Below are 288,358 nucleotides of genomic sequence, written 5' to 3'. Positions count from 1 at the left end.
TAGGATTCAATTCAGATGTTCTAAAAAGCCGCTTAAATTTCATTACCATGAAGCCAAACAACAAACGTATCATCCATATGTCCGAAAAACACACTCGGTTCAAAGCCACCGACTCCAAGACACATTCCCCGAAGTCTTCCATAAACAAACTGCCAATAGACGGAAATAAATTAGCTGAATGCGAATACCTTGGTTCTAGCTGTATTGGGTACAGATGTTCTACCTGTTGGTGACATAGGAAGTCACCGTAGTAATAGTGGGTGAGGTGGGCAACAGCATAGATAGATATCCTAATTACCCAGTTGAGGGTGACCTCGTAAAAATAGCTTCAGCAATGGTACACACTGGTGTTGAGTTTGTATCTGTTCTGAGGCACCATGATCAGCCTCATTTAAACTCTTCTGTTAGGAGAGCTAATTAAGAGATGGACTGGCTGCTTGGATCAGGTATGTGGACTCATATCAGTGTGGTTCTTGGTAGGTGGGACAATACTAGGTACAGCCTTCGCCTCAACAGGAAAGGGAAGGGGTAACTGTCTGGTCTAATAGCAAATAACATAAAGAGGGGGGGGCACTATCACAAGTGGTAAAGTACCAGTGGATGCAAGTGAGAGAACAGCTTTTTTTTAGGACAGGGAGGACAGCAGAAACAAAAGATCTTCAGTGACAGGCTGAAAGTGACATTCACATTGATGAAGCAGGCAGCCAGAAAGCAAATTTTAATGTACACAGTTCATACAAACAGTCCCTGATTGAAACTGAAGATATTCAAAAATTGACAGAAAAATTACGTTCATTCAGACTGTGCACAAGATCAGTTATCCTTATTGCATCAGAATATTTGAGAATTAAGGGCTAATGTTAATGAGTTGCTTATTTGTACTGAAGAATTATAGCTAAGCAAATCAGTTTTTTTTAATACAATCTGCCTCTCTGAACATCATGTTACCATTGGTACAGATATGTTAAATGTTACAGAATTCATGTTAGCTTCTTACTTCTATAGAGAAAATACAGGGAAAGGAGGAGTTGCCACATCTATCAGAAACTGTTTTGATTTCAAGAATATTGATATTAATAAATATTTCTCATAGCAGCACTTAGAAGCTTGTGCAACAGAAGTAGTATTTCATAGTAAGTCCTTTATAATAGTAAATATACATAGAACACCTTCAGAAACCTTTAACCTCTTCATAAAAAATCTGGAAGTTCTGTTGTCCCATCTCACAGTAAAAGACAAGGAAATAGTGTTTCTGGTGATTTTAATGTGTTTTTATTGAAAAGCTCTATTAGTGGACAGCTACTGCAGTCAGTAACACTGCCATTCAATTTAATTCCTACTGTGAACTTTGCAACTAGAGTATGTAAATGCTCTGAGACTGATTTTGATAATATATTTGTAGACAAATATATTTAGGAAAAAGAGTCATATCACGGAACCAGTAGTAAATGGGCTATCTGGTCATGACATGCAGCATCACGTATTAAATTTTGAAACTTGAATGGATAAGAAATCTATTAAATGTGAATACAGGAGGGTAATAAATTAGTCAAAAATTGAAAATTTTGGCAGATTGCTCAAATATGTGAACTGGGTAGATGTTTACAATACTTCTGACTCAAATATGAAGCACTCATTAAAAAAGTTACTTCCTCTTTTGAAAATTGTTTTCCCCTGAAGGTACCTCAATTCAAACAGAAGTCTAAAAATAAACCATTGATTACACAATAAAGATATCATATGGGACCAAAAGTAGACTGTGTCTACTACCTAGGAATAGCTCTGATGTTAGCATTGTAATGCTTTACAAAGAATGCTGCAAAATATTAACACAAGTAAACCAGAAACGTAAACAGCTTTATTATGAGAAAAGATAATTACATCAGGCAACAAAATAAAAACTATATGGGATATAGATGGGGCCAAAAAGGAAGAGGAACAGGTAGCTCTAAAATAAATGAGACATTGGTATAAGCACATGTAGTGTTGCAAACCTCTTAAACAAATACTTTGTGTCTGTTATTCACAACTTGGGGTTATCAGGTTCAGTAAACAGTGAAATGTAGTATCTGAGACCAGTCTTTACAAATAACTTCAGTAAAATGGAAGTGACACTCTTGTCTTCCAAAGAAGCAGTATCCATAATAAAATTCTTAAAATGTAAGTATTCTAGTGGTTATGATAACATTTCAACGAAGTTAATCAGTGAGTGCTCATGTCAGTTGAGATCTATCTTACGTTCTTTTTACAATCAATCTTTTATCAGTGTAATATTTCAAATCATTCAAATCGCTCTGAGCACTATGGGACTTAACATCTGAGGTTATCAGTCCCCTAGCACTTAGAACTACTTCAACCTAACTAACCTAAGGACATCACACATATCAATGAGCGAGGCAGGATTCGAACCTGCGACTATAGCGGTCGCGCGGTTCCAGACTGAAGCGCCTAGAACCGCTCGGCCACAGTGGTTGGCCTGGAATATTTCCAGGCTGGTTAAAATATGCTGAAGTTAAGCCTCCTTACAAGAAGAAAGTAAAGAGATACCATCAAACTATCGACCGATATCACTATTTGAAAAGGTTGTGTTCAAGCAACTTCTTAAGCATCTGACTGCAAATAATATATAGTTTAAGTCACAGTTTGGGGTCCTTATGGGTTCTGATATAGAGAAAGCTATTTACACATACAGTGAGAAAATAATTAATTCATTAAATAACAAATTAGTGGCTACTGGCATTTTCTGTGACCTGTCAAAAGCCTTTGAGTGTGTGAATCACAGCATGCTCTTAAGTAAGTTAGAATATTATGGTGCCACAGGCAGTGTTGTGAAGTGATTCTAGTCTTACCTAACTAACAGGAAACAAAAGAAGCTGTTTTGAAACAACTGTGCACTAAGCAGTCAGTCTTCATCTGATTGGGAATTAATTAAATATGTTGTTCCTCAAGGTCCCATCTTGGGTCTGTTGCTTTCTCTTGTGTACATAAAAGACCTCTCGTCTGTTAAATTTCCAGATGCTTAGTTTGTTTTGTTTGCAGATGACACAAACACAAGTAGCAAGTGAAGTACAGATTTATAAATGGCTGCTAATCATATTTTCACTGACATTAATAAATGATTTAAAGCTAATTTACTGTCATTAAACTTTGAAAAGACCCAATATATGAAGTTCAGAATTTTTAAGAGAATACCTTCCAGAATTCATATAACATATGAAGACATGCAGATCGAAGAGGTTGACAGTGTTAAATTTTTTAGGATTACAACATCATCATCATCATCATCATCATCATCATTTAAGACTGATTATGCCTTTCACAGTCTGGAGCATAGCCCCCCTTATACAGTTCCTCCATGATCCCCTATTCAGTGCTAACATTGGTGCCACTTCTGATGTTAAACCTATTACTTCAAAATCATTCTTAACCGAATCCAGGTACCTTCTCCTCGGTCTGCCCCGACTCCTCCTACCCTCTACTGCTGAATCCATGAGTCTCTTGGGTAACCTTGCTTCTCTCATGCGTGTAACATGACCCCACCATCTAAGCCTGTTCGCCGTGACTGCTACATCTATAGAGTTCATTCCTAGTTTTTCTTTGATTTCCTCATTGTGGACACCCTCCTGCCATTGTTCCCATCTACTAGTACCTGCAATCATCCTAGCTACTTTCATATCCGTAATCTCAACCTTGTTGATAAGGTAACCTGAATCCACCCAGCTTTCGCTCCCATACAACAAAGCTGGTCGAAAGATTGAACGGTGCACAGATAACTTAGTCTTGGTACTGACTTCCTTCTTGCAGAAGAGAGTAGACCGTAGCTGAGCGCTCACTGCATTAGCTTTGCCACACCTCGCTTCCAGTTCTTTCACTATGTTGCCATCCTGTGAGAATATGCATCCTAAGTACTTGAAACCGTCCACCTGTTCTAACTTTGTTCCTCCTATTTGGCACTCAATCCGTTTATATTTCTTTCCCACTGACATTACTTTCGTTTTGGAGATGCTAATCTTCATACTCTAGCTCTGAAATATTACTTTGCAAACTTTCAATCGAATCTGCCATCACAACTAAGTCATCCGCATATGCAAGACTGCTTATTTTGTGTTCACATATCTTAATCTCACCCACCCAGGCTATTGTTTTCAACATATGATCCATAAATAATACGAACAACAGTGGAGACAGGTTGCAGCCTTGTCTTACCCCTGAAACTACTCTGAACCATGAACTCAATTTACCATCAACTCTAACTGCTGCCTGACTATCCATGTATAGACCTTTAATTGCTTGCAAAAGTTTGCTTCCTATTCCATAATCTTGTAGAACAGACAATAACTTCCTCCTAGGAACCCGGTCATATGCCTTTTCTAGATCTATAAAGCATAGATACAATTCCCTGTTCCACTCATAACACTTCTCCATCATTTGCCGTAAGCTAAAGATCTGGTCCTGACAACCTCTAAGAGGCCTAAACCCACACTGAATTTCATCCAATTGGTCCTCAACTAATACTCGCACTTTCCTTTCAACAATACCTGCGAAGATTTTACCCACAACGCTGATTAAAGAGATACCTCTGTAGTTGTTACAATCTTTTCTGTTTCCATGTTTAAAGATTGGTGTGATTACTGCTTTTGTCCAGTCTGATGGAACCTGTCCCGACTCCCAGGCCATTTCAATTATCCTGTGTAGCCATTTAAGACCTGACATTCCACTGTATTTGATGAGTTCCGACTTAATTTCATCCACCCCAGCCGCTTTATTGCACTGCAATCTATTGACCATTTTTTCCACTTCCTCAAATGTGATCCTATTTCCATCATCATTCCTATCCCATTCTACCTCGAAATCTGAAACATTACTGATCGCATTTTCACCTACATTGAGCAACTCTTCAAAATATTCCCTCCATCTGCCCAAGGCATCCACAGGATTCACCAGCAGTTTTCCTGATCTGTCCAAAATACTTGTCATTTCCTTCTTACCTCCCTTTCGAAGACTGCTAATTACACTCCAGAATGGTTTTCCAGCAGCTTGACCCATAGTCTCCAACCTGTTTCCAAAGTCTTCCCACGATTTCCTCTTGGATGCTGCAATTATCTGTTTGGCTTTGTTTCTTTCTTCAACATAACTTTCTCTATCTACCTGGGTTCTGGTATGTAGCCATTTTTGATACGCCTTCTTTTTCCTTTTACAGGCTGCCTTGACTGTATCATTCCACCAAGCTGTTTGCTTCTTCCTACTTTTACACACTACTGTTCCAAGACATTCTTTAGCCACTTCTAGTACTGTGTCCCTGTACCTTGTCCATTCCTTTTCCAATGACTGTAATTGACTACATTCAACTAACTGGTACCTTTCTGAGATTGCTGTTATGTACTTGTGCCTGATTTCCTTATCCTGAAGTTTCTCCACTCTTATCCTCCTACATATGGACCTGACCTCCTGCACTTTCGGCCTCACAATCCCAATTTCACTGCAGATTAAATAATGATCAGTGTCATCAAAGAATCCCCTGAATACACGTGTGTCCCTCACAGCCTTCCTGAATTCCTGATCTGTTATTATACAGTCAATGACAGATCTGGTTCCCCTGCCTTCCCAAGTATACCGGTGAATGTTCTTATGTTTAAAAAAGGAGTTTGTGATTACTAAGCCCATACTGGCACAGAAATCCAAGAGTTGTTTCTCGTTCCTGTTGGCCTTCATATCCTCTCCAAATTTACCCATAACCTTTTCATACCCTTCTGTTCGATTTCCGATCCTGGCGTTAAAATCACCCATGAGCAGAACACTGTCTTTGTCCTTTACTCTAACAACTACATCACTGAGTGCCTCATAAAAACTATCCATCTTATCTTGATCTGTCCCTTCACAATGCGAATATACTGACACAATCCTAATTTTCTTGCTAGACACTGTCAAATCTATCCACATCAGTCGTTCGTTTACATACCTTATTGCAACTACGCTGGGTTCCATTTCTTTCCTGGTGTAAAGCCCTACACCCCATTGTGCTATTCCTGCTTTGACTCCTCACAGGTAGACCTTGTATTCTCCCACTTCCTCTTCTTTCTCACCCCTTACCCGAATGTCACTAACAGCTAAAACGTCCAGCCCCATCTTACTTGCAGCCTCTGCCAGCTCTACCTTCTTCCCAGAGTAGCCCCCACTGATATTAATAGCTCCTCATCTCATTACCATTTGTTTGCCAAGTCGTATCTCAGGAGTCCCTGGTTTGTCAGTTAGAGGTGGGACTCCGTCACCTCCAAAGGTCCGAGGCATTTTGCTCTGATTATTGCCAGCATCATATTTAAAGTACCAGGTTGCTAGCCTTACTTGCCCCGAGTCCCATTGGGTTGTACCCCTAACGGCTGAGGGACTAACCGGTGGATTTGGTAGTCTTTGCCGTATGAGCACAAAGGTGACCACGACTCAGAATATGTCCGAGATGCCCAGCCTTATTCCAAAGTAACTGGTATCCCGACTGTCGGGACCATTTACTTGGCCACTCATACGTTGCCCGTGGTTCATGAACTAGGACATGACTACAGGAACCCACACCATGAACCACTAGGATTACAACTCGATAAAAAACCACTAGGATTACAACTCGATAAAAAATCCAGTTGGAAAGAGCATACCACAGAACTGCTGAAGTGCATAAACAAGTCTGTATTTGCAGTGAGAATGATGACAGATGTAGGAGACATCAAAAAAAAAAACTTGCATATTTTCCTTACTTTCATTCTATTATGTCACAGAATTTCGTATTCTGGCGTAACTCGTCAAACCGAGCAAAAGTTTTTAGCGTTCAAGACTCGTTTTTGGTGTAGATTCAAGAACATCCTGTAGCAACCCGTTCAAGGAACTTCCTATTCTAACCACTATTTCTAGGTATGTTTATTCCTTAACGAAAGGAATGTTGCAAGTAACATATCTCTGTTTCCAACCGATAGCTGAATACATAATATCAACAGTAGGAATAAGAACAACCTACATAAAGGCCTAAAATCACTTACCTTGGTCCAAAAAATGGTCCAATATTCAGGAACACACATTTTCAATAAATTGGCAGCGACCATTTAAAAACTTTGTTTCAGACAGAGCGCAGTTTAAACAGAGTTTAAAGACTTTTTGCAAAGCAGCTTCTTCTACTCTGTAGATGAATATCTTAAGAGGGACTGTTAGACCAGCTTCAGTAAAAATGTCTGTTAGGTTTCAGTTTTGACAGCACCTGGTCACAACAGTCAAGATTAAGTATTTTATGTATGACAAATTTATTAAAAGGACATAACTAACTTTCATTCTGACAGTGTATTAATTCTGTAAATATCCGCAGTTGCACTTTACTGCATTTTATTCACCTATTTTGACAATCTCCTGACAAACGACCAGGGTAGAGATTATTATATTCATATATTTTATGGTTTTATGTATGCCAGACGAGGAGTCAAATCCGTATTTCCTACTTATTGTGAGGGGTCGACTTACCATTAGGCTTCCCTTACATGCCTCCCAGACTGACCCAAACGTCCATATGTCACATTGCTATGTCCCTATAACATAGTCTCATACTTTCATAGCTGGATGCTTGCAACTTAGTTCTGTAGTCCTGGATAAGTGAAAATAATACTGTGGGCACTCAAGACCTGTGATTTATCGTCTAGTGACCGCCTTGGCATGTCGCCACTTGTACCTAATACAGTTGAGGCTGAGGTATTTGTATTCAGCAAATTTATTTCGAGCTAATCTCGAACGGCTGCCACTCATCATCAGTGTAAATTGGCAATAATAGGTGACAATGGGTTTCCAATCGCAATTCCATCTGTCTGTTCACTGTATTGGTACTGGTCGTTGTCGAAAACATCACCTGGCCGCTTTCCCGCAAGTTATTTGAACGACACTGAAGAGCATATTGTACAGTTCAGTTATTGTAGGTAACAATGGCATAGTTATAAGATTGAAACGTCCCCTTAGAAAAATTATACATGACTGTGCTTAAACTGACACATAATATTTTTTAGCGCAACGCAATCTGACTTTCAATAATCCCTACAAAAAAAATGGCCCTGACTAACTAACACAAATCACTTACGTCACAAAAATCGTCGTTACTCGAACTACTGCAGTACAGCGAGCGCCACGACTGCCAGCTAAATAAAAGATTCAAACTACGGAAGGCACTGACTACTGATGGGCATAGTTAGCAAATGAAGGATTTTAATAGAGAACAAACAATGTATTTACCTTAATGGTCATAACATATATAGCAGTTCATGACATCCATTCTTACAAATGTACTGTTTCTGATGGACACACCTCCAGATTATCCATTCTCAAAAATCCGCCATCTCACTTCCCCACATCCACCACTGCTGGCGGCTCGCCTCCAATTGCACAACGCTACGCACTGTTAACATCCAGCAGCCCAACACTACAATGGCAGACAACAATGCAAACTAGCCACAGACTGCACACAGCACAGCCAGTGATTTTCATACTGAGCGCTACGGGGCGTTACCAATAAGAAAACCTAAATAGCCTACTTACAAGATCTATGCAATGCACAAAGTGTGAGACAAGTCAAATTTATGGCCATGATGGAGAAGTCTGCAGGAAATACATCATTATGTTGAGAGCATTGTGTGCACACTATTTACCTGTAGGAGTATTTATTTACGTACGTTGTGCATAAGAAACTTAATTTGGACTCTTTTTTTGGGTACGTGATATGTGATGTTTCCTGACTTCTCGCGTTTTCAGATGGGCAAGTAAGATGAAGCTGGGGTTCTCTATTTGCTGTCGAAGAACGAGAGAGGGTAAGTTCACGCTCTGGTTACTGTGAAGTTTCTTCAGAGTGAAGTGGATACATTTCGTTGTCTTCGTTGGTGTCATTGTCACCCTCGGCTAACTCAAAATGTGATGCTGGACACGTACACAACGGATTTTATTACTATTCTGTAGCAAGCACTGCCTGTGGAAATAAGGAATATAAAAAAGTTGGGCTTGTTTAAGAAACGGTAGTTGAGAGGGCAGTGACACAGTGTTACTGCTAGAGGTCTGCGTGAATAAGAGATATGAGATCCACATCCGCACCGGATCTGCTCGTGCCTCGTCTGCGTTCACATTCAGACGACTTCTATCCACATCTACCATTATTATAATATTATGAATTATGAAGTCGTTCTTAGGAGGAAACTTCACACAAGGCGCAAACCTATGATTAGGACCCTGTCGAATCTAAAGGGCTTCAGTGATGTACAATATTTTAACAACTGCAGATGCAGATAAAACAACTGTACATACCGAAAGCGAATAGCAGATGCCGTAAGGATGTGTATAGCATAAGTCTCATCCACAGAGTCCTCCACCTAACCCCTATTTCTACAATCTGAACATTGAGCAAGAAGGAGAAAGAAGCAAATAGAAATTCTGAAATGATTGAAATTCAGGATCAAGAATTAAAAATGTTGAGGACTGCCAACGACATTGTAATTTCTTAAGAGACAGTAAAAGACTAGGAAGATCAGTTGAACGAAATAGATAGTGTCTTGCATACAAGATGTTACAAGATGAATACCAACAAAAGTAAAACAAAGAAAATGGAACACTTGCTCACTGAGAATATAAATTAAATACTCTGGCTCAAATTCACGGTAACCTGCCTGAGCGGTCACAAGACATGATACCAAAAACACGCCAAAAAAAGTCGCAGAACGACATTGGACCTGAACTACACCCACTACGCGCTGAGCTTTAAACGCCTCGTTAGGTCACTGGTGCACTCGAGGCCTTGTATAATTTAAACAAGGCAAAACCACGACTCTTTGCATCACGCTACAAGCCTCCAGCCAGCTTCTGTCCCACTGAAGACTTACAGCTTTATGTGCCACTGTGGGCAATGGCGTATTTCGAGGTACCCGATACCAAACGCCCGTTGTACTCCAATCGATGATATATCAAGCTGAAGACGTGTCTCGAGACGCCCTGGAGAGCGGTAGTATACCAGCCTATGACATGCTGTACTGCCTGACAAGCAGTAGTGATGGTCTGGAGTGACACTTCTTTTCATAGCAGGACCCCTTTGGCTGGCATCTGCGTCACCCTTACAGCACTATGGTACGTCGAGGACATCCTACTCTCCGTTTTCTTGCCCTTCGTGGCAAGCCATTCTGGGATTACATTCCAGCAAGATAATAACCACTCACACACGACGAGGGTTTCTACTGCTTATCTTCATACTTCCCAAACCTACGTTGACCAGCAAGGTCGCCCGCTCTCTCCCCAGCTGAGAACGTTTGGAGCGGGGCCCTCCAATCAGCGAGGAATTTTGACAATCTACAGCGCCAATTGGACAGAATTTGGCGCTATATCCTTCAGAAGGACATCCAACAACCTGTCAATGAATGCCAAGCCGAATAACTGCTTTCATAAGGGGCAGGGGTGGGCCAACGCGTTACTGACTTTCTCAATTTGTGAAGCTCTTTTTCCGATTTTTCTGAAATTGTAATCATTTGTTTGTTTGTACATGTACATCACATATACCGATTTCCGTCCCATTTGGTAATTCCTTCGTGGTGCGTCGATTTTTGTATTAGAGGGTATTTCGCTGTTTTTTTGGGAATATGTCGCGACCTACGAGGTTGTGATTAGGCACAAAATAAGGGCACAGATTCAACTGCGGCGAATGAAACGATCATCAGCAACGACATTCACATACTTCCTTGTAACAAATATTTAGCGGCTTCATATAAAAGATTTTCGAGGGCCCAGTGATACACCTTACTTCCACGAGGTCTTGACATTTGTTTAGCAATTTAGCTGCCGGCATAACAGCGCGTGCTCAAAGTGTTGTAAGCAGACCATATTTTTGTGTTCATGGGGTGGTCTCTTCATTGGTAAATTATCAGCGCTGAAATCAGTTTTCAGGATCGACATTGCTTATGGCTTCGCTGCTTCGTATTTTACTAAAATTCTTTAGCTGTTTTCCAATTGTTAGTTTGCCAAAGGTGTGTTAGCCTAGCTATTATATGGGCATATTTTGCACTCGTGAGCTTTTATGATCACTGAGTTTGCCTATTTCCGAAGTTAGACGCCTTAGTAGCTTTCTTTTTCCTGCTTTCATTACCTTTTTTCGTGTTGCTTCTAGGTGATATAAAGAAGCATTGACATTAGCCATCCGGCACTTTCCTCCCAGTTGTTTGGGACTTTTAATCATGTTTGACGCCTCAAATACGAATAGGAAGAATTTTATCAGTGATGTAATGAAGCATCGACAGTGGCTACCTTGATGTCATCACCCGATTCTATTGGACTTTTAACTATATTCGCGATTAGCAAGAGTTTTTATTCGGTAAGCTCAGTAATGGTGTAATATTTTATGAGTTGAAAGTTATAGCCCTCGCCACTCCATCAAGCACAGATGTGGCCATGTCTTCCATTTTCCAATTGATGTTTCTCTTCCTCCTGTTATTTGGAATGTATTCATTTATTATTATCTTTAATAGCAATCTGTAGTTATACCAGTTTGTAATTTCCCCAGATTTTCTGAAGATGCCTAGAACACGCGAAACGAGTCACATGCGAAGTTTAAATAAACCTATCGTGTGCAACCAAGACCGATTTATTGTATCTAAAGACCTATTATGGCTGCTGTGCTAGTGCTGCCGCAGTGGTTATGGAGTGGAGTGATTTTAACACTACATTTGCACTTTTCATTGTGCGCTGAACGTGTGTGTATTTACCGCGTGTAGTGTTGCCAACTATTGCTATGTGTCTGTCTTCAGTCTTTTGTTTCTATTGTGTACATATGGTTTGATATTTGTTCACTAGCTTTGAGTGTGTGTTTTTTGCTATGTGTGTGTTAGACTTGGATGAATGTTTGTTTGTGTGTGTATGAGGGAGAGAGAGGCAATAACAGAGAGAAGGGGGATGGAGGGGGGAGGCTTAATTAATTATTTAGTCTGAAAATATAGCCCCGGACGCGCCTGCGTGAGGTCTGTCTTTCTCGGTACGCTGTCTGACGGTGGCGCCTCGGCGCTGAAGCGATGTGCTACACGCTGGATGGACCTCAGCCAGTGTTTGTACCCGCCCGATGTGGCATGGCCGGGGGGGGGGGGGGGTACGATGAAGTAGTGTGGCATTTGGCCGTAATCGGCCTCGAGTGTGATGCGTCGCAATGAAAAGAACGTTAACGTCGAGCGAGCCTTAAAGTCTTGGCTACAGCCTCGATAATGTGGCATCTGATGAACCTTAATTTGTTAAAACTGAGCCAGCGCTTTCAATTCGTTGAAAACCCAATCTGCTGTAACTTCCCTTGCTACGCTAAAATAATAAGGCATCAACATGTTTTATACGTGGCTTTTCATGTGGTGAGGGTGACTTGTAACTGGTTACTTCTCTAGAAACATTAGTTTTAATGCCACATGCGAAGTCTTGGCTTTGTATCACATGAACTTCTTTTTGTATACAGGAATCGGTAACGCTTTTATAGGCTGGTAACAATTAAAGTTCTACTTAAAAGAAAGTACTAATCAGAATCACGTCAAATTTGAATGGAATGATATCGCTGAAGGGGGAAACATTATGGAAGCAAAAAAATTTAACGAAATTATCCGCATAGACGTGTAAGCGTCGAACGTAAATGGGTTCGACTACAAGTCAAAGATGCATCGCAGTACAATGACTACGGCGTGAGTTGCACATTAAGCCAACCGCAGTATGCACCGTGTTTGACCGCACAAGTTTGGCATTCAGTAGTTGTGGCACCTAGTTAGGTTAGCGCATCCCCCACGAAAACGATGAAGAAAATTGATCTTTGTCCTGAGGCAAAAAATTGCATAAAAAGCAATAATGACATCGGTTTTTAATTGTCCTGGGGCCAAAAAACGCGTAAAAAGAACAATGACATCGATTTTTCACTGGCGTGAGACTGGCGCAAGACATGTGATACATGCTGTCCACCGTTGCCTGCCACGACTCGAACCGAGAAACAGCATGTTCCACTAGAGACCGGAGTTCTCAGGGGTCACGTTCAGAATGCATTGCGAACAATGTGCGTGACTTCAGCTACGTTTGGAAACGGAGTTTTGTGCACGGCATTTTTCAGATAATGCTACAGGCAAAAGTTATACGGATTATTATCAGGTAATCTAGACGACCAGACTGAAGGGAAATGACAGCTGATAACTCTAGCATTTCCAAAATGCCTCTGCAGCAGCTGCATCACTACCTGTAAGATGCGCGGAGGAGCGCCAGATTGCATAAAAATTGTGCTACCTACACATTCACGCTGTTGAAGTGTTGGAATCACGTTGGTGCGCAAAAGGCTCTCATAGCGTTCACGATTGACGGCACAGGTGACAGGATGCGCAGGACCCATCTCCTCGACAAAAAACATAACCGGCCGCTAGGGGTAGCCGAGCGGTCTCAGGCGCCTTGTTACGGTCCTCGCGGCTCCACCCGTCGGAGGTTCGAATCCTCCCTCGGGCATGGGTGTGTTATGTCCTTAGGTTAAGGTAGATTAAGTAGTGTGTAAGCTTAGGGACCGATGACCTCTGCAGCTTGGTCCCGCAGGACTTACCACAAATTTCCAAAAAGATGGCCCTATCATAAACGATGTCATCAGCCTGCAACACACAGTTAACTTTGCAGAATGAAGCGATGCCAGTTGGTATGCGGGAGGATTTTCCGTTGCCCATATTCTGCAATTCTGTGTATGTACAGTCGTGGACAAAACGAGCGAGACCCCTTGCCTTTTCGTTATGCTGATCCGCACAGCTCTGAAGTCTGCTACACAGCATAACAGGCCTGTGCATACTATGCACAGGCATGAAATTGAAAAACTATCTGAACTATGCCACACTGTTTTCAATCATGTCTAAGACTATATTAATGCTGATTAGTGTGTTAAACACAACACGTAATTACAAGATATAAATGAAAGAAGAGACGCTAATTCGTATGAACTGTACTAATAAAAGTGAATTTCAACTTATCGAGATAACATAACTGTTTTAGTAAGACAAAGTACCCCAGATCGTTACGAATTAGCAAAATATTATGCGCATTCGACCGAGAAACGGTCTGTGTCAACGTTCAGAGCAGTCATACTGGATTACCGTTGCTGACCTACCATGAAAGTGTGCAAATTTAGCAGTGTGTGAAGATTCATAACGAAATTCAGTTAAAAATCATTCAGTGCCACACTGTAGTCAATTCAATTATTGACAGAAGCGGAAAAAGTAGGCAGCAACAAGTATGAAATTCTACAAGAGTTTCATATTGACATCCATAGGGCGTCGGTACCGAATAAAGGTAGCAAAAAAACGTACTGGGGTCGCGAGAATTTATTAAAATTGCTTTATTGATGGTCTATCTGCCTCCACCGAGATTAGAACCGAAAACAAACACCTTTCACTACGGTAGCTGACAACGCAGGCAAACGGCCCTCTACTATTACCCCAGACATGAATAAACCGGCAATTTCGCAATGAAAATGGCAAAATGATCTGCAGTTTCTTTTGCATAGAGCTTTCAGGACTCAAAAACATGAATTTTCTACCTTCATGTCATCGCTTATATGACAATCATTCGGGATGTTTATCGAAATACTAAATACTGTTATTAGTGAGTAAATTTAGTAGGATAATTCTGCACCACCCCAGGACATAAACGTCGACATAGCTGTCAAACGTATTCTACAATGTAACGATTTCTCCATTAGACTCGCCACAGCCAGGAAACGTTCATTAGCCGACGTGTTTCTTAAGCTATGGGAATGCTCGCACTTCTAAAACGCTGTGGCATTAATACTACGATCTGAATTACCACGTGTATAGGCAAATGCATTTTATTTGCTTTCCTGTAAACGTGGTTTCTATCGAAAGGGTAGCTACGAGTAATATGCTGATGTATCGACTGCAACTAGAACGTTTCGAATAAAGAGTAGGGTGAATTATTTATGCAGCCCTCATCTTCAGTAACTGTCGTAGCTATTTTCGTTGTTAGGATTTAGTCACCTAAATCGGTAAAAATGGAACCCTGCTAGCCTCACTTTCTTGACCGTCTATCTGTCTACACAACCCTTAAAATCCGTTTACCTCTAGTACGGGTAGACATAATAAACGGAAATGTATCGCAATTCCTGCGGTGTACGGTCCCTTGTTGGCGTAAAAAAGTGAGCTTCTATGTGAACGCAATCTAAAGATACGGCTCTTTATGTAAACAAAATTTACACAACAGTAATCCAGTATGACTGGTCTGAACGTTGACACAGACCGTTTCGCGGCCTATTGCGCATAATATTTTGCTAATTCGTAACGATCTGGGATACTTTGTCTTACTAAAACATGTTATCTCGATAAGCTGAAATTCATTTTTATTAGTACAGTTCATACTAATTAGCGTTTCTTCTTTCATTTATATCTTATATTTACGTGTTGTGCTTGACACGCTAATCAGCATTAATATAGACTTAGACATGATTGAAAACAGTCTGACGAAGTTCGGATAGTTTTTCAATTTCACGCCTGTGCATAGTATGTTGGTAGCACTTCGTCGCCTTGCCTGTTATGCTGTGTAGCTGACTTTAAAGCTGTGCGCATCAGCATAACGAAAAGACGAGGGTGTCTCGCTCGTTTTGTCCACGACTGTACATGTCCTTGGAGATGGAAATAGGTTTCGTCTGTCCAAAAAACATTCCTTGGCATTCTTTATCCTCTTACATGTGAGGAAGAAAGTCCTAGAGCAAATGTCTGTCTTACTGCCTGGTCAACGTGAAGCAACTGCATGGGTAATTATGCACGAATAGCAGTGCAGTATGTTTCATAGAATTTTATGCTCCGTGCTCACAGGCATGTCCAGAGTTTGGGCAATCCCCATGCACTGCATGTTTGCACTTCACAGCTCGATCCGTCCTGCAATGCTGTGGCCACATCTTCAACTAAGTTGGATTAATCGTTTTCCTCCCACACCACAATGGACTTGAGAAGAACCCGTGTTTTCGAATTTCGTAATCATTTTACCCAGACAATTGGTAGACATAGGACCAACACCTTTTTTCGTACATTGAGTGTCCGGAATTTCTGCAGACTGGCGCGCAGTCACCGTTCTTTTAAAAGAGCTTTACCAGCAACGCGCGATCCCGCTCTGATACAGTCACGCCGAGCGTCTCAGAAACAAAGTGAGGAACAGTCGTGTACTCTGCGTCTTTTAATTGTACATTCTGCTGCTTACAGTGCAATATGGTAGTGGAATTTTCGTAATTTTTTCCCATAATATTCGATAATACTCGCTCCAGATTTGCCCATTCTGAGCAGTAGTTCGTTTTTTCCAGCGTTTTGAAACTGGAACTTTAATTATAGTCACTCTGTTTATTATGATTTTCATTCCCAGTTGTGTGCTTAGTATTGCATGGCCTGTAGTTATTTTCGGCACGTATTTCATTTTCATGCCTATCTGAGTTGAAACTTCTTTATTAAATTTTACTTAAACTGAAATAACTGAGAGGTGAAACTTCTTAATTTAATTCTGAAACTGCTGAGTGAAATTGAAGTACTGTCTCTTTGCTTGTCTTTACCATGTCAACACTAACCTACAGAATTTTCCCTGACAAATGGCTCTGAGCACTATGGGACTTAACTGCTGAGGTCATCAGTCCCACAGAACTTAGAACTACTTAAACCTAACTAACCTAAGGACATTACACACATCCATGCCCGAGGCAGGATTCGAACCCGCGACCGTAGTGGTCGCGCTGCTCCAGACTGTAGCGCCTAGAACCGCTCGGCCACTGCGGCCGGCTTTCCCTGACAAATGCAGCTCAAAGTTATTCTGTTCATTTATGACCCGCAATATACAACCATACGCGATCTGACTGGTCAAATAATTAACACAAAAGAATGTCCCTGAATTAGGAGAAATCCTAACAATAACATATACATTTCATAAGTCACTTACCTCACAGAAAAACTTCATTCCAGGAACTACAGCGATACAGTAAGCACCAATACAGCCAGCTAAATAAAAGATTCTAACTACCGTAGGCTCTAACTACTAATAGGCATATTGTTAGCAAAGGAAAGATTTTGCTGCCGAGCAAACAATGTATTTAGCAGATTTTACCTTAATCATGTGACAACCGGTTCAAAAATTATATAGTCGTCCGTGACATCCAGTTCTAAAAAATTATATAATCGTCAATAATTTTAAATCTCTATGACGGACGCGTCCAGACTGTCCGCTCGCGCTAACACTTCAGACCTCTGACCTCCATCACTGCTAACTACAAGCTCACTGCTGGCTATTCACTTCCAACTGCCATCAATGCTGGCTGTTCACTTCAAACTGCGAGTCCGACCAGCCACAGAGTCTCTTTCAGAGGGCGCATAGTGCTGTCAGAGTTATTAATGCAGTCTATCGCGCTGCCAACATATAAACATATAAACAGGCTACTTGCAGAGTGTATGCTCTCCATTAAAGTTTTCGTACTGCTTGTAAATATTATAAATTATAACCTAGGGTGATTGGACCTCTAATTTTTAATCGAAGAATGTTTTTCTTAATTGTGTTAAATTTGCTTGAAAACTTCCTTCGTAGTTCTATTAAGTCTAGTTGGAATTTCTTAACTGTGGTAAATTTCCCGTGAACATTGCCTTTCGCAACTGTGTTAATCTTGCGTGAAGGCTGATTTTCTTAATGTGTGTTAAATTTTGCTTGAAGACTGACTTTTTAAACTGTTCAAATTTCCTTTGTTAATACCTCTGGCAATGAAATAAAATTTGTCACAGAATTTTATATTTTCTTGCCTGGCTCTCCCACTTCCTGCATTGCTAACAATGTAAATACAGACATTTACAGCCGAGGTCTGCAAATCACTCATTTCATTAAACTCCTTCTGAAAACACTAAAATAACAGACGTTTCGGCTCTATTGTAGAGCGTCAGTCTACGTCGTGAAGTAGACCACAGGAACACAGCTGAAACGTCCGTTACTTCTGTATTTTTACAATTTTTATGTATTTTATAAGATGACGTGCCAGTGCAACCAGAAGGATTTCGATGAGACTAACACCGCATGCGAAAGACTACATATTTATATCAATTGTCAAGACAAATGTATCGCGTTGAAGAGGGAACGTGAAGAGAATGGCTAACACCATCACCAAAATCCACGGTCGCAGCTTAATTTATTTGAGGTGGTAATTAAAATTTTGTGAGTACACCGTAAATATACGTACTGAATTGTACCTTGACATGAAAAAGACATGGGCTTTGAGCCGTGGCCGGCTCACTCTGATGCCATTTTTTCTTTTTGGCATCTTCTCACCATCGAATGGCGCCTTATTGCTCCCTCAGTTACTACCTGAACGAGGTGCTCACTTGCCTCCATCAGTGGCAGCAGCAGCGTTTGTCGATACTAGTACTGCTGTACCATCTTTGGTGTGACCACTATATTTCCCGTGTGGTGGTGGTGGTGGTGGTGTGTGTGAGTGTGTGTGTGTGTGTGTGTGTGTGCGTAGTCGGTCAGTTGCGACAGAGCAGCGAGGAAGACTCCGCGGCGTGTTGTCAGTCCGGGCCGCTGGTGGTGTGCACGCGCGGTTGGAGTTGTGAAGCACTAGCTGCAAGAGGTGCCCACCGAACCTGGGTAGTGGAGTTGACCTGCTACAAAACCTCATCTGCTGTGACATCTCTCAGTTCATTGCTTCCTGGGCCGTTCCCGCAAGGAGCAATGTATGGTGTGCTGGAGTCGCAAATTTTGCAGCCGTCTTCCTGTATGGCGTTTAACGATTGAAATGATTGTAACTTATTAGTAAAGTGTACCAGCGGTATCTTCTGCCTTGTGGCCATTAACGTTCCGGTTACCTGCCCTGGTCGTTAGCGTAGTTTCCCGGCAGTGTTTTTTCCTCAGTGTGCTGATGCTGTTCGGCACGGAGTGTAGTTCGACAGATTGATGATGTCCTCCTTTCTTTTTCTTTGAGCGGTTATTGTGCCTTGACTGTGTTTAGTGCTGCTGCGATCTTCGTCCTCGTTGATATTTCGGTTGTCGTGCTATTGGTTGGGTGGAAGGGAATTTTTTGTTTTGGTGGCTCAAATGGCTCTGAGCACTATGGGACTTAACATCTGTGGTCATCAGTCCCCTAGAACTTAGAACGACTTAAACCTAACTAACCTAAGGACATCACACACATCCATGCCCGAAGCAGGATTCGAAGCTGCGACCGTAGCGGTCACGCGGTTCCGAACTGAGCGCCTAGAACCGCGAGACCACCGCGGCCGGCTTTTGTTTTGGTTTTAGGGCGCAAAACTGCTACGGTCATTAGCGCAGGGAAGGGAATTGATTAGGTTGTTGGTTGGTTCTTCAGCCGTCCGTAGGTCGTGCTGGCACCCGATTATTTAGCGTTACGCTCGGATTCCTGTCTCACCTAAAGCGTTGTTAGAGTTTCCTCCCCAGGCCGACCCTTGGAACACTTCTGAGCACCACTGGTCTGTTGTTTAGGATTGTGATTTTCTTTTAGTCTCAAGTGCTGTGCAAGGCCTTCAGCTGCGTATTAATTTAGTTTGTTTTAATGCTCAGTATGTGGCCTTCAGCCGAACCTTATATGAAATATTTTAAGATACGGTCTTCAGCAGTCTGAAGAAAAAAAAATTTTGAATTTTCAAAATTCTTAATTTGTTATCCAGGTCTTAAACCTTGAGTTGTTTTATGTTCACTACATGGCCTTCAGCCGAACCTTATGTGAAATACTTTAAGATTAGGCCTTCAGCCTACTTAGATTAAAATTTGAAAGGTCTTTGTCTAAAACCTTTTAAAATTTCCTTACTGGAGTTCCTGTTATCCAGGCCTTAAGCCCTCAGTTCTTCTATTTTCTAACTAAGGGGTTCATCCGTGTGTATTCCTTAACGAAATTTTAATAACTTGTGTTTTGGCCTTCAGCCGTATTGTTTCTGAATTCTTTTAAGGGCATGTGTGGTTAAGTGTTTTTAACAAATAAAGTTTGTATGTTTGTGCAACTAGCAGCAACTGATTTGGGACCCTTTCCACAACCTGCGAAACCATATTTCAGGCTTGTTGGAGTTGTTTTTTCATAGGGCTGAATACTCTGAAACATGACGCCCTGAGATACCAACGAAATATGAATGTATGCAGTGACTTACACCAGTACCAATCTTTCACTCTACAGAGGAGTGTGCCGAGTCAGTGGCACAATGTTGAGACAATGGACTCGGATTCTAGAGGACAGTGGCTCGTATCTCCCGTCTTATCATCCACATTAAAGTTCCCGTGACGTCTCTAAATCGCTTGCAGCGAATGTTGGGAATGAAAAGGAGACGGTCGATTTCCTTCACCGTCCGTCCACAACCCGATCCAGAGCTCTAATTACCTTGTCGTAGATGGGACGTTGTACCTTAATCTACATTTTATTTACTTGTTTTTAGAGGAATGTAAGCTGTTTTTAAACTTTGTGGCAGATTAAAACTGTGTGCCGGACAAGGACTCGATCCCGGTACTTTCGGTGAATAACTACTGACTACCTGCCGCTAGAACGTCGGTTTCGCGTGTAGAAGTTGCCGTGTTTTTTGAGGGGTTCCCCGTAATTAACAGCTGGCTAATCTTTACAACGAGTGGCCTCTGGAGAGAGCGGCCGGCCGGGAGGGGGCTGTGGACGTGGACAAGGGCCGCAGGGTCGCCAGGCGGTTGTTAGCGCCAGCAGCAGCAGCAGCAGGGACGAGGGTCTGACGTCACTCCCTCCGGACACTCCTGTCCTGTGGCTGCCCGCTCTTTGTTCTCTCTCCACGGCCGGACGAATGCCGGACATTCGCCACGCCGGACATTTGCCACACTTGCCCCTTCGCCAGGTAGCTTGAGTAGCGATCCCACAGGTAAGGGACGCCCTTCCTCGTACTTCTTCTGTCCGCTTTCAAACCGCCGTCTCCACATCTTACTCGATACAACCAGTACGTAAGGAACCTTCTTCTTCGACATTTTGGCGAAATACAGAGCGTCTTTTTCGAAATCGAAATATTTATAAATTTTGCAAAACGAAAGCAACACCGACGATTATGTCAGTATGTAATTAGTTCTGCCAAGTATAAACATAGGTCCCTCTGTCTGTACGGTAGCTTCCTCTCACGCTTACCGATCGCGATAGAAACAGTCCATCGGCAGGGGAGCAACAAGAAAGGAACGTTGTAAAGAGAATGCGAATGTACGGTAATCATTTCTTTTTGATCACTGCATTTGAGCCTACGTTAATTACTACAGCTGCATGCCCAAAAGACAATAAGGAAAGAAGAAGTGGGAATGTGAATGTCTGAAAAGGAGAACGACATACTCAAAATTAATTTACTCTCTAAAATCCGATATCCCCTACGGCGAAACATTAGTTAATAAAGTGTAGCGGGAGAATGTTCAAAACATGACTGAAAATACGTTCACTAAATAGAGGTAAGAACATCTATGATTGACATGTCATCTAAAGTCGACGTACAATTTTAAAATGCTAGAAATAAGGAAATGAAGTAATACGGAATGCTATGTTTGTAACGTACGTTGTTATTCTACATTGTTTAGCTCTGGTATTTACAGGGTCACAGAGAAAGCACCCTAGGTTTTGGAGGGAAAAGCCGTAATTATAATGATCTGCACTACAACAGAAACAAGAAGCACAACTTAAGGAAAAACAATGTAGTGTGTGTTTCAGCTCAAAAGTGACATTGAAGCAGATACTTCCTGTGACTTAGTATGGGCAGAGGTTATATTCGACAACCGAAATAAATTAATAACTGCCTCCTCTTACCGACCCCTGGTCTCAGATGAAACAGTTGCTGAACAGTTCAAAGAAAACTTGAGTCTCATCACCAATAGGTACGCTACTCATACAATTATAGTTGGCAGTGACTTCAATCTACCTTCCGTATGTTGACAAAAATACATTTTCAGGCCCTATTGTAGATAGAAAACAACTTCCGTAATTGTTCTAAACGCTTTTTTTAAATTATTTTGAACAATTAGTTCACGAGGCCATTCAAATTGTACATGGTTACGAAAACACACTTGACCTCTTAGCCACAAATAATCCCGAGCATACCGACGGATACAGGGGATTACTGAACACACAGTCGAGCGAAGCTCAACTCCATAACAAAGAAATTCACCAAAACTAAACGCGAAATATATCTATTTATAAAAACAGCCAAAAATTCGCTTGACGTCTTTCTAACAGCCAGTCTCCAATACTTCCAAACTATGTAAGTCAAGCCAATATGTGGTGAAAGGTCTCTGCTGGATTCCTTTCATGTTAATTTCTTAAATCTGTTGTCATTTACGGCATAAATTCCTCTTCTAAATTTACTGTGGCGTTTCTGACTATCTGGGAGGAGACTGAGTAGTGTAACGTGTTACTTTTACACATAAACAAGAACGATCTGTCACACTACTACACTTTAAAACACAGTTTATATGTAAGTCATATCTGTGTTGAATTAATGCAAAACTCAGGGGAATATCCGATCTGTGGGTATTATGGGTCTGGCAAACCCAGGTCCCCAGCTGTTAGTAGCCTTGTTTCCAATTTTCTGCTTTCAGTGCTACTATCTATCTATTACTATTCTACATCTGTCAGTATAAATGAGGATCTCTTACTATAGTATGCGTGCTGTATGAATATTTTAAGATAGGAGAACTCTGAGAAAGGAATGAGGAAGTTTACAATCTTGAAAACAGGATGCGATAATACGATTGTTTAACTAATGGCTTCCCAATATGCGCTAATATGTTAATATTGATGATACATCTTTTTTGTTCTTTATAGCTGAGTACGTAAAGTGCTGTCTGTGGATTTCGTAAGTAGATTGATTCCCTTCAAGGTGAAAGAAGAGTTGTGGTTTGTGTAATTTACATGGCCCTGATATAGTATTATGGCAGTCAAATGACGAGCAGTTTTCCAGCAAATGGAGAATGGAACGGAAATATGGATCCTTTTTGTAGTCTTGACTGATGTTGAGCCAGAGCCTGAAAAATTACTCTGTTTTAATACTTGTCCTAGAAAAGCGACGTTTATGTGTTTTGCTGATGCTGTGAGCATTACAGCTTACTGTTTTCGCTGGTGTGGGATGCAATGCAGCCTATATGATTTGTACTGAGGAAATTTCCCTCTTGAAGGTAGAGGAAGATTAAATAATTTTGATTATGGGACCGAAGGAAAGCTTGGTTTAAGGTAATAAGGATGAAGCAAAACATTTGTCATTTAAACTACAGGAGGATTCGGATCTTTTGTGTCTGTTGTAAGTTCAATATGTAAAGATGAAACTGTTTTACAGAATAGAGGTGACCACAATTTTGCCATTCATGAGAAATCAATCCAGAATGACCACCACAGGCGAAATAACTGATTTGGAAGCGAAAGGTAACTTAAAGAAGGAACGAAATGGGTAAGAAAATGTAGTATAACCTGTACAATGAAAATATTTTGACCCTTCTCACAGTCATCCGTGTGATTAATTCTTTTGATAACGTAATTTTAGATGAAATTGTCTTACTGTTTTATGTGTGAACATATGAGTATGATAAATGTATAATTGCGAGTCTCTTATCAGGTGTGTCAACTGGTATAAATGTTTTTGCGTGTAAATAACCATTGTTCTTTTTACTGTGTATGTTTAAGGAAAGTTTCTCCATATTTGTCATGTGACAAGACATATGCGGCGAGCGTCAGGAAGAGGACGAGTTAGAACAATGTTGTAGTGGTGTAAACACTTTGTTGAAGTAACATTGAAGTAGCTTGTTGGATTAACTAGTAGTGGATAGAAGTAGAATTTTGAGTAATACATGTTTATGGGTAGTTAGTTTGTAGTATAGACAACAGGTGTGCATGTGTGTGTGTGTGTGTGTGTAAATAACATGTGAACCCTATGCTGCCCTGACCTATACTTGCACAAGGCATAATCCTATTCATTTTAGTCAATTAATAAGTAGCATTTGATTTATTAAAACGGGAATATACCACATTAGTGGATTTAGATATTATATTGTCAGTTCATTTAATTTCTATTTTTATACTGTCAAGTCATTTCACTTTTATTTTTTATATTGTCAAGTCATTTAACTTTTATTTTTATATTGTCGATTCATCTAAATTTTTTATTTAAAAAAAATTAAGTCTCACTTTTGTTCTTAAAAATTGTGAAAGACAATACTAAGTGGTATTATGTATGACATTTTGTAATCTCATAATTATGATGAACAATTTCTGTGAATGCAGTTGAGAACATGAAAGCGAACTGGCTAAACTCTTACGAGACAGCGAGAGCAGCAAGGAGGAGGGCTAGTTGTAAACTGGCGGGTTTCCCAGCAGGACACGCTGTCAACCGTGCCACTTCGGGAGCTCGGTCGACAACAAAAGAAGGGCACGCGACAAACACTTTCCCTTGCACCTGGAGCTAATGGGTGGCCGCCCCAGTATGACCCTTCGTGGAGGCGATGGCCTGAGATGGGCGAGCGTTCCACCACGCGGAAATCCATCTGCTTTCAACGCACCACACGCACGCGACCGTGGTGAGACGGGCGCAGTGAAACGACAGAAGACAGGGGATAAAGGGGCGTGGAGCCTTTTGACAGGTACTGTCCAGAGAAAATGGCAGACTTCAACAACGCCTATCAACATTTCCTGACGGATGCCCACTGTCAAGTGGCAGTAAATCATAGTTCGATGTTCGCTGGTAGCTAAGGGTGGCACAAAGAAGAGCCATTAAGTGTCATCCTTGCCCAGGAATATCAACCTGGCGTGTCAAACGAGGATACCGCACGAATTTGACAACACAAACATGGAACCAAATCGAGATGTACGTGACACAGGCCACCAAGAGAAACTTCTTGAGAGGGCAGAAACGGCGGGATTGCATGCAACAGATGGACAAAAATCCCTACTGACAGCTGCAGCGATGAACCCCCCCCCCCCCCTTTCCCTTATATTGTGCCTCAGAACAGTGGAACTACTGAGTGTGTCAGTGAACAGTGATTATACAGTTCTTAGTTCAATGCATATATGTGTGTTTCTGTAAGAGAAACTTTGACCCGTGTGTTTTGCAGGGGTTCGATTTATTGGTGTTTATTAGACTGACTCTTGTATTTTGCAGGTGTTCTATTTATTCTTTTTTTTTTAGACTTTGACTCTTGTATTTTGCAGATGTTTTATTTATTGGTGTTTTTTTTTTTTTAGATGTTGACTATTGTACTTTCAGAGCTGTTTTATTGATCAATGTTTGTTCTTGTGTGATGTATTAGATTTGTGATATTTTGTTTCGTAAATTCATTCAAGTGGCATTGCTTCATTTATCAGTCAGATAGCTATTCATTCTCATTGGACTGTGATCGATTAGCCTTTGCAAGGGGCATATTTATTGTGAGGAACCCCTTAAGGGTAACAATCACATAATTAATTGTAGTTTCAGTATAATGACACAGTGGTCATTGTTTGCTAACTCACTGAAATATAGTAGAGTGATTAAATTAGTGCCACAAAGTTATTTTAATTTTACAAATTATTAGTTTTATAAGATATAGAATTTTTTTGCGATAACCACTTTGTAAAACATGTTTTTTTTCTTCTATCACATTTTTTTTGCTTTTGCGGATTGTGCATTGTAATGTTCTGCCTTATAATACTGATGTTATTTTCATGTTCTTTTTTAATTGCTGTGCCACCTTTGCTATTTTCATAAACTTTACTTTTTAATAAACAGTCATAAATTTTCCTGTGATCAAGTGGCTCTTGCATGAGCAAATACTGGTGAACTCCATAGGGGTAACAACCAGAAATTGTTTTCATATTAATGACACAGGGACCATTGTTTTTACTTGCTGACCGAATTAGGTCTATACGATCTTTTAAACAGGTGTCACAGATTGTGTTCTTTTTCGGTTTCAAATTCGTAGATTTAAAAGATTTGTTGAAATTATTGTGTTTTAGCAAGTAGCTGGTGATCTTTTGCCTTTTCTTTACACTTTTGGTTTAAGTAGGGTGTGAGAAGCCTGCTTGGGAATGTCCTAGCATGGCCAGAAAATTCCCTGCACAGTCTTTTCCTGGAGCGTTGGGGTTATGAAAGGTCTCTGCTGGATTCCTTTCATGTTAATTTCTTAAATCTGTTGTCATTTACGGCATAAATTCCTCTTATAAATTTACTGTGGCGTTTCTGACTATCTGGGAGGAGACTGAGTAGTGGAACGTGTTACTTTTACACATAAACAAGAACGATCTGTCACACTACTACACTTTAAAACACAGTTTATATGTAATTCATGTCACACAGTCTCATACGGAACCTACATCTGCTTTCTTTTATATACTGTATATGATAAGATACTGTCATCCCCCTTCCCTTCTGTGTGAGAGGATGAATGAGCAAATGTATTTCTAGTTGCATGCTTGAGGGTAGCAGACAAGGCTGTCTGCTAGAGAACAGTAGGACCAACGTCAGAACAGGTAGCTACGCTTTCTAAAAACAAAGGGGTTTCTATCCTTAGTATGTTCCTGTCCGTCCCTTGTCATGTTGGTAGCTGCCCCTCTGGCTACTTCCGTTTGTATTTGTGAGCCACCCTCAGGAAGGGACCAGGTCAGTCTGTCCGTGGCGAGCGTCTGAAGTGGTAAGATTTCCGGCTAAGCGCATGTCTGCTAAGTCCGTAGGACAGTGGATTTCTTAAGTTCAGCCTATCTGAAAATTTAATCTCCTTTATTTCAGGTTTAGCTCTAAAATATTTAATGTTATCTTAAATTGCAACGCAGTGTAATTCTCGTGTGAAGTTCAGAATATATTCCGGTAGTTGCTTTGTCACTACTTTATGAGTAAAGTGGAACCACGTGTTGATCAGTAACTCTAACTAGCATCATCAATCTTCAATACGAATGTGCGTGAGATTATAACGTCTCGTCTTGACAATATTTTTCAATATAGCAACTTTTTTTATGTTCAACCCATGTGGGGTGTACTTTGTGAGACCAGTACCACGTGCTTATACAATTGTTTGACCCATCAGGTTAATAGAAAGACGATAGTAACCAGTTTGAGGTTTTTCTTTTGTAATTGCTTTTCGATATAATTTATTTTAATTATCAAAATTATTGTGGAGTTACACTCTTTGTGTAAACCAAGTTGACCACGTGAAGCATGTGGTGTAATCATCAAAGCAGCCCTCAGCTATTCTTTTCGCGAAGATTTCACAAAGAGTTAATATGAATTTAGTATACCAGTGTGTGGTAATTACATGACGGACAGGATTGTGTTACGAACGTAATTTCTTTGGGTGAAAATTTGAATCTGTTGGTAGTGGTTAACTTTCTCTTGCATACGTTTCAACGTTCTTTGTGTGTTGTTTTATGAATGCCAATGCCGAGTCCATCTTCAAGAGATCGTCCAGCTAGAAGAGGCGGCTGGCCGTGGCTGTCGGCGGTGTGGCAGCTCTGTAGACTTCCAAGCGGTGCGTCGACCTGCCCTTTGCTGGCAGTGCGCCGCCCTATAAAGCCGGTTTGGCGGATGTATCTGCAGGAACTATTTGCGATCACGTGCCTGGCGTGTCAAAGTAGTTCCTGGGCTAGCTGCGACCTCTGGTGAAGCTGTTCTGCAGACTCCGCGAACGGGTAGAGGTCCCTGGCGGCCGTTGATGGAGACCTGATGGTGTGTTGTGGCCGCCGGTAAATATTTGTGTTGACAACACAGACGACATCGGTTTTCCTGGCGAATATACGGCCTGTGATGCAGGCATCCCATGTTGGTTGGACGTGATGTGGGATGCCGATGCAGTAGGCGCTACGATGTCTGAATTGGCCGGCCACAGCAATACTGTCTCTAGGCAGTCCGTGATGTATAACTGACTGCAACGTTGTAGACACTCTTGCAGTCTGGAACCGCAAGACCGCTACGGTCGCAGGTTCGAATCCTGCCTCGGGCATGGATGTTTGTGATGTCCTTAGGTTAGTTAGGTTTAACTAGTTCTGAGTTCTAGGGGACTAATGACCTCAGCAGTTGAGTTCCATAGTGCTCAGAGCCATTTGAACCATTTTTTTGTAGACACTCTTAATAGTCCAGTTACTCCGTAAACAGCAACCACTATTATCGGTTATCTTCCGGTCAAGAAAAATGCCAAACATATGGAAAGTGGCTAGCTATCCAGTTGCTTGGTTGAATGTATACAATCACTTCTTTTGAGTCAATTTCGTCGATAGTATACTGCTTCAGCACTATAATGTCATGGGTGCACATACGGAATTTACTTACGTAGGCCTCACGCTGCTCGCTAGTTCGAAATTGGTGAGGGAAGTAGCTAAAGGGAGGGAGAGAGTAGAAGGGATACCCACATGAAGTCTATGTTACACAGACACATGTTTCTACTTAAAGGATGGATAAAGTGGATAAACCAGTTCAAATATCCATTCACCAATACACATAATCCAAATTTTATCTTAAAAATTAAAAGATAAAAATTGAAGCAACAGAAACACATATTCAGAAACATTTGAAAAATAAGAACTACTTAAAGTCCGCAGCTCGTGGTCGTGCAGTAGCGTTCTCGCTTCCCACGCCCGGGTTCCCGGGTTCGATTCCTGGCAGGGTCAGGGATTTTCTCTGCCTTGTGATAACTGGGTGTTGTGTGATGTCCTTAGGTTAGTTAGGTTTAAGTAGTTCTAAGTTCTAGGGGACTGATGACCACAGCTGTTAAGTCCCATAGTGCTCAGAGCCATTTTAACCTTTTTTTTTTTTTTTGAACTACTTAAATATTTGCACTGTCATGTATAAATCAGCCTGTTCATTATCAAATAGCGTTTGGAATAGTACAAAAATATTTTGAAACATTGAAATTAAAACTCGAATGATTTGTAAAAATATTAGAACATGTTCAAAAAATGGTTCAAATGGCTCTGAGCACTATTGCACTTAACATCTATGGTCATCAGTCCCCTAGAACTTGGAACTACTTAAACCTAACTAATCTAAGGACATCACACAACACCCAGTCATCACGAGGCAGAGAAAATCCCTGACCCCGCCGGGAATCGAACCCGGGAACCCGGGGAACATGTTCAAGGTGAATACTATTTATGTCATAAAATAACTGAAATATGAGCAATATCCGTTAAAATCAATATTGAACCTCTAAAAGTTATCAAAACAATGTCACTGGAATGTGAAAATATAATTAGTGGCCCAATGCAGCCCCAGTGCTACATAGAAAACAATAAATCGCTATATCGTTTTCATGAAAACGGGTCTCTAAGCATATTACAGCAGTGTCTAAACGCATTCTAGTCCAGAATTACTAAAAACGGCCGATAGTAACCATAACCGGAAATCGCGTATTTTAAATCGCAACCGTGACAGAAATAGATATTAGGTTGCAGCTTTTCAACAATTGCTGATTTTCCTTACAGACGTTATATCTGTTCTTGCTGACAAATTTACATACTTTGAAATGGTGTCCTTCATAAATTTCACGATGATGAGCAACTGAATAAGGGAAATCTACCGTGTTAGAGATACAGGTAGAGGGGTTGTCACCCAAGTAAACGCAACAGTTCGTCATGGCAGGTGACTGTCATGTACCGGTCCTTGTACTGGCTGTCTGAATGGCAAACAGGACGTGCGACACGAGGTATCTGATCGAGACATCACCAGCAATACCCTTAAGAAAGCAAAAATCGTAGCGATACTGAAACCAGGTAAACCGAATGACCAACCAAACAGCTACCGCCCAATTGCCCTTCTTAGCATGCTCTACAAACTACTGGAGAGTCTTATACGTAACAGAATAAGTCCAGATATCCTAAAGTGTATCCCTGTAGAACAAGCAGGCTTTCGGCCAAACAGGAGCTGCACAGATCAAGTCCTCTCACTAACTTCCTACATCGAGGCAGGCTTCCAAAGACAAGAAAAAACATCCGTGGTATTTATAGACCTGACAGCGGCTTATGATACTGTATGGAGGCAAGGCCTGATTTACAAACTACTCCGCATCGTGCCATGTTTGAAAATGGCTAACCTTACCAACGAGATGCTCTGCAACAGACCATTCCAGGTGATACTTGGAAATTATAGGAGCAAAACAATGAAGCTCAATAATGGCTTGCCCAAGGATCAGTCCTGGCACCGCTACTTTTCAGCATGTATATAGCCGATATGCCTAATACTAGGCCGTACTAGGAACAATATCATTCAGAAACTATGTGGTACCAGCTGGGGCTCCTCCGCCTCTACCTTGCGATGCTCTGCTTTGGGACTTGTCTACTCTGCGGCAGAGTACTGTTCCCCTGTTTGGCTAAAGAGCACTCACACCAAGATGGTGGACACAGTACTGAACCAAACTATGAGGATTACTTCAGGTACAATAAAATCATCCCCCATTCACTGGCTACCTGTACTGAGCCACATACCGCCACCTCACTTACGAAGAGAACATGCGCTTCTCGGAGAATTAAAAAAAAAATACAAGACAACCCGCAACTTCCGATTCACGCTTTGACCAATGGCACTGACAGAGATAGATTGCGCTCTAGACATCCACCTCTTATAAGGGCCAAAGATCTGGAGGAAAATGGTTTCTGTCTTGAAGCACGCTGGAAAGTGGAATGGGAAGAATCAGCACCACCACAGGTAAACACCTTACTGAAACTGTCGAACAGACCTCCAGGCATTGGCTTACCACGTAAAACCTGGACCATCCTCAACAGGATCAGGACGGGCCACGCTCGATGTGCGGACTCTCTACACAAATGGGGAAGAGCACCATCCCCAAAGTTCGTCTGCGGCGCTGAGAAGCAGACGATCATTGCAGAGTGCCCTCTGAGAGCCTACTCAGGTCAAACAACGGACTTCCTGGATGCGACTAGAAGTGCAGTTCAATATATTAAAAACCTAAATTTTAATTTGTAATTATATATATGTTGTTCATGACATAACTGTATTTACTTCTTTATGTCTTGTTTTTAGTGCCAAAGTTATAAAGCTATTGTAGCAGCTTATTTCTCTATAAACGTGATTATTACTTGCCATACGCTAAATAAATAAATAATCACCAGCAGAACAATAAGGCACTCAGAATTTCGTCTCTTGATAAGCAGCAAACGGGGATCAGTAGTCTGCAAAATACGGAACGAACAGTAAGGAGACATGATGCGATATAAAACAAATAATGGAACATGGATAATATATAATTAGCAATTACGACTGCACACTATTGTCAGTCATAAGCTGCAAGCAAATATTTTCAAACTCTCAAGAGCTCGTCGTCCTTCCCCACGGTATTTTTGGTTCCTGTGTAGCTGCAACGAGTAGCGCCTATCTCCCAGTAAGCAGGCAACCATAACAGCAGAGCGGTTAAGCAGGCAGTTTGTTCGCTACTTCAAGGCGGCACCATTGAGCAGAAGCTAAGTACACTGGTGCTGGTCCCACCTGCCATTGATTGTATACATTTGCTCCAAATCTTCAGGGTCAAAATTATACAAACGAAATACAATCCCAAAATAAGTATATTGAGATACAATACCAATGTTCAGAAGTGAACATTTAGTTTTATATTTACATTAACAATTTACACCTTATAGCAACATAGCAACTGTCGAAGTGATTACCAGCGCTCTGAATGCACATATTACAACGGTACATAAAATTTACTGCAATTTCTAAAGTATCCCTGTTGTCTGTTTTATAATGAGAGAGCTAAGACCCTACCAACCAGTTCCTCTTAACTTTCAGTTGGGGTTTCACACACCAGCGACTTCAAGTAATCATATTCCCAAGGAGGGGAACGGGCAGCAAGTCACACCAAGTTGTTGCGATATTACCAAACCTACATCGAGACGTTTGTACGCGGCATTTTGTCTTTACTTCTTGTTACACATACTTTAGACTCCATATCATCTTAACACTAACATACATTCGGCAGGTGGACTCATTTGTTAATCACGTGTTTTTTTTTTCACTCAACTTTAAAAAAATTAGATGACCGTCTAGAGTGTTGATTACTAGAGGCAATATGGAGTTTTTGTCTGTCCAACTTCTTAAAACTGCTCACAACGTCGATCACAATCTCTTCAGATAAATTATTGTAAAGGCGATGACACGACGGAAAAGAAGTCCTTGAGATCACCATTTTTAATTTAAGAATGCACTCTACGAACAGGCTGGAAGCTGCTCTTTTATACAAAGCACTGTAATTTTAAGACATTGTACATGGCTGCGCTTCAGCAACTGTGCATGGAAGAGCTTGAATGGATTGGAAATAAAAGCCAATTATTAAACTCTCCTCTTCTGAAGGTGATTCTACGTACAATACCTTCTGAAGAAGACAGTTTTAAAACTGTCTAAATCATGGTCAAGATCTAATAAATCGTATTTTTCAACTGGTTGGCTGTTATTATTCCCAATACAGTAGTAATACACTTTACTTGTAGAGTGTAACAGTACCAATAAATTAAACGAAATTTCTGATTCCTTCTTGATACACAAACATTAGTCAGGAATGTGAAGGGCTATCATATTCATCATAATAACCTTCACACTACTAACGTTTGTTACGTGCTGTCAAATGAGTTCACGAAAAAAAAAGAATAAACATTTATTTTACTTTATGAGGAGTTTCCTTTTACAATTCAAATAAACCGTAGTTCATGCCAGCTATAAGAGTGGACATTACCCAGAGTTCAATACAGAGAAAAAACTTCGGCATTCATTTAGCTTTATAACGCAGAGTCGTAGACTAGCTTATTAATCTTGCTGGCTGTGACATAAAGTTTTCTGATGAATTATGCTTTCACTGCGTTGTATATCCAGTTCTCTCTTCACCATAATCCTAATTTTACAGCAGTTGGTGTACCGACCACGAGAACAACAAATCACAAATAAATACACAACAGAATTTTCATTGGTAATTGGAGCAAAAGCGTTAATTCCCAGAGATATAGAGCTCCTCGATCACTTGTGCTACTTTTCTGAAGTACTGTTTGTCCGAGCCTGTTTTCCATGAACGATAATGCACTTCTCTGTTGGATAAACCTCTCGCTAGCGAAAGCCACTGACGAATATTGTTCAGGTAATAAAATAAAATTAGTTCCTATGCCTCAGTACCCACCAAGGGTTTTTTGGGCCCGACCAGGCAGAGTTGTCACGTAAATGCTGCAAATGGTGAGCTCGTACCATATACTGCATATTGGCAACCCTGTGATCCTTTACCAGCTCGCGTGATAATTGGCTGAAAGAAGAACCACGGCTCTTTGATGGACCGTATCTGATGCATCCTGTTCAGTTTCGTAGAGTGGCGGATGGAAAGGGCAAAAAAGAAAAAGATCACTACTTTTCTCACAGCAACGCCCTCCGCTCCGCTCCAAGCTCGATGAGATTTGGCTAATACACCGACCGAAAAAAAAATCACAGCACCAAGAAGGAACTGAACGATATAAGCGAAAGTTGGTGGGCGTTTTTCTACATCCGGAAGGTGATGTCTATTCAGATTTCGCGCCAGTCACTTAAGAATAGCGCTAGTAGAGTAACTATGAAGGTTCACATCAGGTTTGCTTTTAACACACGCAATAACCGTCGTGAGCCTTAGTTTCCTCTGAGATTGGAAGTGGTGAGTTGATGTTAATCAAGAATGCTTTTAAGGCAACAAAGACGCCATTGTCAACACCTCATTCACTTTGAATGAGGTCTTTTAATAGGGTTAAGAGAAGCTGGATGTTTCTTCCACGATATTGCAAAAAGACTTAGCAGAAGTGCAGCACTGCACACGATTGCTAGCAGCGGTAGTAACGACAATGTACGGTTGCAAGAAGACCGGGCTCCGGACGGCCACGTGGCACTACCGAGAGGTAAGACCGTGATGTACAGCGTGTGGCTCTGGCTCATCGTACTGCGTCTGTAGCAGCATTTTGAGCAGCGGTTGGCACCACAGTAACACGACGAACTGTTACAAATCGGGTACTTCAAGGACAGCTTCAAGCCAGGCGCCCTCTTGCGTACATTCCACCGACCCCAATCCACCGCCATTTGCGACTTCTGAAGTGTCAAGCGATTGCTCGTTGCAGGGCAGGTTGGAGGTCTGTTGTGTTTTCAGACGAAAGCTTGTTCTGCCTCTGTGCCAGTGATGCCGTGTATTGATTAGAAGGACACAAGTTGACAGCCTGCCATTGTCTGTATGAATGCCTTATTGTTCTGCTGGTGATGTCTCGATCAGATACCTCGTGTCGCACATCCTGTTTGCCGTTCAGACAGAAAGTAAAACTTGTCTGTGGGCTGAACACACTGGAGCTACACCTGGAGTTATAGTCTGGGATGCGATTTCGTATGGCAACAGGAGCACTCTTGTGGTTATCCTACGCACCGTGACTGCAAATTTCTGGTGATTATACCTGTTGTGCTGCCATTCATGAACAGGGGGTGTTTTCCAACAGGACAACACGGCCCCGCATACCGCTGTTGTAACCCAACATGCTATACGAGTGTCGAGATGTTGTCTTGGCCTGCTCGATCATCAGATCTGTTTCCAATCGAGCACATATGCTACGTCATCGGACAACAACTCCAGAGTCATCCAAAAAATGGCTCTGAGCACTATGGGACGTAACATCTATGGTCATCAGTCCCCTGGAACTTAGAACTACTTAAACCTAACTAACCTAAGGACATCACACACATCCAGGCCCGAGGCAAGATTCGAACCTGCGACCGTAGCAGTCGCGCGGCTCCGGACTGAGCGCCTAGAACCAGAGTCATCCAGAAACAGTATTAATCGTCCCTGTATTGATAGACCAAGTACAACAGGTATGTAACACCATCCCACAATATGACATCCGGCACCTGTACAACACAATGCATGCAGATTTGCATGCTTACATTCAACATTCTGGCGGTTACACTGGTTATTAATGTACCAACATTTCACAATTGCAATGCCTTAAATCGCGCTTACATTAACCTGTGATCTTGCAATGTTAACTATTTAAATATGTTACCTAGACAAATGTATTCCCACAATTTGACTACTCTACATTAATTATTTTTTAGTGTTGCGATTTTTTTCCGTCAGTTAGGAATCGCCCAGTTGTCAAACCGCACATTCTGTTTATTTGCTTAAAGATGAACACAACTGCGCAACAAGAAAATTTTCAACCGTGTCAGTATAAAAAGTGAAAGAAAAAGATTTCGTTTATCTGTAATAAGAAACATGTTAGTGCTATTCTTACCCATTCCGAATGCTGTTGAAAGCTGTGAACGAAAAGACAGAATGACGCGAGCTGAAGCCGCAAGCCGTCGCTCTTGCTGTTCTTATTGTCTCCTTAGAGTGGTAGACAGACAACGCCGCCGATGTATCGACCAACACGTCTGGTGTTAACTGGTGCGAAGTCACGTCCGATAAAACAAACACATCGATTGTTTCCACTCGCGAATACAAGGCTGATGCACACTGACACAAGCTTCCGGACTCTCTGGGAGGAGGTTTTGCAAGACGCAGCTTCCTATAATCCAACGCCTGGAAAAACACACTCTTCCAGTAGGCATTATCATTAAAGCCTGCGTCTACAGACACTAAGCCCATAGTGACGTAACAGATTGCGATACTGATCTGACGAGGCAACTGCTTTCCATTGTTCTTTCATTGAGTCACAATGTTCCCGTCCAATGCAATCGCAAGGGTCGACGCTTTGGAACGACGCAGATCCACATACTCTGTGGCACTTCCCGGAGATTATTTTGTGGCAATGCTAGCTCAGTGAATCTATTGCATCAGCATGTTGAGAGAAGTGTTGTGAGTTGTCGAGGGGTTGCCTCGTAGCAGACGACCCAATGGTTCACACTGTTCTGTCAAGCAAGAAGACGGGTATCTGAGCCTTACGTGGGTCATTCCATGTCAAATCACCTGCGCCTCCCTGCTCGACCACCTCAGATTTAGTTGAAACGTTATGTGAACATTCGCACATGCCCCGACGGCACGTTGATAAGTTTAACGTTCGTGACAGCAATGCAGGCCGAGGGATAATCACTTGTTTGACTCCATGCGCTACTTTGCGCAGAGCAAGCGTGAATTTATGCCGACTTTGAGCTGTTACAAGGCCGTCTTATATAACTTGATGCTTTCTCTTAAGAATAAAAGAATTTTACTAGCGGTATTCAGCCAGAAAATTTTAAGCAAAATCTCCCTAAAAATCAGCGCCCAAAAAAAGTTTCAGAGATTGGCTTCTTACACCTTAGGGACTAAAGATATGAGGAACTTCAAATTTAGAACGTAGTAGCCTAACAATATAAGGCTCTCAAATATCTCAAATACAAAATTTCATTTGTGTATCACTTTCCAGTACTGAGTAAACTGAGTGCAAATCTGAAGATTTTGTAAAAAGGCGAGTAATGCAAAATTTTTGACCTGATTTTGCGAAAAATTATGTTTTATAAAAGTCACTAAATTGGGCTCATTAGAAGCACTATTCTTTGATCCGAAGAACAAAGTATATCTGATTATCCAACGCGAGCTGACACTGCTAGATAATTTGAACCAATGTTGGGCGCAAAAATCGTGGCACGAAAAAAATGTGAACTTCATATTCTTATACCTCGTAGACTATTCACATACATGAAACAACTTGCAATAGCTCGGTACAAAAATATTAGGAATACAAAAAGCTATTGACGTACTTTTTTCCAATAATCAGCAATTTGTCGAAAAATGATCATCAGTCAGTCAGCAGCAGCCGCCGAGACACACGCAGCAACAGGGAAGTAACCGATTTTGTGACTTTTACGAGTTCCTAACCAGGAGCTAATTTCATAATATCATCTGTGTGCTTTAATAGTTTAGTTTCTTGAGTTTCTGCGTGTTAATTTAATATCTAACAGTCACAGTTCTCGCGTTTTCGTTTGCATCGGAAAGTAAACCCATTTTGTGACATATTACAAGTTCCTAATCAGGGGTGAATTATTTAGTTTCACCTGAGTGCTTCGGTAGCTAGGTTTTTGAATCTCTCCGAATTAATCTATCGGACACAGGTCCTGCATTTTCGTCAGGGTCTACAGTAGAGTTGCACAGCATGTGCCGATAGCGATTTATCTGCATACTTTAGTTTTCCACGGTCTTTAGTATGTACAGGACTGCGATTGTTGTGTGTGGAAGTGAGCCGAGTTGGTGACACTTTTCTCTCAGCTCCAAGCAGTGATGGCTTTGGTTACACAGCTTGACGCTGCAGTGGGTGGGCATCACTTTTGTACGAAAGCTGTGGGGATCCAATGGATGTCCAGCACGTCCGAGTCCACCGATCGGTCCTCACCGGTGGCCAGCCCAGTTACTGCTGCCACTGAGGTTGAACCCTCACCTGTGATCGAATGCGAGGCTTCCCCAGGGTTTAGCAGGTGTGAAAGACTTCCCAGGTGGCAGCACGTAAGGCCTCCCAGGTTTGTCTGACAAACAGGTTCCAGATGCTGTCTGTGGCTGACACTGTCGCTGAGCCAAATGCCGTCGTCTGTCCTGTTCTGGAGGAAATCTCTCACCCTACAAGATCCAGATAATCACAGAGGGTGGGATTACTGATAGTTGGGAGCTCCAACGTTAGGCGCATTATTGGGCCCCTTAGGGACATGGCGGCCACGAAGGGAAAGAAAACCAATGTGCACTCCGTGTGCATACTGGGTGGAATCATTCCGCACTTGAAACAGGTCCTCCCGGATGCCATGAACAGCACAGGGTGCAGCCAACTGCAGGTGGTGGCTCACGTCAGTACCAATGATGTGTGCCACTTTGGATCGGAAGAGGGTCTCTCTCGTTTCTAGAGGCTAACAGAAGTGCTAGCAAGATGAAAGCAGAGCTGACCATTTGCAGCATAGTCAACAGGACTGACTGCAGACATCCAGTACAGAGCCAAGTGGAGGTTCTGAATCAGAGGCACAGACAGTTCTGCGACAGTGAAGGCTGCAGATTCCCCGACTTGCACCATAGGGTGGTGGGGTTTCGGGTTCCGCTGGATAGGTCAGGAGTCCACTACACGCAACAAGCGGCTACACGGGTAGCAGGGGTTGTGTGGCGTGGGCTGGGCGGTTTTTTAGGTTAGATGGCCTCGGGCAAGTACAGAAAGTGCAACAGCCTCAACGGGTGCGGGGCAAAGTCAGGACATGCGGGGACCAAGCAGCAATCGGTATTGTAATTGTAAACTGTCGAAGCTGCGTTGGTAAAGTACCGGAACTTCAAGCGCTGATAGAAAGCACCGAAGCTGAAGTCGTTATAGGTACAGAAAGCTGGCTGAAGCCAGAGATAAATTCTGCCGAAATTTTTACAAACGTACAGACGGTGTTTGGAAAGGATAGATTGCATGCAACCGGTGGTGGAGTGTTCGTTGCTGTTAGTAGTAGTTTATCCTGTAGTGAAATAGAAGTGGATAGTTCCTGTGAATTATTATGGGTGGAGGTTACACTCAACAACCGAGCTAGGTTAATAATTGGCTCCTTTTACCGACCCCCCGACTCAGCAGCATTAGTGGCAGAACAACTGAGAGAAAATTTGGAATACATTTCACATAAATTTTCTCAGCATGTTATAGTCTTAGGTGGAGATTTCAATTTACCAGATATAGACTGGGACACTCAGATGTTTAGGACGGGTGGTAGGGACAGAGCATCGAGTGACATTATACTGAGTGCACTATCCGAAAATTACCTCGAGCAATTAAACAGAGAACCGACTCGTGGAGATAACATCTTGGACCTACTGATAACAAACAGACCCGAACTTTTCGACTCTGTAAGCGCAGAACAGGGAATCAGTGATCATAAGGCCGTTGCAGCATCCCTGAATATGGAAGTTAATAGGAATATAAAAAAAGGGAGGAAGGTTTATCTGTTTAGCAAGAGTAATAGAAGGCAGATTTCAGGCTACCTAACAGATCAAAACGAAAATTTCTGTTCCGACACTGACAATGTTGAGTGTTTATGGAAAAAGTTCAAGGCAATCGTAAAATGCGTTTTAGACAGGTACGTGCCGAGTAAAACTGTGAGGGACGGGAAAAACCCTCCGTGGTACAACAACAAAGTTAGGAAATTACTGCGAAAGCAAAGAGAGCTTCACTCTAAATTTAAACGCAGCCAAAACCTCTCAGACAAACAGAAGCTAAACGATGTCAAAGTTAGCGTAAGGAGGGCTATGCGTGAAGCGTTTAGTGAATTCGAAAGTAAAATACTAGGTACCGACTTGACAGAAAATCCTAGGAAGTTCTGGTCTTACGTTAAATCAGTAAGTGGCTCGAAACGGCATGTCCAGACACTCCGGGATCATGATGGCATTGAAACAGAGGATGACAAGCGTAAAATTGAAATACTAAACACCTTTTTCCAAAGCTGTTTCACAGAGGTAGACCGCACTGCAGTTCCTTCTCTAAATCCTCGCACAAACGAAAAAATGGCTGACATCGAAATAAGTGTCCAAGGAATAGAAAAGCAACTGGAATCACTCAACAGAGGAAAGTCCACTGGACCTGACGGGATACCAATTCGATTCTACACAGAGTACGCGAAAGAACTTGCCCCCATTCTAACAGCCGTGTACCGCAAGTCTCTAGAGGAACGGAAGGTTCCAAATGATTGGAAAAGAGCACAGGTAGTCCCAGTCTTCAAGAAGGGTCGTCGAGCAGATGCGCAAAACTATAGACCTATATCTCTGACGTCGATCTGTTGTAGAATTTTAGAACATGTTTTTTGCTCGAGTATCATATCGTTTATGGAAACTCAGAATCTACTATGTAGGAATCAACATGGATTCCGGAAACAGCGATCGTGTGAGACCCAACTCGCTCTATTTGTTCATGAGACCCAGAAAATATTAGATACAGACTCCCAGGTAGATGCTATTTTTCTTGACTTCCTGAAGGCGTTCGATACAGTTCCGCACTGTCGCCTGATAAACAAAGTAAGAGCCTACGGAATATCAGACCAGCTGTGTGGCTGGATTGAAGAGTTTTTAGCAAACAGAACACAGCATGTTGTTATCAACGGAGAGACGTCTACAGACGTTAAAGTAACCTCTGGCGTGCCACAGGGGAGTGTTATGGGACCATTGCTTTTCACAATATATATAAATGACCTAGTAGATAGTGTCGGAAGTTCCATGCGGCTTTTCGCGGATGATGCTGTAGTATACAGAGAAGTTGCAGCATTAGAGGGTTGTAGCGAAATGCAGGAAGATCTGCAGCGGATAGGCACTTGGTGCAGGGAGTGGCAACTGACCCTTAACATATACAAATGTAATGTATTGCGAATACATAGAAAGAAGGATCCTTTATTGTATGATTATATTATAGCGGAACAAACACTGGTAGCAGTTACTTCTGTAAAATATCTGGGAGTATGCGTGCGGAACGATTTGAAGTGGAATGATCATATAAAATTAATTGTTGGTAAGGCGGGTACCAGGTTGAGATTCATTGGGAGAGTCCTTAGAAAATGTAGTCCATCAACAAAGGAGGTGGCTTACAAAACACTCGTTCGACCTATACTTGAGTATTGCTCATCAGTGTGGGATCCGTACCAGATCGGGTTGACGGAGGAGATAGAGAAGATCCAAAGAAGAGCGGCGCGTTTCGTCACAGGGTTATTTGGTAACCGTGATAGCGTTACGGAGATGTTTAACAAACTCAAGTGGCAGACTCTGCAAGAGAGGCGCTCTGCATCGCGGTGTAGCTTGCTCGCCAGGTTTCGAGAGGGTGCGTTTCTGGATGAGGTATCGAATATATTGCTTCCCCCTACTTATACCTCCCGAGGAGATCACGAATGTAAAATTAGAGAGATTAGAGCGCGCACAGAGGCTTTCAGACAGTCGTTCTTCCCGCGAACCATACGCGACTGGAACAGGAAAGGGAGGTAATGGCAGTGGCACGTAAAGTGCCCTCCGCCACACACCGTTGGGTGGCTTGCGGAGTATAAATGTAGATGTAGATGTAGCTCCAAGTGCTAGTAGAAAGCACTGATGCTCAAATTAAGAACCTAACGGTGTTCCTAAAGGATAGGCTAAACACGGTTGCGGTGGCCTGTTTGTTGCCTTTAGAAGTAGTTTATCTTGTCGCGAAATTGAAGTAGATACTTCCTATGGGTTAGTATGGGCAGAGGTCATTATTGACTACCGGAATAAAATAATAATTGGTTCCTTTTACCGGCCTCCCCAATTAAGACGATACAATTGCTGAAAGTTTGAAAGAAAACTTGGAAACTTTCCCTTCGAATAAATAAAAGAAATAATTTAACTTACTTTCCATCTAATGAAAGAAAGAAAGAGAATTGAACTTTTGGTGCCTTGAGTCTTTCCTGTCTAGACTTGCTTTTGACAATGTGTCTGATGTGATAGTCTTTAGCGTACACAATGTTGTACGCCTTGTGCCTTTATTGGTAGCAGTACTAATGTGACTAATCAAAAGGAGATTATTTCGACGTGAACACGTAAGCTTAAGCCATGGCCCTTAGTACTGGTTATCTATGCAGTGAATCTGAAAATATACATATATATTTTCCTTACCTTTTATTTTCCTGGGTTGCCTTTGGATAACGTCGTCTGACTGCATGTCTGAATATACTCATTCTGATCTATTGTTGATAATTATTTCGGTTGGCATTTGCAAATATGTGAGCTAAAACTGTACTTATTATTCATTTGCTTTTTTGATTGAAGTTACTGGCGCAAAATTTAATATCTTTATTAAATTAAAAAATTGAGGAAACTCAACAAAAGTTAAATCTTGTTGTTACAGGGTTCAATGAAAATTAATATGATACTTACTGACATAAACTGATCTATTCTGTAATTGATTGAATATAAATTTTTAACTCTTTATAATGATTCAATATATAAAACTTTAGTTTGGGCATTGTTTACATAAAACAGATAAAAATTGTAGCAACGAACCTACAATATGCAGTTAGCGCTTAAATGCCTTTGATATCTTCATGACGTCGATTTTTAATAATTCATAAATAATTACCAATTATATAATTATAGTAGTCTTCAAGTAACATATAACTAGTGGCGAACAGGCTCACCACTCTGTCTCTAGACACAACTTCACTCCACATATGTTGACTCAAGAGTGTTCTATTGACAAAGCTGCGCACTTCTCGCCACGCTTCCTATGTGTCAACGTGCGGGCTCTCCCGCCAACAAAGAGCTTGGTGCAGATAGAGTAGATTAGATTAGATTAGATTAGTACTTGTTCCATAGATCATGAATACGACACTTCGTAATGATGTGGAAAGTGTCAGCTTAATAAAAGGTGTCTATACAAGATATCACATTACAAAAAATATTACAGGATACTTAATATTTTTAATTTTTTTTGTGGGGTTTGGGGAAACTACCCACTTACTATATCCAAAAATTCATCTAATGAGTACAAGTAGTTGCCATTAAGAAATTCTTTTAATTTCCTTTTAAATGCTATATGGCTGTCTGTCAGACTTTTGATGCTATTAGGTAAGTGACCAAAGACTTTTGTGGCTGCATAATTTACCCCTTTCTGAGCCAAAGTTAGATTTAACCTTCACTGTCACCATAGATATGCAATGAACTTAAATAAATTTTACAAAACATTTCTCTCAACATTTCCCATGCACAACTATAATTTGATTTTCTATTGACATATTTCAACTTAAGTTTTATTTCAAACTTGTACCAACTTATATGATTATAGTTGGTGGTGACTTTAATTTTGCCTCTATATGTTGGCGAAAACATATGTTCAATTCCGGAGGTACGCATAAACCATCATCTGAAATTGTGCTAAATCCATTCTCTGAAAATTATTTCGAGCAGTTAGTTCATGAGCCCACAATAATAGTAAACAGTTGTGAAAACACACTGACCTCTCAGCAATAATTAATCTTGAGTTAATAACGAGCATCAAAATGGATACCGGGATCAGTGAACAGGGGGTTGTTGTAGCTAGATTGAATATTGTAACCCCCAAATCCCCCAAAAATAAACGAAAAATGTATCTTGAGAGAGGACAAGTTACTCTCTCACCTATTTTTCGCATACAGAAAATGATTAAGGATTTGTTACAACCTGACCCATCTTGAGCAAGAATCCAGAAAGTTAACAGCCTGAGCAGACTATGATGGAGCCTGGTAGGGCGCCAAAAGCTTGAGGTATTTTTATGATTCTTAGGTCATAGAAACGGCTTGTTGGGAGTTGAAAGCAGTTGGCGGCGAGCCCATCCCTCAGTAAATCTTGCTGGGCAGGTCTCCAGCCATACAGGCCAGACAGGCAGCCCCTCATTGGGACAGGTCTCCAGCAGAACAATGCTGTGATACCTGCCGCAGTACCAGCAGAAGACTGGGAAGGGGCGACGGTCTAAAAGAATCTGTCTACACAGAGGAGTCATAAACTGGACATTGTGTGCAGAGGCATGCATAAAAAAAATTCACACGTTTTTGTGTTCGCTGATATTGCAAGAAGGCCAGTGAGCCACTTCTTTGGCTGTCCCTGTTGTATAACAAAAATCCGGGATCTGAGAAACGATTATAAAAAATGGTTCAAATGGCTCTGAGCACTATGGGACTTAACATCTATGGTCATCAGTCCCCTAGAACTTAGAACTACTTAAACCTAACTAACCTAAGGACACCACACAACACCCAGCCATCACGAGGCAGAGAAAATCCCTGACCCCGCCGGGAATCGAACCCGGGAACCCGGGCGTGGGAAGCGAGAACGCTACCGCACGACCACGAGATGCGGGCAAACGATTATAGATGGAATTTTATTACATACCATAGCTAGGACAAACAAGCTCCAAGTCACAGGCCATGTAGATAAAGATATTTGAGACTGTATCTGTTTGCTTGTTGCTGTGGGAAGAGACGTGACTTAGGAGAAAATCATGTTTTCTCCCTCTGCAAAAACTTAAAAAAGCCAGTAATTGGTGGTTTCTTTTTTTTTTCAGAGATGCAGGTTTCTTAACTCTTGCTCTGGTTCGACATGAGTTTGTGCTGTCGAGTGGGAGGGGAGATTTAGCGCCTCTAGAGCCTTGTGATTGGCTCAAGACGGTGTGAAGGCGGTGTTGTTTGTGAATTTTGTGGGAAAACGGAATTTTTTCTGGATAGGTGGGAAGCTCTCAGGTGCGGGACTTTGGTCTGGTAGGACTTCTGGTCAGAGCTCTGCCATGTGTGGTTGGTACTTGGGACATGTCCTGAGACTGACTTCACTTGCAAGTAGTTTAGACTGGGTAGCCCATGGTGAAGTTGTTCCTGTACCGACAGTGTGACTTCAAATGTCTCGGACTACTCGTTTGCCGAGGGTACGCTTATTCGTTTTTGATTCACCGGTCTTGACATTTGGTATCCCTGTGCGCTCTATCGTATAAGTGAGCCAAATTGGTCCTTGGTACGACCAGTGAACTGGTGTGTCAGACACTGAAATCTATCGTGATCTGGTAGAGAGTAAATTGTGATCCATCTGCCTGACCGCTATACCATAAGATTTTTGCATTTTTTTCATGGCCGCGATTGATGCACAGGTGCCGTCTCCACATCTCACCTCCTCGCCGCACACATTTCGCCAGCTGCAAGTCATGTCGCCGCACGAAGTAAACAGTGTAACGTACTGCTGCTCCGGCTTTGTCAGGGCGTATAGATCTCAATCGCCACTTTGTCTCAGCTGCAACTATGTACAGAAATTTCAGTAGATATGATCAGCGTCAGATCAATTCAACTTGCGTTATCCACATTTTTAGGGCCAGAGTACTTGACTCACTGATAACCTAGTTAAACTGTTTTTGCCAACCAGGCACCACCGAGCGGAGTGTTTAATGATCTGTTAGTTATTTAGGCAATTCAGTTTATAACTTGTTTGGTAAAATAAATGTTGTTAGTACACTAAATTTTTCCAACATTCTGAAACAATCAAATAGTCCAAAAAAGTTACCTTTCAACCTATTACAAAAGCAGATAAAAATTCACTTGACGCCTTCCTGAGAGACAATCTCCATTCCTTCCACATTAATAATGTAAGTGTAGACCAGATGTGGATTGAATTCAAAGAAATAGTATCGGCAGCAACTGACAGATTTATACCAAATAAATTAACAAACGACGGAGCTCATCCTCCTTGGTACACAAAACGGGTCAGAATACTGTTGCACAAACAACGAAACAAACATGCCAAATTTAAACAGACGCAAAATCCCCAAGATCAGAGATCTTTTACAGAAGCTCGAAATTTAGCACGGACTTCAACGCGAGATGCTGATACTAGTTTCCACAACGAAACTTTGTCTCGAAACCTGGCAGAAAATCCAAAGAGATTCTGGTCGTTTGTGAAGTATATTAGCGTCAAGGAACAATGAATGCCCTCCCTGCGCGATAGTAATGGAGATACTATCGAAGACAGTGCTGCCAAAGCAGAATTACTAAACACAGCTTTCCGAAATGCCTTCACAAAAGAAGACGAAGTAAATATTCCAGAATTCGAATCAAGAACACCTGCCAACATGAGTAACGTAGAAGTAAATATCCTCGGAGTAGCGAATCAACTTAAATCACTTAATAAAAGCAAGTCTTCTGGCTCTGCCTCTGAGCACTATGGGACTCAACTTCTGAGGTCATTAGGCCCCTGGAACTTAGAACTAGTTAAACCTAACTAACCTAAGAACATCACACACATCCATGCCCGAGGCACAATTCGAACCTGCGACCGTAGCAGCCACGCGGTTCCGGACTGAAGCGGCCTACAACCGCTCGGTTGTGCTGTACGAGATTGGCATAATAGAGCATTGTGAAGGTGGTTCGATGAAACCTCTGCCAGGCACTTGAATGTGATTTGCAGAGTATCCATGTAGATGTAGATGTGGAATTCATCCACTACCGCCTGATAGTCATTTCTCATTTCGTCCATATTAGTAAGACCAAGACAGTGCCCATCCAGTAGGGTTCATCCTTCAAACACAAATCCTGTAGTTCACGCGACACATGCCGCCTTCTGTTACCATTCTGAGCAAATCTTGCTGTCTCCACTTCCAACTCAGTCCCTGGACACCTCTCCCCACTCCCACGTCCCCTGCACGGCCTCTCGGTAGCGCCACCGTCGCTTGCAAAGAGTCTCAGAGCAAGAGATGTGTTGGATCAAAGCTGTACTGGCAACCAGCACAATAGATACGTCATTCCATGCTGCTTCAGCTCTATGCCATACATCATCTATCATATAGGCTGGGGAGCAGTGGCATGCTGTCTAGGAAACCTGTGAGCAGTTGTTTCTCTCGATCTGGAGAATGTGGCTGCAGCGGCAGTAGTCTAACACCCTTTATATCGAGGTAGGTGTGAACAGTGTGGGCAACATAGGGTCTTTTGTTATCGTGTTAAAAAACAATGACACACAAACTTTTAAATAAGGCGCAGCCACTGGGCTTAATACAACAGAAATGTAACCCCTTCTGTTCAAATCATCGACTACATGAATCAGAGGTGATCACATCGTGTATCCAAAAGCACCCCACACCATATACCTAGCCACCATGGGGAAACCTTGGGTAAATCAGGACAGTAGCTGCATAAGGGAGAATTTTATAATATTGATTCCCCAGTAAAAATTAAATTCATATAAGAGGGTGCTGCATCTTCCAGGTTACCATGTGTGCTTGATGTATCAGAAACCTTTTAACAGTTTGCCAGTCTAGTGTCATGTTCTGAACTTCTCACAACAAATACGAGTCTTGAAAGTAAGAGGAACAGAAACTACACTCCTGGAAAATGAAATAAGAACACCGTGAATTCATTGTCCCAGGAAGGGGAAACTTTATTGACACATTCCTGGGGTCAGATACATAACATGATCACACTGACAGAACCACAGGCACATAGACACAGGCAACAGAGCATGCACAATGTCGGCACTAGTACAGTGTATATCCACCTTTCGCAGCAATGCAGGCTGCTATTCTCCCATGGAGACGATCGTAGAGATGCTGGATGTAGTCCTGTGAAACGGCTTGCCATGCCATTTCCACCTGGCGCCTCAGTTGGACCAGCGTTCGTGCTGGACGTGCAGACCGAGTGAGACGACGCTTCATCCAGTCCCAAACATGCTCAATGGGGGACAGATCCGGAGATCTTGCTGGCCAGGGTAGTTGACTTACACCTTCTAGAGCACGTTGGGTGGCACGGGATACATGCGGACGTGCATTGTCCTGTTGGAACAGCAAGTTACCTTGCCGGTCTAGGAATGGTAGAACGATGGGTTCGATGACGGTTTGGATGTACCGTGCACTATTCAGTGTCCCCTTGACGATCACCAGTGGTGTACGGCCAGTGTAGGAGATCGCTCCCCACACCATGATGCCGGGTGTTGGCCCTGTGTGCCTCGGTCGTATGCAGTCCTGATTGTGGCGCTCACCTGCACGGCGCCAAACACGCATACGACCATCATTGGCACCAAGGCAGAAGCGACTATCATCGCTGAAGACGACACGTCTCCATTCGTCCCTCCATTCACGCCTGTCGCGACACCACTGGAGGCGGGCTGCACGATGTTGGGGCGTGAGCGGAAGACGGCCTAACGGTGTGCGGGACCGTAGCCCAGCTTCATGGAGACGGTTGCGAATGGTCCTCGCCGATACCCCAGGAGCAACAGTGTCCCTAATTTGATGGGAAGTGGCGGTGCGGTCCCCTACGGCACTGCGTAGGATTCTACGGTCTTGGCGTGCATCCGTGCGTCGCTGCGGTCCGGTCCCAGGTCGACGGGCACGTGCACCTTCCGCCGACCACTGGCGACAACATCGATGTACCGTGGAGACCTCACGCCCCACGTGTTGAGCAATTCGGCGGTACGTCCACCCGGCCTCCCGCATGCCCACTATACGCCCTCGCTCAAAGTCCGTCAACTGCACATACGGTTCACGTCCACGCTGTCGCGGCATGCTACCAGTGTTAAAGACTGCGATGGAGCTCCGTATGCCACGGCAAACTGGCTGACACTGACGGCGGCGGTGCACAAATGCTGCGCAGCTAGCGCCATTCGACGGCCAACACCGCGGTTCCTGGTGTGTCCGCTGTGCCGTGCGTGTGATCATTGCTTGTACAGCCCTCTCGCAGTGTCCGGAGCAAGTATGGTGGGTCTGACACACCGGTGTCAATGTGTTCTTTTTTCCATTTCCAGGAGTGTATTTATAATGTTTGTTTCTTTAAATGTAGTATACTTAGCAGACCGTTACTTTGATTATGTATTTATTTGTGGTAGATTTTAAATCAGAGTTATGAAATGAGGATATGGTACTTTTCCTGTTCATGGAAAATGATTTCAGTGTTACCAACCTCTGTAGACTAGAGACACATCTTCTTGGATGAATAGGTACACTAAATTAGGGCTGAGTAGGGACAAAAAATTTTACTGATTTATTTTTTACTTTTTTCTCTGAAACACTGCAAGTGGCTGCCCCCTAATATCTTTGCTTAGAACAGCTATGCTGTGTTTTTATGAAATCTCTGTGGTTAGTCGATACGTTAGAGAGTATCTTTGACTTCCTGCACGTTCGGCATGTAGCCATTGTTGTAGTACTGGCCTGGAGGTTCTAACAGAGAAAGAATGGATTTGGGGTGTACAGAAGGCAAGGACAATCGGAAAGTAATGTTTTTTAATGTTGGTGCGTATTTTGTATTTTTTAGCGTATAACTGTGCGTTGAAGAATGGTCAATGAATATCTTGAGTTTAAATAAAAATCTGGGCATGAACATTCAGTATAGTGACTGGGGAGGGTATGCAGAACGGTGAAATTGTATCTGAAGAGGAGTAAGCTAGCTTCAATATTAGCCGGTTAGTATAGAACTGGTGCCGCGATCAGGGTCAAAGCAGTTTGGTTTAATAAAGTATGGTATTTAAATGCATATTGGGATGTATCTCGGAGTACCGTTGCGGCGGAGTCGCGCCTGCACAGTGACGAGTTTTCATTGGCTGCTCCTGGGGTGATCACACTTGTGTCGACGCACGAGGCGGCGTGTTTGCGGAAAACAAACAACAGGTGAGGCGCAACGCAGCGTGGCGGTATACAATTGCTCCTAGGAGGTGTAGATTGATCAGTATGGATGCGAAAAACGGAAATGTTTGTTTAGATAACATCGACCAGGAACAGAAGGTTACTAAACAAGAACCAATAGCAGAGGATAATTGTAACGATGTCAATTTCGTGTATTATGAGATGATAGTGTCTAATCGTATGTGCAGCTATCTAATGGTGAACAACAGTATGTAATGCAACAACATTACAGTCGTAATGCTGGTAACATGCAAGTGATTCCAAAATGGGAGGTGGTACAGATGCTTGAGAATGCTGATAATCAGGTAGGCTCAGTTAAACTATACAAAAGCTCAGTTAAATGTGCTTTGAAAACTGGTGTGGGTTCAGTTAAATTGGAGGCACAATCTGTTAAGTTGGAGCGGAATTCCATAGCCTAGTTCAAGAAAGATATCCGCTATCAGAATCGAATGTGACAATAGAAATAGTGAGTTGAAAGCTAGAGGAACTAATCAGATATAGGAGATCGCTGATTATTGTTAGTTGTCGTAATAAGTCAGAAGAGTTAGCCAAGCAATGTAATCTTGTTGCTAAAATCGAGCAGACTCGCTGTGTTGAGAACCATGAAGTGGTCAATCTAGAAGTGAAAAAATTGTCCCAGGAGGTCCAGAATAAGCGCATAAATAATGAAAAGTATGTTGAGGAGTTTTGTAATAAGGAAATTAACAGTAGTATAATTGAGCACGCAGAAAGCTTCGGCCGGCCGGAGTGGCCGAGCGGTTCTAGGCGCTACAGTCGGGAACCGCGCGACCGCTACGGTCGCAGGTTCGAATCCTGCCTCGGGCATGGCTGTGTGTGATGTCCTTAGGTTATTTAGGTTTAAGTAGTTCTAAGTTCTAGGGGACTGATGACCTCAGAAGTTAAGTCCCATAGTGCTCAGAGCCAGCCAGAAAGCTTGCTTGCGAACAGTAAAAAGTTTGGAGATTTGCTTCTGTAAGAAACGAGAGTCCTGTAGAGTATTTGAAAGACTTTCATATTGTGTTACCCAGGTGTTGGTAAGATACAAAAAAAGCGTCACTTACAAAAAGTCGTTTGAATGGTGAGGCATATGTCTCAGTGACAGAAGTTTTGTGAGTCGTTGTCCGAACCTGTGTCCAAGTTTCCGGCTGAATTTTAGTCACAGGGGTGGTTTATAGGCTTCTTCCAATAGTGGCTTAATAAAATTAAGTCTCTTGACAACAAACTGAATGCTGAGACGATTATACCAGGTCTTGAGAATAAACTGCCTGCCCAGGCGAGGCAAATAGTAGATGCTGCACCTAGGGATAATGTTGAGGGATTTACTAATTTCCTGGAAATAACTCAGAGAGCTTACCCCAACAATACGCCAAGGGACTGTGATAGATTCATTGGACCAGATGATAGGGAGCAACGTGAAATAAACTGAGTAGAAATGGATAACAGAAACAATTGGCAGAGGATGTCAAACCGATGGGATAATGACTGTGGCAGGGCATCGTCGCCAAATATCGATAGGAACATTGGACCCCTTGGTAGAAGTGGGGGGTGTTGATCATTTGTGACAGCGGACTTGGAAAATAGGGCTCAGGCAGAAACGAGATTGGAGACAGAGCAGCAAGAAAATGGAAATGAGGAGGAACATATCAGTTATAGGACATTAACTGGAAGAAGTGGAGATGAAACGGAGGTTTCTTTTTGTTGCTAAATGGGAAGAGAAGTCAGAGTCATCGGAGAATAATAGTAACCAGGTAGGCGAAGATACAGTTTTAAATGAAAGGCTCGATAGTTCCTCTGGGAACTGTGGGATGGAATTTGGGTCATTGGAGAGAGAGAAGGATGATAAGGAACAGATGGCTGAAAGCTGCGTGGAGAAAGTGAACCAGCAGGATTTTTAAGACGGCATAAGACAGCCCTCTCTGCTCTCTCGTTTCCGACTGGCGTGCTGGCGCTTGACTTCACGCCATAACAACTGTGGTAACAGGCAGGTGGTTAGTGCCGAGTTGTTAGGTGGATACCAGTTCGTGGTGTGTTGATAAAGTTGGTGGACTGAGAGTTATAAGGAAGAGCTTTATTTTGTATCATGTAATGCAGAGGAAGCCAAGGAAGGCCTCGGAGATGGAATTCATGAGAACTGTTGATGCAAGTGGGAGAGTGGTATGAGACTGGTACAAATTTTTTTTCATAAGACGAAGAAATAAGAAATGATGTACAGGTGAAAAGCATCTTAGTGTTGAAAAAGATGTATGCAAGATATGATAAAAGAAATACACTCCTGGAAATTGAAATAAGAACACCGTGAATTCATTGTCCCAGGAAGGGGAAACTTTATTGACACATTCCTGGGGTCAGATACATCACATGATCACATTGACAGAACCACAGGAACATAGACACAGGCAATAGAGCATGCACAATGTCGGCACTAGTACAGTGTATATCCACCTTTCGCAGCAATGCAGGCTGCTATTCTCCCATGGAGACGATCGTAGAGATGCTGGATGTAGTCCTGTGGAACGGCTTGCCATGCCATTTCCACCTGGCGCCTCAGTTGGACCAGCGTTCGTGCTGGACGTGCAGACCGCGTGAGACGACGCTTCATCCAGTCCCAAACATGCTCAATGGGGGACAGATCCGGAGATCTTGCTGGCCAGGGTAGTTGACTTACACCTTCTAGAGCACGTTGGGTGGCATGCGGACGTGCATTGTCCTGTTGGAACAGCAAGTTACCTTGCCGGTCTAGGAATGGTAGAACGATGGGTTCGATGACGGTTTGGATGTACCGTGCACTATTCAGTGTCCCCTCGACGATCACCAGTGGTGTACGGCCAGTGTAGGAGATCGCTCCCCACACCATGATGCCGGGTGTTGGCCCTGTGTGCCTCGGTCGTATGCAGTCCTGATTGTGGCGCTCACCTGCACGGCGCCAAACACGCATACGACCATCATTGGCACCAAGGCAGAAGCGACTCTCATCGCTGAAGACGACACGTCTCCATTCGTCCCTCCATTCACGCCTGTCGCGACACCACTGGAGGCGGGCTGCACGATGTTGGGGCGTGAGCGGAATACGGCCTAACGGTGTGCGGGACCGTAGCCCAGCTTCATGGAGACGGTTGCGAATGGTCCTCGCCGATACCCCAGGAGCAACAGTGTCCCTAATTTGCTGGGAAGTGGCGGTGCGGTCCCCTACGGCACTGCGTAGGATCCTACGGTCTTGGCGTGCATCCGTGCGTCGCTGCGGTCCGGTCCCAGGTCGACGGGCACGTGCACCTTCCGCCGACCACTGGCGACAACATCGATGTACTGTGGAGACCTCACGCCCCACGTGTTGAGCAATTCGGCGGTACGTCCACCCGGCCTCCCGCATGCCCACTATACGCCCTCGCTCAAAGTCCGTCAACTGCACATACGGTTCACGTCCACGCTGTCGCGGCATGCTACCAGTGTTAAAGACTGCGATGGAGCTCCGTATGCCACGGCAAACTGGCTGACACTGACGGCGGCGGTGCACAAATGTTGCGCAGCTAGCGCCATTCGACGGCCAACACCGCGGTTCCTGGTGTGTCCGCTGTGCCGTGCGTGTGATCATTGCTTGTACAGCCCTCTCGCAGTGTCCGGAGCAAGTATGGTGGGTCTGACACACCGGTGTCAATGTGTTCTTTTTTCCATTTCCAGGAGTGTAAATTTTCACTCATAAATGATCCATTAGAAAGAGGAAATAATATTATGGTGAACAGTCATTCGTCACGTACGAGATGTTTGGGTGGTACGAATTTGACTGAATAGGACATGCTGTATAATGAGGGTCTATTTTGAGTGAAAATAGGCAAATGCTCGTGACAATGAATTTTCTGGAAAGATGACAGAATTACAATAATAATCTTTCTGCTTGCATGCTTTATAGTAATATAAATGTAGTAATCAGTTAAATATACGAAAACATAGTGGATAGAACGTGTACTGATGTGTTGAGACCAAAGCAGATTACATAGTGTATTTCAGTTACTTACTTTGATAATATTTATTAGAACTATATGATGGTTTTTACTACCTAATAGACGGGGTGATGATTTTGGTAGATGTGGCTGAATGATGTTAAGAGCTAGGCTATGAGATTTTATCAGTTAGCAAGCTAGTTTTGATAAGTGTGCAAGTTGGAGAATTTTGGGGGATGTTGATTTGCCATACCAGAAAGTTCTGCCTACTAAGTGATGAACTGAATACTTTTTTGGTATGTTTCATATTTTTATGTATAAATATCAAAGAGGGAGCCTTGCAATAGGATAAGTATTAGTAGTATTTGCCTTTAAGAAATTGTAAAATATTTTTGTTTCTAGTGTTGTGAAAATCATTACTGGTCATATATTTATGTTGCTATCTTTGCTAAACTGAGAGAGATGGAAGCTACGCACGAATTGTTTTGGAGGGGATTTCATGATTGTATGCAGATGTATTGGCAAGATTAACTTATTTGTTCTTTGGGAAGGATTTACACTCTATCTGCTTGATAAAGGAGATCCACCTTCTTAATTGCTTAGTTTATAGTATAAAATGGATACTTTGTACTAGTAATATTGTTCAACAAATCTCTGTCTAAGAGAAGGGCGGTTTCTATTCATCTATATTAGAGGACTGATATGTGGGTGTGATACTGATGCCAGTGTTTGTTTTCGCTGGTTATATTTCATATTCTTAGAATGATGAATGGGGTACAAAGCTAGAGTTCAATGGCGAGAAAGCTACCATCGCAATACCAGTTACATGGAGGTGACAACCAAGGATTTGTGTGTGCCAGACATTTCAATTTTTTGAGAGAGAAGAGTGGACTTAAGCATCACTTTTCCCATGTTTATTATACTTTATATTTTAGCCTTTAATGACGATCTAAGTTTTGCGTGAATACGTGTATTCTGTACTTACATTATTTCAGTTGTTAATTGGGTGAAGTATAATGAAGAGACTTCCGTATTTAGAAAATTTCAAATATTGGTAGGAAATTTTGTGATATTATTTAATTCCTTTTGCATTAGCATGACAAGTGTTATAGTTCATTAGTATGATATGTACTTTCTGGACAACGAGTTTTTTTATTTGAATTTTATTCAGTTGTAATTAAGAAATATGTTTATTGCCATTAACTTTTACAGTGTCATATTTGCAGTAGCCCAAAGTAGAAGTAAGTGAGGGATACTAAAATATTTCAAGTGGCTGCCGCTAGTATCGATCTTTGAATATAATAACTATACTGTGTTTTTGTAAAATGTCTGCGAGCAGTCGATAAGTCAGAGTATATCTTTGACTTTCTTCGCCTTCGGCGCTGAGGCATTGTTGTAATAGTGGCCTGGCGGTTTTGACAGAGAAAGAGTGGAATTGAAGTGTGCAGACGGCAAGGACACTAGACAAGTAATGTTTTCAAAGTCAGTGCGTTATTTGTACTTTTTGTGGGTAAATCTGTGTTAAAAACGGTGGTCGATAAATATCTTGTTTAAACTAAAATCTGGGCTCGAATATTCAATATATCGGGATCGAGTGCGGAGCGAATGTGAAGCGATGAAATTTACGAATATATCTGAAGGAGTGTAAAATAGCTTCAATATTAATTGGCTAGTTTACTTGCTCACAGATGGGTATGATAAAAGTGGTTGGACTGAATTTAGTATGAGCAAAACTATGACAGCATTCCACCAAGCGAGGATCATTCGCGATGCTGCAGAACTATTGGGTTGCCTTCATTCATGTCTTCATCATCGTCTACAAAGTGGTAACGACGATCAGCAGAAAAACAAGAAGAAAAAAGGGGGCTTTTTTTTTACAGCATCAGACTCAAATCTAAACCTACAAGCCGACAACCAAGCATGCGTTATACTGATTGGTTTTCTTGTTCGACGGTAAATGTACTTGCTTTGCTGAATATAATGCCATTTCGTGACTCAAGATAATTGACATAGCTCTGTGATCTGCAGGGTCGAGTGAATATTGTCTGACCTCTTGGGCGCTAGTCGTGTGTGGCCATTGAGATCCTGCATGGTACTGAGTATGGCCTGATGAATCCATCGATTACATATTCACATGACAGTCAGGAGGTCCTGGATAATGCAAGCAGCAATATTACGGAAAGATAAACAGCAGTCTCCTTAGGCCATGATCCTGTTGCTATCGATACGTGTTGATAGACGTTTCTCCTTGTGACACAAGGCATTACTCGACCCTCTCACACAAAGCCAATATTCAAAGATAATTTCTGAATGAAAAACCCGCTGTGTAATCTTTCCTTGCACCCAGAGTGTAGAAGGCGTTACTATCGTCTATTTTGTGCTGTTCCGCTGACATGGCATTATGACATATGTTAAATGCTGCCTTCATACTGAAAGGTTTATATGCCATGAGAGATGGCAGTTTTGTTTGACATCTGTGCCATTTTGAGCGTCGTTTGATGCCTGAACACACGAGTGATACGTTGCTCTTTGGCTACCAGCGGTTGTTGTAGTAAACGACAGTGCGAGCCTGAGTCAGCTGCAGATAGAGTGTTGTGGTCGGTGAGGAGGAGCATTTATGGCGGACATGCTGAATAGAGAATCAGTTTGATTTCATATGCTCCCTGATATGATTGAGTATAGAGAATGACGCTGAGATGATTTCATAGAGAGACGGCAAATCTGGAAAAAGGAAACGTATACAAAGTTTTTAACTGCTGCAAGCTATAGCCATGTAATCACAGTGTAACAACAATACCTACCTGTTAGTACCTAGGGCGACCTATAAGTCGTGTGTTCAGGATCTTAATTATTGTTTGCCACCCTCCTATTTGTGTTAAAACTACATACATCAAAAAAAGTTTTGTATCACGTCGATTCCGAGTTCCTGAACCTGTATAGAAAATTGGAATAGAGATCAACATAAACATCATTTCCGCCCTTTTTATTACTCATGAAAACCACACATTGCATGTTGTACCACCATACAGTGAGACCTTCAGAGGTGGTGGTCCAGACTGCTGTACACACCGGTACCTCTAATACCCAGTAGCATGTCCTCTTGCATTGATGCATGCCTGTATTCGTCGAGGCATACTATCCACAAGTTCATCAAGGCACTGTTAATCCAGTCCCACTCCTCAACAGCGATTCAGTGTAGATCCCTCAGAGTGGTTGATGGGTCACATCGTCCATAAACAGCCCGTTTCAATCTAACCCAGGCATATCGTACAGCCGTTACGGTGTCGTCGTCCATGACCACCAGTGGCGTACGTCGGCCCCACATAATGCCACCCCAAAACAGGAGGGAACCTCCACCTTGCTGCACTCGCTGGACAGTGTGTCTAAGGAGTTCAATCTGACCAGGTTTCCTCCAAACACGTCTCCGACGATTGTCTGGTTGAAGACATATGCGACACTCATCGGTGAAGAGAACATGATGCCAATCCTGAGCGGTCCATTCGGCATGTTGTCGAGCCCATCTGTACCGCGCTGCATGGTGTCGTAGTTGCAAAGATGGACCTCGCCATGGATGTCGAGAGTGAAGTTGTGCATCATGCAGCCTAATGCGCATAGTTTGAGTCGTAACACGACGTCCTGTGGCTGTACGAAAAGCATTATTCAACATGGTGGCGTTGCTGTCAAGGTTCCTTCGACCTATAATCTGTAGGTAGCTGTCATCCACTGCAGTAGAAGCCCTTGGGCGGCCTGGGCGAGGCATGTCATCAACAGTTTCAACAGTTCCTGTCTCTCTGTATCTCCTCCATGTCCGAACACCATCGTTTTGGTTCACTCCGAGACGCCTGGACACTTCCCTTGTTGAGAGCCCTTCCTGGCACAAAGTAGCAATGTGGACGCGATCGAACCGCGGTATTGACCGTTAGGCAAGGTTGAACTACAGACAACGCGAGCCATATACCTCCTTCCTGGTGGAATGACTGGAACCTGATCGGCTGTAGGACACACTCTGTCTTACAGGCTGCTCATGCATGGTTGCTTACGTCTTTGGGCACACTCGCACTTGGAGCCTCTTCGCTATGTGACGCTACGCAGACGACGCTTAGTCGCGGCTCCGACTCCACAGTTCATGCTTTGGTTCAGAGAGTTGTTGTTACTGTATGAGCTCATCTCTGAGAAATACAAGTAAATCTTCTGGTTGCTGTGTTAACTTGTTTGCTTTTAACTTCTGCTCCTGTCCTTCTGCTCCTGTCCAGCTTTCTTGCGACGACAGTTGCCGCACCGCTCTGTACCCACCTCTCTTTACCGTTGTCTACGAAGTCGTACACACCAAAGAGTAAATTCGTAACTTAACAGGTGTCTGTCTGCAAAAGTGTTTATTATGTATGACAACGCAAGGGAAGATTATAGCCTCATGTTAGTAAGATTAGTTTTTGTATCTTTAAAAGGATCTGAACATAGCTTCAATTTAAAATAGACTTTTAGTTTATTTACAGACTTTTCACTAAAGTTTATCCTTACAGCTTGTATGTAAGTTATAACACCACTGCACTTTGTAAGAAAAGTAAAGAATGTGGTACCATGTATCGATACCACCCCACAGGCATCAACGTCGGCAACGGAACTGCAAGTATCTGTCAGACACCGGCAGCACTCATGTGGTATCTTGCAGAGCCAATAGAGCACACCCGCTGAGCCACACCTCCAGTGGCTCGCAACCACTCGCACTGTGGCGCGGATAGTTGGCTGCATTCTTGCAAAGGTAAAAAAATTATCGAGTGGCAAAATAGCTTAAGAAATAAGTACTAAGGCAATTAGACGAGCAGTGATTTATTTCGAGTGGATGTTGTTCAGCATTTCATGTTCCTACTATTAAACAAGACAGGGCAGAGATGAGTTATCCGTTGCTTGCAAGAAACAACTGTAGGACCTAAACAAACCTTTTGAGATGGAATTAGGAACAGTGTTCACTTGCAAAATTTTTGTATAATTCAGTAGGTGCATTTTATAACGAGGCACAATTTCAATACGCAGCAGTTAGGTGATGTGTTTGTTTGATGGAGAAGCCATTCTGTGTACTGCTGATAGTCATTCTTTGTATTCAGTTTCATTTACAGACAGTCGGATTTAGTTGAGATTAATTGGCATCACATACAGTGATAGTGTTTTCCACAGTTAATGTTAGTATTCAAAGGTAGGTTAGTGAAGGCTATTTTAGATAAGAATACATGGCTGGCACCGTAATCGAAATTTAAAAGTTACGCACTTTCCATGTTTCAGCATATTAAATTTTATAGTGTTGCAGTTTTAATGTCCAGCAGTGTATTTCAAACTTTCTGACATGCGGAATAAGGGTCACAAAAATATTCTTAATAACCAACGTAAAGAAAAGGTGACGGTTTGAAATGAGTGTGAAGGGCAGAACCAAACTACATTTGTGCGCCTACCACATCAACTATAGACACATCTACTGATGATGATATCGCCCAGTTTCAGTACAAAGTTGTGAAGCATATCGAAAGCATATGTATGATTGAACGATGAAAAGCACCGAAACGTGTTTGAGTGTCACAGGCAACTTCCGATACATTTTTACGTCCATTCCAACACGAAGATGCCTGTAAAATGGCTCTGAGCACTATGGGACTCAACTGCTGTGGTCATAAGTCCCCTAGAACTTAGAACTACTTAAACCTAACTAACCTAAGAACAGCACACAACACCCAGCCATCACGAGGCAGAGAAAATCCCTGACCCCGCCGGGAATCGAACCCGGGAACCCGGGCGTGGGAAGCGAGAACGCTACCGCACGACCACGAGATGCGGGCGAAGATGCCTGTAAGCCTTTCCTTTCGTGAACTCGACTGACTGAAGCATTTTCAACACGCCTACCTCGAATTCCCGTGGACAAGCCACCAATAATCTACCAACAACAAGAAAAATCGCAGTAATTCTTGTAGTAGTCGAGGACCTCAAAGATCTCACAGTCATCTGTCCTTCTTCAGCAGATAGGAATGACAGCAACAAATGAACATTTTGCTGTCCTATCCGATTCCGTGGTAGCCTACTCTTCTTCTCATGTCGTCATACAGCATAAATTTAGGTACCGGTAAATTTTTTGTGATCGTGTTTAGCTGTGGTGTAATGTTGTACGGAAGTGAAACTTGGCCGAGAAACAGTTCAGGGAAGAAGAGAATTGAAACGTTTGAAATGTACTGATAATAAGAATGCTGAAGATTAGACGGGTAGATCGGATAACTAAAGCAGAGGTGCTGAATCGGACTGGGGAGAAAATAAATGGCATAACTTGATTAAGACGAGTGATCAGCTGACAGCACAAGTTCTGAGACATCAAGGAATCGCTAGTTTGGTAACGGAGGGAAGTTGGGGGTGGGAAGGAGGGGGGGGGGGGAAGCAAAAACTGTACAGACAGGCCAATGCTTGACAATACTAACCGTGCTCAAAAAGATGTAGGTTGTAGTAATTATCCATACAAATTCCCGAAAAAAGAATCGCAACACCAAAAAAAACTAATTAATGTAGAACAACGACATCTCGGGAGTACATTTGTCTAGGTAATATATTTAAGTCATTAATATTGCAAGATCACAGGTTAATATAAGCGTAAGATAAGCCTTTGCAAATGTGAAATTCTGGAACATTAATAACCGGTGTAACCGCCAGAATGTTAAATGCAAGCATGCAAATGTGCATACATTGTGTTGTGCAGATGCTGGATGTCAGTTTGTGGGACGGAGTTCCATGCCTGTTCCATTTGGCCAGTCAACACAGGGACGGTTAATGCTGTTTGTGTGTGACGTTAGAGTTGTCGTTCGATGATGTGTCATATGTGCTCCTTTGGAGACAGATCCGTTGATCGAGCAGGCCAACGTAACATGCCGAGAATCTGCAGAGATTGTTGGGTTACAACAGCGGTACGTGGGCGAGCGCCATCATGTTGGAAAATACCCTCTGGAATGCTATTCATGAATCGCTGAATAAGAGCTCGAATCACCAGACTGACGGAGAAATTTGCAGTCAGGGTGCGTGGGGATAACCGTGAGAGTGCTCCTGCTGTCGTACGAAATCGCACCCCGGACTGTGTAACTCCAGGTGTGTCTAGCGCGCGCACACAGGTTGGTTGACGCCATCAATCGGTCTCCCACTAACCAACACATGGCCATCACTGGGACCGAGGCAGAAGAATGTTTTCATCAGAAAACACAACAGACCTCCACCCTACCCACTAGTAAGCTCTCGCTTGACGCCAATGCAGTCGAAAATGGCGAAGATTTTGGGTCAGTGAAGTGCACGCTACAGAGCGTCTGGGTTGTAACAGTTCGTCGTGTCACTGCGGTGCCAAGTGCTGCTCAAATTGCTGATGCAGATGCAGTACGGTGCACCAGAGCCATGCGCCGAAGACGATGGTCTTCCCTCTCAGGAATGCCCTCTGGCCGTCCACAGCCCTGTCTTCTTGTGACCGCACATTCTCGTGACCACCGCTGCCAGCAAACATGTACAGTGGCTACATTCTTGCCAAGTCTTTCTGCAATATCGCAGAAGGAAACTCTTGCTTCTCCAGCCCTACTACACGGCCTCGTTCAAACTCAGTGAGGCGTTGCTAACGGCGTCTTTCTCCCCTTAAAGGCATTCTTGACTAGCATCAACTCGCCACATCCTATCTCAAAGCTAACTAACGCTCATGACTGTTACAGCGTGCATTTAAATTCAATCTGATTTGGAAGATGGAAGGAGTATATAGAGTGTCTATACAAGGGAGATGTTCTTGAGGACAATATTATGGAAATGGAAGAGGATATAGATGAAGATGAAATGGGAGGTATGATACTGCGTGAAGAGTTTGACAGAGCACTGAAAGACCTCAGTCGAAACAAGGCCCCGGGAGTAGACAATATCCCATTAGAACTACTGATAGCCTTGGGAGAGCCAGCCCTGACAAAACTCTACCGTCTGGTAAGCAAGATGTATGAGACATGCGAAATACCGTCAGACTTCAAGAAGAATATAATAATTCCAATCCCAAAGAAAGCAGGTGTTAACAGATGTGAAAATTACAGAACTATCAGTTTAATAAGCCACGGGTGAAAAACACTAGCACGAATTCTTTACAGATGAATGGAAAAACTGGTAGAAGCCGACCTCGGGGAAGATCATTTTGGAATCTGTAGAAATGTTGGAACACCTGAGGCAATACTGACCCTACGACTTATCTTAGAAGAAAGATTAAGGAAAGGCAAACTTACGTTTCTAGCATTTGTAGACTTAGAGAAAGCTTTTGACAATGTTGACTGGAATACCCTCTTTCAAATTCTGAAGGTGGCAGGGGTAAAATACAGGGAGCGAAAGGCTATTTACAATTTGCACAGAAACCAGATGGCAGTTCTAAGAGTCAAGGGACATGAAAGGGAAGCAGTGGTTGGGAAGGGAGTGAGACAGGGCAGTAGCCTATCCCTGATGTTATTCAATCTGTATATTGAGCAAGCAGTAAAGGAAACAAAAGAAAAATTCGGAGTAGGAGTTAAAATCCATGGAGAAGAAATGAAAACTTTGAGGTTCGCCGATGACATTGTAATTCTGTCAGAGACAAAAAAGGACCTGGAAGAGCAGCTGAACGGAATGGATAGTGTCTTGAAAGGAGGATGGATATAAGATGAACATCAACAAAAGCAAAACGAGGATAATGGAATGTAGTCGAATTAAGTCGGGTGATGCTGAGGGAATTAGATGATGATGATGATGAGCGTTTGGCGTCATTGGCCGGGAGGCCCCTCGCGGGGCAGGTCCGGCCGCCTTGGCGCAGGTCTTATTACATTAGGCGCCACATTGGGCGACCCGCACGCCGGATGGGGATGAAATGATGATGAACACAACACAACACCCAGTCCCTGAGCGGAGAAAATCTCCGACCCAGCCGGGAATCGAACCCGGGCCCGGAGGACGGCAATCCGTCACGCTGACCACTCAGCTACTGGGGCGGACGGGGAATTAGATTAGGGAATGAGACGCTAAAAGTAGTAAATGAGTTCTACTATTTGCGGAGCAAAATAACTGATGATGGTCGAAGTAGAGAGGATATAAAATGTAGACTGCCAATGGCAAGGAAAGCGCTTCTGAAGAACAGAAATTTGTTAACATCGAGTATAGATTTAAGTGTCAAGAAGTCTTTTCTTAAAGTATTTGTATGGAGTGTAGCCATGTATCGAAGTGAAACGTGGACGATAAAAAGTTTGGACAGAAAGAGAATAGAAGCTTTCGAAATGTGGTGCTACAGAAGGATGCTGAAGATCAGATGGGTAGATTACGTAACTAATGAGGAAGTATTGAATAGAATTGAGGAGAAGAGAAATTTGTGGCACAACTTGACTAGAAGATGGGATCGGTTGGTAGGACATGTTCTGAGGCATAAAGGGATTACCAATTTAGTATTGGAGGGCAGCACGGAGAGTAAAAATCGTAGATGGAGACCAAGAGATGGATACGCTAAACAGAGTCAGAAGAATGTAGGTTGCAGTAGGTACTGGGAGATGAAGAATCTTGCACAGGATAGAGTAGCATGGAGAGCTGCATCAAACCAGTCTCAGGACTGAAGACCACAACAGCAACAACCACAACTGATTTGCATCCTCGTAGTGATATTTCTAGCGCCACCCGTATGCGACTCCCGCAACATCTGAATAGACATTATCTTTCAGATGTAGACACACGCCTACCAACTTTGGTTTATGACGCTCAACTCCTTCTTGGTGATGTGATTTTTTTTTCCGTCGGTGTATAATAAACACCTGTCGTGGGGCAGACCTGCGTGGGGAGCTGCATCAAACCATCTTCGTTCTGAAGACCACAACAACAGCTGTCTAGCCACTATAGCATCTTCTCTGTTACTTAATCAGCATCTTTCCCACTTGTGCCCCACGATATCATCGGATGATTTCAAAAGTACGTCCGGCACCTGACGCCTCAGCTAAGGAGGCCGTCTACAAATGGTACGAGAGTCATGGAAACATTCGTATTAATGAAGGAGAAGAAAGGCAGCAGAAAAGGTGACTGAAATTCGTGTCAAGAACAGAAACGACGTACATTAGTTTCTCTAAGACTATTACACCAAGTACTGCCCTGAGCGTGCAGAGGAGTAGTCACAACGTCATGTCTCACCAGTTTCAAATCGCCTCTAACAGATCTTCTGTTTGCCCCTAATCATCGTTCTTAAACTGACGTCCACCAAGGTGTTCGCCAAGTTCACTGAACCTACTACGAATGCAAGACGCTTGCATCGAGCTGTATGCTGATTACTGCCCGTAGCATCTATTCAAAGTCCTGAAACAAACTGAGTATTGCGCGGTGCGTGTGGGACATTGCAATGCAGTGAACAAGAACAATGGCTTGCTTAACTTCCCACGCCGCTTGTTTTTCGCAGCTCTGTGCATGACATCAGCGTGACAGTCAGAATTGGCATTTGGCAACGATGAACAGCCGGTGCCGCAATGTTTTTGTGGTACAGCAGAAATAACTACACGCGTGGGCTGTTCGTTGTGGGCAGTACATACCATCATTAACCCAGTTATCGCAGTGAGCAGCCCACATGTGTGGTTATTTATCTTTCTGTACCTGTAACTGGTAATATTTCTAGTCTCTGGGCGTATTTTCCTTTTTCACCTCAAGTCGTGGTGTTACATAGATTGCAGACAAATCAAAATACTTCTGAACTTTGATAGTACATTTCATTCCACTACGTTAGCCACACAGTCTTGTTTTGCTGTATGACTGGACACCTGACCATTACCACACAGACATCCATCAGATGATGAGACTTCTACATCTACAGGGTGTTCCAGGAGGAAGGTCAATATTCAGAGACACGACAGGGACGATGATTCGAAAAAAAAAGTCTAGTAAACATTGGCTCTAAAATGCACAATTTAACAAAAAATGGTAGAAATGGCTCTGAGCACTATGGGACTTAACTTCTGAGGTCATCAGTCCCCTAGAACGTAGAACAACTTAAACCTAACAAACCTAAGGACATCACACACATCCATGCCCGAGGCAGGATTCGAACCTGCGACCGTAGCGGTCTTGCGGTACCAGACTGCAGCGCCTAGAACCGCTCGGCCACTCCGGCCGGCGCACACTTTAACATCTATGAACACTTCTTCGTCTTCATTACTGTGAAACACATCTCGTCTACTGAAAGCTCGTTGCTTTCCATATATTGGGAGAAGGTAGTATGGAGCAAAACAAGAAAAACAGTCTAGTGAACATGGACACTAAAATGCATACCTTAGGAGCTGCTGTATGTGCACTTGTGCAGTAGAAGAGATGTGTTTCACAGTTCCGAAGATGAACAAGTGCTAGAGCTCTAGAGATAGGCACTTTAGAGGTCATGTTTACAGGACTTTTTTGATTTGGTCCATAGTATCAGCTCTCAAAATATGGAAAGCAAAGAGCTTGCAGTGAAGAGATTTGTTTCACAGTATCGAAAATGACGAAGTGCTGGGGCACCCTGCATGTTCTGTCATGACAACCTTATGTTCTGAACACGTTATCGCTGACAGGCTAACGGAGTTTAGTGTTGATCGGTTTCTTGGGACTCCACGTGATAAGAGGAGCGTAGTACCAGAGGGTTACCTTCCCGTGAAAGTTGAGTATACCTGTATTTACTCGTACCTCAGCTTCCATCCCTGCACGCTTCATTAATTTTTTAAATTGACATAAATAATAATTAAAGTTTGTTTGTAAGGTCATCTTCCGCAACAACAGCTATATACAATTATTATTTCTTTTTTTTTCCAAATATTTATGATGACACTTTGCATGCTAGTGCGTCGTAATGAGTTTATATTTTCTGTTGTATTATATCATTTATTTATGGCACGCCTGATGATTAAATAGTGTGATTTCGAAATGGTTTGTGAGATTTAAATACTATCAATGCAATAGCCGAAGAAATTATCCGTTAACAATACAATATACTAATTAAATAGAGCGGAATGCCCCAAACTCTACCAAAATAAACAGAATCGACTGTAGTGTTCGCTGGAAACGGTTTTATTTGTTGGAACTAACTGACATACAGTAATTTGTATGCGAACTGTGCCTGTTGCCTGACAGGTGAACCAGTGCACTGTAGATAGCTGCCGTAGCACGTGTAGGATGTAGACTCTGAGCTGCTGAAGATCATCTCTCCCATTACCGGCCAAATTGTTTGAGGAAAATTTCCTGTTCCACCTGGGGTCTGAACTATGATGATCGTGTCACTCGTCAGCAACCTGGCCCTGGCCGCAGAGGGATTGCACACGGGTTGCTTTTCATTACTCCCATATTTCAGCGAAGGGCTGTAAATCAATAATTTTTTCATAATGCGGGGCCACAGTCATAATATATTTCTTTAGAGTCAGTACCGCCATTAGACATTTATTTACAGTGTTACATTTACACTTACACAATCATGATTTCGGCTTCAAAGTGCCATTATCAAGTGTTTTAGGTGTTATACATTGCCAAATATGGCATACTGTCGTATTAAAATACACTATTAGACACATTGTCTAAGATTCGATGTTTCTGGCAGAGCCTACTGCTTTGTTACATTACAGAGTACACCATCTTTACTTAGCCAACTGCCATTCAGTCAAGATGGTGTACTCAGTAATGAAAAAAGCAGTAGGCTCTGCCAGAAATATCGACTCTTAGGCAAGGTGTGTAATAAAAACTAAACTAAACTCCTCCCGAACAGGCCTTGGAAGGCCCAACTACCGACCGGCCGCCGTGTCATCCTCAGACCATAGGCGTCTCTGGATGCGGATATGGAGGAGCATGTGGTCAGCACACCGCTCTCCCGGCCGTATGTCAGTTTCCGAGACCGGAGCCGCTACTTCTCAATCAAGCAGCTCCTCAGTTTGCCTCACAAGGGCCGAGTGCACCCCGCGTGCCAGCAGCGCTCGGCAGACCGGATGGTCACCCATCCAACTGCTAGCCCAGCCGGACAGCGCTTAACTTCGGTGATCTGACGGGAACCGGTGTTACCACTGCGGCAAGGCCGTTGGCCTAAGGTGTTTAATAGTGTATTTTAATACGACAGTATGCCATCTTATGCAATTTATAACACTTAAAACACTTGATAATGGCACTTTGAAGCCGAAATCATGATTGTGTAAGTGTAAATGTAGCACTATAAATAAACAACAGTCTAATGGCGGTACTAACTTTAAAGGGCTGTAAATTAACTACCAAAATAAGAATGTTTGCAAAAAGAATGCTTGCAGCTCAAACATAAAAACCTTCTACTTCAAACAATAAATCAACTAATTCCTCCGTCATTGCTCGCTAGAACACCTCGACAGTTACACAAGAAAAGCACAAAATTGTGTATGTTCTACAGAATTAGTTTACCTGCCCTGTTCTACATCTACATCTACATGCATATTCTCCAAATCATATTTAAGTGCCTGGCAGAGGATTCATCTAACCAACTTACCAATAATCCTCTATTATTCAACTCTCGTGCAGCGCGCGGAAAAAACGAACACCTACATCTTTCCGTGCGAGCTCTGATTTACGTTATTTTATTATGACGATCGTTTCTCCCTATGCAAGTCGCCGTCAACAAAATATTTTCGCATTCTGAGAAGAAAGCTGGTGACTGAAATTTCTTGGGAAGATCCCGCAGCAACGAGAATGGCTTTTGTTTTAATGATGGTTCAAATTCAAATGGCTCTGAGTACTATGGGGCTCAAATCTGAGGTCATCAGTCCCCTAGACTTAGAACTACTTAAACCTAACTAACCTAAGGACATCACACACATCCATGCCCCAGCCAGGATTCGAACCTGCGACCGTAGCAGCAGCGTGGTTCTGGACTGAAGCGCCTAGAACCGCTCGGCGACAACAGCCGGCTTTTCATGATGTCCACCCCAAATCCTACATCATGTCCTTGACACTCTCTCCTCTATCTCTCGATAATATAAAACATGAACTTTCTCGATGAGCTCCGTTAGTCCTATCTGGTAAGGATCATACACCGTGCAGCCGTTGTCGAAAACAAGTGCGGCCAAGCGTAGTGTAGGCTGTCTCTTTAGCAGATCTGTTGCATCTTGTAAGTGTTCTGCCAATGAAACGCAATCTTTGGTTCGCCTTCCTCACAACATTTTGTATGTGTTCTTTCCGGCTTACGTGGCAATCATCACCGTAACAGACTCATGATGGCCTTGTAAGCCTATAGCCGGTTGAGTAAATGAATGCTGTAGAACATCCACAACTTTGTAGTTTTTCAAGCGGCGTAAGTGGCTACCATATTTAAACCATCATCAGTTTCGAGAACTGAAACGATAACTGCCGTTTGGAAACAGCAGTATAGGGCAGCTTTCTTAGAAATATTAAGTTTTCATGTGAGATTACTTTTTATCTTTAAAGAATAGTCTACGAAACAATGGTTAGCCTAACCAGGAACGCTTGAGGGTTTCACATCGGCAACATTCGCCTATTTCACAAGGTCAACGCATACGCCCAGTTAGGATGACTGCGGCCCGACGAGTTACGTGACTACCATAGGCGATGTCTACTTCGTGGACTCCTCACTGCGAGGGCACTGCAGTCCCTCACGTCAGGTATTAAGTACCTCTTCTCTCATTTTAATCGCAGCACTCAGTCTGACTTATCAAATGTCCTCGCTGTGCCCATCCATGAAACAAAACCATTCAAAAACTCATTCTCTGGTTCCAGAATGTAATTTTCACTTGTAACGCATTCAATCTGTATATTGAGCAAGCAGTAAAGGAAACAAAAGAAAAATTCGGAGTAGGTATTAAAATCCATAGAAAAGAAATAAAAACTTTGAGGTTCGCCGATGACATTGTAATTCTGTCAGAGACAGCAAAGGACTTGGAAGAGCAGTTGAACGGAATGGACAGTGTCTTGAAAGGAGGATATAAGATGAACATCAACAAAAGCAAAACGAGGATAATGGGATGTAGTCGAATTAAGTCGGGTGATGCTGAGGGAATTAGATTAGGAAATGAGACACTTAAAGTAGTAAAGGAGTTTTGCTATTTGGGGAGCAAAATAACTGATGATGATCGAAGTAGAGAGGATATAAAATGTAGACTGGCAATGGCAAGGAAAGCGAAGAACAGAAATTTGTTAACATCGAGTATAGATTTAAGTGTCAGGAAGTCGTTTCTGAAAGTATTTGTATGGAGTGTAGCCATGTATGGAAGTGAAACATAGACGATAAATAGTTTGTACGAGAAGAGAATAGATGCTTCCGAAATGTGGTGCTACAGAAGAATGCTGAAGATTAGATGGGTAGATCACATAACTAATGAGGAAGTATTGAATAGGATTGGGGAGAAGAGAAGTTTGTGGCACTACTTGACCAGAAGAAGGGATCGGTTGGTAGGACATGTTCTGAGGCATCAATGGATCACCAATTTAGTATTGGAGGGCAGCGTGGAGGGTAAAAATCGTAGAGGGAGACCAAGAGATGAATACACTAAGCAGATTCAGAAGGATGTAGGTTGCAGTAGGTACTGGGAGATGAAGCAGCTTGCACAGGATAGAGTAGCATGGAGAGCTGCATCAAACCAGTCTCAGAACTGAAGACCACAACAACAACAACGACGTATTATTATCTTTACGACGTTTCTCATCGAGCCATATACGTTATCTCGCATGTCTAGCTGCTTCTCTCATACAAGTAGTGACAAAAAATGAGAAATTCAGGGTCGTCACCATCCCAAGCTCTTCCTAACCATTTAGAAAAAAAACGGAGCTAGAAAATTATTAGTTTAATTACTTCAATAATTTAATTACAAGTATGCAAAACGGGATCATCTCCTTTGCATTTATACCATAAAAATATCTCAGTGAGATTCGCGTTACGATTCTCCGCATGCACTATTCTGGACAGAGGTTTAACCAATGCACGAGGTTGTGCGATAATTATTCAACATACTAACTGCGTCTGCTGCTTGCAAACGGCCGAACTAGAGCACGTGGTGCATTCCGAACCAAACTGTCGTGCTGCTTTGTAGAAAGCGCGCGAAAGAACAGATATTCTTGCAGAAATTATAGCTCAATAAACAACCAAACTGTTAAAATAAAGCCTATTGCGGTGCCGTGGTGGACCACAAGGGTCATTGATTACCAAACACGTGGCACAAAATCGACACACAAAGACAAAAGCATCTTCCACAAAATATACCCACTGGTCATACCGGACTCGAGAGTCCATTACCACAGCAACATATTTTCGCCATCTGTCCCTATCTTGGGCTATTTCCTTCCATTCCCCTTCAATACCTAGGCTCCTCAAATCAGCCTTCACATTGTCCTCCCATCTACGCCTCGGTCTCCCCACAGGACGTTTTCCTTCTAGGTGCCCTACCAGTACTCTGCGTGCTGCCTTGCCCTCATCCATTCGAGCTACGTGATCCGCCCATCGCAGTCTACGTGATTTAATAATACTGATTATGTCAGGGCTTGAATAGAGTTCGTGAACCTCTTCGTTATGCAGTTTTCGCCACTCTCCGCTAATGTCATCCCTTTTTGCTCCGAAAATTTTCCGCAAAATTTTGTTTTCAGATACTCGAAACGGCTTTTCATTTTGCACAGTGAGAGACCAAGTCTCACACCCATACAGCATAACTGATAGAATAATAGTTTTGTATATTCTAATCTTTAAATTCCTAGACAATATCCGCGATTAAAGTAATCTATTCAGTGAGAAGTAGCACGCATTTCCCGCCCGTAATCTCTTCTTCAGTTCGGATTTAATCTCATTTCTCGAGGTGATGTCCACGCCTAGATACTTAAATGTGTTCACTTTTTCAAACTGCATGTCTCCAACTCTTAACATTTCATGATCTACTGCTGCTGGCATTCTAGTAGTAACCAGGTATTTAGTTTTGTCTTCACTTATCCTTTGACCTACATCTTCACTAGCCTTGATTAACACATTCGCATTTGCTGTTACAGATTCTTTCCTATCGCTAATGATGTTTAGATCATCTGCATACCCTAATATCTTAATATTTCCATTTAACTCCACACCCTCTGAATTATCTGCTGCCATTCGTACAATATATTCTAGGACTAAATTAAAAAGTAGCGAAGACAGGGCATCTCCCTGCTTAAGACCGTTCTTTGTTACAAATTCCTCTGACTCCAATTTCCCCACGCGTACTCTACCTTTTGTGTTTTTCAAACTCGCGTGGTATTCCAAGTTGCAAAAGAATTCTGTACAATTTTGACTGCAATACTGAATCATATGCCTTTGTAAAATCTATAAAAAGATTATGAACTGGTTTATTGTATTCCCATTTCTTTTCCAAAATTTGACGCAGGGCGAATATTTGGTCTATAGTCGATCTGTTCCTCCGAAAGCCGGCTTGGTAATCCCCCACAATTTCATCTGCATATGGTGTAAGCCTGCTTAGCAGAATATTCGAGAAAATTTTGGAACATACTGGTAATAGCGATATCCCTCTATAATTACTACAATCAATTTTGTCACCTTTCTTAAAAATTGGGATCAGAATCGACTCCTGCCACTTTTCAGGTATCGTCTCCGAGTTCCATACTTTAGTTATCACTATGTGAACTACTTCCACCAATTTCTGTCCCCCATTTTTAACTAATTCTGCAGTTATGCAATCTGATCCTGGTGCTTTATGGTTTTTCAATTTGTTGATTGCATCTCTTATTTCTTTTAACGTTGGCTCATGTATCTGGGGTTTTGCTGTATGTATTTCGTACGCCTGCTCATTTCCTGCTTCCTGGTGTACATTTAATAGGTGCTCAAAATACTCCCTCCATTTACTTAATATAGCACTGGGGTCTGTCAGTATTCCTCCAGCATCCCCTCGAAGTGCGTTTGTCCTAGCCTTGAAGCCCTTCCTGTACCCATTTATGTCTAGGCAAAGTTCCCTAATGTTTTTTGTTTTACTGTTTGTTTCCATTTTTGTAATTTGATTGTTCAAATAATCCCTCTTCTTTGCTCGTAGCCTACGACCAACTTCCCTTCTCAAGTTCAAGAACTCCTCTCGTTTTCTGTCTCCCATTCTATCTCAGTCTAATCGTGCTTTTCTTCTTTCCTCTACCAATTTCTTGCATTCCTCATCAAACCACGGTTTCCTCCTGTTCTTCTTAATTGTACTTAATGTGACCTTCGCTGCCTCTTTCATATTATTCCTCACAGTGATCCACTGTTTATTTACATCACGTCTTGATCTTCGTGTGTCCTGAGAGCATCAAACCCATTTGAGCTTTCTATCATGTATCTTCTACTAAAGCTTTCATCATTTAGCTTGTCAGTGTCGAACCTAACAAGTTCTGCACTGTGACACCTTGATGTTGCTGTAGATAGCCGTTGGTGAACTTTGGCAACTACAAGAAAATGATCAGAATCGCAGTCTGCTCCCCTGAAAGTCCTAACATTTTCTATACTAGTGTGCCATCTCCGATCTACAAGAACATGATCAATTTGGTTTCGGGTGTGTCCATCCGGAGAGACCCAGGTTGCTTTATGAATGTCCTTCCTTTTGAAATATGTGATCTGAACAATCACGTCTTTTGAAACAGCAAAATTAATCACCCTTGTGCCATTATCATTCGAAATGTTATGCTAACTTTCTTTCCCAATTGTAGGCCGCAATGCTTCCTCCTTCCCTATCTTCGCATTAAAATCACCTATGATTAATTTTGTATCATATGAGGAGAACTCAACCCATAGTTGATCTAGTTCTTCATAAAAGCCGTCTTTAACAACCTCTTCAGTGTCCTCAGTCGGTGCGTGTACATTAATTACTACTAGTCTATTCCACCTGCCAGGCAACACTATAACTGATAGTCGGTCACTAATGAACCTTATATCTCTGATTGCGTGAAGCACTTTTCCCTGTACTGCGAAACCTGTTCCGAAACTGTGAGCTTCCGAACCTCCATAGAAAAATGTATAGTTACCCCTCTTTATGCCACCCTCCCCCTGCCACCGAGTTTCTTGAATAGCTGTAATGTCTACATCGTATCTATCTAATTCGTCTAATAATGTCTGGAATGTACCTGGCCTGTTCAAACTTTTAACGTTCCATGTTCCCAACCTGAAAGTTCCTTTTGGCCTGAATCTCTTCGAAGTAGGTTCCGCCCGGAGATCCGAATGGGAACCTAGTTTACCTCCGGAATATTTTACTTCAAAGGGACCCATGCCCATTAATGTTGCTGATTCTTGATGAACAGATTTGGTAGTAGAAGAAGAAGAAACAGGGGTGGTTCATCACGCCATCGCCTGCCCACCGGCTGTCCGCGAATTCTTATTTTTTGTATTCGCAGCTACCCTTCATATCTGAAGGCCGTATCCCCTATCCGCAACCTGGGGACGCGCTGTGCCGTGGTGGTAGGGGCCCACAAGATTAAAAATCATACTCGCTTCGACACAGTATTACACTCACGTACGGTTGAAGTGATCCTAACCAGCTTTTCCTAATCAGATTTACCGTTTGAAACTCTACTTCGTCGTTGTTCAAAAATGAACAAAGTAACTTCGACATTTTTAACTCAAACACCCAAAACTAACTTATTTAAAGCAATATAATAATGGCACATTCGGAAAAATAACTCGCTTCACACGCTTCAGTTAAGCTGAAGTTCTTAAGTATTTTAACAGTTAAACATAACGAAGTCCTAACTCAACCTGCTTCCTATCACCTGAAACCCTTCTTAAGAGTTACGATCCGTACTGACCAAACGTTCACCGAAGAGTGCCGCTCTCTCTTTCGAGATTACCTAGCTCCCCGTGCAGCGGAAGCTACCAAGAGGGGTAGCCCTCCGTCACCAACCTTACACACAAAAACAGCCTTCGACACAGCGTTGGACTAAGATGGGTAAACCTCTCTGTTCAGGTATTGGAAACCTAAGTTGGTCATCCTGTTCTCTCCTTCGAACGAGGAGCAACATCGTCTGCTCCCAGCAGACGATGACCAACTCAGCGTTTCCCACAAAACAAAACCGAAACCCCACATTAAAACACACATATAATATTCAATAGACCTTACAGTATTTCTGGAAGAGTTCATGAACTGAGCTAAAATCAGGTAGTAAAGTGAATAAGTTGTACCGAATTTGACAAGCATCTCATGAAACGACTTCACAGAGACGTTTCACACTCTACAGCGAAGTATGTGCTGGTATGAAACTTTGTGGCAGATTAAAACTGTCTGCCGGAGAAAGACTCGAACTCGGGACTCTACCGTCTGAGTTCATAGAGCACTTACCAGTGAAAGTCAAAGGTTCTGAGTTCGAGTCTCCGCCATGAAGTTTCATAGCAGTGCACACTCCGATGTAGAACGAAATATTCATTCTGGAAACATGCTCCAGGCTCTGGCTAAGCGTGCTTACGCAAGACCCTTTCTTTCAGGAGTTCTAGTCTTGCAAGTTTCACAGGAGAGCTTCTGTGACGTTTGGAAGATAGGGGACAAGGTACTGTCGGAAGTAGAACTGAGAGGGCTGGTCGCTTCGCCACGTCATTCGATACAGTACTTATCTGCGAAAAGCAAGGGTACCGAGTTTGAATCTCGGTCCGGCACACAGTTCCAATCCGTCAGGAAGTTGCCTTCTCTGCTGCTACCGTCCACCTCTGGAACAAGCTGCCCTGTGGGCTTGTTCACAATTCAGTGCCCTGCTGCGCCGGCCGGAGTGGCCGTGCGGTTCTAGGCGCTACAATCTGGAGCCGATCGACCGCTACGGTCGCAGATTCGAATCCTGCCTCGGGCATGGATGTGTGTGATGTCCTTAGGTTAGTTAGGTTTAATTAGTTCTAAGTTCTAGGCGACTGATGACCTCAGAAGTTAAGTCGCATAGTTCTCAGAGCCATTTGAACCATTTTTTGCTCTGCTGCGTTAAACAAAAAGCTGGAGCATTCTCTTTTGCCAGCCTCACGACTATTCCCTAAGAAAAGGTTACACTTGTGGGCAGTTTCTCTCTGTGGAGCGGCAAAGCAAATACTTCCATCTTTCGCAGTTACTCTTCTTTCTCTTCTCGTTTCTCAGCCAGTCACGCCATTTTCATTCCCCCTCCCTTCTTGTGTCCTCAGCTCGTGGTCTTGGGGTAGCGTTCTCGCTTCACGCGCACGGGGTCCCGGGTTCGGTTCCCGGCTGGGTCAGGGGTTTTCCCTGCCTAGAGATGCATGGGTGTTGTTGTGTCGTCTTCATCATCATCATTCAAGGCAATGACAAACCACCTCCGCTAGGAGCTTGCCTAGGCGGTGATGCGGGCCTCCCGCATCTCTCCCTACCCTCCTAGGAGTATGGGACCACATCATCATCTCTTCTTGTGTTCTATTACGTTCCTCTTTCTCCCCCCCCCCCTTTCTCCCTCCTCTGTCTACTGCTTCCAGTACTCTCAGTCTAAAATTAGCTGGCTGAACTCTGTGTATGTTGTTCCGCTTTTCAGGAATTGATATAAACTCTGTTTCTATACTATTTTTCGCTATGCAGGGTGAACATTAATAAATCTGACCAACTGCAGGGTCGGATTCCTGACTAGAAATGGAGGAAACAATGTCGTATGAACACGCGTCCGGAAATGCATCGTTGCCAGGGTAGACAGCGCTGACGAATGACAGTTCCTTTGACCACGTTCCGTGTGTTCATTGTGTGTTGCAGACCGTATGGTTGACGCATCGTACTGTAAGCCGAGATGGTGTTTGTGTACGGCCAAGCAGATGGAGACGGTCGAGAGGAGCACAGCTATAACAAAACAAGCACCCTCACAGACACCAACCACGTTACACAAAATTTTTCGATGTTATGTGATCATGGGTTCTTTCTCACAGACGAGCATGCAGCGAGGCTGCGGAATGTGCGTATACCAGATCTGGAGGACCGGTTCTACAGGACATTGAGACGAACCCTAGTGCAAGCTCGAGGCAAGTGCCCCACCAGCATGTTTTAAGCCGAAGAACGATTACGTGCATCCTGCATGACAACCGCCTCCATCGTTATTACCTGCAACGAGTGCAGAGATTATCAACAGCGCTTTTTCCTCTACGGGAAGGACTTTGACGATGGTTTTTGCTTGGGACATTATTTGGAGAGAGGCGAGAACGCGCGGAAGAGTGCGGCAATCCATGAATAATCGTGTGCATGCGTGCTTTTCGTCTCATGGAGGCCGCTTTGAACATCTATTGTCGCGTGGATGCAATGTAGCTCTGTACTGTGTTCCGGAGCCATTTGTTGTCGTCGTACGCACACTGTCCATTTCCAGACACACGTTCATAGAACCTTTTTCTCCTCTATTTCTAGTCAGGAATCCGTCCTTGCGGTTAGTTGGTTTTGTTAATGTTCGCTCGGTACTTATTTATTTATTGTTTAGCTAATTCAGTCTATACAAGATGTGGCCTCTTTAAGCTATTAAATACATTTTTGAGAGGTGTTTCCATGCATCTCTGTCCTCTGCTGTCTTCTGCCAGTTGAAGCCCGCAACCTTCCTGAGTTCCTTATCGCAGCGATCAGGCGGTCTCCCTGGTGGTCTTCGTTTTCCTCTGGGACTCCATTCTAAAACTGATTTTGTCACTCTCCCATCCTTCGTTCTTGCAATATGTCCTGCCCACTACCATTTTAAAGTCTTAACCCGTTTTATAATATCTTTTTCTCCTGTTCTACACCTACATCTACATCCACACTCCGCAAGCCACCTGACGGTGTGTGGCGGAGGGTACCCTGAGTACCTCTATCGGTTCTCCCTTCTATTCCAGTCTCTTATTGTTCGTGGGAAGAAGGATTGTCTGTATGCTTCTGTGTGGGCTCTAATCTCTCTGATTTTATCCTCATGGTCTCTTCGCGAGATATACGTAGGAGGGAGCAATATACTGCTGGACTCTTCCGTGAAGGTATGTTCTCGAAACTTTAACAAAAGCCCGTACCGAGCTACTGAGCGTCTCTCCTGTAGAGTCTTCCACTGGAGTTTATCTGTCATCTCCGTAACGCTTTCGCGATTACTAAATGATCCTGTAACGAAGCGCGCTGCTCTCCGTTGGATCTTCTCTACCTCTTCTATCAACCCTATCTGGTACGGATCCCACACTGCTGAGCAGTATTCAAGCAGTGGGCGAACGAGTGTACTGTAACCTACTTCCTTTGTTTTCGGATTGCATTTCCTTAGGATTCTTCCAATGAATCTCAGTCTGGCATCTGCTTTACCGACGATCAACTTTATATGATCATTCCATTTTAAATCACTCCTAATGCGTACTCCCAGATAATTTATGGAACTAAGTACTTCCAGTTGCTGACCTGCTATTTTGTAGCTAAATGATAAGGGATCTATCTTTCTATGTATTCGCAGCACATTACTCTTGTCTACATTGAGATTCAATTGCCATTCCCTGCAGCATGCGTCAATTCGCTGCAGATCCTCCTGCATTTCAGTACAATTTTCCATTGTTACAACCTCTCGATACACCACAGCATCATCTGCAAAAAGCCTCAGTGAACTTCCGATGTCATCCACAAGGTTATTTATGTATATTGTGAATAGCAACGGTCCCAAAACACTCCCCTGTGGCACACCTGAAATCACACTTACTTTGGAAGACTTCTCTCCATTGAGAATGACATGCTGCGTTCTGTTATCTAGGAACTCCTCAATCCAATCACACAATTGGTCTGATAGTCCATATGCTCTTACTTTGTTCATTAAACGACTGTGGGAACTGTATCGAACGCCTTGCGGAAGTCAATAAACACGGCATCTACCTGGGAACCCGTGTCTATGGCCCTCTGAGTCTCGTGGACGAATAGCGCGAGCTGGGTTTCACACGAACGTCTTTTTCGAAACCCATGCTGATTCCTACAGAGTAGATTTCTAGTCTCCAGAAAAGTCATTATACTCGAACATAATACGTGTTCAAAAATTCTACAACTGATCGACGTTAGAGATATAGGTGTATAGTTCTGCACATCTGTTCGACGTCCCTTCTTGAAAACGGGGATGACGTCCGCCCTTTTCCAATCCTTTGGAACGCTACGCTCTTCTAGAAACCTACGGTACACCGCTGCAAGAAGGAGGGCAAGTTCCTTCGCGTACTCTGTGTAAAATAGAACTGGTATCCCATCAGGTCCAGCGGCCTTCCCTCTTTTGAGCGATTTTAATTGTTTCTCTATCCCTCTGTCGTCTATTTCGATATCTACCAGTTTGTCATCTGTGAGACAATTTAGAGAAGGAACTACAATGCAGTCTTCCTCCGTGAAACAGCTTTGGAAAAAGACATTTAGTATTTCGGCCTTTAGTCTGTCATCCTCTGTTTCTGTACCATTTTGGTCACAGAGTGTCTGGACATTTTGTTTTGATCCACCTACCGCTTTGACATAAGACCAGAATTTCTTAGGATTTTCTGCCAAGTCAGTACATAGAACTTTACTTTCGAATTCATTGAACGCCTCTCGCATAGCCCTTCTCACACTACATTTCGCTTTGCGTAATTTTTGTTTGTCAGCAAGGATTTGGCTATTTTTGTGTTTGCTGTGAAGTTCCCTTTGCTTCCGCAGCAGTTTTCTAACTCGGTTGTTGTACCACGGTGGCTCTTTTCCATCTCTTACGATCTTGCTTGGCACATACTCATCTAACGCATATTGTACGATGGTTTTGAACTTGGTCCACTGATCCTCAACACTATCTGTACTTGAGACAAAACTTTTGTGTTGAGCCGTCAGGTACTCTGTAATCTGCTTTTTGTCACTTTTGCTAAACAGAAAAATCTTCCTACCTTTTTTAATATTTCTATTTACGGCTGAAATCATCGATGCCGTAACCGCTTTATGATCGCTGATTCCCTGTTCTGCGTTAACTGTTTCAAATAGCTCAGGTCTCTTTGTCACCAGGAGGTCTAATATTGGAAGGTCTCTGTTAGATTCCTTTCATGTTTAAATTCTTAAATCTGTTGCCATTTATGGAATAAATTCCTTTTCTAAATGTACTGTGGCGTTTCTGACTATCTGGGAGGAGACTGAGCAGTGGAACGTGTTACTTTTACACATAAACAAGAACGATCTGTCACACTACTACAGCACAGTTTATATGTAATTCTTATATGTAATTCATGTCACACAGTCTCATACGGAACCTACATCCGCTTTCTTTTATATACTGTATATGATAAGATACTGTCATCCCCCTTCCCTTTTGTGTGAGAGGATGAACGAGCATATGTATTTCTAGTTGCATGCTTGAGGGTAGCAGACAAGGCTGTCTGCTAGAGAACAGTAGGACCAACGTCGGAACAGGTAGCTACGCTTCCTAAAAGCAAAGAGGTTTCCATCCTTAGTATGGTCCTGTCCGTCCGTTGTCATGTTGGTATAGGAAGCTGCCCCTCTGGCCACTTCCGTTGGTCTTTGTGAGGCACCTTCGAGAAAGCACGCTCGGCAGTAGGCAGTTGCAGGGTGGCCGTGGCGAGCGTCTGAAGTGGTAAGATCTCCGGCTAAGCGCGTGTCTGTTAAGTCCGTAGGACAATGGATTTCTTAAGTTCAGCCTAACTGAAAATTTAATCACCTTGATTTCAGGTTTAGCTCTAAAATATCTAATGCTATCTTAAAGTGCAGCGGAGTGTAATTCTCGTGTTAAATTCAGACTATTTTGCGGTAGTTGCTTTGTTACTACTTTGTGAGTAAAGTGGAACCACGTGTTGATCAGTAACTCTAACTAAGTTCATCAATCTTAAATGCGAATGCTTGTGTGATTATAACGTCTCGTCTTGACTATATTTTCAATATAGCAACTTTTCTTTATGTTCAGCCCACGTGGGGTGTACTTTGCGAGACCACTACCACGTGCTTATATAACTGTTTGACCCATCAGGATAATAGTAAGACGTTAGTAACCAGTTCAAGGTTTTTCTTTTGTCAATTGCTTTTCGATCTAATGTATTTTAATTATCAAAATTATTGTGGAGTTGTACGCTTTATGTAAACCAAGTTGACCACGTGGAGCATGTGGTGTAATCATCAAAGTAGCCCTCAGCTATTCTTTTTGCGAAGACTTCACAAAGAGTTAATATGAATTTAGTATACCAGTGTGTGGTAATTACATGACGGACAGGATTGTCGTATGAACGTAATTTCTTTGGGTAAAAAACTGAATCTGTTGGTTGTGGTTAATTTCTTCTTGCTTATGCTTCAATGTTCTTTGTGTGTTATTTTATGAATGCAGTGTGGTATGCAGTCTCCCAATCTTGGCTCCATATTTTATGTGTTCCGTAAGATTACAATCTCACATTTTTTCAATCGTAAATAAGGCACCAGCTCAGTTATAACTCACGTATAATATGCTGAAATTTCAATGAACGATCTTAAAATAAATTTCCAAATATAAACTGATTTCTTTCCTTTTATTTAAATTCTCCTTTATATATATATATATTACCGGTTTTGTCTGCTTGGTAAACCTAGACTAAATATCTGATGAAACAGTTGCCCAGTAATCCACGGTTAACGTCCCCAGACAGATCACGGCTTTTAACCCAGCTTTTATTGTCTATTAGCACCGACCTCAGCATAACAAAATTAAAGTTACAACCTTACACATCAGCATACCAAATTAAAGTTACAATCATTACAATATGTTATCGCCACGAGTCGGTTCTCTGTTTAACTGCTCAAGGTAGTTTTCAGATAAACTCGAATTGGTCGAATGTCTTCACTTTTCTGTTGATTTTTCTTAGTGAGACCTAACATTGACCTTTCCATAACTCTCTGAGCAATTCTAGGTTTCCTTTTTGAAAAATTCATTTAAAGTCCTAGTTTCACACCCGCACGTTGAAACCGGTAGTACACACTGATCAAAAACTGTCTTCTTTAAGTATACTGGCATGTTAGATTTGAATACTGTTGCATTCCTTCCGTGAGCCTTCCAACTCAGTTTAAATCGACGAAAAATTTCAGGTTTCAAGTCCCCTTTTGTGCCAAGTAATTGCCCCAGATAAACGTATCCTGTAACATTGTTTAGGATGTTGCCGTTCAGTGTTACTTGTCCTGCAGCTATCCACTTTTTACTCATAACCTTAGTTTTGGTGTGATTTATTTTAAGCCCAACATCCTGACAACGATCTGTTAAGTCTTTTATAAAGGACTGCATTTCCATCTTACTGTTAACTAGGACCACTACATCGTCAGCAAATCTCAGGTTGGTGAGCCTTTTACCATTTATCCTTATTCCTCTGTTGTTCCAAATAATTTTGGACATAGCTATCTCGAGAACTGCTATAAATAACTTCGTGGATATAGGATCGCCCTGCTTTACTCCTTTTCCAATGGGAAATTCACACTTGTTTTTTCCCATGTTGATAGATGCTACAGACGTGTCGTAAATGTTGCACAATATGTTTTTTTTTCCTCTCCTTGCTCGGCCAGTGCTTGTATGACTGCAGTGTGGCTGACAGTGTCAAAGGCTTTTTCACAGTCAATGAAGGCTATGCATAGTGGCATTTCATACTCACTGGCTCGACTAATTACCCCACACTGTGTGTTTGTATGGTCAATTGTACTGAAACCACTGCGGAATCCAGCTTGTTCTATGGGCTGTGCAGTTTCCACTACCATTTTAATGCAATTTATCAGGACTTAAGTAAACGCTTTATGTATATATATAACAGAAAGTTAACTCGGTATATAACGTAGTTATTTGTAAGTGTTGTATACCATATCAGATATGAGTATAACAGATATAAGTCTTTTTGTCATTTTCGTATTGTTGTGAACACAAGTTAAAATATACTGCCTGACAAAAGAAGTGAAGGACCCAAAGGCATGGTGGGATGCAAAGTAGCTTCGTACCATTATACACCAACACTGGCTGTGTAAATGAGCGGAGTTGCAGTTATCTGTGACAGGCAGAAGGATCACCTGTATGCACCAGTGATGTCCATGTTTAGTGCTGTTATCAGGCCTGGTAGGATACACAAGAGGCGCGAACCGCGTCAGATGTTGAGCGATCACTGTGAAGGACACGGAAGTGCCGCGGATTCATGGTAGGCAGCGTTGTCAGCGCTTTGGAGGACACCTGATTGCGGGTCTCAATTTGACCGGCTGATTGAACCGTGCAATGTCCAGATTTTATAACATTCAGATGTGATAGAGGCCCGATGTTGGAGTGCGTGGGAGTGTGAGAGCAGGCAAACTCTTCGTCATGGTCCGTGTCGGCCACGTCTGACCACCACAAGGGACGATCGCCGTATCGTGCACCAAGCACATCGTAATCCCTTCAGGTCAGCGCCTGCCGTCCGACAACAAGTAATGGACTCCCTGCAGTATTCTCTGTGTCATCCTGCAGCATTGATCAGACACTTACATTAGCTGGACTAGGGAATTACTGCCCCCTGTGCAAGCTGCCGTTAACACAGACAGCTGCCTCTGGATATCTGACGGATAGACTCCTCCAGAATGTCATCGCATTCTGATCAGCGATGAATTGTGTTTCTGTACCACCACGGGTGACCATCGTCGGCGAACATGGGAGCAACTTCGAAAGACGTCCTAGTCTTCCAATGTATTGGAGACCCATAGCAGTTTAATTCTGGCGTCATTGCGTGGAGAGCCATCGGTATGACTATTTTAGGTCACTGTTCGCGGAGATTGAGGGAACTCGGACGGCACAACGGTATGTAAGGGAGATAATGCGTCCCCGTGTGTTATCTCTCATGTGACAGTGTCGTGGTGCCCTTTTTGTACAAGAAAAAGCTCGTCCACACACAACACGTGTCTATGAACAGTCTACGCGATGTTCAGGTATTCCTGAGACCAGTATGATCCCCAGATCTGTCCCCGATAGCACTGTGTGGGATCAGCTCGAGCCTCAAGTCGCTGTTCCAGGTCCAGGATATTAAGGGCCCTAAAATCAATGAAAAAACAATCTAGACCGCGATGGTTATTGAGCCGTGCCAGCTCGCAATGATGCCGTTTGTTCTTTGGCATTTTGTCACAATCGAGTGGTGCCTTATTTCTCCCTGAGTTACTGCCATAACTAGTTGCTGACTTGCGTCCATCAGTGGCAGCAGCAGCGCTTATCGATACTAGTACTGCTGTACCATCTTTGGCGTGACCGCTATATTTCCGTGTGGTGGTGGTGTGTGTGGCAGACGGTCGGTTGGGACACAGCAGCGAGGAAGTCCCTGTGGTGTGAGGTGACGCCGGGACCGCTGGCGGTGTGCACGCGCGGTCAGATTGTGAGGGGCTAGCTGCGAGAGCTACAAAGTTCGTTGCCCACCGAACCTGGACACTGGAGTGAGTTAACCTGTTATGAAATCTGTTGTGACATCTTTTCGTTCATTGCCAGTAGTTGCTTCCTGGGCCGTTCTGGCTAGCACCAACGTATGGTGTGTTGGAGTTGGCCAAATTTTGCAGCCGTCTTCCTCTATGGTCTTTAACTATTAAATTGGTTGGGTTGTTACTTATCAGTGCAGTGCACCAGCGGTATTTTCTGCCTTGTAGCAGTTTACGCCCCAGTTTTCTGGCCTGGTCGTTAGCGTAGTTTTCCGGCAGTGTGTTTTTCCTCGCCATGTTGATACTGTCCGGCATGGCGTGTAGTTTGACAGCCTTTTAGTTGTTTGTTCGTATTTTTTTCTTAGCGTGGTTATTGTGCCTTGCCTGTATTTAGAAACCAATTTTTAAGACACAGTGCTGCTGGTATCTTCGTCCTCAGCTGATACTTTCCGTTGTCGTGCTGTTGGTCGGGTGGAACGGAATTGGTTAGGTTGTTGGTCGGTCCTTCAGCCGTCCGTGGGTCGGGTTGCCATCTGATTATTTAACCTTACTCTTGGCTGCCTGTCTCGCCTCACCTTATGTTAGAGCTACCTCCTCAGATCGGCCCTTGGAACACTTCTGAGCACCACTGTTCTGTTGGTTTTAGATTGTGATTTTCATTTTAGTCTGAAGTACTGTGGGAGGCCTTCAGCTGTCTATTAATTCAGTTTGTTTTAATTTTAAAATAACGCCTTCAGCCGACTTTAATTAAATTTTGAAGATTGATTTGTTTAAGAACTAAATTTTGAAAGTTTGTTCTATCGGAAATTCTTGTTATCCAAGCCTTAAGCCCTGAGTTGTTCAATGTCCGGTGTGTGTCCTTCAGCCGAGCTTTTACTTGAAATATTTTTAAGATAAGGCCTTCAGCTGGCTAAAATAAAAATTTGAAGATTCATTTGTTTAAAACAATTTTTTCAAAAAATTTGCCCTATTTGAAACTCTTGTGATACAGACATTAGGCCCTGAGTTGTTCAATGTCTTGTGTGTGGCCTTCAGCCGAGTATTTACGTGAAATATCTTTTTTAAGTAAGGCCTTCAGCCGCATGTATTCTTTAAAGCAATTTTTTATAACTAGTGTTCAGGCCTTCAGTCGTTCTTGTTTTTGGTGTGGTTTTGGGCCTTCAGCCCAGGAGGTATCTCAACTTTTCTTAACTACGTCTTCAGCCATATTGTTTTATTTTGATCCTTTTAAGGCAATGTGTAATTAAGTGGTTCTTAGGAAAATAAAAGTTTGTGCGTTTTGTGCAACTGACAGTAACTGATTACGGCCCCCTCCACAACCATAACCAGATTTCAGTGATTTTATTAAAATCACCGGTTTCGGCCTAATCTTAGGGCACCTTCAGACAGCACCATCAGCTGAAGCTGACGACGCGTAGAACAGTCAGTTGACCTCAGTCAAGCCTTAATCAACTTCAGCTGATGATTCTGTCTGAAGATAGCCTAAGACTAGACCGAAGCTGGTGACTTTAATAAAATAACCGTCACGATCTAGACTGTTTTTTCCAGTGATTTTATATAGTTTACAAGTTCGCTGTTTCTCAAAAATGTTACTAAAAATATTAAGGACCAGCTACAATAATTGTGGTTCAAAATGGATCAAATGGCTGCACTATGAGACTTAACTTCTATTGTCATCAGTCCCCTAGAACCTAGAACTACTTAAACCTAACTAACCTAAGGACATCACACACATCCATGCCCGAGGCAGGATTCGAAACTGCGACCGTAGCGGTCACGCGGTTCCAGACTGTTGCGCCTAGAACCGCTCGGCCACCCAGGCCGGCAACAATTGTGAGTCAGCTTCCCTCAGCAGAAGATACAATGGCTTAAAAACCCTTTCCAACCGAATAAGTGCACTCGTCCAGGCTAAACGGAGTGCGACTTCATACTGGTAAGAGGGCTCATAGTGCCAAGTTCTTTGTAAATTTGACTTCATTTTGTAATCACTGAAAAAACACCACTTACTCTATCAACCCATGTGTGATATCACGTATCGATACCATCTCACCGGCGCCCCATAGTTGGTAATTGACTAGCAAGTTTCCTTTAGATGCCGAAAGTGGTGGTGCGGAATCTTGTGGACCCAACAGTGCATGCCGGCAGAGTCACGTCTACAGCGGCTCTGGACTGTGAGCACTCTCCACTGTCGCAATATAGCACGGCCGGCGGCAGCCGATAGCCCATTCAAGCTTGGAGCCTCATCGTTAAGGGACGCTGCGCTGATGCCGCCTAGCCTCACCCATGTTGACACTGACAGCTGGACTCTGTTTCTTGCTGCAATATTTGTAATGAGTCTTCGTTAATTTGGAGAAATACAAGTAAAGCTTTATTGACTGGCGACTCCATAGAGTGCTGTGTGCAGAACGACCATTGATAAACAAAATTAGGAGGAAGGTCAGCATTGGGTGTAATTTTGATGATTTATTAACAGCAAAATCTATTTTCGATCACATAATGATCATCTTCAGTGTTGGAAGTTAAACATTTCACATAGCGATAGTGAATAAGAAACAAAAGACCATAAATACACCTGAGTGTAACCCAACTGCTGGTTAGAACATACCTTTAGCGTACAAATTGAAGCTCGTAGGCACTGGTTGGTGTCTAGTTATTAGCAGTCACAGAAGCTATGAAACGAACACAATAACTGAAGCCGCTGTTAACATCCACCTCTACAGCAGACCTCGGTGTGACAGGGGCTTGGAACGCCCTCTATGTGACATGTGTCATGTGAAGCCTTAACATTACTTTATTTGGCAAGAGATTACCACAAAATGCCAAATTTGCACTTGTAAATCACTAATCGAATATTTCAAATTTAAAATTGTACATTAAAAACGCTCACCGAAAAGGAAGAGGGAAATGCACATCTTGCCAACGTACACTGGCGTGTTATTTTCAAAACAACTTTAAAAAAACATTCAAGAATAAAAATCAACAGGTAAATTATAAGGTGTCGGATTATAGGACTACTAAAAAAGAAAAGTATACAAATAACATTACATCAAATATAACAGAATCTGTTATAGCACACTAACCGCCATCTGGTGTGGAAGTCGGAGGTGCAAATTTCTTAATTTACGTAAATTATTACGTTGAAACCAAGAAGTCAAATACAGAAATAGTGGTGATTGTACAATATATGCCATGATTTAACAGGTCAAAATGTCATGAAATACAATATTCTTTATAAAAAAATTATTTTAGGGTGCAGACTAACAATTTTTTTATCGTATTTAACGACATGATGATACACACACCTCATTCGTCCTGTTTGGACATGTTGACACATTATAACTGTTTCTGAGGCTTAATTACAAAAAAATTATCGTAATTATGAAAAGCAGAATAATATAAGAGCACATTGTGAATGCAGAGATCGTTTAGCACATTGATCAGTAAGAACTACTGTTACAGATTGCAAAGAATTAGTGATATGTTGGCTAGAGACACAAGTGTACGAAATACGCTAGCCTAGTAATAACCTGCACTACCACACCTATTATTTATAGAAAAAATTTCCTCATATGATACAAATGGAACTTGGATGTAAGAAAACAGTGTTCTCTTTAAAGTATAAAAGCTTTGTCCCAAAATATACATCGCACTCTGGTTGTACACTTTTGCACGAGCATTGGGCCAGAACCCATCATACATACATTTACAGTTGATACATCAGAAATGAAACCTGTCAAGCAAACGGTTTTGAATACTCACATGAAGGAGATAATTTTATTACATGTCTTATACCAGCAGTGGGACACCTTATAACATAACATCTGATTTTGAAAATACCCATATGTTGAAAGTAGGCCATAAAAATTAATCTAAAATGCAAGGTGTGGATAAGTTGTAATGTACATCCAGAAAAAATGTCATAACTGTTAATAAATCATCAAAATTACGGCCAATGCTGACCTTCCTTCTAATTTTACAGGTAAAGCTTCTGTTTACTGAGTTACCTAGCCCGCTAATTATTTCTCGTCCCGCCCGGCTTTCCTACGACGCCAGTTTAAGCAACACTCTGTAACCCATCTCTCCCTACCATTTGTCACTGAGCCGCACACAATACCATAAAGTCTCTTTCCGTTTCCGCTTTCCCTTTTGTGTGTTTCCATTCTTTTGTCAGGCAATGCGTGTAGAATGCACGGTCAGATGAAAGAGAGAGCTTGATGGCCCTAATTTTGTCAGATTTTCAGGAAAGATACATCAATTAATTTAGATAAAAATTTAAATTACAAGATAACAACGGAAACGCTCTCATAAAACTTGAGTGAATCAGCCTTACTTGTTAGTTGAATGTGTGATGTAATCTGGTTAAAGAGTTCTTCCGTTTTTCTGAACTGGGTGCGCCGGTCGGGGTGGCCGAGCGGTTCTAGGCGCTACAGTCTGGAGCCACGCGACCGCTACGGTCGCAGTTTCGGATCCTGCCTCGGACACGGATGTGTGTGATGTCCTTAGGTTAGTTAGGTTTAAGTAGTTCTAAGTTATAGGGAACTGATGACCTCAGAAGTTAAGTCCCATAGTGCTCAGAGCCATTTGAACCATTTGAACTGGGTGCTGTGGAACTTGACATGTTAAAGCAGGTTGTTTATCTTCTGAAGTAACATTTGCAATTCAGATTTCTATGTTCATTCTATTGCATGGGAACTATCCGCGAGTTTCTGAATGACTAATTACGCATTTGATTTATAGGACGTGCTGGACCCATTCTCTGGCAGCCAATTTCTCCGAACATTATTCCACAGATATTTCTTGTATGTATGTATCTGTGTGTATGCGCGTGCGGCTTTTACCTGAGATGTACGACTGAAGTGCCTGATGTTCTCACACTGAGACTAGACACTGAATATCCTCAGTAATCTTTGGTACGTAGGTAAATCCGTGGTACATTCGGTGCCGTATTTAAGGGAAGTTACGTTCAAATGGCAAACCAGTGAGCCAGATTTAGCTTTTCGTGGTGATTTTTGTGGTTTAGGCAATTCATTGCAGGCAAACAGCATGGTTGTTCCTTAAAGACGGTCACAGTGATTTTCCCCCTCATCCTTGTCCCGTAAGAGTCTATGTTACTACTTGAATGATCTCAGTCTGAAAGGAACGTTAAATCTTCCTTCCTTCCTTCCGGAATAGATCTCACCGTTCAGTTCGAAAAAAAATCCATCGGCAAAACGGCTTCACTACGGAAGACAGAGAAAACAATGTATAACATGTATCTTAGGAAATATTAGAAATTTCTAGTTACTTCTGGTGTTGGTCAGAGATTACGTAACGATGCAGAGGAATCGATGGCGCGGAGTATGAATCCTTGCCAATACTGAGATGACTCGCTGGTCTCTTAAACAATAACAGAAGTTTAATTACGGCCACTGTAATACTCCATTCATTCTTAATTTCTGTAAGTGTACAGTCCTCTCAACACAAAACTGTCTCTATGCTCTGCAGTAATAAAAAAATCCATCTAAGTGCTACTAGGAATCGCACACCGAAGGTTCCGTACAAATTTAATTATGTATGCGGGGCAGGCAGTTCACCCATCCGGGAAACCGAGAATCTCGATGACTTTTGCCTGTTTCCGATATCGATAATAGCAAGAAATTCGTCCTGGGAATACTAAGACTTTCAAGAATGACAAAAAACATCTTTTTTGGTGTTATATAACAACAGATTAACAATATTCGGGTTTGTTCCCTTTCCTTCTACTGTTAAACCTTGCTTCTTGCCAAATTTCGTTATTCTAGACCAACGAGAATTAGCGTATAGGTTTCGATGAGTCAGTTTGAGAGTTTCAAAATATGTAACATAAATGGCCCTACTTGTGATTGCATTGACTTAGAAGCTTCAATTTTCTATAACGTCAGGTGATCATAGGCCTTAGTATGGATCTTTAACGTACGTATAGCCGTCCTTGAGAAAAAAAGAGGTTTAACTGATGAATGGAAACACAATAAGATAGCAAATGACGAAAGACAGAGCGAGGCCTCGCATTCTGGAGGACGACGGTTCAATCCCGCGTCCGGCCATCCTGATTTAGGTTTTCCGTGATTTCCCTAAATCGCTCCAGGCAAATGCCGGGACGGTTCCTTTGAAAGGGTACGGCCGACTTCCTTCCCCATCCTTACCTAATCCAATGAGACCGATGACCTCGGAAAACAAATGACAAAATTTTTTTCGTTTGTTATAATTATAAATTAACAATTTTCGGATTTTTTCCTGTAGTTGTACTGTGAAACATTACTTCTGGCCAAATTTCACGATTCTATACCAATGGGAAGTATCCTATAGGTTTTGGTGAGTAAGTTAGCAAATATCACAATATGTGACATATAAGACTGTATATTTTGATTGAACTGACGTAGAGGCTTCGACTTTTTACACCGCCAAGGGACCGTAGACCTTAACATACCACATAAATATTAACTCGATACTGTTCATAGGAAAACGGGCCTTTAACAGTGGTACAGATAGACAGGCAGACAGACGGACAGCAATCAGATCCTTCAAGCGTTACGTTTTGACCGATTGACATACGGAATCCTAAAAAGGATTAAGTGTTAACATAAGAAGTCATCTCCTCCAGTTCTGAAAACATGTTATCACAATAAATTCTGAAATAAAATCACATAATCAAATTAGACCTCATCTGGAACAGCAGTTACATGAGACGACAATTCAGTGCTCATATTAAATCTGGCAAACGAATAATCTGCTACGCCTTCTTATTGCATTTCTTCCAGTTCACGAAATAAGTTACCTGAGAAGAAGAGTCGGTCAATAATAAGAGTTTAGAATAAATTCTGAAAGAATATTACATAATTGAATTAGACCTTCTTTGGAACGGCAGTTACATGATATGAGAATTCAGTGCTCATATTAAATTTGGCAAACGATAAAGCTGCTACCTTATCCATTATTTCAAAGATAATTTTTTATTGTAACCACATTCAAAAGAGTTAAATTCAGGATTAGCTTTGCGCCGCCAGATAGGGCAGGAGAGAGTATATCCGCTCTTTCGTCAGTATAAAACTGCGATTATATATATATATATATTTATATATATATATATATATATATATATATATATATATATATATATATATATATATATACTAAATTCACGAGACCTGAGCTTGCGTAAGGATCTGTGCCGACGCATATTGGCTGATGCTAACGACTGCCCAATTTTCGCAAAAATATTTTCATGTCCAACAACATTTGTCTCCGTCCTAGGGTTAATTTATGTTTGATACTTTATTCAAACAGAACCTACTCACCTATTCTAACTCAACATCACAAAAATGTTGTTCCAGCGGGCTGGAGCCGCCTCATACACCGCTCGTCAATCAATGTAAGCCAACTACTTGATGTTCGGAGGGGGAGTCTTAAAAGATAACGTCGACGTTCGAGTGATTCGCAATTTACACAAGTCAAATCAAGGCTTTGTAGGTGATGAGCATGGTAGAGGAATGTAGTTCTCATGTTTGGTCGATCAGCAGTTAAAGTAGTTTTAGTCTTCTGTTGTGTTTTGGTACAGTTTCTAAGCACTGTTCCCATGACAATTTATGGTCGAGGGGTAGTCCTAGGAATTTTAGTGTGTTAGTACCAGTAAATTGGATAGGACGGTTGTAGATGATGAGGTAGGAGGTATGGTGGCGAAAGCTGTCTTCGGTTCATCCTTCAACGAATGCCTGGGTCTTGCAAGTGTCGGTCTTGAGGAACTACTGGTTGTACCAAGATATAAACTGGTTGAGATGGAGTAGAAGGGATTGTTGATATTTCTTGAGAGTGGGTCATAAGACAAGGGGGGCGGTTTTTCGACGCGCTAGAGGAAATGGACAAGGTATTTCAATCCATCCTCTCCCAACATGTTACACGAGTTTTTGGTGAACTGGAAGGCCATTTAAACTTTACTTCCCCTAGATTCCATTGCCTTTTTCTCGACAACATTCCAGCTAAAATATTATTCTCCCACTTTAAAATATTTCATTGGTTTGTTTTTATATTTGTCATTATCTTGGTCTTTTCGAAGAAGATTTTGAGACCTATTTTTTCTGCTTATTTCTGTAGTTCGAGTATCTGTTCTTTGGCTGCTTCCCAGATGTAGGCTAATAATACCACAGCACGTGCAAAGGCTAGACAATTAACTTTTTATTCCTCTGTTTTTGTTTCTTGTCGGATACCACTATGGATCATTGCGTTACACTCTCTGTCTACATTTCCTAGGACGCAGCAGTGGGGAGAGTCTATCTCACTGGCGTACCCCAGTTTTTATCTCGAAAGGGTCGGAGAGTTCACTTATGGATTTGACTCCGGAATATTTGTCGGTAAGAGTTTTTATTATTATGTTTGAGATTTTGTTGTCTAGGTTTAATTACTTTAGTGTAGACGTGAAAGATTCCCCATCCTGAAAATCAGTGGAAGTGGTAACATAAAATTTTTATTCCAGTGTCTTTTTTTTAATTTTAAACCATTTTAATCACACTTATCTCATTATATTTAAGTAATAAGAGAGCTAAACGCCTGGAAACCGTGTGACCAAACACATCATCATCATCATCATTTTGAGTATTAGCCATCCGTTTCAGGCTCATGTGCATATCGGAGCTACTATAGACCTCCTCCCCCTCTCCTCCTCCTCTTCCTCGCGCTCCTACACTGCTCCCACCCCCTAACCCTCAATTCAAAATTGTCCCTACGACCGTTTCGTGAAATATACAAACAAATGAAAACATACGGTATGTAAAGGCTCGGCAGTTTCCTACACCTGGTTCGAATCCTGCCTCGGGCATGGACGTGTGTGATGTCCTTAGGTTAGTTAGGTTTAAGTAGTTCTAAGTTCTAGGGGACTGATGACCATAGATGTTAAGTCCCATAGTGCTCAGAGCCATTTGAACCATTTTTTCCTACACCTGGGCAAGACACAACTACGGTCTCCATGTGTTGCGTTCCATGAGCAATGCTACACATTTTTTTGAAAGCAGGTTGGCTTTATTCCGGATTCCAATACACAGTATAATTTTCCATTCTTTTAGCTACGCCGGCCGCGGTGGTCTAGCGGTTCTGGCGCTGCAGTCCGGAACCGCGGGACTGCTATGGTCGCAGGTTCGAATCCTGCCTCGGGCATGGGTGTGTGTGATGTCCTTAGGTTAGTTAGGTTTAAGTAGTTCTAAGTTCTAGGGGACTTATGACCTAAGATGTTGAGTCCCATAATGCTCAGAGCCATTTGAACCATTTTTTTCTTTTAGCTACGAAACCCCATTTTTCAACATAATCTCTCTTCAATGCGACGGCCTTACACCACCTTACTGGCAGTATCTATGTACCCACGTGGTACCACTCTAGTGGTCAACGTCAGAGCCAACGTCTTGCTTAATCAATAACCTCCCCAACATTCAGGTGCTGCTTGCTGCAGATTGCATCCTTCACAGGGCCAAATAGATGGAGGTCGGCGAGAAAGCCAGCGGGCACACTTATTGGAGCACCCCAACTAGTGGACGACGGTGCCAACATTACCAGCGGCGACGTTCAGTTGAGCAGCGAGTTGTTTGATTGTGATCTGTCGATCACCTAGAATGAGAGTGTCCACACGTTCCAACACTGCACAGGAGTCAGAGCTGTATGTGGCCGGCCGGCAAGCGGAGGATCGGACAGGTTTGCGGGACCTTACGATGATGACAGATGCCTCGATCAACGACTCACCATGCTTTTGTTCACTGCCAAGTCTCAGTAGACATTTTGGGAGCGCCTATGAATATTTGCGATGCTCTAGTTTTCCACCAAAAGAAACCCAATAACAGCTCTCTGCTTGGAACGCACGTCTATTACAGACGTACATTACTGGCCTTTAAAATTGCTACACCAAGAAGAAATGCAGATGATAAACGGGTATTCATTGCACAAATATATTATAATAGAACTGACATGTGATTACATTTTGACGCAATTTGGGTGCATAGATCCTGAGAAATCAGTACCCACAACAACCACCTCTGATCGTAATAACGGCCTTGATACGCCTGGGCACTGAGTCAAACAGAGCTTGCATGGCGTGCACATGTACAGCTGCCCATGCAGCTTCAACACGATACCACACTTCATCAAGAGTAGTGACTGGCGTATTGTGACGAGCCAGTTGCTCGGCCACCATTGACCAGACGTTTTCAGTTGGTGAGAGATCTGGAGAATGTGCTGGTCAGGGCAGCAGTCGAACATTTTCTGTATCCAGAAAGGCCCGTACAGGACCTGCAACATGCGGTCGTGCATTATCCTGCTGAAATGTAGGGTTTCGCGGGGATCGAATGAAGGGTAGAGCCACGGGTCGTAACACATGTGAAATGTAACGTCCACTGTTCAAAGTGCCGTCAATGCGAACAAGAGATGACCGAGACGTGTAATCAATGGCACCCCTTACCATCACGCCGGGTGATACGCCAGTATGGCGATGACGAATACACGTTTCCAATATGCGTTCATCGCGATGTCGCCAAACACGGATGCGACCATCATGATGCTGTAAACAGAACCTGGATTCATCCGAAAAAATCACGTTTTGCCATTCGTGTACCCAAGTTCGTCGCTGAGTACACCGTCGAAGGCACTCCTGTCTGTGATGCAGCGTCAAGGGTAACCGCAGCCATGGTCTCCGAGCTGGTAGTCCATGCTGCTGCAAACGTCGTCGAACTGTTCGTGCAGATGGTTGTTGTCTTGCAAACGTCCCCATCTGTTGACTCAAGGATCGAGGCGTGGCTGCAAGATCCGTTACAGCCATGTGGATAAGATGCCTGTCATCTCGACTGCTAGTGATACGAGGCCGTTGGGATCTAGCACGGTGTTCCGTATTATCGTCTTGAACGATTCCATATTCTGTTAACAGTCATTGGATCTCGACCAACGCGAGCAGCAATGTCGCGATACGATAAACCGCGATAGGCTACAACCGACCTTTATCAACGTCGGAAACGTGATGGTACGGATTTCTCCTTCTTACACGAGGCATCGCAACAACGTTTCACCAGGCAACGCCGGTCAACTGATGTTTGTGTATGAGAAATCGGTTGGAAAATTTCCTCATGTCAGCACGTTGTAGGTGTCGCCACCGGCGCCAACCTTGTGTGAATGCTCTGAAAAGTTAATCATTTGCATATCACAGCATCTTCATCCTGTCGGTAAAACTTCGCGTCTGTAGCACGTCATCTTCGTGGTGTAGCAATTTTAATGGCCAGTAGTGTAGCATTTAGGGCTACGTATAGATTCACAGAAGGCAATGGCAAACCACCTCCGCTAGGACCTTGCCTGGTCGGCGGTGCAGGTCTCCCGCATCGTTCCCTACTCTCCTCGAAGTATGGGACCTCATCATCATCATCATCATCATCATCATCATCACCACCATAGTATCACCACATATCGGAACTTAATGAAACTGTAGGGGCTAAAGCGGGAATGTGTGCCAAATTTTTTTTTCAACCGAAACTGGTCGAGAAATAAAAGTGTTGCATTATTTATTGAAAGCCCTCCGTAAAACGAGCAGCAGTAAACGCTGCGTTTCAACTTGTAAACTTGTTTCGGCGCGCGACAGGTAGGAGCAAGTGGTAAACAGTGATTTAGCAACGCGGTGAGTCACAATGGCAGTGGCTGGGTGGCACAGATATTGTGCGCCGAGTGTCTCAACGGCCGCTGGTCGCAAAATGTGTCAGCGCCGGCGCCGGCGGTGGTTACGTTACGTAGCGAGCGATTCCCTGCCGTTGCGCATAGGCTGCAGCGGGGAGCCCTCGGCTCAGCGCTGACGTAACGCGACGCCAGGGGGGCCTTGCGCACTCGGCGCCCATTTTCGCAAGACTGGAGCCACATCATCGCTCGCCGGCCGCTGTCAGCGGGCCCACGCGTCTGCCGCCATATGACCCCCCCCCTCCACTCCCCATGCCCCCCCCCCCCCACAGTCACTGCTCCTTTGTTCCGCACAGCGGTCTGGAAGGCGTGGTTACCGTCGGCCCTCTTTAGCAATCAATGGGCTCGCGCATATTTCATCTGGCGAGTGAATAACCTGTCATCGTAACTACCTGTCACAAGCGCCTTCTCCTCCAGGTCGTTAGCGATAATCTTGAATCTATAGTTGCTCTTCAAGTCTTGTGTTGTGCCAAGAGCGTTAAATACAATCACGGTTGTTGTTTTAATTTCCTTTGGAATTGCTTATAGAGATATTCTGAATTTGCTCCGTCGTATGGACGTGCAGGACTTGCCTTTCTAGCCTAACACACCTCACTGACAGGAAAAAATGGAGGTGAACAGCTAGATTTATTGCTGCTAAACTTTTGAAGAATCGTATCGGCACCTGTTAAAGGAAATACGTACGAATGAGATATCTTATCTATCCAGTCCCAACAAAGACTTATTGTTAGAAGACAGAACTCATTACAGTATCTTGAATGGTATGTCATGTATAGAGAGAAAAATACTTTCTGTTGCACCAGGGGATTGTGATGAGATGTGTCATAAATGTCATAAACATTTCACATATAGGAACGGTAAATGATTTAGAAGAACAGTTGAATGGAACGGATAGTGTCTTGAGGTTATAACACGAACGCCACCCAAACTAAAGAGTAATTGAATGTTATTCAGTTAAATCATGCAGTTCTGACGGAACTGAGGTTAGTAAATGAGACACTGAAAGTAGTAGGTAAGTTTTGCTATTATAGCAACATAATCCAACATAATGATCGCCGAAGTGCAGAAGACATAAAACGTAGAGTGGTAGTAGCGAGAAAAACGTTTAAGAAAAATCGGAGTTTATTAATATCAAATAGAAAATTAAATGTTAAGAACTCTTGTTTGGATACGTGTTTGGAGTGAAGCCTTTTTCGGAAATGAAATGTGTATGAAAAACAGTTCGCCGGCCGCTGTGGCCGAGCGGTTGTAGGCGCTTCAGTCTGGAACCGCGCGACCGCTGCAGTCACAGGTCCGAATCCTGCCTCGGGCATGGATGTGTATGACGTCCTTAGGTTAGTTACGTTTAAGTAGTTCTAAGTTCTTGGCCACGGATGACCTCAGATGTTAAGTCCCATAGTGCCCAGAGCTATTTGAACCATCTGAAAAACAGTTCAGACAAGAGAAAAAAAGCTTTTGAAATGTAGTATTGCAGAATAATGCTGAGGATTATATGGCTAGATCGGATAACTGATGATGACGTACGAAACTGAGTAGGACACGTCCTAAGGCATCAAGGCACGTCATTTTGATTATTGAAGGATGTGTAGGAGATAAAAATTACTGAGCAAGGCCAAAGTTTGGATGTACGTCCAACATGCCAAAACCGTAGGTGTGCCCACATCTGGACTCTTGCAATGGGGAGAATAAATCCACAGCTAGTAATTGTCTTTTTCATTCTACTTGAATACTTTGTTGTTGGCCTTGATTCGGCACAGAAGCTGCCCTTACGTTTTGCCAATGGTCACACTTGATTGTCTTTTGGAACAGCCTCCACAAGTTTTCAAAAACGACCACGTCCTCCAACTTAATAACACATTTGCAAACTCAGTTATGCCCATAGCTTTCATGTATCAAATCAATCAAGTTTTTCACATGTTGTTAAGAAAGTACAGTTTCCAAACTTCCCTGTCAGATTTTCTTCGGCAGAAAAGTGTACCTTAATGGTTTTTATCATTACAAAAAGCCTTCACTTTAGTGTGTTTGCATGAACGTAATATTAACATACTTGAGGTCTTCATGTTAATTTTACTCTCGATGCATTTCTTTGCGTATTCGTCAGATTGCGGCTTCACTCTCCATACCTTTCTCGAAAAAGAACATATGCCTTCTGCAACTTGACCCAACCCATGCTGATTCCCCTCTGCTAGCAGTTAGGCTGCAGCATCTACAATACTAGTATCTCGACCTGTTACATATCTGATTCCCATATTCATTTGTTGCAGATACACCGCCCACCAGGCCAATCGAGGATGCCTTCAGCAATACTTTTTCAGAAATCTAAGCACCAGAATGTCGAGTACCACAGAGAAAAGAACGTTGACCACGAGAAGGCAGAGCGGAAAAGTCAAACTGGGAGTATTCATAGATACACTGATGTAGCCATGGTTTGACAGACGATCAGATTGTTTGACTAAAGCAAGTACGGCACGTCTGTCGTGGTTTCAGTAAAACGATATTTGCTGTGCGCATAGTGGAGTGTGAGAACTGGGATTAGACTTGATCTGTATGTGTGTAATTATTTTGTATGGAGCATTCTACATTTACTGATTCCTGCTCATGAGCTGCTGAGTTTTTGATTGACTCTGTTTGTTATATAGAAATTAAGCGAGAGAGCTTTCTCAGAGAACCACATAACTCTTTGGAAAACATTATTAACAGTCTCTTCTGTGGTATTCTCTCTAATGCGATTTGTAATAACACTAATATCATCTGGAAAAAAATACCATTTCTGCTTGTTGAATGTTAAGTGAGAGGTCATTCTCGTATATAAGAAATAGTAGTGGACCTAAAATTGAACCCTGTGGGACTCCCACTATGATTTCTCCTGACACTAAACTTTTTTCTCCTTCCACCATTGTTTGAACTAATCAGCACAATTTTTTTCATTCTTTATGTTAAGAATGATTCAAACCAGCTCTGTGTAAAGTCTTCAGTTCCATAAAACTTCAGAGTTTCTGAGAGTGTAACATGAACTACTCCACCAAACCCACTGGAAAGATCTCAAAATATATAAAGTGATATTTTACTATTTGATGTTTGTAATATTTGATGAGTGAATGTGTAAATAACAGTCTCAGTTCGGCAATGCTTCTGGAACCCTAACTGTGATGTGCTAAGTAAATTGTTTCCACTTAAATGTGAGACTGCTTTTGTATATAATACATTTTTTTAATATTTTGGAGAAAGATGTCAGTAAGGAAACTGGACAATAATTGTTTAAGTCTTTCTTATCGCCTTTCTAATGAAAAGGTTTAATAATTGCACATTGTAATCTGTTTGGAATAATTCCCTGCGCTAATGATGCATTATGTACTTCACTAATGACATTATTTGTTAAAATAGAACTACATTAAAAATTCTGTTTGAAATTCCATCAACACTAAACGACGTTCTTTTTTTTTAATTTTTTGATATGACATTTTAATATATTCTCTTGCTTCTTCAACTCAGCCATTTACTCCTATTTTTGTTACTACATTTAGCGATTGATTGCTAAAAATACTCGCAACTTGTGAGCTATTAGTCATAGCACTGTCATTCAGTTTAATTGTCTTGGTGTCTTATACACTGACTGGCTGTCCTGTCCCCCATTTAACAATATCCTATATAGCATAAATCTTCTTACCTGCATTATTAATTTCTGTCATGGCACAGACACCTCTCGACATTTTAATAGTTTTTCTTATACTATTCAGTACTTTTTGTAGTATGCAAGTAATGTCAGATCTTGACTTACCCTGGCCTTCATACAAATGTTCTCTTCCTCTTATATGGGATTTCATTTTCTTAGTTATCCATGATGTATTTGTTTTTGATGGTTTTTCTGGTTGATCTTTTAGAAAAGCCATTTTTACATGCTGACACACATATGCTCGGTCTCATATTTCATACAGATATAACCACAACTTATTTGATTCTTTCATGTCACTCAAATCAGTACATCCTGTGTGCATTTGTCTCGATAGTAACCCTTTACAAATAACATTCCTATAGTAGTGTCTCATTGCATTGTCTATAAACCAAGTACTTACCTCTTCGATTTATCATAACCCTTATGACCTCTAACACTTACTTTCCATATGATGAACATGCTCTCAGCTGTTATTCTCTTTTTGTATTACATACCTTCATGTCATAGTCATTCATTTTACTTACCAGCTTACTTTAATTATTGACAGAATAACTCGTCGCCTACTATCGCTCTCTTTCTGTCAACATTGTAAGTGGGGGATTTACTTATCCTCCGCTGAATAACCTCTAAATCCTCCTTATAGTGTCTAAATATTCTATGCTCACTGAATAATATTTGCATCAAATATCTGTTATAATGTAGCACAAGGCCTTAATTCTTTACTATGCCCTACTTCTTAATAATGCGAGATGTTTGCTCATGATGGTTAAATCTTTGACTGAATGACTTTTATTGTACCTCATTTCTGAAACCTCTTCCCTCAATTTGTTAACCTCACACTGATCAATTCTAGATGACAAAGGTGTCATTTTTTCTTACTTGTGTAGCATGTCTGTATATCTATCTCTGCTTTTCTGTATACCTGTCACTGTTTGCTGTAGAGTGTTAGTATTTTATTCACAACATGTCAAGACACGTGCTTACTATCCGTTATTTATCTCATCCACTCTATCAACTGTTCTTTCTTCTCCTCTACTTACTTTAATACGGCGTCTGTTCCTCATATGATGACGATCTTGACGTGTTTTTTTTACTTTAATTTTGTGGGTCTGATTCGGTATTTGCAGTGCTTTCTAGTGTGTTGCCTTTTCATAATTTCATGTAGATATAAATAGTCCGAGAAATATCAGATTTATGCTTTAAAGACTGATAGAATAGTAGCAGACTGCTTGGTCACACATAAAACGAAAGGTAAGAAATATGAACCAATAACTCGGGTACCTTGTGATAGTCATTCACATACGTTACATAGTTATAAGACTTTCGAGGTTTTACTGTTGAGTACTCTAGCATCTTGTTAAATCTATAATGATGTATTCATATCTTCACCCTCTCTCTGATATTTTATGTCTGACTGAACCACATCTGATTTCACAAAATATGTATAGTATTCATCATGTGTTTTGAGTAATACCATGTCCTGTTCTTCTCCCAGCAATGATATCACCTTCTTCGTTTTCTAGATGAAACTTAATTTCATGGATTACGTAGAAGGTTGAGTCTATGATTATCTCATGTCTTGACTTACCTTATCTTCCTTATTTCTCATTCTATTTTCTGACCTTTCATTATATTTCCTTTCATGTTCAGCAGTTTGAAATGAATTAATTTTTATTGATTTATTGCCCCAGGGACTTATAGAATTCTGTTCAGTCTGTCTCTTGCACCACATTTTTGTGCGAAACGTTACTCCTATCATGTTCCGAGTTATCACTCACGCTTTTAAGCTTTGTAAGTTCCATCAAATTATTTACCATATCTATGTTGATTTGACCACATTTTCATGGTCGTACCAACAATTCTTATGCTATAAATTCTCTTCCTCTTCCTTTAATATGCCAAATTCTCTTTCTTAGGCCATTGTCATCTTATTTTTCGCGGAAGACTTTATCTGTATTGGTACCTTATTCATTGCCGTTCATGACTGGACCCTATCCGAATGTCCTGTAAGTCCCCTGAGATGAGGTCTTTTGTTCATAATTCACGAGATATAATCAATTTAACTTATAGATTACCATGGTAGTTTCCTCTTCCTCTGTTAAATCCATCCCTTCCTTATGTTCTGTCACTCATAGTCCAATGTTAGTAAAATATTCACTACTGACTAAGCTAGAGAACTGTTGTACTCTACGCTACAGGTACTTCGTGTTGCGTCGTCGTAACCACGTGCCACACCGTGCTGCAAAGTGGTTAAGAGCCACGCTATACTGCTGGTCGCTTTAGAAACACAAGATCAAAGAATGTTTTTCCTGCCAATATTCACAGAAAAAAACTTGACTTTAATATACGCGTATGTACAACTTTCACATGGTTCGCATGATGCTACAGAGTACACCACTCTGTCTGTCTGAGTGACTTGGAAATGGGTTCAGGTAACCCGAAACTAATCATCAATTAACTAAAAGAACTGAATATTGCAACTTTTGCTGTTTTCTATATCAAAAATCACTGATGTGTCGCATAACCTAACAAGAAATTTCTCTGTGTCACTGTTACGCTCTTTCTGGTTTTCTACACGTATGTCGCAATACATCCTCGACTGAACACTGCCCGCCGGATTACCTTCTTAAATCCTAAGTACTTCATGTCTAGTGTTCATCACAACAAAGACGCAGTCGCTAAAATCTCTCAGCACTCCTCAAAACTATCTCCCCAGCGATGCCGATACAACACTCCCCTTGTGTTAATAAGTAGTAGGTGGATATGGAGTGGTGGTTAGGAGTGAAAGAGGATGCAGTCAGGTAGAATTTTGCACAGAGCATAACTTAATCACAACTAATACTCCGATTAATAATCATGAAAGAAGGTTGTATACATGGAAGAGGTCTGGAGACACTATAAGGTTTCAGATGCGTTATATAATGGTAAGACAGAGATTTAGGAACCAGGTTTTAAGCTGTAAGACATTTCCAGGGGCAGATGTGGACTCTGATCACAATTTATTGGTTATGAACTGTAGATTAAAACTGAAGAAACTGCAAAAAGGTAGGAATTTAAGGAGATGGGACCTGGATAAATAGAAAGAACCAGAGGTTGTAGAGAGTTTCAGAGAGAGCATTAGGGAACGATTGACAAGAACGGGGAAAGAAATACGGTAGAAAAAGAATGGGTAGCTTTGAGAGATGAAATAGTGAAGGCAGCAGAGGACCAAGTCGGTAAAAAAATGAGGGATGGTAGAAATCCTTGGGTAACAGAAGAGATACTGAGCTTCATTGATGAAAGGAGAAAATATAAAAATATAGTAAACGAAGCAGGCGAAAAGGAATACAGGAAGTGCAAAATGGCTGAGCAAGGATGACTAGAGTATAAATGTAAGGATGTAGAGGCATTTATCACTAGGGATAAGATAGATACTGCCTACAGGAAAATTAAAGACACCTTTTGAGACAAGAGAACCACTTGTATGAATATCAAGGGCTCAGATGGAAAACCAGTTCTAAGCAAAGAAGGGAAAGCAGAAAGGTGGAAGGAGTACATAGAGGAACTATACAAGGACGTAGAAATTGCGGGAAGATGACATAGGTGAAGATGAAACTGGAGATATGATACTGCTTGAAGAGTTTGATAGAGAACTGAAAGACCTAAGTCGAAACAAGGCCCTGCGAATAGACAACATTCCATTGGAACTACTGATAGTCTTGGGAGTGCCAGGTCTAACAAAACACTACCATCTGGTGAGGAAGATATATGAGACAGGCGAAATACCCTCAGACTTCAAGAAAAATATACTAATTCCAATCCCAAAGAAAGCAGGTGTTGACAGGAGTGAAACTTATCGAACTGTCAGTTTAATTGGTCACGGTTGCAAAATACTAACACGAATTCTTTACAGACGAATGACCTTGGGGAATATCAGTTTGGATTCCGTAAAAATGTTGGAACACGCGAGGCAATACTGACCCTACGACTTATCTTAGAAGATAGATTAAAGAAAGGCAAACCTACGTTTCTAGCATTACGATTTAGAGAAAGCTTTTGACTGTGTTGACTGGAACACTCTCTTCAAAATTCTGAAGGTGGCAGGAGTAAAATACAGGGAGCGAAAGGATATTTACAATTTGTACAGAAACAAGATGGCAGTTATAAGAGTCGAGGGGCATGAAAGGGAAGCAGTGGTTGGGAAGGGAGTGAGGCAGATTTGTAACTTATCCTCGATGTTATTCAATCTGTATATTGAGCAAGCAGTAAAGGAAACAAAAGGAAAATTTGGAGTAGGAATTAACGTTCGGGGAAAAGAAATAAAAACTGTGAAGTTTGCCGATTTCATTGTGATTCTGTCAGAGACATCAAAGGACTTGGAAGAGCAGTTCAACGGAATGGACAGTGTCTTGAAAGGAGGATATAAGATGAACAGCAACAAAAGCAAAACGAGGATAGTGGAATGTAGTCGAATTAAATCAGGTGATGTTGAGGGAATTAGGTTAGGAAATGAGACACTTAAGGTAGTAGATGAGGTTTGGTATTTGTGGAGTAAAATAACTGATGATGATCGAAGTAGAAAGGATGTAAAATGTAGACTGGCAACGGCAAGGAATGTTTTCCTGCAGAAAAGTGTTAACACTGAGTATGGATTTAAGTGTCAGGAAGTCTTTTCTGAAAAGGATTGGGATTTTCTCTGTTGTCCTCATCATTTCATCATCATCATTCGTGACAGTGGCTAGATTGGGCTGTGTAAAAATTGGACTGTGTAGAAATTGGGACTTTTCACGGGCGCTGATGACCGCGCAGTTGAGCGCCCCACAAACCAAACATCATCATCATCATTATCTTTTCTGAAAGTATTTGTATGGAGTGTAGCCATGTATGGAAGTGAAACATGGTCGATAAATATTTTATACAAGTAGAAAATAGAAGCTTTCGAAATGTGGTGCTACAGTAGAATGCTGAAGATTAGAAGGGTAGATCACGCATCTAAATAGGAGGTACTGAGTAGACTTGGGAAGAAAAGGAATTTGTTGTACACCTTGATTAGAAGAAGGGATCGGTTGGTAGGACACGTTTCTGAGGCATCAAAGCATCACCAATTTAGTATGGGAGGGAAGCGTGGAGCGCAAAAATCGTAGGAGACCAAGGGTTGAATATACTGAGCAGATTCAGAACGATGTAAGTTACAGTAGTTACCCGGAGATGAAGCAGCTTGCACATGATAGAATAGCATGGAGAGCTGCATCAAACCAGTCTCTGGACTGAAGATCACAACAACAACGACAACCTATCTTCATTATGCAAATTATTGTCAGAACATTATATCCTACGCAATTACGCAGCAAATGAATACTGCATGAATACCTCTTATTTTGTCATACCTGTATGCTTGTTTAATGAACATTTTACTATTTTGCCAGTAACATGATTTAAAATTTTTATTGCAAATGATATTAAAAAACTGTGCTGAATTAAAAGTGGTCAATCGCATGTGTCAGCAGAGACCATAACTGAAAAGAAAATCGTAAGACGTGTCTGTCAACAAGACCTAAATAGCTGTTTATAAAATATTTAACAACAATTCGTTGTCATTTAACGTGAGTTCAACAGGGAAAGAATACTAGTTTATTTATTCATGAGAAAACCTTTATTTACATTTATTTTGAATAGTTTGAGTGTGACTGAATGTTTACGATATTTCCATATTTAAATATTGTTATAATGATTAGTTCGGCTCGGGGAGTGGTCAAGTTGAATCAAATCTTGTCTGTATAGTTAAGAACGATAAATTTTTGGTGAGGAAGCCTTCAACAAAGCGGACTGTAGTGGAACACTAAGGGAATCAAGTGGAGACTGGGACGTTTTGAGCGCTGGAAGAAGGAAGACCTGCCTTTGGTGACGAATGTGATTCATCGTGTAGGTGATTGATTCTGAACTGTTAACGGCCGCCACAGTACTGTAATTTTTAAAGAGACTCTTAACTCACGAAAGACCTGCACGTGCACCAGAGTAGGACTCTTAACTTTTTCCTCTTTTATTACGGAACTGAGCGTAGAACAACATGAGTTATTCTTTGTAACGCATATGATAATTTGTCAATCATAATGTTTAACTCGGAACTATTTTGAGCTGGAGAAAAGTTAGTGTATTGTGATTACGAAATGAACTTAGTTTTCGCATATCTTCGATGATTATTTATTTTAGGGATTTTGCTATCATTCTCGTAACGTTCTCAACGTAACTTTGCTGCATTTGATAATGATTTTTTCTGCCTGTATTTTAACTGAATACTGCAGGACCACTTCTCTTTTATTTGAGATGTCCATTCGTGAATAAACATTACTCAACGTACTTCTCTGTTGTCTACCTCAATTACAGACGTTAGAATAGAGTCCTTGTTTTTAAATAATTCATTTAACTTTTATTTTGTATTTTTGTATATTTTATTAAATCATAGTTCTAGTCACTGCAGACACTATTTGACTGCAGGATCACAGCTGCAGGTTATTATTTGCAACGAATTAACTGCGAGACGTGAAAGCAGGCTATGACTACATCGAGCTATTCTTTTTAAAGAGAGTTGTGTACAGCCCAAATACTTAAAGGTAAACATGCTTATGCTGTTTGGAAGAGCAACTGCACTCATCAGTAGCCTTTAGGTACCGTCTAAATTGGCGACAGCCACGACCTACATCATTGCCCACTGCAGCCCCCACTAAGAGATTGACTTTTTTTCAGCCAGACCACTGTTTCGATGCGAACCACCATGAATTCCTCTCCTGTGCCAACTTCCTCATATCAGAGCAGCACTTGCATCCTATGTCCTTTATTTATTTGTTAGATGTATTCTAATATCTGTTTTCGTCTACAGTTTTTCACCCTCTTTAGCTCCCTCTAGTAACATGGAGGTCATTTTCTGGTGGTTTAACAGACGTCCTGTTACCGTGTCCCTTCTTCTTCTTCTCAGCGTTTTCCATATGTTCGTTTCTTTGCTGATTCTGTGAAGAACATCCTCATTCCTTACTTTATAAGTGCACCTAATTGACAAGATTCTTTTGTAGCACCACATATCACATGCTTCGGTATTCTTCTTTTCTAGCTTTGCCATCACGATTCGCTGTGATGCAAACGTACATTCTAAAAAAATTCTTCCTAAAATTACGGCGTATGTGTGATACTAGTAGACATTTTTGGCCAGAAAAGCAGTCTTTGTTTGTGCTAATTCGCTTTTTATGTCCTCCGCCATGGGTTCTTTTGATTCCAAAGTTACAGAATCATTTAACTTCCCCTACTTCATGATCGCCAGTTTTCATGTTAAGTTTCTCAGTATTCTCATTTCCTCTACATCTCATTACCTTCGTCTTTCTTCGGTTTGCTCTCGGTCCACATTCTGTACTCATTTGACTGTTCATTCAATTCAACAGATCCTGTAGTTCTACTTCACCCTTACTGACACCACCAGCAAAGAAATTCATGTTCCTGCCGACGCAAAGGAGCCTCTGGATCGAGCGTTTCCGCCAATCACAGCAAAGGAAATTTTCGTGGAACTGTGAATATTTCAAGCAGACTTATGACGTCGTCATGGGTGTTCCTCTGTCTCCCATGGTGGCCAGTCTTTTTATGCATGATATTGAGGAGAGAACAACGGAGTCAGTGGCCCTTAAAAGAACTATACTTTTAAGGTATGTGGACGACATTTTCATAGTCTGGTCTCATGGAGAAGATAAATTAAAACAATTTTTACATCACAATAACTCCATTCACAAGAAAGTCCAGTTCACTGTTGAATAGAGAATGATGGTTGTCTCCCCTCCCTGGATGATTTAGGTAGACAGAGGAATGGTGGTTCACCTGAGCCCACTCATAGTGATTCGTATTTACATTCGTAGAGTTGTCATCACCCTTCGCAAAATATTGGTGCTTAACACACTTGTATATAGAGGACAGACGCACTCCGGTACACATAGTTTGCCTCAAGAGCTCACCCTTCCAAGGATAGTGTTCAGGAAAAGGTGGTTTTCTACCCAAATGTTTACTAGGACACTATCAGTTAAATCCTACGACCACAAGGTAGAAAAGCGGAGAGCACACTGGTAAAAATTATAGCTTTTTTTTCCCTTTGTTCCCAATAGTTCGTTTAAAATAATAAAACTCTCCGCAGTTTCCATGTGAAAGTGGTTTTCCACGCAGCATCTAAGATTGTCGACCTGTCCAGCTCTATGAAGGAAGACTGGAATATACAGAAAACCTCGCCAGTGTGGATCGCGTATACACTGACCAGCCAGAACTTCATGACAACCTAGTAATAGCCCGTATGTGCAGCTTTGGCACCGATAACAGCAGCGACGTGTCGTGGCGTAGAAGCAACGAGGCTTGGTAGTTCGTTGGAGGGAGTTGGCACCACATCTGCACACACATGTTACCTGATTCCCGTAAATCCCAGGGAGAGGGGCGATGAACTGTTGACATGAAGTTTCATCTACATCTACATCTACATCCATACTCCGCAAGACGCCTGACGGTGTGTGGCGGAGGGTACCTAGAGTACCTCTGTCGGTTCTCCCTTCTATTCCAGTCTCGTATTGTTCGTGGAAAGAAAGATTGTCGGTATGCCACTGTGTGGGCTCTAATCTCTCTGATTTTATCCGCATGGTCTCTTCGTGAGATATACGTAGGAGGGAGCAATATACTGCTTGACTCCTCGGTGGAGGTATGTTCTCGAAACTTCAACAGAAGCCCGTACCGAGCTACTGAGCGTCTTTCTTGCAGAGTCTTCTACTGGAGTTTATCTATCATCTCTGTAACGCTTTTGCGATTACTAAATCATCCTGTAACGAAGCGCGCTACTCACCGTTGGATCTTCTCTATCTCTTCTATCAACCCTATCTGGTACGGATCGCACACATGTGAGCAGTATTCAAGCAGTGGGCGAACAAGTGTACTGTAACCTACTTGCTTTGTTTTCGGACTGCATTTCCTTAGGATTCTTCCAATGAATCTCAGTCTGGCATCCGCTTTACCGACGATTAATTTTATGTGGTCATTCCATTTTAAATCACTCCTAATACCTACTCCCAGATAATTTATGGAATTAACTGCTTCCAGTTGCTGACCTGCTAAACGATAAAGGATCTTTCTTCCTATGAATTCGCAGCACATTACACTTGTCTACATTGAGAATCAATTGCCATTCCCTGCACCATGCGTCAATGCGTCAATTCGTTGCAGATCCTCCTGCATTTCAGTACAATTTTCCGTTGTTACAACCTCTCGATGTACTACAGCATCATCCGATGTTATCCACAAAGTCATTTATATCTATTGTGAATAGCAACGGTCCTACGACACTCCCCTGCGGTTCACCTGAAAGGATTTCTCTCCATTGAGAATGACATGCTGCGTTCTGTTATCTAGGAACTCTTCAATCCAATCACACAATTGGTCTGATAGTCCACATGCTCTTACTTTGTTCATTAAACGATGGTGGGGAACTGTATCAAACGCCTTGCGGAAGGCAAGAAACACGGAATCTACCTGGGAACCCGTGTCTATGGCCCTCTGAGTCTCGTGGACGAATAGCGCGAGCTGGGTTTCACACGATCATCTTTTTCGGATCCCATGCTGATTCCTACAGAGTAGATTTCTAGTCTCCAGAAAAGTCATTATACTAGAACATAATACGTGTTCCAAAATTCTACAAGTGATCGACGTTAGAGATACAGGTCTATAGTTCTGCACACCTGTTCGACGGCCCTTCTTGAAAACGGAGATGATCTGTGCCCTTTTCCAATCTTTTGGAACACTACGCTCTTCTAGAGACCTACGGTACACCGCTGCAAGAAGGGAGGCAAGTTCCTTCGCGTACTCTGTGTAAAATCGAACTGGTATCCCATTAGGTCCAGCAGCCTTTCCTCTTTTGAGCGATTTTAATTGTTTTTCTATCCCTCTGTCATCTATTTCGATATCTACCATTTTGTCATCTGTGAGACAACCTAGAGAAGGAACTACAGTGCAGTCTTCCTCTGTGAAACAGCTTTGGAAAAAGACATTTAGTATTTCGGCCTTTAGTGTGTCATCCTCTGTTTCAGTACCATTTTGATCACAAAGTGTCTAGACATTTTGTTTTGATCCACCTACCGCTTTGACATAAGACCAAAATGTCTTAGTATATTCTGCCAAGTCAGTACATAGAACACATCCTAGGTGTGTTCGCTCGGGTTCGGATCTGGCAGGTTGAGGAGCTAGCAAATCGATTGCAACTCGCCACTGTGTTCTTGGAACCACGCCACCACAATCCTGGCCTTGTGACGTGGCGCATTATCTTGTTGAAAAATGCCACTGTCATCGGGAGACATGATCGTCATGAAGGGGTGCACGTGGTCTGCAACCAGTGTACAATGCTCCTTGGCCGTCATGGTGCCTTGCACGAGCTCCACTGGGCCCATGGACCCATGGACGCTCGCTTGTCTCCGTCCCGCAGTACTGGTGTCAGGGAGCTGTTCCCCCGGAAGAGGACGGATTCGCGCCCTCCTATCGGCTCGATGAAGAAGGTATCGGGATTCATCAGACCATGCAACACTCTGTCTCTTCGCCAACGTCCAGTGCCAATGGTCACGTGCCCATTTCAGTCGTTGTTGCCGATGGCGTGGTGTTAATATTGACACGTGCTGGGTCGTCGACGGCGGAGGCCCATCACTAAGAGTGTTTAGTGCGCTTTGTGTTCACGCACACTTGTACGCTGCCCAACATTAAAGTCTCACGTTAGCTCCGCCACAGTTCGCCGCCTGTCCCGTTTTACCAGTCTGCCCAGTCGACATCTGTAATAAGGGGCGGTCGCCGAACCCCACGACATCTGGACGTGGCTTCACCTTGCTTTCGCCACGTGTTGAAGACATTCACCACATCACTCCTCGAACACCCGACAAGCCGTGCAGTTTCCGAAATGCTCCTGCCGAGCCTCCAGGCCAATCGCAATCTGCCCTCGATCAAACTCACATACATCGCTCTCTTTCCCCTTCTTACACACGGACAGCACGCTCACTGATACTAAATACAACGTTTGTGTGCCAGATTAACAGTCGTTCCCAGTCAGGTGATAATGCTGTCGCCTGGACGGGTTTATATCGATAGTAAGTCCGTGGTCATAACGTTCTGGCTGATCAATATATCAGCCAAATCAAGCGTATCATGGAAGAACGATGCACTGAACATGAACGCCGCACTCGCGTTTTGCAACCAATCAACTCTGCTACAGTCGGACATAGTATCTGGCCATAAATTCAATGCAGTATGATCAAAAAATAATTTTGGCCAAAACAAACATCTTTTTGTGACTCCATTACTAAAGAATCCGTGAAAAATCTGATGGACTGTGTCAGCGACTACCAACTGGACAATGCGTGGAATCATATCATCTCCAGGATTTGCTCTGATCAAGACGATAAAGTAAGCCGATGTCCATGGCGGGCGGCATCGCTGAGGACAGCTGAGTTCTGCAATTCCACCAGTGAGGGCTCTGCCGCAGGGTAGTGTGGTCACTCTGTCACCTCAATTTGACACATGCACGGAGTATTCACAGCATGCTATATATTGTGAAACGGACGACATATTTATGAGCCTATGATAGATCACCTGGGGGTGACTGTCAGGTGCCATGTCGAAACCTCGTGGAGTGTAGTTGACCACAACCGGCTGCAAGCCAGAAATTTGTTCGATTAAAACTCACAAAAAATCACCCAAGGATGCGCAGTATGACGAAAAACGTAAGTAAACATTCACTACCGTCGCTCTATGGATATGTAAACAAATAAATTTTCCTTTAAGAACGGAACATATTCTTCTGATTTCAAGGAAAATGACATGCTGTTATCACATACAACGCATAAAAGCAGGCAAACTCTGTTCAATGCTATGCTTAAAATTAATGTAGTTTCAAATGAGCGTAACAAAATAAAAATGTACTTTTATAGTTTTTAGGCCTAAAATAGAAAACCAGCCTAAAGTTTTGTTTCATATTTTACAGAAATAAAACGAGATCCATTAAAGAAGACACACAGGTGGCACAAAACGTTTTACTAAAAATTTTAAAAAAGACATTGCGTTTTTGTTTTTCCCAAAACGCTAGTAAATCGTGTTTTCTGAACATCAAAATTAGTTTGTCCAGTACTTCGTGTTCTATACAAAGGAGCGTCTGTAGTATATAAATATTAACTGTGAGATATTTGTGTGATATACAGTAGTTGCGGTGCTGTACTGAAAAAAGGTAACAATGAATACAAGCCTTTTATTATACTTTTAATATAACGTCTTTAAATGGATACAGTTCCATACTTATACACGATATACGACATGCCACTCTACACATACTACGCAAAGACGCTAAGTTGGAGCACGAAAAACGTAATACGTGATGAAAGTTATTAAATAGACATTTATATAGTGAAGTGCACAACAATAAATAGAGCAAATATAAGATACATTGCACTAGATTGGTGAAAGTGGTTATATATGGTTTGTCCTTTTATGTACAGACAGGTAAAGGTATCTATCAAGTCTACAACATACACTGTTTCTACATCAGAGATTCAGTACGCACAATGAAAAATGAGTACATATTTCGTATATTGGTTGCATTACAGACTTATGGGACAAACATGAAGTATTTAATATTAGTGACAAGTGCTCTGGCTATATAAATCGTTTGCCTATTCCCTGCATGTAGGCGCCTTTGCAAAGGAACCCACTACTCCAAACTACCGTTACACCAACGATTTATTACAAAATAGATATTTGAAATCCAATTTAAAATTACCAAAATATATTATCAACGTTCAATAGCTCAGAGGAACCATTCAGTTCACTTCACCCAAGTGAAACTCATGTGTGCCATAGATAAGACGTGTAGAAGGCAGTAAGTGAAGTAAGGCATCTGACCCAGAGACCAACCGCACACTCTGTAACGTCCGATGCGAAACAATACAGTTTTGCATATGTAGACAACGGCGATCGCGAGTTCCGTGACAATGTCAGAAAAAAAGGCGGCATATTTTAAACAGTTTAAGTGATTTCCTTCAACAGTAATCAGTCTCGACGTAAGCAAATGAGCTATAACCTGCAACAACAATGAATATTTTATTGTAACTAAATGAAGAATTATCTACAGCAACAAGGAATATTTATGTTTACTTCCGTATCATTACTGTTAAGAGTTAAACAACGATTTTCATCTCCTGCGTGTGTGACTGAATCAATATTAGTAAAACCATTTCTTTTTTGTTAATATCGGGCAATATGCAATATCCAACCTCCTCAGTAAAATCTTAGTAGTAGCCAGCAACCTTCAAGTTTTCTTGAGAAATTAGTTTCTTTCGAACGGTGTGACTGAAAATTTCTTACAGACGAAAAAGTCAGGATAATTTTCCTTGTAACATATTCCATGCCGATTTTGCTGGTGGCCATCAAGAAATGAAGTAATCTACTTAGTTAAATACGTCTGTGTAAGTATGACTAATTTTCCTATGTGTAATGGCAACAGCAACAGGCAACACCTTTGATAATTCTCTCGGTTTTATTTGAAGGATAAGCTCTCCAACTGGAGATCAGAAAAAATTGAAAATATATGCGTAAAAATAAAATTTTAAACTTGGTTTTGATACCTCTCACTATCATTTTTGCAAAACAATCACAGATTTCATATGAATCCTCTATGCGTAAAATGAAAAGACAGAAACGGTGTTATGTGAATGTGAGTCGTTATGATTTGCCACTGATTATTTTACTTTAAAAAAAGTTCAGTTTTTCCAGCTTCCTTGTGTGCCATTTCTTAGGGGATAATATATCAAGTTTCTGTAACAGGCAGAATCAAACTAAATAAAAGCTTATTGCGTTATTAAGCAAGTGATTTTTGGCTGGTTAAAATTACCTACTTCAAATATTCCGCTGAAATTACGTTTGTCTTGAAGAATACCCAACTCGTTAGCGGAAGCAAAGGAAAAGGGACTTGCAAAAAAGAGTATAAGCGCGACATGTTTATTTAGTACGTTCTGTAGCGATTGTTATATCCTTACAAAAGTCTGCCTCTTTTATGGTTATGTTCATCAATTACTGCGTCGGAGCCTTTCCCAGAAGTGTGATCCTACTTACTTTGTCTCCGTTTTCTGTTACAGATTAGTGACCTGAAATAGGCCTATGCTCGATTTCTGAGCATAGTCATGATCCAGAAGCAGACTTGGCATTTTAATGTGACATAAAAACGACGACGTCGACATGTGGTTTTTCCGGTTGATTCACACTAAAGACATTGGTTAAGTCAGCTGTCATTTCCCATGGAAACAAAAATAATGGGTAATGTATGTAATATGTTTGATAGATTTAAAACAGTTCTGGTTCGTACACTGAACCGTATCAAATCTAGTAAGGGAATTTGTCAGTAGAGCGTTTCTAACCTTAGATATGAAAAAGACCGAGAAGTTGGCAGCACTGGGCAGACTCGCTTAGTGCTGTTTGCTTGTTTCTGCAGTCGTGTGTTCAGTAACTGAGCTTACGAGAGATTAGGAGCATCAGACAGTTGTGCAATTCATAACTGTTCAGATCTTACGATGCTAAGTCATAAACACACAGAACTCTCCAACGATAATGTGTGCATCCCAGTAATGACACCCCGACAAAGCTCAAAGTATGGTGAAAACATAAACGACTTGAGGAATATATATATATATATATATATATATATATATATATATATATATATATATATATATTGCTAGCTTTTCTTCCAAAACAGAAAAAACACAGGTAATCAATATTACATTAAACGTAGCTACTGTGGTTGCGAAGGAACGAAGGTCCTGTCTTCCAAATCATAAATCAGCTCCAGTTTGTGTGTACAAAATATAATTGATTTTCTACTTATAGTTCGAGATGATTTCACTAGTGTGTAAGTAAACTTAACCAAAGTAACAGTTATTGACACCAGTCTGTAAGGTCACTACGCGGAAATCATGACTACCAGTCTGTCACGTGTGGCCTTTAAATAGAAAATAGTTCTGTGTTATGTCGCAGGTTTGCATGGACTCTTACGAAGCCTCGTTTATGTAGACAAACAAATTCGTCATAGGAAGTAATTTCCGAATACTATATATTTTCTGTTGTTCTTGAGCTAGTACCTACATTAGAAAAAAATTGTCGGTACACACTGTAGCTAATCCAAATATGGCTTCATATTAAGAATTTTACAGTCACCTTTAGGGTGGGTGAGCTGTTATAATACTGAGGAGTAAGTTACTTTGTCACCTAACAACCGATCATTTGAAATGAATTATCAGGTGTTACTAAGGAGACGAATTGCAAAATGAATTGAGTGAAATCATAATACACAAAATAAACTAGATTTGTAGCGATGTTCGACTGTCTTTCTGATTAATTATTATAATTTACTGCAAGTAATTGTGCTGTTAGAGTTCATATTCTTTCAAGGCAAACTTTAGGACCAATGAACAGAGCAAACGTAACGTAGCACTGGGGAGAAATGAACCACTCGTTTGAGTGAAGTTGTCAAGAACTATATGTTAAGTGCAACACAAACATCGCTGCCACGTCAGATTATAGTTTTCACTGTGAGCAGCAAGGACATTGAAGCACATATCACGTAATCTCAGTTATTGCAGATAAAAACAGCGTTTTTAGTCAGATCAGTGCGATACACAATGCGTATGGCGTCATATTAATGGTCACCAGTGAGGTATTTATCTGTAAGTTATTTACGTGCATTGTGCATAAGAAATTCATCTATACTTCTCAAGAAAACATGCATCTGTTGTTTAGTTTGGACTCCTTTTTATATATTTCTGTTAGGAGATCTGTGATGTTTTTACATTTGCAACACTGATAAAGCGTGGGTCGAAGAACACGGCAGATGTTGGCTGAAGTGGTGCGGCTGGTAGCTGGGACAGAGCCGTGTGCGTGCGTAGATACAAGTGTGGACAGTGATAACGAGATACACGAGGAAGGAGAAAGAGAGCGCAGAGAAACTGGGACGGGGGCAGCGGTCGCCACCTCCGTACGGCCCCTCGCAGCACCTGAAACACGCAATGAAAGAGTCTCAGCTACAAACGGATTTACTAGCTACGCTACAGCAACATTTTACACACCATACACTGACGTAATTTTCAGTGCACCGCCAGGAGAAGTAAGGAGATCAAAAACAGGTTTATTTAAGAAATAGTGCTTGAGAAATCAGTGACAAACGGTTATACTTCAAGGTCTGCGCAGATAAGAAAAATGAGCTCCACATTACTGCAAAGGAGTTATCTGATTGGGACGGAAATCGGTAGATGTGACGTACATCCACAGGCAAAGAAATGGTTACAGTTTCAGAAAAACTGGATGGTTTATTCAAGAGAGAGAGCTTCTCAAACTGAACAAGTCACTAAAGCTTTAGCCCACCTCTGGCCCTTATGAAAGTACACTACTGGCCATTAAAATAGATGCACCAAGAAGAAATGCAGATGATAAACGGGAATTCATTGGACAGATATATTATACTAGAACTGACACGTGATTACATTTTCACGGAATTTGGGTGCATAGATCCTGAGAAATCAGTACCCACAACAATCACCTCTGGCTGTAATAACGGCCTTGATACGCCTGGGCATTGAGTCAAACAGCTTGGATGGCGTGTACAGGTGCAGCTGCACATGCAGCTTCAACACGATACCACAGTTCATCACGAGTACTGACTGGCGTATTGTGACGAGCCAGTTGCTCGGCCACCATTGACCAGACGTTTTCAATTGGTGAGAGATTTGGAGAATGTGCTGGCCAGGGCAGCTGTCGAACATTTTTTGTATCCAGAAAGGCCCGTACAGGACTGCAACATGCGGTCGTGCATTATCCTGCTGAAATGTAGGGTTTCGCAGGGATCAAATGAAGGGTAGAGCCACGGGTCGTAACACATCTGAAATGTAACGTCCACTGTTCACAGTGCCGTCAATGCGAACAAGTGGTGACCGAGATGTGTAACCAATGGCACCCCATACCATCACGCCGGGTGATACGCCAGTATGGCGGTGACGAATACACGCTTCCAATGTGCGTTCACTGCTGTAGTGTTGAAGCTGCATGGAATGACGTGCCCATGTCTGCCGTTGTGGCTAAACTCGTCTCGGTGCCCAGCTGTCTTAGAGCCATTGTTGGCAGCAGAGGTTATGTTTGCAGGAAGGGGCGAGAGGCCCACACCCCTACGAAGAAATGAAATGATAATTAAGTCAAGACCGTAAGCTGTCGATAGGCGATGATATACATCAAGAAGGATGATAATGTGTGCCTCGACTGGGACAGGAACCTGGGATCTCCTGCTTACAAGGCAGACGCTCTATCCATCTGAGCCACCGAGGGCACAGAGCATAGTGCGACTGCAGGGATTTATCCCTTGCACGTGAGACCCACATCCCCAACTTAATGTCCACACACTACATTCGTAGTGCCCCTGCCCATTACACTCATTGCCCGTGGCAGACAATCTTACCGAGTCCTGTAAGAGTTCGGACATGTCCGAAAGAACAGATACCATCTTCATATAGCTAAGGCTAACTGGCCATTGACGTTCTTCTTCTGTGCTGGATGCACACGTATTGCCCGAACTCTTACGCGACTCGATGAGATTCTCTGCCGTGAGTAATGAGTGTAGTGGGCAGGGGCACTACGAATGTAGTGCGTGGACATTAAGTTGGGAATGTGGGTCTCACGGCAAGCGTGCAAGGGATAAATCCCTGCAGTCGCACTATCCTCTGTGCCCGCGGTGGCTCAGACGGATAGAGCGTCTGCCTTGTAAGCAGGAGATCCCGGGTTCGAGTCCCGGTCGGGGCACACATTTTCAACTGTCCCCACTGATGTACGAGTTTATCAACGCCTGTCGACAGCTTAGGGTATTGATTTAATTATCATTTCATTCTAAGAGAGCTGCATGGTCACCGATGGTATCTGTTCTTTCAGACAGGTCCGAAAGATTAGATACCATCTTCACATACCCCTAGCAAGAAGTCTGTCTGTCGTTGGTGGAAACGTGGCGAGGGAGTTTCAAAAAGCATGTTGCTAAATTAACTAAGGAGTACTTATAATATTATATTTGATACTGGCAAACAATTTAAAACTGTAAACACGGAGTATGAATTACTTTCTGAACCAGAGGAAAATTAAATACATTAAAGAAACAGGAGATCCAAATAACTAACTAGTGGGAGTGCTCCTTGGTGAAGGAGGGCTTGGAGGAAGCGACGCTAAGGTTGTCGCTAACGACAGAACTGCCTGTTAGACACCTGTGGACTTTTGACAGTGGCAGGTGCGTTACAAAGCAAGAAACCTGGGGCGGCAGCGGACGCTTCGGTGGGCTGCCAGCAATCATCTCGGCCTCTAACTGCGTCGTCGAGTACGGCATCATCAGCCACTACCAAAAGCCAAATATCAGCTGTCAGGTTGAAAGACTGCCCAGAAAAACAAGAGAAGTCGGCTCTTGGGATACAGGGGAGAGTTCCATCCATAAAGCTGTCAGCAAATTATTGCAACATAACTTGGTATAATTGACGAAAAAGAGTAATGGCCATTAATGGTATAATGACTAGGATCCGAACTGTTTTGTTAGTTAATTGGGAGTATAATGTCCATTATGCCATTATCGACTATTAAAATCAGACAAATATGAACTGTATAATGTTCAGGATTAGCTTCTTGAAGTGTCGAGTTTTATTTCAGTGAAGCTCTAAATTTTCTAACAGTGAACTTGAATACTTTCTCGTGGAACTTTGCTTGGGGTATAAGATACGAGCATGTAGGACGTAGCCTGATGTTGCTGCATTAAGCGGAACATGTACAAGCCGACGGAAAGTAAGTGGTCATTAACATTACCCATAACTGTCGGAATATTCTTTCGCTTGGACGATTCCGTTTCTGACTCGGCTCGTTGAAGGAGCAGTCATTACTCTCACTAGCCTTTTTAGCTTCGGAGTGCTATTGTTGAGAGTGGGAAGTGGCTATTTCATACGTAAGACGTTAGGTGTTGACGTTTAGCAGCGACAGGAGTGAAGTATGTAAGAAAGTGACACTGTACTGAGTGGCTGACTACGGGCAACGCGGAGGTGCTGTTCCTTCTTTTCTTGTGCTTTTTACGGCCCTTAGCAAACAGGCGGGACCCATACCCAGCTGGCGTTTTCGGAGATGGCTGCTGAGAGTCACAACATGGGCGACGAACGGGCCGGGGTAGGAAAATAAATGGAGGTTTAAATGTGTCGAAAAACTAAGAGTAAAGAACGAAACTGGTGAGGGAAGCTGATGGGATTCTTGCTGATCCAGTACCGAGGCTTTGACACGAGTCAAAAGAAAACATACAAAGTGAATATAACGGTGGAAGCCTAGCTTACCTAATTGAATAACGCAGTCCAGTCGCAAAAGCAGGAGGCAGAAGGAGCCCTCGCACATACTACACTAAATTTTATTTCCAGGTACCCCAAGTCACCCACAAAATTAATTATATTCTTCCTAGTAAACTGCAAACGAGCAATAGGTGAAATTTCGTTATTTCCTACTTTTACCGGCGCTGCAATTTCAATGTCAGACAGAGTATGTTGCAGAGTATGCCAGGTGCCGCACCATGCTGCCTGCTGCAGCTGGCTGCGAAGTGTACCCACCTTAGGCCATTTGCTCGTACTTGGCCTTGTTGATGTTGCGCGCCAGGCAGCAGGCGAGCACGACACCCAGTAGCGGGATGACAGCCACTCCTGCCGCTGCACCGGCCACCAGCCCGATGTTCGTGTTCAGAAAGTCCACCACCAGCGTGTAGCAGCCCTGCGTGACAAGTCAAACACAGCATATGGTCCACAGTATGCAATAAGTCTACCACTAGTGCGTATCAGCCTTGTGTGACAAGTCAAATACAGCATACAGTCCACAGTGTGCAGTAAGTCCACCACTAGTGCGTAGCAGCCCTGTGTGACAAGTCAAATACAGCATACAGTCCACAGTGTGCAGTAAGTCCATCACCAGCTTGTAGCAGCCCTGCGTGACAAGTCAAATACAGCATACAGTCCACAGTGTGCAGTAAGTCCACCACTAGTGCGTAGCAGCCCTGCGTGACAAGTCAAATACAGCATACAGTCCACAGTGTGCAATAAGTCCACCACTAGTGCGTAGCAGCTCTGTGTGACAAGTCAAACACAGCATACAATCCACAGTGTGCAGTAAGTCCATCACCAGCTTGTAGCAGCCCTGCGTGACAAGTCAAACACGGCATATAGTCCACAGTGTGCAGTAAGTCCACCACTTGTGCGTAGCAGCCCTGTGTGACAAGTCAAGCACAGTATACAGTCCACAGTGTGCAGTAAGTACATCACCAGCTTGTAGCAGCCCTGTGTACAGTCATTGGTCTACAAACCTACAAGCACCACTAAAATAATGAGAGCAAGACATTTGATAGAAATCTTTTCATTTTTTCTCAAAATAGCTAAAGGAAGAAAAGACCATTCACCGCTCGTTGAGTTTAGGAGGTCTTTTTTTCAATTCGAACAATACTGAGGTACAATCCGTAGTTTATGTCGGGTAGAAGCGTAAAACTGTACGCAGATTCGTGCAAAGGAAAAATTTCAGGATTCGTTTAGTTTTGTAATGCCAAGTCTCCAGTCGCTTGCTAATCTTGCAAAGTTTGTGAGATATTGAACTTCCTGTTTCAAATCTGCTTTCAGTGCGTCGCACATCCATTTCTTTCCTAACCATAAGCTTCTTATTATTAAGTCAGTGTTAGTACAGTGATAACCACAAGAAAAACAATTCACGGACAAATACACCACAGAATCTCTGGATAGTAAAGCGGGTTTCACGCCCAGTGGCTGAATTTTGCAATTTACCTATTATCCATGTAACACATTTTATCAAAGCGTAGACCATTTGTGTTGTATTAGATGAACAACAATAGCCTTGGCTTCTGAGAGACATCTGCCACATACTGTCGATGATTAAGCTTCATCATAACAGAACAGTAACTAACGGAGTAGAAAGTAACATGAAGTCGTGTCAGCACCTGATCTACACGATGTTTCAATTGTTGACTGCAAAATGATCTTTGTATTTAAAATGGAAGATTAAATTAAGGAAAGCTTAATTAAGAAAGATAAAAATTTTAAAGATGTATTACAAGTGTTATTGTGTTTACCTCTATTACCATATAATGTGATTTCAGTCTTGCAGTCAATGTGCCGAGTTATTAGCATTTTCTTTATGACTGGTTTTGTCAAGGAGTGACAATCAAACCGTGAATCTGACCCGTGAAAGACGCAAAAGTGTGAATCATGTGATATGTTATCGTTACATATTCCATGTTTTTATAACTGAGCTTAAGGAAACAAGAATGAGAGAGATAGAAGTACCATTCCCGTTGGTGGTGAATGGTACACATGGTTGTACTAACAAGAGACGCACATATCGATTTTGCTCATCCATTGTACGATTTTAGTGCATACTTAGATGCAGCAAGTGATGCCACACTACGATGCAAGTGTTTCCGAGAAATCCAGGGTCAAAATTTTGCGAACTTGTCGAATGCCTACGAGGGCGTCTATCACCGAGCAGCGGCCTTAGCACAACCGCCTAGGCCGACAGACTAGAACTCTGCCTGTACTGCGTTCGAATCTCCTCATTCCTTCCCTAATCTTCCCCCAAAAACCGTGGCTTTTTCGAACAGTCCACTGGTGTACTGCCGGTTCATAGTGTCCAACGGGCACAATATTTCGGCGATCAGACACGTCGCCATCGTCAGGTTCGCTGACGAACTGAGCTCCTGAGGGCGGGAGGTCGTCTTAACTCCCCTCCCCTCGCGAGGCGTTCTCTCCGCGGTCCGCGCCCGCGCGTCAGCGGTCGATGAGACGTTGGCGTCGGCGTCCGTGGTGGCGTCGGTGTAACTGCCTCGACCGCACTAGTCGCCTGTTCGTGTCCTTTGCTGAGCGTCTTTTTAATTTGACTCAATGCTGGTTCCCATGCCCTGCTGACGTTGTAGCTGCAATCTCAGTTGATGAGTCCGTCCCTGCTGCAAATTTCGATAGCCTCTGTAACGACGCTGTCCCAGTATTTAGATGTCTGTGCCAAGACCCTGGTATGTTGGTAGTCCATTTCGTGATTTTCGGACAAACAGTGCTCTGCGACCGCCGACTTGTTGGGATACCCAAGTCGAGTGTGCCTCTGATGTTCTCGGCAATGATCTTCGATGATGCGCACTGTCTGTCCAAAATAAGTCTTCCCACACTGACACGGAATCTAGTATATGCCGGCCTTCTGCAAACCGAGTCGTCTTTGACACTTCCCAATAATGCTCGCGTTTTATTTGGTGGGAAATGGACAGTTCCTACTCGGTGTTTCTACATCTACATCTACATTTATACTCCGCAAGCCACCTACGGTGTGTGGCGAAGGGGACCTTTCGTGCCACTGTCATTACCTCCCCTTCCGGTTCCAGTCGCGTATGGTTCGCAGGAAGAACGACTGCCGGAAAGCCTCCGTGCGCGCTCGAATCTCTCTAATTTTACATTCGTGATCTCCTCGGGAGGTATAAGTAGGGGGAAGCAATATATTCAATACCTCATCCAGAAACGCACCCTCTAGAAACCTGGGCAGCAACCTACACCGCGATGCAGAGCGCCTCTCTTGCAGAGTCTGCCACTTGTTTGCTAAACATCTCCGTAACGCTATCACGCTTACCAAATAACCCTGTGACGAAACGAGCCGCTCTTCTTTGGATCTTCTCTATCTCCTCCGTCAACTAGATCCGGTACGGATCCCACACTGATGAGCAATACTCAAGTATAGGTCGAACGAGTGTTTTGTAAGCCACCTCCTTTGTTGATGGGCTACATTTTCTAAGGACTCTCCCAATGAATCTCAACCTGGTACCCGCCTTACCAACAATTAATTTTATATGATCATTCCACTTCAAATCGTTCCGTACGCATACTCCCAGATATTTTACAGAAGTAACTGCTACCAGTGTTTGTTTCGCTATCGTATAATCATACAGTAAAGGATCCTTCTTTCCATGTATTCGCAATACGTTACATTTGTCTACGTTAATGGTCAGTTGCCACTCCCTGGACCAAGTACCTATCCGCTGCAGATCTTCCTGCATTTCGCTGCAATCTTCTAATGCTGCAACTTCTCTGTATACTACAGCATCATCCGCGAAAAGCCGCATGGAACTTCCGACGCTATCTACTAGGTCATTTATATACATTGTGAAAAGCAATGGTCCCATAACACTCCCCTGTGGCACGCCAGAGGTTACTTTAACGTCTGTAGACGTCTCTCCATTGAGAACAACATGGCGTGTTCTGTTTGCTAAAAACTCTTCAATCCAGCCACACAGCTGGTCTGATATTCCGTAGGCTCTTTCTTTGTTTATCAGGAGACAGTGCGGAACTGTATCGAACGCCTTCCGGAAGTCAAGGAAAATGGCATCTACCTGGGAGCCTGTATCTAATATTTTCTGGGTCTCATGAACCAATAAAGCGAGTTGGGTCTCACACGATCGCTGTTTCCGGAATCCATGTTGATTCCTACAGAGTAGATTCTGGGTTTCCAGAAACGACATGATACGTGAGCAAAAAACATGTTCTAAAATTCTACAACAGATCGACGTCAGAGATCCTCAATATTCGTCCTATTTTTCCCGTGGACTGTTCGAACAAGAAATACACCGGGAGAAACTGAAGAATCACACCATGGGTTTTGGTTACTCATGTACTACAATCGTGCGATGAGAAAAATCACAACCATTAGGATGTATGCTTCCCTTATAAGAGGCCAAAATAGGATGTCATGGACACTCAATTTACGTTCTGTTGACTTCGGCCGCTCTGTAACATTTACGCGTTAGTCAGGCTACTACATATGGCAAGATGTTTTTGTTCGTCTGCTCCGTGTTAGGAGCTGCAGGACCGTCACTGGCCCTTGGCTGTCGGCTGGCCTGCGGCCACAGCGCTGCCCGCCTACCTGTGTGTAGATCTCGGAGACGTCGCTGGTGTCGCACTTGTCGGCCTTGCAGCAGGAGGTGGGCACCTTGTCTTGCCAGTCCGTGTAGTTGCGGTTTCCGCAGCAGTGCAGCTGTGAAAAGATGCGACGTAGCATTAAGAAAGTGTGCTTCCATCTAAAAACCCATAAAAAAAATTCAGCAACGTAAAATGATGCAAGAAGTTTGGATTATGCAGAAATATCTCCATCTTGAAAACATAAAGTTAAGTAATTGTGTGATTGAGGTTTTCCTGGCGTACAGAAATCTTGAAAATTTCTCGGGTATTCAGCCAGGTAGTGTCGTCCAAAAGGCGCAATATTCCGGCAAGCCGACATCTTGCCATCTTCAGGCGCCTGAAGATAGCAATAAGTCGGCTTGCCGAAATATCGCGCTTTTTGGACGACGCTACCTGGCTGAATACCCGATAAATTTTCATGAAGTTAAGTAATTAATACCGCGTTTGTCGGTAGGTATAGAGTGACAATTATTGAACTATATGAAAACAAAACGTAAATTAGTTGCGAACTACGGCGTACATCACCTTATTCAAGATGCAAACGTCAGTACAGACACTCGGATTTAGGTTATGCATATTCGATACGCCTGCCATCATTTGTGACGATGTGGCGCAGACGAATAGCGAAATTCTGCATGACCCGCTGACGTGTCGGAGCATCGATGCTGTCGATGACCTCCTGAATGGCTGTTTTCAGCTCAGCACCGGTTTTGGGGTTATTGCTGTACGCTTTAACATGTTGTTGTTGTTGTTGTGGTCTTCAGTCCTGAGACTGGTTTGATGCAGCTCTCCATGCTACTCTATCCTGTGCAAGCTTCTTCATCTCCCAGTACCTACTGCTACCTACATCCTTCTGAATCTGCTTAGTGTATTCATCTCCTGGTCTCCCTCTACGATTTTTACTCTCCACGCTGCCCTCCAGTACTAAATTGGTGATCCCTTGATGCCTCAGAACATGTCCTACCAACAGATCCCTTCTTCCAGTCAAATTGTGCCACAGACATCCTCCTCAATTCTATTCAATACCTCCACATTAGTTATGTGATCTACCCATCTAATCTTCAGCATTCTTCTGTAGCACTACATTTCGAAAGCTTCTGTTCTTTTCTTGTCTAAACTATTTATCGTCCACTTTAACATAGCGCCACAAAAATGAGTAGCGAGTGTGAAAAACTCTGAGAATATGGCGACCAATAGAGACCCATGTCAGAGGCCATGGTCCCTAAAGCGCTACTCCAGGAAATTCTTCCAGTCCATCTTTGGCATGAATCAGCAAACCAGTGTTTATTAGTATTAGTTGAAAACAGTCTTGGTTGCAATTTTAGTTGTTTTTTTATTTATCAACTACGTGTTTCACCTTGTTTAGGCATCTTCAGGCTGATCTTAATTTGGTATTTCTGAGGACGATCCTTTAGACAGTGTAGCCAAATGGCGTCGTCGAGTACATCAGGCCAACATCGCCTTCGTTAACCTCAGTAAATACTTTCTAGATGGATGTGAGTGACTTCAAGACGTGCATAACGCGTACACGTTCACAGGAGCAAATTAAAGAATAAGATGGGGCTAAATAAGGTGAAACGAGTAGTTGATAAAAAAACTAAAATTGCAACCAAGACTGTTTTCAACTAATGCTCATCCAGGACATCAAACACTCTCCCACTTCAATGGGGTCGAGCTCCGTCTTGCATGAACCATAGCTTGTCGAAATCAGGGTCACTTTGGATAACGAGGATGAAATCATCTTCCAAAACCTTCGCATACCGTTCGGTAGTCACCGTGCCATCAAGGAATATCGCAACGATTATTCCGTGACTGGACATTGCATACCACACAATCACCCGTTCAGGGCGAAGAAACTTCTCGATCGCGAAATGCGGATTCTCAATCCCCCAAATGCGCCAATTTTCTTATTGACGAACCCATCCAAATGAAAGTGGGATTCGTTGCTGCACCAAACCATACAGCGCATACTAATTCCCATCACGGCCCGCGGCCAAATGTGCAGTTTGAACATCCTAACCAAACCGTTCAGAAGTTCTGACGGTTTTATTTCACATAGTTCAATAACAGTCATCCTGTATCTACCTGTGCCGGCCGTTGTGGCCGATCGGTTCTAGGCGCTTCAGTCTGGAACCGCGCGACCGCTACGGTCGCAGGTTCGAATCCTGCCTCGGGCATGGATGTGTGTGATGTCCTTAGGTTAGTTAGGTTTAAATAGTTCTAAGTTCTAGGGGACTGATGACCTCAGATGTTGAGTCCCATAGTGCTCAGAGCCTTTTCAGCCATTTTGTTGTATCTACCTGTAGTGCTGTTACACACTGAAAGATCAGCACCACAGTGCCATAGCAGGCCGCTAGATGAGTCAGAACAAAATGACGCAGTGGAATGATAAAATAAGGATCGTAATTCGCTTTCTGCATTTGGAGAAGAAAAAGATTGCAACAATCCACGCTGCGTTGGTGAAACTGTACGGTACCAGCGCACCATCATGTGACACAGTGGTCAGGAGCCGTGGAAGCTTCCAGTGCGGCCAAACAGGTCTGAAAGACGATGAATCAAGTAGCAGACCATCTCTCTAAGAAGAGCCAGCCAGGAACCGTAAAAATAATTACACTCTAAGACAAAAAAAGGCACCAAACCACGAAGGAATATCCGAATGGAACGGAAATCGGTAGATCTGATGTCCTCGTACACACAGACAAATTATTACAGTTTCAGAATAATCGTGTTCAAGAGGAAGAGCTTCACGAATTCAGCAAGTCAACAAGGCGTTGCTCCACCTCTGGTTCTTATGCAAGCAGTTACTCGGCTTGCTATTCATTCACAGAGTTGATGGATGTCCTCCTGGGGGGGGGGGGATATCGTGCTAAATGCTGCTGGCGCATTAGACCGTCAGTATCCTGAAATGACTGGAGGGCCCTGCCCATAATGATTCCAAGGTTCTCAATTGGGCAACGATCCGGCAACCTTGCTGGCCAATACAGGGTTTGGAAAGCACGAACAAAATAAATAAAATCATAAGGACGGCTGGAGGTGTTTCATTTTCTCGCAATAGTAAACGGCCGTCGTCCCAAAGACCTTCTGTCAAAAGGGTGGACATCCAAAAACCACTCCTGGTTATCGGGCCGTACGGCGGGGGACAGTCAGGTTGATAACTCACTGCTGTTCGGGGCCTCTCCAGACACGTCTTTGTTGGTCACCGGAGCCGAATTCTAAGCCGGACTCATTACTTCAGACAATTCTACTCCAGTCAGTGAGATACCAGGCCGGAGAGGCATCTGAAGACGCTCTGGGCAGCGACGGGATACCAACCTGACTGTTGACCGCCATACGGCCCAACAACCACAAGTTATAGCTTGGGATGCCGTTTCATTTCGTAGTAGGACTCCTTTAGTTGGCATATACGGCACCCAAGCACAGCGATCCATAGACGATATTCTACGGCCCGTTTTGGTGCCCTTCATGGCATGCCATCTCGGGCTTACATTTCAGCAAGATAATATCCGCCCGCACACGGCGAGAGTTTCTACTGCTTGTCTTAATGCATGGCAAACCCTTCCTTGGCCAGCAAGGTTGGTTGGTCTCCCCAATGGAGAACATGTGGAGCATTACGGACAGGGCTCTCCAACCAGCTCGGATGCTGACGATGTAATGCCCCAATCGGACAGAATTTGGCACGATATCCGATCGGAGGACATCCGACAAATCTGTCAATCAATGTCAAGCCAAATAGTTGCTTGCATAAGGGCCAGAGGTGAACTAAAGCGTTACTGACTTGTACAGTTTGTGAAGCTATTTGTCTTGAATAAAACATTCAATTTTTTCTGAAATGTTCATCACATCTACCGATTAAAAACCTACACAACATTCTCATTTCCCTCTAGATCGCAACTTTTACTCGTTTAATTCCAGTTACGTTATATGTTTCATCCCACGACCATCATTAATTACTAATTAAATACAAAGCAAAACAGACTGTCTCAAATAAAAACTGTACCATCCTGTCACAGTCAGGCGGTAATTAACGGCTCAGAAATCGAATAGGTTTACTCATCGTAACATTACATCTACGAAAACTAAATACTGAATGAGAATACCAAACGTGTCGAAGTGTCGATGACTGTCCTCAGTATTACGACACTAAATTATCATCAAAAAAAAGAAAAACAACCCAGAAACTTTAATGCCAACTGTAAGAAATAACTGAAAACATCACTTCATCATTTTACTGTCACATGCTCTCATATATTCCAGTTCTACATACCCTCAGCGAATACGAAGTAAACATATGGATTTCCTTTTAACTGTGTCACTTCACATACCTTTTGGTTTCCTTAACGATGTTGGTGAGACATTTGAGTTTACAAAAAAAGGTTACTACTAATATAGCAACAATATGTATTTTCTTAATCTTACTAAGCAACGAGACGACAAATACGTGGCATAACTATGTATTTCGGAAACATGGTAATAAATTACAGAAGAAAATACGTTTACAATTTGGGTTGATTTGTTGTTTTTGAGGCGAGCTGTATGATACGTAGTCGATAACTTTCAAAGGAAAACTGTGTTGATGAATAAGAGATAGGTAATTCTTATTTATTCGCAAAATCCATAGCCATCGCGAACTCACTTTTAGAATTTGTTTTCTTCATTCATAAAAAGATGTTTCAGATGAAACATTAAATCGGATGCCCAGTATCTTGCGATATACTTGTCCTTGTATTTTTGCCGGTGATATCTTCATAAAACTGGAGCTACCTGGACGTCATTTTCGCTTAATAAATATGGAGTGCTCTACCCTCTAGCGTGATTTATTCTCGATAGCGAACACTCCTTTGAAACCGACACTTACACCGTTCCTACAGCGTTCCCTGAAATACTGCCACAAGCAGCGGACGCTGATTAGCAGAGTAACGAGGGCCACGGCGTCTGAATAGTTTATAATGAGGAGTGCCCACAGTATCACATCATCCATTCTTATACGCTAAAAAAATTATTTTTTAAAATATATTCTGTAGAACTTTTCGGCATACCTGTCTCAACACCACAAAACTTTATGGCAATGACGTTATCATGTTTTAAATTCTCATAACATTTACGGAAGGCTTGCAAAAGTAATTCATGTGTTTCAACCAATCTGCAAATCACAAATGGCATCCATCCGATAATATAGACTGAGTGACCGACTCTGTGTGATAACTTGGTATCTTTGACGTGTTACAGGACCGAGACCACTATGGTTGGCCCGCTAGACATCTTCGTTGCCGAACAACAGCGGTAGCTTCTTCACTACTAAGATATTCTCACATTCATGTATGAACTATTTCTGCTGGCAGCATAATCCACCAACAGCCATACTGCCCGTCAGGACGGTCAAAAAGTGACGTGAAACTTAGTTTTCCTCTGCTTGAAAGCGCTACCCTTCAAAAAGTTCCGTCTGCTATCTCCTAGATGGTACCACATTAATGGGTGATCACAGCCAGACATATGGACTACATCCCGTAGAGCTTGTTGTGATGGTCACCTCGCAAGTCCAGGCGTGAGCTGCACCACGTTGCCAACCAAACACGGGGCCAACACGCAGTACGCTCGTTATATCGTTGCGATCCGATCGATTTTGGAGGGTATACGAGATCTTTGCACATCGTGTGGCTTTCTTCCGGGTTAGCGGGCTTCAAGAGTCGACCGTTAGCTTTCAAAAGGGAAACAGAGAGACGTGGGACGTCTTCGGAGAAAGGAGTGTCGACTGCCACCGGGTGTGCCCTATCAGCGTGATACACCACGCAATTGTATTGGTCGGCAAGTCTTTGTTTTTGGGCAGCTCGGAGATCAAAGTTCCGTGATTTCTATCAAGGAAAAGGTCCCTAAAGGAATGTGGTTAAGCTGTTTGAGTCGCTAAGTTGTGCTGTGTGCCAACATCAAGTAAGTTGGCCTTTAGTGTATGTGGCTGAGAAACGGGTTGAGAGGCGTTTCATTCGCTAGATGATTGTGGAACTTACACAGCCATTAATTGAAAAGTATGTGGATGAGCTCCGTGTGAACTGGTTAAATGTTGGCTTCGCAGTGAAGTCTTAGTTATAACTGTATTAAGTGACTGAAAACTACACCTAAGTGATATTATTATTATTGGTGAACCGTCCTTAAGTGGTTTCAATTTAAAGGGCAGTGGTTGCTGTGGACGGAACATTTTGTAGACTGATGCACGTATGTCTGATGCAAGGATTCCGCCCTGTATTTTGTGTGTTTCAGAGAGTTGCAATTGCCCTGTGTTTGTCAGAAGCTGCTGTAAGCGCCAACGCGGGGAGTGAGGTGTAACCCGCAGCCTAGGTCCCGCTGTGTTTATGTAACCTTGCCACGGCCGGATTGCTTTGGGCGAAGACCCCATACAAAGGATTAGTATATCTTTTCCTTCCGCCAAGGCGGGTAAAACGCGTTTTGTAATTTGTGATTTTCTGATGCTTAAACAAATGGACCTGCAACTGAGTGTAACCTGGGTTTGTTTCATGGCTATCTTTCTTGCTTCTGTTACATATCTATGTTCTAGTGAATTGTGGTTAACCACGTGATATTTAAGTGTTGGTTGGGCCCTATAGTATTTAAATGCAATTCAGTGGCTGGCCCACTCTGACAGGAACTGTACTGCTAGTTGTAAGCTTTTGTTAAGTGTGGCAAAGCCACGGCAATACTGTGTTTGCTAGTTGTTTCTGAACTGTTTTTACATGCATTTTATGGTTATACTTGTTTTGTTTCAATAAGAACTTATACTACGTAACTACTGCTTGTAGTGAAGATTGTGGGGAATGATCTGCAGGAACCTTATGTTAATAAATTAAGTATGTGTAAATCAAAGTACGACTACCAACCATGATTCGCCATCCCGTTTCCTTTCCTGATAATAGTCGTGGTATGGATTGTGCAAGGTCGTATTAAAGGGGCCACTACCAAGTTTTATTTGTCACGAAGTCAGTACGGCCTAATACGGAGTATTGCTTATTGTTTGCGATCCCCAACAAGAGGAACTGCCAACTGGCCTCGAATGAGTTTAGAGACGTTCAGATGGTTCAAATGGCTCTGAGGACTATGGGACTTATGCTGTGGACATCAGTCCCCTAGAACTTAGAACTATTTAAACCTAACTAACCTAAGGACATCACACACATCCATACCCGAGGCAGGATTCGAACCTGCGACCGTAGCGGTCACGCGGTTCCAGACTGTAGCGCCTAGAACCGCACGGTTTAGAGACGTACTAGGGTCGTATACAGATGTGCAAAACTTAAGGACGACTGTAACTTTCACATGAAAAGTAACATAGCTCGTGAAACGTGGACCATACATAGAAATAATTGCTACAGAATAGTACAGAAGGTAACAGAAAGAAAAGCACAATGAGACAAAAGATGACACTTTTATTCAAGGACAATAGCTACGCTGAAGTCACCGCGATTTGTGATCACCTGGACTTCGACAATGCTGCACGTACCCTCATACGGCTAGAGGTTGGAACACGTAACGCACCCAGGAACATTCTTATACGCGTATCACGTAGAGGTTTAGTGCTGAGAGAGTACGGTCCTGCAAGAGTCGGGTAACAAATTAGTTCCACAGCCCTCGAATTGACCACATAGAGAAAATAAGAGAAATTAGGCCTAATACGGGTGATTAACGAGAATAATTCTTCCCAAGCGCTAATCGCGAATGGAACAGGAAAGGTGGAAAATATAATGGTGCTAGAAATGTCCCACACCATACACTACCATAAGGTCGATTAAGAATGGTGCGCCAGGAGGAATGGTAAATATTCAGGGATACGACAGAAACGATCATTCGAACCAAAGAAGGCTTGTAACCATGGGCTCTAAAATGCAAATCTTAAGAGATATGAACACTTGTTCATCTTAGCTACTGTGAAATACATCTCTTCTCCTGAAAAAAGTGCTCATAACTCTTAAGGAATGCGTTTTGGAACCCATGTTTACTCGATGACTGTTTCTTGTTTTGGTCCATACTACGTCTTCTCAAAATATGTAAAGCAAAAGCTTCCAATAGAAGAGATTTGCTTCACAATATCGAAGACGAGGACGTGCTCATAGATCTTAAGGTATCGGTAGGCATTTCAGAGCCCATGTTTAATACAATTTTTTGTTTCAGTTGTTCGTTCCTGTCATATCCCTCAATATTGACCATTCTTTCTGAGACATCCAGTAGATATAGAAGTGTTACTTTGTTTGATTATGTCAACAAAAAAACGAAGTGTCGTCAGATTCCATAATATTATAGCATCCATAAAGTATGAAGGAATACGTAATCACCGTAATGTGCCGTGACGACAAATGAAAGGAATAAGAGTTAAAATAAATGTATAAAATTTGTTTTGACAAATACGAGAGAAGTCTAAATGACAGCAGTGTTGTCAAATATTAAGCAGAAAATGCAGCGCCAAAGTCGGGGTGGATTATAGCGTGAGCTTATTTCGCCATGCCTTACGGACACGCAGCTGACCCCTGCCCTTGGCGGACGCACCTTGATCACGACTCACGCTAGCTGTCTGCCAGCGCGGGTCATCGGCCGCCTCAGCGCCTAATCTCTACGCAACGCAACACGCAAAACAGCTACAGTTGGCGAGATGCCTCGCGTCAGGCGCTGATAAGAAGTGAGCTGTAACAAGTACCTAGACTTCCGGGGCCGATGTCGGCTTGGATAAGATTCTACTGTGCAAAACAAATTTCAGTCTACTTACAGTTAAGGAAGACTAATGAAAGTCAGTGGAAAACTTTGATTCCTATTGAATTTCAATTACAGTTTGAAGCAGTATTATGCCCAGTATTATTTCATTCAAATAAGTATTAATAGAGGAAATAAATTCCCTAAATAGGTGCGGTCAATGTGAATTTTTACGAATTAAGGCACTTGATTGCCTACATATAGGGTGTTTCATGAGGAACTGTAAGTGTTTTAAGAGGTGGTGGCTTAGACTAAATATTCCCTATAGCGTGTGCCTTTTTTTTCTTTTTTAGTTATATTACTGTTAACACATATAACAAAGCAAATAGGGAATGTGCTACGCAAAGACAATTGATTACGTTCAAAGTTGATTTTCATAAACTCCACCTCCGACTTCAAAAAACTTCCGAATTCTCTTAACATCAAAGTAGTTCTTCTGAGATTGTTTTGGCGTTCTTTTATCGATGGCAGCACTTCATAAAGCGATCAGATAGTCTGTTGTGTTAAGATTTTCTTTGTAGACTTCGCTTTTCAACCATCACCACAGGCAAAAATCTAAGGGCGCGAAGTACGGGAAAAATGGCTCTGAGCACTATGGGATTCAACTGCTGAGGTCTTTAGTCCCCTAGAACTTAGAACTAGTTAAACCTAACTAACCTAAGGACATCACACACATCCATGCCCGAGGCAGGATTCGAACCTACGACCGTAGCGGTCTCGCGGTTCCAGACTGCAGCGCCTAGAACCGCACCGCCACTTCGGCCGGCGAAGTACGGGAACCTTGGTGACCGAGAAACGTCAACATTCCTGCCGATCCATTTTCCAGGGTGCGTTATGCTTAGATTATGTGTTCCCTGACCACTAGAATCATGCTGGAAGAACATATCAATGCTTTTAGCCAAAGAAAGCTCTTCCATTAATGCTGGAAACTCATTTTCAATCAGATCTAGATGAGGGACCCTATAAGACGCTCGACAACACAACACGCCCACCCAAGTAATGGCTTATCATACGTTTACAGAGAAACGTTCTTAAAAATGTGTCTCCAAAGATGTGGGTTTTCACCGACAACCTTTGTGAGCTACGAGTTATACTGATACCGTTACAAGGGAAAGTAAACAGTGTTAGTGGGATTACTCGGCAGTTCTGAATTAGCCAACCACAAAATTCTAATAGTCTCCCACTGAAAGGTGTTCAATCCTCTGTGAGTGATAAGGACAGAGGCACAGTCATTAATGAGGAGTACACACGTGTGGAAAGTCTGCGTGGCATTGTTGAAGGACTAAATTTCACCAACTCAGTAATGCTTTTACTTATCCACTTTCTGTTCATGTGCATCTTCAGATGAAATACGACTCCATCAATCTCATGCAGCTTAGTGGAAACACGGGTAAACACCCTTGAATCTGGTAGTCTGCGGTTAGGAAATCGCCTACCGTATTTTCTACAAGCAACAGCAGAATTTCCGTTACAAAACCCGTACACAAATGGCATATCGGCTTAGAATTTGTAAATATGTGCGACATGTTTAAAAGATGCAGCAGAACTGGCCAACATATCAGACCCATTTCTACAACTGAGAAATTCAACTATGTAAACTCAAGCACAACTCCGAAACTCGGAAATCAAAACAAAAAAGAACATTCGATTTTTAAAAAATCATAGTAGCTTGAACACAACCACTTGGAATGAAAATTTATCTCTATAACTAACTGCATCTCTGTAACCAACAAAAACTGGGCACATATTATGTGTAATGTTTTATTCGAGTTGCTAAGAAGGATTTTATTCAAACAAATACAAAATTTCCCTTTGCATTATTTTTTCCCTTCTTCTCATCATTGGCAAGAACGAAACTGTATACACTCCTGGAAATGGAAAAAAGAACACATTGACACCGGTGTGTCAGACCCACCATACTTGCTCCGGACACTGCGAGAGGGCTGTACAAGCAATGATCACACGCACGGCACAGCGGACACACCAGGAACCGCGGTGTTGGCCGTCGAATGGCGCTAGCTGCGCAGCGTTTGTGCACCGCCGCCGTCAGTGTCAGCCAGTTTGCCGTGGCATACGGAGCTCCATCGCAGTCTTTAACACTGGTAGCATGCCGCGACAGCGTGGACGTGAACCGTATGTGCAGTTGACGGACTTTGAGCGAGGGCGTATAGTGGGCATGCGGGAGGCCGGGTGGACGTACCGCCGAATTGCTCAACACGTGGGGCTTGAGGTCTCCACAGTACATCGATGTTGTCGCCAGTGGTCGGCGGAAGGTGCACGTGCCCGTCGACCTGGGACCGGACCGCAGCGACGCACGGATGCACGCCAAGACCGTAGGATCCTACGCAGTGCCGTAGGGGACCGCACCGCCACTTCCCAGCAAATTAGGGACACTGTTGCTCCTGGGGTATCGGCGAGGACCATTCGCAACCGTCTCCATGAAGCTGGGCTACAGTCCTGCACACCGTTAGGCCGTCTTCCGCTCACGCCCCAACATCGTGCAGCCCGCCTCCAGTGGTGTCGCGACAGTCGTGAATGGAGGGACGAATGGAGACGTGTCGTCTTCAGCGATGAGAGTCGCTTCTGCCTTGGTGCCAATGATGGTCGTATGCGACTTTGGCGCCGTGCAGGTGAGTGCCACAGTCAGGACTGCATACGACCGAGGCACACAGGGCCAACACCCGGCATCATGGTGTGGGGAGCGATCTCCTACACTGGCCGTACACCACTGGTGATCGTCGAGGGGACACTGAATAGTGCACGGTACATCCAAACCGTCATCGAACCCATCGTTCTACCATTCCTAGACCGGCAAGGGAACTTGCTGTTCCAACAGGACAATGCACGTCCGCATGTATCCCGTGCCACCCAACGTGCTCTAGAAGGTGTAAGTCAACTACCCTGGCCAGCAAGATCTCCGGATCTGTCCCCCATTGAGCATGTTTGGGACTGGATGAAGCGTCGTCTCACGCGGTCTGCACGTGCAGCACGAACGCTGGTGCAACTGAGGCGCCAGGTGGAAATGGCATGGCAAGCCGTTCCACAGGACTACATCCAGCATCTCTACGATCGTCTCCATGGGAGAATAGCAGCCTGCATTGCTGCGAAAGGTGGATATACACTGTACTAGTGCCGACATTGTGCATGCTCTGTTGCCTGTGTCTATGTGCCTGTGGTTCTGTCAGTGTGATCATGTGATGTATCTGACCCCAGGAATGTGTCAATAAAGTTTCCCCTTCCTGGGACAATGAATTCACGGTGTTCTTATTTCAATTTCCAGGAGTGTATGTTCTAATAATCCATCTTATTGATTTGCAGCTGCTTGTATCGTCCGTGTTTGCAGTTAAAATTTTTTGGATTTGAGGTCCGCCAGGGCTGGTACACATAACAAACCACAATCACACAGTGGTCTGGTGTAGTGAAAAGCGTTTTACTACGTTATTTGTGGAAAATACTTGTTATAGCTACGTATGCATCACAACACTCAGCATGATGCGGAGAATGGAAGTGTTTGCCACACGAAAACGTAAGTAAATACGAAAATAGGCGCGAAAACATCGCGAGAAACTAAATTACACTCTATAAGATAGGTTAACTCTCAGCAAAAAAAAAAAAAAACTTTCTCATCAACATCGTTTGGTTGCAGATGACAAGCTGCCTATAATAATTAACACAAAAGTGGTCCAGAAAATTAATGCTCACCAAATGTAAAGATATTTACAACAAGAAACGATCTGTTGTTTGAACTAAAAATGCACATAATTTTATAATCATGAACAAAAATGTTCACATTACAGAATAAATAAAACCGAAAACCCACTGACGATGGCACAGTGGTGCCGAAACATGTTTGGGTACTGAGAAAAACGGTGTTTTGCTAACTGGCGGACCTCAAATCCAAAAAAATTTGTTCTAATAAAGTTTATTAATAAACGAAATAAATTTGCTAGATAAGCCTCTGATCTCTGCGAATTTTTGCGAATTAAGGCCTCAGGATCGCTTAATAAGCATTTCTTTATTTACAAACTCGTAAAGTGAAGTTCAGAGGAAATTTCAATGAAACCTGTGTCTGAGCTGAGATTGTAAGTAGGCTGTTTAGGTTTTTATGTTGGTAAAGCCACACAGCGCTCTGTATGAAAATCACTGGCTGTGCTGTGTGCAGTCTGAGGCTGGTCGGCATTCTTGCAATAGTCGCTATTGTAGCGTTGGGCAGTTGGCTGTTAACAGCGCGTAGCGTTGCGCAGTTGGAGGTGAGCCGCCAGCAGTGGTGGATGTGGGGAGAGAGATGGCGGAGTTTTGAGAGCGGATGATGTGTGATTACAGTGTGTGGTAAAGGGTACTTGCGTGCAACTATCCCTTCTGTCTTTTCCTCTTTCCTTCGCGTATGGTGCGCGGGAAGAACGGCTGTCGGCATATCCCGGTATAATTTTGAATATATCTGATAAAACAGCTTTAAATCTGTACTTCTAAAAAGAAAAAGTGAAATCGTGTCTCGTAACGCGTGTACAACAATATTGTGGGTCACGAATTTGGACAAAATTTTACACGTATGTTCATGACTGAAATAAATCACTCAGATCACTTTCAGACCGATAGTCCGTAGCTTCTGGGAAGAACAACGTAAATCTTAGCCTGTCGCCGAATTCCCGATGACTACAACCAATCGGCGAGTCGGGTCACTGGACCAACGGTGTAGGCCTCGTAACCAGGACTTGTGTATTACCATTCCAGTTTGTATGCCAATGTTGAGGGAACTTTTTCTTGTGTAAAACATACTCATCGCACAACGTACTCAGCATTAAAATGTTAAGTTTCTAATTTGTTTTTGGTATCCAAGGAATGTGATTTTTGCTTTATATTTTCATTTGATGTGTCATACTTCACATCTGTACCTCAGACATTTTTCAAACGGTTGTCTTCAACAGTCGATATGTTACGCAACAAATGTGCTGAGCACAAGCTGGCCTCTGTGGCCGAGCGGTTCTAGGCGCTTCAGGCCGGAACCGCGCTGCTGCTACGGTCGCAGGTTCGAATCCTGCCTCGGGAATAGATGGGTGTGATGTCCTTAGGTTAGTTAGGTTTAAGTAGTTCTATGTCTAGGGGACTGATGACCTCAGATGTTAAGTCCCGTAGTGCTCAGAGCCATCTGAACCGTTTTTGCTGAGTACAAGCACTATGATCTTTGATTGCCGATAGCATTGTCGTAGCTGTGTTGTAGCAAGCTGTGAGACGCAATTGAGAGAGTAGGGTGTTGCTCACACTACTTGGTGGTCTAGAAATAGCTTGCAGAGCATAGAGATAAAGATAAAGGGGATGTTGAATTTTGGGAATATGATTTGGTAAAGATTAACTTGAGGAGTGAAGATCTTCAGGTACTGTTGTGGCTGCATTGTTCGCGCGCGCGTAATTTATGTTGTGTTTGAAGAACTGGAAGTTTTAGTAGCATTTTTCTTCATTGGTCCAGGCCAGTTAGTTCGATTATTGAGACATGATTAATGAAAGTCATCTGTTCACATTGCTTGCACACAGGAGTTATAGATTTACAATTCCTTTACCTTCCCAGCATTTAATTTAATGCCAGAGTCATATTTGCAATAAAAATTAAATTTGCTAAGACGGATTAATTGTTAAGAAAGGTATCAGAGTTTCGAAAGCCTGTAGTTTTTGAATGCTAGTCTCTTTAAGTTTTAAGTAAATGCAGCATTCTTCACCATTTCCTCACGAATTTTATTTTGTGACTGTGTGTCAGAATATCGCCCTGAGTGGAACACTATTGCACAAATGTAAAGCTGCAGCCTAATGTGCTGACATGTGCTTGCATTGCACTGTGTAAGGGTTTTCGTTTATATAGCTTGTCGGCTGCTGCGCTGCATTTTTATGTTCATCACCTCGAGCAGTACCGAGTTTCAGTTGGCCCAGGTAAGGCATGAAAATTTCTTAGGACCAGTTTGACGTGGCAGTCATGACAATAAGCTCATTCACAGTTAGGTGTTCCATTTCGAAATTAATATCAGGTATAGGTCAGGTAAGGTCCAGTTTAAATTACATCTGTTGTCAGACAGTCTCATTCTTACGAGTCAGTGTTACATCCTCCAAAGACAATGTGAAAAACCTACAACAAAATTAATTTTTAAATTATCATTTAGGCCAGGGTGATGTAGTTGCTGCTGTTCGAACGAATGTATGCTTCGTAAGCACATGATCAAAGGAAGTGACACTGATGCGCGCTTCCGCCCCCTCCACATGACGTGTAGAGTGGCGGACGACATAGGCCGTCGACGCTGCGCTGTGGCCATCTGTTGGTCGGACCGAACATTGCTGACGGACAACTCTTACAGCGCGCGCTGCGCGGCGCCACTGCGGTGTCAGGGGACTGACAAAATGTTAATGAGCGTTGCTGCAACCGGCGTCAGATCGGATAAAACTGTCGTTTCTCAGACTGTCACATTCTCGTTCTGCACGCTTTCCGCCAGTTGCAGAACTTTCTGAGGTATGTGGGTCAGCGTGTTCCGTGAGACGTTGCAATGTAAGACACACATGGAGTATTTCACCACCGGAAACAGCGTTTTTAGAGACTTCCCGATTCTGTATATCATTTTGGTACCCTAATACAGAAGTTAGCCATTAATTCTGAAAATCAAAAGCCTCTCTGCACCTTTTTACAATTTTTTGCACCAAGATTTTCAGCTGTTTTCGGTTTGTACTGCACTCAGAAATTACGGATGAGTTAATCACATTTATTTCTCTATTTCTAATATAATAAACTTGAAAAAAATAAATATCTGTCAAAAGATAAATCGCCAGCTGGTATTTTTTGTGATCTCTCCAAGGACTTCGATTGTGTATATCGTGATACTCTTTTACAAAAACTCAAATTTTATGGAACTGATGTCTTTTTACACAGCTGATTTGAATCATGCTTGGCAAACAGAATGTTAAAGGTTGTTGTGAATAAATCAAACAATGTCGAAAAAGTAGAAAATTTTAGTTACTGGGGTAAAATCACAAAGGGAGTCCCACAGTGTTTTTGTGTCCACTCCTACCTCTTATGTGTCAATGACCTTCCACTTAACATTCAACCAGCAAAACTGGTACTTTATGTAGACGATATTAGTGTTATAATAAATCGCGTGAGAGAGAAAGCAGCAGATGATATGATCGAAATAAATACTTAGTGGTTCTCTGAAAATGGACTTGCCCTAATTTTTGAAAGATCACATTACATTCAGTACTGTACAAAAAGTAGAGTCATACCAACAACTGATGCACTATGTGACCAGAAGTATCCGGATGCCTGGCCGAAAATGACTTACAAGTTCGTGGCGCCCTTCATTGGTAATGCTGGAATTCAATATGGTGTTGGCCTACCTCTAGCCTTGATGAAAAGCTTCCACTCTAGCAGGCATACGTTCAATCAGGTTCTGGAAGGCTTCTTGGGCAATGGCAGCCCGTTCTTTACGGAGTGCTGCACTGGGCAGAGGTATCGATGTCCGTTGGTGAGACCTGGCACGAAGTCGACATTCCAAAACATCCCAAAGGTGTTCTATAGGATTCAGGTCAGGACTCTGTGCAGGCCAGTCCATTACAGGGATGTTATTGTCGTGTAACCACTCCGTCACAGGCCGTGCATTATGAACAGGTGCTCGATCGTGTTGAAAGATGCAATCGCCATCCCCGAATTGCTTTTCAGCAGTGGGAAGCAAGAAGGTGCTTAAAACACCAGTGCAGGCCTGTACTGTGATAGTACCACGCAAAACAACAAGTCGTGCAAGCCCCCTCCATGAAAAACGCGACCACACCATAGCACCACTGCCTCCCAATTTTACTGTTGGCACTGCACACGCTGACAGATGACGTCCAACGGGCATTCGCCATACCCACATCCTGTCATCGGATCGCCACGTTGTGTACCGTGATTCGTCACTCCACAGAACGTTTTTCCACTTCAATCGTCCAATGTTTACGCTCCTTACACCAAGCGAGGCATCGTTTGGCATTTACCGGTGTGATGTGTGGCTTATGAGCAGCCGCTCGACCATGAAATCCAAGTTTTCTCACCTCCCGCCTAACTGCCATACTACTTGCAGTGGATCCTGATGCAGTTTCGAATTTCTGTGTCATGGTCTGCATAGATGTCTGCCTACTACACATTACGACCCTCTTCACCTGTCGGCGGTCTCTATCAGTCAACAGACGACGTCGGCCTGTACGCTTTTGTGCTGTGCGTGCCCCTTCACGTTTTCACTTCACTATCATATCGGAAACAGTACACCTAGGGATGTTTAGGAGTGTGGAAATCTCACATGCAGACGTATAACACAAGTGACAACCAATCACCTGACCACGTTCGACGTCCGTGAGTTCCGCGGAGCGCCTCATTCTGCTCTCTCACGATGTTTAATGACTACTGAGGTCACTGATATGGAGTACCTGGCAGTAGGTGGCAGCACAATGCACCCAATACGAAAAACGTATGTTTTTCGGGGTGTCCGGATACTTTTGATCACATAGTGTATAGCACATGAGCAGGAGTCAGTAAGTAACGTAGAATGCTCCAAATTTTTAATTGTACATACTGATGAAAACTTGCACTGTAAGAAGCATAGTACTGAGCTTCTCAAACAATTAAGTTCAGCTACTTTTGCTCTTCGTGTCATTGCTAATCTCGGAAAAACATATCAACCTCCTGACATATTTTGCATATTTCCACTCAATAATGTCGTAAGGAATAATTTTCTGAGGTTATTCACCACATATAAAAAAGTATTGATTGCACAACAGCGAGCAGGAAGAATAACATATGGCGTTCACCCACGTACCGCTTCAAGGGGTTAGGCATTTCAATTGCGGCGTCGCAGTTCATATTTCCGCTCACGAGATTTGTCATAAATAATCATCACAATTTGAGAAGAACAGTGATACTCATACCAGCAACACTAGAGGGACAAATGACCTTCATCACCCATCGCCAAAGCTGTCGGTGGCTCGGAGAGGAGTTTAGTATGTAGCACTAAAAATATTTGATCATTTGCCCAATAAAATAAAACGTCTAACAGGCAATGAAGCAAGTTCTAAATCTAACTAAAATCATTCAAAAATGGTTCAAATGGCTCTGAGCACTATGCGACTTAACTTCTGAGGTCATCAGTCGCCTAGAACTTAGAACTAATTAAACCTAACTATCCTAAGGACATCACACACATCCATGCCCGAGGCAGGATTCGAAACTGCGACCGTATCGGTCGCGCAGTTCCAGACTGAAGCGCTTAGAACCGCTCGGCCACACCGGCTGGCAAAGGATTCTTTAAAATGATATCTGGAACATGTGCGTAACTAACTAACTAGCATTAAGAAGTATCTTTTCTATTTCTTGGTGGTGACTAATATCGAACAATATGTCCATTTTCAAACCATCTACATAATAAGTGTTACAATACAGGGTGGTCCATTGATAGTGACCGGGCCAAATATCTCACGAAATAAGCGTCAAACGAAAAAACTACAAAGAACTAAACTCGTCTAAATGAAGGGGGAAACCAGATGGCGCTATGGTTGGCCCGCTAGATGGCGCTGCCATAGGTCAAACGGATATCAACTGCGTTTTTTTAAATAGGAACCCCCATTTTTATTACATATTCGTGTAGTACATAAAGAAATATGAATGTTTTAGTTGGACCACTTTTTTCGCTTTGTGATAGATGGCGCTGTAATAGTTAGAAACATATGGCTCACAATTTTAGACGAACAGTTGGTAACAGGTAGGTTTTTTAAATTAAAATACAGAACGTAGGTACGATTGGACATTTTATTTCGGTTGTTCCAATGTGACACATGAACCTTTGTGAACTTATCATTTGTAGTTTTTTCGTTTGACGTTTATTTCGTGAGATATTTGGCCCGGTCACGATCAATGGACCACCCTGTATACTCGAAAGACTATGTGCAAACATTGACCCTCTCCAATGTCTGTCCTAAGTGGTCCGTTTTCTGTTGCTGAGTTGGCCAGAGAGACGTTCTGATCACTGCAGGAGCAGTTTTTGTACACAGGCTTTCGCCTATATTGTCACATAATACGGATGGCTTGAAAATGGACATAGGTGTTCGAAACTAGTCCGCTCAAAAGTTAAAAATGATACTTCTTAACTCAACTTGTGACAGCGCTACAACTTTTTATTTCTATTAGAATTATTACCTTAAGATAATCCAATAATCAAATAAATGCTCTGTGGCATAAGAGCAAATATACGCCTAGGTGATATGCAGATAAATAGATGGCGGTAGTATTGCATAGACAAGTATAAAAGGGCAGCGCATTGGTGGAGCTGTCGTTTGTACTCAGGTGACTCATATGAAGAGGATCCCAAGGTGATTATGGCCGCACTACCGGACTTAAGAGACTTAGAACGCGGAATGGTAGCTGGAACTAGACGCTTGGGACATGGGAAATCGGTAAGGAATTCGATATTCCATCATCCACAGAGTCAAGGGCGTGCCGAGCATACCATATTTCAGGCATTATCTCCCACCGTGGACAAGGCAGTGGCCGACTGCGTTCATTTAACGACCGAGAGCAGTGTACGCTTAGAGTTGTCAGTGCTAACAGACAAGCAACAGTGCGTGAAATAGCCGCAGAAATCAGCGTTGGACGTACGAGGAACATATTAGTTAAGGACAGTGCGGCGAAATTTGGCGTTAATGGGCAGACGACCGTCGCGAGCGCCCATACTAACAGCACGACATTGCATGCAGCACCCCTCCTGGGCTCGTTGGACCCTAGACGACTGGAAAACCGTGGGCTGGTCAGATGAGTCCCGATTTCAGTTCGTAGGGCCCGTTTCACACTGGGACACTGGTGACGGTCGCCAGTAACGGTCCTCGGTAATTGTGGTGAACACTCCTGGATCACCGGTGTCCGACACCGCAGGTATTTCCAACTGATTCGTTAGTGAAATGGGCTCGAGCGAGGGGGAACTTTTGTTGGTACTTCTATACAGGAGGAGGAGTAGGAGAATGGAGACAAAACGTTTATTATACGTACATCCACTGCTTCATGATCGGCTGGAGAAACGATTGTTTTATACTCTTTATGTCGTTTGAGGATACGTTAACTATTCAGGGATTGCAGGACATGTCACCTCGTTTAGTCCGTGCATGAAAAATTGCGAACAGTATCAGAGATGACTTTGGAAACTACTTCGTTAGCCCTGAAGGTGAAGTGGCTTCGCAGCTGCAAAAAATGTAATTGCTAGAGATGTTACGTGAACGTTAATGTGGTTAGGCCCCATTGTTCATCTGGCATTGTATTTTTGATGAGCATTGTGCAATTGTTACTATGTTAACCGTAAGAAGTCACATTATTGTATTCACTGAACTTACAATTAAAATTATAGTGTCAGGAACTTGTACTTCAATAATATTATAATAAACAAATAAAATTCATTATTGTAGTATCCACATATGCGTAAATAATTGTAATGATAAATAATATTTTAACTCTATTTTTGGCGGAAAGGAAACAAAAGAAAAGTTCGGAGTAGGTATTAAAATCCATGGAGAAGAAATAAAAACTTTGAGGTTCGCCGATGACATTGTAATTCTGTCAGAGACAGCAAAGGACTTGGAAAAGCAGTTGAACGGAATGGATAGTGTCTTGAAAGGAGGATATAAGATGAACATCAACAAAAGCAAAATGAGGATAATGGAATGTAGTCGAATTAAGTCGGGTGATGCTGAGGGAATTAGATTAGGAAATGAGACACTTAAAGTAGTAAAGGAGTTTTGCTGTATGGGGAGCAAAATAACTGATGATGGTCGAAGTAGAGAGGATATAAAATGTAGACTGGCAATGGCAAGGAAAGTGTTTCTGAAGAAGCGAAATTTATTAACATCGAGTATAGATTCAAGTGTCAGGAAGTCGTTTCTGAAAGTATTTGTATGGAGTGTAGCCATTTATGGAAGTGAAACATGGACGATAAATAGTTTAGAGAAGAAGAGAATGGAAGCTTTCGAAATGTGGTGCTACATAAGAATGCTGAAGATTAGATGGGTAGATCACATAACTAATGAGGAGGTACTGAATAGAATTGGGGAGAAGAGGAGTTTGTGGCACAACTTGACGAGAAGAAGGGACCGGTTGGTAGGACATGTTCTGAGGCATCAAGGGATCACCAATTTAGTACTGGAGGGCAGCGTGGAGGGCAAAAATCGTAGAGGGAGGCCAAGAGATAAATACACTAAGCAGATTCAGAAGGATGTAGGTTGCAGTAAGTACTGGGAGATGAAGAAGCTTGCACAGGATAGGGTAGCATGGAGATCTGCATCAAACCAGTCTCAGAACTGAAGACCACAACAACAACAACAAGGCGGAACGCCTAAAGACGCAGAAGAAAAGGGGGCGAGGGATGCAAATGTGCTTGAAGGTAACTACCCTCCTAGCCATCACTTTGTTGCTATATTCATGGCTTTTGACATCCCAGATAGCTGGACGACTTTCTACTTCACTTATAAAATCTTCCGTGTTAATTAAATCTAAACTCATGGCTACAATGTGTAAGGTATAATAAATATATAATGAACGTTTCGCGGCACTGTCTAGGAAATGACTGCTCGTCTGATGGCAAATCTGCAGCGCTGTGTCTGTGATCTGTGTCCCAGTGTGAACACTCCAATTCAAACTATTGCATGTCCGGCGGTGACTGCTGCGAACACAGTGACCTTGTCCGTCACATGTGGCGAGGGCGAGTCACTGCTGCGTCACAGTGGCCCGGTGAAGCGATGTAGTGTCCCGGTGTGAATGCTCCAGTTCAAACGAATGTATCTCTGTCGGTGACCATCGTTGGTGACCGTCACCAGTGTCCCACTGTGAAACAGGCCTAAGAGCTGATGGTAAGGTTCGAGTGTTGCGCAGACCTCACGAAGCCATGAACCCAAGCTGTCAAAAGGCACTGTTCGAGCTGGTGGTGACTCCATAATGGTGTGGGCTGTGTTTACATTACATGGGACCCATCACTGACTGTAAATTGTTACGTTCAGTTACTTGGAGGCCATTTGCAGGTATTCGTGGACTTCATGTTGCCAAACAAAGATGGAATTTTTGTGGCTGACAATCCGCCATGTCACTGGGACACAATCTACATCTACATCTATACTCCGCGAGCCACCTTACGGTGTGTGGCGGAGGGTACTTATTGTACCACTATCTGATCCCCCCTTCCCTGTTCCATTCACGAATTGTGCGTGGGAAGAACGACTGCTTGTAAGTCTCCGTATTTGCTCTAATTTCTCGGATCTTTTCGTTGTGATCATTACGCGAGATATATGTGGGCGGTAGTAATATGTTGCCCATCTCTTCCCGGAATGTGCTCTCTCGTAATTTCGATAATAAACCTCTCCGTATTGCGTAACGCCTTTCTTGAAGTGTCCGCCACTGGAGCTTGTTCAGCATCTCCGTAACGCTCTCGCGCTGACTAAATGTCCCCATGACGAATCGCGCTGCTTTTCGCTGGATCATGTCTATCTCTTCTATTAATCCAACCTGGTAAGGGTCCCATACTGATGAGCAATACTCAAGAATCGGACGAACAAGCGTTTTGTAAGCTACTTCTTTCGTCGATGAGTCACATTTTCTTAGAATTCTTCCTATGAATCTCAACCTGGCGCCTGCTTTTCCCACTATTTGTTTTATGTGATCATTCCACTTCAGATCGCTCCGGATAGTAACTCCTAGGTATTTTACGGTCGTTACCGCTTCCAATGATTTACCACCTATGGCATAATCGTACTGGAATGGATTTCTGCCCCTATGTATGCGCATTATATTACATTTATCTACGTTTAGGGAAAGCTGCCAGCTGTCGCACCATGCATTAATCCTCTGCAGTTCTTCCTGGAGTACGTACGAGTCTTCTGATGTTGCTACTTTCTTGTAGACAACCGTGTCATCTGCAAATAGCCTCACGGAGCTACCGATGTTGTCAACTAAGTCATTTATGTATATTGTAAACAATAAAGGTCCTATCACGCTTCCTTGCGGTACTCCCGAAATTACCTCTACATCTGCAGATTTTGAACCGTTAAGAATGACATGTTGAGTTCTTTCTTCTAGGAAATCCTGAATCCAATCACAAACCTGGTCCGATATTCCGTAAGCTCGTATTTTTTTCATTAAACGTAAGTGCGGAACCGTATCAAATGCCTTCCTGAAGTCCAGGAATACGGCATCAATCTGCTCGCCAGTGTCTACGGCACTGTGAATTTCTTGGGCAAATAGGGCGAGCTGAGTTTCACATGATCTCTGTTTGCGGAATCCATGTTGGTTATGATGAAGGAGATTTGTATTATCTAAGAACGACATAATACGAGAACACAAAACATGTTCCATTATTCTACAACAGATTGACGTAAGCGAAATAGGCCTATAATTATTCGCATCTGATTTATGACCCTTCTTGAAAATGGGAACGACCTGCGCTTTCTTCCAGTCGCTAGGTACTTTACGTTCTTCCAGCGATCTACGATAAATTGCTGATAGAAAGGGGGCAAGTTCTTTAGCATAATCACTGTAGAATCTTAAGGGTATCTCGTCTGGTCCGGATGCTTTTCCGCTACTAAGTGATAGCAGTTGTTTTTCAATTCCGATATCGTTTATTTCAATATTTTCCATTTTGGCGTCCGTGCGACGGCTGAAGTCAGGGACCGTGTTACGATTTTCCGCAGTGAAACAGTTTCGGAACACTGAATTCAGTATTTCTGCCTTTCTTCGGTCGTCCTCTGTTTCGGTGCCATCGTGGTCAACGAGTGACTGAATAGGGGATTTAGATCCGCTTACCGATTTTACATATGACCAAAACTTTTTAGGGTTCTTGTTTAGATTGTTTGCCAATGTTTTATGTTCGAATTCGTTGAATGCTTCTCTCATTGCTCTCTTTACGCTCTTTTTCGCTTCGTTCAGCTTTTCCTTATCAGCTATGATTCGACTACTCTTAAACCTATGATGAAGCTTTCTTTGTTTCCGTAGTACCTTTCGTACATGATTGTTATACCACGGTGGATCTTTCCCCTCGCTTTGGACCTTAGTCGGTACGAACTTATCTAAGGCGTACTGGACGATGTTTCTGAATTTTTTCCATTTTTGTTCCACATCCTCTTCCTCAGAAATGAACGTTTGATGGTGGTCACTCAGATATTCTGCGATTTGTGCCCTATCACTCTTGTTAAGCAAATATATTTTCCTTCCTTTCTTGGCATTTCTTATTACACTTGTAGTCATTGATGCAACCACTGACTTATGATCACTGATACCCTCTTCTACATTCACGGAGTCGAAAAGTTCCGGTCTATTTGTTGCTATGAGGTCTAAAACGTTAGCTTCACGAGTTGGTTCTCAAACTATCTGCTCGAAGTAATTCTCGGACAAGGCAGTCAGGATAATGTCACAAGAGTCTCTGTCCCTGGCTCCAGTTCTGATTGTGTGACTATCCCATTCTATACCTGGTAGATTGAAGTCTCCCCCTATTACAATAGTATGATCACGAAACTTCTTCACGACGTTCTGCAGGTTCTCTCTGAGGCGCTCAACTACTACGGTTGCTGATGCAGGTGGTCTATAGAAGCATCCGACTATCATATCTGACCCACCTTTGATACTTAGCTTAACCCAGATTATTTCACATTCGCATTCGCTAATAACTTCACTGGATATTATTGAATTCTTTACTGCTATAAATACTCCTCCACCATTGGCGTTTATCCTATCCTTGCGGTATATATTCCATTCTGTGTCTAGGATTTCGTTACTGTTCACTTCCGGTTTTAACCAACTTTCCGTTCCTAATACTATATGCGCACTATTTCCTTCAATAAGAGATACTAATTCAGGAACCTTGCCCTGGATACTCCTGCAGTTTACCAATATTACGTTAACTTTTCCTGTTTTTGGTCTCTGAGGACGGACGTTCTTTATCAACGATGATAATGTCCTCTCTGGTAAGCCGTCAGGTATTTTATCGTTTCGCCCAAGGGGGGGGTCCCTCTAACCTAAAAAACCCCCGTGTGCACGCCACACGTACTCTGCTACCCTAGTAGCTGCTTCCGGTGTGTAGTGCACGCCTGACCTGTCTAGGGGGGCCCTACAGTTCTCCACCCAATAACGTAGGTCGATGAATTTGCAACCATTATAGTCGCAGAGTCGTCTGAGCCTCTGGTTTAGACCCTCCACACGGCTCCAAACCAGAGGACCGCGATCGACTCTGGGCACTATGCTGCAGATATTAAGCTCAGCTTGCACTCCGCGTGCGATGCTGGTTGTCTTCACCAAATCAGCCAGCCGCCGGAAGGAACCAAGGATGGCCTCAGAACCCAAGCGGCAGGCGTCATTCGTTCCGACATGTGCTACTATCTGCAGCCGGTCACACCCAGTGCGTTCAATAGCTGCCGGAAGGGCCTCCTCCACATTACGGACGAGACCCCCCGGCAAGCACACCGAGTGCACACTGGCATTCTTCCCCGACCTACCCGCTATTTTCCTGAGGGGCTCCATAACCCGCCTAACGTTGGAGCTCCCTATAACTAATAGGCCCGCCCTCTGTGCCTGTCGGGACCTTGCCGGAGAATCGGCCACTGGCCCAACAGGCGAGGCATCCTGTGGTGGCTCGGAAACGATGTCATCACCACTAGGAAGCATCCCGTACCTGTTGGAAAGGGGTAAGGCAGCTGCCACGCGGCCAGATCCCACCTTCGCCTTTCGGCCAGGCACGCGAGAGCCCACCACTGTCCGCCATTCACCCTGGAGTGATGGCTGACCGGTAAGATGCTCACTGCCGGAAGACGCAGCGACATCAGGGGTTCCATGTGATTCCAAGGCCACCGAAGTAGGCATAGGTCTCACCACAGTTGCCCCAACGCCACTACGAGCCGACGCCTGCGCCTCGAGCTCGATGAGCCTAACAGACAAAGTCTCCACCTGCCCCCGAAGAGTGGCCAATTCTCCTTGCGTCGGCTCACAACAACCACAGTCCCTACACATGACTATGTTTACCCTACCCTATACGGTGACAAATTCCCAAGATAATCTTCTGATGAGCTACTCTGATAATCAAGAAACACTCACTGAAATACGAGACGCGAAAACTACGCTAGGTTTTTCCAGAAAAACTATTTAAAAGCTAAGCGCAGCAAATAAGTACAAAAACGCTTTATACAAACAGTACTCGCTGCTGCTGGTGCTCTCGCTCTCGCTGTCACAAGACAACTGCTGATTCAAGTGACTAGTGGCTAACGGCCGCGAAACAAACAAATGACGGTTTTAGGGCGCTTTCTGTTCTAAACGATCAAGAAAACACTAAGAAATCTAACACGAAAACTACGTAAAGTTTTATCAAGAACTGTTAGTTACTATGCAGAGCAGATAAACACAAATAGAATCCCTTCCTTAGTGGAAGGTCGTAAACAAAATGCAAAATAAACGCTTTATACAAACAGTACTGTGCTGCTGCTGGTGCTCTCGCTCTTGCTGTCACAAGACAACAACAATTGTTCGGATTGGTTTGAAGAACACTCTGGACAGTTCGAGCGAATGAGTTGGCCACTCAGATCGCTTGACATGAATCCCATTGAATATTTGTGGGATATCATCGAGAGATCAGTCTGTGCACAAAATCGTGTATCGGTAACATTTTCGCAATTGTGAACGGCTGTAGAGACAGCATGGCTCAATATTTCTGCAAGGGACTTGAGTCGAGTTGCTGCACTGCGCCGGATAAAAAAGATGCGACACTATATTAGGCGGTATCCCATGACTCTTTCCCTTAAGTGTGAATTTAAATGTTAGGAACCCATTTCTGAAGGTCTCCGTCTGGAGTGTAGCCTTGCACAAAAGCTAAACGTAGACGACAAGCAGTTAAGACAAGAAGAGAATAGAAGCTTCTGAAATCCAGAATGAGATTTTCACTCTGCAGCGGAGTGTGCGCTGATATGAAACTTCCTGGCAGATTAAAACTGTGTGCCAGACCGAGACTCGAACTCGGGACCTTTGCCTTTCGCCGGCAAGTGCTCTACCATCTGAGCTACCCGAGCACGACAGACGCCCCGTCCTCACAACTTTACTTCTGGCAGTATCTCGTCTCCTACCTTTCAAACTTTACAGAAGCTCTCCTGCGAACCTTGCAGAACTAGCACTCCTGAAAGAAAGGATATGGCGGAGACGTGGCTTAGCCATAGCCTGGGGGATGTTTCCAGAATGAGATTTTCACTCTTGCAGCGGAGTGTGCGCTGATATGAAACTTCTGTAAAGTTTGGAAAGTAGGAGACGAGGTACTGGCAGAAGTAAAGCTGTCAGGAGGGGGCGTAGTCGTGCTTGGGTAGCTCAGTTGGTAGAGCACTTGCCCGCGAAAGGCAAAGGTCCCGAGTTCGAGTTTCGGTCCGGCACACAAATTTTCATTAGGTCATTCCATTATACAGCTGACGGTTGTCCATATTCACAACTGCAAATACATTTCAGGTATACTTCTAGTTTCGACGCGTAAATTAAAATTAACGCCCAGTTTCTATCTTGATTCATGTAGAAGGTAAAGAGTTGTGAAATTGGAATGCTCTTTTTGAAACACCCTGTATTTGTACTTGCATGGCCGGCCGGGGTGGCCGACCTGTTCTAGGCGCTACAGTCAGGAACCTCGCTAGCGCTACGGTCGCAGGTTCGAATCCTGCCTCGGGCATGGATGTATGTGACGTCCTTAGGTTAGTTAGGTTTAAGTAGTTCTAAGTTCTAGGGGACTGATGACCTCAGATGTTAAGCCCCATAGTGCTCAGAGCCATTTGAACCATTTTTTGATAAATTCTGCATAAGTAAGCGAGAGACATCATTTACAGGATACACCCCTTCTTCAAGCGGAAAGCACGCGCATGCGCTTACCCCAGCTGTCGCTTGGAATTGTCAATAATGTAATTCCCGTCCGCGCCTCGGCTTGCGCAAACTGCCATCGTTCGTGGATTGGGCTTCAGTTTTGTGAACACGGACGAATCGTCGCATCTCCTATAGCTACCAAAATAACCAGGCCATTTGCAGTCCACTTTGAACGGAGGGGTCGTGTTCGCTGTCCAAGTCCATTATAGTCACCTGAAGTTGCCACTGTTTTGCAGAAAGTATGGTGTAAGATTCCCTTGAAAACCACACAGGACCTTTATTTACCCATTCCGAGTCGACTGGAAGCTGTTTTGAAAGGCAACGGCGTGCCTATTCCGTATCGGGCATGGTAATGTGTTTTGTTTTTCATATTTCCCCGTTGTTTTCCGCCCCGTCTATATCGAGAGCTAGAGCGGTCGTGTCACACTTCCCCGGGGCACACCTGACGATATGTTTTTCTCTTAACAACACTCGTCGTCCAGAGGAACTTTATCATTTCTGTTAGTTAGTCTTCGTACCACTAGCGTACCTGAGAACGTATTTCGCATGCTCGGATCTTCGTTAACTGTCTGCAATGTGGCACAGTTCAAACATTTTCCGGAATTCTAGGAATATCGAATCTGCCTGTTGTTAACAACTCCAGCAATAAAATCAAATCAATATAGAATGTTGTCAGAAGGGAGACAGGAAAAGTAACCACTGGGGCAGGTAGTGTTACTGCTAAAGAAAATGAGACAATCTTAACCAATAGTACACAGGTAGCCAATGTATTTAACAATCACTTCTTAAGTGTAGGAAAAAATTGGTGAGAACAGTTCCAAAAAAGCCAGGCAGTACATGGAAGAGTCAGTTTTTAAAAATTGTAGTCAGATTAAGTTTCATCTAACAATCTCTTGTTAAATAAGGAAAATTATTAAATCTTTGAAAAATAAATGTTCTGTTGGAGTAGATGACATCTCTAACAAGTTATTAAAACAATGTGGAGCAATGTTTTCCAGACAGGTTAAAATATGCCATTATCAGGCCTCTCTACAAAAAGGGGGAAACCACAGATGTCTATAATTACCCGCCAGTATCCTTGTTTACAGCATTTTCAAAAATCTTTGAGAAAGTAATGTACTCAAGAGTGGTTAGCCATGGGATACTTAGTAAATCACAGTTCGGATTTCAGAAATGCTGTTCCACTGAGACAGCAATATACAGTTTCACTGTCCACATAATAGAATCTTTAAATAGTAAAATGTCACCAGTAGGAATATTCTGTGACTTATTCAAAGCATTTGATTGTGTGAACCATGACATTATGTTGGAGAAATTACAATTCTATGGTATAAATGGAACAGCATATGAGTGGTTTAACTCATATCTACAGAACAGCAAGCAAAAAGTATCTTTATATACTTCAAGTGATTCAAAGGAGTTTGGCACTTCATCTAACTGGCGTGAAATAACATTAGGTGTTTCACAAGGTTCGATCATGGGTGCCCCCGGTTCTTGATATATGTGAATGACCTCCCTTCTTATGTGAAACAAGATGCTGAACTGACACTGTTTGCTGATGATACAAGCATAATTATTAATCGAGTAAAAGAAAGTCCGATAGAAAATGATTCAAATAAGGTCTTTGGAAAAGTTATTGGTTTTCTGTGAATGGGCTTGCTTTGAACTTTGAAAAAACACATTACATCCAATTTTCTGCTGCAAAAAGTATAATTCCTTCAATAAACATAACACATCAAAAGAAGTCAGTAGCCAGGGTACAGCATACTAAGTTTTTGGGTGTACATATATATGAGAATCTTAATTGGAAAATTCATATTTCGGATCTCCTAAAGCGACTAGGTTCAGCAACTTTTGCAATCAGAATAACTGCCAATTTTGTGGGTGTAGAAATTAGTAAGCTATCATACTTTGCATACTTCCACTCTCTGATGTCATACGGAATAATATTCTGGGGCAACTCAACACTTAGGCAAAAGATATTCACTGCTCAAAAGAAAGTAGTTAGAATAATATGTGCGGTTCATAGTCGCACATCTTGTAGGCATCTGTTTAAAAGGTTAGGAATTCTTACAACTGCTTCACAGTACACTTACTCAGTAATGAAATTTTTCTCAACAACATGGATCACCTTAAAATCAACAGCTACATTCATGATTACAATACCAGAAAAAAGAAAGACCTCCACTATCCTTTACTTAACCTATCTTTGGCACAGAAAGGGGTAAAATATGCTGCTATAAAACTTTTTGATAAATTACCAGATGAAATAAAATGTCTGACAGACAGCAGTAACAGTTTCAAAAACAAATTGAAATCATATCTCCTTGACAACTCCTTCTATACCATAGATGAATTCTTGAATATGAGTAAATAAATCTGGAGATATATTATATGCATTTTGTGCCATTTAAGGGAATGGGATAGATAATAGAAATATTTAGGTATAACACTACAATGTAAACAAAAAAACTTGTTTCCTGTGCGCATTTCTTGTGCATTTGACACGTTCCACATCATAACGGTTTTCCGTGCTATTGATCAATGGAACACGTAACTAACTAACTAACTAACTAACTTCATCCATGACTTGTAGGACGCCTGCCGTTTTCTCCAGTCGATTGGTACTTTTCACGATAAATGCAAGATAACATTCAGGGTGAATCTTATTAACGTTTAAAAACCCCTGAAGCGACGTAGATGAAGCTGAAAGAAGTAATTTAATATAGGACTCATGGGGCCCCAAATGTCGGGAAACACCCCGAAAGTGGACGACAAAAGTTGAACATGTGACCTTACCAGATGACGTACATCGCTATGCGTACAGCGGCGAAGTCTGTCGATCTGGTACATCTGACCGCCCCAACCCAAGTCAAGTACTTACATCGGTGTGGCTCCGGGCCTACTTGTGCGACTTGAGCACATGGGGCTCAGGGTTCGAGTCTTTCAGGCAATACCCTTCTGCACTGCATTAGACAGATACGAGGGGCGTTTGAAAAGTCCGTGCAAAAATAAACACTACTTACGTGTTTGGGGTTAACATTTTTATTTATCGACATAGTCTCCTTTTGGACTTCGTCCAACGCTGTTCTAATTTGTTGATCCCTTCCGAATAATAGGAATTGTCGAAGTCTGCAAAACAGCTATTAGTTGCTGCAATCACCTTCTCGTTTGAATAAAATTTTGCCCCGCCAGCGATTTCTTCAAATTGGGGAACAATTAGTAGTCTGAGGGAGCCATGTCTGGAGAATAGGGGGGATGTTAAACGAGTTGGAATCCTATTTCCATTAATTTTGTGACCACAACTGCTGAGGGGTGCACTGGTGCATTGTCGTGATGGAAAAGGGTTTTTTTTGCGGTCCAATCGCCGGCGTTTTTCTAGCAGCTCGGTTTTCAAACGGTTCAGTAACGATGAATAATATGCACCTGTAATAATTTAACCCTTTTCCAGATAGTCGATAAGGATTATCCCTTGCGAATACCAAAAGACAGTCGCCATAAGCTTTCCGGCCGAAGGAATGGTCTTCGCCTTTTTTGGGGCAGATTCTCCCTTGGTAACCCATTGTTTAGATTGTTGTTTGGGGGTCAGGAGTATAGTAATGTATCCATGTTTCATCAACAGTGACGAAACGACGCTTAAAGTCCTGCGGATTAATCCTGAACAGCTGGAAACCATCCTTGAAACACTTCACACGAGTCCGTTTTTGGTCAAGCGTGAGCAATCGCGGAACCCATCTTGCGGACAGCTTTCTCATGTCCAAATGCTAATGCAAAATATTATGTACCCGTTCATTCGAGATGCCCACAGCACTATCAATCTCACGCACCTTACCTCTTCTGTCATCCATCACCATATCATGGATTTTATCAATCATTTCTGGAGTCGTGACCTACACAGGGCGTCCAGAAAATTCAGCATCACTTGTGCCCATATGGCCACTTCAAAAATTTTGAAACCACTTATAAACTGTTCTAATCGAAGGTGCAGAGTCGCCATAATCTTTATCAAGCTCCTCTTTAGTCTCCTGGGGTGTTTTGCGTTTCATAAAGTAAAGTTTAATCACTGCACGAAATTCTTTTTCGTCCATTTTTTGACAATCACTCGACTTCCTTGATTCACACGAATGCCAAACACAAAGAAATAGACCAATATGGCTGGAACTTGGTGTGCGTTCTTTCCGAAGTTGCTACTATCAAAACATGACCTCTATACATATCGGTGGTGCCATCTCTCGGACTTTTCAAACGCCCCTCGTATGTGTTTATACTGAAGTAAGAGTTATTATTTTATTTAGCGGTTTTGCGGTCTCCTCTGGATGGCTGCAAAGTACAGTACAATAAAACGCTACCGTATTGCGTCACAAGTAAATAAGTATAAGCTTCCGAACTGCACCGCTACCAGTAAATGATCTACCTGTTCTTTACTAAATAAAGTCTGTAAACAAAAAAAGAAGGGACAAAAGGAAAGAAACACAATATAACAACTGCTTTTGCTTGGTTGCAGCGAGGACAGTAATTTTTTGACTTCAGATCACATTTAAAAGGTGTTCGAATGCAGAGTAGCCTGGTGGAACGACGTGTAGCACTGCCCCCTACCGACGAGTATGTCGGCAAGCCCAGTCGCTGTAAGTGCGGCGAGGTACGTCATCTGGTGGCGTCACATGTTCAACACTTGTCATTCACTTCTGGGGTATTTCCCGACATTTGCGGCCCCATGTATCTTACAGTAGATTACTTGTCTCAGCGAAATCTAAGTCGTTTCGAGTTTTTTTCTTTTTAATGTCAGAATCAGCCCGTATGAGTGAGGGGCCAAAGCTGGAGGCTGCGCAGGGCACCCGTGCGCTCTTGCGCCTTGCCACGGTTCGCGCGGCTCCCCTCGTCTACATCTACATCTACAGCTACATCCATACTCCGCAGGCCACCTGACGGTGTGTGGCGGAGGGTACCTTGAGTACCTCTATCGGTTCTCCCTTCTATTCCAGTCTCGTATTGTCCGTGGAAAGAAGGATTGTCGGTATGCCTCTGTGTGGGCTCTAATCTCTCTATTTTATCCACATCCACACGTCGGACGGAGCTATATACTGCTTGACTCCTCGGTGAAGGTATGTTCTCGAAACTTCAACAAAAGCCCGTACCGAGCTACTGAGCGTCTCTCCTGCAGAGTCTCCCACTGGAGTTTATCTATCATCCCCGTAACGCTTTCGCGATTACTAAATGATCCTGTAACGAAGCGCGCTGCTCTCCGTTGGATCTCCTCTATCTCTTCTATCAACCCTATCTGGTGCGGATCCCACACTGCTGAGCAGTATTCAAGCAGTGGGCGAACAAGCGTACTGTAACCTACTTCCTTTGTTTTCGGATTGCATTTCCTTAGGATTCTTCCAATGAATCTCAGTCTGGCATCTGCTTTACCGACGATCAACTTTATATGATCATTCCATTTTAAATCACTCCTAATGCGTACTCCCAGATGATTTATGGAATTAACTGCTTCCAGTTGCTGACCTGCTATATTGTAGCTAAAAGATAAGGGATCTTTCTTTCTATGTATTCGCAGCACAATACACTTGTCTACATTGAGATTCAATTGCCATTCCCTGCACCATGCGTCAATTCGCTGCAGATCCTCCTGCATTTCACTACAATTTTCCATTGTTACAACCTCTCGATATACCACAGCATCATCCGCAAAGAGTCTCAGTGATCTTCCGATGTCGTCCACAAGGTCATTTATGTATATTGTGAATAGCAACGGTCCTACGACACTCCCCTGCGGCACACCTAAAATCACTCTTACTTCGAAAGACGCCTCTCCGTTGAGAATGACATGCTGCGTTCTGTTATCTAGGAACTCTTCAATCCAATCACACAACTGGTCTGATAGTCCACATGCTCTTACTTTGTTCATTAAACGACTGTGGGGAAGTGTATCGAACGCCTTGCGGAAGTCAAGAAACACGGCATCTACCTGGGAACCCGTGGCTATGGCCCTCTGAGTCTCGTGGACGAATAGCGCGAGGTTTGAGTCCTCCCTTGGGCATGGGTGTGTGTGTTGCTCTTATGCTAAGTTAGTTTAAGTTAGATTAAGTAGTGTGTAAGTCTAGGGACCGATGACCTCAGCAGTTTGGTCCCATAGAACTTACAACAAATTTCCGCTGGAGAGTACTCTCTCGGCAGGAGACTTCCTGTGGCGACTCCACGAGAACCAAAGGAGAATAGGGTCTCACACGGTCACAATTCCCTTCCCTTCTGCTCGCCCAGCCCACACTGCTGGAGGCTCTGACGCGGCGGCAGGTGTTTGAGGTTCCCTGGTGACAGCTGCGCCCCTCGCCGCTTTGTTTGCTCAGCAGATAACGCAGCCACACGGCTCGCGTCGCACACACTGCGCTGCAAGCCCACTCTGCTCTGCACCAGCTGCGTGCGTCTATTAAGGTATGTCTGCACGATGCCTCCTTCCCTATGCGCCATCGCAGACGCGCGGGAATAAAATGGCACGCACGAAGATTTGTGGAAAGAGCGCATGCACGCTTAGGCGTTCTCGTGTCCACACGTTGCCTCATTGCGCAAGCAGTACGCAGTGGATTCCCTTCTTTGCTTGGGAGCTTGTGCTGCGTTGAAAAGGTGAAGGAAAAAGAAAACGCAAAAGCGACTGTAGGTAAAGAAGTATCTAAATAACAGAGGTACGAAAAATACAAAGTGACGACGTTTTGTCTGCAAATTTAAGAAGGAGGTAACAGCGAGATTTTACATATTCTGCTTGAGAAACTGCAGCGATAAGGCTCACAAGAACATTTCGTTAGCTAGTAACCGGCAGCTTATACATATACCAGTCTGAACAATTTATTTCGTATCCCAAAACAAAGAATTTCAGTGATTATTCCTGAATATGAGAAATATTTAAGGAAGGTCGTTCGTCACTATCTAAAGGTTAACTACTTTTCAAAAACGTTCAAATGTGTGTGAAGTCTTATGGGACTTAACTGCTAAGGTCATCAGTCCCTAAGTTTACACACTACTTAACCTAAATTATACTATGGACAAACACACACGAACACAACAGTGGAACCAAAAACTCGAAGGGCTGGACACCACACGACCTGACGTGTGGCAACTAGCCCGACACTTCACCAGGGAGAAAATATAAACCCCAACGCTTCAAGGGCCTGAAGGACCTGCATACTCAGCGGAAGAGAAAGCAGAACTAATGGCCCGAACACTCGCAGCGTCATTCACACCGAACCTGGTACCACCAGATCCAGCGTTCACACTTGCTACTGACCAAGAGGTTACACGCATTCTAGCCCAACCATCGCGCGACGACATTCGACATGCTAGCACAGCCGAAGTCTCCTGGGCTATAATGCATTCCGCTGCTAGGAAAGCCCCTGGTCATGATGGCATTCAAAACCGTGTCCTCCAGGAGTTCACGGATAAAGCAACTGAGTACCTGACACACATAACGAATGCCATACTGAAACATCAACACTTCCCCGCCTTTTGGAAGACGGCCAAGGTCCTGATGTTCAGGAAGCCGGGGAAAGACCACAGCCTCCCACAAAATTATCGACCCATCAGCCTTCTGAGCTCGCTCAGTAAGATTGTTGAGAAGGTGATTATCAAACGCATCACTAGGCACTGCATAACAAATGACATCCTGAGACCGGAGCAATTCGGCTTCAGGAATCACCACTCCACAACACAACAACTCCTACGGGTCGTTGAACATATAACACATGGCTTAAACATAAACAAAGCTACAGGGGCAGTGTTCCTGGACATCGAAAAGGCTTTCGACCGTCTATGGCACAACGGCCTCATCCGCAAACTCAGCGACGCGGGGTTCCCCGACGGGTTGCTGCGTCTAATACACTCATACCTCACAGACGGGAGTTTCAACACTGACGTGCAGGGAAAACAATCAACACGACACGGTATACACGCGGGAGTACCCCAGGGAAGCATCCTAGGGCCCCTACTGTTTAACCTCTACATAAACGATCTCCCAACCACACACAACACAACGATGCCAATCTACGCGGATGACACAGCCATCCTTGCGTAAGACTGGAAACCATCAAACATTACGTCACGCCTACAGACTGCACTCAGAGTGGCCGAGCCTTGGTTGGAGAAATGGCGTGTTAGAGTAAACGTCGACAAGTGCGAAGCCGTTCTGTTCACTAAAAGACCGAAGCAACTGCGCAAAGACCGCTACTGCAGACCAATAACTCTACATGCACGTCCAATACGTTTCCGCGAGAAAGTCAAATACCTCGGTGTCTGGCTGGACCGGAAATTACTCTGGGGGGACCACATACAACACATGACCAACCGAGCTAGCGCGAGGCTCAAACAGCTCTATCCTATGCTCAACAGGCGTAGCACACTGAACAGAAGGGTGTCGAGGTCCATGTACATGACACTTATCCGAACTCTGATGACGTACGCAGCTCCCGTCTGGGGATACGCTGCGCCTACACGCCTGCGCCGTCTGCAGCTCATACAAAACAAAGTACTCAAAATCATAAGCAATGCTCCACGATACACACGCATCGCGGACCTACACCGGGAATACCGACTTGAGACTCTCACGGAGGTAATCCACAAACTCACCACAAGACTATACAGAAACTCCAGACATTCGCAGAACCCGTTTATTCTGAATCTGGGGAACTACGACCACAACCATAGGTGGAAACATAAAAGACCAAAAGACGTACTTGCAAGGACATAGCATCTATGGCCAAGCATACGCAAACATAACGGCACAGGCGAGCCCCTGTTAATCAGACGCATTTACTGGATATCCAGCTGAAATACACTGCCGAATAACTGGCACCACACAGGGAAGCCGTACCGTACACTGCATGCAAACAAGCTCCACACATCCCCCACACAGTGAGATGATCTATGGCCGATCTCCCACTACTGTATAACGATCTTGATTGTTCCAGGAATGTAGCAGCTGCAGCAACTGGGACACATCGCCATCGCTTGTCACGGTAATGATGCATGATACCTGTACTAACAAATCCAACCTTGCATGAGCTATCGCAGCTAGTAAGCCACTACTGCTCTTACTACCCATCCCACTGTCGCAGAGGTTTTTTTCCCACGGCACGAGCCATGGCAGTTTTTTCCCTCTGCTCTTCAAATCGCTACCCTCACTTGCGTTTCGTCCACTATCTATCACCTGATGGACCATGTTAATGCGTAGCCTTACCCAGACGCACGGACAACATCACAGCCCAGCATCCTGTGATCCACTTACTAGATAACTAACATATTGACGGAGGTGACAGTAGAACTTTTGGTTTGGTCACCACGTTGGTGCGGGCGTGGAGGGGCCCCATCTCTATTAAAAAAAAACCCATGCCCGAGGGAGGACTCGAACCTCCGCAGGGACCAGCCGCACAGTCCACGACTACAGCGCCAAAGACCGCTAGGCTAATCCCGCACGGCTAATTACTTTTCAATGCGTCATTTTTATTTTATTTTATAAAAAATGTTGGTTACGTGACTTTAATCATGAAAGATAATATGTAAATTGAGATCCTCAGACTCGACAAGCTTGGGGATTTCGTAAACCCCAGATTCCACTGGAAGGGAGTTTGTGTTTTCCAGTTTTGTATTTTTTGCATCGTCGGTGTCATTCGTTTCTATTTCTAGTAGTTTGTTGAGGTGCTGCGCGTACCTCAGATTTCTTTTGTTCAGATGACGGGCAGCCACAGCATGAATATTCGTTCAAATGGCTCTGAGCACTCACTACGGGGCTTGACATCTGAGGTCATCAGTCCCCTATAACTTAGAACTACTTAAACCTAACTATCCTAAGGACATCACACACATCCATGCCCGAGGCAGGATTCGAACCTGCGACCGTAGCAGTCGCGCCGTTCCGGACTGAAAAGCCTAGAACCGCTCGGTCACCACGGCCGGCTTGAATATTCGTCCACAGTTTTCATGTACTACACTTTTCTTAAGGTCTGGCTTTCTCTTCGTTGATTTACTGCTTCGAACCTTGGGGTTTCTTGTTCTTTATGGTAATATGATCTGAAACTTTTGATCTAATACTTAACGCTCAATGCATCACATCTCAAATTTTTATTCAAGTAATCTTTAGAAGCGGCGTTCCATAGACTTTCCGTTATATGAAATCATCTATAAATTTAAGCGTGCTTTCTTTAGACTAAACAGACATTATTGGCCATCCTGATTTAGGTTTTCCGTTCAAATGGTTCAAATGGCTCTGAGCACTATGGGACTCAACTGCTGAGGTCATTAGTCCCCTAGAACTTAGAACTAGTTAAACCTAACTAACCTAAGGACATCACAAACATCCATGCCCAAGGCAGGATTCGAACCTGCGACCGAAGCGGTCTTGCGGTTCCAGACTGCAGCGCCTTTAACCGCACGGCCACTTCGGCCAGCTAGGTTTGCCGTGATTTCCCTAAATCACTCCAGGCAAATGCCGGGATGGTTCTTCTCAAAGGGCACGGCCGACTCCCTTCCCCATCCTTCCCTAATCCGATGAGACCGATGACCTCGCTGTCTGGTCTCCTTCCCCAAACAACCCAACCCCCCCCCCCCCCATTATTGAACATAAATCGCTTTACGGCATAACCTCAACACACTAAAAAGTCAAACACACATGGGTCCCCGCTGCCTGTGGTCTGCTAAAAAGCGCAAAGATCCCCCGGAAGCAATGCGCTTTAAGCACGGCCTCCAGGCCTCCACTTCCAGGAAATTACGTGTTCACAAATGCGCATGCGTAATTGCGCTGTTGGAAGTTCATGCGCATGCGTAAAGTTGAACACAAAAAAGGCATCGTGTGGACGCACCTTTACTGAAAGGCTGGCACTCAGTGGAGAAATAGACGGGCATACAGAACAGACGTAGAAGTAGGGAGCGTTACAGGACCGTTACTGTTCATAATACACTGCTCGATAAAACAAGTGAAACATCCAGAAAGAAAAGAGGGAATGAAATGAAACTTCACGAGTTGAGACGGCATTTTACGCTATTGGAGTGATAACTAAATCGAGTGAAATTTACAAAGAACTAGACAGTATGAGCCCAGTTGTCAGTATTACATTGCACCCCGTTGCCTTGATGCATGCATGCACTGACTCGGCTAGGAAGGGTGTCAAAAACTCACAGAATATGTCTCATTATACACCATAATATCCCCAACAATACTTTGAAAGCCGCTGCATAATCTACACTACTGGCCATTAAAATTGCTACGCCACGAAGATGACGTGCTACAGACGAGAAATTTAACCGATAGGAAGAAGATGCTGTGATATGCAAATGATTAGCTTTTCAGTGCATTCGCACAAGGTTGGCTCCGGTGGCGACACCTACAACGTACTGACATGAGGAAAGTTTCCAATCGATTTCTCATACACAAACATCAGTTGACCGGCGTTGTCTGGTGAAACGGTGTTCCGATGCCTCGTGTAGGGAGGAGAAATGCGTACCATCACGTTTCCGACTTTGATAAAGGTCAGATTGTAGCCTATCGCGATTGCGGTTTATTGCTGCTCGCGTTGGTCAAGATCCAATGACTGTTAGCTGAATATGGAATCGGTGGATTCAGGAGGGTAATACGGAACGCCGTGCTGGATCCCAACGGCCTCGTATCACTAGCAGTCGAGATGACAGGCATCTTATCCGCATAGCTGTAACGGATCGTGCACCCACGTCTCGATCCCTGAGTCAATAGATAGGGACGTTTGCAAGACAACAACCATCTGCACGAACAGTTCGACGAGGTTTGCTGCAGCATGGACTATCAGCTCGGAGACCATGGCTGCGGATACCCTTGACACTGCATCACAGACATGAGCGCCTGCGATGGTGTACTCGACGACGAATCTGGGTGCACGAATGGCAAAACGTCATTTTTCCGGATGAATCCAGGTTCTGTTTACAGCATCATGATGGTCGTATCCGTGTTTGGCGACATCGCGGTGAACGCACATTGGAAGCGTGTATTCGTCATCGCCATACTGGCATGTCACCCGGCGTGATGGTATGGGGTGCAAAGTGGTTACACGTCTCGGTGACCTCTTGTTCGCATTGACGGCACTTCGAACAGTGGACGTTACATTTCAGATGTGTTACGACCCGTTGTTCTACCCTTCATTCCATCCCTGCGAAACCCTACATTTCAGCCGGATAATGCACGACCGCATGTTGCAGGTCCTGTACGGGACTTTCTGGATACAGAAAATGTTCGACTGCTGCCCTGACCAGCACACGTATGCGACCATCATGATGCTGTAAACAGAACCTGGATTCACCCGAAAAAATGACGTTTTGCCATTCGTGCACCCAGGTTCGTCGTTGAGTGATGCAGCCATGGTCTCCGAGCTGACAGTCCATGCTGCTGCAAACGTCGTCGAACTGTGTCGTGCAGATGGTTGTTATCTCGCAAACATCCCCATGTCTTGACTCCGGGTTCGAGACGTGGCTGCACGATCCGTTACAGCCATACGGATGAGATGCCTGTCATCTCGACTGCTAGTGATACGAGGCCGTTGGGATCCAGCACGGCGTTCCGTATTACCCTCCTGAACCCACCGATTCCATATTCTGCTAGCAGTCATTGGATCTCGACCATCGCGAGCAGCAATGTCGCGATACGATAAACCGCAATCGCGATAAGCTACAATCCGACCTTTATCAATGTCGGAAACGTGATGGTACGCATTTCTCTTCCTTACACGAGGCTTCACAACAACGTTTGACCAGGCAACGCCGGTCAACTACTGTTTGTGTATGAGAAATCGGTTGGAAACTTTCCCCATGTCAGCACGATGTAGGTGTCGCCACCGGCGCCAACCTTGTGTGAATGCTGTGAATAGCTAATCATTTGCATATGACAGCATCTTCTTCCTGTCGGTTGAATTTCGCGTCTGTAGCATGTCATCTTCGTGGTGTAGCAATTTTAATGGGCAGTAGTGTAGGTTAGACATGAAGGGCGACAAATCTGGACGTAGAATAGAGTGAACGTCCCGCTGTACTGTAAGGGTGCCACTGAATGACGACCAAAGAGTCCTGCTATGAAAAGAAATGGCACCTCATATCATCATTGCTAGTTGTCGGTTCACATTGCTGACGACAGTCAGATTGGTATCCAGTTGCTGTCTGGGGCGTGTCCAGACACGTCTTCGATAGTCGTCGTGGCTCAGTTCGTACCGGGACCCATCACTGAAGGCAGTTCTACTCCACACAATGAGATTACGAGGGGAAGTCGTGTCTGGAGACAGCCCGGACAACAGTGCGATACCAATCTGACTGTCACCCGCCAGATGGCCAGACAGCCATGAGTGATGGTTTGGGGTGGCATTTCATTTCATATCATGGCCCCTTTGGTTGTCATCCGCGGCAGCCTTACAGCACAGCAGTACGTCAACCCCTCGGTAGGACTGAATTCATATGCTCATGATCCCTCGATTCCGACCACGGTTTTTGGGAAGTTTCCTTTAGTTGTGAGGAGAATGCCAGAACTGTGAAGCCCCTCCCACTTATTACCAATTGGGATCCCACATCTGTAGTCCGTTTTATTGTCCTTCATGGCAGGCCATCCTGGGCTTACATTTCAGCAAGATAATGGCCACCCGCGCAAAGTGAGAGTTTCTATTGCTTGTCTTCGTGCTTGCCAGACCCTATCCCGGACAGCAAGGTCGCCGTATCTCTCACCAGTTCAGAGCTTTGGGAGCGTTATGGGCAGGGCCTTCCAACCAGCTCGGGGTTTTAAAGACCTAACGTGCCAATTGGACATAATTTGCACGATATCCCTAAGGAGGACATCCAATAACACAGTCAATGAATGCCAAGCCGAATAACTGCTTGCATAAGGTCCAGAGGTGGTCCAACGCGCTATTGACTTGCTCAGTTCGTGAAGCTCTTTTGTGCGGCTGGTCCCGGCGGAGGTTCGAGCCCTCCCTCGGGCATTGATGTGTGTGTTTGTCCTTAGGAAAATTTAAGTTAAGTACTGTGTAAGCTTAGAGACTGATGGCCTTAGCAGTTAAGTCCCATAAGATTTTACAGAAATTTTTTTGAAGCTCTTTCTCTTGAATAAATCATCGAATTACCGATTTCCATGCCATTACCATAATCCCTTCGTGGTGCGTTAGTATGTTGGATGTGTGTATGTTTGAACGACTGTGTGTGTGTGTGTGTGTGTGTGTGTGTGTGTTTGTGTGTGTCTGAGCGTGTATCTGTCTGTATGTCTCTGTGTGTGCACGCGCTTGTATTTTCCGGGAGAGTTTTATTTTGCTCTCTCTGTACGTAGTACTGAAGTAGTAGTGACTAAAGTTGTGGTTTAGAAACCACCAATGCCACCGAGAACAATATTACAGATTATAGCTGGACTTCTGGGAAAGCTATTTTCGCAGACATGCCGTGCGCTGGCCGTATCAGACGGTGCACGCAACACGTTGGGGCGGATATGTTGTGGCAGACGCCGTTTGACGCGAGGAAGGGCGTGGTGCCAGCCGCACAGGCTGTGCGTAGCCCTATTGTAAAAACTGTTAACTGTAAAACTGGCACCCAGTACCTATTGTCAGGCCTAGTCGCAATCTGTTGATATGTTTGTGTCAACAGACAATCATTACCTCGCACAAACGTCGCAATTTACAGACAATCTGCTCGCAGCCAGTCTAAAGAGTGTCCTGTCGCAGAGAGTAAAGTCATCACAACACTCTATTCAGTAGAACAATATACACCTACAAATGTATATATACTTTATACATACACAACATTTTAAATTGTGGCTGCCGACCGCTGTGGCCGACCAGTTCTAGGCGCTTCAGTCTGGAACCGCGCGACCGCTACGGCTGCAGGTTCGAATCCTGCCTCGGGCATGGATGTGTGTGATGTCCTTAGTTAGGTTTAAGTAGTTCTACGTTCTAGGGGGCTGATGACCTCAGATGTTAAGACCTATAGTGCTCAGAGCCATCTGAACTATTTAAATTGTGGCTCAAATAATATGAACGGAAGATAATGTTTCAGACCTATATTCATGTGGCCCTGACCCCTCGGTTCCGACCACGGTTTTTGGGATATTTCCGTTGGTTGTGAGGAGAATGCCAGAACTGTTAAGCCCCTCCCACTGAGCTCCCCAGCCTGCTCCACCGTTAGCTTGATTGACAACTGGCTGAACGGAACAGGGACTCGTTAATGGGCCGGATCTCGAACAGCCCGCTACACTCTTTCGGGTGGAGAATGAACACATACCAAAAGACACGAAAACCTTCTCCTTCCCAGGGCGTCGTAGGTATTCTGCACACGCAGAGCAAATCGCTAACTTGACTTAGCATGCAGATGAGTTATTGCAGTTTTATACTGTCTAGGAACTCTTTTTGACCGGGACAACCTCTGCTTCTGACCAAGGTTTTCAGTAAGTTTCTCTTGGTCATAAGGCGACTGCTGAAAATGGAAATCCGCTCCAAATATTCCCATTTGCCTCGCTAGCAGACCGCCCGATATGTGGCAGCAAAATCCCTGACTCTCAATGGGTCAGCAGTCGAAGAGGCCGCTCTAATTTCGGGATAACCTATAAACAGGGTTTTAAAATATTGCAGAACCCTCTGCACCTGTTGAGCAAATCATCGTCTTTGTATACACATACACCGCTTATGTTTGACGTCACAGTAACCACTCACAGGTGGCAGGCGGCATCACTAGAGGTGGAGGTTATGCAAAACATGTCGGGGGGACGCGGTAAACAGTGCTGTCGTCGTAATACGTAAACGGAGCGATTTGTCTAATGTCCAAAATGGAATGATCATTGACTTTCGGGCCGAGAGTGGACGCATTTCCAAACGGCTAAGTTTGTTGACCGGCCGCATGCCACCGTGGGTTAAGGGGAGGTTCACTATCTTTTGGTTCAGAAAATTGATTTTTTTAATTGCATTTTTGGATCCATAAAAGTGTTTAGAATCCGCCCCTCAAACGGTTTTTTCGAATACGGAACGGAGACGTTTGTTATTCGCGGTGGAACAAAAAAAATGCACCTACCTGAAATCGGCCTTTTTCATGCACCAGTTTTTTCTTTCGGAGGACGAGTTATTATTCCGATGCTTGGGAGGAAACCCACAAAATTCAAATGAAACTTTGAACGCGTGTGTTTGGATTTGCATTCTGGTGCGAAGACTGTGGAGATTGCGAATTTCCTGGCAGTGAGCAGCTTCAACGAAGGGTTTTCAGCAATTCTGAAGACCATGACAACAGTGGACGTCACTCTGGGACTCTATTCGACGCAGTTGGCCAAGCATTCGGACGACCACCGGATTCAAGCGGCCGAAACCCGCTTGTCACCGGCCGTACGAGCGGCTCTGGGGCAGCGCAGGATGGCCCAGATAGAGCACAACGCCCTCATTGAGGAAGAGGAAGGACTAGTTTGTGGGGCCGGAATAGCAAATTGAACGTAAGCTGCATAATATTGCATTTCATATGTAGTCAAAACTTCTAACGCGTTTTTCTTGAAATGACTTTTTTTTTTACCCCGCGGTATGTTAACTTCAAATCTACTGAACCGATTGGCATGATTCTTTGTTTCTGACGAAGCTAACTAAATTGTCTAGGAGTTCTACCATTTTTATTCCGATAAATCAACTATAAATGTTTTTACTTGGCCGACTAAGTCGAAAAATCGATGAAAAAACACTATTTTTTTCAAATGGCCGCCATTTAGTTTCCTATGGTACAAATGACTTAAGCGAGGTACAACTCCTAAAGAACCTTATATACTTCGCTAAAATCAACTCAATTTTGATTTCAGACTAAAATGGTTCAAATGGCTCTGAGCACTATGCGACTTAACTTCTGAGGTCATCAGTCCCCTAGAACTTAGAACTAATTAAACCTAACTAACCTAAGGACATTACACACATCCATGCCTGAGGCAGGATTCGAACATGCGACCGTAGCGGTAGCCCGGTTCCAGCCTGTAGCGCCTAGAACCGCACGGCCACTCAGGCCGGCGATTTCAGACTAGCTGGCTGACCTGTGACATACCGCGCGTGGAGGTCTACATCGAAATTTTGTTTCGTTCCGACGGCATTTCCGCCTTTGCTCTTCGACATTTCTGGTAAAAAAAATTCCATTTTGTAGAGTAAATATCAATAAACATTTTGACCAAATTTGACATTGATATCTACACTCCTGGAAATTGAAATAAGAACACCGTGAATTCATTGTCCCAGGAAGGGGAAACTTTATTGACACATTCCTGGGGTCAGATACATCACATGATCACACTGACAGAACCACAGGCACATAGACACAGGCAACAGAGCATGCACAATGTCGGCACTAGTACAGTGTATATCCACCTTTCGCAGCAATGCAGGCTGCTATTCTCCCATGGAGACGATCGTAGAGATGCTGGATGTAGTCCTGTGGAACGGCTTGCCATGCCATTTCCACCTGGCGCCTCAGTTGGACCAGCGTTCGTGCTGGACGTGCAGACCGCGTGAGACGACGCTACATCCAGTCCCAAACATGCTCAATGGGGGACAGATCCGGAGATCTTGCTGGCCAGGGTAGTTGACTTACACCTTCTAGAGCACGTTGGATGGCACGGGATACATGCGGACGTGCATTGTCCTGTTGGAACAGCAACTTCCCTTGCCGGTCTAGGAATGGTAGAACGATAGGTTCGATGACGGTTTGGATGTACCGTGCACTATTCAGTGTCCCCTCGACGATCACCAGTGGTGTACGGCCAGTGTAGGAGATCGCTCCCCACACCATGATGCCGGGTGTTGGCCCTGTGTGCCTCGGTCGTATGCAGTCCTGATTGTGGCGCTCACCTGCACGGCGCCAAACACGCATACGACCATCATAGGCACCAAGGCAGAAGCGACTCTCATCGCTGAAGACGACACGTCTCCATTCGTCCCTCCATTCACGCCTCTCGCGACACCACTGGAGGCGGGCTGCACGATGTTGGGGCGTGAGCGAAAGACGGCCTAACGGTGTGCGGGACCGTAGCCCAGCTTCATGGAGACGGTTGCGAATGGTCCTCGCCGATACCCCAGGAGCAACAGTGTCCCTAATTTGCTGGGAAGTGGCGGTGCGGTCCCCTACGGCACTGCGTAGGATCCTACGGTCTTGGCGTGCATCCGTGCGTCGCTGCGGTCCGGTCCCAGGTCGACGGGCACGTGCACCTTCCGCCGACCACTGGCGGCAACATCGATGTACTGTGGAGACCTCACGCCCCACGTGTTGAGCAATTCGGCGGTACGTCCACCCGGCCTCCCGCATGCCCACTGTACGCCCTCGCTCAAAGTCCGTCAACTGCACATACGGTTCACGTCCACGCTGTCGCGGCATGCTACCAGTGTTAAAGACTGCGATGGAGCTCCGTATGCCACGGCAAACTGGCTGACACTGACGGCGGCGGTGCACAAATGCTGCGCAGCTAGCGCCATTCGACGGCCAACACCGCGGTTCCTGGTGTGTCCGCTGTGCCGTGCGTGTGATCATTGCTTGTACAGCCCTCTCGCAGTCTCCGGAGCAAGTAAGGTGGGTCTGACACACCGGTGTCAATGTGTTCTTTTTTCCATTTCCAGGAGTGTATAATATGTCCCGAGAAAAAAATTCTCAAAGAACATGCTTTTTTCGGGCCAAAAATAGTAAACCTCCCCTTAAGTATTTGAGCACGGGAAAATGGGCTGTCCAGAACCGGCGACGAGGCAACTGTGATGCACAAGGGGCCATAGGTGACAGGCGTGAACGATGGCGGCGGAGATGTGTACGAGCGAATGGACGTGCAACTGTTGAACAAATGACCACCCAGGTGAACCAAGTGGCTATCAACGGCGTTCCACAACGACCATTCAGCGAAGATTGCTGCGTATCGGCCTCTACAGCAGGCACCTAGTTCATGCATCCATGCTGACAGCAGTTCATCGGCAACGAAGGCTGGAATTCCCAAACCAGTATCGGAACCGGATGTCCACTGAGTGGCGGTTCGATCGTCGGAAGGGTCCAGGACGGAAAAGGGAGCGTTACTGTCTGGGTAATGTTTTCGTGGCAGTATTCCCTAGGTGATCTCCTCATCTTGGAAGGCACAATGAATCATCACACGTATGTATCTATCGTTGGGGACCATTTTCAGCCCTCCATACAATTTGTTTTTTCTGGACATGATGGCATCTACCAGCAGGACAATGCAACGTATACACAGCTCGCAGTGTACGTGCGTGGTTCGATGAGCACCACTATTAGTTTACTGTACTCCCCTGGCCAACAAACTTAACGGATTTAAAGTCGGTAGAATCTGTGGAACCTCCTCGAACGAACTATTCGCGCCATAGACCCTCAAGCGCGAAACCTAGCGCAGCTGGTCGGCATGGCTCCACATGCCTGTCGGTGCCTTCCAGAACTTCGTTAATTCTCTTTCTGCACGTCTCGCAGCGGTCCGCGCTGCAAATGGTGGTCAGACTTCTGACATTAACGTGGCTGAACAGTGTATAAACAAATCTGCTTAAACATACAATAGACTTTCATTTTTCTTTATCTGGTACAGATCACAGGAATACTGCTGACGCTCAGAACTATAGATGTAAGGCATTGCAATCCATGTGTGGTCACCCTTGTGAATGAATTTCTCGCTGATGAAAATGCCCATCAATCACTCTGGTCAGCGATATCTACATCACCGTTGAGCAATATGTACAATATTAAATGTTGCAAAAAATTTTCGCTGGTGCCGTCTGCCCGCAGCCTTAATAACTACTGCTGTAACGAGACTATTCTTCATAAATTTATTTCAAGTAGAAACCATATTTGTATTCCTATAATTATTTTAGAAAGTGAGCATTAAAATTTGGTTTAACATTATCGCCATAACGAGTACAATATGTAGTATTAATAAAAACAACTGTAGACTAAATTTTTAATTGCGTTCATAGGAGACTTATGCTCAGTAAAGTTGGTAAACCGCTATTTAAAAAGAAGTTATAGTCGGTGGTTTGTATCCCCCCCCCCTTTTTCCCCTTCATCGGTCCGGGCCCCCCCCCCCCAACACATCCCCACCCCCACCCACCCATCTGCCGCTGTGTCGCCTCCACTGTGCTGGTTTAAGTGGGTGCTCAGTTTTGTGCGTCCACCATACAGTCGCTAGTTGTGTTTTTATCTCATGCGAACAGAAACCAAACTGTCGCCGTGTTTTTTAATTGTGCATGTCTCCTTCGTGTGTGTCTTCCTCCGCATCGTCAACGCTGTCTTTTTTGTATTTTACGTTCCGCCGCTTTCCGCCATTTTACTGTTTTTAACAAAGTCACCGTTTTATCGCCTTTTTATGTATTGTTTGTTCTCTCAGCATTGTTAAGTTTTCTCTCGGCTGTAGAGCAGAGTATTAAGCTGCTGTCAGCCCACCCCCCCCAGGAGGGGGGGGGGAATCGAAAATCAATAAAGGAAAAAAAAATGGGGTGTAACATCTCATCATATCCCCATCCCTTCGCACCAACATCGAACATTTCCGCTATGCTACACTATCAGCAACCTATATTACAATAACCCTATTATTTCCTCTCTAATCACTAATTGCAGTATGCTGCCACGTCTCTACAAACAAATCCCAACGTCTCACCTACACATGCTCCATATCCTATCCCAAGGCGTCTTGAACCGACTGTTTCTCCCAGACAATGAAATCCCCCGCCCCCCTTCCCCGATATTTATCCCTTCTACCAACTACAACTCTTCCCCAACTATCCCACTCCACATATGGGCTGCCCTCACCTTTTCCCTCTCCGTCTTTCCCTGTAACTTTCCTCTTGTTAACACTGCCTTGTCCACCCATCAAAACTTCTCCCCACCTTCTGTATTCCCACTAGCCACTGAAAGCCTATGCTCATCTCTATAGTGTCCTACCTACCGGACCCCTACATTTTTCTACCCCACACCTCTCAACCCTACAGAACAGTTTCCTCCTACTCAAGTCCTTCAGCTTTAAAATGAAAGGTCAGTGCTGTTTCTCAAAAGAACGTCACCTTCTGCCTTATTAGATCTTAAGTCTTCCAAAGCTCTTTTGAATTGTGATTCTAATATTGTATCTCCTACCTCTTCTATATCGACTCCTGTTTCTTTTTCTATCAAGTCATCGGACAAGTCCGCCTCTCTCATACAGGCCTTCAGTGTACTCTTTCCACCTATCCCTTCTCTCCTCTGCATTTAACAGTGGAATTCAAATTGCATTCTTAATGATACCGATCTTACTTTTAATTTCACCGAATTAATTATGTACCTTCAGATTTTCGATTTCATAATTAAAAATGTTACGATTAACTCTTGCACAAAACGGCAAAACCAAGGAGTAATAAGCTGGAACACGTTACAGAAACGAAGCAACAAAAGGAATGTCTTCTAGTTGTGACCACGCTGGACGAGAAGTCGGTGGTGCCCCAGCAGCACCAAACAGACGGCGCACTTACCGTGGACTGCATGAGGTCGAAGCACTCCTTCTTCTCGGGGTCGGTGTCGTAGCTGTGGAGCGCCTGTGTGAGGCCGCGGTCGAAGCCCGCCTGCAGGTGCCCGCGGTACGCGTAGATGGAGACGGCCGCGCCCACCTCCAGGATGAAGATCACCAGCAGGAACGCGCCGTACTGCCGACACAGCACGGGGGAGCCCGTCAAACAGAGTGCGGCTGCCGACTCCACATTCATAACACTATTTGTTTAAGGTTCATTTAAATTGTTATAACTTTTTTTCTTGCTTTAAAACTTTCGCATATTACCATTATATTTTCTGTAGATGTAAAGTAAAGTGTGCTATACTGGAGTTTGAAGTTCTTTGCAGTGTATGTGAGTAATGTATGTAAAATACTATGTAAATTGTTTATTACGTTAAATAAATTTCTGATGACTTTTGTATTTAAAAATATTTGTGTGTATCAACTGTGTATGTTGTAAGCCTGATACAGACACACACTGTTTTCTATTAAAAAGATAGCATGAGAACCATAAACCTGCTACTCCTGTTACCCCATAATATTTTAACTGTTATGTAAGGATATCATGCTTAACACAACCAAAAGCTTTAGCCAGAGCACAGAATATTCCAAGTGGTAATAACTTTTGATTTATTAATTCTAATATATCGTCTGTAAAAGTGAATGTAGCTTGATCAGTTGAAAATCCTTTCCGAAATCTAAACTAATAGTGAATGTGAATATTTTTCTGTACCAAGTGTTTATAAAATTTATTGTACATAACTCTTTCAAACACTTTCGAAAATATTGCCAATAATCAAATGGGATGGAATTTTTCCACTGATGATTTGTCTCCTTTTTTGTATAATAGTTTGACAATAGCATATTTAAGCCTATCTGGAAAAGTACCACTGTGTAGGGATTCATTACATAAGTAACTCAGTTGTCACAAAGTTCTGAGGAGCAATATTTAATTGTGGTAGTGCTGATTTCCTCATAACCACTGAAACATTTGTTTTTAAGAGAGCTAATAATATTAGAAATCTCTTTCGGTGAGGTATGATATAGTTGAATTTTGACAAACTTCTGCAGAAATGCATTTTTTAAATATTTTAAGCTGTCTTCTGAGGAACTATGCAAAAATAAGTTGTCTGCTACTGAAAGGAAAAAGTTGTTGAAAGTGTTTGCAGTTTTGGAAGTCTCTGTAATCAACTCATTATTTACATTTAACATAATTTCCTCATTTGCCTGATTAGTTTTCTCTGTTTCACTTTTCACTATATTCCATGTAGTTTTTATATTGTTATTAGAGGCAATTATTTTTTCTTGAAAATAAATACATTTTGAGGTTCTGATTACTTTGTTTAGAATTTTACAAAATCATTTGTAATGTGATTTAGCTGTGTAGTCATCGTTTTCCCTTGATGTTAAGTACCGTCTTCTTTTTGTTTTGCAAGATACGTTTATTCCATTTGTAATCCAAGGTTTTGAAACATTTAATCTATTTGCTTTGATTACTTTCTTAGGGCAGCAGTTTTCAATGTGACCTATGACCATATTAGAGAAACATATTTTTCATTTATCTTGGGTGAATTGTATACATCTTTCCAGTCTGTATTCCTCAAACAGTTTTTTATATCTTCAATTCCTGTTTCATTTATTATTCGTATAGTTTCCCGCTTCCTGTTATTAGTTTAATCAGACTGCACTATATCAAATGTAAGAAACTGGGCATCATGATCTGAAAAGCCATAAATTAATCCGAGTATCCTGTTTTACAGACTTAAGAAGTGCCAATTTAACATAAAGGGCACCATTTAAATTGTTTTTTCTGTGTAAATAATGAATAAATTTCCTTAATTTTGCAAAGTGTTATAGTAAAAGTTTGCTTACGAAAAATTCAGTCAGAGTAAAGACAAGTTACTAGAATATGTTAAATGACTATACAGAGTTATTCAAAGAATAACAGCTTCTCAAAATAAATTCCAGTAAGAAAGGGGTTTTCTTGAAGTGAACTGTTCAGTATAAAAAGTGTGTGCTTTAGTATCTAGGTATTTAGTATTTAAATTTGTTGACTATAGAAAATGCTTTTCTAAAGGTCCCCTGTGGTCAAATTTTTTTAGCTTTCTTGAAGTTGTCTACTGGGTTTTTTCTCTTTTAAAAACGTAATGTATAATGGTGTAGTCCAACATTGTTTATGTGGAGTAATATTTATTTGAATAAGCAACTTAAACTGTAGCAAGAAAGTAGGCAAAATTCAAGCTTCTGCTTTTCTAATACTTCACTGTTTCATTGCCTGGATAGGCTGGCGACCGTTAGTACATGTTTTAAACCACTAAATGAACTTGGAACTCAGCTGTCCTAGCTTCAGTATAATATTATTGATACTGTGTTTCTTTCTAACCTCTGGGTAAGATCTTAGGAAAAGAATTGAATAGTCTGGTTTACTTATCCATTAAACACAACATACGGTCAAATCCTGTAAAAAGGGTATCTCTACTGATCAGCTTTTCCTATTAACAGGACTACCCTTCCATAGTGTAATTTATTTGGAAACTAAACTAAATTTTAGTAAGAGGGTTATACGTGACTTTTCCCGTGACAGGACTATTTGTTCTGTTGGTGTATAGTAAACGCGGCAACATAGAGTCAGAGTTTTCTGTTATTTAGGCAACAGCATACTAAATTTTAATAGTAGTGGTAGGGTTATAAAGTCGGCGGTTTGGCAGCAAACTCATCGAACAAGACACTAGTCATCCCTCTAAAAGCACACTCTTGTCACTTTGGAAAACTGTAGATGGTGCGCAACTGCTACTACATTCTCATGTGGCACTTCTACAGAATATATATATATATGGAGTGATCATAGCCTATTGCGCATGTTCTCAACATCTAAACGGGTTGGTCACGTGATTTTGGGACGACGCTGCTTGTCTAGTTTGTAGTAATAACGAAACTTGAAGATTACACGTATTCGCATTTGTTTTGTGTATGTTTCTGCACATTTGAGTTTTATTAACAACTATGTTGCAGTATTTTCGTTGCTGCGGATGCTAATAGACGGATTTGAAAGAAGGAAGAGTTACTTTACATAGGCACGTACAACAAACGTACACTTGTAAACTTCTTATTGATATGAGCCACTTTATATGTTGGAAAATGTCGAGACACTGTGTTATACAGTCTTGTATTGTAGACATTATTTCTGCAATTTTGTGGCCATGTTTTTGCGAGAAAAGTACTAGATAAATTTGCAAGTGTGTTTGAGCCAGTGGAAGCATATTGGTGCTAAACCTTATGCAGATAAAATTTATACTTGACAGTTTGATTAATTTCCTCAACTTTATACATGTTCTCAAACCCTTGTGTGTACCTAAGTACTTCTGCATGAGACGGTGTCCTATACAGCGTCATTGTAACATAATTAATTAGAACAGATTCGACAGTATGAATCAGTGCAATGGAAAACGTAAAAAAGTATTGTTGCCTACCGCTTTTTTATTACTCCAAAATTCGTGCATTAATCTTGTATTTATTATTTTTTTGTGCATAATGTTTGGTTTTACTTTCCTGGTGAGATGACTAAAAATGTTATAGCTGTTTTACTTTTTTATAAAAATAAGAAGGATGAATGAAGAAAAATTGAAAATAATAATGGACAAGCAGGTGGTGCAAATCGCTTAACGTATTTACGGTAACGCTATCATAGTTACAAATGTGTTGTTTTTTCGTGACACTTCGGCGCGGTCTGCAGTGTCATTGCAACGTAATTAATTATAAGGGAGATTCGACAACATGGATAAATCTTATAGAAAACGACAACAAAAATATTGTTGGCTGTCACTAGCTATCCCGTTACCACAAAAACGTCAGTAAAGTAGAGTCTGAGTTACAAGTTGCAACACTGTGCCGCGCATACTGGCATGACCAGCTCCCAGCTACTGGCAGACAACTGAGTGACAATGAACACTAAATGTATGTTCTGATAACAACGTCTCATTAGCGCCATCGGGCTTGCGACAGGTCCTCGGCACTGCACTCCGTTCCGAGCCATCCTGTCAACATAGCATCCACAGTTCCAGCCCTCTATGTATAGCAATGGATTGGTGCCTGTTTGCCCGTCGGCTGTATGGAATTAGCGAATTAAGATGGGTCGACGTGGAGACGCGACAGGATGGCTGAGAGCAGCTGTCATGTTGGAAATGTACACGAACACTTCGCGAATGAAATTATCCATTTTGTCGGTGTATCAACGCGAACTGCCCAACGGCTCTCTAAGGAAAGTAAAACTGTTAAAAAACAATGGTCGTAAAAATATCTCAACCGCAGCAGCCGGTCACGCTTTGTCATTGACGAACGGCTTCAGACACAACAGAATTTGCTGCTATCACTCAGTGCACGTTTTCCTCAATCAGTTGCGACCGAACGTTGCAAAGGAAACTGCATGCATGGATATTTGGAGTCAGGTGTCTCGCAAAAGACTGTTGTTCGTAGCGTCATATGAAACAACAAGTTTTCAGTGGGCCAAGCAACACAGAAACTGGATATCAGCTGACTGGAGGAATCCACTGCAGTTCAACGAGTCACGACTACGCCTCTATGAAAATGAGGCAAGATGACAAAGAGCCGTTTAACCTGCAGTTTGTGTTATTCCGGTCGAAGATGGTTCTGCGATGTTTTTGGGGTGATATAGTACCGTGACTTGGACCCACTCATTCAAGTTACCGTGAACATGAAACAGTATCACAAGACATAATGAAAATGAAAGCTACAAAATTAGCTGTAATGAAGTGATATATTTAATATTTTACAGGACAGGTCTGTTTCAGCTTAATTGGCATTATCAAGTGACCTGCGAAAATAACATTATTAAGATTATTAACATGTAAGTCGTGCCTGTTTTATGTTTACGTTTAGGTTGGTACTTAAGTCTAGTTGTAAGTGAGGAACGTATTGCGTCTAAAGTAAATTTTTCCTGTCAAGCTGTGGTAAATAGTTACAAAAAGTAAAAAATACCTTTTTGAAGATATTTTGACAGTTCATTGTTTTGACAGCTCTTTGCTACGATGCTATATGTTAGCAAAGTATATACAGCTTACCAGACACGATGTTACAATCGTTGTTTTAATTTTCTTTTGAGTTTTATCTATGGTCTGTTATTGTTTTGTTTTCCTAATTACTATCCATTTCCGTACTCTATTATGCCAATAAAGTTTTCGAGATAGTATTTATGTTTAAAGTCTGTATGTTAATTTAGAATCTCATATTGACATTTTCTTATGTGAATATATATTTACAGTTCATCGAGAATGTTCATAGTAAATCCTTTCGGTATTCTGTATAGTATCTCTAACGCAGTTCCAATTTTCTAGGTTTTGTGGTGTTGAGTTTTCAGATGTAAATAGAAGCTTGACGGATTGCCATCATTGTTTCTAGTGTGTACTTTACGTCTGAAGCTAAAATTTCGTCTGGTTTGGCCAGTATAGAAATTGTTTCAATCGTCACATGTGTTTTGTACATTCCTGAAGTGGCATATGCTGAGATTTTGGTTCTGCTTAAACGTAATTTCGATATAAGATTGTAAATTGCACGGAAAACCAGTTGTATGTGTGTGTATATCAATACTGCATTTATCTTATTTGATATTCGTCCTAGGTAAATGTAGGTATGTAGGTTGTACTCTGTTTTGTTAAGGTAAGATGTCACTTCAAACCAGACGTAAGTACCATTGAAAATGTAAACATAAAACAGGCACGACTTACATATAGATAATCTTACCAATGTTGTTTTCGCGGGTCACTTGATAGTGACAAGACGAAAGAGAACAGTCGTGTAAAATCATCATCAGGTTACCTTCCATTCAGAAAGCTGTTGCACTCAGTGACTGTTATACTGACTTGTAATTATAGATTGCAGCGAACAGTCGTCCTTTTTAAATTTTATTGTGCAGATCTAGATTTCGGCTAGAAGCTAGCCATTCTCAATGCACTATTATTTTCGCTCAGTGAACTGTGGATGAAGCCCGACCAACAGGGAATTACATGCATTGAGCGAAAATAATAGTGCATTTAAAATGGCTTGCTTCTAGCCGAAATCTAGATCTGTACAATAAAGTTTAAAAAGGACGACTGATCGCTGCAATTTATAATTTACAGTCGTGTAAAATGTTAAATATATTACCTTATTGCAGCTAGTTTTGGAACTTTTATTTTCATCATATGTTATAATGACGTATACTATGCTGCGGGCCTAACGGAACGTAAAATGAAACAGGGCACTTACTGAAACACTTCGCGATGGCCGAGTGTTCCCCTTTTATCTACAGCTTATGACAACAGTCGTGCTCACAGTGCCGCGCGCATACGCTTCTTGTTTGGTGAACACTTTGGCACCATAACACAGAAAAATTCCCACAGAAAACAGCTGAGAGTATTCTGAATAACGGGTGAAATGTAGCAAGCAGTATCCCCGCAATTAGGTAGCATCACGAGATATCATCAATGAGTGACTGCAGTTGGATGTAACACACCTCATAAAATTTAAGGACAGTCTTCTCCGTCGAACTGAGATCATTATCTAGGCTAGAGGTGTTGTTACGCGGTATTATCATGATCACCCTTGTATTGGGGGAGGCGGGGGAGGGGGGGGGGGGAGGGGGGACGAAGGAGGATGATTAGTTTCCTGTTCGGTGTGCTTATTCTGTTGCGCACCATATGACAATCCTGTAGACCTCTGAAATACAACTTCAGATTAACTGCAGTCCACGCAGAAGTATACAGACAGCGCACCAAGAACCCTCAGTATATGTAGTATCACAAGTATTATCCCTCAATAAATTATACATGAAAGCTGAGTATAAACAATGATGGTGTCCGTTTCAGTAAATAATTGTTTATTGATTATGCTGTCAGTCACTCTGCGCTATAATAACACTAAAATACCATGTGTTACTGGCAAGTTTCACCCATTATTACGTCTGTTTCTCAAAAGCCTGAATATCTGAGAAGCGCTTCAAAAAGCGTCGCAATTTAATATTGTTGCACCATGTTTCTTCTAACCGACCGAGCGCATTAGCACAATAGATAAATATTTAAGAATTATTTATCTGCTACATCATAAGTTGAAGCGTGATATGAGTGATAAAATACTGTTTAAAACTTCAAGTTGTTTTGTTGAATATTTCATTAATCTCATGTAAGGCTCTTGCAGTTTTTGCCTTAAACCCGTGAACATTCGAACAAACGAAATGACAAAAATGTTCTAACATTGTTGTGTTTTTGTATTGAAGAACATTTTCTCAAGCCAGCCTTTTAATTCTGGGACGGAAATACTTTATTCCTAACTCTGCCATTATCAGATTTTTCTTTCAAAATTCGGCTGTATAAGACTGCGAATTCTAGAAATACAAAAGGATTTTGCTTCCTGTTGTGTATATTGTGTTGCTACCACGTGCAGTCATCTTCTTCAATATGGACCTTAATCATCGCGAAAAAGGAAACAAGAAAAATAGAGAGAGGGGAGCACAAAGTTGGTCCCCTTGCGAATGGGCCGGCCGCGGTGGTCTAGCGGTTCTAGGCGCTCAGTCCGGAACTGCGCGACTGCTACGGTCGCAGGTTCGAATCCTGCCTCGAGCATGGATGTGTGTGATGTCCTTAGATTAGTTAGGTTTAAGTAGTTCTAAGTTCTAGGGGACTGATGACCACAGATGTTAAGTCCCATAGTGCTCAGAGCCATTTGAACCATTTGAACCCTTGCGAATGTTGCCAACAAATATACATATCAACCACTAAGCTTCCCATTCACATGCTGTCAGTGAGGTGACCCTTCAAGTGACCCGCATCGGAGTCAATGTGCACGATGGCTGCATGCGTAACAGATGCGTGTGACGTCACAGTCTAGCACCAGCGCTACCCATAGTGATCCCAGCTGTTTCATTTGCAAGACAGGGCATCTGTCAGCCCAGAATAACTCCAATGTTGGTAGACACAGTTGTTACACCGGTAATTATGTGAAACTTACACTGAAGCTGATTCTTTATTCCGCCTTCAATTATCTAGTTGTCGACTGCGAAATATTGTCTCAACTAGGGATTAGTATAGTCGCTGATATCTGCGTTAAGTGAAGTATACGATACCCAATTTTTCCATAATCTAAAGATTAGCCGTTGCGGAAGGGACGTGTTTGAGTATACTGTTTGGTAGATGCTTACCATATCTGGATGTAACTGAGAGATTATTAGCTTAACGTGTGTTGTAAAAGGTAACTGTGCAGCTTATTTGTGTGGGGTAATAATAGGCAAGTACTGCATACTTCATAGTTCTATGCAATGTAAATACGTGACTTTCGTATAAAAATAGTGTTTTTGAAAAAATATTATACAAGAAACTGTTATGCATAATAATAACTAAATATATGTGGGTAATTGGAAAAGCATATACAAGCACAAAAATATTTCATGTGAAATGTAAAGCCACTCTAATTTTAAAATCATAAATTAAGGAAAGAAACATAGAAATTGAATGAAATATTGTAATATTATTAACATGAACTAAAACATGGAATAATTTATTGTGCGAAAGAATTTGTATATTGTTTCCTCTGTGTTGAAAATAATTGAGATTGATTTTTAACGATGAAGAGATAGCCGTCATTTGTTAAGGAAACGTACATGTATGGAAGTGTCCATGTGGGTCTTCGCTGTTCAGTTTCCTCAAGGATGGTCACTATGTAACTGTATTGGTTGACTTTCAGTGCCGTACTTATGTGGAATAAATTGAAGTTGATAAAATCAGTGCCTTTCTAATGAGCCGTTTAATATTATAACCTCTTGATTATGTGGAAAAGATAAGTATTTATTGTGACTACGACGGTTTAGCTCCCCTTTCTCATCAGCTGCATGTCGTACTCTGGTGTCTGTTTTATGTGAGAATATTTTTAATTTCTGATTACTGGGATGAGAAAAAACGTTAAAATGGCAGGTTAAATCCTATCCTTCCTCCCTCCTTTTACTATTTATTTATAGTATTGCCACTTTTGGCCGTTGTGGGCCATCATTACATATTTTCAGTTTAGTCACTGCGTTTGGCTGTCTCAGCATTGAAATAAATGTTGAGGCAGCCATACAACTTTTACGCCCCAGAATGATTTGAGATGAAGTCAAGGCAGGCTACTATGCAGTGTCTAGATTGGAATGACAACCAGAAGAATAGCCAAAAGCGCATGCAGTATGGACACACTAGCGGATGGATGGAAGGATGGATGGAGAGGGTTGTATGGGCGCAGGACGGCAAGGTCTTCAGCGCCCGCTCAGTAACAGATTGAGACGGGTGTCAATAAAAGACTCAGAACAGTAAGATAAAAGAGAACGTTAAACACAGGTAACAAGCTTGGAAAAATATGGGCCTATCCACACCGAAGCGTGGGACAAAGCACGCCGCCAGCAGTAAAACATGGACAACACAGGAAGAAAGTGGTAGAGGGAGCTAAAACAATATAGCAGATGGAAGTGGCTGGCTGACCGCAAGAAAAAGGGAGGAGCCAGCCACTCTGCAATACGCTAAAACCCCAGCCTAAAAGTTTAGGCCAGCGTCCAGACACATCATAGAACTTTAAAACCCTAGACACATACGTCTTATCATTAGCTAAAACACAGGGCAGATCCCCATTTACTTGTGCTTCTGCCCTTGCATCACGATATAAAATGCAGTCTGTTAAAATGTGGCGGACAGAGATGTGCACACCACAAGCGTCACAAAACGGGGGATCCTCCCGCCGTAATAGAAAGCTGTGTGTGAGAGGACTGCCCAATCCGAAAACGCGTAAGGGTCACTTCTTCCCGCTTGAGCAACCGGCAGGAGGAACGCCACGGCCGAGTTGTTGACTTGACTTCACCAACCGCAGTTTATTGGGCGTCACCGCCAGCCATTCTTCTTCCCACAACTCCATGCACTTCTTGTGGAGTGCAGAAATGACAGACTGCAAGGGAATAGGACACTGGACCACATCCTGCTCTCTGCAGGCTTCCTTGGCAGCCCGATCGGCCTGTTCATTGCCCCATATTCCTACATGATCAGGCACCCAGCAGAAGGATACATCCTTACCCCGCCGTTGGAGCAAGTAAAGTTGGTCATATACCAGCTAGAACATCTCCCCAGTTGGGTACAGATTCTGCAATGATTGTAAGGCACTAAGATAATCGGTGCAGAGGAGAAATCGATTGCCCCAAACACGATTCATCCGCTCCAGTGCCTTCAGGATCGCGTGGAGCTCCGCAGAACAGCCAAGAAAATTCTCCTGTTTGGAGCCATTAGTGTAAACGACGGTAAAACCGTGATGCGCATCTAAAATGTTAAAAAACTGAGATTGGAATGTAAAACCTGGTGTACTATCTTTCTTAAAATTAGTCAAATCTAGAATAAGTCTGGGTGTCCGGAGGAGCCAACGAGGAAATCTGCTCCAACCGCGACGAAAAACATGAAGACCAGTCATATCCATCGCAGAGAGGCAATCCTGTGCGCGAATCCCATAGGGCCGCGTCGCTAGTTGCCGGTTATGAAATAGCCGTGCAGGAGGAAGCTGAGCAACGGTATGGTATGCAGGTGTGTATGGTGTGGACAAAGTTTTATACGCCTGGCGCACCGTAAGTAACCGTCGCCGCATTTGAAGTGGCGGTTCACCAGCCTCTGCACAGAGGCTCGGTATGGGGCTAGTTATGAATGCCCCAGTGACCAACCGAAGCCCTTCATGGTGCACAACGTCCGACATCTTTAAGTAAGATCCCCTCGCAGACCCATACACTGTGCACCCATAATCGAGCCGAGATCGCGCAAACGCCCTCTAAAACTGGAGCAGACAAGTCCTGTCGGCTCCCCATGTACTGTGGCTAAGACATCTTAAAATACTTAAAGCCTTAAGTGACCGTCGTTTCAGGTCTTAAAGATGAGGTAACCACGTAAGCTTCGAGTCAAAAATGAGCCCCAGAAATCTCACCGTGTCTTTAAAAGTCAGGACAGTGTCCCTCATCCTCAACTCAGGAAAGGTTAAAATCGAACGAGAACGATGAAAAAGAACACATACGGACTTCTCGGTGGAAAACTTAAAACTACTCTTCTGCGACCGTCTAAGAGTAAGTTGCAACTGACGCGTTGTTGTTGCAAGGTTTGAAGAAGAGAAAAACAAAGGGAAATCATCCAGAAACAAATAACACTGGACAGGACTCTTCACTACGGAGGTAATGCCACTAATAGCGATGGCAAAGACAGTCACACTTAAAACGCTACCCTGAGGGACACCGTTCTCCTGCTCAAAGCGGTTAGACAGGACGTCACCAATTCGGTATCTAAAATATCGTGGTGAGAGGAAAGACTGAATAAAAAGAGGAAAACAACCTCGAAAACCCCATCCGTGAAGCTGCTCCAGGACGAGACGCCTCCAAGTGGTATCGTAGGCCTTCTCGATGTCAAAAAATACACCTAGAAGGTGATGACGGCGTAGGAAAGCTTGTTGTATAGCCGCCTCCAGGAGGGCAAGGTTATCGAAGGTGGAACGAAACCTTCTGAACCCACACTGAAAGCGACTAAGGAGTTGCCGGGATTCTAACATCCAGACAAGGCGGCGGTTGACTATCAGCTCCAAGGTCTTTCCCATGCAGCTAGTGCGGGTAACACTACGGTAGCTACTGGTGCTCGTGCGGTCTTTCCCAGGTTTTAAAAAAGGAATTAGAACTGCCCAACGCCACGAGTCAGGAAAGTTACCTGACGCCCAATTGGCATTAAAAAGTGAGAGGTGCCGTAGCATACTGTAATGGATCCTGTCGTGACCAGGGGATGTCACACGAGCTGCAGACAATGCGGAATCCATCTCCCACATAGAAAATTGGCAGTTGTAAACTTCATGAGAGATAGATTGGAAGTCCAGACTACACCTCTCAGCAGCCGCTCTATGGCGCTGGAAACCCGGATCCTGACTGATTGTTGCAGTAACCATGGCAAAATGCGCTGCCATAGTCTGGGTAATGCCTCGCGCATCCGTGAATAGAGTGCCGTTATTCATTACAGAAGCTATGGGGCACTTCCCTCCTCTCCCAGAAGTTCTCCTGATGGTCTCCCACACAATGGAACTTTTGCTGGAACGATTATTGGTGTTCAGAAACTGTTGCCGCGACCTCTTTTTGCTCTCTCGAATAATGCGGCGACATCTTGCCCTCGCCACCCGAAAGGCTGCAAGATTCTCAGCAGTCGGCCGACACTGGAACCGACGCAGAGCCGCACGCCTGGTCCTGATTGCAGAGCGGCATTCGGCACTCCACCAAGGGACAAGTTGCCTCTTCTGGTGGCCTGTGGACTGTGGAATGGATGCTGCAGCGGCGTGGTGGACTGTTTTGGTAATATGATCCACCCATGCCTCAACATTTGCACAGAGTTCGAACTGGGCCAACTGGCTATAAAGTGTCCTTTCGGAGCCCACGCCATCTGGCAGGTGAATCCAGATTGGGGACAAGTAAAGCGAACATACAGTCAATGGATGACGCACGTGCACGGACACAGCGACGGCCTGTAAAGTCGTTGTAAGCGACAGAGGCGAGGAGCTGGAGGAACAAGGTACAGGTGTGGCAAAGTGACCTCATGGAGAAGGGAGCATAACATCATTCCGTTGACCATGTACAGTGAAGCAATAGTGCTTAAGTAGTACGCAAGAATGGTTTTCAGCACACAGACGCTGAACAAAAAAAACGGAACTGAAAGACTGACGAATGGAGTTGGGACACAACGCCGCGATGTGGAGTGCTGATGGGCCCATGAAACTAGGGCACATTAGGTCATTCTTGCCACAGGACAACGTCATTTGCATAAGCCAACTGCTACAAATAACTGACTTTCACGGCCTAGTTCTAAGTTTACAGCTAACCAGCCCCAAGGTAGGATCTGTGACACTCTATCAGCAGCCCGCCTAGACGACTACAATCTATGATGCAAAAGCCAGCCTGGCCTGAAGGAATTAGCTGCCGTGGGCGGCTGCCCCTCGATTCTTCCCTCATCGATGAAAAGATATGGGAGCCTCCTGCCACTAGGTCTCCTAGAGGCCTTAGTGATGGTACCTGGTGAGCTTTTGACCTAGGGTCAACCCGGGGTAGCGCAGTAGCTGCCGCCGCTCGACCAGCATCTATGAGCAGACACCTGTGCCGTTGCCATTCCCTCTCTGAAGGGCCGTAATGTCCCACTTCATAACTACGGCCACCCAGTGCATAGCTGTTGGCTGTCTTTCTGGGCCAGAATCTATGAAGTCAACGAGAGTGCCCTGGTAATCTGCTGGCCGCCTGACTCAGTGCAAACTGACCAAGCTTTCAGCTAGCTGACTGTGACGTCATGGGCTGTGAGTACGCACTTCCCTTGCCGCAGCATCTGAGACTGCGAGATGACTGACGTCAGCGCATACTAGGGTGCCCAGTGTCCTAGCTGACTGTGACGTCATGGGCTGCGAGTGCACACTTCCCTTGCCGCAGCATCTGAGACTGCGAGATGACACGTCAGCGCATACTAGGGTGCCTAGCGTCCTAGCTGACTGTGACGTCATGGGCTGCGAGTACGCACTTCCCTTGCCACAGCATCTCAGACTGCGAGATGACACGTCAGCGCATACTAGGGTGCCCAGCGTCCTAGCTGACTGTGACGTCATGGGCTGCGAGTACGCACTTCCCTTGCCGCAGCATCTGAGACTGCGAGATGACTGACGTCAGCGCATACTAGGGTGCCCAGCGTCCTAGCTGACTGTGACGTCATGGGCTGCGAGTGCGCACTTCCCTTGCCGCAGCATCTGAGACTGCGAGATGACACGTCAGCGCATACTAGGGTGCCTAGCGTCCTAGCTGACTGTGACGTCATGGGCTGCGAGTACGCACTTCCCTTGCCGCAGCATCTCAGACTGCGAGATGACACGTCAGCGCATACTAGGGTGCCCAGCGTCCTAGCTGACTGTGACGTCATGGGCTGCGAGTACGCACTTCCCTTGCCGCAGCATCTGAGACTGCAAGATGACTGACGTCAGCGCATACTAGGGTGCCCAGCGTCCTAGCTGACTGTGACATCACGGGCTGCGAGTACGCACTTCCCTTGCCGCAGCATCTGAGACTGCGAGATGACTGACGTCAGCGCATACTAGCGTGCCCAGCGTCCTTCTGCTCGCCCTTCTAATGGCAGCTGTGAAGGAAGATAAATGAATATCCATGAATACTAAATGTGTATTCTGATAACAATATCTCATTAGCGCCTTCAGCCTTTCGACAGATCCTCGTCACAGCACTCCACTCCACGCACTTCTGGCAACAAAGAGGCTACACAACGCAGTAGATATGTTGCACTGTAAATAAAGTGAAAAATTTGAAGATGGCCCGTAGTGGCCAAAATGGGCAGTCGTATGGAGTACATCACAACTTTGACTGTTATAAATAATAAGTTACAGTCTTCCAGAAGTTGAAGCTTCTCTACACATGTATTACACTGATAAGCCAAAACATTAAGAACACTTCCAACTGCGAGATTCAATGCTACCTGGAAGCCCTGCAGGCGTGTATGACACGGTAAGGACAGTATAAAGCGGTGCGGTGGAAATGAAAGAAAGGAAACGTAAGGAAGTTAAATTCAAATGGCTGCAGGAAAGAGTAGAAGAAATAGAAAAAATAAATGGTCTTTGGAAGCACAGATCAGCATACAGAGAAGTCAAAACAACTTTCAAGGAATTTAAAAACAAAGGCGTCAACTTAAAGAATGTCAAAAGCATAGGCGAGAGCGGGTATATGAACAGAGTACACCGAAGAACTCTTCGAGGAGGAGTAACTTTCCTTTGATGAGACAGAAGTACAGAGTACATTGAGGACATCTTCGAGGGAATGGAAGTGTGCTTTGATGTGACAGAAGAAGAAATGGGTGTCGATTTGGAGAATGTAGGGGGTGCAGCGTCGCAGCCAGAGTTTGGTAGAGAGCTTGGGAACACTTACTACGAAATGAGACACAAGGGACATATAACATTCTTATGAAATTTCTAAAATCGTTGCAAGAAGTGGCAACCAAACTATTACTAAAGTTCATTAGTAAACTCTGACGGATCAAGAAACGAAGTTCCCAGCAACACTAATATAAGAGTGGATACGAATATTGAAGATCCGTTAGATGCGATCCGTTTGGATTTGGTATAGGTAAAGGCACCAGAGAGGCAGTTGTAGTTCTGTCGGCTCGCTCTATAACGGAAGCTAGACTTCAGAAAAATCAAGATGCCTGCCTAGAATTTGTTGATCCAGAAAAAATCCTTCGGCAATGAAAAGTTGTATTGGAATCCTCGGTAAAGATAGGTTTAAACTACAGAAAAAGACGGGTAACGTGAATATGTACAAGAACCGAGAGGGAATAGTAAGAATCGAAAAGTGAGAGAGAAGTGCTCCCAGTTCAGAAGAGTGTAATGCAGGGATAGGGCCTTTCTTCTCTACTCTTCAACCTGTATATCGAGGAAGCAATGAGCGAAATACAAGAAAGACTTAGGAGTGGGATTAAGACTCAGGGTGAAAAGATACCAATAAAATTCGCTGACGTCAGTCCAGTTCTCTGTGTAAGTCAATATGCCTTACAACACCAATTGAAAGGAATTTACAGAACATAGGTTACGGACTGAGAGTAAACTAAATAATGACTAAAGCGTTGAGGAAGAGCACAAACGATGTTATCAGCACCGGATGGTTAGAGGCAGTGTCAACGACAGTGGTCTATAGAGTGCGTTGCACCCGTCAAAGGAAACCCGGACAAGCCGAGCTCTCACACGTGAAGAAAGTGATCCGTCAAAATGAATACAGCAAGTCCACATTAGAAGTGTGTTTGAGGAAAGAAAAGACGCATCAAAGAAGGAAGAAGAAGGAGACAAAATATTATCTTCTTTTTTCATGGGGTTAGTTTCAGCCACGACCAAGAAGCTGCTTGGAAAACCTGACCTAAAACCCATCTTCCAACCATCACCCGAGACGAAGACTATTCTTGGCTCTGGGAAGGAACCACTGAGCCTTGCCTTACCTGGGATGCAAAGAGTGTTTCACAATTCCTGGGTCAGGCTTCTAGGGACTGCATAGAGGACTTCAAAGATAAAGTTTTGATAAACTAACCCATGCCTGGAAATGTACCATTTTGATGTAAAGTAAAGTTGTTGTAGTCGGACGAAAATGGTGTTCAAAATGGTTCAAATGGCTCTAAGCATAATGGGACATCTGAGGTCATCAGTCCCCTAGACTTACAAGGGAACCTCCCCATCGCAGCCCCCTCAGATTTAGTTATAAGTTGGCACAGTGGATAGGCCTTGAAAAACTGAACACAGATCAATCGAGAAAACAGGAAGAAGTTGTGTAGAACTATGAAAAAAATAAGCGAAATATACAAACTGAGTAGTCAGTGCGCAACATACGCAACATCAAGGACAATGTGAGTTCTCGAGAGCCGTGGTTAGCGTGAGCGGCTCCGGAACAAGAGGTCCTTGGTTCAAGTCGTCCATCGACTGAAAAGTTTAATTTTTTATTTTCAGACAATTATTATCTGTGCGTCAGTCCGTCCGATGCGAGGTAGCTGCGCCGTAGTATGGGGTCGCCACACCTAAACAAACATCGAAACACACGACGTCAGTCGACTACAGCGCACGGAAGAGAGAGTCTTCCTGCTAACGAGGCTCCCTGGCTGGTACTTTGGACGAGATTGTTGGTTCGTTGTTTTGCGGAAGGAGACCAGACAGCGAGGTCATCGGTCTCATCGGATTAGGGAAGGACAGGGAAGGAAGTCGGCCGTGCCCTTTGAAAGGAACCATCCCGGCATTTGCCTGGAGCGATTTAGGGAAATCACGGAAAACCTAAATCAGGATGGCCGGACGCGGGATTGAACCGTCGTCCTCCCGAATGCGAGTCCAGTGTCTAACCACTGCGCCACCTCGCTCGGTTTTGGACGAGAGTGCATCAAATACGTGAGATGTATTCCGTGGGCAATATGAATCCAGCAAATATAGCTTGCGACTTCAATAACAATCGCACGGTTTTGCGGTGCGGTCGCAAAACACAGGCGCTAAACTTATTACAGTGAACAGCGACGTCAATGAACGAACGGACAAATCATAACTTTGCGAAAATAAAGAAAGTAAAATTTTCACTCGAGGGAAGACTTGAACCAAGGACCTCTCGCTCCACAGCGGCTCACGCTAACCACGGGACCACAGCTCTCCTACTCTCACACGGTCCTTGATGTTGCCTATCTTAGACATGGACTACTCAGTTTGTATATTTTGCTTACTTTTTTCATAGTTCCACACAACTTCTTCCTGTTTTCTCGATTGATCTGTGTTCAGTTTTTCAAGGCCTATCCACTGTGCCAACTTATAACTACATTTGAGGGGGGTGCGATGGGGAGGTTCCCTTGTTAGAACTAATTAAACCTAACTAACCTAAGGACAAAACACATGTCCATGCCCGAGGCAGCATTCGAACCTGCGACCGTAGCAGCAGCGCGGTTCCGGACTCACGCGCTATAGCCGCTCGACCACAGCGCCCGGCGAAAATGGTGTCACATGTCATAATTACACCATCGACTGACGACAGTGCCCTCTTCCCAATTCATGAGGTTTGTATTCGTACCTTGAAGAGGGACGTTTGAAAGTGATATGATCTTCAAACTTATTTACATCCAGTCGGTACATTCCGCACATGGGTTTCTTATCAAAGCTTTATCTACTAAGTATCCTCCACAACCTCCAGAACGTTGTAGTAGGAACTGTGAAACAACCTGTGTAGCATACATGAACGTGGCCATCAGCACAACGGTTAATGCAGCACTAAACGTCGAAACGCTCGAGGAACAAATAGTTGTGTACATTTGGGACACACAGAACGAATTATGAGAACATCAATTTGCTGTGCCGAGCCAGCGGCTACTGAAAAAGCATAATAAAGGAATCTATGGTAATATGAATCCACGAAGAAGTTGTCCACAGGGACGAAGGTCATCGTTTAAGTTAGATGTGGAATTCTGTTTTAGCAGCCAGACGCCGAAAAGCATATCCAGCAGCGGCCAACAAGCCAGGTGGATTAAGAATGCCCAAGCAAATAATGGAGCGCAGCCTCCAGCCATGTTCACCTCATAGCTCAACCGCCCTCTCTCCCACCTCATATCAAACCCCTCCCCCCCCCCCTCCATACACACACATACACGCCTGACAGCCCGCATAGCCAGGTGGAGGAACTGCTCACTCTACTCTTATAAATATAGAAACGTCCCCAACATCTCGACACCTTATCAGAAGATAATGAGTATGACACACGTCTCAACATCGCAACCCGGCTGGAAATCCGAGAGCCTTTCATCACTTATAATCTACATCAAAACTCCCCAAGCCACCTGACGGTATGTGGCGGAAGGCACCTCTGGTACCACTATCTGACCCCTCTCTCTCTTCCAGTTCGTGAAAGGGTCGTGGGAAGAGTGATTGTCAGTTAACCTCTGTATTACATGCTCATCGGAAAAGGTCGTGGAGGCCAGGTTGTACCCCGCACGTGTTGCTTTTGCAAGCCCCATACGTACGGTCTTCCTGAATAAAGATCTGACAGTATGCACCAAATTGATGGTGTATCGAGCAGTTGTTGTTTCTACCCAGATCTTCGGTTGCGAAAGCTGGCCACTGTATCGCCGTGCTCTTAAGGAACCAGAACGCTTGAACCAACAGAAACATAAATACATCAGGAACATCAAATGTGATGACTTCATATTAAAGAGAAGGCAAAGATGCATGGTATACCAGCCATCGTAATTGGTCATCAGTTCAGATGTGCCATGTAAAAATTCTTCCTGATCGAATCCTTAGCGGAGGATACACCCTTCTTCATCTCTTTCTATCCGAAGCACAATAGGATCAGTACTGCAGTTATTACCGCTCACACACTTCTCATGGTTGGGACATGCAAGAAACGTTTCTAATATAGTCTTAAAACCCTTCCTTTCTGTCAGCTGCTCTGTGACGAAACATGGCCTTACGGTGAGCTGTGAACCCTGCTGGCAACCATTTTCATGTGCATAAACAGCAAAAGTGGTTTTCAAAAAGACAGCCTTATTGACTGAACTTAATGCCAATCCAGCAATGGGCATCCGTTTGTTTCTGACTGTATTGTCCCAAAATGCATCATTTACCGATCTGAAAGTCACGTATCAAACACGGTGTAAATTCACTAACGAAAAGTAACTCATAACCGTGTGGTAATTAGGATGAGAATGTCTGAAAAAATTATATTCAGTGACATACAACAGTGTGAATAAGAGGTGGTTTCCTAATCACTTCCTATACTTTTTTTAATCTTTCAGGCTGTTTGGTTCCATAAATGTCTGCCTCTGTTCCTCTTATCACTCTCGTCTTCAACCCAAAGAATAGTGGGAACAGTTTCTTTCGGTCATTAGCTTCCAGTGTCTTCCGTATCGCTAAAGCGTTGAACGCTACTCAGTTGTCAGTTTGCGGGTAGTTTTCCTCTATTTTCGTCGCCCTTCTGCTCTAGCAGCGTCTTATCAGCAGTCTATTGTTGGTTCAGGAGAGATACCTTATCATGAAAGTCAATCTAGCCAGTGAGATGACGGAGCGGCAAAACAACAGACCAGTTGTGGAGTCAGCAGTTGCGCAGTTACTACACAGACAAAGGTGGTCCACGGAGAGTCAGCGGCGGTTTTAAGCAAACCTGACGGCATTCTCTTTAGGCGACCGCGGGAAACCAAGATCACGAGATATGAACCCTACACCTTCAAAATACAAGCACCCCAACCACTGCACCATCTCGCTTGGTGAAAAGTAAAACGAAAGAGCTGACTCAAAGTCAGTTCCAATTTGACTTATTTAACTTCTCTGTGATTCCCTATCCCTCACAAAGCGAATATATGACGGTTCTCACACTAAACTAAAAGCAATAATTAAAAAGGTCAGTGCGTGTACAGGCTAGAAGCGGAGGGTTTCCTTGCGCCAGGCACCAATGACCAAATGTGCTGATACCGTACGCCTTGATCATCCTGTACTCGACTGTCACAACGACAGCCAATGACGTAACCTGATACCATTCGCCTTGACGACAGGAACGTTCTCCCTCCAATCCTTAGCTAATTTTATTGGACCAGATACTAGCCACTCCACTAATAGAACACAACTGTGCAGCAGCTGGTGTACAACTGGTACCACTCGTTCATGTCATCCTTCACCGTTGACACAAGTCATGGCGTTGAAGGAGTGCGTATGTGTCATTCGCTTGTATGGAATCAGGGCAATAACATGGGCCGATGTCGAGACGTGGCAGAATGGCAGTAAGGAGCTAAGGTGTTTTTGACCTGACCCTGACCACACCGTGAATGAACTGACCAGATTTGTTAGTTTGTCGACGCGGACTGTCAAATTTGTCTGCAAGGAGTCGTGTACCACCCTCAAGTATGTGATATAGCGTAAGAACAGTGGCCGCAAAAAGAGTTTAACCGATATGGAGCGGAGCCAAATGTCTCGCTGTGTTAAAGGTATTCGGTTTCAAATCTGACAGGAATTAGTGTCGTCAATGAATACAGGTCCAGTTCAATCTGTTTCCGGGTGAGCATACTAAGGGGAACTGCATGCAATGGGCAAATGGAATTAGGTAGTTCGCAAAAGGCCATTGCTCAAAATGGCACGATAAGCAGCAGGTCTTCGATGAGCCAAATAACAATCTGTATGGTAGCTGACTGGAAGCGTATGGTGTGGTCCGACGAGTTGCTATTTTGGCTGTATTCAAATGATGTCAGACGTCAAGTGCACTGAGTCGCTTCTACAGCAGTGTGTAACGGGTGTTATTCAGGCCGGAGGAGGTTCTGTGTTGTTTTGGGGATATTTTTCGTTTCATGATTTGGACCCACTCGTTCAGATTGCCGTGAACATGAACCAGAGTATTTATTTAAGCTTTCTCGCTGACCATATGTTGCCCTCTCTTCTCCATCTACGCCGTGCACAGTCCGATCTGCCAAGATGACAGTAGCAGCGATAATAGATTCCTGATCTGACCAACACTCAGGCAACCTATCACAACTCTGTTAAACCTAGACCAAATGTCCGAAACTACTTAGAACAGCGGATGAAAAGTAGCAAACAACACCCTCCGGAATTTGGTAGCTCTATATGTTAAAACCACCAATTAGTGGTTTCAGGTGGCGGTTGTATTCCTGAAGAAACTTATGTACATTCTTCCTTGCCGAACTGAGGCAGTTATCAAAGCTAGAGGCAGCGTTAAATGGTATTAAAATGATGTTTCCTGGGGGAGACTAATTTATTGGCCTGCGTGCTTATTTAAGTGTCCACCAACGACACCCTCATATATGAAATGCGAAATCAAGCTAGTGAAGGGTAAATAGTTTCCGTAGGGCACGATGCTGCTTCAGTTTCTATTCGAATACCTGTGATTCTTGAGTTTCTCCCGGCGTATTTGATAATCAAAATATCCACGGTGTCCTGCCGGTCTACAGTGTCCAACGGGCACAATATTTCGGCGATCATACATGTCTCCATCATCAGGTGAACTGACGGACTGAGCTCCTGTGAACGTGCCGGCACGGAGATCCGTACGCTATGGCTCCTCAGGGGGAACTGGGTTCGGTCGCGGCGGCGGCCGATTTAAGTACCCTCCGCCCGCGGCGCGTGCCCTCCGCTGTCCGCGCCCCGCGCTGCGGTCGCCCGGTGGAACAGATTGGGACGGCGTCTGAGATGGCGTCGGTGTGATGGCTCTGTCCGCGGTGGTCGTCACAACTACACGTTTGCTCGATTTACTCTTGATTAACCCAATCGCTGGTTCCCAAGCCTTGCTAAGATTACAGCCACAGTCACGGTTTATGAGGTCGTCATTGGTGCGAATTTCGATGGCCTCTCTAACAATGCTGCCCCAGTATCTCGACGTCTGTACCAGAATCCTCGTGCGTTCATACTCCATAGCGTGATTTACCGACAAACAATGTTCAGCGACCGCTGACTTGCTCGGTAACATCAGTCGAGTGTGCCTCGGTAACATCAGTCGAGTGTGCCTCTGGTGTTCACGGCATCGATCTTCGACGGTACGCATCGTCTGACCAATATACGACTTGCCACATTGACACGGAATCTGGTACACGCCGGCCTTCCTCAAACCGAGGTCATCTTTGGCGCTCCCCACCAGTGCACGAGTTTTATTCGGAGGGCAAAACACAGTTCCGACCCGGTGTTTCTTCAAAATGTGGGCGATTTTCCCCGAGAGTGCGCTGTATATGGAATAAACACAGTGCCTACCTCCTCCCTCGTGATTTCATCCATCTCCACAGGTTGTGCTGTAGTGGTTGGGCGGAGAGCACGTTGAATCTGCCACTCTCAGTACGTGCTCTCCGCCTCACGGGAAACTTACTAAATGGTTCAAATGGCTCTGAGCACTATGGGACTTAACTGCTGTGGTCATCAGTCCCCTAGAACTTAGAACTACTTAAACCTAACCAACCTAAGGACATCACACACATCCATGCCCGAGGCAGGATTCGGACCTGCGACCTTAGCGGTCACGCGGCTCCAGACTGTAGCGCCTAGAATTGCACTGCCACTCCGACTGGCGGGAAACTTACTGGTACAAACTCTTCTACACATTCCACCAACCAAAAGAAAGTAGCATTAAGATTAATCTTATGCAGAGCCCACAAATTTCCACTTATACATACAGATCTCCAATAAGTAACACATACCATAAAATATACTGAAGTAGACAGTCATTATTACAGTCACACGAGAAATAAGAAATAAACTGGACAATCAAGAGCAAACCACGCTCACAACTGGCAGTAATCTAGCAATTAAACGTGCAAAAAGTGTCATAACCTGGTGTAGTGTCTCACAGATTAGCTAGGTTATTCGAAAATGCAGACGTAAAAATCAGTTTCAAGGCCACAAACAACCTAAGTATGAGATTTACTGACAATATAGTACCGACAGGTACAGATTGACACAGTTCGGGTTTACAAAAGTTCCTGCAGCCAATAATACAAATATTATATCGGCAAGACTGGCAGAAATTTCGGGACCCGATTTAAAGAACATCTGGACTGCTACAGATTGGAGAAATATAACAAGTCATCAGTAGCAAAATATACGTAAAGAAGCTGACCACGTAGGCCAGTACTCTCTCGAAATTTCGATAGTAAACCTCTCCGTAATGCACAATGCCTGTCTTGTGGCGCCTGCCAGTGGAGTCTGTTGAGCTGTTTGTAACGCTCTCTCGCCAGCTAAACGACCCCGTGACGAAACGCCCCGCTCTTCGTTGGATCTTCCCTATCTCTTCTACCAGCCCTACCTGGTAAGAGTCCCAGGTCGATGAACAGAACTCAAGAATCGACCGAACAAACGCCTTGAAGCCACTTCCTTCGTGGATGAGTTACATTTCCTTAAGGGGGGCGGGACGTCAAACGGGCCGACTTGGAGCAGGAGAGGCACCACAGGACGTTTTAATTTCTACTGTCTATACTTTTACAAATAAATACATAAAACTTTGTCACCATGACCAGGAAGGATTTAGGACTCACACTCATCGCAGTGGAAGTACAAAAACGTAGCAAAATACCTTTTCTTACATGTGAAATTTCATCATTTTTTTCACTTATTACTGGCTGCATTTGTTGCTATAGGTACTCTTTTGTTCCTAAGTAAGAGAGATTCTTCGATGAATTTTTCATAGCATACGAACAGTAGTTACAGGTATATGAAACTCTAGAATTTTCCAAATCTATTAAAAAATTGTGGAAAAAATTGAGATAATTAACTATAAAACTTGAGATTTTTCTAAACATGAAGTTTAAAATGTAACAGTTCATTCATTTTTTCATAAATTAAATATCTTCTAGAGTTTCATACGCCTGTAATTATGGCTTGTATGCTGTGCAAAAGTCATTGAAGAACCTCTCTTGCTTAGGAAGAAAAGTGAATCTATAGCAACAAATGCAGCCAGTAGTACGTGAAAAAATGATGAAATTTCACATGTAAAGAAATGTGTTTTGTTAGGTTTTTGAGCTTCCACTGCTATGAGTATGAATCCTGAATCCTTCCTGGTCATGTTGTAATTTATTCGTAAAAGTATAGAGAGTGGAAATTAAAATGCCCTGTGGTGCCTCTCCTGCTCCAAGTCGGCCCGTTTGACGTCCTACCCCCTTTAAGATTGTTCCGATGAACTTCAGTCTGGCGACTACTTTTCCTACTATCTGTTTTATGTGGTCATTCCACTTAAGGTCGCTCTGGATAGTTACTCCTGCTGTTTCCAGCAATTTGTCATCAATAGTGTAGTTGTACAGTAACTGATTTCTTTTCCTATGTATGCACAATATGTTGCAATTATTTACATTTAGGATCAACTGGCAGAGACTTCACCATTCGTTAACCTTCTGTAGGTCATTCTGCAAGTCGATACTATCTTCCGGCGTTGCTACCTTCTCATAGACAACCGCATCATCTGTGAACAGTCTTAAAGACCTTCCGAGGCTTTCTGTTAGATCATTTATATACGTCGTAAGCATACTGAGTATCGTTGTCTACAGCTCTATGAATCTCATGGAATGACAGAGGCAGATGAGTTTCGCAAAATCTCTGTCTATAGAACCCATGTTGATTTTTATGGCGGAGGTTTTCGTTCCACAAAAAGTCGTAATTCTTGAGCTCAAAACATGTTCCATAATTCCACATTAGAATAAACTTTATTAGTTACAGGCATATATACAGGGTGTTACAAAAAGGTACGGCCAAACTTTCAGGAAACATTCCTGACACACAAAGAAAGAAAATATGTTATGTGGACATGTGTCCGGAAACGCTTGGTAGATTTCCGGAGGTATGTGGCACCAGACAGCTACACACAAGTACGGGTCCATGATTTGTAGGTCGGAACTGACACCCGATAGCGTCCCAGATGTTGGTTGAGATCAGGCGAATTTGGTGGCCAAGACATCAATGTCAGTTCACTATCACGCTCGCAAAACCATTAACGTTAACACTAACTGCGTATGCATACAGTATCTTGTAAACTGACTCGTTCGACATCATTTCGATAAAATAACCGCTCAAATAATCTATGGAACTTGTAACTAACTAGCGTGTAATTTACTCTAGGACATTGACGTAATGTTTAGTGATCAGGTAATGTACGGCACCACCTATCCTCCCTTACTGGCTAAATACTGACGATGAAACTTCATCTCGCCATCAGGAGTCAAACTGGCTGTCTCTGGCTGAATACAAACATAGGCTAACTATCTGGGATATGGAAGACGGTAACGTAAATGGTTTGTCCGTCTTTCTTTTGTCAAATGTTGTATTATACCAACGTAAATTACAGAAACTGGATTTTTAGCTTATTCTTATTTCAGAGAGTTCTAAGTGGAGACGGCAGCGTTAGATTGCTAGCCTAAAATCTGCTTTTCAGAAGAGCCAGTAGTGCTTGTTGTGTCTCTTGAACAAATATTAACAAGGGATTTCTCATGTGTGTTTCATTTCCTGACTGCTCACAATCTATTTTACATCTACCACTGGGGATAGAAACATGACACTCTGAAGTGCAGTGGCACAATACGAGAATTCTGCACTAAGTTCGGAGAGACAATTAACACCACGCAGAAAAACGGATTGTCGCGTTATAAATAATGAACGTAAGAGAGCAGAACAGGGCATACTACGAATCCATGTTCAGTACAGTTATTGTGTGTGTGTGTGTGTGTGTGTGTGTGTGTGTGTGTGTGCGTGTTTGTGTGTGTGTTTGTATGTTCGTGTGTTTGTCTTCTTGTTACACTGTGAAATGTTGCGAGCAATGTCCTACGGCTACGTATCGCAGTGGCGACAGAGCTACAGAGGCACTGTAATAACGTGTTCGTTTTTCATTGCCCTTACCTGAGCATAAACCTCCCGTGTACCTCTATTGCTAGTTGTGTGACACCATGTATTTCACTCGCACAACATACCAAGCCTGAACTAGTTACGACTGGACAGCCGTAGCGAGATGCTTACGAGTGTGCAGAGCTGTTATAACGACAGTAAATCAACCCTCCGGTGCTATTGAAACGTCACAGGTTTACGCTTCATTTAACTGACTGATTAATTTCTACATGTTTAATAATTCATTTTACGCCGAGAGCGTCCTTTCAATGTTTCGTCTAGCTAATTAATCTCTGGATTCAAGAATGCTTCCGTGTATATTTTTTCTTCTGTTGGTGCCACACCTCCTTTCTCATTCTTTGATCCCATGATGTATGTGGATGGATCAACGTAATTATGTATGGAATATATAATAATCTGGGTTAGTCAAAAATGGTAGCAGTAGGGTAGTTTAGCACCAACATAACAACGAGAGCAGATTCGGCTGAGAGTTCGTGATTCCAAAGATAGTGGGGATGAGCAGGGCGGAGTTTGTGAGGTTGGTTCTCACTGAGGTCCTACCCTCACCACCAGTTTTTTTGAACGGTTGGCGGTTGGTCCTGGAACGCGCCATGTTAGGACACTCTGGGGCCGGCGATTGAACGAGACGGACGCAGGGGTGCGGCGCTCGTCATTGATGGTGAGAAAAGTTATTCATAATATAGGTTTTTTGGGGTAACATTGATTATGAAGCATGTCCGGGTGTGATTTAATACCGGGAGACGTTCAGCGATATTTTATTTGTAGAAATTTTTCAACTAGCGGACTTACGCGCGAGGTGATTGAGGGCATGAACCAACGGTTCTTGTTCTTAGGTCAATAGCGGATAGGTTAATGTTTCATTTGTTGCATAGTTTCGTTCTGGATACAAGCAGTATAAATTTTTCACGATTCAACGGTTTATTTTACTCGTTTCTTTGTTGTCGAACTTGGCCACGTGTTGCTCGCATTCATAACGGTAGTCACTGGATTTTCCATTCGTTAATCATTGTACGAATAATGTGGAGTCATGAAGCCTGGGCAGGTTTGCTCACGTTGCATTGCGGTTGCATAATAAGCGGTTTCAACATGAATTTATCCGCATGGTAATGCATGTGTAGAAACACAAGTAATGTTTAAGAGAGTGAAACGTAATATTCTTCCCTACTCCGCGCGTTAAATAGGCGTGACAATAACTAAATAGTGTTAAGAGGCCACCATTCAGTAACATTCATTTTTAGCCATTTTAATCATTAGTAGAAGTACCTGGCGACGAAGTGTTGTCTATGTTTCCGGTATGACGAGATGCAAGCGATAGTGAGTGCTTCATGTAGGTTTTGTCACTGAGAGTGGTAGTTTTCTTAAATATAATAGATTTCATGCATGTTTTGTCACAAGGAGTAATAGTTTCCTCAAATGTTTGGTCACAGAGAGTAATAGTTTTCTTAAATATTTTGTCACAGAGAGTAATAGTTTTCTTAAATGTTTTGTCACAGAGAGTAATAGTTTTCTTAAATATTATCGAAATAAATCAGAATGATGAATGAAATTCTCTCTTAGCGTTATTTAGTATCCTTCATCCATACCACTGAGATAATGACTATATTCTATGAATTTTCAATCCAGGCATATCCACAAGATCAAATTATGACAAATGGCTGAAAAATAGTAATGTGAACAATGGCCTTGCATATTCTTGGAAAGTTCGGGTTAGTCAAGTTTATACACTGTTGTTCTTAATTTTAGACACACTTTTGGATTCTTATCAATGACACCACTTCTCAATTTACTCTTCATGAGGTGGAATTATCAACCGCAATGGTCTGGATTTTAACTACAACTCTACTGTTTAGTCGGGAGACAACCACTCGGGAATAATACAGTGTAGAACATGATGCAAAGATATGTCGTGACGATATGCGTTGAGATTTTATCTTTCTGCAAATGTTTTCTCAATGCGTCGTTTCAGAGGTCTCGCTTAAGATAAAGACACATTAACGTCAACGTCGGTCCAAAGATAAAGACACATAAACAGCAATAAAGCATGTAAAAATGTAAGTAAACGAGTCATATCTACAAGTATTTCTATTTGTAAGACACAAAGAAATTACAGCCAATGGCTGCGAGCGGGAATCGATTGAAATCAATGGGCAAAGTTGATAAGTTGTTGCGGGCCGGGATTTGAACCCAGATATCCAGATACTCTGACCAAAATCGATCCGGGCACATTCGGCATTGCATCTGCTTGGACTACTCTAGCATGCCTCACGCTAGACGAAATTTGTGATAACTGTTGTATTGTACCTTTATTCTGTTCTGTATTGTAGTTCTATTATAGCTGGCCGCGGTGGCCGAGCGCTTCTAGGCGCTTCAGTGCCGAACCGCGCGACTGCTACGATCGCAAGTTCGAATCCTGCCTCGGGCATTGATGTGTGTGATGTCCTTAGGTTAGTTAGGTCTAAGTAGTTCTAAGTTCTAGGGGACTGATGACCTCAGATGTTAAGTCCCATAGTGCTCAGAGCCATTTGAACCATTTGAAGTTCTATTATTCTGATACTTCGTTCTGCTCTCCCGTTGATTTCTTTATGGTGTTAAATAGTTCTCTTTGTTGCGATGAGCATTTTACGTGCCACCTATTATCTGCTTCCTTGATGCAGTGGTAACGCCTGTTCCTGTCAGACCACAAGAGTTAAGCGCTGTCGGACTGGGCTAGTACACTACTGGCAATTAAAATTGCTAAACCAAGAAGAAATGCAGACGATAAACGGGTATTCATTGGACAAATATATTATACTAGAACTGAGATGTGATTACATTTTCACGTAGTTTGGGTCCATAGATCCTGAGGAATCAGTACCCAGAACAACCACCTCTGGCCGTAATAACGACCTTGATACGCCTGGGCATTGTCAAACAGAGCTTGGATGGCGTGTAAGGTACAGCTGCCTATGCAGCTTCAACGCAATACCACAGTTCATCAAGAGTAGTGACTGGCGTATTGTGACGAGCCAGTTGCTCGGTCACCATTGACCAGACGTTTTCAATTGGTGAGAGATCTGGAGAATGTGCTGGCCTGGGCAGTAGTCGAACATTTTCTGTATCCAGAAAGGCCCGTACAGGAACTGCAACATGCGGTCGTGCATTATCCTGCTGCAATGTAGGGTTTCGCAGGGACCGAATGAAGGGTAGAGCCACGAGTCGTAACACATGTGATATGTAACGTCCACTGTTCAAAGTGCCGTCCATGCGAACAACAGGTGACCGAGATGTGTAACCAATGGCTCCCCATACCGCCACGCCGGGTGATACGCCATATGGCGTTGACAAATACACGGTTCCAATGTGCGTTCACCGCGATGTCGCCAAACACGGATGCGACCATCATGATGCTGTAAACAGAACCTGGATTCATCCGAAAAAATGACGTTTTGCAATTCGTGCTCCAAGGTTCGTCGTTGAGTACACCATCACAGGCGCTCCTGTCTGTGATGCAGCGTCAAGGGTAACCGCAGCCACGGTCTCCGAGCTGATAGTCCATGCTGCTGCAAACGTCGTCGAACTGTTCGTTATTGTCTTGTAAACATCCCGATCTGTTGACTCAGGGATCGAGACGTGACTGTACGATCCGTTACAGCCATGCCGATAAGATGCCTGTCGTCTCGACTGCTAGTGATACGAGGCCGTTGGGATCCAGCACGGCGTTCCGTATTACCCTCCTGAACCCACAGATTCCATATTCTGCTAACAGTCATTGGATCTCGACCAACGGGAGCAGCAATGTCGCGATACGATAAATCGCAATCGCTATAGGCTACAATCCGACCTTTATCAAAGTCGTAAACGTGACGGTACGCATTTCTCCTCCTTACACGAGGCATCACAACAACGTTTCACCAGGCAACGCCGGTCAACTGCTGTTTGTGTATGAGAAATCGGTTGGAAACTTCCCTCATGTCAGCACGTTGTAGGTGTCGCCACCGGCTCCAACCTTGTGTAAATGCCCTGTAAAGCTTATCATTTGCATATCACAGCATCTTCTTCCTGTCGGTTAAATTTCACGTCTGCAGCACGTCATCTTCGTGCTGTAGCAATTTTAATGGCCAGTAGTGTACTTGGATGGGTGAACATCCAGTCTGACGAGCGCTCAGACCCTATGAGACAAATTGAGGAACTGCTTAATTGAGAAGTAGCGTCTCCGGTCTTGTAAACTGATGTACGGCTGGAAAGCGGTTTGCTGATCATATGCCCCAACCTATCCACATCCAGTGCCACCTGTGGGCTGAGGACGACCTAGCGGCCGATCGGTCCCGTTGGGTCTTCATGGTCTCTTAGGGCGGAGTTAAGTTTTTAGATCTTATGTTTTCTTGCTATGGGCAGTTTCCAGGAGCGCACTCAGTAGACGTTATCCTGGAGGCGCCTCAGTTCCAGCCGCTGCTCGCTCGCGTCAGCAGCCGCCGACAGCGCCGGCTGGAGCTCCGGCAGAGCTCGCGGCGGTGACCTTTGCCCCTGTCCCTGCCCCGGGGGCTGCCGTATTGATTGGAGGCTGCCCCGGGCCCCGAAAGCTGCTCCCGCCTCCTCTGCCGCCCCTTCCCAGCCACACCTGCTGCTTCTCCTCATCGTCCCATCTCACGTCGGCCTCCCAATGATCTGCTCTGCTCTGTAGAAGCTCAAACTACTACGTTAGTGCATAAATTCGTAGCGTTTTTGTCTTGCATGCTGGTATTCCGGTTACTATGGGTTTATTTATCGACTGTCGTACTTTATTTGCAGTTCACTGTTGATATCTGTGTTCACGATTTGCCATTTGGAGATAGTGAGTGGAGCTGTGGACGCTAGAAAATGGTGTGCCAAGTGGAGGAATCGGAGCGTTTCTGACGTATTCTTCTGTTTGAGTTCCGCGCTGCTTCCCCATTCGGAGGTTCGAGTCCTCCCTTGGGCATGGATGTGTGTGTTGTCCTTAGCGTAAGTTACTTTAAGTTAGATTAAGTAGTGCGGAAGCTTAGGGATCGATGACCTCCACATTTTGGTCCCATAAGACCTTACCACAAATTTCCAGTTTTTCTGTTTGAGTTCAGTACAGGGATAACAACAGCGGAGGCTACCGGAAACATTTACGCGATGTATGGGGATAATGCCATTGGACACAGCACGGCAAGATAAAAGTTTTCACGTCTTAAGAACGATCGTTTTGTAATTTGTGACTGTCCATATTCGGGGAAACCTTCGGATTTTGATGAAGATCGTTTAAACGCATTAATTCACAACGACCCACGTCAGTGTACTCGAGAAATGGCGGATGTGATGAACTGTGATCATTCCGCCATCGTGCAACGTTTGCACGATGTGAGGAAGGTTCAAAAATCGGGAGTATGGTACCGCATACTCTAAGCCAAAATCACAAAAATCGGCGGGTGGCCATATGTGTGGTCATATGTGCATCTCTGCTTGCCCGTTATCAATTAGCTCGTGAACAAGACCGACCATTCCTACCCTATATCGTTATTCGTATCGACAAAAGGTGTATTTGCGCTAAAACAGGGAAAAGAAAGAGATGGTTGAGCCCAAACAAAGCACCAACTCCCGTGGAACGGCGATGGTGTGGTTTACTGTGAACTGCTTCCCCGAGGTGTAATCGTCACTGCCGACATTTATTGTCAACAACTGAGGCGTCTTACACACGCCATCCAAGAACGACGACCAGGAAGACAGCGTGAAGTGATTCTACTCTACGATAACACCCACCTGCATTCTGCTAGACAGACAAAACACGCTTTACAGGAGTTGGGTTGAAGAAATCATTCTCCCCCCGCCTCCCTCCTATTCACTTGATCTTGCGGTCTCAAATTTTCACCTTTTCCGCTCTCTATCAAACAACCATCAAGGAACTTCCTATTCAGATGAGAATTCGCTCCGCACATGGGTCACCGAGCGAAGTGGCGCAGTGGTTAGCACACTGGACTCGCATTCGGGAGGACAACGGTTCAACCCCACGTCCGACCATCCTCCGACCATCCTGATTTAGGTTTTCCGCGATTTCCCTAAATCGCTCCAGTCAAATGCCGGAATGGTTCCTTTGAAAGGGCACGGCTGACTTCCTTCCCCGCCCTTCCCTAATCCGATGAGACCGATGACCTCGCTGTTTGGTCTCTTCCCCTAAACAACCCAACCCCATGGTCGAAGAGTTCGTCGCCTCAAATCCACGTGATTTCTACAGTCGCTGAATTGAGAAGTTACCCCAGTGTTGGCACACTGTTTTAAATAATAAAGAAGAATTTATTACTGATGAATAAATTCTCAGTTATGTACATCTCCTGTGTTTATTAAACTTATGAAAAAACGGTAGAACTTGTGTACCAACCGAATACTCTAGTTTAGTCGTTGCAATATTTATGCGGTACCTAAGATCACCGGACAAAAATACACTCAGAAAAAGCAGTACCCTCAAGGGCTCACTGCCAAAATGAGGGGTTTCTGTGTAGTGATTCATTTTTCAGTCATCGGTGATCAGATGGAGCTCAGGAGGCGTGTCTGTGCACCCTCTGTTCTCACTCTGCAGGCAGTAGCTGTGCTGCGTGTAGAGGTGAACAGTGTTTGCAACATTCATTCTAGAGTACAACCAACGCCCCACCGACGAGTGTACTCCTGCTGAACAGCTTCAGCCATTTGAATAGGGTCGTATTGTGAGCCTGCGGACGTATTGACGCATTGCTGCACATGTTGAGCACACAATGTATCGGTGTTCTGTCGCTGATTTCAGCATTCAACCGTGGAACATTGTACAAAACAGCGCGTTACAAACCCTCCCCCCCCCCCCCCCTCATCCCCATCCCTCAAGAAGGCCACGTGCAGTGATGAGTGTGAGGGCAGCCGCCCGAGGCTGGAAACAAAGGTTGAGTCGAAAAGTCGTTAATGACTGATTCGGGAGCTTCTGACCAGGGTCAAACACCTGGTCTATCCATAATTTGCATATCAATTTTATTTATATCTAAAGATACACAAGTGAATTGAACCATTTTAATAGTTACAAAAACGAAAGAAATCTTGTAGTAATAATTCCCTACATACAGATACTTAGATACAAATTTCGGTTGCCATTGAGAGGAATTTACAAACTGTTCAATATGGCGGCGGCCATTAAAAAGATTGAAGTTTAAATGAAGCATATTCTTGGGCTTGAGGCATGCACCGACATAAAAATGCCCGCCATCCCAACGGCAGACGTTGCGCAAGGTTAGGAAACAACTGGTGCAACAAGGAAGCGGCGAGTTCTATGGCCCAGCAGGCGACAGCTAACGGCTTGACCACCCAGAAAGTTGGCACCGGAACTGTTTTTTTTACAGCCGTAAGCACACAAGTGTGAGGTACCGACCAACTAACAAAACCCCTGAGCATCGCCGCTCCGGCCCAGATTCTGCAATGTCTTCTTGGAAGAGCCCCAGCTACCGCCTCTTGTCTAGAGGTACGCTCCGCCACGCTAAGGGAAAGTTTAACAGTCGTTACTTCGGGCACAGTCTACTAACGAAGCTCGAAACAGATCGCTGTCTCGTAGTTCGGCAGCTGCAAGTATTTCGCCATACTACGGGAGAGCAGCAGCGTCACGCATGCGGTCAGGTTCACCGAACTCTGCCAATCCCCTTTTGTTGGCGAAACCTAGTTCTCGTGGTCCTGTATTCTCTCTCCGAAGTGTTCTGAGTCAAACTTGTATAGGAAATGGTATTTCTATATGATGTTCTGTGAATATGCCTGTGTCAGTGGAGGTTGCCCTCAGTTGAGAGTCCGTTGTTCTGTGCTAATTTGAGAATATACCTCTTTGAAAATTTAATAGTCATGGGTGACTGGAATTCGAGTGTAGGAAAAGGGAGAGAAGGAAACATAGTAGCTTAAAATGGATTGGGAGTAAGAAATGAAATAGGAAGCCGTCTGTTAGAATTTTGCACAGAGCATAACTTAATCATAGTTAACACTTGGTTCAAGAATCATAAAAGAATGTTGTATACATGGAAGAATCCCGGAGATACTAAAAGGTATCAGGTAGATTATATAATGGTAAGACAGAGATTTAGGAACCAGGTTTTAAACTGTAAGACATTTCCAGGGGCAGATGTGGACTCTGACCACAATCTATTGGTTATGAACTGCAGATTAAAATTGAAGAAACTGAAAAAAGGTGGGAATTTAAGGAGTTGGGATCTGGATAAACTGACTAAACCAGAGGTTGTACAGAGTTTCAGGGAGAGCATAAGGGAACAATTGACAGCAGTGGGGGAAAGAAGTACAGTAGAAGAATGGGTAGCTCTGAGGGATGAAGTAGTGAAGGCAGCAGAGGATCAAATAGGTAAAAAGACGAGGGCTAGTAGAAATCCTTGGGTAAAAGAAGAAATATTGAATTTAATTGATGAAAGGAGGAAACATAAAAACGCAGTAAATGAAGCAGGCAAAAAGGAATACAAACGTCTCAAAAACGAGATCGACAAGAAGTGCAAAATGGCTAAGCAGGGATGGCTAGAGGACAAATGTAAGGATGTAGAGGCTTTTCTCACTAAGGGTAAGATAGATACTGCCTACAGGTAAAATTAAAGAGACCTTTGGAGAAAAGAGAACCACTTGTACGTATGTCAAGAGCTCAGATGGAAACCCAGTCCTAACCAAAGAAGGGAAAGCAGAAAGGTGGAAGGAGTATATAGAGGGTCTATACAAGGGCGATGTGCTTGAGGACAATATTATAGAAATGGAAGAGAATGTAGATGAAGATGAAATGGGAGATACGATACTGGGTGAAGAGTTTGACAGAGCACTGAAAGACCTGAGCCGAAACAAGGCCCCGGGAGTAGACAATATTCCATTAGAACTACTGACGGCCTTGGGAGAGCCAGTCCTGACAAAACTTTACCATCTGGTGAGGAAGACGTATGAGACAGGCGAAGTACCCTCAGACTTCAAGAAGAATATAATAATTCCAATCCCAAAGAAAGCAGGTGTTGACAGATGTGAAAATTACCGAACTATCAGTTTAATAAGTCACAGCTGCAAAATACTAACGCGAATTCTTTACAGACGAATGGAAAAACTGGTAGAAGCCGACCTCGGGGAAGATCAGTTTGGATTCCGTAGAAATATTGGAACACGTGAGGCAATACTGACCTTACCTCTTATCTTAGAAAATAGATTAAGGAAAGGCAAATCTACGTTTCTAGCATTTGTAGACTTAGAGATAGCTTGTACAGAAACCAGATGGCAGTTATAAGAGTCGAGGGGCATGAAAGGGAAGCAGTGGTTGGGAAGGGAGTGAGACAGGGTTGTAGCCTCTCCCAAATGTTATTCAATCCGTATACTAAGCAAGCAGTAAAGGAAACAAAAGAAAAGTTCGGAGTAGGTATTAAAATCCATGGAGAAGAAATAAAAACTTTGAGGTTCGCCGATGACATTGTAATTCTGTCAGAGACAGCAAAGGACTTGGAAGAGCAATTGAACGGAATGGATGGTGTCTTGAAAGGAGGATATAAGATGAACATCAACAAAAGTAAAACGAGGATAATGGAATGTAGTCGAATTAAGTCGGCTGATGCTGAGGGAATTAGATTAGGAAATGAGACACTTAAAGTAGTAAAGGAGTTTTGCTATTTGGGGAGCAAAATAACTGATGATGGTCGAAGTAGAGAAGATATAAAATGTAGACTGGCAATGGCAAGGAAAGCGTTTCTGAAGAAGAGAAATTTGTTAACATCGAGTATAGATTTAAGTGTCAGGAAGTCGTTTCTGAAAGTATTTGTATGGAGTGTAGCCATGTATGGAAGTGAAACATGGACAATAAATAGTTTGGACAGGAAGAGAATATAAGCTTTCGAAATGTGGTGCTACAGAAGAATGCTGAAGATTAGATGGGTAGATCACGTAACTAATGAGGAGGTACTGAATAGAATTGGGAAGAAGAGCAGTTTGTGGCACAACTTGACGAGAAGAAGGGACCGGTTGGTAGGACATGTTCTGAGGCATCAAGGGATCACAAATTTAACATTGGAGAGCAGCGTGGAGGGTAAAAATCGTAGAGGGAGACCAAGAGATGAATAGTGTAAGCAGATTCAGAAGGATGTAGGTTGCAGTAGGTACTGGGAGATGAAGAAACTTGCACAGGATAGGGTAGCATGGAGAGCTGCATCAAACCAGTCTCAGGACTGAAGACCACAACAACAACAACACCTCTTTGCGTTAGTGTTGTGATTGCTACCACCTCTGCGACAGTATCCGTTCAAATTAGTGGCTTCCAGCTAGTAGGATCGTAGTCCATGCCTTCCAACGGTCTGATACTGGGTAGAATAATTACAGGAGACCCCGATGGCATATCAGTGGTTATCTCGTCCGCTTTTCTTTCACGCCGTCTGGGATACGAAAACTGTGGCTATCAGTTTAGGTGAGGTAGGGCCATTCTGGACGTCCGCATAGTACCGACGCACGTCAATCTTGACGCCTTCTGCGAGAAGCGGTGGCCGAACGAAATCATCTAGGATCGAAATCCGGTCACCTACTGTGTCGTCAGGGAGCATCAGGAAACGTCTGCTTGCAGCAGGATTAAGATCACTTGTGCCTCTGGCCAGACTATCACTCACACCAGAACACCGTCAAACGTGACTGCTGAAGATTAGTTCCGACGATAAATCGATTAAGAATGGCAAAATCGGGTGCCGCTATTTTTATTTTATATTAAATTTTTTCCACAATTTTTGGTAGATATTTAAAGTTGTCCTTTTGACGTTGTAGTAGAATATAATTTTACTTTCACTGTGCGAAGGAGTCTCACAACTTTTTGAGCTGTCATCATGTCCAAACATTCCCTCTTGACTTTGTGAAGCAAGTACGAGGGTGAGTCAAATGAAAACCTTAAATTTGTAATAACAAATCGAAATTTCGCGCCTTTGTCCTGTAAGTTAGTAAGAGTGCTACAAACACCGTGCAGAATGGCCTGAAGGTGGCAGCATAGTGCAGATGCACACATACCGTCGCAGTATGAGTATAAAGTTGGCTGCTCCACTTGCGACTTGCACCAGGGAAGAACAGCGTTCTATTATTCGGTTTTTGCGTAGTGAAGGTGTGATACCTATTGAAATTCATCGACGAATGAAGGTTCAGTACGGTGATGCGTGTTTGTCACAGCACCAAGTCTACGAATGGAGTAGGAAGTTCGCAAATGGTGTGACTACAGTGGAAGTTGCTCTTCGTCCAGGTCAGGGACAACGAGTTGTGACTCTACAGAACATTGCAGCAGTTGAAGTCATAGAGAAGGAAAACCGCCGAGTGACGCTGAATGACACTGTAACATGTTTACAGATTAGTCATGGGTCAGCACACTACATTGTGCATTATGTGCTCCAGTTTCACAAAGTGTCTGCAAGATGGGTGCCACGGCAGATGAGTTCTGAAATGAGAGAACGACGTGTTGATGCTTGTGAAGAACTTCTTCGGCGCTTTGAACGAGAAGGTGATGGCTTCCTTGCAAGAATCATTACTGGCGGCGATACCTGGGTTCACTTCCACCAACCGGAAACGAAGAGAGCGAGCAACCCAGACCTTACCCCAAGTGATTTTCATATGTTTGGACCACTCAAAGACACAATGGGAGGAAAGAAGTTCCGTTATGATGAAGAGGTACGCCACGCGGTGCATGAGTGGATACGCCAACTACAAAAAGAATTTTTTTCTAAGGGAATTTATGCACTTTGTAAGAGCTGGAGGACTTGCATTGATGCATTGAGCATGGAGGAGATTATGTTGAAAAGTAATATAGCTTTGTATCCATTCTGCACTATAAATAATATTTTAAAAAATATTTAAGATTCTCATTTGACTCACCCTCGTAAATGTGGCACAAGAGAAGAAGCCCGATTGCACTGAGAGGGAGGGGGGGGGGGGGGGGAAGGGGGGGCAAGGAATAACAATATTTCCGATTTGAAGAAACAGCACACCAGTTGAATTATAAAACAATTTTTAACGCAACTAGTGTGCTGTTTTTTCACATCGACATTTTTTTCATAAACAGTTGCTGAAAATGATGAACAAAGATCTAAATGACAAGACTGGTCTTAGCGGCTGGTGGAGGCGTGTGAGAGGAAATGCTGACGCTATCGGCGCTCGGCGCTACCAACACCAACTGCAACGTTTAGGTCCAGTACCCAATTTTGACACTGCAACAGCTAGGGAGTTGGCGTTGGCAGAAATGAAGAAACAGGGAAGTCGACGCGAAGTGTTTCGGACAAGTCCGATATGCGATAAAACCTAATGACGGACCCATGGGACACCTTTTATTTTGCCACTTACTTAGAGCTACCACTGTTAGCGAAGTGGTTATCGCCAACTGTGAACGTGCATTGTTTTCCATTCAATTCTTGCTCCATTGGGGACAGACAGGCTGCTAGTTTGTTTATGTACAGAATATCTAATAATAAATCAATATTTAAATAAGCAGCTTTAAAACCGGCAGCATACGAGAATTGGAACTTTAATAGTTGGAACTATTTATTTACAGCTGTACAAAATATACAAAATAGATACGTGTTTCAAAGTTTTACTGATCTTCAAAGTAGTCACCAGCATTGTGTATAACCCGTTGTCAGTGACATGGAGGTCGTAGGATACTCTTAAGCAGTGCCAGTTGTGTTGACAGTTCGAGCGGCGCGGTCTATTGCCCAACGAATTTGTAGCACTTCTGAACCAAATGCCATGAAGTGATTCCTTCAGTTTAGAAATCGAGTTGAATTCACAAGGGTTTAAGTCAGGGGAGTGCAGTAGGTGGCATAGCACTTAGCAGCCCAAACAGTCAAACAAATCAGTAACAGCTTGCACTGTACAAGCTTGAGCATTGTCCTGTAAAATGATGGTCAGGTCCTGCAGAAAGTGTGATCACTTCTATCTCTATTCTGTTCATTTTTGGAACACAACCTACGACCAGCTTAGAGACAGCAGTGATGACACTTTCTGCAGGACCTGACCATCATTTTGCGGGACAGTGCTCAAGCACGTATAGTGCAAGCTGTTACTGATTTATTTCACTGATGGGGCTGCTAAGTCCTATACCACCTACTGCAGTCCCCTGACTTAAGCCCTCGTAAGTTCAACTCGATTTCTAAACTGAAGGAAACACTTCACAGCATTCACTTCAGAACTGCTACAAATTCGTCGGGCAACAGACTGCGCCGCTCGAACTGTCAACACAACTGGCACTGCTAAGAGTATCCTACAACTTCCACATCGATGGCAGTGGGTTATACACAGTGCTGGTGACTACTTTGAAGATCAGTAAAACTTTGAAACACGTACCTATTTTGTACTAGCTGTAAATAAATAGTTGGTTCAAATGGCTCTGAGCACTATGGGACTTAACTTCTAAGGTCATCAGTCCCCTAGAACTTAGAACTATGTAAACCTAACTAACGTAAGGACATCACACACATCCATGCCCGAGGCAGGATTCGAACATGCGACCGTACCGGTCGCGTGGTTCCAGAGTGTAGCGCCTAGAACCGCTCGGCCACTCCGGCCCGCAATAAATAGTTGGCACTATTAAAGTTCGAACCCTCGTATTTACAATGTGCAACCGATGTTTTTATAGGCAGGTACGTCGAAATATTTTCTATCGATATATTGATATTTTTTTCGATGTATCGAGCAGCGGCAATGATATCATTTTGCCATCAATTCCAACTCGCGGTCACATTTGATGTTGCTGCAGGGTAAAGGAACCATTGCTCGCTACACTGCACAGCCTGGAATTTTCCATGCTGCTGGCATTTCCTCCCATAGCAACGTGATGTGCTTTTATCTGCAGGACAGTAAATGTCCACTTACAACAGCTGCGACGCAACGCGCTCTTTGTGTTGTACAAAAAAGCCTTGCCCATCAAGATCGTCAGATGTCTCGCCAGTTCAACAAGTGCGAGGCATCAAGAATGGGGTCCCGCAAGGTTCGGTCTTGGGTCCTCTACTGTTCTTAATTTATATTAATGACTTGCCATTCTATATTCACGAAGATGCAAAGCTGGTACTTTCTGCTGATGATACAAGTATAGCTATCACACCCAACAGACAAGAATTAACTGGTGAAATCGTAAATGATGTTTTCAGAAAATCATTAAGTGGTTCTCTGCAAATGGGCTCTCATTAAACTTTGACAAAACACAGTATATACAGTTCCACACAGTAAATGGAATGACCCCATTAATAAATATAGAGTTCGATCAGAAATCTGTAGCTAAGGTAGAATATTCAAAATTTCTAGGTGTATGCATTGATGAGGGGTTGAACTGGAAAAAAACACACTGAGAATCTGCTGAAACGTTTGAGTTCAGCTACTTACGCTGTTAGGGTCATTGCAAATTTTGGCGATATACATCTGAGTAAATTAGCTTACCACGCCTATTTTCATTATCTTCTTTCGTATGGCATCATATTCTGGGGTAACTCATCATTGAGTAAAAGAGCGTTCATTGCACAAAAGCGTGTAATCAGAATAATTGCTGGAGCTCATCCAAGGTCATCCTGCAGACACTTATTTAAAGAGCTAGAAATCTTCACTGTAGCCTCACAATATATATATTCACTTATGAAATTTGTTATTACCAATCCGAACGAATTCAAAAGTAATAGCAGCGTACATGGCTACAACACTTGGAGAAAGGATGATCACTACTCAAGGTTAAATCTAACTATGGCTCAGAAGGGGGTAAATTATGCTGCCACAAAAGTCTTTGGTCACTTACCTAATAGCATCAAAAGTCTGACAGATAGCGATATAGCATTTAAAAGGAAATTAAAAGAATTTCTTAGTGACAACTCCTTCTACTCATTAGATGAATTTTTGTATATAGTAAGTGGGTAATTTCCCAACCCCACAAAAAAATGAAAATATTGAGTGTCATGTAATATTTTGTCTAATATATTATCTTGTATAGACTCCTTTTATTAACCTGACACGTTCCACATCATTACGGAAGTGTCGTATTCATGATCTATGGAACAAGTACTAATCAAATCTAATCTAAGCGGGAACCTGCTCTTTCTGCAGAGCCTGCGCGAACCATTCCCCAATTGCGACAAAAAGGCAGAAACTGCTGGGGACAATCTTTCGCTGGACGCCATTCGGCACCTTTAAGATCGGACGCATGTGTGAATACACGCCTGAGTTGCCACCAAAGGTGGGTGCACTGTGTAACGATGCGTCTGTTTGGACACGTGTGTTTCACTTGGTTTGAATTTTTTGTCGTACACTTCTACAATGATGAACTGCCTGTCACCTTACTTGTTAGTACAATGACATTGCTCCCGAGGGCGTTGTATTTTTTCCGGCAGTGTGCTTAAAAGAACACCTTGGTCGCTTTGGAACCCTGTGGATGCCTACCAGCTGCTCTTTTGACCACCGCCGACGTAAGTTATGGCAGTGAAGTTATGGGTATGTCCCAGTCGGTTGCTTGCGATTAGAGTAGAACGATGAGTCGAGATGGGGACATGACGGAATGGCAGAGAGAAGGGATCGCGTTCGGACGTGCCAGTGACCACATCGTGAAAGGAGTTGTTCGGTTTCTTGGTATATCAACGCGGACGGACCAAATTGTTTACAAGGAACTGTGTAGCACACGCAGCCATGCGACACGGTGTAAGACCAGTGGTCGTAAACAGCGCACGTCCATCTCAACCTGGTCCATTGGACATTTATAGTCTGGTATCACCAACGGGCTAGCGTTCACAGAAGTACATGAAGCCGCATGTCTTTAGTGCGCCGAACGACACAGAAACTTGACAGGGGTTGACTTGATAGATGTAATCTCGTCCGAAGGGTCACGATTTGGCTCTTTTCAAATACATTGAGGTGACAAAGGTCATGGGAGAGCGATATTCAAGTATGCAAATGGCGATAGTATCGCGTACACAAGCTATAAAAGGGCAGTGCATTGGCGGAGCTGTCATTGGTACTCACGTGATTCATGTGACATTGTTTCCGACGTGATTATGGCTGCACGACGGGAATTGGTCTTCGAACGCGGAATGGTAGTTGGAGCTAGACGCATGGGGCATTCCATTTCGCAAATAGTTAGGGTGTCCAATATTCCGAATCCACACTCTCAAGAGTGTGCCGAGAATACCAAATTTCAGGCATTGCCTCTCACCACGGACAACGCAAGGGCCAACGGCCTTCACTTAACGAGCGACAGCAGCGGCGTTTGCGTAGTGTTGTTAGCGCTAACAGACAACCAACACTGAGTGAAATAACCGCCGAAATCAATGCGAGGCGTACGACAAAAAGAGTCCGTTATGACAATGCGGCGAAATTTGGCGTTAATGGGCTATGGCAGCAGCCGACCGACGCGAGTGCCTTTGCTAACGGCACGACATCGCCTGTAGCGCCTCCCCTGGGCTTATGGCCATATCGGTTGCACCATAGACAACTGGAAATTCGTGGCCTAGTCAGGTGAGCACCGATTTCAGTTGGTAAGACCTGATGGTAGGGTGTGAGTGTGGCACAGACCCCACGAAGCCATGGATCCCAGTTGACAACAAGTCGCTGTGCAAGTCGGTGGTGGCTCCATAATGGTGTGAGCTGTATTTAAACGGAGTAGATTGGGACCTAGTTATGATCGGCTACTTAGAGACCGTTTGCAGCCATTCATGGCCTTCATGTTACCGAACAAGAATGGATTTTTTATGGATGACAACGAAGCATGTCACTGGGCCACACTGTTCGCGATTGGTCTGAAGAACATTCTGAACGGTTCGAGTGAATGATCTGGCCACCTGGATCGGCCGACATAAATCCCATCAAACATATATGGGACATAATCGAGAGGCCATTTCGTGCACGATTGTACGTCGGGAACACTTTCGCAATTATGGACGGTTATAGAGACAGCATGGCTCAATATTTCTGCAACGGACTTCCAACCACTTGTTGAGTCCATGCCACGTCGAGATGCGGCACTACGCCGGGCGAAAGGAGGTCCGACACGATATTAGAAGATTTCTCATGACTTTTGTTACAGCCGGCCGAGGTGACCGAGCGGTTCTAGGCGCTACAGTCTCGAACCGCGTGACCGCTACGGTCGCAGGTTCGAATCCTGCCTCGGGCATGGATGTTTGTGGTGTCCTTAGGTTAGTTAGGTTTAAGTAGTTCTAAGTTCTAGGGGACTGATGACCTCAGAAGTTAAGTCCCACAGCGCTCAGAGCCATTTGAATTTTTGTTACCTCAGTGTAATGCCCAACATCAAGTGTACCGGTAGCCGAATAAAGCGTTTAAACCACAGTGTGTAGAGGACGTTGTTCAGGCCGAAGCGGGTCTGTCACATTTTGGGGGGACTTTGCCGTGCCATTAGTCATTCAGGTAACTGTGAACATGAAGCAAGATGTGTATTTCAACGTTCTTACGGATGAGATATTGCCCTTTCTTTCTCGTCTTCATGGTTAATACGCTGTGTCACTCCCTTCCTCCAAAATGTTCAGGGTTTTCACCCATACGTTCATGTTTTCACGAGCGCTCAAGCATCGCACCGCAGCTCGACTGGCGCACTAAATCCCCCGATCTTAATTCCATACAAAATGTGTAGAACTCCAGAATGGGATTTTCACCCTGCAGCGGAGTGTGCGCTGATATGAAACTCCCTGGCAGATTAAAACTGTGTGCCGGACCGAGACTCGAACTCGGGACCTTTGCAGAAGAGTTTCTGTTAAGTTTGGAAGGTAGGAGACGAGGTACTGGCAGAATTGAAGCTGTGAGGGCGGATCGTGAGTCGTGCTTGGGTAGCTCAGTTGGTGGAGCACTTGACCGCGAAAGACAAAGATGTCGGGTTCGAGTCTCGGTCCGGCACACAGTTTTAATCTGCCAGGAAGGTTCTTAATGTGTAGAACTGTTTGAAACAGCGGGTCAAACATAGTGATCAACATCCCCTCAATTTATTAGCTGTACGGGATTTAATCATCAATGAATGGCTCCAGCTACATGTGGCGTACCTAAAGAATCTTCCGGACTCTGTATGTCGCCGAACTGGGCCCACTGTCAAGGCTAGATATGGTTGTATACGGTATTAGCGTGATGTCTCCTGGGGTGGCGACTAATTTCTGTCTGGTGTGTTTATTAACGTTTGTTATTTCAAGTAACGAAGTACGTTTAAATGGTACAGCAAGAAAGAACGTCAAAGACGAGCGCTTGCGAAGACACTAGCAGATGAGGTATTGATCCTCCGCCTCAAAGATGATCATATGGAGGATTACCGACTGTTGTTCCTATGAGCTTCCGATTACAATCTACATCTACACAATTGCTCTACAATTCACAATAAGTGCCTGGCAGAGGGTTCATCGAACCACCATGAAGATGTTTCTCTGCCGTTCCACTGTCGAATATCACGAGGGAAAAACGAACACTTACATCTTTCTGTACGGGCTCTGATTTCTCTTATTTCATTATGATACTCATACCTCCCTACGTAGGTGGGTGCCAAAAGAATATTTACACACTCTGAGGAGAAATTTGGTGACTGAATTTCATGAGAAGATCCTGCAACGAGAAACAGCTTTGTTTTAATGATTGCCACCCCAATTCACGTATCATGTCCGTGGTTCTCTCTACCCTGTTTCGCGATAGTACAAAAGGAGCTGTCCATCTTCATGCATTTGTCAGTGTTCTGCTAATAAATTCTAATCTTCAGTTTGCTTTATCCACAACATTACCTATGCGATCGTTCCAACTTAAGTTATTCGCAATTGTAATCCTTAAGTATTTAGATGAATTTACATACTTTAGATTTCTTGCTTTTTCGTGTAATCTAAATCTAGCGGATTTCTTTTAGTAATCGTGTGGACGACTTCGCACTTATCTATACTTAGAGTCAATTGCCAATTTTCGTACCATACACCAGATAACTTGTCTAAATCGATTTGCAATTTTTTTTTGATCATCTGATGACTTTACAAGACGGTAAATGACAGCATCATCCGCAAACAATCGAAGAGTGCTACACAGATTACCTCCTAAATTGTTTATGTAGTTAGCAGAGGGCCTATAACACTTCTTGTTCGAATGTCCGCTTCTTTACACACAAAGTCACACCAATACCCAAGAAACAAAATAGGATTAATCCACTAAATTACAGATTCATCTCGCTAACGTCGATTTGCAGAAATCACTTCTGTTTTACTCGATGCAGATGGAGATGAGCGTTTGGCGTCATTTGCCGGGAGGCCCCTTACGGGGCAGGTCCGACCGCCTCGGTACAGGTCTCATTACATTCGCCGTCACATTAGGCGACCTGCGCGCCGGATGGGGATGAAATGATGCTGAAGACAACACAACACCCAGTCCCTGAGCGGAGAAAATCCCCGACCCAGCCGGGAATCGAATCCGGGCCCCTTAGGACGGCAGTCCGTCACGCTGACTATTCAGCTATCGGGGAGGACTGTTTTACTCGATGAGTTTCCGTCAGTTACTGCGAACTCTCGAATCCATTCGCGCAACTGAAATGATAGTCCACAGGCACGCAATTTGATTAGAAGTCACTTGTGACGAACGGAGCCAAAAGCGTTCTGGAAATCTATAAATAGGGAACCATTCTGAGCTACCCTGTCGATAGCATTCATTACTTCGTGAGAATAAAGAGTTAATTGTGTTTCACACGAGCGATATTTTGTAAGTGCGTGTTGGCTATTCGTCAATAAATAGTTTTCTTCGGAATAACTCATAATGTTCGAACACAGTATACGTTCCAAAATCCTAATGAAAATCGACGTTAGCGGAATGATTGTCAACGTCAATGAAATTCGCCAATAGTCGTGTAACTAAAGATGTTATTTTATTATATTTTATTTGGAAGGCTATCAGTTTCAGCATTTTACTACGCTATCTTCAGGCCCAATATGCATCTCCAAATAAACGAAATGTTATGTACAGCCATAAATCTCTGGATGTCGTGAATTCAATAGTTACAGTAGTGCTTCATTCGAAGACATGGTAGCACTCAGTTGCTATCAAAAATGGTTCAAATGGCTCTGAGCACTATGGGACTTATCATCTCTGGTCATCAGTCCCCTAGAACTTAGAACTACGTAAACCTAACTAACCTAAGGACATCACACACATCCATGCCCTAGGCAGGATTCGAACCTGCGACCGTAGCAGTCGCGCGGTTTCGGACTGAGGTGCCTAGAACAGCTCGGCCACCGCGGCCGGCAGTTCCTATCAAGACTTCGAAAGAAGCACTAGTTAAACGATTGAATTCACGACATCCAGAGATTTATGGCTCTATATAAGATTTCCGTTTATTTGGAGAGATGCGTATGGGGCCTGAAGATGGCAAGTGAAATGCTGAAACAGGTAGCCTTCCAAATGAAATAATATAACATCTTAAGTCACAAGGCTGTTGTTGAATTTCATTGACAATGACAACTACTTAACCAGCTGATGTCCGCTGTCCATGATGGACCAACAGAGATTAGCGGTGTGAGTCTGTATTTTAGCGGATTACTCCTATTTTATTGTTGAATGACTTGGTGCGTAAAGAAGTGCACTTTCGAACACGCTGCCTGTACTCTGACTATTGTTTGTTTTTGTATTTCAGAGTAAAGACTCTTTTTTTTGTATGGCGTAGTTTACTTTTGCATTTCCTGTTCCCATCAATTTTAAGTCCAGACAGTTTCGCACATACGGTAGTGGTGCAAAATATTTTTTCTTTAACTTTTTATAGCAATTTATAGGTCCCGGTTGTTAAGGGGGGTAGGACGTGAAACGGGCCGACTTGGAGCAGGAGAGACACCACAGGACATTTTAATTTCCACTGTTTATACTTTTACAAGTAAATTCATAAAACTTTGTTAGCATGACCAGGAAGGATTCAGGATTCACACGCATAGCATAGGAAGTTCAAAAACATAACAAAACAAATTTTTTTACATGTGAAATTTCATCATTTTTTCACTTGGTATTAGCTGCATTTGTTGCTGTAGGTACACTTTTCTTCATAATTAAGAGAGATTCTTCGATGAATTTTGCACAGCATACAAACCATACTTACAGGTGTATGAAACTCTAGAATTTCCCAAATCTGTTAAAAACTGTGGTAAAAATTGAGATAATTAACTATAAAATTCGAGTTTTCTCTAAACACGAAGTTTAAAACGTAACAGCCAATTCATTTTTCCATAGATTAAATAAATTCTAGAGTTTCATACGCCTGTTAAGTATGGTTTGTAAGCTGTGCAAAATTCAGCGAAGAATCTCTCTTACTTATGAAGAAAAGTGTACCTATAGCAACAAATGCAGCCAACAGTAAGTGAAAAGAATCATGAAATTTCACATTTAAAAAATATTATTTATTTCGTGTTTTTGAACTTCCACTGCTATGAGGGTGAATCCTGAATCCTTCCTGGTCATGCTGACAAAGTTTTATGAATTTATTCGTAAAAGTATAGACAGTGCAAATTAAAATGTCCTGTGATGCCTCTCCTTCTCGAAGTTGGCCCGTTTGACGCCCTACCCCCCCTTAATCTGCTGCTAGTGCTTATTGTCAAAAGCTTTCCGGAAATCTATAAATGCGGAATCAACTTGAGATCTCCTGACGATAGCGGCCATTATTTCGTGCGGTAAAGAACGATGTTTTCTGAAACCATGCTGATTACGTATCAATAGATCGTTCCCTTCGAGGTGATTCATAACGTTTGAATACAGTATATGCTCCAAAACCCTACTGCAAACCGACGTCAATTATATAGGTCTGTAGTTCGATGGATTACTCCTACTACCCTTCTTAAACACTGGTGCGACCTGCGCAATTTTCCAATCTGTAGGTACAGATCTATCGGTGAGCGAGCGGTTGTATATGATTGCTAAGTAGGGAGCTACTGTATCAGCGTAATCTGAAAGGAACCTAATCGGTATACAATCTGGACCTGAAGACTTGCCCGTATCAAGCGATTTGAATTGCTTCGCAACCCCTAAGGTATCTACTTCTAAGAAACTCATGCTAGCAGCTGTTCGTGTTTCAAATTCTGGAATATTCCATTCGTCTTCCCTGGTGAAGGAATTTCGGAAAACTGCGTTCAATAACTCCGCTTTAGCGGCACAGTCGTCGGTAACAGTACCATCGGCACTGCGCAGCGAAGATATTGGCTGCGTCTTGCCGCTTGTGTACTTTACATACGACCAGAATTTCTTCGGATTTTCTACCGAATTTCGAGACAATGTTTCGTTGTGGAACCTATTAAAGGCATCTCGCATTGAAGTCCGTGCCAAATTTCGCGCGTCTGTAAATTTTGGCCAATCTTCGGGATTTCGTGTTCTTCTGAACTTCGCATGCTTTTTCCGTTGCCTCTGCAACAGCGTCCGGACCTGTTTTGTGTACCATGGGGGATCAGTCCCATCTCTAACCAATTTATGAGGTATGAATCACTGAATTGCTGTTTGCTACTATATCTTTGAATTTGAGCCACATCTCGTCTACATTTGCATAGTCAGTTCGGAAGGAATTGAAATTGTCTCTTGGGAGATTGTCTCTTAGGCACCTTCAAGTTTGAAGGATGACGATGCTGATATGAGTCTAAATCCAACACCACCATCAGCTCAAGCTTCAGCGATAGAACGTCGGCGCTTATCATTTTTTGCTGGCTGGAAGCGTTATTTTGGTGACCAAACAAACAGTGCGTGCGTGTACTCACGATGTAGAGAAGGGCGGGCTGCCCCTTGACGGTGCAGCAGCAGGCCAGCGAGCCGACGAGCACGATGAGAGCGCCGGCGCCGAGCAGCACGTAGGGCGCGGAGCGCGAGAACTCGGTGGACAGCTCCATGTACTTGTACAGCTCCACCTCCAGCCAGATGCCCGCCGCCAGGATGGCGATCCCCGTCAGCTGCAACACGGCACACTCCCTCAGCACGCCCCTTCACACCACACGCGGCACGCTGCCCTTACAGGCTAACCACAGTACTAGTGATGGGCTAAACTGCGATTTTCCGATATCAGTGATTTCTGTGAATGCTACTTTTGAGTATCTGTGATTCTTAACTGTGATTTGTCGCAGTTAAGAGTCGCAGTTAAGGAACATAGGTCATGTATCCCTCCGCCATTGCTATTTCTGCGATTTCTGCTACTTCCGCGATTTCTGCTACTTCTGCGATTTCTGTGACTTCTGCTACTTCTGCGATTTCTGTGACTTCTGCTACTTCTGCGATTTCTGTGATTCCTGCGATTTCTGCGACTTACCACCGTATGAGAAAGTTACATCTGTCAACACAGAAAATTGCATCTCAACGAACCTGTCTTTGGCAAGTATGTTTTACGTTTTTTCTTCCGTTGGCTTTAATTTTGTATTAAAGAAACAACTGTGAAAATATTAATAGTGTAATTAATATGTAAGTAGCCGTACAGTACCGTAATAGTTCGTATTTAGAAAATGAATTGTAACATATTGTTATGTTCACAGGTACCTGAACTACATTTCAGTCACTCAGTAAAGTGATAACTCAAAATATCATTGTCAACAGATCTGAAGAAATTGCCACTGCGTCTTTAGACCGTTTTCGTCAGACGAGAGGTTAGTTTCTAAGCATTTCGATGGACTTAATTACTTCAGTGTGATCGTTCTTGCAAATGTGATATTCATTATAGCAAATATTAGCAATCTACTCTGTCAATTATATTGCTAGTAATTAATGACAGCAAAAATTGTTTAATAATCCTTGTGTTTTTGCAGACACAGTTCTGACTCTGATTACTGGTTGCTGTACGTATCTATCCACATCAAGGCTGTTTTTGAGAGAGACTCGTAAAGATTCAAGACAGTTCTTAGAGGATTTGCAGTTTAAAAGTGAAATAATTACTCTTACTTGCGATTTGTCACAGAAATCGCAGTTTGACTCGGTAGCGAATAGCGTAGTATGAACTTTGCTCAACAGATGGCAGTGCTAACTGCGCTTTTTAGTTGCTACTTGCGACTCTTAGTTGCGACTTGTCACGGAAATCGCAGTTAGACTTGATACCGCATAGCAGACATGGACGTAGTACGAACTTTGGCCAAAAGATGGCACTGTTAACCGCGCTTTCTATTTGCTACTTGCGACTTGTCACGGAAATCGCAGTTAGACCCGATACCGTATCGCAGAGATGGACGTAGTACGAACTTTGGCCAACAGATGGCACTGTTAACCGCGCTTTCTAGTTGCTACTTGCGACTCTTAGTTGCGATTTGTCACGGAAATCGCAGTTAGACCCGATACCGTATCGCAGAGATGGACATAGTACGAACTTTGGCCAACAGATGCCGCTGTTAACCGCGCTTTTTAGTTGCTACTTGCGACTCTTAGTTGCGACTTGTCACTGAAATCGCAGAAAGCACTGCTAAATTCGACCAATAGATGGCTCACGTCTTTGAATATGAAATACTACTTGCGACTGCTAACTGTGACTGATATCGCAGTTAGATTCTGTAAAGTTGCTACTGTGATATCTGTGACTTCTCAGTCACTGTGATTTCTAACAGATACGCGATTTCCTGCCCACCACTACACAGTACTAGTCACCACGTTAGAAGAGCACACTGATCTCTCTTATCACTGTAGATGATACGCTGAAGCGCCAAAGAAACTGGTACAGGCATGTGTATTCAAATACAGTGCTATGTAAACAAGCAGAATACAGCGTTGCGGTCGGCAACGCCTATGTAAGACAACAAGTATCTGGGGCAGTCGTTAGATCGGTTATTGCTGGTACAATGGCAGGTTCTCAAGATTTAAGGGGGATAGGACGTCAAACGGGCCGACTTTGAGCAGGAGAGGCACCACAGGACATTTTAATTTGCACTGTCTATACTTTTACAAATAAATTCATAAAACTTTGTCAGCAAAACCAGGAAGCATTGAGGACTCACACTCATAGCAGTGGAAGTTCAAAAACGTAGCAAAATACCTTTTTTTTTTACATGTGAAATTTCATCATTTTTTCACTTACTACTGGCTGCATTTGTTTCTGTATGTACACTTATCTTCCTAAGTAAGAGAGATTCTTCGATGAATTTTGCGCAGCATACAAGCAGTACTTACAGGTGTATGAAACTCTCGAATTTTCCAAATCTATTAAAAACTGTGGTAAAAATTGAGATAATTAACTATAAAATTTGAGTTTTTTCTAAACATGAAGTTTAAAATGTAACAGTTCATTCATTTTTCATAAATTAAATAAACTCTAGAGTTTCATACACATGTAACTATAGTTTGTATGCTGTGCAAAACTCATCGAATTACTTACGAAGAAAAGTGTACCTACAGAAACAAATGCAGCCAGTAGTAAGAGAAAAAATGATGAAATTTCACATGTAAAAAAAAAAGTATTTTGCTACGTTTTTGAACTTCCACTGCTATGAGTGTGATTCCTCAATGCTTCCTGGTCATGATAACAAAGTTTTATGAATTTATTTGTAAAAGTATAGACAGTGGAAATTAAAATGATCTATGGTGCCTCACCTGCTCCAAGTCGGCCCGTTTGACGTTCTACCCCTCTTAAGTGAGTTTGAACGTGGTGTTACAGTCGGCGCACAAGCGATCGATCACAGCATCTCCGAGGTAGCGATGAAGTGGGATTCTCACGTGTGACCACTTCACGAGTGTACCGTGAACATCAAGAGTCCGGTAAAACATCAAATGTCCGACATCGCTGCGGCCGGAAAAAGCTCCTGCAAGAACTGGACCAACGACGACTGAAGAGAATCGTTCAACATGACAGGAGTGCAACCTTTCCGCAAGCTGCTGCCGATTTCAACGCTGGAGCATCAACAAGTGTCAGCATGCGAACCATTCAACGAAACATCATTGATACGAGCATTAGGAGCCGAAGGTCCACTCGTGTACCCTTTATGACTGCACGACACGAACCTTCACGTCTCGCCTGGGCCCATCAACACTGACGTTGGACTGTTGGTGACTAGAAACATGTTGCCTGATCGGACGAGTTTCGTTTCAAATTGTATTGAGCGGATGAACGTGTACGGGTCTGGAGACAATCTATTGAATCCATGGACGCTGCATGTCAGCAAGGGACTGTTCAAGCTGATGGAGGTTCTGTAATGGTGTGGGGCATGTGCATTTGGAGTGATATGGGACCCCTGATACATCTAGATACGACTCTGACATGTGACAAGTACGTACGCATCCTGTCTGATCACATGAATGGTCATGTCCATTCAGACGGAGTTGGGCAATGCCAACCATCCCACACGTCCAGAATTACTACAGAGTGGTGCCAAGAACACTCTTCTGAGTTTAAACACCTTACCTGGCCACCAGATTCCCCAGACATGAACATTATTGAACATATCTGGGCGCCGCTGCGGTCGAGCGGTTCTAGGCGCTTCAGTCCGGAACCACGCGGCTGCTACGGTCGCAGGTTCGAATCCTGCCACGGGCAAGGATGTGTGTGATGTACTTAGGTTAGTTAGGTTTACGTAGTTCTAAGTCTAGGGGACTGACGACCTCAGATGTTACGTCCGATAGTGCTTAGAGCCATTTGAACCATTTGTTGACCATGTCTGGGATGCCTTGCAACGTGCTGTTCAGAAGAGATCTCCACCCACTCGAACCCATACGGATTTAAGGACAGCTCTGCAGTATTCATGATGTCAATTCCCTCCAGAACTACTACAGACATTAGTCTAGTCCATACCACATCATGTTGTGGCACCTCTCCTTGCCCGCGAGGGCCCTACACAATATTAAGCAGGTGTACCACTTTCTTTGGCTCTTCCGTGTATAAAAGGTGTCTCAGGAAGAATAGCCGATATCATTAGAAGCAAAAAACTCATATGGCCATACGTCCTATTTCGAATGGTTTCCGAAGCAGAACACAATGTACGAGGAGGGAGGGGGTTCAATAATTAAAGCAACACTTTTTTTCTGAAAGCAGGCTGGTTTTGTTCAGGAATCCAACACATCGTATTATTACCTACTCTTTTGGCTACAAAACCCTATTTTCCAACATAGTCTCTGTTCAATGGGACGACCTTATGCCACCTTACTGGAAGGGCATGCACCACGCTTCCGGTCGACGTCGGAGCCAAAGTCTTGCTGCATCAATAACCCCCCCCCCTCTTGATTTACGTACTGCTTCCTGCGGAGTGCATTCTTTATTGGGCCAAACAGATGGAAGCCGGAAGGTGCAAGATGCAGACTGCAGGGTGGTTGAGGAAGCACAGTCAAATGTAGTTTTCTGAGTCCCTCACGGATGTCAAACTTAAAGTGGGGCCTTGCGTTGGTCTAAAGAAGAAGTTCGTTTGCACGTTTGTGGCGACGAACACGCTGAAGGCGTTTCGTCAGTTTCTTGAGAGTAGCACTATATACTTCAGAGTTGATCGTTGCACCTTGAGGGAGTATATCAAACACAATAACCTTTTCAGAGTTCCAGAAGAGCGTCGCCATGACTTTACCTGCTGAGGCTCTGGTTCTGAACTTTCTCTTCGGATGAGATATGTGTGGCAACTCTCCATGGATTGCCGTTTTGTTTTCAATTCTAAGTGATGAACCCATGTTCCATCGCCTCTGATGACGTTCGACAAAAAAACTATCGCTATCAGCTTCGTAATGCGCAAGCAATTCCCCACAGATGGCCCTTCGTTGCTGTGTATGGTCTTCTTGTGAGTCGGCGAGAAACCGAGCGGGCACACATCTTTGTGTACCCCAACTGGTGGACGAGCGTGTATCCACTATCAACGGGGACGTTTAGTTATGCAGCGAGGGGTTTCATTGTGATCCATCAATCACCTCAAATGAGAGGGTCCGCACGTTCCGATATTGCAGGAGTCAAGCTGTGTGCAGCCAGCTGGCAAGTGGGAAACTGGACATATTGGTGTGACCTTGTTGCGATAACGACATATATCTCGCCCAACGACTCACCAAGCTTTTGTTCACTGCCAGGTCACTGTAAACAGGCTGCCAAGGCCTACGAATATATGCGATGCTATGGTTTTCCACTAAAAGGGACTCTATGACAGCTCTCTGTTTGGAATGCGCTTCCGTTACAGACTCAAAATGGCTCTGAGCACTATGGGACTTAACTTCTGAGGTCATCAGTCCCCTAGAACTTTTAACTACTTAAACCTAACTAACCTAAAGACATCACACACATCCATGCCCGAGGCAGGATTCGAACCTGCGACCGTAGCGGTCGCACGTTTTCAGACTGAAGCGCCTAGAACCGCTCGGTCACTCCGGCCGGCGTTACAGACTCAGTTTTGAAGGCTACATATAGCGCGGCCACTAATCTGAAGTTCATGAAACTATAGGGGCTCAAGCGACAATATTCCAAGATATCCCACAACAAATTATTTATTATTTGAACTGCAATTACCCAAGAACAAAAAGTATGCCATTACTTATTCAACGCCCATCAGACATTATTTTTGTCTAACCCACACAATCTCTCTGACGTTTCATTTTAGCCCAAACTACATCGTTGCTTTCAACATTTTTGTTCTGTATTTCTTTCTGCCATAAGAGTAGGAGTGGATCCAAAATTGAACCCTGTGTGACACTCTTTGTAATTTCGACCCGTTTCTACCCTTCCAACATTTCTGAATTATTCAGCACAACTTTTTACATTCTGATAAACATGATTCAGACCAGTTGTGTGTAAAGCCATCAGTTGCATAAATAAAACTGTTAATTAAATGTGTTCTATGGCAGAAACCATTTGAAATAGGTTACATGTACATATGAAATATTTTGTTTCGAATGAGCGTTCTTGTCATATCCCTGAATACCGCCCATTGTCCTGGGACACCCTTTGGAACTGTGACCCTCCACCACTGACGGCAAGTCTTGTCAGTGAAGTCGATGTATATATTCCAGTTGATTGTAAGCAATCGTCGCAGTAAGATCAGTAATGTGAAGACGTCACGCAATGGCAGAAACGGGCTATCGTGTATCAATGTGCCCATGACCCCACTGTGCAGTAAGTTGCCCAATGTCTCGGTGTATCAATGCAGACTATTCAACGTTCACGATCAGGAGCCATATAACACGGTGTGAGAGCAGCGGTCGTAGAAAGATCCTCACCGACATGAATGGAAGACGAGTGTCACGGTTTGTCGTTGACAGCCAGTTTCAAACGTGACAGGAAAATGCAGCTCCATCTAAACTACCTTTCTGAGCGAACATGATGAAGAGAACTGCATGCAGTGGACATTACAACTGGACACACGCAAAAGCCCCTTGCTCACATTGGCACATTAAGTTGCACGTGACTGCATTTTCTCATATTGAGAAATGAGAAGGAGCGATGTGTCTTTCTTCATAAAAACTTTCTAAAGCCAATACCGAATAGGCATTTCTTTATTTACAAACAACCGGTTTCGACACATTTTGCTGTCATCTTCAGGTCTTCAAAAATTTTCTTTATAAAATGTGTTCATTTTGAGTTGGACCTCACACCAAGTTGTCATACAGATAAAACGTAGCACATTATATAAAAGTTTGTTATAAATAAAACATTAAACATAAAACTTTTAAAATAATAAACCACGTCTTCAGTGACAACACTGAAACTGAACGATAGCTGACAGGAGACATGAAATGTTGTTTGACGAGCTGCGATACTGCCTCTTTTCAAGTGATACCTGGCGCCAAATTCACCGACAACCCAAAGTGGTTTTAAGCGAGAGCTGTGGAGGGTGTTCTTCAGGCCAGAGGTGGTTCCGTGATGTTTCAGAGCTGTTTTTCATAACTTGACTTGGGCTCATTCATTCACATTGCAGTGGGCACGAACCAGGGGTTTTATTTTAACGTACTCTGTGACAAAATGTTATGATTTCTGCTACTTCTATGCCTTCCAAAATGACAACAGCCGGGTTCGTGAGACTGCACGCATACGTGCCTCGTTTTACGAATATTCAGGCGTTCTGTGACAGCTCGACTAGTTCGCTAAGCAGCCCGTCCTCAGTCATATAGAATATGCCTGCGACTGTTTGTAACATCGCTAGGAAACATACAACAGCGCTACAGAATATCATTTACACTACTGGCCACTAAAATTGCTACACCAAGAAGAAATGCAGATGATAAACGGGTATTCATTGGACAAATATATTATACTAGAACTGACATGTGATTACATTTTCACGCAAATTGGGTGCATAGATCCTGAGAATCAGTACCCAGAACAACCACCTCTGGTCGTAATAACGGCCTTGATACGCCTGGGCATTGAGTCAAACAGAGCTTGGATGGCGTGTACAGGTACAGCTGCCCATGCAGCTCCAACACGACCTCACAGTTCATCAAGAGTAGTGACTGGCGTATTGTGACGAGCTAGTTGCTCGGCCACCATTGACCAGACGTTTTCAATTGGTGAGAGATCTGGAGAATGTGTTGGCCAGGGCAGCAGTCGAACATTTTCTGTATCCAGAAAAGCCCGTACAGGACCTGCAACATGCGGTCGTGCAGTATCCTGCTGAAATGTATGGTTTCGCAGGGATCGAATGAAGGGTAGAGCCACGGGTCATAACACATCTGAAATGTAACGTCCACTGTTCAAAGTGCCGTCAATGCGAACAACAGGTGACCGAGACGTGTAACTAATGGTACCCCATACCATCACGCCGGGTGATACGCCAGTATGGCAATGACAAATACACGCTTCCAATGTGCGTTCACCGCGATGTCGCCAAACACGGATGCGACCATCATGATGCTGTAAACAGAACCTGGATTCATCCGGAAAAATGATGTTTTGCCATTCGTGCAACAAGGTTCGTCGTTGAGTAAACCATCGCAGGCGCTCCTGTCTGTGATGCAGCGTCAAGGGTAAGCGCAGCCGTGGTCTCCGAGCTGATAGTCCATGCTACTGCAAACGTCGTCGAACTGTTCGTGCAGATGGTTGTTGTCTTGCAAACGTCCCCATCTGTTGACTCAGAGATCGAGACGTGGCTGCACGATCCGTGACAGCCATGCAGATAAGATGCCTGTCATCTCGACTGATAGTGATATGAGGCCGTTGGGATCCAGCACGGCGTTCCGTATTACTCTCCTGAACCCACCGATTCCATATTCTGCTAACAGTCATTGGATCTCGACCAACGCGAGCAGCAAAGTCGCGATATGATAAACCGCAATCGCGATAGGCTACAATCCGACCTTTATCAAAGTCGGAATTGCGATGGTACGAATTTCTCCCCCTTACACGAGACATCACAACAACGTTTCACCAGGCAACGCAGGTCAACTGCTGTTTGTGTATGAGAAATCGGTTGGAAACTTTCCTCATGTCAGCACGTTGTAGGTGTCACCACCGGCGCAAACCTTGTGTGAATGCTCTGAAAAGCTAATCATTTGTATATCACAGCATCTTATTCCTGTCGGTTAAATTTCGCGTCTGTAGCACGTCGTCTTTGTGGTGTAGCAATTTTAATGGCCAGTAGTGTATTAAATAAATTTTGTACCACTCAGTCCATAGATCACGACCCTACGAGACTGGGAGGTGGAAGTATTCAGACGCAAAGAAAATGTGTTGGCTTAAGTCCATCCTCCATAGCTGTAAATCCCTCATCCATCCTATCCCCTGCTACGCCCACCCTGCCTGGATCTCCGCTCCCCCTACCTTTTACAAATCCCTTCAGGTCCTAGAATGCCATGCTCTTCGCCTCGCCTATCGCATCCGTCTCCCCCACACGGATCCTGTACGACCTTATTCCGTTCCCCCACCTCCTCCTTTTCCTCGAACGGATACGGACCCTCTACACCTCCCGTAAACTATATTCCCCTCACCTGCTTGTTTCTCCCATCCTCTCCCGTCCCCGTCCGCTGCCGCGCCTGTATTTAATGGCTGTGAGCACTATGGGACTTAACAGCTGAGGTCATCAGTCCCCTAGAACTTAGAACTACTTAAACCTAACTAACCTAAGGACATCACACATATCCATGACCGAGGCAGGCTTCGAACCTGCGACCGTAGCGGTCGCGCTGTTCCAGACTGAAGCGCCTAGAACAGCTCGGCCACTCCTGCCGGCTGCCTATATTTCCATGTCCCACCTGCTCTCCATCTCTCCACTCTCCCTACCCTCTCCCAAGGTGGCTTCCGCCAGCTCCCCCTCCCTGATGATGCCCTCCTCCCCTCCATCTACCCCTCCAACCAACTTTGATACTCCCTCCCTCTTCCTGTGTTTGTTCCTATGGGCACCCTCTCTCCCTTCTCTCGCCCCTTCCCTCCCTTTCTCCCCCCTCCTCCCCCGGGCTTCCCCTACCCCCATACCTCCATACCTCCTACCCTCTCCTCTGCCATTGGCATCTTTGCTCTCCCCTCTGCCTCTCACCCCCCCCCCCCCCCCGCTTCTTCCACTCTTGGCAGGTACCCGGACTCGCACACGTTCAGTGGACATTCGCGTGTTGGAGATCATCGCCATCAGTTTCTCGTGTGTGCGCCATCGTGTTGTGATTTAATGTTTTTCGCCGCCACGCTCCTTCGTTCACTTGTAACGTCTAAGTCATCAGTGTTTGTGTGGAGTGCCGACAGTTTTTGGTGTTTTTTCGTCGAGTGTGATCGGCTTCGCGTTTTTTTAATTTTTGTATCTAATGTTCTTTTAACCACCAATCTGTCACTTTTCTGTCTTCATTTTCTCATTTCTGTAATACTTGTGGCTGAAGAGCGGAATAGATTTACCCGCTGCCAGCCCACCTTTGTATAAGGTGAAAAATATCAATAAAGAAAAAAAAAAAAGCTCAACCAGCGAGTCTAATTGATGCGTGAGTCTTGACATATCGCCTCGACAACAGACAGCGTTTTTTCCGTTACTAGTGAACGTTTTGGATTCGTTTGGTTGTCTCTGTCACTCTGTTGCTTCTTGCTTGTTGTCGTCGTAAGGTCTCTCTCCATCGTCCGTCGTTGTTTCGTGTCCGTCCGTTCCGTTCGTTTGTTTGTTCGCGGGCCGCTCTCCGTTTGGTCCCGCCGCGCTTTCGCGGCCATCCCGCGACCGGAAGGGGGGGGAGAGGGGAGAGGAGGGGAAGGGTAAACAGTGCAGTCGTGATCGTAAAACAGGAAGGACGCGACACCGGACGTCAAAAAGAGCATAATCATTCGCTTTTAGGCCAAGGGTAGTTTCCTAAACGGTTAAGTTTGTAAACGTTCTCATACTGCTGTGGTTAAAGTATAACTTGCATGGCAAAATGGCGCTATCTAAAACCTGCGCCGAGGCAAACGTGGTGCACCACAGGTTGTAGATGACACGGGTGAACGACGGCGGGTGTATACGGGCGAATAGACGTGCAAGTGTTGAGCAACTGACCACACAGATGAGACAAGGGGCTACCAACATTTCCTCTTCAATGACCGTTCAGCGAGCATTGCTGCATATGGACTTTTGCGCAGGCGCGTGGTTCATGGACCAAACCTGACCGCTGTTCATCGTCGACAAAGACTGGAATTTGTAAGCCAATATCTACATCTACATCTACATCCATACTCCGCAAGCCACCTGACGGTGTGTGGCGGAGGGTACCTTGAGTACCTCTATCGGTTCTCCTTTCTGTTCCAGTCTCGTATTGTTCGTGGAAAGAAAGATTGTCAGTATGCCTCTGTGTGAGCTCTAATCTCTCTGATTTTATCCTCATGGTCTCTTCGCGAGATATAAGTAGGAGGAAGCAATATACGGCTTGACTCCTCGGTGAAGGTACGTTCTCGAAAAACAAAAGCCCATACCGAGCTACTGAGCGTCTCTCCTGCAGAGTCTTCCACTGGAGTTTATCTATCATCTCCGTAACGCTTTCGCGATTACTAAATGACCCTGTAACGAAGCGTGCTGCTCTCCGTTGGATCTTCTCTCTCTCTTCCATCAGCCCTATCTGGTACGAATCCCACACCAGTGAACAGTATTCAAGCAGCAACTGGCCGTTCACTGAGTAGCGACAGGTGGCATTTTCAGATGAATCACGTTTCATGCTCCATCGGACAGATGGTCGTTGGCGTGTAAGGCGTGAAACGTCTGAAAGTAAGTACCCTACAACAATAGTCGGAAGTGTCCAGGCCGCAGGGCATTCCCTGGGTGATATCGTCATTCAGGAAGGCAGAACGGATCAACAGAAGTATCCATCTATACCTGGGGACCATGACCACCCCTACATACGGATTGTTTTCCCTCTAAATAATGGCATCTAGCAGCAGGACAATGCAACGTGTCATACAGCTCGCAGTGTACGTGAGTAGTTCGAAGATCACCAGGAGTAATCCACTAAATTACAGGCCCATATCGTTAACGTCGATATGCAGCAGGATTTTGGAACATATATTGTGTTCGAACGTAATGAATTACGTCGAAGAAAACGGTCTATTGACACACAGTCAACATGGGTTTAGAAAACATCGTTCTTGTGAAACACAACTAGCTCTTTATTCACATGAGGTGCTGAGTGCTATTGACAAAGGATTTCAGATCGATTCCGTATTTCTGGATTTCCGGAAGGCTTTTGACACTGTACCACACAAGCGGCTCGTAGTGAAATTGCGTGCTTATGGAATATCGTCTCAGTTACGCGAGTGGATCTGTGATTTCCTGTCAGACAGGTCACAGTTCGTAGTAATTGACGGAAAGTCATCGAGTAAAACAGAAGTGATTTCAGGCGTTCCCCGAGGTAGTGTTATAGGACCTTTGCTGTTCCTTATCTATATAAACGATTTGGGAGACAATCTGAGCAGCCGTCTTCGGTTGTTTGCAGATGACGCCGTCGTTTGTCGACTAATAAAGTCATCAGAAGATCAAAACAAACTGCAAAACGATTTAGAAGAAATATCGAAATGGTGCATAAAGTGGCAGTTGACCTTAAATAACGAAAAGTGTGAGGTCATCCACATGAGTGCTAGAAAGAACGCGTTAAACTTCGGTTACACGATAAATCGGTCTAATCTAAAAGCCGTAAATTCAACTAAATACCTAGGAATTATAATTACAACAATTTAAATTGGAAGGAACACATAGAAAATGTTGTGGGGAAGGCTAACTAAAGACTGCGTTTCATTGGCAGGACACTTAGAAAATGTAATAGATCTACTAAGGAGACTGCCTACGCTACGCTTGTCCGTCCTCTTTTAGAATACTGTTGCGCGGTGTGGGACCCTTACCAGATAGGACTGACTGAGTACATCGAAAATGTTCAAAGAAAGGCAGCACGTTTTGTATTATCGCGAAATATGGGAGAGACTCTCACTGAAATGATACGGGATTTGGGCTGGAAATCATTAAAAAAAGGCGTTTTTCGTTGTGACGGAATCTTCTCACGAAATTCCAATCACCAACTTTCTCCTCCGAATGCGAAAATATTTTGTTGACACCGACCTACATAGGGAGAAACGATCACCACGATAAAATAAGGGAAATCTGAGCTCGTACGGAAAGATATAGGTGTTCATACTTTCCGCGCGCTATACGAGATTGGAATAATAGATAATTGTGAAGGTGGTTCGATGAACCCTCTGCCAGCACTTAAATGTGATTTGCAGAGTATCCATGTAGATGTCGATGTAGATGCGTTAACCGTACGCCACTGGCCACCAAATTGGTCGGATCTGAGCCCAGTGGACAATTTGTGCGACCACCTCGATCGGGCTCTTCGCCCCATGGAACCTGAACAGAAAAACCTAGCGCAGCTGGTCCCAGCAGAGTCGGTGTGGCTCCACGTCCCTGTCTGCATCTTCCAGAACCTCATTGATTATTCAGACTTTTGACAGGCGGTCACATTGATGTGAGTGGACAATGTATTTACTCGTATGTTAACTTGTTGTTTAGTTTACTTGACAGCATTCCTTATTTTTTCAGGCATGGGCGCTGTACATTGCATGATAATTAAATCGACACCCTAGCTGCAAACAGGCGTTGATATGCATCATTGGGGACATGTTGAAAAAGTGTGCCGCGACTGGGACTCGAACCCGGGATCTGCTGCTTACATGGCAGACGCTCTATCCATCTGAGCCACCGAGGGCACAGAGGATAGTGCGCCTGCAGGGACTTATCCCTTGCACGCTCCCCGTCAGACCCACATTCCCAACATGTCCACACCACTACATTCGTAGTGGGCCTAATAGACGTTTGCACATCACAATTTTAAAAAAATGGTTCAAATGACTCTTAACACTATGGGACTTAACATGTGATGTCATCAGTCCCCGAAAACCTCTAACTACTTAAACCTAACTATCTTAAGGACATCCATGCCCGAGGCAGGATTCGAACCTGCGACCGTAGCAGTCGCGTGGTTCCGGACTGAAGCGCATCACACACATTACTCGTAACAGATTAATCTACCAAGTCCCGTACGAGTTCGGGCATAGCGTGTGCGTACGCACAAGTAGGTCAATGGCTGGGTAGCCATATTTTAACTATATATGAAGGTAGCATCTGTTCCCGAAAGAACAGATACCATTGATGACCGTGCAGCTTCTCTAGAATGAAATGATAATTAAATCGACACCCTAGCTGCAAATAGGCGTTGATATACATCATTGGGGAGTGTGCAAGGGATAAGTCCCTGCAGGTGCACTATCTTCTGCCCCTCGTTGGCTCAGATGGATAGAGCGACTGCCATGTAAGTAGGAGATCCCGGGTTCGAGTCCCGATCGGGGCACACATTTTCAAATTGTCCCCATTGAGGTATATCAACAACACCTGTTGGCAGCTGAGGGTTTCGATTAATTATCATTTCTTTCTAGAGAAGCTGCACGGTCATCAGTGGTATCTGTTCCTTCGGGGACAGATACTAGCTTCATATATAGTTAAAATATGGCTACCCGGCCATTGACCTTCTTGTGCGAACGCACACGCTATGCCCCAACTCGTACGGGACTTGGTAGATTAATCTGCCACGAGTAATGAGTGTGTTGGGCAAACATCTATTAGGCGCTCTACGACTGTAATGGCGTGAACATGTTGGGAATGTGGGTCTCATGGGGAGCGTGCAAGGGATAAGTCCCTGCAGGCGCACTATCCTCTCTGCCCTCTGTGGCTCAGATGGATAGAGCGTCGGCCATGTAAGCAGGAGATCCAGGGTTCGAGTCCCGGTTGGGGCACACATTTTCAACATGTCCCCAATAATGTATATCAATGCTTGTTTGTAGCTAGGGTGTCGATTTAATTATCATTTCATTCTAGAGAAACTGCACGGTCATCAATGATATCTGTTCTTTCGGGAACAGATACTACCTTCAAACATAGCTGTAGACTGCCGCGCGGGATTAGCCGTGCGGTCTGAGGCGCTGCAGTCATGGACTGTGCGGCGGGTCCCGGCGGAGGTTCGAGTCCTTCCTCGGGCATGGGTGTGTGTATTTGTCCTTAGGATAATTTAGTTTAAGTAGTGTGTAAGCTTAGGAACTGATGACAAAATGGTTCAAATGGCTCTGAGCACTATGGGGCTTAACTTCTGAGGTCATCAGTCCCCTAGAACTTAGAACTACTTAAACCTAACGAACGTAAGGTCATCACATACATCCATGCCCGAGGCAGGATTCGAACCTGCGACCGTAGCGGTGGCGCGTTTCCAGACTGTAGCGCCTAGAAACGCTCGGCCACTCCGGCCGGCCGGATTGATGACCTTAGCAGTTAAGTCCCATAAGATTTCACACACATTTTTATAGCTGTAGATTGCATTGTGGAGTGACCTCAAACAACGACATGAAAACAGGCTGCGTGAAAGTCTCAACAGGAAGGAAACTGGTAGGCGTCCTACTTGAGTGATAAACCTCTGCCGTGCGAAGGGCACACAGAGAGCGCTGGTAGCGCCGCCCAAGTTTATGGACGCGCCCACGGCTCGTCAGGCGGGGGGGTCGGCCGTTTAACGACGTAGCAGCGGCCGCGGCTGACATTCAGGGCGCGTTTAAGCCTTTGAGCGCCTCATCGGCACCAGCGGGCAGAGCCAAATCGGCCGTGAACATCGGCCGGTGGAAGCGGAAAGGGCCCGGTCCAGCCATTCACACCACGATACCAGCACCCGCGCAAAGGTCACCCACACGGTGCACCCCTCCAAAGGTCTGACGGTCTCCACCAGAGTCTCTCAGTCCGAACAGCTAACTGTTACTCACTTTTTCCGTCAAAATACACAGTTGGTGATTAAAATTAGAACAGTGCACTATAGCAGGAAGAATACACGATTAAATTCGTGTTTTGGGAGTAGAAGAGAGCGCTGACGGAAAGAAGGAAAACAGCTACTATGTTTTTTTTTTTTTTTTTTTTTTTTTTTTTTTTTTTTTTTTTTTTTTTTTACAGTCGTATTGACCAACTAGGATCTCGTTAACAACTTCAGTTCCTCTTCTTCCTTTGTTGTTGTTTCCTATTTTCCCAGTATTCCCTCATTTTTCTTCTGTCCATGTTTTTCCCGATTTTTTATTTCTTCTGCTTTGAAAGCCTTCCAAATTTAGTATTTTGTTTTTAAAACGGTTTCTTTCTCCTATTTCTGATTCTTTGATGTTGTTTCTTTCAAGATCGTTCCTTACTTCTGTAATCCATGCTATTGTCGATTTCTTCTTCCAGAAATATAGGAGTGTGGTGTCGCCGCCAGACACCACACTTGCTAGATGGTAGCCTTTAAATCGGCCGCGGTCCGTTAGTATACGTCGGACCCGCGTGTCGCCACTATCAGTGATTGCAGACCGAGCGCCGCCACACGGCAGGTCTAGAGAGACTTCCTAGCACTCGCCCCAGTGGTACAACCGACTTTGCTAGCGATGGTTCACTGACAAAATACGCTCTCATTTGCTGAGACGATAGTTAGCATAGCCTTCAGCTACGTCATTTGCTACGACCTAGCAAGGCGCCATTACCAGTTACTATTGATACTGTAAAACATGTACCGTCAAGAACGACGTTCACCATTTATGGATTAAAGTTAAGTATTCCACAGCTACGTCCTTTTTTGCTAAAGTCTAATTCCCTTGTCCTGTTCCAGACCTCACGCCAGCCTGCGTGAGCTAAAACGCGTGCCTTTCGGCTTCCTCTCATACCGGTGTTCGCTCTCCTGGCAAGCCACATCCATTCGGTAGAGATGTCCAAAAAAGGCTAATCTTCGTTTGGCCATTACTTCAAATATTTTCTGTATGTTTTTGTAGATCTCCTCTTTTCTCCTCTTTACTTCTTATTTCCCAACCATCTGCAGTTTCCATTGCACCCATTATTTTTCTAATAATCCTTCTTTCCAGTACCTCTAGTTTGTCCATCTTATAGTTCATCGTTAAGCATTCAGATCCATATAAACGTTCTGGTCGTACCACTGTGGTGTAGTGTTTTACTTTTGTTTTTCTAGATATACATTTCTTGTTGTAAATATGTTTAGTCAAACCATATGCTCTTTCCATTTTGTTAATTCTTACATCTATTGCAGATTTTTCTAGTCCATTCTGTTGTATAGTTTCTCCAAGACATTTAAATTTATTTACTCGCTCTATTTTACCTGTTTGTGTTTCTATGTATTTTGGTGCCTTTTTTATCTTTCGTTTTATTTTTTTATTTTATTTTTTATTATTATTTTTTATTTGAGTCGTCAGTCTTCTGACTGGTTAGAAGCGGCCCGCCACGAATTCTTCTCCTATGCCAACCTCTTCATCTCAGAGTAGCACTTGCAACCTATGTCCTCGGTTATTTGCTGGACGCATTCCACTATCTCTCTTCCTCTACAGTTTTTGCCCTCTTGTACCGTGGAAGTTATTTCGTGATGTCTTATGAGATACTCTACTATTCTGTCCCTTCTTCAATCAGTGTTTTCCATGTATTATTTTCCTAGTCGACTCTACGGAGAACCTCCTCGTTCCTTACCTTAGCAATGCACCTAACTTCCAACATGCTTCTGTAGCACCACATCTCAAATTGTCGCGAATGGGTCACGGATGTTAGTAGAAATGCATAAGATTGCATTAGATGAACCTGTAAGAAAGCAACCTAACGTCAGCCAGGGCGCTGGGAAGCAGGAGAGGTTGCGTTTTTGTGGCAAGGGACGCTGGAGCTACATGACCAGCTACGACAGAATGTTCTGGAAGGACGACAGGACACGGGAGACGCGCGTGATCGCGGTGGATTGCATCAGACGAGCCTGTATAACCACGGCCGCTGGTGTTGATGGGAAATTCCTTCGACAGTTGCCTCAGACGCTGGACCTGTGTTACCCTGCCCTCGGGACGAGACTTAGTTTCTCGTGGCACGAAGCTGCACAGGGTACATGCAGGACTGCACAACCTACATTCAATGTGTTGGTGCCCCTTAGGGTTCGAAAGTGATCTTATCCTACCTCGTGTTTCATCTCAGTTATTTCATCAGAAGTATACGTCCTTTATCCCACCGAGATCCTTATCTGCAAAGAATTTCCAGCTTGTTTTCCAGCACCAGGACTTCGAGTTGGATGAGCCACCTCATTAATGGATTTAGCGTCTAGCTACCATCCTGATCCGCTCGCAGGAAACTACAGACGCGACAGAATGCTTCGATTCTCTTCTTTTCTGGTTTTCCTACAGTCCATGTTTGACTATCAAACAATTCTGTGCTCCAAAGTACATTCTCAGAAATATCTTCCTCAGATTAAGGCCTGTGTTTGATACTGGTAGACTTCTCTTGGCCAGGGATGCCCTTTTTGCCAGTGCTAGTCTGCTTTTGCTGTCCCGCTTGTTCCGACCGCCACGGGTTATTTTGCTACCTAGGTATCAGAATTCTTTAACTTCGTCTGCTCCGTGATCACCAGTCCTGTTGTTTAGTTTCTCACTGTTCTGATTCCTGCTACTTCTCATTACTTTCTTCTTTCTTCTATTTACTCTCAATCTAGATTCTGTACTCATTAGACTGTTCATTCCATTCAACACATCCTGTAATTCTCCTTCACTCTCAGTGACGGTAGCAACATCATCAGCGAATTTTATGACTTTCACTCTGAATTTTAATTCAGCTCTTGAGCCGTTCTTTTATTTCCGTCATTGCTTCTTCGATTGAACAGTAGGGGTGAAAGACTACAATTCCTTCTTACACCCTTTTTAATCCGAGCGTTTGCTTCTTCGTCTCCCACTCTTATTGTTCCCTCTTGGTTCTTGCACATATTGTATATTACCCGTTTTTCCCTGTAGCTCACCCATATTTTACTCAGAATTTCGAACATCTTGCTCCATTTTACATTGTCGAAACCTTTTTCCCTGGCGATCTAGGATGGTTACGGCATTTCAAAAGAAGCAGTTACATGACAAGCTCCTGGAAGTAGAAGAAGAGGAACACCACTAAAAGGGCTACTAAGGGGTAGCGAAGAAGCAAGGGAGAGAAGAGCAGTAGAAGAGGACGAGGAAGAATGGCAATGTCTAGGCCTTCTGCAACAGAGTTGCAGAATACAGCGACATCTGTAGGACCCCCGCTTCAAGAAGAAAAAGAACTGTGGTGTACCCTGATGCAGTGTTAATACTGTCGCCTCTAACTAACGCTGTAACAGTAGTTAAATATATTTTCTTATTCATCTTTTAAATGATGGCATTCATTTTTTACGTTACGCGCTATTTTTTATGTGGGACAACTGCAACCATAAGTGGACATCTTCAATAACAACCGCTTGGCTGCTCTTGTAAATAATTTATTTAACGACCGATTTCGTAGTCTAGAAGCCACATCATCAGGTTAGATATGGTGAATCATGACTTAAAGTTGCAACATGGACAGTACCAAACTTACCTTGCCTTGTTCGATCTCGTCCATGTTGCAGTTCTAATGTCAAGATTCACCATATCTAGCCTGATGATGTGGCTTCTAGGTTCGTTAAATAAGTTATTTACAAGGGCAGCCACGCGTTTTTTTTATTGATGATTACTTCTTATGTACTGCAGGCTTTCTCGGAAATTACAAACATTACTCCAGAAAACTGAGGTTTTTCCAAATGTGAAAATATATTCCAATGTACAACAGGGTTGCTGCCGCTGCTGATTATCGATTTAAGGAGACTAAGCATCTAAGGTGGTCAGTCTCATATTCACCTCACCACGCTCCTCCCAAGCCGGAATCTGTGTGTTTTATCTGTCTATGCCTAGAGCAAAATTTTTAACAAGTGACAGAAAGTATTTTACGTGTTTGCATAGTATGTATCTGAGACGGAATGTGAGTACCAGACCGGTATTCACCTAATGAGATGCGTGAAACCGTCTGAAAACAACATCCACGCTGGCCGGTACACCGACCTTCGTCATTTATCCGCCGGAAGGATTCGAATAAAGCCCCACGCCTACCCGTTCCAGAAGCAGGCGCTTTAACACGCACGGCTATCCGAGACGATGGTACAACTTGGCCATGTATCTAGGAACAAATATTCGATTGAAATTTATAAGCGTTATTATGGAGAAAATCTTGCCAGTACTCTATTCAGTAGTCTATCCGTTACATTATTACTCTACTACACACCAATAACCAGTAAGTGAAATCCAATTAAGCGGAAATAGTATAAAAACCACTTACAAGTTAAATACGTATTGGAACAGAAATTATAGCAAACTAACGCAAATTTCCATTTTTCAAGACATAAAATTGTTAAGACATTAACGATACTCAGTTCTTTTGCAAGCACCACATGTTCTACGATACAACACGTTCTTCTCTTTCAAGGTACAAGATAGTGCACGACCGACTGAACTGTCCATATGTAACATAATTAGCTCTAAAAATATGTAGCATTTTACACTTCAGAAAATGCTGTACCTGAAGGAATAACAATACATTTCTAATAGCTTTAATCTCTTATAGGTCGATTTAATGTGCAGAACGTGAAACGTTTACAAACGCGGCGCAAAACACAACCTCGTGTTTAACAACAACAAAATCTGCAGAAAATGTCGGAAACTGCTTATGGCGGTCTCTAGTGCGGATTCCTTCATGTGATTGTAAAATTAGTCACTAGACTGAAGAACCGACCAAAAACTAAAGTGTGTTCCTACGTACACTATCCTCTAGATGCAACGCTCTCGCCTACACACGGTACAAAATTTAGTACACAGAGCTGCCATCTGTGTCAAAAATAATGAGCTTCGAGTCGAATTGAGCTTGGTTGTTTCTCTAGGTCAAAACTGCTTTGTACTCCACGAGTTGCAACATTTTTGTAGCCTTATTACCTTTTTCGTCGTTCTGAAATTTTCTTTCAGTTCTTTCACTTGCCTTTTGGGCAATCCGATAATACCAGTACGCTTCGGACTTTCCTTAAACCATTATCACCAAGATAAATACACTCCTGGAAATTGAAATAAGAACACCGTGAATTCATTGTCCCAGGAAGGGGAAACTTTATTGACACATTCCTGGGGTCAGATACATCACATGATCACACTGACAGAACCACAGGCACATAGACACAGGCAACAGAGCATGCACAATGTCGGCACTAGTACAGTGTATATCCACCTTTCGCAGCAATTCAGGCTGCTATTCTCCCATGGAGACGATCGTAGAGGTGCTGGATGTAGTCCTGTGGAACGGCTTGCCATGCCATTTCCACCTGGCGCCTCAGTTGGACCAGCGTTCGTGCTGGACGTGCAGACCGCGTGAGACGACGCTTCATCCAGTCCCAAACATGCTCAATGGGGGACAGATCCGGAGATCTTGCTGGCCAGGGTAGTTGACTTACACCTTCTAGAGCACGTTGGGTGGCACGGGATACATGCGGACGTGCATTGTCCTGTTGGAACAGCAAGTTCCCTTGCCGGTCTAGGAATGGTAGAACGATGGGTTCGATGACGGTTTGGATGTACCGTGCACTATTCAGTGTCCCCTCGACGATCACCAGTGGTGTACGGCCAGTGTAGGAGATCGCTCCCCACACCATGATGCCGGGCGTTGGCCCTGTGTGCCTCGGTCGTATGCAGTCCTGATTGTGGCGCTCACCTGCACGGCGCCAAACACGCATACGACCATCATTGACACCAAGGCAGAAGCGACTCTCATCGCTGAAGACGACACGTCTCCATTCGTCCCTCCATTCACGCCTGTCGCGACACCACTGGAGGCGGGCTGCACGATGTTGGGGCGTGAGCGGAAGACGGCCTAACGGTGTGCGGGACCGTAGCCCAGCTTCATGGAGACGGTTGCGAATGGTCCTCGCCGATACCCCAGGAGCAACAGTGTCCCTAATTTGCTGGGAAGTGGCGGTGCGGTCCCCTACGGCACTGCGTAGGATCCTACGGTCTTGGCGTGCATCCGTGCGTCGCTGCGGTCCGGTCCCAGGTCGACGGGCACGTGCACCTTCCGCCGACCACTGGCGACAACATCGCTGTACTGTGGAGACCTCACGCCCCACGTGTTGAGCAATTCGGCGATACGTCCACCCGGCCTCCCGCATGCCCACTATACGCCCTCGCTCAAAGTCCATCAACTGCACATACGGTTCACGTCCACGCTGTCGCGGCATGCTACCAGTGTTAAAGACTGCGATGGAGCTCCGTATGCCACGGCAAACTGGCTGACACTGACGGCGGCGGTGCACAAATGCTGCGCAGCTAGCGCCATTCGACGGCTAACACTGCGATTCCTGGTGTGTCCGCTGTGCCGTGCGTGTGATCATTGCTTGTACAGCCCTCTCGCAGTGTCCGGAGCAAGTATGGTGGGTCTGACACACCGGTGTCAATGTGTTCTTTTTTCCATTTCCAGGAGTGTATTAGACAGCCTTCAGAGAGCACCCTCCTCGCTGCGAAGCGCTGTACAACTGGCTCAACGCGGTCAGGACAGGAAGTGGTGCGGCTGAAAAGTTCGGAGAATGACCTCAGAAAATTAAGGAAACAAGAGTAATAAACAAAATACCTTTACTGGCCTTCAAAGTAAAAAAAAATGGCTCTGAGCACTATGGGACTTAACATCTAAGGTCATCAGTCCCCTAGAGCTTAGAACTACTTAAACGTAACTAACCTAAGGACGTCACACACATCCCTGCCCGAGGCAGGATTCGAACCTGCGACCGTAGCAGTCGCGCGGTTCCGGACTGAAGCGCCTAGAACTGCTAGGCCACCGCGACCGGCTCAAAGTAATCACCATTAACTACTACAAACTTCTGATATCGGCTGTAATGCCGCTGGTAACTATTAGGAAATGTTCTCGTGGAATCGCTCGAATCACCGTGGTCACGAATTGTATATCCGCAACGTCTGCGTGCTCAGCTTTGTCGCTCAACGCAAGGTGACTGTTCTTCCGCCGTAAGTTACCCCTGCTTTGATGATGTTTAGTTTGGGGGACGCTCAACTGGGCTGTCATCAGCGCCCGTACAAAGTCCCAATTTTTACACAGTCCAATTTTTTCACAAACCGATATAGCCACTGTCACGAATGACGATGATGATGATGAAGAAGAAATGATGACGACAACACAAACACCCAGTCCCCCGGCAGAGAAAATCCCCAACCCGGACGGGAATCGAACCCGTGACCCCATGATCCAGAAGCAGTAACGCTAGGTTTATGCTTTGCAGACACTCGTGATCAAGGTGCTTCCACGAGGAGTGTTTACTGATAGTATCCAACAGCGTAACAATCGATGTCAGAAATGTCTTGTAGCTGATTGTGATTATTCTGAAGGCAAGTAAAGGTATTTTGTAGGGAAATTTTGTTACCTATATTTTCTGCGATCATTCACCGAACTTTTCAGGTGCACCTTGTACGTGAAAAATGCTTTCATGGGATCAGCGCGGTAAATGGATCGACGTGGCGACGTGGTAGAATGGCAGAAAAAGACTTTTAGATGTCCCCATGACCACACCGTGAGTGAAGTTGTCCGGTTTGTTGGCGTATCATCGCAGACTGCCCGACGTGAATGGTGTACCGCTCGTACGCTCGTAGCCATGTAACAATGAAAGACGGAGTAGGAAGAGTGGTCGCACAACTCTATACCACATAATTTTCCAGAAAGACTGAAATATTGTGTTAAATGGTCATTGGAAGGCTACTGCTTGCGATAAGATTACGACTGTTTTCAGGAAAACAGTACTCCCCAGTGCCCTTGATCTGCACATGACCTTAGTTTGGACGACAACAAGGAGACGGCTTGTAAATGATCTACATGCCAGACGAGAAATGGCTTATAAACTCCTGAAACAACAAACAAGAAAAAAATTCTGCACGATTTCGAGTAATAGACAAAGAAAGTTGGATAAAACACTATCTAGGATTACCTGTAGAAAACAATGATAAAATTGAGCTAACGAAAATAAACCAGAACAAAGGACGATATGATGAAATACACAAAGCAGATAGTACTACACTGGAGGAGAGACAGGAAGCACCAAAGAAGATAAAGTACAGAAAAGCAGCAGGATCCGATAAGATTAATGCAGAACTTGTCAAATGTGGCCTATTAATGTTAGAATTGAGACTGTTGCATTCATTAACTGAATACTGAAAATGGAAAATAATTCTCTACCCTTGAAGAGTGATGGAACTAATGACATTCAGTCAAGAAGGGGCTAGAAATGCTTGTGAACATTGCAGAGAAGTATGCCTGTTCAACACCGGCCATAAATTATATGCACCCATAATTAGTAACAAATGTAAAGAGTAGCTCATGTCCTTTTCCTAGAGGAGCAAAGTGGCTTTAGAAAAGAACGATCATGCAGAGACATTATTACAACGCTGCTGCAGATAATCGAAAACAGACGAAACGTAATCTGATGACTCGTACTGCGTTTGTACATTATGGAAAATTCTTCGACAGACTGGATATTGTGGAATATAAAAGAAAGTAGAGGTTACCCTAAACATTTAATCCAAGTGACAGATACTTGACTTTTAAATAGCAAAATTTTAGATAAAACAGGCAAAGAGAAAATAGGACCAATAGCAACTAACCGAGGAATACGACAAGGGTTCAGTCTCTCACCCACACTATTTAATACATATACTGTATGTTGCCCACATGTTTAGACTATGGAAACAAGAAGTTAACGTAGAAATAAAGCTAATTCGTAGAAAGGCACATTCAAATACTGTACTCTTTGCTGATGACCAGACAATTTTACGAAAGATGGAGAATGATTCACATTTTACTCTGTATCCCTTGGACCTAAAAGGCAAACTCTTTAACTCGGAAATATCATAAAACAAAACTAAAGTTATTACTCTGAAAGAAAAATACCCAGTACGTTCTAAAATAACGCTAAATGTAAAATCAGCTGAACAGGCATCCCACTTTCAACTATTACGATGTAACATGAGTTCTGAATATGATAATGACGTCTCCAACAAGTTAAACAAGTTTAAAATGACATGTGGCACTATACATCGAACATGAGTCAATAAAACCAGGAAAGACGCAAAGATGAAATTCTAAAAAGGAATGGCAACATTTCTGCTCACACACGGGAGTGAGACTAAAGAAGGCACAGTCAACTGAAAGTGAGAGGCCATATAAAGAATTCTGAAATAAGGAAAGAATTAAATATGTTTTGCACAGGTGAAGGAATAGAATACGCGATAACAGAAGGGAAAAAGCATGTTAAAAGAATGGGAGCCGAAAGAATACTGAGACATGCAACTGACTGTTGACCTAAAGAAACGAGGGATACATGAACACCAAGGAAAATGTGGCCTTTGTGAAGACGAAAGAGGCTGTAAGTGTACTGCTTGAAGTTGAAGAAGAAGAAGAAGAAGAAAATATCTTTTCTTCCACCAAAGGTGCCAAACGTTTGTAGAAATATTCCACCTCGAACAGCGTATACGATGACACAAAGGTCTGTATGGACGCTGGTAGAACTCTGGGAAGTCAAAGAAGCAATATTGATGTTGAATATCTTCAACAAAAATTACTATTTCTTATAACAAAGGGCTCTAAGCACTATTGGACTTACATCTGAGGTCATCAGTCCCCTAGAACGTAGAACTACTTAAACCTAACTAACCTAAGGACATCACACACATCCATGCCCGAGGCAGGATTTGAACCTGCGACCGTAGCAGTAGCGCGGTTCCCAACTGAAGCGCCTAGAACCGCTCGGTCACGAAGGCTGGCTTCCTCATAACAAAAGTGGATAAAAACTTAAAAATAATCAACAGAACGGACAGCATCTGTAATGAGGAAAAGAGTTATAGTGTTTCGAATATCTGAATCCTTTTATCAATTACGTAACGTGTTGACGAAAATGGGAGATTTTACATTTTTCTCTGCACGGGCTCCTATGTTAGATGGGTTGGCATTGTCTCCTTCCGACCAGATTAATGTGTCAGATATGTAAGGTTAGGTGCGTAGAGAAAGTGACTATGATGGCCTTTGTGCAGTATAGTATAGTGTTTGTGAAGATGTGGATGATTATGAAAATGAAAGGAAACGAGAGGGCCAGACTCGACCTTAGCCTTTCTAGGCAACAGACGAACCATTTTCAGCAACACAGCTTGTCGTCTCACCATGAGACACTGGGAGATTTTTAAGCTCTGCCAAGAGCAATAGTGCACAGAGTTGACTGTTGATTAAGACGCGCTCCTCTCCACTCTCCTCATTTACAAAACTCTTGTAAGATAATTTGCTTTACAGCCTGTATTCGAACCGGATGCGTCCGAGCCGAGCGCTATCGAACTAGTGACTTAAGTTCGCGGGTTTGTGAACACAAATGAAATTTTAATCATTTTGCTAATGCGGGACGATTGGTTAAGGATGTTAAAATGTTCCTTTCCTCCACTGCTCGAAGCAGTGTGGTCGTGGTCCGTGTCCACCGTCAAAATTATTCAGGAGATCTGAGGCGAGCGCTATTCGCGATTTAACTACGCTCGTTGAATCCGGATCACTTTTCCTATACCTCTGTACTCGTCAAATTGTTCTTAGAAGTGATCCACAGATCCGTTCGCTGGACTAGTTCATAAAAGTTGTAAAAAACAAATTTATGCCTAAAGCTGTCTCATAAAAAGGTATTTAAAGGTACAAAAATCTTTGGTTAGTGCAGTCAAAATGCACTATCAAATCAAACATTTCGTTTCTTCGAGGGGCGTCCAATAAGTAATGCAACACGTTTTTTTTCTGTAAGCAGGTTGGTTTTATTCAGGACTCCAATATTACAGTTTACTTCCCATTCTTTTGGCCACAAACCCTATTTTTCAACACATTCTCCGTTCAGTCCGAAGGCTTTACGCCCCCTTATTGGGACCGACCTAAAAGCCCGCAAGGTTGAACTCTACTTGTCGACGTGGGAGATAATGTCTTGCTGCATCAACAACTTCCCTATCATCCACGTACTGCTTCCCGTGGAGTTCATCCTTCATTGGACCAAACAGATGGTAGTCGAAAGATGCGAGGTCTGGTCTATGGGGTGGATGGGGAAGTTACACTCCTGGAAATGGAAAAAAGAACACATTGACACCGGTGTGTCAGACCCACCATACTTGCCCCGGACACTGCGAGAGGGCTGTACAAGCAATGATCACACGCACGGCACAGCGGACACACCAGGAACCGCGGTGTTGGCCGTCGAATGGCGCTAGCTGCGCAGCATTTGTGCACCGCCGCCGTCAGTGTCAGCCAGTTTGCCGTGGCATACGGAGCTCCATCCCAGTCTTTAACACTGGTAGCATGCCGCGACAGCGTGGACGTGAACCGTATGTGCAGTTGACGGACTTTGAGCGAGGGCGTGTAGTGGGCATGCGGGAGGCCGGGTGGACGTACCGCCGAATTGCTCAACACGTGGGGCGTGAGGTCTCCACAGTACATCGATGTTGTCGCCAGTGGTCGGCGGAAGGTGCACGTGCCCGTCGACCTGGGACCGGACCGCAGCGACGCACGGATGCACGCCAAGACCGTAGGATCCTACGCAGTGCCGTAGGGGACCGCACCGCCACTTCCCAGCAAATTAGGGACACTGTTGCTCCTGGGGTATCGGCGAGGACCATTCGCAACCGTCTCCATGAAGCTGGGCTACGGTTCCGCACACCGTTAGGCCGTCTTCCGCTCACGCCCCAACATCGTGCAGCCCGCCTCCAGTCGTGTCGCGACAGGCGTGAATGGAGGGACGAATAGAGACGTGTCGTCTTCAGCGATGAGAGTCGCTTCTGCCTTGGTGCCAATGATGGTCGTATGCGTGTTTGGCGCCGTGCAGGTGAGCGCCACAATCAGGACTGCATACGACCGAGGCACACAGGGCCAACACCCGGCATCATGGTGTGGGGAGCGATCTCCTACACTGGCCGTACACCACTGGTGATCGTCGAGGGGACACTGAATAGTGCACGGTACATCCAAACCGTCATCGAACCCATCGTTCTACCATTCCTAGACCGGCAAGGGAACTTGCTGTTCCAACAGGACAATGCACGTCCGCATGTATCCCGTGCCACCCAACGTGCTCTAGAAGGTGTAAGTCAACTACCCTGGCCAGCAAGATCTCCGGATCTGTCCCCCATTGAGCATGTTTGGGACTGGATGAAGCGTCGTCTCACGCGGTCTGCACGTCCAGCACGAACGCTGGTCCAACTGAGGCGCCAGGTGGAAATGGCATGGCAAGCCGTTCCACAGGACTACATCCAGCATCTCTACGATCGTCTCCATGGGAGAATAGCAGCCTGCATTGCTGCGAAAGGTGGATATACACTGTACTAGTGCCGACATTGTGCATGCTCTGTTGCCTGTGTCTATGTGCCTGTGGTTCTGTCAGTGTGATCATGTGATGTATCTGACCCCAGGAATGTGTCAATAAAGTTTCCCCTTCCTGGGACAATGAATTCACGGTGTTCTTATTTCAATTTCCAGGAGTGTATATGAGCTCCTGCCGGGTGCACAAACTTGCGTTGTCACTATCAGCCTCGTAATGCGCAAGCAATTCTCCACGTATGGTCCTTTGGTGCTCTTTATGGTCTTCTGTGACGCAGCGAGGAACCCAGCGGACGGTCGCAGGTTCGAATCCTGCCTCGGGCATGGATGCGTGTGATGTCCTTAGGTTAGTTAAGTTTAAGTAGTTCTAGGGGACTGATGACCTCAAATGTTAAGTCCCATAGTGCTCAGAGCCATTTTGAACCCAGCGGGCATAAACATTTGAGTACCCTAACTGGTGGACGAGTGTGTTAGCATTACCAACAGAGACGTCTGATTGTACAGAGAGGTGTTTGACTGTGATCCTGCGATCACCTCGAATGAGAATGTCCGTGCGTTCCAACACTGTAGGAGTCACAGCTGTGTGCGTCCGGCCAGCACGAGGGAGATCGGACAGTTTCTGGCGACCTTGCTGCGATGATGACAGATGCCTCGCCTAGCAACTCACCGTCATCTGGCTCACTGCTAGGTCTCCGTACACATTCTACAAGCGCTTAAGAACATCTGTATGTTCTGGTTTTCTGCCAAAAGACTCAAGGAGAGCTCTCTCCTTGGAATTCACCTTCGTTACAGACGCCGTTTTGAAGGCTACGTATAGTTTCACGACCTGTCTGAACTTCATGAAACTACAGGGGCTGAAACGACAATGTTCCACGACATACAACAACAAATTCCGCATTTTTTCAACCGAAATTTGCTGAGAAAAAAAGTGTTGCATTACTTATTGAAGGCCCCTCGTACTAACGAACAATGGTTACGCAATGCAATCCACCCTCAGCAAGTCTATTCTTTTCGACTGTAGCTTCCTCCCAGCTATTTGTTTACTCTTGAAGAGGTATACCTCCGGAAATTTTTACAGTCTTAGGCAAAAGATCACAAATTCTCTTCGCCTGCCTCTTCCACAAAACCTGGTCGCCAAATGAACGGTATGACTCTTGCTGCGTGATGACGGTGATTCCCTTGGGGCAACTGTATGCCATCTATGTCTGACATTCACTACTGGCCATTAAAATTGCTACACCAAGGAGAAATGCAGATGATAAACAGGTATTCATTGGACAGATATATTGTACTAGAACTGACATGTGATTACAGTTTGGGTGCATAGACCCTGACAAATCAGTAGCCAGAACAACCACCTCTGGCCGTAATAACGACCTTGATACTCCTGGGCATTGAGTCAAACAGAGCTTGGATGGCGTGTACAGGTACAGCTGCCCATGCAGCTTCAACACAATACCACAGTTCATCAAAAGTAGTGGCTGGCGTATTGTGACGAGAGAGTTGCTCGGCCACCATTCACCAGACGTTTTCAATTGGTGAGAGATCTGGAGAATATGCTGGCCAGGGCAGCAGTCGAACATTTTCTGTATCCAGAAAGGCCCGTACAGGACCTGCAACATGCGGTCGTGCATTATCCTGCTGAAATGCTGCGTTTTGCAGGGATCGAATGAAGGGTAGAGCCACTGGTCGTAACACATCTGAAATGTAGCGTCCACTGTTCAAAGGACCGTCAATGCGAACAAGAGGTGACCGAGACGTGTAACCATTGGCACCCCATACCATCACGCTGCGTGACACGCCAGTATGGCTATGACGAATACACGCTTCCAATGTGCGTTCACCGCGATGTCGACAAACACGGGTGCAACCATCATGATGCTGTAAACAGAACCTGGATTCATCCGAAAAAATGACGTTTTGTCATTCGTGCACCCAGGTTCGTCCTTGAGTATACCATCACAGGCGCTCCTGTCTGTGATGCAGCGTCAAGGGTAACCGCAGCCATGGTCTCCGAGCTGATAGTCCATGCTGCTGCAAACGTCGTCGAACTGTTCGTGCAGATGGTTGTTGTCTTGCAAACGTCCCCATCTGTTGACTCAGGGATCGAGACGTGGCTGCACGATCCGTTAGAGCCATGCGAATAAGATGCCTGTCATCTCGACTGCTAGTGATACGAGGCCGTTGGGATCCAGCACGGCGTTCCGTATTACCCTCCTGAACCCACCGATTCCATATTCTGCTAACAGTCATTGGATCTCGACCAACGAGAGGAGCAATGTCGCGATACAATAAACCGCAATCGCAATAGGCTACAATCTGACCTTTATCTAAGTCGGAAACGTGATGGTACGCATTTCTCCTCCTTACACGAGGCATCACAACAACGTTTCACCAGGCAACGCAGGTCAAGTGCTGTTTGAGAAATCTGTTGGAAACTTTCCTCATGTCAGCACATTGTAGGTGTCACCACCGGCGCCATCCTTGTGTGAATGCTCTGAAAAGCTAATCATTTGCATATCACATCATCTACTTCCTGTCGGTTAAATTTCGCGTCTGTAGCATGTCATCTTCGTGGTGTAGCAATTTTAATGGCCAGTAGTGTATTATTAGTATTCACCATAGCTCCATGTTGTCTAGAATTATAGAGACCGCTGAAATGTGATTACTGTATCGTATGTTTTCGAATAAGAAGGGTAGAAGAGTGATTAGTGTCTAACGTCCTCTACATCTACATCTACATCTATGCTCTGCAGCCCACCGTGGAAATCATGGCAGAGGGTGCGTCCAGTTATACCAGTTCCATTCACGTATGGAGGGCGGGAAGAATTATTGTCTGCACGCCTCTGTGCGTGCTGCAATTATTATAATCTTATCCTCAAGATCTCTATGTGAGCGATACGTATGGGGCTGTAGTACATTTCTAGAGTAATCATTTAAAGCAGGTCCTTGAAACATTGTTAACAGTCTTTCTCGGGATAGTTTACGTTTGTTTTCAAGAATCCGCCAGTTCAGTTCCTTCACTATCTCTGTGATACTCTGCCACGGATCAAAGATACCTGCGACCGTTCGTGCTGCCCTTCTGTGTATATGTTAGTCCTGTTTGGTACGGGTCTCACACACTTAAGCAATACTCTTGAACCAGTCACACGAGTGATCTGTAAGCAATCTCCTGTGTAGACTCATTTTACTTCCCCAGTATCCCACCAATAAACTGAAGTCTACCACCTGCTTTCCCTACGACTGAGCTTATGTGATTAATCCCATTTCATGTCCCTACAGACTGTTACACCCAAGTATTTGTGTGTGTTCGTGTGGCTTCGTTGATATCACAGTCACAGAATACTATTTTTCTTTTCTTATGTTTTGTGAAGATCACAATTTTACACTTTTTAACATTTAAACAGCATTTCAATCCTTTCACCACTTCGAAATCTTATCAAGGTCTGACTAATATTTATGCAGCTCTTTCAGAGAGTAGTTCATTATAGATAACCGCAAATATCTGCGGAAAGTCTGAGGTTACTATTAACATTTTCTGCAAGGTCATTAATACACAACATGAACAGCAAGGATCCCAACACACTTCCCTGGAGCACACTTCAAGTTACTTCTACATACGACGATGACTCTCCATCCAAAATAACATGTAGCGTCCTCCCTACCAAAAAGTTCCCAATCTAGTCACAAATTTCACTTGGTACCCCATGCGATCGTACTTTTGACAATAAGCGTAGATGTGGTATTGAGTCAAACGCTTTTCGAAAATCAAGACTCCATCTACGCTACCGCCTTGATCCAAAGCTTTCAGTATGTCATGTGAGAAAAGTGATAGTTGGGATTCATCTGATTGATGTTTTGGGAACCCATGCTAGTTGGCACGGACGATGTCATTCTGTTCAAGACACCTCATTACTTTTGAGACCGGAATATGTTCTAAGATTCTATAACAAATCGATGTCAAGGATATTGGACGGTAGTTTCGTGGATCACTTCTACTATCCTTCTTGTAGACGGATGTGACCAATGTTTTTTTCCAAGAACTGGGCACCGTTTTTTGTTCAAAGCATCTACGACAGATTATACACTCCTGGAAATTGAAATAAGAACACCGTGAATTCATTGTCCCAGGAAGGGGAAACTTTATTGACACATTCCTGGGGTCAGATACATCACACGATCACACTGACAGAACCACAGGCACATAGACACAGGCAACAGAGCATGCACAATGTCGGCACTAGTACAGTGTATATCCACCTTTCGCAGCAATGCAGGCTGCTATTCTCCCATGGAGACGATCGTAGAGATGCTGGATGTAGTCCTGTGGAACGGCTTGCCATGCCATTTCCACCTGGCGCCTCAGTTGGACCACCGTTCGTGCTGGACGTGCAGACCGCGTGAGACGACGCTTCATCCAGTCCCAAACATGCTCAATGGGGGACAGATCCGGAGATCTTGCTGGCCAGGGTAGTTGACTTACACCTTCTAGAGCACGTTGGGTGGCACGGGATACATGCGGACGTGCATTGTCATGTTGGAACAGCAAGTTCCCTTGCCGGTCTAGGAATGGTAGAACGATGGGTTCGATGACGGTTTGGATGTACCGTGCTCTATTCAGTGTCCCCTCGACGATCACCAGAGGTGTACGGCCAGTGTAGGGGATCGCTCCCCACACCATGATGCCGGGTGTTGGCCCTGTGTGCCTCGGTCGTATGCAGTCCTGATAGTGGCGCTCACCTGCACGGCGCCAAACACGCATACGACCATCATTGGCACCAAGGCAGAAGCGACTCTCATCGCTGAAGACGACACGTCTCTATTCGTCCCTCCATTCACGCCTGTCGCGACACCACTGGAGGCGGGCTGCACAATGTTGGGGCGTGAGCGGAAGACGGCCTAACGGTGTGCGGGACCGTAGCCCAGCTTCATGGAGACGGTTGCGAATGGTCCTCGCCGATACCCCAGGAGCAACAGTGTCCCTAATTTGCTGGGAAGTGGCGGTGCGGTCCCCTACGGCACTGCGTAGGATCCTACGGTCTTGGCGTGCATCCGTGCGTCGCTGCGGTCCGGTCCCAGGTCGACGGGCACGTGCACCTTCCGCCGACCACTGGCGACAACAACGATGTACTGTGGAGACCTCACGCCCCACGTGTTGAGCAATTCGGCGGTACGTCCACCCGGCCTCCCGCATGCCCACTATACGCCCTCGCTCAAAGTCCGTCAACTGCACATACGGTTCACGTCCACGCTGTCGCGGCATGCTACCAGTGTTAAAGACTGCGATGGAGCTCCGTATGCCACGGCAAACTGGCTGACACTGACGGCGGCGGTGCACAAATGCTGCGCAGCTAGCGCCATTCGACGGCCAACACCGCGGTTCCTGGTGTGTCCGCTGTGCCGTGCGTGTGATCATTGCTTGTACAGCCCTCTCGCAGTGTCCGGAGCAAGTATGGTGGGTCTGACACACCGGTGTCAATGTGTTCTTTTTTCCATTTCCAGGAGTGTAGTTAGAAGAGGGACTAAGTCGGACGCAAACTCAGAATAGAATCTGACAGGGATTCCATTGGACCCTGGAGCTTTGATCAATTTTAACGATTTCAGCTGATTCTCAATTCCACGAACATTAATATTTCACTCATCTCTTCATTGGTACGAGGGTAAATTGGAGCAATCCTCCTGTATTTTCGTTTGTAATGGAACGTTTGAAAACGGAGATAAGCATTTTAGCTTTTGCTTCGCTACCCTCAAGTTCAGTTCCTGTCTCATTCGCTAGGGACTGGATACTAACTTTGATGCGTTTAACAGCCTTTAAATACAATCACAATTTCTTTGGGTTTTGTGAAAGGTCATTTGACAATATTTTGCTACGGTAGACATTAAGGCATCAAGCGTTGCTCTTTTGACAGCTAACCGCGTTTCATTCAGCATCTCTCTATCTACAGCCGTACACCATGTTTTATACCTATTATGCAGTAACCCCTGATTCTTTAATGTGACCCTATATCATGGAGGGTCCCTCCCACTATAAACTGTTCTACTGTGTACATATCTATCCAGTGCATGATCAATTATTCCTTTACACGTGAGCCATAGTTCCTCTACATGCTTCTGTCCTCTACTGAAAGTTTCAAAGTTCCTCTCTGAGATATGACACTACTGACATTTTATCTAGTTTGCTGAACATATACACTGAAGAGCCAAAGAAACTGGTACATCCGCCTAATATCGTATAGGGTTCCGCGTGCACGCAGAAGTGCCGCAACACGACGTGGCATGCACTCAACTGAAGTCTGAAGTATTGCTGGAGGGAACTGACACCATGAATCGTGCAGGGCTGTCCATAAATCCGTAAGAGTACGAGGGGGTGGAGATCTCTTCTGAACAGCACGTCGCAAGGCATCCCAGATATGATCAATGTTCATGTATGGGGAGTCTGGTGGCCAGCGGAAGTGTTTAAACTCAGAAGAGTGATCCTGGAGCCACTCTGTAGCATTTCGGGACGTGTGTGATACTGCGTTGTCCTGCTAGAATTGCCCAGGTCCGTCAGGATCCACAACGGAATAAATGGAGGCAGGTTGTCAAACAGGATGCTTACGTACGTGTCAGCTGTCAGAGTCGTATCTAGACGTATCAAGGGTCCCATATCACTCCAACTGCACATGCCCCACACTATTACAGAGCCCCCCACCAGCTTGAACAGTCCCCTGCCAGACATAGACGGTCCATGGATTCATGAGGTTGTCTCCATACCCGTAGATGTCAATCCGCTAGATACAATTTGAAATGAGACTTGTCCGACCAAGCAACTTATTTGCAGTCATCAACAGTCCAATGTCAATGTTGAAGAGCCCGGGCGAGGCGTAAAGCTTTTTGTCGTGCTGTCATCAAGGGTACATGAGCAAGCCTTCGGTTCTGAAAGCCCACAGCGATGCTGTTTCGTTGAATGGCTCGCATGCAGACACTTATTGATGGCACAGCATTGAAATCTACAGCAATTTGCGGAAGGATTGCACTTTTGTCACGTTGAACGACTCTCTTCAGTCGCCGTTGGTCCCGTTCTTGCAGGATCTTTTTCCGGCCGCAGTGGAGTCGGAGATTTGATGTTGACCGGATTCCTAATATTCACGGTACGCTCGTGAAATGGCCATACTGGATAATCCCCACTTCATCGCTACCTCAGAGAAGCTGTGCCCCATCAATCGTGCGCCGACTATAACACCACGTTCAAACTCACTTAAATCTTGATAACCTGCCATTGTAGCAGCAGTAACCAATCTAACAACTGCGCCAGACACTTGTTGTCCTATATAGGCGTTGCCGACCGCAGCGCCATATTCTTGGTTCAAATGGCTCTGAGCACTATGGGACTTAACTTCTGAGGTCATCAGTCCCCTAGAACTCAGACCTACTTAAAACTAACTAACCTAAGGACATCACATACATCCATGCCCGAGGCAGGATTCGAACCTGCGACCGTAGCGGTCGCGCGGTTCCAGACTGAAGCGCCTAGAACCGCTCGGCCACCACAGCCGGCCGCCATATTATGTCTGTTTACATATCTTTGTATGAATACGCATGCCTATACCATTTTATTTGGCGCTTCATTGTATCTGTTCTAGGTAATTGGGGAACAAAGGATATTTTTTTAAAGAAAAAAGAAAGGTCACATTGCTACTACAAGAAAAGTTTTGATATACATGTGTCTGGAAGCCAATACCTGTTGAGGAATAGGCTGTTTTACCAGTGAAGGGTAACTTGAAGCATGTGGTGATCCAGGCCGTGTTACTGATGCTGTTCGTAGTTCATTACCACAATACGCACGTGTGGCCTGATGCAAATCCTCGAGCACTCACGGAAGTGAGGTATAAGGATCGCTTCGGTATCAACGTATGGACAGGAATTGTTGGAGACTTACTCATAGGACCATATGCTACACCAAGCTGGTTAACAGGTGCTTTGTATCGCGAATTTCTGCACGATGAATTACCTGCGCTATTAGAAAACTTTATCCTTGTAGGACGAGGGGGTATCATTCCATTATTTACGGATTGTGTGACAGTACCTCACCTTCACTGAGGAGAACGGCTGATAGATGTTTCAGGATTCATGGTAACCACATGCAGCTCTGCCTACAGTGTCTACTTGTACGTAGCAAACAGAAAGGAATGAGATGCTCAAATGGGTCTAAGCACTATGGGACTTAACATCTGAGGTCATCATTCCCCTAAACTTAGAACTACTTAAACCTAACTAACTTAAGGACATCCACACACATTCATGGCCGAGGCAGGATTCGAACCTGCTACCGTAGCAGCAGCACGGTTCCGGACTGAAGCGCCTAGAAACGCTCGGCCACAGCGGCCGACGGAATGAGAGGACAGATTGGCCCATATCTCAACAGCTATTGGTTTTCAGTCGTATCATTATATGAACTTTTTTTTATCTTTACCACCACTACATCCTGTTATAACATTTCACACTTTTTTTAAACACCTTGTATATCCAACAAAAAGCTGAGGACGTTGGGTACACGTGCTACTCTGCAGTGAAAGAGGAATGTGTGGTGCGTCTCATCAAACCAGCCACATGACTGATGATTTAAAACAGAAATTCCTCAGAGCAAACCTGAAAAGTTCTCTCACTGTTCCAGTGATTTTTAGTGTTATGTGATTACATCTGTGATCAAATACAAAGATTGTGACTGTTCGTTCCCCGTTAGAAAGAAGCACTTTTCTTATTTCATCAACACTGTTTATCGAAAACAGCTATCAGGAAAAGTTCCAACGATATGGAAAGTGCTAATTGCAAAACATACTGCTGTGGAATCTGCATGCCACAAAGATATTAGACATGCTATGGTATTAGCGTCAGAACAACAGCAAGAAAATACCACTCGCATATACAGCCATTTACATACCTGAAGTTCTAGTTTGACAACGATGCGAGAGGTAGTCAGCCGTCACGTTATAGTAACTTGTCTGAAGTAATTTAGGGCAACCACTCTTTTTGAAAAGACATAATTGAGGGTACAGATAGACAAACAAAAATATTGCGGACTTCTCCATGCAGGGAGATATATAAACACCGAATGAAACTGGACTCCTCACCTTACATGTGGCGTAAATCTCTCAGTTTACTATGAAGGATTTTACTTTATTGTTAATTTTCAGGTGAAGCATCATCTGTACTGCAAGATACAGGGACTTGGGTCTCGGTGTAGGACTATCGTAAAAATCCCCGCAGGATTAGTTTGGAGGAACAACTGTTGTTTCAAGTGACTCATGCCCTTGCCTTATCGTCAATAAATAAATGCATCAATTAAACAAAATTAGTACTAATGCTCAACATTTTATGTCCTTCGCTGTTGTTGTAGTGTGACGGTGCGCGTCAGCGGGAATTACTGGACGATAAAACGAGAGGAAGTTCCGTAATCTACAGGATGCGGTGCCCGTGACAACGTACCACGCACAGCTCTGCGGCACGCGGGTTCACTCCAAGCGAAGCGCCTGTTTTCTTCCGATGTATCCCTAGTATTGTAGAACACAAGGATGAATGTTCGCTTTTTCACTCGACAATGGGTACGCCAATAGGAGTTTAACTTGGCATCTGCCAATGTTAAGCAAATCGTCGAAGGAGGACAAGGGTACTAGTCGCTTGTAATACATCAGCAGACTTCCTTAGAAGCCATAGTGATATACTTGGCAGAAGTGGAGGGAACTGAAAACTTAATAATAACACCAGTCTGTTGGCTTTTCAATGTTGTTTTTTCTTGGCCGTTGTACATTTCGGAACTCGGGTTCATCACCAGGGCTTCAGTTTCTATGCAAGGACCTTCATTGCGATGTAACAGCAACTCGGGAATCGGTGATGGAACATATACTGAACTACAGAAGAGTATATGTACATTTTGTTAAAACTTGCCGGCCGGAGTGGCCGATGGTTCTAGGCGCTACAGTCTGGAACCCTGCGACTGCTATGGTCGCAGGTTCGAATCCTGCCTCGGGCATGGATGTGTGTGATGTCCTTAGGTTAGTTGGGTTTAAATAGTTCTAAGTTCTAGGGGACTGATGACCTAAGAAGTTAAGTCCCATAGTGCTCAGAGCCATTTGAACCATTTTTTTGTTAAAACTTACATGTACTTGCGAATTTAACTATGTTTCAACAGAATCTTCACATATTCTTCTGTATGTATTCCACCTCATTTTCGCAAACTACAGTTAAGAACGCACTATAAATTCTATAGCCTTCCGGCCTTTTGGCATGACACTGAAGATCCTTACGTAACTACTGAAGCTTTGACGGTGAGGCTGTGACATATAAACGTACATCTGCATAGCGAAAACGCTGTAAAAGAGAGTAGACATAGACTTACTTTTTTGCTAGGCCACGAAATTCAAATATCAATCACCAAGTGCTATCGGACAATGCGGTTCAGTCGCAGATTACTATAACGGCTTTCGAATGGAGACCTAATCATTTTATGTCTCGCTTTAAGTCTTACCTAGTTTCCTTGCGTCTCTTTACACCAGCTCATTTAGTATTGTGGCTGTGTAGGACTAAATGTCGACCGGAAGTGAAATATACATTTTTTTTTTCAAAATACGAGGGCGTTCAATAAGTATCACAACACTTTTTTTTCTCCGCCAGTTTTGATTGAAAATATCTGGAATCGTGGAACATTCCCGCTTCAGCCGCAATAGTTAAACGAAGTTCCGAAATGTGGCGCCGTTGTACGTTGCCTTCAAGCTGGCGTCTGTAACGGCGGTGCGTCCCAAGCAGATATTAACAGGCGCTTGTAGAAAGTCTACGGTGGCCTGGAGGTGAACAAAAGCACGTTGGATCGTTGGGCGAGGCGTCTGTCATCATAGCAACAAGGTCGCACAAGGCTGTCCGATCTCCTGCGTGCCGGCCGCGCACACATGTGACTCCTGCAGTGTTGGAAAGTGCAGACACTCTCATTCGATGTGATCGACGGATCACAATCAAACATCTCCCTGCACAACTTGACGTCTCTGTTGGCAATGCTGACTCACTCGTCCACCAGTTGCGGTACTCAAAGGTGGGTGCCAACTGGGTTCTCGCCGCCTAGCAGAAGATCATAAAGAGCAACGAAGGACCATCTTTGGGAAATTGCTTGCGTGTCTCGAGGCTGATCGTGACAATTTTTTCTTCAATATCATCACAGACGATGAAACACGGTTTCAGCACTTCGAACCGGAAACAAACTGGCAATCCTCTGAAAGGCGCCACACCACCTCTGCTCCGAAGAAAAATTTCAAAGGTACACCCTCAGCCTGTAAAGATATGGCGGGACTCTGAAGGGGTTATTCTGTTTGATGTCCCCCCCTCACGGTGCAACGATCAGCTCTGCGGTGTATTGTGCTAGAGCCTGGATCTCACACCTCCCGATTTTCAATTGTGTGGCTCAATAAAGGATGCACTCCATAGGCAGCAGTACGTGGGTGATGGGAAGCTACTGATGCAGCAAGACGTCGGTTCGACGTCGACCAGTGGATTGGTGCCATGCAGGCATTGTGGTCCTCCCAGTAAAGTGGCTCAAATCCGTGACATTGAACAGATATTATGTTAAAAAATAAAATTTTTAAGGAAAATAGAGGCGAATAATATGGTGTATTGAAATCCTGCTTTCGGAAAAAATGTGTTACATCACCTATTGAACGCCTCCCGTATTGTGTGAAGTGTTATGCAGTCCTTATTAAACACTATATGATACGACCAAATAGCAATGTAACTAGTTGGTACAGACGGTTTCAGTTCTCCAAAACAAACAAAACATCTCCTAACTATAACAATATCATCTCAGTGTTTTACAGTGAAGTGGAAACATGAAGGACTATGAACGGACAAGACGTGAGTGAAAATAAGCAGTTATAACAAGACGTCAGAACTCTTCATGGAAGAACTCAGACTGCTAGGAAAATGCAATCAGTCTACAATATAGATTGCTTACAAGACAGTCGCGCCACACATTCTAGAATATTATCAAAGTGTGTGGGAGCAATACCCAACAGAACTAACGGGATATTTTCGTTTACAAAGAAGGGCAGCACGAATTGTTGCAGGTTTGATTCAGGGTGAGAGGCTCGTGGGACTGTGGAAAAGCCTGAGATGCGGACGCCTGAAGATAGACGCCAATTATTTCGCGAAAGCCTACTTGGAAAATTACACGAACGAGTATTTAGTAGTCTATGAATACACTGCTAGACCATACGTGTCACTTGCAAAGGACTCACAAAGATTAGTTACCTCTCGCACAGAGGCGATTAAGCATGGTCTCGCACAGAGGCGATTAAGCATGGTCCTGACAGATACTGGCACGTCATTCTATGCTGTCGTGCGCCAGGGTTCATCGATCGTCGTAGCTGGTGAGTGGTGGATTGTCAGTGTTTAGAACTCATGACCAGGCGTTTTCAGTGGCTGAGAGACGTGGAGAACGTGCCGGTCAGGGCAACAGTACAGTACTCTCAGTATTGAGGAAGGTCAGGACACCACGAGTAACCAGTCTTGCGTTATCTTGTTGAAAGAGAGGACACAGAGTCCTTGAACACAGGTTACAGCCACCAGCCTTAACACGTCAGAAATGTAGCGGCTGTACAGACAATGAGAACGGGAGGTGGTCGTGTTGTGTATGCAATGGCACCCAGTACCATCAAGCCAGAAGTTGGACCTCTGTGACGGCGATTGAAACTTGGCAACGTTCGTTCTCATCGGTGCTTCCACACAGGAAAACGTCCATTGCGATGCTTTTGGGAAGGGTCCTTTTGGAATCAGCCGTTATATGGGCCTCTCTAATGACATACGATGAATCTGTGCATTGGCAGATCTGATTTAGGAAAGAAGCGGCTCTCCAGACAATGATGCCCCAGGTGAGCCTCCTCGAGCACTAATATAATTGCGGTAGGGACTTCTATTCTTGTTCAGTTTGCAAATCCGTAGCGATAGTGCACAGTAGACAGGCAAGAGCTGTAACTGAAGAGCCAGAGATCTTATGACATGGAATTGATAGATTCTAGGAGAGATATTATTAGAGGCAGGGGTGTAAATGTGGAAACCCAGTTTGTTTTTGATGTATAAAGGAAATGTTTACTTCTCTTTCTGCTTCAAAAATTAGCCAAAGCTAATTCATAATGTTTTAGCAATGAAGGTAATATTATGAAACACAAAAACTAAGTATGTTAAAAATTAAAAAACATTTTCTGCTTGCACAACAACTCACTAATTTTTCAAGAAGTGCGGGTAATGTGGTAACGCCTTAAAATTGTGGGAAACTGACTACTTCAAACGAAAACAATTTAAAATGTTAGGAACTATTTTATTTTATATCAAATTTAAATTATACAAAAATATTTTTAAACGCAACTGTATTAGAAAAATGCTTCATAAGCGAAGTTCACTTGCAAAAATCGCGAATGTAAATATCTCCTTCATTTCCGGCACACAAAGAGTGACTCCACTCCTCACACACTACACACTTAATCCACAATTCTCCCCGAATGTCTTTGGAAAATGAGTCTTCACAAAAAATACAAATGGCATCTTCTTCAGTAGGTTTTTCTTCCCCAACTGCGAGATCCAAATGTTACTCGCCTGAAGAGACAGTTGGTGCATTGGGCTCTTCATCCGAATCCTCAGATAACTTAAGCCGTTTTTTGCACGTTTTTCTAGGAGGAGCTTCACGTTCTTTCTTGCTTTTGGCAGGTGCCTTAGGAAGATTTTGTTTACCCTTCAGTAAGGAGTCTTCAAGGAGTGTTTTATAAGGCGAAGATGTCAAAACAGCTGATGAACCTGGCTTACGACCTCTGTTGGAAACCGTCCTCTTTAGAGGAGGGACTGGCGTGATATCTTGTGAAGACACACACGTATTTGATGTATTTGACAACGATGTTGACCTTCTGTTTTATCCATTTCAATGAGATACTGCACCAACTGTTTCTCAATAGCATCAGGTAGTACAAGCTTACGTCCAAGTCTCAAAGAAACACATTCTTCAGGTGGCATATCACTATGCACAAACTTTCGCACTGTCGCCTGAGGTACACTGAAAGCTTTTACTGCTCTTCTCAACCCCACCTGCTTTCCCTTGAGGCTATTATAACCTTAATCATGTTTTCAGCATCCCACTTCTTCACAATAGCTCTTGGTTTCCGATCAGTTAGCTTTCGTGGCATCTAGAAACAGACGCAAAACGTATTATAATTAATGTATTTGATGTTGGTATTGTCGAAACGTTTCCACAATGCCATCGTACGTATGCTTCCACATTACCTACACAACGGCCATTTTAAATTTCGGTAGATTACATGAAGCAACTATCCATTTAAGATTGACAAAGGACTGCTAAAACCTTCTATGCACCTCCCCTTATAAGCTAGCAGACGTAAAGAAAGATAACTACAAAGTATATAGATAAATATAATAGCACAACTTACCTCGAAAAAGGTTTAGAAAATGCGCGAACGTAAATTGCATCACTGTCACGGCGTCTGTTGCTCAACTGACTTCTAACCCTCTACCGTGACAAATAGGAACTATTGCAACAATTTCTGGCTGCCCCACTACAGTGCAGCACTCTGCAGGCCAGATACTAGACGTTTCCACATTACCCACACGCTTCCACATTTACACCCCTACCTCTACTACATTACCAAATTAAGATTCCTCCCGAATGTTTTTCAATAAATTTTTTGTCACTGTTATATATTTTTATAGTGGGAAAAGAATATATTTTCTCAAAAAGCAACAAAAGGCGTTAGCGAGTAATGTGACTGGAATTTTGTCGGCCGGTGTGGCCACGCGGTTAAAGGCGCTTCAGTCTGGAACCGCGCGACCTCTACGGTCGCAGGTTCGAATCATGCCTCGGGCATGGATGTGTGTGATGTCCTTAGGTTAGTTAGGTTTAAGTAGTTCTAAGTCTAGGGGACTGATGACCTAAGATGTTAAGTCCCATAGTGCTCAGAGCCATTTGAACCATTTTTTTGACTGGAATTTTAATAATTGTCAAGGGTGACGACAGAGCTTAAAACACTACTGTTGTGAGACATTTTGCAGTTACACCTGATGTGAGACAATTTGACTGCTTCTGTATTTTGGTTGTGAGTATAAACAATGTCGATGAGTCGGAGCCACTGTTACCGTTGCAGCCCTGCTGCGCTATGGCCACACACACACCAGCCATTGCCTTCCATCTTGTGATTACAGCATGAGATGTACAAGTCGCTCAACGTTCTCATACAAGCCACGCAGCCATGTTGCGAAGTCCAAGATGGCGTGTCGCTGAATACGGAATACTAGGTAAAATATAGGCCCCCCTTGACTGAGCGGATGCTGTGAACGGAGATAACTTTGGCGACTTCTGCAAGTAGATGAGTGCAAAACGGATCACCTCTAATGCACAAACAAATAATTGTTTCAGAACTTTGTTTTGAAGTTACAATACTTAACAGATTTACTACCGCAACAGATTATTTTTGTGATAAGTAATTGTTTTAGAGAGTTTAAATTAAGAGCAAGCTCAAAACTGTAATTTTGGGCACATTAAATATGTTTTCCCTAAATCTGCTTTATTATCTGGATTTTTACGTCCCTGTACCATATTTCTCGACTATTTCCTTTTAACCACGAAGTGATGATGGTCGAAGTAGAGAGGATATAAAATGTAGACTGGCAATGGCAAGGAAAGCGTTTCTGAAGAAGAGAAATTTGTTTACATCGAGTATAGATATAAGCGTCAGGAAGTCATTTCTGAAAGTATTTGTATGGAGTGTAGCCATGTATGGAAGTGAAACATGGACGGTAAATAGTTTGGACAAGAAGAGAATAGAAGCTTTCGAAATGTGGTGCTACAGAAAAATGCTGAAGATTAGATGGGTAGATCACATAACTAATGAGGAAGTATTGAATAGGATTGGGGAGAAGAGAAGTTTGTGGCACAACTTGACCACAAGAAGGGATCGGTTGGTAGGACATGTTCTGAGGCATCAAGGGATCACCAATTTAGTATTGGAGGGCAGCGCGGAGGGTAAAAATCGTAGGGGGAGACCAAGAGATGAATACACTAAGCAGATTCAGAAGGATGTAGGTTGCAGTAGGTACTGGGAGATGAAGAAGCTTGCACAGGATAGAGTAGCATGGAGAGCTGCATCAAACCAGTCTCAGGACTGAAGACCACAACAACAACAACACGAAGTGCAACGTCTTTTTTAAACTTGTTTTTCAGTGGTAAGCTTCTTAAATTTTATCGAGGGAAATAGGAATACTTATGCCAAATAGTTGAAGTCTATAATAAATTGCGTTTCAGATCTAAGAATGAGCTCAGTTTGGAGATTCAACTACAGTACTAAATGGCATTCCAAAACATCCAAGCTTGCTGTATTGGGTTTTTTTTCTTTCCGACTTCCTAATAACTCTAAAACTGGTATTTGAAACATGCTTAATTTTACTACAGCGCTTAGCAGAGTCGTAGCAGATTGATAATAAATGAATTCAGTAAGTTACTGGACCGAAAATTAGAACGAGACTGCGAGGTCATGCGCTCCACCTTAGTGATAGAACTCGTGAAGGCCAAACAGCACTGCTGGATACGTTGTGCTGGCGTTCATGCGAGTGAAATGGGGCCCAGCGGCTTGGCGGTTACGCAGCATACGAGCCTGGAGGTCAAGAGGTCTCCATTTCAGAATAACAGTACGATAAGGCGAGGAAAGACGCTTCACAAGCAGCCCAACAGAATATGATGAGGCAAAAAAGGCCACTTTCCTAGAAGTTACGAAGTAGCAGTCGCAGCTGACGTGGTGCTGCCGTAGGTTGCACGAGATTCTTCGGCTGGAGCACTCGGCAGAGGATCAAATGAGGCAAACACTAAAGGAGGAAGATCTAGCTCACAAAACTGTTTGGGCAAGGCAACTACGCGGTTGTTTGTTCACTGTACCTCGTGAGACAATGGAAATTTAGTGGCTTCTGTAACTGCGGTGTCTGCCTTCCAGATTTGTTGCAGGCTACGCATCGTCACCAACGAGTAGTCTGAAAACAGATTTATAGCTGCAAGCGGATCATATTTCATGTCGATAAGGCTGCCGTACGAATATTTATTTGCCATCCAAATTAGATTCGGGCATTACGCCCATCTTCACAGGCATGCCAATGAGACATAGAACCGAAAATTAAAACTAAAAACAACAACCGGCCTCGACACTAAATATTCGTGAGACATCACCCCTGAAGAGATTAGTGCAGCAATAAAAGACAAAAAACATGATAAGGCTCCTGGTTCTGATGACATTCTCCCGGAGTTTCTCATCAAGTTTGGTAAACACACGAGGATATGGTTAGCAAGTTTCTTCACCTCACTATTCAAAACGGGTAACATTCACCAAGAAGTTAAACGTGCCGAGATAATTCCTCTCCTAAGGCCATGTAAGTCTGGAGATATTCCGCAAAGCTATTCTCCCCTCCCCCGGCATTCAGTGTGATACATGACCTTTTGACCTTTTGGAACAAGCGTTGCCTAACAGGATACGTCACACAATACGTCACAAGCCAGCTTTCGCCCCAACCAAAGCTGTGCAGACCAAGTCCTGTCTCTGCCTCTCACATCACACATTGAAGTGGGCTTTCAAAAGACAGTGAAAATATTTGTGGCTCGAATTGATTTATCAGAAACCTACGCTACCGTCTGCCGACAAGGCCTACTCTATAAACCGATTAATATAGCCCCATCCCAAAAAGTTATAAAGCTAACCGACAAAAACGTGATTGGTAACAGAGGATTCCAGGTCATCATGGAAATTAAGATGAGTAGCCAGGAAATCCTTCAAAATGGCTTACGTCAAAGCTCGGCGTTAGCTCCACAGTGCCGATATGCCAGAAATATTTTGTAATCAATTTGGTTATGCTGATGATTAGGCTACAGAAACAACATATACTCTTTTTGAAACTATAGAAGACATCCTGAAGTCTGATTTGTCTGTATTGGCGAAAGACCTCTGAAAATGACGACTTACTCCTAATACTGCTAAAACGTAAGTGAGTTGCTTCCATATTGATAACAGAAAATCCAATAGACCTCTGGAAGTCTGTATTTGATGACATGCCTTAACAACAGTAAGGAACCAGCATGGCTGTCAGGGTAGACAGAACAGAACCCCGTCTTTTAAACCGCCCCGCAAAAAAAAAAAAAAAAAAAAAAAAAAACTCTGCTACGCTGAGGACAAGAAATTTTAAAACTTTGTGGAACCACATTGGGGTCTTCAACTCTGTGAACATCTGCATTGAGCTTCGTGTTCTCCACGGTAGAGTGCTATGTACCAGGATGGTTGAATAGCGCTCTTGTAAACAAAATTTATGTCCGACTTAATAATACTCTGCGGATCATTTCGAGAGCAATTAGGTCTATTCCAACCATCTGGCTCCACGTTCTCACACACTACCCCCAAATATGCGAGGAGAGAAGTCTCGAACAGTAAATATAACAAGATCTTAGCAAACTATGCATTCTGACATCTCAGAATGAACAGACTTCGTTCAAGACATCCTTCCCCTGCAGTTGCAAACAGCCTCACTGGGATTAACATCACCAATTCCTGAAGGAGACAATGGCTCCAGAATGCACCACAAACGTGTCAGTTATTATCATCTTGGGGTTGAAGCGCTTTTTTCCGTGTTTACTTTAACAATACGCATGTTTTTGGATAGGGTTCGGCTTTAGCAAAACACAGTTTTGTTTCTTAGCCCAAACATGTTTCACTGCAGTTGCGGCATCTTCAGTGGGCTCTTATTTTTCATCTTTTTACCACATGGTGTGGTTTTTCTGATATGTTGTGTTTCTACAGTGACTGTTTTGTTCCACAGTTTGTCATCTGCAACCACTTACACGTTTTCTTTTTCCACATCTTTATCACTGGCAAACACTATACAGGGTGTTACAAAAAGGTACGGCCAAACTTTCAGGAAACATTCCTCACACACAAAGAAACAAAATATGTTATGTGGACATGTGTCCGGAAACGCTTACTTTCCATGTTAGAGCTCATTTTATTACTTCTCTTCAAATCACATTAATCATGGAATGGAAACACACAGTAATAGAACGTACCAGCGTGACTTCAAACACTTTGTTACAGGAAATGTTCAAAATGTCCACCGTTAGCGAGGATACATGCATCCACCCTCCGTCGCATGGAATCCCTGATGCGCTGATGCAGCCCTGGAGAATGGCGTATTGTATCACAGCCGTCCACAATACGAGCACGAAGAGTCTCTACATTTGGTACCGGGGTTGCGTAGACAAGAGCTTTCAAATGCCCCCATAAATGAAAGTCAAGAGGATTGAGGTCAGGAGAGCGTGGAGGCCATGGAATTGGTGCGCCTCTACCAATCCATCGGTCACCGAATCTGTTGTGAAGCGTACGAACACTTCGACTGAAATGTGCAGGAGCTCCATCGTGCATGAACCACATGTTGTGTCGTACTTGTAAAGGCACATGTTCTAGCAGCACAGATAGAGTATCCCGTATGAAATCATGGCGGTGAATCGAGGAAGTACAGTACGTACTGACGAAACTAAAATGAGCTCTAACATGGAAATTAAGCGTTTCCAGACACATGTCCACATAACATCTTTTCTTTATTTGTGTGTGAGGAATGTTTCCTGAAAGTTTGGCCGTACCTTTTTGAAAGACCCTGCGTATTGAGTTGTCACTGTCACTGTCACTGATTTACTGTTTACCAGCTGTAAAAAAAATTAAAAAAAAGTGATGAAGATGAGGAAAAAGAAAACGTGTAAGTGGTTGCAGATGACAAACTGTGCAACAAAACAGTCACTGTAGAAACACAACACGTCAGAAAAACCACACCATGTGGTAAAAAGATGAAAAATAAGAGCCCACTGAAGATGCCGCAACTGCAGTGAAACATGTTTGGGTTAAAAAACAAAATTTTTTATTGCTAAAGGCGGACCCTGTCGAAAAACATACGTAGTATCAGTTATTGCCTTATATTATCGAGACAGTCTCTATGTTGATCAACCCCGCGATATATGATTGACTCTCAGCAGACTGAGAATGGGACAGGAAAGATGTGCGATTCACTTTTTTAATGGATGGTACTGTTACCACCAGCATGCGACATTGTTGCTCCGAGACAGACTACGCAACACGTCAGGAAAGACTGCTGCACCAGAGCGCACTCGTACGCATAAGGTTATCAGGAATTGCTGATGGGAGCCTCACACTGCAGCAAATATTTACAAGGACTAGACGTTTTTTTCTGATTACGCATTAAGTATTTACAAATAATGAAATGTAATTCAACATTCAAACGTACTTAGATGTCACAAGCTAAATAAATAAAATTAAAAATATTCATTGGGCGTAAGATGCTTTACACATGTGTGTTATATCGTATTCCATCGAAAAAGTATCAGAAAGGTGTTCACACACCAACAGTCACGGTCCAGTAAGAATACTCCGAAGCTGACCTTGTAACTCAGTATAAAGTGCACGTGGTGCAAGAGAACGAGCGCAAGACATAATATCACTGGGTTAACTCAATGACGAACACTTCAAGTCTCTAATAAGTAAGGCTTCTGGAAGACCTGCATTACTTGGTCGAAACTATACAGACACCCCCATGTATTGCGGGATTCACCACTAGATGGGCGGGGCCGCCAGTATAAAGGAGGCGGCGATTATTTTGCTGTCGTTAGAGCAGCAGTAACAGCAGAAATGGTCGATCAGGAGAGCTCAGTGATTTCGAACGTGGACTTTACCTGAGTAAAAAATCTGTTAGGGAGATTTCAACCCCTCTAAAGCTGCTCAAGCCTACTATTGTTGATGTGACCGCGAAGTGGAAACGCAAAGGGACAATCACAGCTAAACCAAGACCCAGTTCACCTCGTGCACTGAAGGACGCGTGCCGTACAGCTTTGTGGAGGGTGACTGTAAAAAAAATGCAAGATATCAGCGGAAGGAGTCACTCGTCAGCTCCAAAGTGCTACCAGCACAGTGACCGCGCACAGGAAGTTAACACAACGGATTACAGTGGTGCAGAAGTTTCTCATAAGGCACGCATTTCTGTAGTCGATGCTGAACGAGACTTGAAGTGTGCTAAAGGGTGAGGCCACTGAACAGTGGATGATTGGAAACGAGTGATGATCAGTCACGCTATACAACTTCCTGGCAGATTAAAACTGTGTGCCGGACCGAGAAGCCGGCCGGAGTGGCCGTGCGGTTCTAAGCACTTCAGTCTGGAACCGCGTGACCGCTACGGTCGCAGGTTCGAATCCTGCCTCGGGCATAGATGTGTGTGATGTCCTTAGGTTAGTTAGGTTTAAGTAGTTCTAAGTTCTAGGGGACTGATGGCCACAGATGTTAAGTCCCATAGTACTCAGAGCCATTTGAACCAACCGGACCGAGACTCGAACTCGGGACCTTTGCCTTTCGCGAAAAAGTGCTCTACCAAATGAGCTACCCAAGCACGACTCACGCCCCGTCCTCACAGCTTTACTTCTGCCGGTATCTCGTCTCCTACATGTCGTTCTTGTTTGTATTTGCTATAATCAAATGTAAATTAATAACGTATCGTCGGTTAAAGCCTGTAGAAGACTACAAGTTAAAATCCAAAGTCGCTTGTAACGAAGCTACAACCTAGCATAGCCTATAGAGACACTGTCTTACAAAGCACAGATCAAGCTGGTATAGGGTTCGAGTCCTGTTGTATCTATTTTTTCTTCACCTTCGCGTTTTCCGTAAGGTCGTTCGACTTTCTTACGAAATTAATAGAAATAAATTCCGTAATACTTGCTATTAGGTAAATATAAGTGCGTTCTGTGGGTTTATTCGATTTGGTGAACATTTGTAAGTTGATGTCCTTACTGGCTGGGCATATCTCTTTCTTTTTGTCTTATTACATGGTAACGGATGTTGCAGTTTTTATTTGTGTATACCGCAGACGGAACAACACGACTAGCGAATGGACAAGGAAGGAAATGTGCGCTTTAATAGAGCTAATGTAGGAATTTCACGCACGTCCATTTTCGTGAACAAATTGTTCTGTTTACAAGCCAAATAAAGCCGGCACCTGCCGCTGGATCGCGCTGAGAGCGCAAAACCACGTTAACCAGATCGTCCCGTGTGATGACGGCTCTGTGTCTCGCGATGTTGGGCATCCATTCAGCGTGCACGTCAACGTCAGCTTCCTCGTTCGTGTGCCGACGGCATTAGGTTACCTTGACGTCTGTGACGTCAGGAAGGGCACTTGATCACAAAAATAATAAAATAAAGTTTGCAAATTCTGAAAAAGTGGATCCCATACCAAATGAGATAAACACTAGAGAAAATAAGACGAAGAAAAAGAAGCACCTTTCTAGGATTTGTCCTGTTACATGTCGTATATCATTGTCTTTCTCCGGCCTTTTGAACTTAACTTAACCAGCCGGTTGCAGGAAACCCTGTAGTTTAACGTGGACTCCGAACGACGTAGCTATTCTACTTTTTCACATTAAGAAGCGCTGCAGATGTGAAACAACTGATAAGTGACAGATAAAATCATAGGACTGACTGGAGATGGGACACCAAACCTATAGACTTATCGTCTGGCACTTATCCAAGGAGTCATAGAGTATACCTAAATGTACACTCCTGGAAATTGAAATAAGAACACCGTGAATCCATTGTCCCAGGAAGGGGAAACTTTATTGACACATTCCTGGGGTCAGATACATCACATGATCACACTGACAGAACCACAGGCACATAGACACAGGCAACAGAGCATGCACAATGTCGGCACTAGTACAGTGTATATCCACCTTTCGCAGCAATGCAGGCTGCTATTCTCCCATGGAGACGATCGTAGAGATGCTGGATGTAGTCCTGTGGAACGGCTTGCCATGCCATTTCCACCTGGCGCCTCAGTTGGACCAGCGTTCGTACTGGACGTGCAGACCGCGTGAGACGACGCTTCATCCAGTCCCAAACATGCTCAATGGGGGACAGATCCGGAGATCTTGCTGGCCAGGGTAGTTGACTTACACCTTCTAGAGCACGTTGGGTGGCACGGGATACATGCGGACGTGCATTGTCCTGTTGGAACAGCAAGTTCCCTTGCCGGTCTAGGAATGGTAGAACGATGGGTTCGATGACGGTTTGGATGTACCGTGCACTATTCAGTGTCCCCTCGACGATCACCAGTGGTGTACGGCCAGTGTAGGAGATCGCTCCCCACATCATGATGCCGGGTGTTGGCCCTGTGTGCCTCGGTCGTATGCAGTCCTGATTGTGGCGCTCACCTGCATGGCGCCAAACACGCATACGACCATCATTGGCACCAAGGCAGAAGCGACTCTCATCGCTGAAGACGACACGTCTCTATTCGTCCCTCCATTCACGCCTGTCGCGACACCACTGGAGGCGGGCTGCACGATGTTGGGGCGTGAGCGGAAGACGGCCTAACGGTGTGCGGGACCGTAGCCCAGCTTCATGGAGACGGTTGCGAATGGTCCTCGCCGATACCCCAGGAGCAACAGTGTCCCTAATTTGCTGGGAAGTGGCGGTGCGGTCCCCTACGGCACTGCGTAGGATCCTACGGTCTTGGCGTGCATCCGTGCGTCGCTGCGGTCCGGTCCCAGGTCGACGGGCACGTGCACCTTCCGCCGACCACTGGCGACAACATCGATGTACTGTGGAGACCTCAGGCCCCACGTGTTGAGCAATTCGGCGGTACGTCCACCCGGCCTCCCGCATGCCCACTATACACCCTCGCTCAAAGTCCGTCAACTGCACATACGGTTCACGTCCACGCTGTCGCGGCATGCTACCAGTGTTAAAGACTGCGATGGAGCTCCGTATGCCACGGCAAACTGGCTGACACTGACGGCGGCGGTGCACAAATGCTGCGCAGCTAGCGCCATTCGACGGCCAACACCGCGGTTCCTGGTGTGTCCACTGTGCCGTGCGTGTGATCATTGCTTGTACAGCCCTCTCGCAGTGTCCGGAGCAAGTATGGTGGGTCTGACACACCGGTGTCAATGTGTTCTTTTTTCCATTTCCAGGAGTGTATATAGCCTCCTTCCTTTCCTTAAGCTCTTCCTTTAGCTCTCCATTTTATTTGCCTTTTCAACTTGGCTTCATTATCATTTTTGTAATGTAAAGACCGAAATTATCCCATTATGATTAGACATACTAGTATCGCCTGTTTTTAATTTTTTAATGCATTTCGAAGACGACATAACAGAAAAAAACGTAGTACATTAAATGATCTTCTGCTCTTCGTGTTCTTCCATTTCATTATACAGGGTGTAACAGGTATAAGCACAGGCGTTTCTGTTGGTGATTGAGGACGGTGTACTAAACAACAGTACATCAGTATTTACATTTGTAGTCCAATAATTGCAGCTATAACAGGTTGTGCGAGTTTAGGTTGGGTTGTATCTCCAAGCATATGTGGCAAGAGCAAGCCATTAGGCTTAGTTTCCCCTGGGCAGAAGATCAGATGTTGAAGCGTGGACACGTGGACGCAAAACAGTTAGTCTATACTGACAGATGTAGTCCACTTATGCAGTTACGACCGCACAGAAAACGTGAAGTATTGGTTAAAAACAATATTGGTTGCAATTTTAGTTTTTTTTATTTTTCAACGACGCGTTTCGGCTTATTTAGGCATCTTCAGGTTATCTTTTCTAGAGGGCCCCGAGAGGCATCAAGATCGGCATTATGCGTTCCCGTTCACAGGAGCGAGTACTTGCACACGACGCTGTGGCGCATTTTGCTTACTACCTGAGCCCCCATCTTACTGTTGCTCGCTCTTGTGTACGGGAACGCGTTATGCAGATCTTGGTGCCTCTCGCGTCCATCTAGAAAAGATAACCCGAAGATGCCTAAATAAGACAAAACGCGTCGTTGAAAAATAAAAAAAACTAAAACTGCAACCAAGACTGTTTTTAACCAATACTGTTACGCACTGGTTTGCTGTTATGCCACGTATGGACTGAAAGAATTTCTAAACGTGAAGTTGTAAATTATGTGACGTGTTCGTGGGAAGACAGTTCAATGGAGAGAGAAAACAACTAGCATACTGATATGTATACATATTAAGGCACCACATACAAAAATATCTGCACTTATACCGATTACATTCTGTATAAATATAAAGGAATGTTAAAACATAACAAAATGAATTGCCCTCTTTTACAGATGAGATAATGTTAATGTTGATTTTAAAAATAGTAAGGCGATTTTTTTCTTGTTACTTTTGTTTATTAACGGGTGTAAATAGCCGCAAGATCCCGATCCACAAATGTTTTAGTTTTGCTCACCTACATGAGCCACTTATGTAATGCCCAGAACTATAAAAATAGAAAAACCGGATCTTACACGGAGGTAAAGGTGCAATCGTTCTTCATGCAGACCAGCCACAAATGCAATAGGAAAGGGATTATTTAGTTAGCAATTACCATTTACTGTAGATCTTGTTCGCCATGTGTTGGTCATGATTGAAGTTTAAAATGATGGTACATCTTCTCACAAAGCACATAGTCCGCCTCCATAGTTGAGTGGCCAGCATGGCAGACTGCCATGTGAGGGGCCCGGGTTCTATTTCCGGCCGGGTTAGAGAGTTTCTCCGCTCGGGGAGTACATTTTGTTGCCTCTGACACCATTCCATCGACATTGACATGCAAGTCGGCCTAAGTGGCGTCTGATAAAATGACTTGCACCAAGCAAAAAATATATACAGAACATATAGCTACATTGAAGCGCAAAAGAAACGTATAGGAATGCATATTCAAATACAGAGATATGTAAACGGGCAGAAGAGGGCACTGCTGTCGGCAACTCCTATGTAAGACAACAAGTGTCTGGTGCAATTGTTAGATCGGTTACTGCTACCACAAAGGCAGCTTATCAAGATTTAAGTGAGTTGAACGTGGTACTATAATCGGCACACGAGCGATGGGACACAGCATCCCCGAGGTAGCGATGAAGTGGGAATTTTCGGTACGACCATTTCACTAGTGTACCGTGAATATCAGGAATCTGGTAAAATATCAAATCTCCGACATCGCTGAGGCCGAAAAAAGATCCTGGAAGAACGGGACCAACGACGACTGAAGAGAATCGTTCAACGTGACAGAAGTGCAACCATTCCGAAAACTGCTGCAGATTTCAGTGCTGGGCCATCACCAAGTGTCAGCATGCGAACCATTCAAAGAAACATCATCGATATGGCCTTTCGGAGCCGAAGGCCCACTCGTGTGCCGTTGATGATTGTACCACACAAAGCTTTACGCCTCGCCTCGGGCTGTCAACATCGACATTGGACTCTTGGTGACTGGAAACATATTGCTTGGTCGGGCGAGTCTCGTTTCATATTGTATCGAGCAAATGGACGTGTATGGGTATGGAGACAACCTCATGAATACATGGACCCTGCATGTCAGCAGGGCACTGTTCAAGCAGGTGGAGGCTCTGTGACGGTGTGGGGCGTATGCAGTTAGATTGATATGGGACTCTTGATACATCTAGACTCTGACAGGTGACTCGTACGTAAGTATCCTGTCTGATCATCTGCATCCATTCATGTCCATTGTGCGTTCCGACGGACTTGGGCAATTCCAGCAGGAGAATCCACACCCCACACTTCCAGAATTGCTACAGAATGGCTCCAGGAATACTCTTCTGAGTTTAAACACTTCCGCTGGCCACCAAACTCCCCAGACATCAACATTATTGAGCATATCCGGGATGTTTTGCAACGTGCTGTTCAGAAGAGATCCCCACGCATCGTACTCTTATGGATTTACGGGCAGCCCTGCAGGATTCACGGTGTAGTTCCCTGCAGCACTAGTTCAGACATTAGTCGAGTCCGTGAAACGTTGTGTTGCGGCACTTCGGTGCACGCGGGAGGCCCTACACGATATTAGGCAAGTGTACCAGTTTCTTTGGTTGTTCAGTGTACATGCAAGCTACAATGGCTATTTAAAAAAAAAATTACCTCAAGGAATTTTCATGGGATTTTCCTCAGGAATAACATTCGTTGTAAAGAAAATTCGTTTTAGTTAGTTTCTAAAATTTTCTTAGTGTCTATCAACATCTCCAATTCATTATGTAAGTGGACGAATTCCATATGTTGGCTTTCGTACACGGACCTGCAAGACAAAAAAAAATGTCCAAATGTGTGTGAAATCTTATGGGACTTAGCTGCTTAGGTCATCAGTTCCTAAGCTTACACACTACTTAGCCTAAATTATCCTAAGGACAAACATACACACCCATGCCCGAGGGAGGACTCGAACCACCGCCGGGACCAGCCGCACAGTGCATGACTGCAGCGCGTAGACCGCTCGGCTAATCCCGCGCGGCCCTGCAAGACAGCTACGTTGTGTGGGCTGCATGCAAATCAGGCGAAAAGCATAACAGGTCGTTTGGATACTTTTGGGTTTGATAGTACACTGCTAACAGAGAATGCTTTGAATCGTAAGCCCAATCTTTATTAAGGCCCATTTGAATCGCCTCAGGATGGAGGAGAACAAAACCTGGACACCAACACTAACGCATTCAACTTAGTAACTGCAGCGCCGATTACATCACAGAACGAAGTCACGTTGTGATAATAGATTTATACTTTTGTTTCCTACATTGTAAGTTGTTCGTAGGGCAACTAAGCAGCTGTATAGGCTGTAAAAAGGCGCTGGTAGTCATGCTTCTACTTGATGTGACTGTGACAGGACTGAAACGGTTCTCGGTGTTCTTGGGTTCTACCGAAATTATATAAGTGCCACGACAGCGTGAGATTGTGTAGTGGGTGATATTTCAGTCCGATTAGGTTTTTCGCGGTTTAAAATAAATCAGTTGAAAGCCTGAACCGTTCTTTGGAAGAGGCCGTGGCAAGTTTGTGGTCCATCTCTAACGACCTTGATCTTGACGAGTCGTTGAACCCTAGCCTTCCCATGTTTCTCAGTCGGTTGCAGTTGCCCCCCCCCCCCCCCCGTCCCCTGTCATTCCCTTTTCCCTCCACAGATAGTCGGTCAGAATCGCTATTCAGAGATATTACCGTATACAACTCCAGCCTGTCGCGAGCCCCTGTAACGAAGGCCATCGGCATTCAGCGTGACACCACGCTTGTGTTGGTAGCTTTGTGTGCCTCTTATCGGTTAACCTACTGGGCGACTGTTGATCTAGCGGCGCCGCCGTGAGAACTTCGTTACAGCGTCACGTTCCGTACTTTTGTTCCAAGAGGCGAAGTGCCGCGCCTTGCGATGAGACATCGTGGTATTTGACCCTAACGTCGCTGCTCACCTACCCTATGGTCCTGCCGGAACTGAACGAGAAGATACTTGCAAGAAAACATGAATTTTACAATCGAGACTTGACTTCCGCAGCGTTGTAACAGTGTTCCCAAATTAGATCCTTCGAACTTTCTGGGGGGTCTTCCCCAAGCTTTACACCAATTACGGCTTTTAGTTGCATCAATGAGAGCTGTTTGAAAAAATATCTCTTCTTAAACCATTTCTCTCCTCTTACGCCCAAACAAAAGGCCTGGGCCTTGTACTGAATCAACTTTTTTTTTTTTTCATGGTGAACAGTGAATGTATGTACCAACAACGTGTGAGCCTATTGATTTGTTTTCTCTCCCCAAACATTTCTACATTCACAAGTTTATCCATTTGCTACTTGTCCATGGCAGTTATTAATTACAGTAAATTGTGTCACACTGCCTTATTAAATGCTACCCGTTTAATCAGCTTTTAGTGAAGGACATTGTGGCAGAGCTGAAATCTCATTCGCTGTAAATTTTATATTCGGTCAGCCTCAGGTTTTCATGCATTCACCCCCTAACCCTTTTATCATCCTCCACCACACTCTCTTCTGCTTACCCACTCAACAGAATGTAAGGAAACAAACTTCTTAGACTGTGGACTTTGTTATTTCTGTTGACGTGGAGGTCTTGCACAAGATGGAAGGACACCCTATCGACTTCGAGGTAGAACAGTGACTCAGCTGGACTAGGCTGCAGGAAGGAGATGGTAATAGACTCGAAGAGCCATTTTAGGGAACTGGAGAAAATTCATATTTCATTACTACCTCCAAAGCTATCGATATATAAATGTTTTTTAACTGCCGGTTTCGTTCACCTGATCATCTTTAGATATCAGAAAATTATGACTACAGCCTGTATGGAAAAGTTCTTACTGTTGTACGAAATAAAAAAAGTCATATTATGTCAATGCGTCCAGCCATCAACAGTAAAATACATTTTACTATTGACGACAGAGGCATAGGATGATTTTTATTTTATTTGACGTCGAAGAAAGCACATTTACATACAGCCTGCTGTACATAAATTTCTGATACCTTTAGATGACAAGTTGATCGAAGCCGGTAGTTAAAAAAGATGTGTGTATCAGTCACTCTTAGCGATTCTGAAATGTGACTTTTGCAAATACTTACGAGCTGCGGGGTACCACTTTTGAAAAAGGTCGGAACAGCTATTGACTCCCCACATGACGAGTTTATGTTGATGAAGTCAGGTGATCGGTTGTGATGCTTACGTAACTCATATTTTATACAAGCATATGGCTTTACAAAAAGAATGAACTCTTGCTTTGCGTGCAAGCAGAAATTCTCTTTTTTCCTTCAAGTACTTAACAAACACAATAGTCTTCGCATTTATTTGGTCACTTTCTGTTCGGAAATGATCGTGTGAGTATATTCATCTACAGGCAGGAGAACGTTAACGAAAAGGCCCGAAATTCGTCTCAGAAGGCCATGCTGTCCACGGGGCTTTAATGTCTGACTGGAAAAAAAATGAACATATTTCGTTCTTTAGAATGTGAAAACAAGTCCTACCAGAGAGAAGATTTTTAGAAGATGCTTGCTTAAGCTTCGTGTCGCCTACGAGTGTATCGAAGTAGCGGGCACTGTAAAATGACTTGCTGTCGAAGTAGAACCGCGATCCGGAATCCACGATTAACAGTAGATCCTCCTATAAGTGCCTGGGAGAGCCCGTTTAAAGGCCGAAGGAAGGCTACGGCATGTCATGTCCAATAGAATGGTAGCTAGTAAAGCACTGTAGTGCTGAAACCGACATTGACTGGTGACAGCTTCCTTCTGCTGACTATAGTATAAGTCAGTATTCGTCAGTTTCAGTTTTCTGGCCGATAGTGTCAAATATTTGTCATTTATTCACATTTTATGGTAGATATTTGGCCATATGAGAGGCACAAATCAAGAAAATATAATCTCAACGCCTTTAGTAGTCTCAGTAGGTGGGTGAAATCTATAGATAGGAAGAATCTGGAATGTAGATTGAAATTTTCCATTGTCGATGGAGCTAATGAAAATGCATACCTATGACTAACTTGGAAAAAATAAATTACCTCAGACTGCTCTTCATTTTATTGTAACATCGTCGATTTGGAGGCTTCCAGCATCATCATGTATATACATCGAATCGATGCGTGGTACGTTTATCCTAAGACCATGCCTTACTGACATCGATTGTCCTCCAATAAGGTGCGCTGTCAAATGAAGGACCCACTCAAACACTCCAGAATCCACAGCATGCAGCGAAACGAATCGATTACGTATCGGGTACATCCGACAATGAGTCGAGAAGCCACGAGATCGATCTTGGAATTTAACTGCAGTCTGGGTCTTTTTATTCTGACAGATAGTGTATACTGACTGGCAAGTTTGGAAGTCTCTCAAACAAAGACTAAATACAAGGGCGCCCAAGTCTGGGGCAAAGGAGACCCCGCCTGCCCCACATAATTACTCTCCTCCCCCAACCCCACCTAGCTCTCAGGGAAAGGAAAAATATAGCGTAGTCAGGTATTTTTCTTTCAGGAAACGATTTAAATGTCAGTATATAAAGGTTTTTAACGGTATCGCCATTCGGCTTCCAAAATATTAAGAGTACACCATAGATCCAGGCCTAGTGCCCCCCCCCCCCCTCTCACCCACCCACCACCGAACTATCGTTTGGGAGACCTTGAAAACATAGCTACAAAGGCAGGAGTCGTGCTTGGATACTTGATGGTGAAACGCAGAAATAAAAGTTCAAGTCCCGGTTCTGCCAGGAAGTACCAAATGAGTGAAAGCTCCGCAGTACAGTGAAAAACTCATTCTGGAAACTGAGAACTTTCCCTGACAGTCTTACGGGTACTAGTTACTCGATATCTACATTATTACTGCAATTATCCCAAAATGTTTTCTTGTCGCCACCAGTCCACACTTCAGAGAGCTTCTTCAGTGTTCTTCATTGTAGAAGGGCAATAGTGTCAAAAGTATGTAGAAGGTAGAAACAGCGGAAACGAAAAGTCTGAGATTATTCATGTAAAATGATACGACGTTACTTTCCATGGTGTGTCACACCAGCGCAGGCAGAAGACACATTGTTGACGACATACGGAAGTTTGAGTCTAGCCAAACGATAAGGCGATAATTGAAAGTTCATTTAACGTATTTCATAACGCCTGTACTCACCACATTGCCAGTTCAAATGGTTCAAATGGCTCTGAGCACTATGCGACTTAACTTCTGAGGTCATCAGTCGCCTAGAACTTAGAACTAATTAAACCTAACTAACCTAAGGACATCACACACATCCATGCCCGAGGCAGGATTCGAACCTGCGACCGTAGCGGTCGCTCGGCTCCAGACTGTAGCGCCCAGAACCGCACGGCCACTCCGGCATGCATGTCCAAAGGAACGTTGCACCGTAATCAGAATAACACAGGCGCTGCAATATCGTATTTATCTGCCGACACCGGGCAAGCGACTTCATTGTACGTCTGACCTGTACGGGAATATACGTAATGGATGTACCAGTACAGGCAACACCGACTCGAAGGAAGGCCTCGGCGCTTGTTCGTGACGTCACGACAGCTAGGCACGGCGAATGCCAGGTCTGTTGCAGGCATACTCATAATGGTGGTGTCTCCCTCTCTGACACAGGAAAATGTGAAACTATTGGCGGTAGTTGACCAACACACATTGTTCTGAGAGATTTCTGCAATCAATTAATTGTGCAATTTATTACACTTCTTAACAAATAGTGTACTCCTGAACTTAAATTTCCACCTGTTTTAAGGATTGGCATACAAAAACAACTTCATGGTCCAGCAGCAACAGAATTCGTGCCTCTTTACCTTATTTGTAAATCTGAGGAAGTTACGTTTGTACTGGGTTGCTTTTACAAGAAACTGTGAACATATTGGTGCTCTTCTTTAGGTATCTTGGTTGACTATGGGGTGAGGAGCACTGAATGTTAATGAAATATCTTGCGATTGTACACGTTGGGGGAGGGGGTGGGGGACAGAAGAAGACGCAAAAGAGATATACTTGTTTTATTAAATAAAATTTTTTATCTTATAAAGTTTCTCCTTTCAGTTGCAAGAGGGGAATATTTATCTTTTCTAATGTACATGCTTAAAAAAGTTTAACCTCAGCAGTATTTTCGATGTATGAAGCTATTTTGTTTCCTGTTTAGAATTCCTTTCGTTGAACTGGCAACAGTTGGACATTTACACATGTTAATTAGTTCACATTTCCAGTGACGATGTCAAACGAAAATAAATAAATAAATAAAAGAAACGAGTTAATTGTTAGGGGGTTGGGGTAAGTTTCGATAACAAAATGGATCAAGTAAATATAGTTACTTGAATGTAAAAATTTCCGAAGCTTGCAATGGGCTAAAGCATCTTCTCATATTGATCTACGTTTGTTTCGACAGGATTCAGTAATACAGAACTATGATCTTCATTTGTAGCTTTATGATAGTAAGAAAATCTTTCATCTACATAAAACTGCAGAATCCAGAATAATACCAAACATTTTGTCCAAAAATAAGAGATTTATGGTGATAAGCGTGCCCAGGCGTTTCTGCATGCAACAGACCTGGCGTTCGCCGTGCCTAGCTGACGTGACGTCACCAACAAGCGCCGAGGCCATCCTTTGAGTCGGTGTTGGTACAGGTCGTAGACGTGTTTGACGACATATGGGAGTTTGGGTCTGGCCGTGAGTTGTACAAGGATAGTCAAATGGAAGGCGACCGCCGGCGGTAAGCGGGAAATGCGGGTTCGACTCATGGTGCGGTACAAATTTTCACTGTCGTCATTCTATTATACAGCTGATGGTTATCCATATTCGCAAAGGCAAATACGTTAACAGCTGTGGTCGCCGCAGTTCCTGTTCCTTCGGACAAGCATGCATGTCGAAAGGAACATTGTACCGTAATTCTGAGCAACAGAGGCGCTGCAATATCGTATTCATCCGCCGACGTCGTGTAAGCGACTTTGAATTAAAACCTTCCCCTGTACGGGAATATAACGGATGTATGATTGCAGATTGTAGACACATGGTTGACGACATACGGAATTTGGGTGAAGCGTGATCAGATAGCCTAATGGTAAGGCGGCCCCTCTCGATAAGCGGGAGATCCAGGTTCGAATTCCGGTCCGGCAAAAATTTTCACTGTCGTCATTCAAACAGCTGATGGTTGCCCGTATTCGCAACTACGAATACATTTCATGTGTAACGCGGGACTGTGGTGAAATACGGAAAGACGAATGTTGCAGTGGTTGGCAGCCGTCAGACGCTATCAGAAACAAATATCACTTCCATTCGCCACTTTCAAGTGAGCAGCGACAGCTTCCATCTGCATCTACATCTACATACATAATCCGCAATCCACCATACGGTGCGTGGCAGAGGGTACCTCGTACCACAACTAGCATTTCTCTCCCTGTTCCACTCCCAAACAGAACGAGGGAGAAATGACTGCCTATATGCCTCTGTACGAGCCCTAATCTCTCTTATCTCATCTTTGCGGTCTTTCCGCGAAATGTAAGTTGGCAGCAGTAAACTTGTACTTCAGTCAGCCTCAAATGCTGGTCTCTAAATTTCCTCAGTAGCGATTCACGAAAAGAACGCCTCCTTTCCTCTAGAGACTCCCACCAGAGTTCCTGAAGCATTTCCGTAGCACTCGCGTGATGATCAAACCTACCAGTAACAAATCTAGCAGCCCGCCTCTGAATTGCTTCTATGTCCTCCCTCAATCCGACCTGATAGGGATCCCAAACGCTCGAGCAGTAGTCAAGAATAGGTCGTATTAGTGTTTTATAAGCGGTTTCCTTTACAGATGAACCACATCTTCCCAAAATTCTACCAATTTGACGACTATCCGCCTTCCCCACAACTGCCATTGCATTCTTGTCCCACTTCATATCGATCTGCAATGTTACGCCCCAATATTTAATCGACGTGACTGTGTCAAGCGCTACACTACTAATGGAGTATTCAAAGATTACGGGATTCTTTTTCCTATTCATCTGCATTAATTTACATTTATCTACATCTAGAGTTATCTGCCATTCTTTACACCAATCACAAATCCTGTCCAAGTCATCTTGTATCCTTCTACAGTCACTCAACGACGACACCTTCCCGTACACCACAGCATCATCAGCAAACAGCCGCACATTGCTATCCACCCTATCCAAAAGATCATTTATGTAGATAGAAAACAACAGCGGACCTACCACACTTCCCTGGGGCACTCCAGATGACACCCTCACCTCCAATGAACACTCACCATCGAGGACAACGTACTGGGTTCTATTACTTAAGAAGTCTTCGAGCCACTCACATACTTGGGAACCAATCCCATATGCTCGCACCTTAGTCAGGAGTCTGCAGTGGGGCATCGAGTCAAACGCTTTCCGGAAGTCAAGGAATATGGCATCCGTCTGATACCCTTCATCCATGGTTCGCAAGATATCATGTGAAAAAAGGGCGAGTTGCGTTTCGCAGAAGCCATGCTGTCTAAAGCCGTGCTGATGCGTGGACAGCAACTTCTCTGTCTCAAGGAAATTCATTATATTCGAACTGAGAATATGTTCGAGAATCCTGCAACAAACCGATGTTAACGATATTGGTCTGTAATTTTGAGGATCCGTCCTTCTACCCTTCTTATACAGGGTGTTACAAAAAGGTACTGCCAAACTTTCAGGAAACATTCCTCACACACAAAGAAAGAAAATATGTTATGTGGACATGTGTCCGGAAACGCTTACTTTCCATGTTAGAGCTCATTTTATTACTTCTCTTCAAATCACATTAATCATGGAATGGAAACACACAGCAACAGAACGTACCAGCGTGACTTCAAACACTTTGTTACAGGAAATGTTCAAAATGTCCTCCGTTAGCGAGGATACATGCATCCACCCTCCGTCGTATGGAATCTCTGATGCGCTGATGCAGCCCTGGAGAATGGCGTATTGTATCACAGCCGTCCACAATACGAGCACGAAGAGTCTCTACATTTGGTACCGGGGTTGCGTAGACAAGAGCTTTCAAATGCCCCCATAAATGAAAGTCAAGAGGATTGAGGTCAGGAGAGCGTGGAGGCCATGGAATTGGTGCGCCTCTACCAATCCATCGGTCACCGAATCTGTTGTGAAGCGTACGAACACTTCGACTGAAATGTGCAGGAGCTCCATCGTGCATGAACCACATGTTGTGTCGTATTTGTAAAGGCACATGTTCTAGCAGCACAGGTAGAGTATCCCGTATGAAATCATGATAACGTGCTCCATTGAGCGTAGGTGGAAGAAGCTAAAATGAGCTCTAACATGGAAATTAAGTGTTTCCGGGCACATGTCCACATAACATCTTTTCTTTATTTGTGTGTGAGGAATGTTTCCTGAAAGTTTGGCCGTACCTTTTTGTAACACCCTGTACACAGGCGTCACCTGCGCTTTTTTCCAGTCTTCTCACTGAGAAGATCGTCTTGTGGAATGCTGTCCATTTCCACCAGATGGAGCCTCGAAATGAGGTTTTCGAACACTGAGAGGTACGCAACAGGCAATGACAACGTGCTGAGTCTGTGGACGCTTTTGCATTTACGCGACACAAATTGGCACTGTTACGCGGTATTGTTTTCTCAGTAGCGTAATATATCTCTGTCAAGACTTAGCGGGATACGCGGTGGCAGATGCCTGTTTGGGTAACATATGGCTACCTGTTAGATGCGTAGAGCGGACTGTTTTTTTGTTTTTGGTCTTTTTTTTCCGAGAATTTTGGCGGGGCGCGCGGCTCTCGGACGAGGAGGACTTACCCAGAAGAGGAAGTTGAAGAGCATGAGGAGAGTCTTCATGCACGCCATGGCGGCGACGGTCTGCAGGCGCTTGTTCATGGTGAGGGCGCGGGCTCTGCTGCCACGGGACTGCCGGCTGGCGCGGCGGCCGCCGCCGCCGCCGTCTCTCCGCGCCTGCGCCCCTCGCTGCATCGATTCACACGCGGCCGGCTGTCACGTGGCGCCACAATTAAAGGCCTCGCCCGTACTATTCACCGCGTCGCTCACTCCGCTCGCTTGTCACTGCCAATCGCACACAGTGTTACTGTTATTTTGTTTACGCCGATCTACACAGTATACTATCTCCCTAAATAAAGAGACTTACACCGCATTCACATGGTATATGGTAGATACCAGGTTTTCTCAATCCCAGATCATCCTTAACAGTTCCAAGAAGCGCCCTGATCTTGTTTGGTGGGCAGAACACACTCCAGATATTGTGCTTTTTCAGTAGTCTGCTGCTCTTAGCAGATATAGGTCCTGTCACGGTTGCCACTTTATAATATAATAAAATAATGGAATAGATCAGGGCTTCCCAACCTTTTCAGGCGGCGGACCCCTTCTTCAGTCGAAAATCCATGGCGGACCCCTAGTCAGTTAAGAGCACAGTAACTTTAAATTTCGGAGCGAAACCCATGGGAACTGAAAGCTTCTTAATGCAAGGTGCCATGTTCCCAATGACCCCCCCCCCCCCCCCGGAAGTATCAATAGTCTTTGGTTTAGAGATGAATGAAAAAAAATTGAAATTAACGATCCAATTTCAATTCCCACTGTATCCAGACACTTACTAGTGGATTTATTCCCTTTGTTCAACACACTATCGCCTGATTTAAATTACTTGGTAATTGAAATTTCACACGATGGAGCTGTCTTCCTCCAAGAGCAATCAACGCCACGTCCAAACTGTTCGCTGTTGACAAGCTGCCGCTTGTGGTCAGTTCACTTCCATTACTACACTTTGGCTACTGTTGTGTAAGGAGCACGCATATTTCGTAACAGTCGTTTGTGTGTGTGTGTGTGTGTGTGTGTGTGTGTGTGTGTGTGTGTGTGATTTTTCGTGAAATCCGAAGAAAAATGTTCAAATATATGTAAAGTCTTCCTTTGGTCGTCCTCCCTCCTCATTCATTTCAACAGGAAACTGCCCTTGTTGTGAAGGCGATGGAGAAACTGCACCCTTCTTCAATGATCCTGACTTCGGCCACCGATCCATGTTAGAAGTAATAAACTTGTCAAAAATCGACTTATGAAATAGGTAGTGCACTGACAAAGCAAGTTTAACATTAAATGATGCCTCGGGCCGCATACGTGCGAGCGAGCGCTGTGATTGGTCGACAAAGCTCGTTCCGCGCGTGCGTAAAAGGTTTCAGCGCATCTATCGCCGTGAGTCGGGGCACAAACGAACCCCGTATTGTTGCTAAACAGTCGATCAGAGAAGCCGCATTCTCCGGCACTAAACTGTGTAAGCGTTCTCACTTAGGAATCGCAAAGGCTGCTTGGGATACGACCTGAAGTAAAAGTACACATGTTTTTCACAAGAAAAAAAATAGTGATGGATTTGATTTTCACATTTTTATTCAATAATTTTACTCATTATTTTACACGATTTGGTGAAAGGTGGCCGCGGACCCCCTAGAAAGAGCCGGCGGACCCCTAAGGGGTCCGCGGACCACACGTTGGGAAGCCCTGGAATAGATGATAATAAAATGTTGAAATGCGTGGCTTTTTAAAATGTATTGAATTAATGAGATAATTTTTCGGCATGAATGGCAAGCACAATAAGCTGAGCTATGCCTGGAAATAAGTTCGTATTAGTTCATATTATTTTGCAGGGCGAAGTAGTTTCTTTCTCCGCTGTAGATTTGTGCTTACCATTCTCTATAATGCTACGTTTGGTCGCCGTGTTCACCTTTGAAGTCTTGACCGTGTTCCCATTAAGCTTACAGGATCTTCGTAATTTTCCAAAGTACACAGGTGGGCTTCAGTTCTTGTAATTATCGTACTATTTGAAATAACAACCCACACGACCTTTCTGTTAATAAAACAATACTGTATTTTTCTAAACGGTGCACATATGAAATACATACTCCTCACTTATTCATAGCGACCCCAAAATGGCGGTCTACAATTACTCGCTAAAAATGGCGTGCTTCTCACTCGTTCACTAGCTGAACGCGAATCTTCCCTTCCTCATACTGGTATAAGAAAATCTCCTCTGTTTTTTAACAGTTGAAAATCAAAAATACCTGACGGTAGGCATAGGCTCTATGATGGGCTACCGCTTCATCTTTTCTCTTTCTCTTTGCCTTTAAAGAAGACGAAAACATAAAAGAAATACAAAAGGTTTATCACAACAGGGAGAAACGATCATCATAATAAAGTAAAGGAAATCAGAGCTCGCACGGAAAGATATAGGTGTTCGTTTTTTTTTTCTGCGCACTTTACGAGATTGGAATAGTAGAGCATTATTGCGAAGGTGGTTCGATGAACCGTCTGCCAGGCACTCAAATGTGATTTGCAGAGTATCCATGTAGATGTGCCGAAAAAGTGGGTTACGGACGGAAAAGACCCACCGTGGTTTAACAGCGCAATTCAGAGAATGCTCAGGAAGCAAAGGCAGTTGCACTCGTGGTACAAGAAAGATCGGGAGAATGAGGACAGGCAAAAGTTAGTAGAGATTCGTGCTGCTGTAAAAAGAGCGATGCGCGAAGCATTCAACCACTACCAACTTCATACCTTAGCAAAAGATATTCCTGAAAACACAGGAAATTCTGGTCTTACGTAAAATCGGTAAGCGGGTCGAAGGCTTCAATCCAGTCACTCACTGATCAATCTGGCCTGGCAACGGAAGACAGCAAAACGAAAGCTGAAATTTTAAATTTAGCATTTGAGAAATCTTTCACGCAGGAGGATCGTACAAACATATTGCCGTTTGAGTCGCGTACAGATTCCCGTATAGAGAACATAGTGATAGACATCCATTGGGTTGTGAAGCAGCTGAATGGGTTGAAAATAAATAAATCGCCAGGTACTGATGGGATTCCAATTCGCTTTTACAGAGAGTACTCTACTGCAATGGCTCCTTACTTAGCTTGCACTTATCGCGAATCTCTTGCCCAACGTAAAGTCCCGAGCGACTGGAAAAAAGCGCAGGTGACGCCTGTATATAAGAAGGGTAACGGACGGATCCTCAAAATTACAGACCAATATCCTTAACATCGGTTTGTTGCAGGATTCTCGAACATATTCTCAGTTCGAATATAATGAATTTCCTCGAGACAGAGAAGTTGCTGACCATGCATCAGCACGCAACTCGCCCTTTTTTCACATGATATCTTGCGAACCATGGATGAAGGGTATCAGACGGATGCCATATTCCTTGACTTCCGGAAAGCGTTTGACTCGATGCCCCACTGCAGACTCCTGACTAAGGTACGAGCATATGGGATTGGTTCCCAAGTATGTGAGTGGCTCGAAGACTTCTTAAGTAATAGAACCCAGTACGTTGTCCTCGACGGTGAGTCTTCATCGGAGGTGAGGGAATCATCTGGAGTGCCCCAGGGAAGTGTGGTAGGTCCGCTGTTGTTTTCTATCTACACAAATGATCTTTTGGATAGGGTGGATAGCAATGTGCGGCTGTTTGCTGATGATGCTGTGGTGTACGGGAAGGTGTCGTTGTTGAGTGACTGTAGAAGGATACAAGATGACTTGGACAGGATTTGTGATTGGTGTAAAGAATGGCAGATAACTCTAGATGTAGGTAAATGTAAATTAATGCAGATGAATAGGAAAAAGAATCCCGTAATCTTTGAATACTCCATTAGTAGTGTAGCGCTTGACACAGTCACGTCGATTAAATATTTCAAAAATGGTTCAAATGGCTCTGAGCACTATGGGACTCAACTGCTGTGGTCATAAGTCCCCTAGAACTTAGAACTACTTAAACCTAACTAACCTAAGGACATCACACACATCCATGCCCGAGGCAGGATTCGAACCTGCGACCGTAGCGGTCGTACGGTTCCAGACTGTAGCGCCTTAAACCGCTCGGCCACGCCGGCCGGCGATTAAATATTTGGGCGTAACATTGCAGACCGATATGAAGTGGGACAAGCATGTAATGGCAGTTGTGGGGAAGGCGGATAGTCGTTTTCGGTTCATTGGTAGAATTTTGGGAAGATGTGGTTCATCTGTAAAGGAGACCGCTTATAAAACACCAATACGACCTATTTTTGAGTACTGTTCGAGCGTTTGGGATCCCTATCAGGTCGGATTGAGGGAGGACGTAGAAGCAATTCAGAGGCGGGCTGCTAGATTTGTTACTGGTAGGTTTGATCGTCACGCGAGTGCTACGATAATGCTTCAGGAACTCGGGTGGGAGACTCTAGAGGAAAGGAGGCGGTCTTTCCGTGAATCGCTACTGAGGAAATTTAGAGAACCAGCATTTGAGTCTGACTGCAGTACAATGTTACTGCCGCTAACTTACTTTTCGCGGAAAGACCACAAAGATAAGATAAGAGAGATTAGGGCTCGTACAGAGGCATATAAGCAGTCATTTTTCCCTCGTTCTGTTTGGGAGTGGAACAGGGAGAGAAGATGCTAGTTGTGGTACGATGTACCCTCCGCCACGCACCGTATGGTGGATTGCAGAGTATGTATGTAGATAGATGTAGATGTCCAGTTCGAAGCTCCCCACGTCATTCTGTGCTAGTCCGACTTACCTCTCGTAAAGCCCCTTTCACGCGATTGACTTTCTCGTCTCAGTTGACTATTCGAGACAAGTGACTACCGCAAGGCCCCTGGCGTTTTCTTCCCGTACTGCGTCTCGTCTTTTTCGTGCGGTCGTTTTCGTTTACACGTCAGCGCCGAAATTGGGTGTAGTGTGAGGGCTGTCTGCTGTACAGTTTAGCACATGAACGGCGAACCTGAGGATATGAGGGACTACTTTCCTACTAAAGAATCGAGATACAGTAGCAAGCAACGAACAATCGCTGGTAATACAATTTATTTATGACCAAAGCAAAAT

The 288,358-nt window shown here is 43.7% G+C and overlaps 1 protein-coding gene, 1 non-coding gene and 1 pseudogene across 2 annotated transcripts; 1 reads left to right on the top strand and 2 right to left on the bottom strand.

The window, feature by feature from the left end:
- Window positions 1–65,909: 65,909 nt before the first annotated feature.
- Window positions 65,910–66,027, bottom strand: LOC126163428 (5S ribosomal RNA; annotated as a pseudogene).
- A 47,494-nt stretch (window positions 66,028–113,521) lies between these two features.
- On the bottom strand, window positions 113,522–283,453 carry LOC126162897 (tetraspanin-7-like). The gene is made up of 6 exons (XM_049919705.1): window positions 283,318–283,453; window positions 219,340–219,528; window positions 170,727–170,897; window positions 121,609–121,719; window positions 117,267–117,423; window positions 113,522–113,660 (listed from the first exon to the last, which is right to left on the bottom strand). Exons 1-5 carry the CDS (start codon window positions 283,393–283,395, stop codon window positions 117,268–117,270), a joined length of 705 nt encoding a protein of 234 aa, XP_049775662.1. The 5' UTR covers window positions 283,396–283,453; the 3' UTR covers window positions 113,522–113,660; window position 117,267.
- On the top strand, window positions 115,378–115,452 carry Trnat-ugu (transfer RNA threonine (anticodon UGU)). Its single transcript has one exon. It is a non-coding gene; the product is annotated as a tRNA-Thr (tRNA).
- Window positions 283,454–288,358: the final 4,905 nt, after the last annotated feature.

Source organism: Schistocerca cancellata, chromosome 2 (assembly GCF_023864275.1).
Source record: "Schistocerca cancellata isolate TAMUIC-IGC-003103 chromosome 2, iqSchCanc2.1, whole genome shotgun sequence".
Taxonomy (NCBI): Eukaryota; Metazoa; Arthropoda; class Insecta; order Orthoptera; family Acrididae; genus Schistocerca; species Schistocerca cancellata.
This window is presented reverse-complemented; position numbering and strand designations above follow the sequence as displayed.

Bases quoted from the DNA above. Each gene is read 5' to 3' on its own strand.
- LOC126162897 (XM_049919705.1), bottom strand. From the start codon at position 283,395: ATGAACAAGCGCCTGCAGACCGTCGCCGCCATGGCGTGCATGAAGACT. The intron at 219,529-283,317 runs GTAAGTCCTCCT...GCCGTGTTGCAG, and splicing joins TCTTCAACTTCCTCTTCTGG to CTGACGGGGATCGCCATCCT. The intron at 170,898-219,339 runs GTGAGTACACGC...CTGTGTCGGCAG, and splicing joins AGCCCGCCCTTCTCTACATC to TACGGCGCGTTCCTGCTGGT.